Source organism: Nomascus leucogenys, chromosome 10 (genome assembly GCF_006542625.1).
Source record: "Nomascus leucogenys isolate Asia chromosome 10, Asia_NLE_v1, whole genome shotgun sequence".
Taxonomy (NCBI): Eukaryota; Metazoa; Chordata; class Mammalia; order Primates; family Hylobatidae; genus Nomascus; species Nomascus leucogenys.
In genome coordinates, this window is record NC_044390.1 from 85310447 (window position 1) to 85598804 (window position 288358).

The 288358-nt window shown below is 41.0% G+C and overlaps 3 protein-coding genes across 7 annotated transcripts; 2 read left to right on the forward strand and 1 right to left on the reverse strand.

Moving 5' to 3' along the window:
• The first annotated feature begins 3861 nt into the window (after nt 1-3861).
• Nucleotides 3862-11639, forward strand: PEBP1 (phosphatidylethanolamine binding protein 1). The gene is made up of 4 exons (XM_030821483.1): nt 3862-4343; nt 6029-6138; nt 7444-7544; nt 10648-11639. Exons 1-4 carry the CDS (start codon nt 4209-4211, stop codon nt 10863-10865), a joined length of 564 nt encoding a protein of 187 aa, XP_030677343.1. The 5' UTR covers nt 3862-4208; the 3' UTR covers nt 10866-11639.
• A 4565-nt stretch (nt 11640-16204) lies between these two features.
• TAOK3 (TAO kinase 3) lies at nt 16205-239887 on the reverse strand. Of its 4 annotated transcripts, XM_030821486.1 has the most exons (22): nt 239584-239849; nt 131191-131295; nt 119975-120184; nt 111261-111332; nt 109788-109889; nt 105608-105653; nt 104449-104545; nt 102182-103080; nt 101945-102058; nt 100092-100183; nt 80979-81072; nt 79872-79953; nt 68219-68386; nt 65980-66186; nt 56440-56574; nt 47735-47971; nt 43517-43645; nt 38833-39036; nt 28195-28434; nt 26555-26767; nt 18611-18793; nt 16211-17559 (listed from the first exon to the last, which is right to left on the reverse strand). In XM_030821486.1, exons 9-22 carry the CDS (start codon nt 101983-101985, stop codon nt 17398-17400), a joined length of 2187 nt encoding a protein of 728 aa, XP_030677346.1. In that variant the 5' UTR covers nt 101986-102058; nt 102182-103080; nt 104449-104545; nt 105608-105653; nt 109788-109889; nt 111261-111332; nt 119975-120184; nt 131191-131295; nt 239584-239849; the 3' UTR covers nt 16211-17397. The 4 variants fall into 4 exon arrangements, with proteins under 4 accessions (XP_003274500.1, XP_030677346.1, XP_030677344.1 ...); XM_003274452.2 differs by lacking the exon at nt 102182-103080 and having other exon boundaries at nt 16205-17559; nt 239584-239887; XM_030821484.1 differs by lacking the exons at nt 102182-103080; nt 131191-131295; nt 239584-239849 and adding an exon at nt 126022-126149.
• A 3578-nt stretch (nt 239888-243465) lies between these two features.
• SUDS3 (SDS3 homolog, SIN3A corepressor complex component) lies at nt 243466-286362 on the forward strand. 2 transcript variants are annotated; one of them, XM_003274454.4, is made up of 12 exons: nt 243466-243791; nt 247121-247190; nt 251271-251326; nt 253680-253751; nt 257826-257845; nt 259043-259199; nt 268991-269086; nt 270107-270168; nt 270332-270353; nt 271757-271862; nt 279406-279490; nt 282987-286362. In XM_003274454.4, exons 1-12 carry the CDS (start codon nt 243650-243652, stop codon nt 283083-283085), a joined length of 987 nt encoding a protein of 328 aa, XP_003274502.2. In that variant the 5' UTR covers nt 243466-243649; the 3' UTR covers nt 283086-286362. The 2 variants fall into 2 exon arrangements, with proteins under 2 accessions (XP_003274502.2, XP_030677347.1); XM_030821487.1 differs by lacking the exon at nt 243466-243791 and adding an exon at nt 244205-244497.
• Nucleotides 286363-288358: the final 1996 nt, after the last annotated feature.

Consider the following 288358-nt stretch of genomic DNA (forward strand, 5'->3'; position numbering starts at 1 on the left):
TTGTTTTGTTTTGTTGTTGTTTGAGACAGAGTCTTGCTGTGTTGCCCAGCCTGGAGTGCAGTGGCACGAACTTGGCTCACTGCAACCTCCGCCTCCCGGGTTCAAGCGATGCTCCTGCCTCAGCCTCCTGAGTAGCTGGGATTACAGGTGCTCACCACCACGCCCAGGTAATTTTTGTATTTTTCACAGAGACAGGGATTTCACCATGTTGGCCAGGCTGTTCTCCAACTTCTGACCTCAGGTGAACCACCCGCCTCGGCCTCCCAGAGTGCTGGGATTACAGGCATAAGCCACCGCCCCCGGCCCCAAATTCCCTTATTAAACAGTTTCTCTTACAGAAGCACAATGAGTGAAACTGGCATGAAGCCATTCCACTGAATAACCACATCAGTGAATTTCCTGGTCCTCACTCAACAAACAAAAACAACTCGTGGTTTTCCAGGCTGGTTCATTTGAGTCTACCCTCAACCAGCACCTGCCCAAGCTCCTGGCCTAGAAGAGGCACACATGGCAGAAATAGAAGCGGACAGCAGAATAAATAGCATCAATGAAAAGAGTCAAACTTTGTAACACATTTGAAGAGATTCATTCTGAGTCAAATATGAGTGACCATGGCCTACGACCCAGCCCTCAGGAGACCCAGGGAACATGTGCCCAAGGTGGTTGGACACAGCTGGGTTTTATACATTTCAGGGAGACATGAGACAGCAATTAAATACATTTAAGATATATATTGGGGCCAGCTGTGGTGGCTCACATCTGTAATCCTAGCACTTTGGGAGGCTAAGGCCAGTGGATCACTTGTGCTCAGGAGTTCGAGACTAGCCTGGGCAACGTGGCAAAACCCTGTCTCTACTAAAAATACAAAACGTAGCCAGGCGTGGTGGCACACACCTGTGGGAGGTGGGAGGCCCGCTGGAGCCCAGGAAGTTGAGGCTGCAGTGAGCGGTGATTGCACCACTGCACTCCAGCCTGGGTGACAGTGAGACCCTGTCTCAAAAACAAAACAAAACAAAAAAACAAAACCTTGGTTTAGAAAGGTAGGATAACTTGGCTGGGCGCGGTGGCTCACGCTTGTAATCCCAGCACTTTGGGAGGCCGAGGCGGGCGGATCACGAGGTCAGGAGATCGAGACCATCCTGGCTAACACGGTGAAACCTGAAAGCCCTCCCACTTCAAGTTATCCTACCTTTCTTTTTTTTTTTTTTTTTTTTGTTTTTTTTTTTTTTGAGACAGAGTCTTGCTCTGTCGCCCAGGCTGGAGTGCAGTGGCACGATCTCGGCTCACTGCAAGCTCGGCCTCCCAGGTTCACGCCATTCTTCTGCCTCAGCCTCCTGAGTGGTAGCTGGGACCACAGGCGCCCGCCATCACGCCCGGCTGATTTTTTTGTATTTTTTTAGTGGAGACGGGGTTTCACCATGTTAGCCAGGATGGTCTCGATCTCCTGACCTCGTGATCCGCCCGCCTTGGCCTCCCAAAGTGCTGGGATTACAGGCATGAGCCACCGCTCCTGGCCATGCCTGGCTAATTTTTATATTTTTAGTAGAGACAGGGTTTCACCATGTTGTGCCATTGCATCCCAGCCTGGGTGACAGAGCAAGACTGTCTCAAAACAAACAAAAAATAAAGTGTGTATTTTTTGACCTAATTAATAAAAGTTCCCATGTAATAAAATTTTCCAAAAACAGTCTTTCAAGTTTTTAAAGATATATGTATAAGGAAATTCATTTCAGTGATATTTGTAAAAGGAAAACAATGAACAGAGTACATCAAGACGCTTGTTGAATAAATGATGGTTGAATAAATGATGGTACATCTAGAGAAGAATAAGTCATTAAAATGTTGAAGACTTTTTTTATTTTGTTTTATTTTTGTAGAGATAGGGTCTCACTGTCGCCCAGGCTGGAGTGCAGTGGCACAATCACGGCTCACTGCAGCCTCAAACTCCCAGGCTCAAGTGATCCTCCTGCCTCAGCCTTGGTAGTAGCTGTGACTACCGGCACATCCCTCCATACCGGGCTAATTTTTGTATTTTGTTGTAGAGATGGGGTTTCACCATGTTGTCCCGGCTGGTCTTGAACTCCTGGACTCAAGTGATCCTCCTGCCTCAGCCTCCCAAAGTGCTAGGATTAGAGGCCTCAGCAACCCCACCTGGCCTGACGACCTATTTTTGATATGGCTATTTTATAATGGTAGGATATAATGCAATCTTTTGGTGAATAAACAACAAAATCATCCATACTCATATTATTTTTAAGTAGGAAAGATATACCCTAAATGATTACTGACGTTTGTATCAAAGTAGTGGGATAGAAGGGGATTTCTACTTCTTTGGGTTTTTTTCTTTGATTTTCTACAATGAACTCATATTATTTCCTAGTAAGAATGTAAATCAAGACACAACTTTTTATTCCATGGGAGGAATTATCAATGTCAAGAGTCAAAACAGATAAGAACTATTAAATAGTGCTTATTGGCTGGGCGCGGTGGCTTATGCCTGTAATCCCAGCAGTCTGGGAGGCTGAGGCAGGCGAATCACGAGGTCAGGAGTTCGAGACCAGCCTGGCCAACGTGGTGAAACTCTTGTCTCTACTAAAAATACAAAAATTAGCTGGGCACGGTGCCGCGTGCCTGTAATCCCAGCTACTTAGGAGGCTGAGACAGGAGAATTGCTTGAACCTGGGAGGCGGAGGTTGCCGTGAGCTGAGATCACGCCACTGCACTCCAGCCTGGGCGACAGAGCGAGACTCCGTCTCAAAAAGAAAAAAAAAAAAAACAGTGCTTATCATATTCAGCAAAAAGCAAGCAGCTGGTGGTCACAGTAAGAGCAGTTTTGGTATGAATACATATGGTTTAAAATTGTTTTTCAAAAAACAAACAAACAAAACAAAACCCAAACATTTCTCAGGAATTTTGTGAGGACGAATTTTGTGTGTGGAGAAAACAGACAAATACATTTCCCCATATATTTAAATGCTCAAAAGTTCACTCAGGTGCTCTCATCAGGCAATTACGATGACAAGTGATCACGTGCGAAAATACAGAGAATCTGGCTCGTTTTAAAGTGCAGGAGAAAAGCAAGGCCTTACTGTTTCTGAATTTGCTGTGTGTGTGTGTGTGTGTGTGTGTGTGTGTGTGTGTGTGTGTGTGTGTGATGTGGCCTCGCTCTGAAGCGCAGACAGGAGTGCAGTGGCAAGATCGTAGCTCACCCCGGCCTCGAACTCCTAGATTCAAGAAGTGATCGGCCGGGCGTGGTGACTCACGCCTCTAATCGGAGCACTTTGAGAGGCCGAGGTCAGGAGATCGAGATCATCGTGGCTAACACGGTGAAATCCCGTCTCTACTAAAAATACAAAAAATTAGCAGGGAGTGGTGGTGGGCGCCTGTAGTCCCAGCTACTCGGGAGGCTGAAGCAGGAGAATGGCGTGAACCCGGGAGGTGGAGCTTGCAGTGAGCCGAGATCATGCCACCGCACTCCAGCCTGGACAACAGAGCAAGACTCCGTCTCAAATAAAAAAAAAAAGTTATCCGCCCTCCCCAGCCTCCCGAGTAGCTAGGACTACAAGCATGCATCACTATGTCTGGCTTTTTTTTTTTTTTTTTTTTTAAGTTTTCTGTAAAGACGGGGTCTCGCTACGTTGTCCAGGATGGTCTCAAACTCCTGGGCTCAAGCGATCCTCCTGCTTTGGCCTCCCAAAGTGCTGGCAATACAGGCATGAGCCACCGCGCCAGGCCATGTTGCTGAATTTGGAAAGTGGGGCAAAGAATCATGCAAAAAATTAAGAAAACCAAAACGCAACTAAGGCGAATTCATTTGCATTTTTTTTTCCCAGAGACACTTTCTAAGACACGAACCTCTCTCTTAGGCGAACCTATTCCAGGGCGCCCTTCATTTTCATTTCTTGAAACAACAGCCTTGCAGGCCGAGCCGCGGTTCCCGAGAACTCGGCTGCCACCCGGAGCAGGTTGCATGGACCCAGGAGAGCGAGCGGCCCTGCTCTGCCAGCTTCGGCCAATCAGAGGCCAGGGAGCGGCGGGCGTGGCGTGGGGCGGTGCGCGGGGCTGGGCGGTGGCTGAGGCGCCTGTTCTCGCGTGGTCGCTGGGTCTGCGTCTTCCCGGGCCAGTGTGCTGAGCTCTCCGTGTCGCCGCTGCCGCCCGCGCCTGGCCTACCGCAGCACTCCCGGCTGCACGCTCTGCTTGGCCTCGCCATGCCGGTGGACCTCAGCAAGTGGTCCGGGCCCTTGAGCCTGCAAGAAGTGGACGAGCAGCCGCAGCACCCGCTGCATGTCACCTACGCCGGGGCGGCGGTGGACGAGCTGGGCAAAGTGCTGACGCCCACCCAGGTACACCGGACTGCGGGCGTGCAGCGAGCCGCCCGGCGCGGAGGCCTGTGCCAGCCGCCTGGGTGGGACCCAGCCGAGACAGGGCCAGGGGCGGTGGGGAGGTTCAGCCTGCGTGTGTCGAGGCCCCCCAGGCCAGAGGTCCCCGGGTCCATGTCCCATGCCTGGGGGCCACCCCGAGCACCGGGAACCCGGCCTGTGGCGTAGCCGGGCAGGTTCGGCCTGCGGCAGAAATTCATTCACTTTTCCCGGGCTTCAGGCCCAAGAGGGACCTAGGTCCGGAAACAGGCCGGATCCCCCTCTCCCCCGACAGGGCAGGGCGCTGGAGAGGGACGTCGCTGGGACGGAGTAGGCTGTGGCCGCCCGGACGTCCCCAGAGCTTCCCTTAGGGCCTCAGCATTTTAGGCCTCGTTTTGGAGGGCTGAAGCCCCACGCGAGAGCCTGTGACGCATTATGTAACTGGCGATGAGCGCGCCGGCCGATTTCTCCTTTGTTAAATCGGTCAGGAGCGTGCAGCCGGAACGCTGGAGGGCAAAGGTTTAGTTTTGCTGTTTGACCTCAAGGCCCACGGCTGGGGCTGCCGAAAGTGAAGAAACTAGATTTGCAGACGCCACTGCTAGTTGGTTATGAAACTCCGGGCAACAGTGTAAAATAAACTGCCCTGACCTTACATTGTTTTGGATGTTCACAGAATTTAATTTTTTTGGATGTTTAAATATGTAGTGCCCATCTAACACAGCCTCCCTTTCCCTGCTCCCTGCCCGCCTCTCATCACCTTGGCTTTCTGCTTTTCTCTGCACTTTGAAACAGTTAATGCAGATTTCACTTTAGCAAGCTCCAGGTAACCTCCTGATCACCAAATCCACTAACGCTGTGATTCCGGACAGACAATGTAAGGGTGTCGTTGAGAGGGGGACTCAGTGCCAGGGTTGGAATCCCAGCCTCATCTGTTTCTGTTAATAGTGTGCTGGGATACTAGCCCCATGGTGGTGTTGGGACTGAAATAATACACAGCCTGGGCAACATAGCAAGACCCCAACTCTACAAAAAAAAAATTGGCCAGGTGTGATGGTGTGAGCATGTAGTTCCCAGCTGCTCAGGAGGCTGAGGTAGGAGGATCGATCGATTGAGCACTGGAGGTTGAGGCTACAGTGAGCCTTGATAGCGTCACTACACTCCGGCCTGAGTGACAGAAGGAGACCTAGTCTCGAATAAAATAAATAACGTATATAAAACTCCAGCTCCTGGCTCTTAGAGTCAATACAGGGTCATTGATTTTATTAAAAATCTATTCTGTTTTGTCTTTGGAGAGTCTGAGATCAAAGAAAGAGTACTGGTTTCTTCAGCATTTCTTGTTTTTGAGACAGAGTCTCACTGTCACCCAGGCTGGAGTGCAGTGGGGTGATCTTAGCTCACTGCAGCCTCTGCCTCCCCAGCTCAGGTGATCCTCCTACCTCAGCCTCCCGAGTAGCTGGGATTACAGGTGCCCACCACCATGCCCAGCTGAGTTTTGTATTTTTAGTAGAGGCAGGTTTCACCGTGTTGGCCAGGCTGGTCTCGAACCCCTGACCACAAGTGATCCTCTCTCCTAGGCCTCCCAAAGTGCTGGGATTACAGGCGTGAGCCACCACACCCAGCCAGTTTCTTCATTTCTGACCTTTTTACTCCAAACTGGTTCCTTCATACAGGTTAAGAATAGACCCACCAGCATTTCGTGGGATGGTCTTGATTCAGGGAAGCTCTACACCTTGGTCCTGACAGATCCGGATGCTCCCAGCAGGAAGGATCCCAAATACAGGTGAGAGTTGGAAAAGACGAGAAGAGCAGGTCATGCAGACATGACTTATCGGGTGTAAGTCCCTTGCTGGACATGGAGAAGTAGACCTGGTTTGGGAGGCCCCCACCCATGCTTAGGCCAGAGAGTGCCTTTCCTGCCCTTCTGCCCCCTACAGCGGGTGTCTGTAACTCACAGCCAAGAGCCATATGCACCTGTGGGCTGTTTTTGTACAGCCCCATGAACTAAGAATGGTTTTTACATTTTTATTTAGTTATTTATTTTTTATTTTTTTGAGACAGAGTCTCAGTCACCCAAGATGGAGTGCAGTGGCATGATCTTGGCTCACTGCAACCTCCACCTCCCGGGTTCAAGTGATTCTCATGCCTCAGCTTCCCAAGTAGCTGGAATTACAGGCACCCACCACCATGCCTGGCCAATTTTTGTATTTTTAGTAGAGACGGGGTTTCACCTTGTCCAGGCTGCTCTCGAACTCCTGACCTCAGGTGATCTGCCCGCCTCAGTCTCCCAAAGTGCTGGGGTTACAGGTGTGAGCCACCATGCCCGGCCTGGTTTTTACATTTTTAAATGATTGGTGAAAAATTGAAAGAAGAATAGTGCTTTGTGATGTGGAAACTACACAAAATTTACATGTCAGTGTCCATCAGTTACATTTTATTGGAGCACAGCTATGTTCGTCTGTGGCTGCTTTCATGCTGCCAAGGCCAAGTTGAATAGTTGCAACAGAGACTGTGGCCCCCAAAGCTTAACACATTTATTCTCTGGCCTTTTAATGGAAAGTTTGCTGGCCTTTGCTCTAGAAAATGTCAGAGGGTGGGAGGGGCTGGGTCTGCTCTTCTGCAAACACATGAGGTTCGTGCTGGCCTCTAAGAAAGTGAGGACTGGGCCGGGTGTGGTGGCTCACGCCTGTAGTCCCAACACTTTGGGAGGCCGAGTCGGGTGGATCACGAGGTCAGGAGTTCAAGACCAGTCTGGCCAACATGGTGAAACCCCGGCTACTAAAAATACAAAAACTAGCCAGGCATGGTGGCAGGCGCCTGTTACCCCAGCTACTCGGGAGCCTGAGGCAGAGAATTGCTTGAACCCAGGAGGCGGAGGTTGCAGTGAGCTGAGATCGTGCCACTGCATTCCAACGTGGGCGACAGATCGAGACTCTGTCTCAAAAAAAAAAAAAAAAAAAAAAAACAAAGGACTGTTGTTCGTGGCTGTGTTCTGGCACTCAGCATGTTCTCGATGCCCAGTTGCTGGCTGTGCAGTGAATGTTCCCTGATCTCCTGTGATGCTGACATCCCGTGTTTCTTCATGCAGAGAATGGCATCATTTCCTGGTGGTCAACATGAAGGGCAATGACATCAGCAGTGGCACAGTCCTCTCCGATTATGTGGGCTCGGGGCCTCCCAAGGGCACAGGTTAGTAAAGATTGTTTTTGGTGGGAAGTTGGGGAGGGAGCCTGGGGGCACATTAGGATTGGCCCAATGCTTTTTTCTTTTCTTTTGAGAGCCCTTAACCCTGCTGGAAATAGCATCTCAGCTCACCTCTAGGGCAGCTGCCTTCAGGGCACACATTCAGACCTGCGGGAGTGTCAGGTGGCTAGAGCCTTGGGTTCTGGACAGATGGACCCTCTGTGTAGAATTGCCTCTGCACCTCTAGCCCTTTAGCAAGCAGGGAAGTCGGCGAGAGGGAAGCACTGTTGCAGAAAGCTTAGCATGGCCTTTTGGGGCTGCAGTGGGTGGAATACACGGTTAAACTATCTCAAGCCTTTGCCCGGGGTGATCTTTGTTTCTAATTGTATAAAAAAATTCAGAAATGATCATAGTTTCCAAATTAACTATATAAGGTTGCCCTCCGTATTTGTTTCTGAAAAAGTCTAGTTTGGTATATTGAAAAAAGATTTGGAAGACTTCAGTAGAACTATATTGAAGGCGCGCACACACACACACACATTGTATTGTGTTATAGCTATTATATATAAAATACATGTAGATATCTAGAGATAGAAAGAGAAAGACCACCGTATTGAAACTTTCCAGGTTGGGTAAGTGCTGCCTAAGCTGATGGTGAGAGATGCATTCTTATTTCCTGGTGTTCAGTTCAGGATGTTTCCATTTGGTGGAACTGTCACAATCCTAGCTTTTGTACAGCTTATCCAGCCAGGAGTTAACATGAAGAGGTACAAGAACATCTCTGACATGGACTCATGTTTTCTCTGTAGACCCGGAAGCATCAGATGCCTTTAAACCCTCTCACGCATGCATAGTAGACGGTAAAGGGACAGATTTCCCAGGGACATAGTAAGTTCTCTAGGGCAGTTATAAAATTAGGCAGCTTAATTATGGGAAGCTTACCCATGAGAATAAAGCAGTTCTCTCAAGTAAGAACTATGTTCTAATTTTTTTTTTTTTTTTGAGACGGAGTCTTGCTGTCTCCCAGGCTGGAGTGCAGTGGCACCATCTCGGCTCACTGCAAGCTCCGCCTCCTGGGTTCAAGTGATCCTCCCACCTCTGCCTCCTGGGTAGCTGGGATTACAGACACGTGCCACCTGGGATTACAGACACGTGCCACCATGCCTGCCTAATTTTTGTATTTTTAGTAGAGACGGGGTTTCACCATCTTGGCCAAGCTGGTCTCGAACTCCTGACCTCAAGTGATCCACCTGCCTTAGCCTCTCAAAGTGCTGGGATTACACGTGTGAGCCACTGCGCCCCCTCCATCTTAACCATTTTTAAGTGTACACTACAGTAGTGTTAACTACATTCACGTTGGTTTTTTTTTTTTTTTTTTTTTTTGAGATAGGGTCTTACTGTGTCCCCTAGGCTGGAGTGTAGTGGCACGTTTTCAGCTCACTGCAGGGCTCAGCTCACCTCCTGGGCTCAAGCAACCCTCCTACTTCATTCTCCCGAGAAGCTGGGACTACAGGCACAGGCTACCACATCCAGCAAATTTTTGTATTTCTAGTAGAGACGGGGTTTCGCCATATTGCCCAAGCTGGTCTCAAATTCCTCCTACTGGACTCAGGCGACCCTCCCACCTTGGCCTCCCAAAGTCCTGGGATTATAGGTGTGAGCTACCATGCCCGGCCACTACATTCACATTGTTGTGAAACAGATCTCTAGATTTTTCATCTTCCCCAACAGAAACCCTGTCCCCATTGAACAACAGCTCCCCATTTCCCTTCCCCTAGCCCCGGCAGCCACCATTCCACTTTCTGTTGCAGCGTTTGTCTACTTTAGATACCTCGTGGAATTGTACAGTATTTGTCTTGCGACTGGCTAATTTCACTAATGTGATGTTCGCAAGGTTCTGTGGTGTAGCATGTGTCTGAATTTCTTTTTAAGGCTGAATAGTCCTAGAGTAACACAGAGGAGTAAAGAAAAAATAAAAGGCTGGATAACATTCTGTTGTGTGTATAAACCACATTCTGATCATCTTTTCATCCATCAGTGGACAATTGGGTTGCTTCTGCTTCTTAGCTATTGTGAATACTGCTGCATTGAACATGGGTGTGCAAATATTTAAACAACTTTTTAAAAAATAACTTTGTTTCTAGCCGGGCGCAGTGGCTCACAGCTGTAATCCCAGCACTTTGGGAGGGCGAGATGGGTGGATCACTTGCGGTCAGGAGTTTCGCCAACATGGCGAAACCTGGTCTCTACTAAAAATACAAAAACAAAACAAAACAAAACAAAACTGGGTGTGGTGGCGTGTACCTGTAATCCCAGCTACTCAGGAGGCTGAGGCAGGAGAATCACTCGAACCCGGGAGGCTGAGGTTGCAATGAGCCGAGATCACGCCACTGCACTCCACGCCTAGGCAACAGAGTGAGACTCCATCTCAAAAAAAAAAAAAAAAACAAACCCACTTTTTAAAAAAATAAAAGCTCATGGGACCTATTTGCATCCAGTCCATCGTTGAAGCTTGTAGAAAGCTGCTTAAAGTGAGTCTGGGTCACTTAGGAGCAGGTCTCCAGTTTTCTAAGGAAGTAAGTTTTGGAGGTAGAAAGAAAATGTTCTCCTTTATCCTGGAGGCTCGATTGTGGTATGGTGGGCCCTGGTCATTGATTTGCTTTGCCCTTAATTGGTTTCTCCTACCTGACAGAAGTGAATGGGTGTTCTGACGGGAGGTGGTGGGTGGTGACTTGAGATGGGCCGGGAGCCTGAAGTGGGATGAATGAAGAGCACGGAGCCTCGTGGGAGGCGAGGATAAGGGGGTGCAGAGGCATGATCCCACAGGCCAGGAGAGGCTGGAACTAAGGGCTTGGGCTTGACACCAGTTACAGCAGGGGTCTAACACATTCTATTAGGTTGATGCAAAAGTAATTGTGGTTTTTGCCATCAATATGTTAATTGCCATTAAATGTTAATTTGCACCAAATACCTGTCTGGACCCTCGGTGTCCTCCTTATAAATGGTGTGGTCTGGGTGCCTCCATGTTGAAACATTTGATAAAAGCGGATGATGTCCCCATCTCAAGTGCTGGGCTGTGTGCACATCTTCCCTCTGCCTCTCCCCACAGGCCTCCACCGCTATGTCTGGCTGGTTTACGAGCAGGACAGGCCGCTAAAGTGTGACGAGCCCATCCTCAGCAACCGATCTGGAGACCACCGTGGCAAATTCAAGGTGGCGTCCTTCCGTAAAAAGTATGAGCTCAGGGCCCCAGTGGCCGGCACGTGTTACCAGGCCGAGTGGGACGACTATGTGCCCAAACTGTACGAGCAGCTGTCTGGGAAGTAGGGGGTTAGCTTGGGGACCTGAACCTACCTGGAGGCCCCAAGCCATGTTCCCCAGTTCAGTGTTGCATGCATAATAGATTTCTCCTCTTCCTGCCCCCCCTTAGCACGAGTGAGACCTGACCAGATGGTGGTTGAGGATGACTTTTCCTGCTGCCTGGCCTTTATAATTTTACTCACTCACTCTGATTTATGTTTTGATCAAATTTGAACTTCATTTTGGGGGGTATTTTGGTACTGTGATGGGGTCATAAAATTGTTAATCTGAAAATAGCAACCCAGAATGTAAAAAAGAAAAAATTGGGGGGAAAAAGACCAGGTCTACAGTGATAGAGCAAAGCATCAAAGACTCTTTAAGGGAGGTTTAAAAAAAAAAAAAAAAGATTGGTTGCCTCTGCCTTTGTGATCCTGAGTCCAGAACGGTACACAATGTGTTTTAATGGTGATGTCACTCACCTAGACAACCAGAGGCTGGCATTGAGGCTAACCCCCAACACAGTGCATCTCAGATGCCTCAATAGGCATCAGTATGTCGCTCTGGTCCCTTTAAAGAGCAATCCTGGAAGAAGCAGGAGGGAGGGTGGCTTTGCTGTTGTTGGGACATGGCCATCTAGACTGGCAGCAGTGCTCGCTGACAGCTTGGGAGGAAACCTTAAATCTGTGTTTGCTAAATTGATCGTTCTTCATGGGAGTAAGAAAAGCTGGTCTGGAGTTGCTGAACATTGCATTAATTGTGCTGTTTGCTTATAATTGAATAAAAATAGAAACCTGAATGAAAGAACCGAGTCCCTAGATGTTTTGTTCTATTGGGTATGGGTTTCATAAGTGTGAGAAGTCAAGTCTCAGGGTGAGTCGTCTCCGTGACCAGCAAGTAACAGCTGGGACTTGTTCCAGGGGCCATACGGAGGGTCTGTGCCTCTACATGTGCCATTAACCCACAGCAGGAGCAAACAGTTCAGACTTGAGGTTTCTAAAAAAAAATCATAAAACGTGAGACCGAGTCTTACTGCCCAAAAAGCACCTTTGCTTCAAGTGGTCCTTTTGACCCGAGAAGGATGTTCTAAAGAAGCTGGCTGAAAACCTTCCCCCTTGGTGAAGTCTGGCACGGACACCGTAACAATGCCCAAGAAGTAGCCTGCACTTTCCGTTCTGATGTGTTATTCACAGAGAATCAGTACCAAAGAGGTGCGCAGGGTAGGAGGGTGAGAAGGTCACGGTCTCATGCCATCTGATGTACCAAAAGAAAGGAAAGGAGGTGTTTGAAGGTACAAATCACTGTGATTTGGTCTCTGCGATGCAAAGGGGGGATCCTGAATCAGGCCTGACAGGTGCTAATGACTGGCCCTTCCCCATCTTTCACTGCAGTACTTTTTTCTCTGAAAAAACTTGGAAATGTTGCCTTGCTGGAAGCACATAAGGTAGATTTAAGTTTTATTTTATTTCATTTTATTTTTTTATTTTATTTTTATTTTTATTTTTTTTTATTTTTTTGAGACGGAGTCTTGCTCTGTCCCCCAGGCTGGAGTGCAGTGGCGTGATCTCGGCTCACTGCAAGCTCCGCCGCCCGGGTTCATGCCATTCTCCTGCCTCAGCCTCCCGAGTAGCTGTGACTACAGGCGCCCGCCAACACGTCCGGCTAATTTTTTGTATTTTTAGTAGAGACGGGGTTTCACCGTGTTAGCCAGGATGGTCTCGATCTCCTGACCTCGTGATCCGCCTGCCTCGGCCTCCCAAAGTGCTGGGATTACAGGCTTGAGCCACCGCGCCCAGCGTAAGTTTTATTTTTTTTATTTTTTTGAGATGGAGTCTCGCCCTGCCACCCAGACTGGAACGCAGTGGAAAAATCTCGGCTCACCGCAACCTCCACTTTCTGAGTGGGTTCAAGTGATTCTCCTGCCTCAGCCTTCTGAGTAGCTAGGATTACAGGCATCATCACCACTATGCCCAGCTAATTTTGTATTTTTAGTAGAAAAGGGGTTTTGCCATGTTGGCCAGGCGGCTCTCAAACTCCTGACCTCCTGATCTCCTGACCTGCTTTGGCCTCAAAGTGCTGGGATTACAGGCATGAGCCACCATGCCAAGCCTGGAAGTTTGTTTTTTTGTTTTTTGTTTTTTTTACTTTAGAGTTTTAAAATTCGTTTTTTTACGTAGTAAGATTTTGTTGAACACAAGTTATAAATAAAACAACTGTCAGCCGGGCGTCGTGGCTCACGCCTGTAATCCCAGCACTTTGGGAGGCTGAGGTGGGTGGATGAACTGAGGTCAGGAGTTCAAGACCAGCCTGGCCAACATGGTAAAACACCATCTCTACTAAAAATACAAAAATTAGCTGGACATGGTGGTGGGCGCTTGTAATCCCAGCTACTAGGGAGGCTAAGGCAGGAGAATCGCTTGAGCCTGGGAGGCGAGGTTGCAGTGAGCTGTGATCGCGCCATTGCACTTGAGCCTGGGTGACAAGAGCAAAACTCCTCTGTCTCAAAAAAAAAAAAACTGTCCTGTTGACCTTGAAAATAAATGTAAAGTCTGGGCATGGAGGCTCATACCTGTAATCCCAGCACTTTGTGAGGCCAAGGTGGGGCAGATCACCAGCCTGGGCAACATGGCAAAACCCCTATCTCTCTAAAAAAATGCAAAAATTAGCCCGATGTGTGGACTCATTCCTGTAGTCCCAGCTACTAGGGAGGCTGAGGTGGGAGGATCACTTGAGGTCAGGAGGTCAAGGCTGCAGTAATTCCAGCTACTTGGGAGGTAGAGGCAGAAGAACTGCTTAAACCTGGGAGGTGGAGGATGCAGTGAACCAAGATCAGGCCACTGCACTCCAACCTGGGTGACTCCATCTAAAAAAAAAAAAAAGAAAAAGAAAAACACATTAATACTAACATGGAACTGAAGAGAAAAAAAATACATATATATGAGAAGGCAGTAGTCATCTTAGAAAGAAGGGTGATGCCTTCTTCAACTGGTATGTGATGTGAACTTGCCCAAGGGCGGCTAGGAAGTGGGTGACCCCCTTTTCTGAACTCAACTCTGGCCTCAAGGTCCAGCTGATAACCACCGGGCCCACTGGGTCACAAATTCCAGCTTCCTCATTTTAAAAAACATCAGGGTTGCAGGGGGTTGTCAGCCTGTCTTATTTACCTCACAGGGTTGTTGGAGGACAAAATCATCTTTTGTTGGGACTAATAGTTAATGTATGTAAGTGACTAAACTTGGCCTGATTGTCATATAAGAACAAAGTACAAAAGTCCAGTTTCCTCAGCCCTGTTTCCTCACTGCAGCCTCCGCCTCCTGGGTTCAAGCGATTCTCCTGCCTCAGCCTTCCTAGTCCCCCTGCCTTCCTTACTGCCTCCTCAGGCAGGTACTAGGAGGAGTTGGACAACTCTGTCCATAGCAGGTGTTAGGAGCAGGGACCCACATCTCTGCTTCCTGGTAACTGCCCTGGGACACATCCCTGACAAACTTGCGCAGTGGGACTTTTTTTTGAGACTGAGTCTCATTCTGTTGCTCAGGCTGGAGTGCAGTGGTACAATCTTGGCTCACTGCAATCTCCGCCTCCTGGGTTCAAGCGATTCTCCTGTCTCAGCCTCCCTAGTAGCTGGGATTACAGGCGCCCACCACCACGCCCGGCTGATTTTTGTATTTTTAGTAGAGACGGGGTTTCACCATGTTGGCCAGGCTGGTCTCAAACTTCTGACCTCCGGTGATCCACCCACCTCGGTCTCCCAAAGTGCTGGGATTACAGCTGTGAGCCGCCGAGACCTTTTCTAAAGAGAGCACCTACAATCTCAGACATAGGGCCCTTTCCCAAACTAGCTAGACATTTCTCACCACAGTGAGAAATGGATCAAAGAGGCTACAGGAAGCTTTTCTACCCTACTGAAGATGGAATACCTCTTTGGGTATAGATAGACAGGTCTCGATTCAGACCCCACCCTGCCACTTACTCTGGAGTGAGCTTATTTCTTCATTTGTGAAATCCTAGTGTTCCATCATGTGGCAAGCATAAGCACGCCATTGATGTTATCTGTTTCTCTAACCCTTTCCAGTATTATTTTCAGATGTACCTAATATAGAAACTCCAATGAACAGAGGTACTTAGGAAACACAATTATCACTGAGTGTGATGTTTCAAAAGGTTTTGGGGTTGGGATTAACCCATGTTGATAATTATTTTTTAATTTTATGAGTATACCTTTCTGCTTTAGCCTATCAGAGTGAACATGATTGGTCACATTTGTCTCTGACACATGAACATCCTGTAGGAAACAAGAATGATCTTTAGGTCATCATATTTTTTTTTTTTTTTTTTGAAACAGAGTTTCACTGTTGTTGCCCAGGCTGGAGTGCAGTGGCGCAATCTTGGCTCACTGCAACCTCCGCCTCCCACTTTCAAGCGATTCTCCTGCCTCAGCCTCCCAAGTAGCTGGGATTACAGGCACCCGCCATTATGCCCAGCTAATTTTTGTATTTTTAGTAGAGACGGGGTTTCACCATGCTGGCCAGGCTGGTCTTGAACTCTTGACTTGAGGTGATCCACCCACCTCAGCCTTCCAAAGTGCTGGGCCCACCCCAGGTCATCATATTCTAAAGAGCAATTTCCAGGAGTGTCCAAGGGAGACAACACAGTCATGGGTTCTTAGTTTCTGTTTCTGGTTGGGCCAGTAAAGCCCCTTCCTTGTCCCCCTTTTCCATTTATCACTAGACACAGAAACCAAAAACCATAGCTTCAGGCTGCCAAAAGCCTAAAACAAAACAAAACAGAGTAACAGCAAAATAAGGTGGGTTGGGCAAGCCTGATAGAGGCTTAAGCATATGGGATCTTACTGAGATTGTCCTGACTCCCAAATCATATCCCTGAAATTTTATATTTTTTACTATCTCATTGTTTTACATGTAAAATTATTCTAATAAAAGCAGAATATAAGGGGAGAGGGATCTTACAGTGGGATCATTTCAAATATTTCATTATAGTGCCTTCTCCACAGCCTGCTTTTCTTTAAGGGTGCCCAATTTCTCTCTTCAGCAATGCATGCTTCTATGCACGACTGGCACGTGGGGGGTTTTGTGTGTGTGTGTGCGTGCGTGTGCACACGTGCATGCATGCCTTCTATTCTTTAGGACAGAAAGGTGCAGTTAACCACGTGCCCACATCAAATGGTGCAACGCTATCTTCACCCCCATAGAGGAACTTGGAAGACAGAGCTTTACCTGAAAGTCTTGAATGGCTCTTCTTGGAGCGACCGAGGCTATGGAGAACAGTTTCAGGAGGGTGGCTGTCCCTCTGAATTGTGAACTGGTGAACCTAGAAGGGAAACCTCCTGCTACAATAACACAGCAAGGCGATGTGATGAACACTTTTATTTACAAATATAATTAAAAGCTCTGACAGTTATCATGCTCTTCCTTGGAACCTGAAAAATGTTTCGTTTTGTTTTTAAAGTGCATGCAAAAGAAGTAAAGCCTTTTTTTTTTTCATCATTTTTTATTGTAAGAAAATACACAGTTTGAAAGTGTGAATAATGCAATATTTATGACCAAGAAATGGGACTTAGGAAGGGGAAGGGAAATAAAGAAAAAGATCAAGATGATCTGATTGAGAGACAGTGCTGAACTCCAAATACTGAATTGGAAAAGGAGGGAGGTGGGGAGGAACAGGAGGAGGAAGTAAAAAAATTTGATCAGAGAAACAGTTAAAATACAATATGAAAATAAGTAATACCTCTCCTTAAATTCCTTCTATACACAAAATACACGATTTGCCAAAGCCCAATTTGTGCTACTGGGATTCTGTGAGCTCCTTAAGTGTATTCACATCCTCTGCAACAGCAGAAAATGATTATGATACAATCAGAATATGCTGAAGACAAGTTAAACTCTTGCCAGCAGGTTCTTAAAAATCACAAGATCTCTTCACCCCACCCACCCCCCATCCCCAAAAAAGTAATAATATGTCACCACTGATATGTACATCACAATTAGTTTCTGTAAAATGTATCAAATTTTCAATCTTTAATAAAACTTTGTTTTTTTTTTATTCCTGATGAATAAATACCAAAAAAATAAAATAAAATAAAATAATGCAGCAGCTAGTTAAGGTGTAAGGCTGCGGATATTGTGTCTCTCTCCCCCTTGGCATTTATTATTATTTTTTTTTGCTTTACTTTCACAGATTGGTGGTAATGAGTGATTGCTTAAAGCAATATACATCCACTTTTTTTGTGTTGGTTTATTGGTTTTGTTAAAACTGTCTCCAAAGTTTTCACTGAAACATTTTGAATCACATCAATACTGTGACGTGTACTATGAATAGAAGAGACGGCCAGGTTTTGGCCAGCACTGAAAGTTGACACGGGGGGAGGAAGGGGGCCCCTGATGGAGTAAGAATAAACAGGCACTAGTCCGACACGATGTCAGTAAGAGTAAGAGAGAGAGAGAGAGTGAGAGCAACGCCCGTTAAAATGGGGAATGTGGTTTTGCAGGGTCTGAATTTTTTTCTGTTTTCTTTTTTTTTTTTGTAAATGGCAAAAAATTTAATCTCATCTATAGTCCTCCTTAGGAAAATCTAATGTAACCAAATTCCCAAATCCCATTCTGAGGCTCTCCATGTCAAAAGTTTCAATCTCTCGCTCTTGCCTTTCCAATAGGTTCTTTATTCTCTCGCTGCGTTCCTTCTGAAGGGCAGCCAGCTCCTCTTCAATCTGAAACAAGCACAACGCAGTTCTTAATGGAAGGCATCTCCTAACAGGCACCCACATGCACACGATACACCCATAGGCACACATATGACATGCACACACACATAGGCACACATATGAAGTGCGCACACACACACACACACAGGAACTAAGGGAGGACCGAGGAAGGCTGGCCGAGTCCTGTGATCAATGCATCTAAATCATTATATTTAAAACTTGCTCACAAGAATAAAAATGTTTGGGGTCCACCTGGGGCTGGCAATGCCATTCTAGCAAGCCCAGCAGCTGGGCGGATCTAGGTCAGTGTCCTGTGTTAGGGGATGGCTCACAAGAAGCTAAAAGACACTCAAGCACAATTGCATTGTGCTGCTTTCCCACAGAGAGCCAAATGCCTCCTGGGTCATTAGTAATTTAGTTCTAGAACAGGAGCTGGGAAAATAGTCTGTTACGTTGGTCTCAGGGAACTACTGGAAGAAAGTGCAAATCACTGGTTAAGCAAATAAATGCTTAACAGCTTTGAGATGCCCTATGAAATCTTTTCTACTTCATATTCCTCAGAATATCTAAAGCAATGAATATTTCAGTTGGGATAACATTTATTATGCATGGCAATATCAGCCTATCATCATTTTAATTTTTTTTTAAAGAGCCCTGCTGGTGATTTCTCTTGGTTTAAAAATCGCTGAAAAGTCAAATCTATTATACATTTGGCTTCCTCGTGCCATTTGGCAGCCCTGCTATCAGCTCACAGTACCTTTCAGGTGTCACATCAATCCCCCCAGCAACCCACATCATTCCTCTGGCTGGGAACATTGAGGGTTTCCTAGCAGAGTAGCAGAAAGACTTAGGATGTGGGGTCAGACATGCGTGCCTTGGTGTTTCAGCCTGTAGAATGGGGACAATGCCTAACTCACAAGGGTACCAGTAGCATAAAGCAGATAAGTGAAAAGTGCCCAGTTTAATCTCCAACTAAGGAAGGCTGCATATATGGCAGTTCCCTCAGCCATGCCCCCTTCCACCCAGTGGCACGGGACCCCCAGTAATGCTCTCATACCTTCTGCTCAAGATGTGCTCTGCGCAGAGACACTCTCTGCTCTAGCTTCTGGAGCTCACGTTCATGTTGTGCCTCTGTTTGCATCTTGATTTTGCTCTGGTAGGCGTTGAGCAGCTCCATTTCCTGCTGGAGCTGTAGCCTCAAGGCCTGGCATTCTGCTTCTTGAGCCTCATCTAGCCGTAACTGCGGGCACAGAAGACACACACGGTCATGCACCCTTGCCTACAGCCCTTGGTGGCCTACAGCCCTTGGTGACTACTGGAAGAGGTTTCCTCATTTGGACTGAAATTGGTTGCCCCCTCAAAAACACAGATGCTCTGGGTACATTCAGAGTTAGGAATCAAAAACAGTCAAGTCTGCCCAATGGGCTACAATACCAAACACATTCTTTTCAGTATCACCTGAAACCACAGCAGCAGTCGTCAGGAAGGCTACACCTGTGGGCTTTGGAAGGTAGGCTCCTGGGCTTGAATTATAGCTACACCAACCACTTGTGTGTGTTACACCTTGGCACATTACCTACCTCTCTAGATCTCATGTGTTTCATCCTCAAGAAAATAACAAGAATAGTTCCTATTGCCTGAGATTGGTGGGAGGATTAAATGAAAGAATTCATATAAAATCCTAGGCACAGTTCTCAATGCATTACAAGTGTTCAATAAATAGTAGTGGTTATCATTATTTTGGTTTCAACTGATCATGTCCTTATTTCAAGATCTTTAACCCTAAAATCATTTAGATATACTTAGCTCTAAAAAATTGATTCCAATTTCCATAAAACTTGAGGAATATACCACAGTACTGTTATGCTCCAAGTAGTAATGTTGGCACCTATTGTTGGCTATAAAGGTTACATTGCTAGCCAGCCAATCCAAAACTCCAAGTGGTTCAAAATCTCTTCCCTGGCTGGTGGCTCACCTGTGTTATCTCAGTGCTTTGGGAGGCCACGGTGTGAGGACTGCTTGAGGCCTGGCGTTCAATACTAGCCTGGGAAATATTGTGAGACCCCCATCTATACAAAGATTTTTTAAAAAAATTAGCAGGCATGGTGGCATGTGCCTGTAGTCCCAGCTACTTTGGGAGGCTGAGGCAGAAGAATTTCTTGGACCCAGGAGTTCGAGGCTGCAGTGGGCTATGATCACACCACTGCACTCCAGCTTGGGAGACAGAGACTTTGTCTCATAAAAAAAAAAATCTCTTCCCCACAGAGGGTAGGTAGGCTTGATAATTTTAAGAGGCATAACTGCTTTGAAGCAGTGCCCGAACTTTGTCTTATACAAGATACCCAGATCCTGTGTGGAGAATGAACCAAGTAGAAGTGCCAGCTTCTCAAAGCACAGTGGAAGGTTTCGGACCATCAGCAGGACAGTGTTTAGGAATGATGACCCCTGGTCGCAGGCTTGCTTTGGTCCAATTTTGGCAGGCCCACAGTTTGGCTGAGAACTATGAGATTAGAACCCTTGGATCAGTCCATCTACCCTGAGCTTATCTGTGTTTCCATATTGACAACTTTTCCATGATACTTATTTTCCACCTTATGTACAATTTGTGACAATATACATATCTTGATTGAAAAATTATTTTGAAATGTTATATTAAAATAGTTTTAGATATTTGCATGTGTCTTCTTTTAGTACTTCTGGAGAAACATACTATAGAGATTAAAGGAACATAAAATAAATTATGTAATCATATTTCCAAGGTACCTTCTAAAAATTAATCCTAACCAGGTTTCATTAAAACCCTTAAAGAGGATGGATAGTTCTCATTTTCCCAGTAAGGAATGAAGGGATAAGAGACACTAGACACAATACATAGTCTTTGGCAGGAACAGACTCACAGGTAAATGTCAAAGGATTTACTGGCTCCCAGTGAGGGTTGTTATTGATTCCCTCTTGATACGGGAGGTTCCTTATCAGTAAAGGCAGTGAAAGTCCTGTTCTTTTCTATTTGTCTGCATTAGTTGCTGTAAGCCCCGGCTAAGTGGGTGAGAGGTTCATTCTATGGTCAATTTAGACCATCTAAACATCTAAACATCTTTAAACATTTAGAACATCTCCATTTCCTTTTATTTCTGGCATGCTATTATTATGATCAGTAACTGGTACCATTGTTCTGCACCAGCTCTGACTCTGACGGCCCAGTGCTAGAAATCAGAGGATATTCCAGCATTTAGTTTTTATCACCCAAGGTTACACACATCAAATCCATTAAACAGTTGTTTTTTCGTGGTTTTTGAGACAGTCTCACTCAGTTGCCCAGGCTGAGTGCAGTGGTGTGATCTCAGCTCACTGCAACCTCCTTCTCCCAGGTTCAAGTGATTCTCCTGCCTCATCCTCCCGAGTAGCTGGGATTACAGGTAAGTGCCACCAGGCCCAGCTAATTTTTTGTATTTTTAATAGAGATGGCGTTTCACCGTGTTGGCCAGGCTGGTCCCAAACTCCTGAACTCAGGTGATCTGCCTGCCTTGGCCTCCCAAAATACTGGGATTATAGGTGTGAGCCACTGTGCCCAGCTCCATTAAAAAGTTTTATAAGAGTATAGGTAAATATGTCTGTTCTTTACAGTGGCTTACACTGAAGAAAAAGATACGGTAAGAGGCAATATAATGTAGTAGCAGCCAAGCATATAGGAGCACAGGATTCCCCCCAAGATGGGTTCAAATCCTAGCTCCACCACTAATTAGCTATGTGACGTTCCCCCTTACCCCCAAGCCAGGGGTTGGCACACCACAGCCCATGGGCCAAATCTAACATGGTGCCTGGTTTTGTAAATATATATATATTTTTTGAGATGGAGTCTCGCTCTGTCACCAGGCTGGAGTGCTGTGGTGCGATCTCGGCTCACTGCAACCTCCGACTCCCTGGTTGAAGCGATTCTCCTGCCTCAGCCTCCTGAGTAGCTGGGATTACAGACACGCACCACCATGCCTAACTAATTTTTGTATTTTTAGCAGAGATAAGGTTTCACCAGATTGGCCAGGCTGGTCTCGAACTCCTGACCTCAGGTGATCCACCCGCCTCGGCCTCCCAAAGTGCTGGGATTACAGGCATGAGCCGCTTTGCCCAGCCATAAATAAAGTTTTATTGGACATTGATAATACTCATTAATTTATGTTTTGTCTATGGCTGCATTTGTGCTACAATGGCAAAGCTGAGTAGCTGTGACAGAGACCCTGTGGTCCACAAAGCTAATTACTATCTGTCCCTTTACAGACAAAGTTTGCCAACTCCTGTCCTAAGCAAGTAGCTTTACTTCAGTGAACTTCAGTTTCCTCACAGGTAAATTAGGGTCAAAACAGTAACTACTTCAAAGGGGTTTCACAAAAATGAAATGAAATAACACTTACAAGATACTTAACATTGTACTTGCCACATGGTAAGTAGTCAGTAAAGGATACTGTAATGATCACACACTTATCTCCTCCCTGTCTCAGAAGAAAGGGCATTTCTCTCCTTTTATTCAAGGGTAATCATTGACCTATATTTCTGATCCTGTTCTCTCTCATCTTATTTATTTTTTTTAAGAGTCCCAGTCTTGTTCTGTTGCCCAGGCTGGAGTGCAGTGGTGTGATCATAGCTCACTGCAGCCTTGAACTCCTGGGCTTGAGTGATCCTCCTGCTTCAGCCTCCCAAGTCACTGGGACTACAGGCATATGCCACCATGCCTGGCTAATTTTTGTATTTTTTGTAGAGACAGGGTCTTGCTATGTTGCCCAGGCTGGTCAAGAATTCTTGGCCTCAAGTGACCCTTCCCACAAAGTGCTGGGATTACAGGCATGAGCCACCGTGCCTGGTCTCTCCCATTTTATATAACAAACATTCATTGAACTCTTGTTGTATGCCACACATTGTTGCAGAGGCTGAGCATATAAAGATTAACAAGACAAAAACCCTATCAACCTCTACATCTCTATCAACTTCTTCCTTTTCTTTGCCTTTCACCTCTCTCTGCACTCCTTTCCTCGCACTCATTCTGACCCTAACCCTCTACTTCTACTGCTCACATTAAGGTGACCCATGATGGTCTGGAAGTGGCCCGTTACCTGACCTTCCAGCAGCATTTGGTATTGCCGACTGCCCCTTCCTTCTTGAAATCTTTGTCTTCTGAGATACCACAACTTCTTGGTTTTTGTCTTCCCTCTCTGACTATTCCCTTTCCAGTAGTGCTTATCTACCTGGCCCTTAAATGTGGGTGTTCCTAAGGGCTTTGTCCTGGGCCCTCTTCTTCCTCTAACCACTCTTCCTAAGAATCTCATCTATTTCAAAAGCCTCAATTACCGTCTACATATGTGCAAATGACTCCCACACTAAACCTCTATTTCAGACTTTCCTTCTGAGGTCCAGACGAGCTCCTCTAGTCTACCAGAGACATGCTCCTCTGGATGTTTCCCAGGCTCTCAGGCTCCACACAGCCAACACATCACCTTTGCCTTCCCACGCCCCAATCTGTTCCACTTCCTTTTTTACCATATAGGTAAATATAGGTAGACCATCATCTACTGTTTTGTTTTTGCTTTTTTTTTTTGAGACGGAGTCTCACTCTGTCGCCCAGGCTGGAGTGCAGTGGTGTGATCTCGGCTCACTGCAACCTCTGCTGCCTCCTGGGTCCAAGCGATTCTCCTGCCTCAGTCTCCCAAGTAGCTGGGATTACACAAGTGTGTGCCACCAAGCCCGACGAATTTTTGTATTTTTAGTAGAGACAGGGTTTCGCCACATTGGCCAGGCTGGTCTCGAACTCCTGACCTCAGGTGATCTGCCCACCTTGGCCTCCCAAAGTGCGAGGATTACAGGCATGAGCCACCATGCCTGGCCCATCATCTACTGTTTTGTTCAAACCAGAGACTGGAAGTCATCCTGAACACTGGACTCTCCACATTCAACCTGTCATTAAGTACTCTCAATTCTACCTCCCACCAAATTTAGTAACTTCCCCCTTCATCCCGACTGCCCCTTTTCTAGTCTAGCTACCACTCCCTCATACCCCGGGTAAAAGTAACTTCACAAATCATCTCCTAATATCCATTCTTCCCATCTCCCAGGCCATTCTCCATGTCACCAGAGTGATGGTTCAAAAACACAAATCTGATGTCACACCCTGCTTAATACCCTCCAGTGGCTTTTCATTGTTTCGGATAAAGACAAAAATTTTTAACAAAGCCTGAAAGCCCCTACGTGACCCAGCCTGTTTACCCCTCCAGTCTTGTTCTCATGTTAGTCCTCTCCTAGTTCCCTACATCCGAAACATAATAGATTTCTGTGAATTCCTCCGAAGTGCCACTGCCTTCCCCACGTTCACACATGTGTTCCTCATGTGTAGGTTCCTCAGCCTACATAGCCATTGTGCCAAGGAGGCCTCTCCTGACTCTCCAGACCAGGCGAGCTCTCCTGTTTTGTTCTCTGTTGGCACCTTGCTCTTGCTCTGCCATTACACGGAGTAGACTTTTCCAATGTCTGTTTCCTCCATGCTTCCATAAACTCCATGAAGATGTAATCCATGACTGTCTTATCCACCACAGTATCTCCAGATGCCTGGTACATCATGTAGGCACTCAATGAATACTTGCTGGATGGATGAATAGATGAATGCACTAGCTCCCATCCTCGGCCTAAGAACATGCATGCTTAAGCATCTCTCAACTAACAGAAGTCTTCCTTCAACTATTTTCTCCTTTTGCTACAGCTCTTGTTCTCTTTTCCTTCATTCATGAGGATCTGGGAAAAGCAGTCTCACTTACCATTTGGATTTCACTTTATAATCCCTCATTCAATGCTCTATAATGTCTCCCAGTCCCACCACTCCACTGATTGTCCAAGACAAGCAATGGACAAATCCAGTGCTAGGTCCAATGAACACCTCAAAGTTTATTCTTCTAATTAATCTCTGCAACATGTGATGCTGTCAGAAACTCCTGCTCTGGCTCCTGTGACATGCTCTCTTCGGGTTCCCTTCCTGTGTTGTGTCTCTGATTATTCATTTTTGTTCTACTTCTACTCAGCCCTCAAATGTTGATGTCTACCAGACCCTGTCCTTAGTTCTTTCCTCTCTAAGAGTACCTCCCTTCCCCAGCAGATCTCATCCATTCCTACCAGCCACAAGTGCACCTATATAACAATGAAGTCTAGGTTTCTGCCTTTAATCTTGACATCCCTCCTAAACAGCAGTTTTCCATTATCTGTACCTCTCTACCTGGTCACCCACAAAACTCAGATACCATGTCTACAACTTAGTCAATTATCCTTGCAGGCATCCAAACTCACTCTTTTATTGTTCCAGCTTGGTAAGATAATGACCTATTCTACTCTGTTGTCAAACCTCTCAAACTGGTCACTAAGTTATTTCTATTCTCGCCTCCTAAATATTTCTTAAAACCTTCCCCACTTCTCTCCACCTCTATTAGCATGTTCTCTCATCATCTTTCTCCTGAACTATTATAATGGCTTCCTAACAGGTCTCTTTACCTGTATTTGCCACATTTCTGCTAATATCTTTCTGTAACACAAATCTGATCCAGTTATGCTTTCCTTCTTAAAACACGGTTCAACAGCTCTCCATTGCTTACAAAATAATATCCAAACTCCTGGCTTCTGAGGCTCTGACCCTATCTTCCCGCTTTCCCTCAACAAGCATCCTATACTCTTGCCATAGCAATCACTCATTGTTTCTCAAATGTGCCATCCTCTTTCAGGCCTCTGAGTCTTTGCATATACTGTATCCTCTGTCAGGAATAACTTTTTCTCTTATGCCTATTTGGTAAACTATTACTCTTTAAGACTCATCTCCTTGGGAAATCTTCACCGAATTACCAGGCAAGCTCCCATCCCAAGCTCCCTTTATGACCTCTCCATTCTGGGTTCCTGCAATCTTCCTCCTTGAACTTTGGGCTCAAAACCAAAGTTCTTTCTGTCTCCATATACTTTCCTCTGTTTGAACCTTTGCCTATGTAGGTCCCAGTTTCAAGGAATCGGTTTATGTCAATGAATTCCTTAAAGTTTCTTGGCTCCCTCTGGGAAGATTTCCCTAGACCAGCTTAGTTAGTCCTACTTGTTCTCCCCTAACCCCCAGTACCTCCCATTTCAAATCTCTTGCTTTTTTTTTTTTTTTTTTTCAGACAGAGTCTTGCTCTGTCACCCAGGCTGGAGTGCAGTGGTGCGATCTCGGCTCACTGCAACCTCCGCCTCCCGGGTTCAAGTGATTCTCCTGCCTCAGCCTCCTGAGTAGCTGGGACTACAGGTGCCTGCCACCACGCCCGGCTAATTTTTGTATTTTTTGTAGAGATGGGGTTTCACCATGTTGGTCAGCCTGGTTTCGAACTCCTGACCTTGTGATCCACCTGCCTTGGCCTCCCAAAATGCTGGGATTACAGGCGTGAGCCACCGCGCCCGGCCCCACTTACCATGTTTTACTATTACTGCTTAATTATCTGACCACCTGGCTTGACTGACAAATTGTCTGTCTAGCTCATCCTCCATCTCTGAGTCCAGCAGAGTGCTGAACACTGATGCTTAATAAAAGTTTATTGCATGAGTGTGTCTGCGTATCTGTCTTCCTCACTTGACTGTGGGCTCCCTAAGGGCAGGGACTGTCTTATTCATTTGTGCCTGATATTAGTTGGGGGGAGGGCAGTCAGTAAAATCTTTGATAAATGAACACATGGTATCATATGTGGTATCTATCACATTTATCACATTTGCCCTCAAAATCCCTATGTGCCACAGGTCTGATGTGGCATGTCACTCGTTGAGTTCCATCTTATAAGGCACTCCGGCAAGTATCCACATTGGCTTGGCTTTATTCAGCGTCGTCCTTTCCTCAGTCCTTTGGGCAGAAAAACATCAATATCCTAAATTTGTGCAAGAATCATCTTGGGAACAACAGGCTGGATCTTGGATTTTCTTGATTCCCAAAGCTCTCGAAGCCGTGGCACCAAACCTAACCACTTACCGCTTGAGAGGCCATCATTTCATTTATACTCTGTTCATACTGCTCTGCCAAAATGGCAAGTTTTCTTGTCTGCTCATCTTTCAGTGTCTTTAAGATTGTTTTGTGCTCATTCTTTGGAGTAACTTCCAACTGGTGATTCTTGAGTGCTTTATACTGTTTGGTCTGTACTTTGCAAGTGTCCTGAAACTGTTTTTTAATTTGCATTTCCATGGCCTGGGTAGAAAAAGTGACAAAGGAAAAATAAAGGCACATCAGTAAATACAGAAAGCCTTCTACCATAATGATATAATACAAGTTCTGAGAGCATCTGTTTTTGGGTGCAGTGACCCACACTGCTAATCAATAAAAATCATGCAGTATGTATGACACAGACAAAAGTTAACGCTACCTATACTTTCGGTTTTATATTGAATGACTATAAGTAATTTTGAATTTACAAATGGCTTCAAAGAAAATAAGGACTGTTGCAAGGGGATGACAACTCTAAGCAGATTGAGCGATATTCTGAAGCTTAGCTTGTTGGAAGAGTGGCAACTCTTTTCATGCTTTCCTAGTCAGACACTTCAGTGTCTTCCATTGTTCATTGTTTTTTCCCTTTTTTTTTTGTTTTTGTGTTTCACCCTGTTTCCAAGTGAGACAGGAGATAGCATTATAAAAGCCAGCTCTCACTGCTCTGGTTTATAGCAATTTCTTATCAACTCCATAAAGGAGAGCATACGGATAGTACCTCATATCCTAATCTATTTCTACTGGATTTCGGCGTAAACTGAAAGAGAAAAGTGATTTAGAATTTTTTTCCCCATTAAGAGGTTGTGCTTGCATGTAGCAATATCAAATATGCATTTGGGCAAAGAGAAGGTAGAGTATATTATTTTAAGCCCAGAAGGCATTCCATCAGGTTACCCCATGGTCATGTGTGCACTTCACGAACACTCTGAGGACTTATGGTGATAGAAATCACTGCTTAGCTTAGGATTTGACTGAAGAGACACACAGCCAGTGTGACTGAGGTTGGCCTCATATCTGTGGCAACACTGACAACGTCCTCCCGGATATATAGCAATGGCTTAGTACATGGAGCTTGTTAATTAGCAGTCAGCTAAAATTAGCTGGAGGCAGTGAGGGCCACAGGAGTTCCTCCACATCTCTGCATCTCTAGTGCAGAAGTGGTAAATGCCTGGCACTTGTAGATTCATTCCTGATGACCATGACAGACATCACTAATAAATGACACTCTTTCCTCCTAAGCTTGCATGTGGCTTTAGAGTCTTTCTCAATATAGCAGTGCTCAAAGTACCTAACACCAATAGAACTTCCTTATTTCCTGGGATTAGAACCATAAACTGCTATTAGTCCAGTTTTAAAGAGGGCAGGTCATGAAGTGCTCAGAGAAATCCATAATGGATATGATGACAAATTGATAGATATTGTAGTATAATAATAGTCTCCAAACCAGCTTGCCCAACATCTCCTTTTCAGGAGCTTAAATATAGACTCTCTGTTTTACAACTGGAGATTCTGATACAATAGATGTGGGGCACAGAAATTTGTGATTCTGAAAAGTTGCTCAGGTGACTCTGACACTTCAGGTAAAGAAACCACTGATCTGGTCCAACACTGTCCAGAAGCATAAATCTTACCTTTAAGTTTTTTGGCTGTTGCCGAAGTTCCATGACATGCTTTCTGTGCAGTTCCCTTTCTCGCCTCTTATTGTACTCCAGCTGGTTTTCCAGTTCAGTCTGGTGCTGTAAACGGATCAGATCCATGCGTAGCTTCTGTAACGTGTGCAGCTGCCTGTACTCTAGCTCTCGGGTGGACTCGTCGTGCCGGATTAGCATGGCATGCTCCATCTCCTTCTGGGTCCTCTTTTTATTTAGTTCCTGCGTCCAGGAACAAAAGATAAATGGAGACAGGTGAATGGAGATGAACTGGAAGGAATGCACAACTAAGTGAGGGAGGGCAAGGAATGGCACTGCTAACCATCTCTTAATTAAGCCCATTAGTGTTTGGCAGCAGGACTTAATGAGATTAAGTTAAAAATCTCTCCAGGTTTAGTTTCTGTTCCTGGGTCCACCACTTACAAAATGGGCAACTTCACAGCAATCACTACTGCACTATCTGTAAAATGGGATTAATTCTACCTGACTCCCTCTTACCTCACAGAGCTGCTGTGAACCTTAGTTAGGTGATGTGCTATGCATAGGTCTACATAAATGTTTCTTCAGTGAAGCTAGTGGTCCTACACCCTGACTGCCCATAAAAATCACGTGAGGAAACTTTTCAAACATAAGATGCATGAATCTCACAGGGTGAAATTCTTATAACTGTCTGGGGTGGGAGCCTGATGTCAGTATTGGGAAGAGTTCTCCAGGTGGTGCCAATAAGCAATCAAGATTGAGAATTAAACTGATAATATCTGCAATGTTCTTAGCTTTCTGGGAAATACTCTGTTTTTGCAGGAATCAGAAGTAGGCCAATTATCTATTTTTTAAAATCTCAGAGTTCAAGGCATGTTGGGGGAAAAAAAGAACAGATGAGATCTCTCCCCTTTCATCTTCTGCATTACAGTCTGTTTGATCATTTATAGATCTATTCACTCTGTTCTTTTCCGTTCTACTCATGTCCTTCTTCCTTTTCTTTCTTTCTTTGGTGTTGAAGGAGGAAAGGAAAGCAAACTAGAAAAAAGGGGGAAGTTGGGTGAAATCTTTTCATTCCTCAATTGAAGAATATTTCCTAAATAGCACTATATATGAAGATCTGAACAATGTGCTCTCAGTACATAAAAATATTTATTAAACCATGACTTCTGTCCTCATCTCACTGACACTCCAATAGGGAAGTGCACTAGACATTTATTGAAGTATATGCTCTGCTCAAAGCTCACTGAATCAGATTTAGATACGTGGCCCAACCTGGGTCAATTTATTTTCTCTACTCCGAATTTGGAATTGATATTCAGAACCAGTTAATCTCTATGTGTGGCTGGAATTAAGGCATATAAAAACCACATATGTGGGGTTGGGTGTGGTGGCTCACTCCTGTAATCTCAGCACTTTGGAAGGCCGAGGCGGGTGGATCACCAGGTGAGGAGACCGAGACCATCCTGGCTAACACGGTGAAACCCCGTCTCTACTAAAAACAAAAAAAAATTAGCCGGGCGTGGTGGTGGGCACCTGTAGTCCCAGCTACTCGGGAGGCTGAGGCAGAAGAATGGTTTGAACCTGGGAGGCGGAGCTTGCAGTGAGCCGGGATCGCTCCACTGCACTCCAGCCTGGACGACAGAGCGAGACTCCGTCTCAAAAAAAAAAACAAAAAAAAACACATATGTGGTAGTCATCTGCTGCTATGAGGCCTGAGGATTAGAGAAAGCTGGGCTTCAGACCAAGAAGAAAGGAAAAGAAAGAAGTACAGGGAATATACTGATGCCTAAGTTACTTACTGCTTCTGAGTCCTCCAGTAGGTCTAGCTGTATTACTGCTATTCGATTTTATAAGACATTCCCATATTTCTATAGTAATTTCCCTGGTTTTGGCTTAAGCTAACTCAAATAAATTTCAGTTAACATGCAAACAAAAAAATCTTAATTAATACAGGGACATACTTTTTTTTGGGTGGGGGGTGGGGGTAGAGATGGGGTCTCACTATGTTGCCCAGGTTGTTCTCGAACTCCTGGACTCAAGTGATCCTCCCATCTCAACCTCCCAAAATGCTGGGATTATAGGCATGAGCCACCCCACCATGCCCAGCCAGGAAATAAGTTTTATGTGCAAATTAAAAAAAAAAAAAGAGAGAGCAAGGTTGGATAAGGGATGAATGCTATAAAAGGGGTAAAGATTTGATGCTGTAAGATTTCTGAAAAGGGTGGTATTATTATTACTATTTTTTTTTTGAGACAGAGTTTTGCTCTTGTTGCCCAGGCTAGAGTACAATGGTGAGACTTCGGCTCACAGCAACCTCCGCCTCCCAGGTTCAAGCAATTCTCCTGCTTCAACCTCCAGAGTAGCTGGGACTACAGGCACATGCCACCACACCTGGCTAACTTTTGTATTTTTAGTAGAGATGGAGTTTCTCCATGTTGGTCAGGCTGGTCTCGAACTCCCGAACTCAGGTGATCCGCCCACCTTGGCCTCTCAAAGTGCTAGGATTACAGGCGTGAGCCACCATGCCCAACCTAGCAGTATTACTATTAAGAAGGTCAAGGAGCCGGGTGCGTTGGCTCATGCCTGTAATCCCAGCACTTTGGGAGGCCGAGGCGGGTGGATCATGAGGTCAGGAGATCGAGACCATCCCGGCTAACAAGGTGAAACCCCATCTCCACTTAAAAATACAAAAAAAAAAAAAAAAAAATTAGCCAGGTGTGGTGGTGGGCGCCTGTAGTCCCAGCTACTTGGGAGGCTGAGGCAGGAGAATGGCGTGAACCTGGGAGGCAGAGCTTGCAGGGAGCCGAGATCGCGCCACTGCACTCCAGCCTGGGGGACAGAGCAAGACTCTGTCTCAAAAAAATACAAAAAAAAAACCCAACAAAACAAACAAACAAAAAGAAGGTCAAGGAAAGGAGAAAGCTTTTGAGCTATACTTTATTTATATTTATTTATTAAATTTTTGAGATGGAGTTTCTACTTTGTTGCCCAGTCTGGAGTGTAATGGTGCAATCGTGGCTCATTGCAACCTCTGCCTCCAGGGTTCAAGCAATTCTCCCGCCTACCTCCCGAGTAGCTGGGACTACAGGTGCCCACCATCATGCCCGGCTAATTTTTGTATTTTTAGTATAGATGGGGTTTCACCATGTTGGCCAGGCTGTTCTCAAACTCCTGACCGCAGGTGATCCAGCCGCCTCGGCCTCTCAAAGTGCTGGGACTACAGGCGTGAGCCACCATGCCCCAGCCTCAGCTGTACTGTAAATTAGAACAATAGAGGGCCTCTCTTCTCTGATGACATCCACTATAGCAGAAAATGTAAATTATTTATTTTAATAGATACATCGATAACATTTTTATACTGGCGTGGTTGGAAATATCTTGCACACTTGGGCTCCCTATTGATTGAAGAGAAATCCTTTTAATAGCACAGCATCTAGTACTAGAGCACTGTCACTAATCATTCACTTATTCATTCAACAAGTAGTTACTGAGCACCTACAATGTGCTGGGCACTGTTGTAGGAACTAGGGATAGAGCAGTGAACATGTACACCCCCTCAGGGACCTTATAAGGACAAAAAACCCAAAGTATAAATACAATTTAAATTTGTTTTAAGGAATAAAAAATAAGCCCCTAGAGTTATCTCTCTCATCTCCTCTTGTTTTCCTTTATTTTTCCTCTTTACCTAGACCATCAAATTTCTTTTTTACAAAGCAGTAACTGGCCCCTAGGTGGCACCAAAGGACGGAGAGCCCTTCCCACAGATGAACGCTCTCCCAGGCCAAGGAAAGCCCTTTAAATGAGGGCTTTAATTGAGGTCCAGGAGTTCCAATACCGGGCATTTATTCATCCCATGCTTTCCTAAATTGAGAAATGCAAACTGAGTCTAAGTTGCTAAGAGCTCTGAAACTCATGGGCTCTTGACACAAAGCAAAAGACACAAAGCAAGCAAACACCTTCAGAAGAAATCAAGTGCTTCTCTTCATGCTTAATGAAATGCTTCACGATATTGTCCACAGAATACCTACATCCGAATTACCTGCGTTATAAGGGACTAGTCTGTATAACAAGCTATGCAGCTAATTCTGATATATATGAAAGTTTGGGCCAGGCGCGGTGGCTCATGCCTGTAATCCCAGCACTTTGGGAGGCCGAGGTGGGCGGATCATGAGGTCAGGAGATCGAGACCATCCTGGCTAACACAGTGAAACCCCGTCTCTATTAAAAATACAAAAAATTAGCTGGGCGTGGTGGTGGGCGCCTGTAGTCCCAGCTACTCGGGAGGCTGAGGCAGGAGAATGGCGTGAACCCGGGAGGCGGAGCTTGCAGTGAGCCGAGATGGTACCACTGCACTCCAGCCTGGGCGACAGAGCAAGACTCCGCCTCAAAAAAAAAAAAAAAAAAAAAAAGAAAGTTTGAGAATCAATGGAAAAGTGCTAACGGTGTGAGTCAGTTTCAGCTCCTCTATAAGTCTTATGTATGGCTTGGGGCAAGTCTCTTAATTTATATTTCAGGTGTAAAATGAGGATAGCAGTACGCATTGTGAACTGTCGTAGTTGTAAAGATAAAATGAAAGACCATAAGAAAGTGTTTCAGAATACATAAATATGTCATTATTTTTCTCTATTCAGAAGGGAATATGTGGCATATAATATCTTAAATCTAGTTTTTATAAACTATTAGAAGAGTAAGAAAAACATGATACTGAAATGGCTTTTCTGTTACAAGTTGTTCCCTTCACCTTTAATGTGTACATCTGAGTTGCTGAGGTGTAAGATGGTAAGCTACCTTTAATATTTGAGACATGGGGGAAAAATTATTCACCTTATTATGAGGCCAGTGCTGTGCCTACATAATAATGTATCATGTGCTTTCCATTTTTGAAAGTTATTCCATACATCTCATTCAATCCAAATTGCCACCCTATGAGGTGGTAAGACTGTAAGGATTTCCCCCTTTTATATGTGTTAGTAGGCATTTGGGAGTTGAAGGACTAACATAAACTTATACAACTTCTATAAAGAGAACTGAGGCTAAAACTCAGGTATTTAGCTTCTCAGCATTTTCCATTACAAATGTTCTAATAGATGAGGCCAGGTGCGGTGGCTCATGCCTATAATCCCAGCACTTTGGGAGGCCGAGGCAGGTGGATCAGCTGAGGTCAGGAGTTTGAGATCAGCCTGGCCAACATGGTTAAACCCTGTCTCTACTAAAAATACAAAATTAGCCAGGTGTGGTGGCACATGCCTGTAATCCCAGCTACTTGAGAGGCTGAGGCAGGAGAATCACTTGAACTCGGGAGGCGGAGGTTGCAGTGAGCTGAGACTGTGCCATTGCATTCCAGCCTGGGCAACAAGAGCGAAACTCCGTCTCAAAAAAAAAGTTCTAATAAATGGCATACTTTCCTGTTTTATACTTTTTCAGTCTGTGATAAAATATTTTGAAGAATTCTGCTCTAGCTAGACATGATACAATGGTTACTTTATTTGTACAAATGACACAATATACACACTAGAGCCACATCAAGTGCACCTTTAGCTTATACAAATTTAACAAAATGAGCTAAGCAAAATTAAAAAATCAATTTTAATGGTACAGGTCATTCTGCCCACCCATGTACTCAATGTATGTGTGTGTGTATGTGTATATATATGTGTATATATATGTGTATACACATACACACACATATGTATAGGCCCTGGAGGGAGTGTGAGATAAGATACATGCAGCTTCCTTTCCCTCAATGTCCAGTGTGTTTCAAGCATTCTAACTTCCAATGGAAGTAGTATTGACTTCTTTAAAAGCAGCTGATTTCACTCATGCCAAATTTTTATGCTCAGGCTCACTGAGGTTGAGTAAAAACGAGAATTCTAACTTTTAAATAGAGATGCTGTCAGCCTATGATATTTAATGCCTTCTTAGTTTCAGTTCTTAGTTTCAACACTGGTCAGAAAATGCTGAGTGTCTGTGTGTGCTGGTGACAGAGAAAGAGGCTCAACCCAGTTTCAGTGATCCTCTTAAGTGTTTTCGCTAATACTGAATCTCTTAGGCAAAGACACAGGAAACCAGGCATTCTTATGCTTTGCTGGTGGGAGTATAAACTCCTTTAGAGGGCAATTTGGCAATATTTATTTTAAAAATTTAGATGTATGCATTCTTTGACCCAGGAATTCCACTTCTGAAAATATATCCCCCAAAATACTTGTTTACATGTAAAAATATCTACATACAAAAATGTTCTTATATTATTAATAATACTATAAAACTTCAACAAAATGCCCACTGAGAAGTGTCTCATTAAATAAATGATATTGAGGCCATACAACAAAATACTATTAGATGAAAAAGAATGAAGCAGAGCTGTACATGCTGGAAGGTAAATGGAAAAAAGAGTTACAAAACAGTAGAGTGGACATCTGTTACTTTTTGTAAGCTCAGCATCTATTTTTCCTGCTTCTCTTTATAGGCTCTTTTTTTTTTCCCCTTTTTTTGCAAAATGACTCCCCCTTATCTGGAATCAGAGAGAGTGTTGAATAAGGCGTAGGCACATGACCCAATCAAGTTCTATCTCTCCTAGGAATTTTAATCTTGAACAGAAACGATACAAAGACAAAAAGTGGTTGGAGGAGGTACATCGAAATGGCAGTGCCTGGAGAACTGCACATGAGCCCTTGCTCTCTGTGTCATGGAAGTTGCTTTACCAGCGTGACTCTTCGTGTTTTCCAGCTCGGTTCTTCAGCTCTGTACCTACCTCATATCCTTCCAATAAATTCCTTTCCAGGCTTAAGTCAGCCAGAGTTTATTTCTATTGCTTGCAAATCAAATAACCCTACTGATACAAAAGTAATCTCATTTTTGTAAAGTCGTGTATAATATAGCTGTACATATGTATATAGAAAAAAACCTAGAAATATATATGCCAAATTAATGGAGACTGTTTGAGGGTAGAGATTGGGTGGAATGGGATTATCGAAAAGGTGAAAATGGGCTGATGCTGGTCAAATGGTAGAAAGTTCCAGTTATGCAAGATGAATAATTACTGGAGCTCTAATGCACTCACTGCATGGTGATGATAGTTAACAATGTTGTATTGCATGCTTATAATTTGCTAAGAGGACAATTCCTAAATTAAATCTCCCTACTCATCCCCATGCACACATGCACACAAATGTAACTATGTGGAGGTAATGGATATGTTAGTTGGCTTTCATGTGGTGATTATTTCACAATGTATACATATATCAAAACGTCAAGTTGTATACCTTAAATACATACAATTTTTATATGTTGATATCTCAATAAAGCTGTTAAAAAGAACTTTCACTACTTAGCTTTATGTTTTTCTGTTTCTGTCTATTTTCAATGCTCTTGAGTTACTTTTGTAAATAAAAAAGCTTTGAACATTTTCATGAAGGTGGGCTCTGGAATAAGACTAAACAAAAGAAAATCTAGACTTTTAAGAAAAATACTCTTACAGAGTTATTCTTTGCTCAACTGGCTAGAACCTAATACTAATGAAGTCATCAATATAGTTTCTATCATTTTTGGGGAGTAATTATCTTCTGTAACTTTTATTGACATGAATTGTCCCCTTAGCCTCAGACTTCCTCCAAGTATGTATTATTAGAATAACAATAAATGTTACATGAAAAGACTCCCAAATGACTTATTTCCAACTGGCCATTAGCCTTTTTCATTTTGATCTTTTGACGTCCGACAAACTCAAAATGTGCAGTACTGAATCAGCTTCTTTATTTTTTTATTTATTTATATTTTTTTGAGACAGAGTTTCACTCTTGTTGCCCAGGCTGGAGTGCAATGGCGCAATCTCGGCTCACTGCAACCTCTGCCTCCTAGGTTCAAGTGATTCTCCCTCCTCAGCCTCCCAAGTAGCTGGGATTACAGGCACCCACCACCACACTCAGCTAATTTTTGTATTTTTAGTAGAGACAGGGTTTCACCATGTTAGCCAGGCTGGTCTCAAACTCCTGATCTCAGGTGATCCACCTGCCTTGGCCTCCCAAAGTGCTGGGATTACAGGTGTGAGCCACCATGCCCACCCCCCACCCCCCCCTTTTTTTTTAAAAGACAGTCTCACTCTGTCGCCAAGGTTGGAACTCAATGGCATGATCTCAACTTACAGCAAGCTCTGCCTCCTGGGTTCAAGCCATCCTCCCAACTCAGCCTCCCGAGTAGCTGGGATTACAGGTGCCCACCACCACGCCTGGCTAATTTTTGTATTTTTAGTAGAGATGGGGTTTCACCATGTTGGCCAGACTGGTCTCGAACTCCTGACCTCAAGTGATCCGCCTGCCTCAGCCTCCCAAAGTGCTGGGATTATAGGTATGAGCCAGCATGCCTGACCTGAGTCAGCTTTTTACCAAAACCTCTCTCTAATCTCTTCTCTGTTTCTACCACATCTTCATTTCCCCTAGTGTTAAGCCCTAGAAATAATTTTGATTCTGTCTTCATCTTTTCTCTCATATCTTAGTATATGTCAAGTCCTGTTTACTTTAAGCTTCAAATTGTGTTTTGAATCTACTGCTCTGACAGCCACTACCACCAGCCTTGTCCATATCCTATTTCCTGCTTCTAGTCTCTTCTGTCTAATCCTGTGTTTCTCAAGCAGTTTCTTTTTTTTTCATCATTGCTGCTATAAGGAGCCTTTTTAGGCTTTTTCTCCCTTAATTATCCCCATCACTGAAATATTAATACCACAGATAGACTGTGTATCTGTTTATGCACTGTGGTCCTTTGAAGCTGTAATAATATCTAAGTCACCCCACCTCAACAAGAACCCACTTTCACCCAATGGGGGCATTATCAGCCCCATGGAGAATCTATGTTCAAATTATTCTGTGTATTACTGTGAACCTGGGCTAATCTCTTTAAAGTACAATTTTAACCATATCACTGCCCTTCTCAAAAACGTTTAGCAGGCTGGATGTGGTGGCTCATGCCTGTAATCCCCACACTTTGGGAGGCTGAGGCAGGCAGGTCACTTGAGCTCAGGAGTTTGAGACCAACCTGGACAACATGGTAAACCCCCCACCTCTACTAAAAATATAAAAATTAACCGGGTGTGGTGGTGTGTGCCTGTAATCCCAGCTACCTGGGGGGCTGAAGTGGGAGGATCGCTTGAACCTGGGAGGCGGAGGTTGCAGTGAGCTGAGATTGCGCCACTGTACTCCAGCCTGGGCAACAGAGCGAGATTCTGTCTCCAAAAAAATATGTTCAGCAGCTCGCAGCTCTCCCTCTTCCAATAAGACAGCATGCATAAACAGCCCGAGCCTGGCCTACATGTGTTCAATACATTTTAGTTTGCTTCACCCTTTTTCCTTCTCATTTCAATGCAGCTCTCTAACAAGGTTCTATCAATTCACTTTTGTATTAACTGTGCCGGAAGGTGCTTGTTTCCCTCATGTAGGCTAACACTGGGCTTTTCTCAGACTTTGATATTGTTACCACTGTGCTAGATCATTTATAAAGTTTTCTCTGCTTATGCCAGGTCACAATGATTTTCTGTTGAACACAGTATTCCGTATTCCTCATCTCAGTGAATGCCAGCATATCCATCCAACCTCCCAAATTAGAAACTTGGAAGTCACTTTTGACTTCCTCTTCTGAAATTCCCATATCTATTTGGTCAGGATTAACTATCGGTTCTGAGTAAGAAATGTCACTCAGATCTAATTGACTCTATCCCCACAGGCTCTTCCAGGCTAGAACTGGAGAAAGAGCATCCTGGCTGACCTCACTGTACTTTGCTTTTCATGACTTCCACCTCTGTCTCATACTGAAGCACTAATTCTTTTTTTTTCTTTTCTTTTTTTTTTTTTTTGAGATAAGTCTCACTCTATCACCCAGGCTGGAGTGCAGTGGCACGATCCTGGCTCACTGTAACCTCTGCCTCCTAGGCTCAAGTGATTCTCCTGCCTCAGCCTCCTGAGTAGCTGGGATTATAGGCATGTGCCACCATGCCCAGCTAATTTTTGTATTTTTAGTAGAGATGGGGTTTCACCATGTTGGCCAGGTTGGTCTCAATACCTCTAAGCCCTCACATGATTGTATGCCAATGGTACTTTATTTCTACGTCTAATATGTCACCTAACATATTGTATTGTAATTAGTCTGTTACATGTTTTTTTCTGCTCTTAGACTCATAGCCATTTGAAGGCAGGGAGTACAGCTTCTTGGTATCCCTGGTGTCTAGCAGTCACTCTGAGAGTGCTGGATGACGGAATAAATGCACTTAGTTATAAAGCATCATAATGTTACTTAAATGTTTTATGCGGAGTCACAAAAATACAAGTCCTTGACAAGTAGGCTGAAAACAAAAATTCTCGATTCTACTTCTTTTGATTCTTCATTGTGTGATATGGCTTATAACAGGAGTTCAATAAAATTCTATTACATGTATTTAGATGGAGTTGATTCCTTGTTCTGTGAGTGGGCTTCCTTTTATCAATAGTAAGTTCATTTCCTGACCTTTTTTGTATACGCACTCTGTGTTAGCCACTGTGCTAAAAGGCTATAAAGGCTAGGGATATAGGAATGGACCAGGCAGACGTAGTCACAAGTCTCACATAGCTTATTGTCTCCCACGTCAATGACAATAGTTATGAGCGTAATAAATACCTCCCGAATGTTCTGCTGCTCCACCTCGTGCCGCTTGATCATTATTTTCCGCTTGAAGAAACGACAATTTTTGTCATAGTACAGTCTCTGTTGAGTGAGAAGGTGGGCTTCCTCTTCAGCCTGCGTGTGCTGCAAGTTCTCTTTATGTTTGGAGATCCGCTCTTGCTTCTCTTTCTTGGGTGTGCTATGGTCCTCATTCATTTCCTAAAAAGAAGAGACAAAAACCAAGCTGGTCTCACTAAATGAAAGGGACTGTAACAGCTTATTGCAACTGAAGATTAAGTTATTTGGAAAGCCAATGCAAATGTAAGCACAGAAAAGCTTGGTGTTGCACATCCTTCCCCCAATTTTTTTTTATTTGCCCATTAATTGAGTATTAAGTGAGAGGGACACTTGTGAGTTTCCATATCTTTGGCTTCTCACTAACAGAAATTATTTGTTCACTCATTCACTCAACACAAACTTAATAAGCTCCTAGCATGTGACAGGCAGTGTGCAAGATACAGGACACAAAGGTGAGTAAAAGGCCATGATATCTGCCACCATGTGTCTTTATTATAGAATCAAAAATTAAAGAACCGCAGAAATGAACTAAAAATTACTGTGATCACTGCTTTGAAGAGGACGTACTTGGTCCTATAAGAATTTAACAGAAAATATTTAATCTTGGTAATAACTAAGAAAAATTAGTCGGAGTTAACCAGTGGAAAAGGAAAGGGAAGAATACTCTCAGTAGAGAAAACAGCATGTGCAAAACCCTAGGGGTTGGGGAGGAAACATGGTGCCATCAAGGGCTGAAAGGTCAGAGGGGCTGGTGTAATGTAATATGAGATAAGTCTGGCCAGGTAGGAGGGACCATTGAGGCTTTACAGGCCAATATAAGGACACTGATCTTTAGTACAGGAGAAATGGATTTCATGATTGTGAGAGTGTCATAATGAGATGCATTTCAAAATGATTACTCTGGCTGCCATAGGGAGAACAGAATGAAGGAGGCAAGAACATATGAAGATAGCGGGGAGGCTACTGGAAAGGTCCAGGCAAGAGAGATGGTAGTAGCTTGGACAAAGGAAGTAGTGACAAGACTGAGAGAAGTAGACAGATTCCAAAGAGAAGAGGTGACTAGCAAATGTCACTAGTTTGAATTTTAGGAAAAAACATTCTTCACTTGGGATGACAGAGTAAACAAACCATCTATATTTTCAAAAGGACAAAATTCACCATTTTTCCAGAACATCTGAGCAAAGGAAACAAAGCAGTGAATCAGGACAGTTAAGATGTTAAACTATGGTGCAAAGAAGAAGACTACTTGTTAAGAAAGTACAGTATACTCTTCTTTCTTCATTTGGTTAGCTACTCACTCAGCTAAAATCTCCTTTAATTGCTAACACCTATTTTACTTAATGTTTTGTGATGCAGATATCATAGACTCTTTTATCTCTTAGCCAAGAACTCTCTGTAAATCAACTTTCAACTATCCTGTTCCAGTGAAGCTGTAAGTGAAATCTTAGAATCAACAAGAGAAAGTGTTGTTTTCAGAGTAAGCTGGAGTAAGCTGGGATCACAAGAGGAAGCCTAGGTCATTCATCTCTACATGCCGGGATGTCACTACTTGGTTTGCCATTAACCACTAGACTGCAGACCCCGATTCAAATATAATCACAAAAATTTACTCCAAAATCAAGAATAAATTATTTCTGGACCATCTATCATTCTGTATTAGCCATACTCCTGTTATCTATCAAAAGTGGGGATAATGAAAAATTTTTTTGTCATTCCAAGGACAATATCTGTAAGTATATCAATATCTAAATATGTATGCCATTTTAAATAGTCTGAACTAAGCTTTACTTCAGAAAAAGTAATATTAGCTTTTGCATAGAATGGTCTAGTGGGGTTATCTCAAATTGGCTTCTAGCTTTTTTTTTTTTTTTCATGAGCATGTTCAAAGACAGAAGTTTAGGCCTGTGGCCTTTTACACTCATAAGTCTGAGTATGGTGAGCCAAAAATTGACGTATGCTTGAGGACTGAGTGGGGACTTTTAAATGCTGTTCTGTGGGAAAATCTTCTAGAAGGTAGAGTTCATGAAATCTCCAAATATCTCAATGTTACAAAAACTCAAAATGGTGGCCATAGTCATAAAGTATGGCCTCCAGTGGATGAGTGGATGCGTGGAGTTAGAAATAAGGAAAGTATCTATTTATTTTATTTTATGATTTTTTTTTGAGACAGAGTCTCACTCTGTCATCCAGGCTGGAGTGCAGTGGTGTGATCTCGGCTTACTGCAACCTCTGCCTCCCGTATTCAAGCAATTTGTCCTGCCTCAGCCTCCTGAGTAGCTGGGATTACAGGTGCCCGCCACCAAGCTCAGCTAATTTTGTATTTTTAGTAGAGACGGGATTTCACCATGTTGGCCAGGCTGGTCTTGAACTCTTGACCTCAGTTGATCCACCCACCTTGGCCTCCCAAAGTGCTGGGATTACAGGCATAAGCCACCGTGCCCAGCCAAGGAAGGTATTTAGAGTGGAGAAAAACCTCAAAATTTCTTAGGCTATCTCTGATCCAGCAACATCATATTATGATATAAAAATTAAGCTCAAGCCAGTAACTCAGAGAAAATGGAAAGAATGTGAACCTTCTGAGTTGGGCTATCCTCTCTACACCCGGGTTTTCTAGACCTTTTGGTGTCAGAGATTCTACCCATTCAGCCAGTGTAAATCAAATACAATTTTCTGTTAGGTCTAACAATTACCAGTGGCTTACCTGGGCAGGACAAAAAATCCCTAGGCCCACCCCAACCCCTTCCTAACTAAAAAAGAACTGGAGGAGAACCTTGCTAAGTCCTTTATTGCTAACCTACAAATCAGAATATGAGCTCAGGCCAGGCGTGGTGGCTCACGCCTGTAATCTCAGCACTTTGGGAGGCTGAGGTGAAGGATTACCTGAGGTCAGGAGTTCAAGACCAGCCTGGCTAACATGGTGAAACCCTGTTTCTACTAAAAATACAAAAAATTAGCTGGGCATGGTGGTGCACGCCTGTAATCCCAGCTACTCGGGAGGCTGAAGCAGGAAAGTTGCTTGAACCTGGGAGGTGGAGGTTGCAGTGAGCCGAGACTACGACATCGCACTCCAGCTTGGGCAACAAGAGCGAAACTCTGTCTCAAAAGAAAAAAAAAATAAATAATATGAGCTCAAACACATGATTTTATATATACTAAAACAATGCCCCATATTGAATTTTATTAAACCTTAATACACTTAGTAAGTCTACAAAAAAGAAATACTAAGGTTTATGAGAAGAAAAGTCCATGGAGCTGCAGACAATTCACCTGTAAGTACTGGTAAAAGGAGAACTGAAGAAATTTGAGCTTTCAGATCAAAGTGCAGTTCTTTGGGAAGAATTCCTAAGTCCATGAGTGGTCTTCAACCAAATATTCCAGAATCAATCATTCATTTACCAAATATTCACATGTACAGGGCACAGGGATACAGTTGTGAGCAAACAAAAACATGGTCTGTGCTCTTATGATGCTTAACAGTCAGTAGAGTAAGTAGCTCAAATCATTAAACAAATGTATAATTAAAGGCTCTAGTGTTAGGAAACCAGAGACATCTGTCTTAGTTGAGGCAGTTAGAAAAGGCTTCCTTAGGGAAGTGATATTTAAGTTAAGATCCTAATAACCAATCCCGCGTCATACAAGGAGAAGTAGGAATTAACCGAGCAGAATTGTGGTCAGGGAGGGCTTGGGGGTAGGGAGAACATCTTGGCGGAAGAAAAGGTATGTGGAAAGACCTTGGGGAAGGGTGGAGCTTGATAAATTTGAGGAACTGAAAGGTGACCATGGTGGCTGGTGCGGCGAAGAGTGGGTTGAGGGTAGCGGCAGCATTAGTGTGAGATGTCACTAAACAAGTAGGCTAGGAGGAGACTGTGTAGGGACTTCTAGGATTTTGACTTGTCCTAAAAGCAATGGGAGGACAATGGATTTCAAAACTATGCAGTAGAATGACCAGATTTATGGTTTGAAAAGATCACTTTGACTGATGTGTGGAAAATACATAGGAAGAAGACAAGAATGGTTTAGAGTTATATCAATGGTTCTTGAAATGTGGTCCCTGAAGCAGCAGCAGCAGTGTCATCTGGGAGCTTGTTAGAAACACACATTTTCAAACTCTACCCCAGAAAATCTAGGGATAGATTTTTAAAATCTGAAAATCTGGGGGTGGGTTAGCAATCTGTTTTAATAGCATTTTAGGTATTTTTTTTTTGAGACAGAGTTTTGCTCTTGTCACCCAGACTGGAGTGCAGTGGTGTGATCTCAGCTCACCGCAACCTCTGCCTCTTGGGTTCAGGTGATTCTCCTGCCTCAGCCTCCTGAGTAGCTGGGATTACAAGCATGTGCCACCACGCCCAGCTAATTTTTGTATTTTTAGTAGAGATGAGGTTTCACCATGTTGGCCAGGCTGGTCTTCAACTCCTGACCTCAGGTGATCTGCCTGCCTTGGCCTCCCAAAGTGCTGGGATTACAGGGGTGAGTCACTGTGCCCAGCCAGCATTTTAGGTTATTCTAATGTAAAGTTTGAGACTCACTGGACTAGAATATTGATCACAATGCAAGACGAGTGAATGTTAAGTTCCAACCATTCTAATGGCAACTTGGTGAGAACAAACATTGGTATCCTTACCTCTTTTATTTTTTCCTTACAAATCTTATACTGCTTCTTCTGACTTTCTAAGAAAGTTGTCAAATCTTTCTTCTGCTGGGCCAAGATCTGTTGCTGGAACTTCTTCTCATCTGCTGCAGCTACCTTTGCCTGATAAAATAACAAATACAATGTAGGATGAATCTGTTCTTTACACAGAATTCCGTGGTCTATATTCTCCAGTGCAGTAAGAGAGTCCATAAGTGCTAATAATGTGACATTTTTGAACAAATAATAAAAAATAATTGTTTTTCTGATTTTCTTGTATCTTAAATAAACAAAAAAACCCCAGAAATTTTCACCATTGATAAATACATTCTGGGCTGGGTGCAGTGGCTCACACCTGTAATCCCAGCACTTTGGGAGGTCGAGGCAGGCAGATCACCTGAGGTCGGGAGTTTGAGACCAGCTTGACCAACATGGTGAAACCTAGTCTCGACTAAAAGTACAAAATTAGCCGGGTGTGGTCGTGTATGCCTGTAATCCCAGCTACTCTGGAGGCTGAGGCAGGAGAATCGCTTGAACCTAAGAGGCAGAGATTGCGGTGAGCTGAGATCACACCACTGCACTCCAGCCTGGGCAACAAGAGCAGAACTCCGTCTCAAAAAAAGAAAAAAAAAAAAGAAAAAGAAAAATACATTCTGAATTATGGGAAAAATATGAAGGTGAACCATAAACATGCTTTACTGAACACAAAAACATTCATGGGGTGAAAGGAGACCTAAGAAAAAAATTTTTTTTGAGATGGGGTCTCGCTCTGTTGCTCAGGCTGGAGTGCAGTGGCTCGAGCATAGTTCACTGCAGCCTAAAAATCCCGGGATCCAGTGATCCTCCTGCCTCAGCCTCCTGAGCTGCTGGGACCATAGGTGTGCAGCACCAGTCCTGGCTAAGTATTTTTAAAAAATGATCATAGAGACTGGGTCCCACTATGTTGCCTAGGGTCATCTCAAATGCTTGGCCTCAAGCTATCCTCTCTCCTCAGCTTCCCAAAGTGCTGAGACTACAGGCATGAGCTACCGTGCCCGGTCAGAAGTAAGGATTATAATAAAGGTTGTTAAATCATATTGTTGATAGTCCAAAGGTTAAGTTGTAAAAATGTATAAATAACCATGCCTGGCCAGTTTTATTCCAAGAATCAAACTCTAACTGATTAATTATTCCAACTATCAGATTTTCCAGTGGTATCAACTCAAGTGTAATTGGAAAGCTAATGGCATTTTGTTTTCTTTTTTTTTTTCTGAGACAGTCTCCCTTTGCCACACAGACTGGAGTGCGGTGGCATGATCTCGGCTCTCACTGCAACCTCCACCTCCTGCATTCAAGTGATTCTCATGCCTCAGCCTCCCCAGTAGCTGGGATAACAGGCACAAGCCACCATATCCACCTAATTTTTGTATTTTCAGTAGAGACGGGGTTTCACCATATTGGCCAGGCTGGTCTCGAATTCTTGAACTCAAATGATCCACCTGCCTTGGCCTCCCAAAGTACTGGGATTACAGGCGTGAGCCATTTTATTTTCTTAGGCACCTGCTGCAATCCACAACAGTCACACATCATGACATTTTTGGGGGTCCTAAATGAATAAAACACATACTATATAAAAGGTCATCCAATAAATACTGGCTTCTGAAAGTGACCAAATCTGTTTCTGGTAACCACTGGGTAAAGGATATACGTAAGACGAGCGACTTGGGAGATAGAGAGGGAATTATACTTCATGGCTCATGGCTCTTTTAATGTATCTTTTTCACCTGCAACTTCCATTATGGACAATTCTTCCATTATGAACAATTCTCACAACATATTTACCAAGTCAAATCCCAAGAAAGAATCTGACTGATTTATTTAATCAACATCATACTTGTCTGGGCAGAGGTTTTCATGCCAGACTGCCTCACAGATTGATGGCTGTTGGGGGAAATCTTTCTTCTACAACCTGATTGTTCCTTCCATGTGGAGACAGAGAGAGACAGAGAGACCAAGAGAGACAGCGAGCTCAATTATGGAAACACCCTGGAACTGTGTCCCCAGTCACTGTATGCCCAGGGAGTACATGTCCACCACATTTTTCAACACTATGGAAGTCTCATGGGGGTGGCAGGAAAGGTGACTCGGTTTTAGCACTGCCTGAGCAGGCAAGTCTGCTTAATTTTGTTTTCCTGTAGAGATAAATCACCTCTTGAACCTAACATGTATCAGTAATAAAGATGATATTATGGGGAGGGGGAAGGGATAGCATTAGGAGATATACCTAATGTAAATGACGAGTTAATGGGTGCAGCACACCAACATGGCACATGTCTACATATATAACAAACCTGCACGTTGTGGACACGTACCCTAGAACTTAAAGCATAATAATAATAATAATAAAGGATGATATTATGACTATCTGCCTTACCCTTCTGTTTTTTGTTTTTTGTTTTTTTTTTCAGACGGAGTCTCATTCTTGTTGCGCAGGCTGGAATGTAATGGCGTGACCTGGGCTCACTGCAATCTCTGCCTCCCGGGTTCAAGTGATTCTCTTGTCTCAGCCTCCTGAGTAGCTGGGATTACAGGCACCTGCCACCACGCCCAGCTAATTTTTTGTATTTTTAGTAGAGATAGGATTTCACCATGTTGGCCAGGCTGATCTCAAACTCTTGACCTCAAGTGATCCACCCACCTCAGCCTCCCAAAGTGCTGGGATTACAGGCATGAGCTACCATGCCCGGCTGTTTTTTTTTTTTTTTTTTTTGAGATGAAGTCTCACTCTTGTCACCCAGACTGGAGTGCAATGGCACAATCTCAGCTCACTGCAACCTCAGCCTCCCAGGTTCAAGCGATTCTCTTGCCTCAGCCTTCTGAGTAGCTGGGATTACAGGCACTTGCCACCACGCCCAGCTAATTTTTGTATTTTTAGTAGAGACGGGGTTTCTCCATGTTGGCCAGCTGGTCTCGAATTCCTGACCTCAGGCGATCCACCTGCCTCGGCCTCCCAAAGTGCTGGGAGTACAGGCGTGAGCCACTGTGTCTGGCCTTTTTTTTTTTTTTTTTGAGACAGGGTCTTGCTCTGTCAGCCAGGCTAGAGTGCAGTGGCACAATCTCGGCTCACTGCAACCTCTGCCTTCTGGGCTCAAACAATCCTCCTGCCTCAGCCTCCCAATTAGCTGGGACTACAGGCACGTGCCACCACACCCAGCTAATTTTCAGCCTCCCAATTAGCTGGGACTATAGGCACGTGCCACCACACCCAGCTAATTTTTGTATATTTTGTAGAGATGGGGTTTTGCCACATTGTCCAGGCTGGTCTTGAACTCCTGGGCTCAAGAGATCCACCCACCTTGGCCTTCCAAAGTGCTGGGATTATAGGTGTAAGCCACCACACCTGGCCTTGTCTGCTTTTAGAATTAGTTCAGAATGTGGATGGGGACGAGAGATGTTCCCTAGAAAACCCAAATAATTGCCGGACTCATTATTTGCTCCCTTTGCTCAGGGGCCCATCAGCTGTAGGCAGGGATTATCACTACTATAAGAGACTATTTGTAGAGCAGTTTTCTTTTGAAGAGGACTGTGGGTATGGCAGATACAGTAACAGACTTTTGTTGTGCACATTCTCAGAAGATGGCAGCATCTCGTTTCTCTTTACTTGTACCCAGGCCACCATCAAGGGACTGATACTCAGAATATATATATATATATAATTTTTTTTTTGAGAAGAGACTTGCTCTGTTGCCCAGGCTGGAGTGCAATGGCATGATCTTGGCTCAGTGCAACCTCTGCCTTCCAGGTTCAAGTGATTCTCCTGCCTCGGCCTCCCAAGTAGCTGGGATTACAGGCATGAGCCACTATGCCCGGCTAATTTTTGTATTTTCAGTAGAGATGGAGTTTCACCATTTTGGCCAGGCTGGTCTCAAACTCCTCACCTCAGGTGATCTGCCTGCCTCGGCCTCCCAAAGTGCTGGGATTACAGGCGTGAGCCACCACATCTGGCTTCAGAATATATTTGAATGGACAAGAATGTAACATATATTTTCAGTTGCTATTTTAGCTCTGAACGACAATTTTACATAGCCCCATAAAATCTAGAAACCCAATTTTGCCACCCCCGAAACAACAGTTTTCCTCCATCCCCCACTCCTGCCTCTTGCTAACATCCTGCCACTGACCCCAACAGGCTGGGCTTGGTTGTGGCATAAAGGCGTGTGTGCACGTACTGACCTCCTTTTCTATGATAGCCACTTGCTTCTTGGCCAGCTTCTCCAGCTCGATGGACGAGTTGTTGGCATGCGTCTCCACCTCCTTCTGTAGCTTGAGGCGGTGCTCGTCCATCTCAGCCTTCAGCTTGTTCTCCAGGGCGATCAGCTGCTTCTGGTGCTGGCGCCGCATCCGCTTATAACCTGACATCTGTTCCCGCAACTCGTTCTCCTGCTCATGCTCATGGATCTGTCGTGTAACCTGAATTGGATTAGGAAACAGAACTCAGGTAACCAGGTTCATGGGAGACAAGCTTTCAGGCAAAGTAGAAGGGCCCTGTGGCATAATTTTATCCATCACCTTCACCATCAATTTACCTACTGTTTAGTGAACGCTCACCCGTAGGGGGCACTGTGCTAGACAGACACTCTATGTATTTTATCCCTAGTCCTCAAAACCATCTCATTCATTCATTCATTTCATTCATGAGGTAGGTGATAACATCTCAGTTTTATAGTTGAAGAAATTGAGTCTTGAAAAAAACTCTTTATTCAGGCCACGCACGGTGGCTTACGCCTGTAATTCCAGTACTTTGGGAGGCTGAGGTGGGCAGATCACTTGAGGTCAGGAGTCGGAGACCAGCCTGGCCAACATGGTAAAACCCCGTCTCTACTAAAAATACAAAAATTAGCCAGGCATGGTGGTAGGCGCCTATAATCCCAGTTACTCGGGAGGTTGAGGCAGGAGAATTGCTGGAACCCAAGAGGCGGAGGCTGCAGTGAGCTAAGATCACTCCACTGCACTCCAGCCTGGGTGACAGAGACTCTGTCTCAAAAAAAAAAAAAAAAAAAAAAAAGAAATTATTTATTCAGTCAAAATATGTTTACATATTTTTGATATACCATCACACATATTACATGTTCACAGTAACACAGCTAATAAGGACTGGATTGGGAATCAGGCCCTTCTCTGTATAATTCCAGAGCCATGTTATTTCTACTATACCAAGATTTCTCACCAACACTACTAAAAATGAGCCAGATAATTATCTGTGGTGGGGGCCATCCTGAGCATTGCAGGATGTTTAGCAGCATCCCTGGCCTCTACCCACTAGATGCCAGTAGCACCTCCCACGACATGACAATGAAAAGTGTCTCCAGATATTGCCAAATGTTCCCTTGGGAACAAAATTCCTCTAGTTGAGAACTACTACACTGGTTTGTTTTGTATATGTGTGTGTGTGTGTATATCTCTATCTATCTATCTATCGATCTATCTATAATTTATTTTTTAAGGATCATGTCTCTAACAGTCATAGACCTTTTACACTAGTCCGAACATGATTTATTTCCTATTCCTAATATGAAGAGGTGAGTATAAGATCAAGAGATCTCTTAAATCATGTCTCCCCCATCCCCTTCTCTACAAAAGAAATGTTACCAAATTATAATACACTCACTCACTCTCCTAAAGAGGATAAAGCATTGCTATGATTTTTGGAAGGCTACTTTTCTGAATAACTTTTCCTTAACTCATTTTCAAGTGAACATCCAACAAATTAAAGCTTGTAAATGTACATTTCAGCACCTCTTGCTCCTCTCTATTAAATTTTTTGTGATTTTCTAGTCCTTCCTTCAATTTATCTTCTCTATTTTCCTGATCACTTCCTCCCTATTTTTCCTATTTTAGAAAAAAATCTTAATTCCAGGATTGTAACTTTAGTCTTGTTCTTCACTAAGTGATTTGGTCACTCCTATCTACTGTAAGGCCCATCTCCCCAGCCTAACACCCAACCAAGTTTTACAGGAAATTTTCATGCTGCTATTAATTTTCTGTACTATTTTCAGTTTATGGGTTAAAATACATTTTATACAAAGAAGAGTTTGTTTCTCTGCTCTTTTTAGAAGGTGGCCCTGCATACTAAATTGAGTCCTTACTAACAAGAGAGTGCTGTTCTGTAACTAGATAGTATTATCAAAGTACACCATTAAACATTAGCCAAACTTTGAAACCTTTCCAGCTGGAAACTAACACTGGGTTTCATATTCATTTCTCTTTTCTGAAGGATAATACTCTTTGAAGTATTGAGAATAAGAGCAGAGGATATTTTAAGACCAAAAAAGGATAGCATCACCCAAAAGGCACCTAACCCTCTAAAGAAAATAAATGATCTATTTTATTATCAGAAATTTTTTTTTTTTTTTTTTTGAGACAGAGTCTCGCTCTGTTGCCCAGGCTGGAGTGCAGTGGCACAATCTCGGCTCACTGCAAGCTCCGCCTCCCAGGTTCACGCCATTCTCCTGCCTCAGCCTCTCCAAGAAGCTGGGACTACAGGCGCCCACCACCACGCCCGGCTAATTTTTTTGTATTTTTAGTAGAGACGGGGTTTCACCGTGGTCTCGATCTCCTGACCTCGTGATCCGCCCGCCTCGGCCTCCCAAAGTGCTAGGATTACAAGTGTGAGCCACCGCGCCCGGCCAGAAAATGTGTTTTTTAATGGACATATTTCAAGATAAAAGGAGGAAAAGAAGTAGTCCGAAATATATGTATCAATTTTACTTCTTCACGCTTATGTTTCTGAAGTACAACTTTAAGGAAGAAACAATTCTAATCAATAGAAAGGATACCATTTAGTCCTTTCTGAATTCAACTATTTTTCAGAAAAACATGGCAGTAAAGTATCAGGGTTAGGGTAATGAATTTTAGATATGTTTTAGCTAGAACCTTTTTCTTATTTTAGCATTCCTTCTTTAATCAGATTCCCAAAGCTGAGGCATGGCACACTCTAAGCTATCATGACACATTTAAAACTTGCCATAAGCATTGGCTTACAGCCAATAAAATATTCTCAGGATGGTCATTTCCCTAAACCAGGAGGCCTAAAGATAAAAGGGAAATGAGTTGTGTCAAGAAAATTTCTATTTCAATTGGTGGGTGGGTCTCTGTAAAGAGGGTGGCTTTCTACTTCTACCAGATCACACCTGGTACAAGGATGTGGCAAAGAAAATTTACACAGCTCAATCTGCTATCATTGTACATCACTGAATTCCAGGAGAGACATTTTGCTTTTGAATGCTTCCCATAATGTGGATAATTACCTTCTTAAACTCCTAATATCACCTTTCATTTGTCAGAACTAAACTTTCTAAGTTTCAAATTGTCTTTTAGGGTACATATAGAGATACTAAGCTTTATAATTCCATGCTCAAGCTGGATAGATGAATTTAAATAAAAGTATAACCAGATATTTCAGTTGTAAAGTCTAACATGAAATATACAAAAATTATGATATTTACAGTTATGTGTGCCTGTGTGTCTTAAGTGTACACTATGAGTTTTAAGAATACACCTTTTGGTCAATAAAATAAAAAATAATAGCCCATAACTTTTTCATGCATATAGTTTAAAAAGTGCTTTCACATATAATTTACCTCTAATTTTTAGAAGGCCTTGGATTCCTATGGTTCTTGAATTGCCTGAGGAAATTCATATCACCAAGGCAGAAAAAGAGTGACTATTTTCTGTTATAAAGTAATAGAGGGAATCAACACCCAAAAAAGTCAAAGCTAGAGAGAGTGGTAAGTCTAAACTACAAATTGAGTAAGTCTGAAATGGGAGAAAGTTATAAAGATGTAGTGACTGTAGTTTTTACAATGGCAGTCTCAAAAATGTGATCAACTAAAAGTGGGCAGTACCACCTTGCTCTACCCAGTGGATTGCGTGGAGAAAAACCTTATCTATCTCTTACTATATAACTGACCTTGGGCAAATTACTTAACCTCTTAAAGTCTCTCAGTTTCTTAATGTGTAAAGAGAGAGGAACTGCTACTATCTTCCTCAGGGTCGGAGGACTTTCTCATGTGAAGGTGCCTAGCAGGGTGTCTGACTCCTAGGAAATGCTCAATGTATGCTGGTTTCCTTCCTTCTGATGCCAGGCTCTGCGAAGCATGTACCTTTGCCCTCCACTTAGTATTTCTGGTGATGGAGACACAGATCAGAAGAAGTGGATCCAGAAGAAAGGGCACATTTAAGGAAAAAGAAAAAAAAAAAAAAACAACTGTATCTGTATCCAGGTTGTGGATTATAAAATTATGTATAATTTCTGAATCTGAATTATTACTCATTTCATGTATCTAGAATATGAAAAATAAACAAATAATAAATAATGTACCATGAAAAGGAAGACTAAAACTTTTTTTCTAAAGGTTTCTACAGCTGTTCAATGCTACTTTATTTAATTCCAGCAAAATTCGGCCCTAAAACAAACCACTTCATCTGAAGTGCAGAGTGTCTCTACCGTGTACAAAACACTGCACTAGAAGGGTAATAAGCAACTTCCTGAACATAAAACAAGAGCATGGTGGGTGATAATGTTACCCTCTTAAGAGATCAAAGCCAACTTAATAATATGTAGGCATGAAAATTATGCATATGATAAAAGTGGCCACCTCAGCACTTAGAACAAATGAAATTTATAGCAAGTTCTTAAAAAGAATACAGTGAGTCACATTTTGGCATTAGAAACTTAACATTCTATTCTTTAGAATACCTAAGGAAAAACTGTTTTTAAGTTTTTGCTAGAAGTAATGACTGATAACAGGCAATTCTGCATTTATAAAAGAATATGTTATGAAGAATTCTGAAATGCAAACTTATAAATCCAAATTCGCATGTGATAGCAGGGCTGGAGGTGACCTCATTCATTCGTTCATTCATTTATTCAACACACATTTATTGACAGACTTTGACCATATGGGTTGGGCATGTAGATTGGACAGCATAAGTGAGAAATGGTATCAGCAATGACCTCAGTGAGTTAAGAAGCCAAGAATAAGTAAAGAGATATGCAATATTTTGATAAGCATCCTCTGGTATACTGTACAGGAAGAGAAAACATTTTTAAGCATTTAGAAACAGGACTGGGCTCATGAGAGCTGAAACAGTAGCATTTACTGCTGAGGCTCTCATATTTTTATTCTTATGTATCAAATTCATTCAGGTATCCAATTGCACAATTAGCTAAATTATTAGGGTGCATTTTAAAAACTCCAAATGAAGACTCTCTTTTTATGAGTCTTTCTATCGAATCTGGCAAAGGGAAGTAAAAGAATCTATATTTGCATGAATAGAACAATAATACTTTTCTCCTACATGCCTCCTTGGGAATTCCCCTCTCATGCCCTTCTCCCTGACATGTGTTCTAACATAAATTTGCCTGTATAATGCAGTCACAGGTGAATTTGTGTTAGAACACAAATTAGGAAGAGGGGCAGTGAGAATTCCTTCACAAAGCCAAAAGCTGAACTCTGATAGATACGGTGCTCTTTATATTAATATCTCTATCATGTAAACAGCCAACAGCCTCGGACACTACAAAGTTTTCAGAAGAAATGACATCAGATGTAGCAACAGCTGAAAACACCCTCATGAATCACTAATATAATTAAAATATGAGGCTCTCCCTAAAAACTCAAGGAAGGCACATCTCAAAGGCCCAAGAAGTCAGATTAGTGATTCTGCAGAACTATATAAACAACTCCTTTTTCCAGATAACACGAGCCCAATATGAACTTCCTTACAGAAGAAGGAAAAGAAAGGTTAAAATAAAGATGCCATGAAATACCCTTCCTTTTCCTAATTCTTCAAAATAAGGGCAATAATCTCTGCCCTTAGAAAATTATAATAAAAATTATACAATTGTAATAAAAAGTTACAATACTAAAGTTTTCTCAGGATTTCATCTGGTGTCAAAGTTTATAGTCCTTCCTTATCCTTTGTTACAAATGCAACTGTGCAGCAGTGCATAATACAAAAATCTCGGTTATAAGGTGCCAAAATAATAAAGGCATGTAGCAATACAGGCCCAAAGCCCATGGGCTTCTTCATACACTTGTCAGTAACCTCATTCAAAAGCACAATGTTGAAAGTAATACTAAGGGGGAAAAGCACAAAGCCAGGCCTCTTTTAGGCTATGTTGAAGAAGTAGGCTCATAAACAAATTTTAGGAAGACTAATATCTTTGTCAGTTTGCAAGTAAATTTACAATATGCATTTCATCATTTATTTATCTAGTTATTGAAAAACTAATTTCTAAATTCCTTTTTCCTGTTCACCTTTGGACCTCTTTGTGACTTGTTAGCACCTCTACTAGAAGATGTTAAAGAAAGAGTAAAACCAAAATAAATGATAAATAAATATAGTATTGCCACCAACTATGAGAAGGCAAGGTTTCAACAATGACTTGATTTTTTATTATACTGGACTTTCACTTTCCCATGATCTTGCTCTTACTTTTATGTCATTTTAGTCATTTTCATTTGAGCTGGGGTCCATAAAACACAACAGAATTCATAATATATTTTTAAAATTAAATATTTTATGATATTCCAGTGTCCTGATTTATACACTACTATTGGCATTAGGCTTTAAAATAACATAGTGGGTAGAATTGTAGTACTTGGTAATATACATTAAAAAATTCATACCCATAGTTAGATTGTTCAAAATGGGACATGGAACCATATAACACCATAACTTTTCCCTTCCATTTTTTTTCCCTCCCTAAAAGCCACTAGATACAAATACCACTGAACTCTGGTAAACTTCCACCAATCCCAACCATGACTCCCAAAGCACTACATTTAGAGAGGGCGCCCCATAAAAAACAACTTGTTTTGTGGCTAAAGCAACAGCATATCAGCTACTCTGTTTGTAACTTAATATAGGAGCAGGGGCCTTTTAGCAAATCAAAACTTCATTAGAGAGACTGGTTGCAGCTGTTCTCTGGATGGGCACTAGGAAGCCCGTAGGATTCAGAGGGTTCCTGAGGACACTGCCCATAGCCCTGAGGTGGCATAGTAGGGAAGCAGCTTTTATCATCCACAGAGAAGACTGTGATGGCTGATATACACACAGAGTAGCCCTGGGTGAGTTCACAGATGCGAGCGTGAGATTATTCTGGCATGGCTGTAGTAATCTCTTGCTGGGAGGTAGGAGAGGTCATGAATATATGATGTGGGAATGAGGGTGTGGCAAGAGAGAAAAAAGAACCTGTCCCAGAGGGGGAAAGCCACTTGGTATAATGTCTGCTTCACATGTAAAACCACTGATGGTGCTCGGATGCTCAGAGCTTGTTATCATTTCTCCACTCATTTCAACATGAACGGGTCTGGATAAAGGTACAAGTCTCACAAGAGTCGATGGTAAGTAGTCATAGTTGTCTAAAGCACCATATTTCTTCTTTTGTCAGATATCATGGCATGAAGATAATGATTATTTGGTAATCTCATGATCCTTTATCTAGACTCAAAAGCATATTTTTAGGTGCTTAACAATCATTAGCAAATACATAGTGGACATTTTAAGATCTCCATTACATAGTGTAGCATTCCTTTAAAATGAAAAATTGCTCATCAAAGAGATCATAAGAAACTTCTACATAAAGGAACTTAAAAGTGGGCTTATTTATAAGCAGTTTAAATTAAATTGCTTGCTTTTAGACAGCAGCAGGCATAGCAATATGTAGGTGCTTTAACTTCCATTTTTCCTTGTATTTGGGTTTTTAAAGGTTACAATCCATTATACATTTCAAAGATAATCGAAGCCTTTAAAAGACTTGAGAAATAAAAGTAGAAATCAGGTTTAAAAAATAGGACAAGAAAAATGATCATTTCTGGGTCGGCCTCGGATGATGTCATCATAGGTTCTAAATGTAATAGCCAAGCAGTGTACACTAAGTCTTCCTGCCCATGTGACCTCTAACATCGATTTGGGCAAAACATCTAATGTTTCAATAATTTTTTGGCTGAGAAGTGAGATTCAGAAGCAAAAGATTAAAGAGAGTTTAGAGTGCCAAGGATGAAACGATGTGAGTGTGTGTGTGTGTGAGTGTGAGCGCGCACGCGCACGCGTGGGGGGCCGAGGGGAGGAGGCATGAAAACTAACTCTTCCAGCACACACCCCTTTTGCTACTACAAGGGCATCCAGCAATCACATTTGCAATAGTAAAAATGCTGAAGAATCCTACAGTCTCTTTTCTTCCACAATCAGCCCTATCCTCTCCTACAAAGCCCTTCTTGCTTTATTGGTGCCAGGAAATTCTTCAGGGGTTAAATGGGGAAGTGCAGCCACTACCATTGTTGCAATAAATAAATGAATGAACCAGAACGAACCAGCAATCCGTCCCTGGGAAGCAAGTATCTTATTTTCTACGATTATATACATTATCCAGCAACCATATATTTTTTAAAATTATATTTTATCTTTTGATGTGTGTGTATACATTATAGACACATATGCATCTATACAAAAAGAAGCACAGTGCCCTGCATACATATATAGATCAATACCTTAAAAAAATTTAGCATTATTTATTTCAATGAAAAGACAAATAGCTTTTAAAAAATTGGACAGGCTAGCAACTTCATCTCAAAGGCCTTATATTTTGCACATACAGCATATACAAACACACACACACATACACAGACACACACACACACACACAAAGGTTTTTTTTTTTCCATGCCATACACAATGCTAAAATATCTGAAATCAGGTTGCTATGCCAACAGATTTTTTTCATAAAATGAATAAAATTATTAGGAGAGAGAAAACATTCTTGACTTCTTTCCTCCCATCCATGAAGCCGAGAGAGGCTCAGGGAGGGCGAGAGGCTGCCAGATGGGGAGGAGGGGAAGGAAGGGAAGGTGGGTAGAGGGGTGTTTGCTTACCAAAGATGCTGATTTGATCGTGGCAAAGCGCTCTCTGTTCCGGTAGTGGAGGGCCTGGCTCTGAACTGACTGGGTAGGCCGCGGCTCAGGCCTGGGATCGCCGTGGCCCGCCTCATCCCTTATGAATACATGATCCTGCAGAAATGGATAAAAACAAGGAGAAAGTCCAGCTGTGCTCTTTCCTCGCCGGCTGCCTCTCTCTCACCCCTCTTTCTGCACAAGCACTGCTGTTTGAAATGCATAGTTTAGCTCTCTGCTAGTCCCCGCAGCTCCCACGGTACAAAATGAATAAGCAACACATTGCAGCCTTCAGTTAGGAATGTCAGCTGATCGCTAGTGGGATGCCTTCTGAATCCCTGGCAGGCTTTTTCTTTACCTCCAGAATTACATATATGCAAAAGAAAAAAAGAATAGAAAAAATAATGCAATGTACAGACTCCTTAGAACAGTTTGCTTAAAACGCTGTAACCAGATAATTCCTTTAAAAATGTCATGTCCATGTCTAGCAAGGAAGATGCTGGTGGCTTTTAACATAAAAGCGAGCCTCCGCCTCATTCCCTTGAAAGATCTGCTTTCTCAATTTAATTTTATTTGAGATCTGTTCGGTAGGATCATCGTTCTGCCTAGAACCAATGTAGGCTTGTGCTGAACTGCCTCTCTATCTTGTGCTGGGAAGATTCGGCAGTCACTGAGGGATCCTGCTTTCCAGTCATGATCGTACACAGTTCTAGCACCTTCTCTCTACAGCTTCTGAAAGGATTTTTTTTTAGATTTAAAGCGACAGGCGTACAATTTTAACCAAATGATACTTTCACAAATTCTTCTTCAACTCAGCATCGGTATGGTCACCAGAGTGAGTAAAGCTGGAATTTAATGTCCTTGACTGATTTAATCAAGCCCATGCTTCTTGATAGGCAAAGATAATTAATCTTGTTCTAACGCCCAGTGAAAAAATAGCATTCCCTGGAAGGATAATAATGGATGTTTCTTAAATGCAACTGAAATGACTTTTAAAGGGGAAAATGCTTTCAAAGGATGATGTTCCTCTCTAGAAAGATGAAGTAGTGGCCAGTCATTAAGTGGCTATAACCCTTCAGAAAAAAGGACGCTATAGTAATTTGTACCTCAAAAACATGTACAACCATGGGGGATTTTAAAATAGTACATGTTCAGGGTGGAAAAGGAGAAATGAATTCCTTATTTCCCTAGGGTTTTAGGAGAAACCATTTGTGAGAAGTCAGTATTGCATTTTATCCATGACCACTTGAAATTTTTTATAATGGCTTTTTTCTTCATCAGGAAACAAAAATTAAAAAGGTTTAGAAAATACAAAATTTTATTATAGTCTAAAATTTTGGGAGAAATTAAATTTTACATCCAGATTTTTATGTAAAAGCCAAGACCCAAGATTAAATTGGGCTGATTTTCTTTTTCCTTTTATACATTTAAAATGCTTTGATGTATTGGGAAGGTATCTACCATTACACCTACATGGAGAATTTTTTTAAATTTATGTATTATAGCTCAAATAATGAAGGGATTGTTAATAAACTTGCCATTGAGGGCATATATATCAAATTCAAGTATATTCTGCAGCCACGCTGTCCAACAAGATAGTGACCAGCCACATATGACTATTTTAATTAAAAATTAAATTCAATTAAAATTAATTAAAACAAAATTAAGTGCAAAATTGAGTTCCTAAGTCATAATGGCTATGTTTCAATCACTTAGCAGCCATAGTTAGTGGTGCCATATTGGTGGCTTATAAAACTTGTAAGTTTTTAAAACTTACAAGAAAATATTTGAAGGGTCAGTTAAAATTATTCTACATGATTTCTCGTGAAATTTGAACTCCTATTTTACAGGGAAGAGCAAGAACGTGTGTAATTGGGATTCATGCACTAGGCTTAAGGTTCTAAAGAGGAAGGCACTGGGACCTGCTACCATAAATACATTACTGCATATTTGCCAATAAATTTATGTACAAAATTCAACTGAATATTACAGTGCCAGAAAAGCGAGCAGCTCTTAAATGCCAGTAATCGGAAGAGATATGCTAGGTAGAGGCCTGTGATTTTATAGGAGGCCTTAACAATTCATAGTTTTGGTAAACATTAATTGGCTAACTTACCAAGTACATTGACTGAGGGGGAGACCTCAAATACGTGGGCAACAGCTCAGTTTCGCACTGTAATAACTTGATTTATAAGGATAACCAATGACACTAGAATCCACATTCTCCACAGGACAGACCAAAACAAAATTTATTCATGTACAAATATGTGCAATTGTATTAGTTTGTTTTACCTCTGATAAAAATTAACTCCTTAGAAACATTGTTTAGGGCTCTGCTTCTCCAATTAAAAGCCACAATGTATTTTCTAAGTTTACTAAATTGAGGAAGTTGAAGTACACCAGAAAAATTAAAACTTGAAATGACACTGATTTTAGCTGACACATATGTAATTAAATAACTCAAGTATATTTTTAAAATAATGCTATTTTTATAGTCCAAATAATAGGTTCAAAATTTTAACCCACTTTAAATATAATAATACTAATAGTATAATTCTTTGCTTCCCCCTACATTTTTTTCCTTTTATAAAATCATTGTTAGTTTTCCAGATCATTTTCACAACAGAGATCACCATCACTAAAAGTCTTCAAATATTATACAAGAGACCACAAAATGGAACAAAATTTTCGTCTAACAGTGGATATTCATTTCAAGTGCATTAGGAAAAGAATTTTAAAATATTCATAAAATATTCACTGCATAAAACAGGTTCAAAACTCCAAAGACAGCTTATGAAGCTATTTAAAAATGGGAGAATGTAACTTGAGAAGTAAGCTCAAAGAAATTAAAGTATCAACTTTACTGGAAATATTTTCTGTTGGTTATACTGCCCCTTTAAGTAACAGTGCCTCTGTAAAACACCACTATACCTGGCTCCCAGAGTTTCTGAACTGCACACATCTTAAGATTAACAATGGAAAGGGTTAATTTCTATTTTTATGCAGTTATACACTAGATACAGATTATTTACAAATGATAAGGCTGAAATCTTCAAAGAATGATTTTAGAAGATTAAGAATAATAAATCTACTTTGCCAAGGCAAAATATATGGCATGGTTATAATTTATTTTTAAAACATTATCATCCAGGAACAAACAAAAATAACTCCTTGAAATACCAGTTTTAAGTAAACCTACGTTAACCTGGTAAACTTACCACGTTGTTTTTTTTTTTTTTTTTTTTTTTTTTTTTTTGAGACAGTCTCGCTCTGTTGCCCAGGCTGGAGTGTAGTGGCACTATCTCAGCTCACTGCTACCTCTCCACCTCCTGGGTTCAAGTAATTCTCGTGCCTCAGCCTCCTGAGTAGCTGGGACTACAGGTGCGTACCACCATTCCCGGCTAATTTTTTTGTATTTTAGTAGGGATGGGGTTTCACCATGTTGCCCAGGCTGGTCTCAAACTCCTGAGCTCAGGCAATTTGCCTGCCTTGGCCTCTCAAAGTGCTAGGATTACAGGCATGAGCCACTGCGCCCAGCTCACGACACTGTTTCATCATAAAAAATAAATGTCTTCAGATTAAAAAGGAAGCTGCCATAATATTTGTTCAAAATCTTCGGTAAAAAGAATTGAATTTCTATAAAAGAGTGAAATACGTGAAGCATGAGGCACACAAACTTTACTATTATACCTTAGACAAGGGGCTTTCCTTTTATTTGGAAGTCTTTCCTTTAAGTGTCTGACCATTACACTTCTGAAATGAAGGTTCGTAGTGTAGGCACTTGCCTAGTTTCTTTTTCTAAATATATTTTCTTCCCTTATAGAGCTGGAGTCTCACTATGTTGCCCAGGCTGGTCTTGAACTCCTGGGCTCAAGCAATCCACCCGCCCTGGCCTCCCAAAGTGCTGGAATTACAGGCGTGAGCCACCGCACCCGGCTACTTGCCTATAGTTTCTAAATGAACTTGACTTTAACCTAGAAGTCACTCCTCTGGACTCAGTTGTGCTTTGGGTTTACTTTTATCACAGTACTCATCACACTTACTTGTCTGCCTCTGCATAAGGCTGTGGGCTTTTTGAAGGCAGAGTAAATGTCGTTTGAAAAATCTCAGTCTCCCTAGCACCTGGCATAGTGCTTGATACTTAGTAGGCATTCAGTAAATGTTTGCTGAATAAACAAACACAAGAATATAGGTCTGAGGAGATTTTGAGAAAATGACATTTTCTTTTGGATTATTTAACAGAATTCAAATTTGTATTTCATAAAAACCTGCCACTCTGTACTCTAAGGAAGTCGTAAAATAGTGACACACACACAAGCACACCTTTACACAGTGGGGTGCAGGGGGATGTAACTAAAAATGGCTTTTATCCGGTGATGAGAAACCTTTCTATAGACTCCCACACTTCCTACGCTGTGGAGAAGGGATCAGCAGACCCACCACTTTTCTTTGTTTTGTTCATTTCAAAATTATTAAATTATTGTCGAAGCAGGTGTAGCTATCAAAAGCTGGGGCTGGAGGAAGGGGAGGAGAAGATGAAAAAGCATATCTTAACTTGGAAGGATAGTTGGAGAGAAAAGATGACTAGCAAAAGGCTGAGGAGAAGTGTTGTATGACTGCTCTGTTTAAGAAACATTACCTTCATATGTTAATTTACTTTTACTTTGCCAAATGTGAGTTGAAGAGACAAAGAACCCACGCCTCTATTCAGCAAAAATAATAGGAAAGGCCACTGAAGCAAGTGAAAATTAAACTAGAATATCCTATTCCCTCAAGGACATTTCTTTTTTTTTTTTTTATCCCGCAAAGGTGGTGAAAGCTGTTCTTTTTTTAAAGAGGGGAGGGGAAAAGAACTAACAATGACTAATAGGAAGGGTCAAATAAAGCTTTAGGAGTCAGGGTAGGATGGCTTTTTTCCCCCCTCCACCAGACGGAGTCTTGCCCTGTCGCCCAGGCTGAAGTGCACTGGCACCATCTTGGCTCACTGCAACCTCTGTCCTCCCCGGGGTTAGCCTCCGGAATAGCTGAGATTACAGGAGTGTACCACCACGCCCAGCTAATTTTTATATTTTTAGTAGAGACAGGTTTTCGCCATATTGGCCAGGCTCGTCTCGAACTCCTGAACTCTTGATCCACCCGCCTTGGCCTCCCAAAGTGCTGAGATTAAAGGTGTGAGCCACCGTGCCTGGCCAGTAGAATGACTTTTTTAAACAACAGTTTCTGGAGCACTTATTCTATTTTATAGAATGAAGTGTTGCCCCATTTAAAAAAAAAAAAAAAAAAAAAAGAAAAAAATGTTCTCTAAATAATCCCTAGAAAGGGACCCTCATGACTGGCGTTCAATAAGCGTACCTAAAATAACACTGATTCAAGAACAATGCTTTTAATATATTAAAGTCTTATGATCTATACTACTAGAAGGCAGCAACAGGCAAAGGGAGTTAATTTTATACTTTAGTAAAATAAAAATACACCTTTTGATTAACAAATTTAAAAGATTTTGCTGCTTAGGATAATATTTAAATCTATTTGCTATGGCTCTATACACAATGATTTTAAGCAGTAGGATGGAGGCTCAGAAGCAGGCTAGATGACAAGGAAACAATCTGGATTAAAAATTTGTACCGGAGTCACTTGTGAATAATCAAGAATTGAGGTGTGAAGTCGTGTCCTTGGCCATCTTCAATTTAGTTCACAGGACATTTATTGAGCACTTACTATGTAACAGACACTGTGCTATGTGGTAGGTGAAAAAAAAGGTTCCTGAAGAACTACCAGGCTAGAGATGTGGTGATGTTCTTGCTATTGAAAAAAGTAGTGTGGCCAACACTAGCCAGGGGGAAAAATAAGTACCTAAAGTTTGTTTTGTCAGAATATGCTTTTAGCCTTATCAAATCATTCTTGCTCAAAAAGAAGATTGGATTGGGCTGGGCGCAGTGCCTCACGCCTGTAATCCCAGCACTTTGGGAGGCCGAGGAGGGTGGATCGCGAGGTCAGGAGATTGAGACCATCCTGGCTAACATGGTGAAACCCCGTCTCCCCTAAAAATACAAAAAATTAGCCGGGCGTGGTGGCGGGTGCCTGTAGTCCCAGTTACTTGGGAGGCTCAGGCAGGAGAATGGCGTGAATGCAGGAGGTGGAGCTTGCAGTGAGCTGAGATCGCGCCACTGCACTCCAGCCTGGGTGACAGAGCGAGACTCCAACTCAAAAATAAATAAATAAATAAAAGAAGTTTGGATTAGGATTCCCTCAGGGCCTGGGAAAGACCAGAGTAGAGGCAAGGACTGGAGAGTAAGTAACCTGGAATTCTGATGTCAAAGGAAAATTTTCAGTGTCCCACTTTACATTTTGGGGGCTTGATCTGTGGTAGAACTGTCCTGCTAAAATCAAGGCATCTTTATTCTGGATGCAGAGCAGTTAAGTGCAAGTCATGCTCTCACTAGCTACTCATGGATTTCATTTTATTTATTTTTTTAAGGTTCTTCTTTGAAAAAGCAAATTTATTTCCTATCCAAAATGGTAATCTGTTTCAGATCTGTTTTGACTATTAGTCAAATTAATTTGACTAATTTAAGATATCTCTGCTTGTGAGCCAAGATTGTACCACTGCACTCCAGCCTGGGCAACAGAGCAAGACTCTGTCTCAAAAAATTAAAAAAAGAAAAGAAATGTCTGCTTGATTATAACAATCAAGGGACAAAAGATTCCTTCTCCCATATTCATATATTTTGGTATTTATTAAGCATGTTCTTATTGTGTTGGGTACTCATTTAATTTTCATTTAACTATCATTTAACTTTTTCAAACTGTAAAGATAGCTAAGATTATTTAACCCTTTTGATCCATTATGTTCAATGAACCAGTAGAGTATGATATTTAATATTTGGTAATTAATTTATTCCTTGCCCTCTTTTTGGTTTTGTTGGTCTATTCATTCATTCCACAGTTATTTACTGAATGTCTATGCTGTGCCAGGCACTATTCTAGGTATTGAATTTGTTACTTGTCCAGAGTAAAATAAAACTAACAGAGGCAGATAGAGAGAACTATAAATTAGTTTCCTCATTCCTAAGTTTAATATACAAAATTTTCTGTTGAGAGTTAAAAATCCTATTTATGTTCCCAAGTGAAAAAGTGTTAGGAATTTGAGTAAACCACCCATAAACTTTATGAATAATTTTTATTTCTATTGTTTTTAAAGAAAACACATTTTAAAGCTCAGGTATAAGAACTAAATGGATTTCATGAAAAGATACCATATTTAACATTAAGTTTTCATATATATTCTATTTTTTGAGCTCACTTACATTTTAAAGGTAACTCATCCAAAGTCTTATTTGTGAATGTGTTTTGATTTTCTTCCATCATATTTCCTCTATATATTTCATAATAAAATAGAAATAGGCCGGGCGCGGTGGCTCATGCTTGTAATCCCAGCACTTTGGGAGGCCGAGGCGGGCGGATCACGAGGTCAGGAGATTGAGACCACGATGAAACCCCGTCTCTACTAAAAATACAAAAAATTAGCCGGGCGTGGTGGCAGGCGCCTGTAGTCCCAGCTACTCGGAGAGGCTGAGGCAGGAGAATGGCGTCAACCCGGGAGGCGGAGGTTGCAGTGAGCCGAGATCGCGCCACTGCACTCCAGCCTGGGTGACAGAGCGAGACTCTGTCTCAAAAAAAAAAAAATAATAAAATAAAATAGAAATATATAATTTAATTCTTCCTGATCTATATATTTTTTGTGGATCAAATACAATTATCTTCTACTTCAGAATATAAATTTTATCTGTTCTACTTAAGTTATCACATCAAGGAGAGAAAAGTATTGAAACACTCATATTATCAGAAGGTAGGTCTATGACAGCATGCAAAAATAAAATTAAAAATCCCATGAGTTCTAGACCAGGGTTTTCTTTCTTGTTGATTATGCCAGTAGTGTCTTTCTTCTAATTCTGGCTGCCTATCTCAGAAGTCGTGGAGCAAAAAGATCCAACTGAATTCCTCTTTTTTGCTCCCTATACTCATAGAGCCCCAGGGGTAATAGAAAGGAAAGTGCCAGACCTGTCAGCACTCATGATCACTCCCTCCGAAAAGACAGCCCAGCAAAACCTTCTTTTTCTTTTTTTTTTTTTTTGAGATGGAGTCTCACTGTGTTGCCCAAGCTGGAGTGCAGTGGCGCAATCTTGGCTCACTGCAAGCTCCACCTCCCAGGTTCATGCCATTCTCCTGCCTCAGCCTCCCGAGTAGCTGGGACTACAGGTACCCACCACCACGCCTGGCTAATTTTTTGTATTTTTAGTAGAGATGGGTTTCACCATGTTAGCCAGGATGGTCTCGATCTCCTGACCTCGTGATCCGTCCACCTTGGCCTCCCAAAGTGCTGGGATTACAGACGTGAGCCATTGCGTCCAGCCTCAAAACCTTCTTTTTTCCTCTTCAAATACATGATCACTTGCCCATGTTGAAAGGACACCAGCTGGCAATGCTGATCTCTTGGTAGATTTCTGCATCTGTCTGACATCTTTCATTTCCTCAAATTGCTTCCATGCCTTCATGATAATCCGGGTCCTTTGCTGTCTCTCTGGTCCTGATGCACTGTCCACATAGCACACCAGCCATAGCTTCTATGGCCTTCCCCTTTTCCTTGAACATACTAAGCTCTCTCTGTCTCAGTGCTCTTGTACTTGTTGCTTTCTGACTCATTCCCATCTCTTACCCCAGCTGGCTAGCTTCTATTTGTTTCTGAAATTTCTGCTTAAATGTCACCTCATCAGGTAGGCTTTCCTTACTCCCTGCTAGAGTAAATACTCCTTTTACCTGAAGCAAGTTTCTTTCTTTCTTCTTCTCCTTCTTCTTTTTTTTTTTTTTTTTTTTTGAGACGGAGTCTCGCTCTGTTGCCCAGGCTGGAGTGCAATGGTGCAATCTCGGCTCACTGCAACCTCCGCCTCCTGGGTTCAAGCAATTCTCCTGCCTCAGCCTCTCGAATAGCTGGGATTACAGGCACACGTCACCAGGCCCGGCTATTTTTTGTATTTTTATTAAAGACGGGGTTTCGCCATGTTGGCCAGGCTGGTCTCAAACTCCTGAACTCAAGTGATCCACCTGCCTAGGCCTCCCAAAGGGCTGGGATGACAGGTGTGAGCCACCACACCCAGCCAAGAAACATACTTTTGAAAAAGCATACTTCTAAAAGTGCACAACCAACAGGTTACACTCAGGAAGACTTGAAGGTCTACAGTATTAAGATTATTGGTTTAGAGAAGGACTTATCAAATTCTTCAACTTATTTATCGATGATGACGGACATCAGAGTAATGAGACAGGGAGATGAAGAAATAGGCACAGATGTAGCCCATGTAGTCCTTTGTTACTTTTTGACTGTAAGAAAACTGTCACATGCCAGGTTTAGTCCCACACTGCAGTTGCAAAAAGATAACTGAAACATCTGGATGCTAAGTGACTTGAACTGGATTCACTATGATTGACAAAGCCCACCTCTGTGGAGGGTACCAAGAAACCTACCTTCTTATGCAGGACGGAGGAGCTGGAATTGATTGTGTTTTCATCATCGTGCATCATGACAAGTTCAGAACTGCTCTCGTCCATGACTTCCTGCATGCTATTCACACTGCTGCTCTGGCTGCCTGTGCTCACAGACATGCTTGGAATGGAATGGTTGCTGCCCAGGCTGTCCATTTCCCTGTTCAGGCTGGTTCCATGTTCACTGTCCTATAAAAATGGGCCATTGAAGTTAGAAAAACAGACTGAAGATAAAGAGTCCATCCATTGACTAAAGTATCAAGCACACTCAATTTTGCAGTGTTAAGTTGCTTTTCTGTCAATCTGCAAAGATGAACTTTTTATGTACTGGCTCCACTACTCCTCCACCATTTTCAGACATTTCAAATTCACTTCCTATGCCTTCCCCAGGGGCCATTCTGGAAATGGGTCATAAGGCTCCAAATGCTGCCATCTCAGGGCTTTCCCCTGTCACACACACTATAATATTATTGTGTTGCTATTCAGTAAACAAAATCAAGCCAGGTTTGTAAGGGACCTTCTGGAACATCAAGGAGCTAGAGGAAGACTGCTGGCCACTAAACAGGTGAGCTCTAGGATATCTGCAAATACAGCAGTGGTCACTTGAAAAAGTAGAGTGGAAAGAGTTTTCAGATATTTGACAAGCAATATGCTCCCTCTGCAAGTCATTATTGAGTAACTTCATATCTAAGCAGAGATATTAATTCTACTTTCCTGGACAGGTAATTAAAGTCTGCCTCCCTCAAGCAATTCTATCATGCTTATCTCTGTAATCTTATTAAATATATCTGTTAAATAATACTGGTATTCATCACTACTGGCCCAAAGACTACTATTTGAAAAGTGGTAAAATAATCAGAACATATAATTTATCCATCACAGTGGGATATCTTTTGATATAAGATTGAATAATACAATTAAATCCATTTAGCTACAAATAAATCTTTTTCTCAAAAAACCATACGGTACACATATAACTTTAATAAACTTACTTAGCCATGGCAATATAAAAAATTACCGCGTAATATAAAATGGAAGATCATACATTGTATTTTTAATAGACTTATTTTCCCAATTAAAGGGGATAATTTCTATATATGCAATCAGGAAATTTTATAGTTCAATGCAACTTTCTGAGCTTCATTTTTAGAATTATTGATAAAATACTGTTATGTTTATTTTCTGTTAAAAAGCTAAAATACTCTTGCTCTTGTTCTGTCTACGTTCTGAAATCCTACCTCTTTAACTACATCCCTTTCTTCTACCTTCAGTGCCTCTGACTCTGCCCTGGCTCCATCTCTACTGCATTTAAAGACGAAGAAGCCTGCCTTATATTTATGGATCTCTCTACATGCTGCCCATTCTTACTTTTCCTTCTTAACCCAATTTCTGAATCTTAACATAATTACTTTTTTTTGCTGTCTCCCCCTTATCAACTCCCATGAATTATACAACCCCAGTAATCTACTATTCATTCTACCTAGTCCTGTAAACTGCTTTTACTAAGGTCATCAAGGATTCTCTAACTGAAAACTTCTATCTGTATACTGGCAAGAATACATAATGCCAGGACCTTAAACTCAAACGGCCCGAAACTGAAGTCATCCTAAACCTACTCTTTCTCCCTGGTCCTTTTTCTCTGTTCTTGGTATTGCCATACTCCTAGCCACCCAGGCTCAAATGCTCAGAGTCCCCTTAAACTCCTCATCTGTCATTGTCAATGAGAAGCCATGGATTATCAAATCTACCTCTACGATGTTTCTCAAAAGTGTTCCCTTTTCCCCATTTGCATCGACACTGACCTTACTACCTCTTGCATGGACTATTAGCCAGGATGTTGCCCATTCAAATCCATGTTACACTCTGTTGCTAGGATAATCTTCCTAAAGCACAACACCTTTCTGAGTCTAGAATACCCTATGCCCATTTGTCAGAAATCACCCACATCATGTCCTGCACGAAACCTTCACTAATCCCACCAGCAGACTTATTTTCTCCCCATGATGGACCCCTGCAATGGGGCTACACCTCTGTAGCACTTTTCATATTTCGCCTTATATAAGTGTTATTTTATGAATGTCTCTTGTACAACCCTTCATGTCTCTTAAGGCAGACAGCATCAATTAATTTTTATCCTCAAAAGTTTTTCATAGTGCTCAGTCTAGAACTTTTTCACATAGTGGGCATTCTGTAAGTGCCTGCTAAAATGAATTGAACCTACTTCCTCATCTTCCTGTGACTCATTCAAGGGTCCATTCCGTGTCTCTTGGAAAAGTATTTTTTTCATTTTTCGGTACTGTAGGTTATCTAGCTCACGAACTGCATCTTTTGTCCTCTGTATGAGGTCAATGAGGACACGTAGTGGCCGGTCTCGTCGAACAAAGTCATGCTGATTGAGGGAGGAGAAAAAAATAAACTGATAATGAAGAAACATCCTTAGGTGCAAGGTACAGATATAAAAGGATATAGAGAATCATAAAATAGTTCTATGGATATTACACAAATAATAAAATATGATTTTCATATCATGTGTCCTTCCATATTTTGTAAATCTTATAAAGAGATAGCTATGCTTTTTTCTTCTTCCTTAAGCCCCATTGTGCGGATGTGAGAATTCTTTTTAAAAATTGTACATATTTAAAGTATATGGCAACATGTTTTGATACACATATATATAGTGAAATTATTTCTACAGTTAAGCAAATTAACATATCTATTATCTCATATAGTTACTTTTTGGTGGCAAAGTACCGAAAATCTTTAGTCTTAGCAAATTTCCCAGATATAATACAATATTATCAACTATAGTCCTCATGCTGTAAACTGGATCTCTACACTTATTTATCCCACATAACTAAAACTTTGTACCATTTGACTTTCATCTTTCCATTCCCCATCCCTTTCAGTCACCTTTCATTTTGTGTTTTATTCTTTTGTTTAGTTTCCACATGTAAGTGAGATCGTACAGTATTTTTTTGTGTGTCTGGTTTATCTCACTTAACATAATGTCTTCTGGGTTCACGTGTATTGCTGCAAATGGCAGGACCACTTTCTTAAGACTATATACATAATAAATATTATAAATAAATATACATATAATAAAATATTATTCAGTCTTATATATATTATTGAGTCTTAAATACCTATATCACATATACCATAATTTCTTTTATCCTTTCATCCACTGATGAACACATAGGATGTTTCCTTATTTTGGCTATAGAGAAAAATGCTGTGATGAACATGGGGGCACAGGTATTTTTATGAGGTGCTGACTTCATTTTCTTCAGGTACATAACCAGCAGGGGGATTACTGGAACGAATAACATTTTGTTTTTTGGGTTTCGGAGGAACCTCCATACTGTTTTCCATAATGGCAACCCCAATCTACATTCCCACCAACAGTATATAAAGATTCCCTTTTCTCTATACCCTTGCCACTTATTATGGCTTATCTTTTTTGATAATAGCCATTCTAACAGGTGTGAGGTGATACCTCATTGTGGTTTTCATTTCCATTTCCAATGATTAGTGAATGTTGAGTATCTTTTCATGTGAGAATTCTTGAGGTTTACTTTATCTTGTAAGTAATAAAAAAATCACTAGAACTTTAAAAAGTAGCAGGTAGGCTTGTACCTTTTAAATCTGAAACTATATAAGCAGCAGAAGCAATGCATAGTATAGTCTATTCTTTTTTTTTTTTTTTTTTTTGAGATGGAGTCTTGCTCTGTCGCCCAAGCTGGAGTGCAGTGGTGCGATCTTGGCTCACTGCAACCTCCACCTCCTGGGTTCAGGTAATTCTCCTGACTCAGCCTCCTGAGTAGCTGGAATTACAGGCATGCGCCATCACGCCTGGCTAATTTTTGTATTTTTAGTAGAGACGAGGTTTCACCATGTTGCCCCAGCTGGTCTTAAACTCCTGAGCTCAAGTGATCCACCCGCCTCAGCCTCCCAAAGTGTTAGGATTACAGGCGTGAGCCACCACACTGCACCTTGTTCTATTCTTATTATAACTTGCCTCAATCCTCACCCCCATACACACTATCCCTTGAAAAACAGACTTGTGAATATTTTGTTCTCTATTTCTGTGGTCATATAGTGTATGCTTGAAAATATGCCAGTTGTTCAATTTATCCAGAGGTCAAAATTCTGGCAACTTCATTTCCCCAATAAAAAAAAAGGGTCTCTAAGGAGTGAAAACAACTGCCCTAAAGTCCATAAATTATTCTTGATATAAACATCCCTCACTTTCAATATTATTAATGATTGTTACATAATCTGGTTTCCTAGTTTCTCAGCCCATAGCAGGTTAGACAGAGAATAAGAGTGGAGAAGTAGGCCTGGCGCGGTGGCTCACGCCTCTAATCCAACACTTTGGGAGGCTGAGGCGGGTGGATTACTGGAGATCAGGAGTTCAAGACCAGCCTGGCCAACATGGTGAAACCCTGTCTCTACTAAAAATACAAAATTAACTGGGCTTGGTGGCGTGCATCTGTAATCCCAGCTACTCGGGAGGCTAAGGCAGCAGAATTGCTTGAACCTGGGAAGCAGAAATTACAGTGAGCTGAGATCACACCATTGCACTCCAGCCTGGGCAAAAAGAGCGAAACTCCATCTCAAAAAAAAAAAAAAAAAAAAAAGAGTGAGGAGTAAAGGATTGAGGACTGGGAAAGGTAGGGTTACCACCTGTTGCAAAAAGAAGCAGCTTTTGTAAGTTCTCTGACAGCTTAAGAGTAGAGAAAGAGAAAGAAATTTCATGAGTAACAAACAGTCCTATCAACCAAACAAACAAATAATAATAAAACAGAGGTTTGTGGGCCATTTTGCAAAAGGGCAAACGCCCCTTATATAGCCCCTTTTATGCCTCAAGAGTTCATGAAACACTGTCTCTGAGCCCTCAAGCCCTCACACCCCACATTAGGCTGGGTGTGGTGGCTCACATCTGTAATCCCAGCACTTTGGGAGGCCGAGACAGGCTGATCACTTGAGGTCAGGAGTTTGAGACTAGCCTGGCCAACATGGTGAAATCCCATCTCTACTAAATATATAAAAAATTAGCTGGGCATTGTGATGCATGCCTGTAATCCCAGCAACCCAGGAGGCTGAGGCAGGAGAATCGCTTGAATCTGGGAGGCAGAGGTTGCAGTGAGCCGAGATTGCGCCACAGCACTCTAGCCTGGGTGACAGAGTGGGAAAAAAAAAAAAAAAAGACTATTTTTTGAAGGCAAAAGTTCAGTTATGTGGAAAATTTACTTATGTAAAATTGTAATTTGAAGACATTGGGAAAATGAGATATAATGTAGTGGGCCTTAGCTGATGAAATGAATTTAATTTCTGTATAATTTAAACAGATAAAAAATAATAGGGCCCTGTGAGAAAACAATCTATATGTCTTGTAGTTCTGCATTCTGACTCTCTTAGAGGAATTGCGGTTTTTGCTGTTGCTTTTATAAAATACCTCTTCCTAGGCAGAGTCCTTTTTGAATAAAAAACATCATTTCCAAAAGCAAGTGTAGCCTGCACATTTCAAGGATGAGAAAGAAAGGAAGAAAGTATTATCATTTTCCTCCTCTAGTGCTTACAATTATAAAGAGCTAATCGGTTTTTAGTAAACTTAAAGCTATGACTTAACATCATAGAATTTTAGAATGGGAATGCCTCTTAGAAAATTTTCTGTTTCAAGGCTGGGCACGGTGGCTCATGCCTGTAATCCCAGAACTTTGGGAGGCCAAGGTGGGCAGATCACCTGAAGCTAAGAGTTCAAGAGTTGCCTGGCCAACATGGCGAAACCCCATCTCTACTAAAAACACCAAAATTAGGGACCGGGCATGGTGGTTCACAACTGTAATCCCAGCACTTGGGGAGGCCGAGCACTTGGGGAGGGGGATCTGTAATCCCAGCACTTGAGGAGGGGCATTACAACTGTAAACCCAGCACTTGGGGAGGGGGATCACATGAGGTCAGGAGTTCAAGACCAGCCTGGCCAACATGGTGAAACTCTCTACTAAAAATACAAAAATTAGCGGGGCATGTTGGCACGTGCCTGTAGTCCCAGCTACTCCAGAGGCTGAGGCAGGAGAATTGCTTGAACTTGGGAGAAGGAGGCTGAAGTGAGCCGAGATCACACCTCTGCACTCCAGCCTAGGTGATAGAGTGAGACTCTGTTTCAAAAAAATAAAAATAATAAATAATAAGTAAAAATAAAAAATACCAAAATTAGCCAGGCGTGGTAGTGCCCACCTATAGTCCCAGGTAATCGGGAGGCTGAGACACGAGAATCAATTGAGTCTGGGAGGCAGATCTTGCAGTGAGCCGAGATCAGGCCACTGCACTCCAGCCTGGGTGACATAGAAAGACTCTGTCTCAAAAAAAAAAAAAAAAGAAAATTTTTCTTTTTCAAAGTGAGAAAATTTGGGCCCTGAGAAGTTAGGTGATTTCCACAGCTAATTAGTAGAAGAGCTACGGCTGCAACTCAGGCTTTAAAAATTTTTTCCGCCGCGGGTGTGGGTGGTGGTGGTTATTTTCTGGTGTCCTACTACCATAATTACCTTTCTAAAATACAGGTATGATCATTCATTGCAACAGATACTACAGGCCACTAACCCCCCATTCCAACCTCTTTTTTTTTTCTGAGACAAAGTCTCACTCTATCACCCAGGCTAGAGTGCAGTGGTGCAATCTCGGCTTGCTGCAACCTCCGCCTCCCGGGTTCAAGCGATTCTTGTGCCTCAGCCTCCCCAGTAGCTGGGATTACAGGCATGCACCACTACGCCCAGCTACTTTTTGTATTTTTAGTAGAGATGGGGTTTCACTATGTTGGCTAGGCTGGTCTCAAACTCCTGACCTTAGGTGATCCACCCACCTTGGCCTCCCAAAGTGCTGGGATTACAGGCATGAGCCACAGCTTTCAGCCCCAATCTCTCCCTCTGTCTCTCTCTGGTTTTTTTTTTTTTTTGGCCTTACTTTAAGCACTAGGAAGTAAAGGAACTGAACCCAAGCCTGCTTTGTGGTTACAGATCACAAAGTGACTAAATTCTGGCCAGTGAGATGTAGGCAGAAGTTCTTGAGGAAGGTTTTATTTTCTAGAATAAAAAGGCAAGACATGTGAGGAGAAGGTGTTTTACCCTTTGTTCTCTCTCCTTCTTCCTGCCTGGAATTAAAACTTGCGTCCTGGCAATGTAGCAGCCATTTTATGACAAAGACAATAAAAGCTATATGCTAAGGATGGTGAAGTAGAAAGAGAGAAAGAGCTTGGGTCGATGAGGACATTGTTGAGCTGCTTAGAGCGTTGGACTGCTTACTCCACTTCCTTTCCCAATGTCCTGGACTTCCTATTACATGAGATAAACTCTTACCTGTTTAAGCCTTTTACAAACAGATACACTCTACATCTTAATATCTCACCGTCTCTTAGATAAAGTATAGCCTTTTACAGCCAGGTTCCTGCTTGTATTTCTAGGTTTAAAACTACTCATTGCCACTCCTCCTTCCTACACAATAGTACATTCTAAGTAATTCTAAACCCGTGCATACCTTTCACACCTCTAGGCCTTTGCCTTCACATCTCTATGTTCTCTCTGCCTGCAATCCCATCTACTCATTGCTTTTTTTATTTTTATTTTTTGGGACGGAGTCTTGCTGTGTCGCCAGGCTGGAGTGCAGTGGCACGATCTCAGCTCACTGCAACCTCCACCTCCCAGGTTCAAGCAATTCCCCTGTTTCAGTCTCCCAAGTAGCTGGGACTACAGGCATGTGCCACCATGCCCAGCTAATTTTTTGTATTTTAGTAGAGACAGGGTTTCACCATGTTGACCAAGATGGTCTCAATCTCCTGACCTCGTGATCTGCCCGCCTCGGCCTCCAAAAGTGCTGGGATTACAGGCGTGAGCCACTGCACCCAGCCTCCTCATTGTTTTTAAAAGCCCACTGTTCTCCAAACCCCTACAACTGGAATGCCCTCAGACTCTTTCAAAAGGACAATTTTATTGTTCTCAAAAATACGTTTACTTTCAACATTCAAATAACACAGAAAAATGCATAAAAAAAGAAAATCGGCCGGGCACGGTGGCTCATGCCTGTAATCCCAGCACTTTGGGAGGCCAAGGAGGGTGGATCACCTGAGGTCAGGAGTTTGAGACCAGCCTGACCAACATGGAGAAACCCCATCTCTACTAAAAATACAAAATTAGCTGGGCGTGGTGGCACATGCCTGTAATCCCAGCTACTAGGGAGGGTGAGGCAGGAGAATCGCTTGAACCAGGGTGGCAGAGGTTGCCGTGAGCCGAGATCATGCCATTGCACTCCAGCCTGGGCAATAAGAATGAAACTCCGTCTCAAAAAAAAAAAAAAAAAAAAAAAGAAAATCACCCGAAATTCTACCATCTTGAAATAAATACATAAATATTAAGTTACAGAATATCATTTTAGACATGTCCCTCTCTTTCTTTCAGAACAATGAATAACTAGAAATCATTTTACATGGGAATCTTATTATACAAGCTAATCGATTTAATTAAGGTATACTTGAATTTAACAGGATTAGAAGAGACTGAATTAAAACAATTGCATAGGCTGGGCACGGTGGCTCATGCCTATAATTCCAGCACTTTGGAAGGCCGAGGCGGGTAGATTACTTGAGGTCAGGAGTTTGAGACCAGCCCGGCCAACAGGGTGAAACCCTGTGTGCACTAAAAATAGAAAAACTAGCCAGACATGGTGGCGTGTGCCTGTAATCCCAGCTGCTCAGGAGGCTGAGGCAAGAGAATTGCTCGGGAGAATCTCGGGAGGCGAAGGTTGCAGTGAGCCGAGATCGCGCCACTGCACTCCAGCCTGGGCAACGGCGCGAGACTCTGTCTGACACACACACACACATACACACACACAAACACACACACACACAAAATTAAAACAATTGCTTAACTTTAGCTGTAATTTCTTCACCAAAAGAGTTTTCTGTTCCTAAAAGATCCTCTAAAATTTAAAAAAAAATTATTTAAAGGCTTTACAAAATTGAAGTTACTTTAGTTCTTTGGTCCCATATATTTTAAGAAATATTATTGTTCATCTACTCTGAAAGATAAGGAAATTAGTATGCATATGTTTTTCCTGCCCTTAGATTTTTCTAATTACATTATTTTTACATTGCAAATGTTTGTAACATTTACATCTGTCCTTTAACCATTTCAATAATTTTACCTCAGTTGTTTATTTAAATGGATTAAGTGTGAAAGTGATGTTTTAATGTCAGGGCAAAAATGTATGGAAAAGATGGGTTATTGAAAAATATTTGGGAGTAAGGAGATAGCTTAACTGGGGGAAAAAGGTAGATTTTTACCTCACTCCTTGCAACAAATTTTTGCATAACTCTCCCCACCTCCTTTCCACAAAACATCAGCATAAAGAATGTCAAAAGAGAAATAGGAAAAAAAAAATCCAAGATCTACTATAAATTAAAAAGGAAATACAAATGGCTTGTCAACATATGAGAGAGATGTTCAACATCTCCCATCATGCGAAATACCAATTAAAACTACAGTGAGAAAACTTTTCACTGATCTGACAAAGTTCAAAAAGTATCAGTTTTCATACCTTCACAGTGGGACTATAAATTGGTGCAACTGCTTTGAAGGACAAATGGGCAATATCTATCTAAATTTAAAATCCACACTGATGAGCAATTCCCCTTCTAGGAATTTCTTTATTTTTATTTTTTAATTTGTATTTACTTTTTATTTTTTTGAGACGGAGTTTTGCTCTGTTGCCCAGGCTGGAGTGCAGTGGCACGATCTCGGCTCACTGCAACCTCTGCCTTCCGGGTTCAAATGATTCTCTTGCCTCAGCTTCCCGAGTAGCTGGGATTATCGACGCATGCCACCATGCCCAGCTAATTTTTGTATTTTTAGTAGAGATGGGGTTTCACTATGTTGGCCAGGCTGGTCTTGAACTATTGACCTCGTGATCCGCCCACCTTGGCCCCACAAAGTGCTGGGATTACAGGCATGAGCCACTGTGCCCGGCCGGAATTTATTCTTTAGATATTCTTATACAGGGGCAAAATGCCATATACACAAGGATATTCACTGCAGCACAGTTTATAATAGCAAAAGATTGGAAACATCCTAAATGGGTTGGTGAAACAAATTATGGTCCATCTGAGAATATTATGGAGCCATTAAAAAGAATGAGGTAGCTTTGCATGTAGTAATACAAAACAATATCCTAAGCACACTGTAAAGTAAAAAGAAAAATCAGGGTGGAACTTTTTTTATAGTTTGCTGTCATTTGTGCAAAAATGAAAACAGTATTTACTTTTATATGCATAAAGCATCTCTAGAAGGAGAGGTACAAAATAGGTACAGTGGTTGCTAGTGAGGGGGCCTGAAATGGGAGGGAGATTTCTTTTTCATGTTCTACCTTCTCTTATTATTTTTTGAGACAGAGTCTCGTTGTTGCCCAGGCTGGAGTGCAGGGGCACAATCTTGGCTCACTGCAACCTCCTAGGTTCAAGCGATTCTCCTGCCTCAGCCACTCTATTAGCTGGGACTACAGGTGTGAATCACCATGCCTGGCTAATACTTATATTTTCAGTAGAAATGGGGTTTCTCCATGTTGGCCAGGCTGGTCTTGAACTTCTGGCCTCAGGTGATCTGCCCGCTTCGGCCTCCTAAAGTGCTGGGATTATAGGTGTGAGCCATTGCACCTGGCTCTTCTTCTTTTTTTTTTTGAGACAGGGTTTCACTCCCATCACCCAGGCTGAAGTGCAATGGCAGGATCTCGGCTCACTGCAACCTCTGCCTCCCAGGCTCAAGTGATTCTCCTGCTTTAGCCTCCCAAGCAGCTGGAACTACAGGCGCATGCCACTGCACCTGGCTAATTTTTGTAGAGACGGGGTTTCATCATGTCCAGGCTGGTCTTGAACACCTAGGTTCAAGTGATCTGCCTGCCTCAGCATTCCAAAGTGCTGGGATTACAGGTGTAAGGCACTGTGCCCAGCCCCAAGTTCTACCTTCTACTGTATTTTTCCTTTTGGAAATTTGTGAGACCTATTTAAAATGAAGAACATACAGCTTCTTTAGCCATGCAAAATAAATAAATATTTGGGGAGGGGCCTCTTTAAATTCAATATTTACCATCAGCCCTTTTACCAGTTTCTCCAGTCCCTCATTCATTCTTCCTGCCTGCCTTCCTCCCTCTTTTTCTTCTTTTTGCTTCATCTCTATATTGGCTAGATTCTGTTATTGAGCAATTTTTTAAAGGAAAGCGCCGAAAGGTTGCATTGCCTAAATGTGTGGGGCTTGAAGATGTCAGCTGCCTTTATAATTTAAGAACATCTTGGCTGGCTCACAATTCCTGGCTTATATTTTATTTCCCTTAGAACTCCGCAAACATTGTTCTATTGTTTTCTGGCTTTGACTGTTCCTGAAGAGGTAGGTCTGGAGCCAGTTGGTTTTTCCACCCCAACATAAACTTTTTCAGTCTGCTTGTATGAATCTTTCTTTATTCCTAGAGTTCAGGGACTTCACCAGGACATGATTTATTGATCAATGAAGATCAGTTTCATGGTCCCCACTCTTCATGCATGGATCCGCTTAAATGTCACCTCCTTGAATGGCCTTCTCCTCACCTAAAACAGCAGCACCTGTCAATCTTGATGCTAGTCTAATTTATTTTTCTGCACAATACTTACCATCAACTGGCACTATAACATACATTTATTTCTTTTCTTTCTTTTTTTTTTTTTTTTTTTGAGACCTAGTGTCGTTCTGTTGCCCAGGCTGGAGTGCAGTGGCACGATCTTGGCTCACTGTAACCTCCGCCTTCCGGTTTCAAGTGATTCTCCTGCCTCAGCCTCCTGAATAGCTGGGATTATAGGTGCCTGCCACCACGCCTGGCTAATTTTTGTATTTTTAGTAGAGATGGGGTTTCACCATGTTGGCCAGGCTGGTCTCGAACTGGTGACCTCCTGATCCTCCCATCTCAGCCCCCCAAAGTGCTGGGATTACAGGCGTGAGCCACCACACCCGGCCTACTTATTTATTTCTTACTCCTTGTAAGTTTCACAAGGGCAGGCACTATGTTTTTATTGTGTACTACTGTATTCTCTGTGCTTAGAATAGTACTTGACACCCAGCAGACAATCAGTAAATATTTGTTGAATAAATAGTTGGCCCATTTGATTTGGTCCATCAAATCAAGATGGAATCAAATCAAAGGAAGATCCAAACATTTCCAGAAAAGTTTTCTTCAAGGATATCTTTAAATATCTTCTCCTCCATGTGTTTTGTTTTCTTTTTCAGGAATAATAGGTTGGCATATATTAGATCTCCTGTGTCTTCCAAATATATTGTTTTCTTTATACTCATCTTTAGAACTTTTATTTTTTGCACTTTATTTTATTTCCTTAAGCATATTCACCATTGGAAACATCCTAAATGGGTTGGTTTACTACATGTTCGTTGCTTATGAGTTTTTAAACTGTTATGTTTTTTCTCTTCCATTTTTTTCTTTACCTCTGCCCATTTGCTTTTTATATCCTTTTGTTGTCTGTAAACTTTAACTTTAACATAGCTCAAATTTATTCATTTTTTCCTTTTTTTTAAAGAGATGGTATTTTCACTCTATTGCCTAGGTTGGAGTGCAGTGGCACAATCATACCTCACTATAACCTCAAAATTCTGGGCTCACGTGATCCTCCTGCCTCAGCCTCCTGAGATGCTGGGATTATAGGCATGAGCCACCATACCCAGCTCCACATTTTTTCCCCTTTTATGGTAGTAATTTTTATGTCTTGGTTTTTTGTTTGTTTTTAAGATCTTTGTGTACTTCAAGGTAATAAAGATATTATTGTGTGTTTCTGGTGTTTTGTTCTGGTTGCTATTTTCCCCTAAAGAAACATGGAATTGTTCCTAAGCAGTTCATGTTTAAAACATGTAAGGGTTCCACAACAAAGGAGAACAAGATCAAGCCCTTTGTCCTGTTGCTTCTCTTACCACACTCCTGTGGCCTACTGCTCACAAGAAGTAAAAACTTACTTGTCACCTAGCCAAGGTGTTCTTCAATTATAAAGGCAAACATTTTTAAGCTTTACAAATTGAGGCAATACAACTCTTCTGAGTTTTTCTTAAAAATGAACAAACAAAACTGCTATACAATAAAAGCCAGCCATTCTAGAGATGGAAGAAACAGAAAGGGCTGAAAAACATACATGCAAAAAAAGGATGAAGAAATTTGGACTATTGTGTGCCAAATAAAACACTTCTACTGTAAAAGATTTCCACATACTACACTGATATTGATACAATACACTGCCTATGTATAAAGTCTACAGTAAAATATTACATCAAAAGAGATCCTTGGTGATAGTTAAATCAAATAAATGTGGTTAACACGATACTCTTATCACTAACATGTCACAATACTATGTAAATGTCTACTCTATATAGTTATCATATACCTTCACTGCCTGAGGATTTGGCAACGACCTAACTGAAAATCCCAGAGTTGGTGTCTGAACCACCGGCCAGCTCTGTCCTGAGACCACTGGATTAATGTGTATGCAGATGTTAGGCCCAGGAACATCACAATGACGACTAGAGCAAGGAGGAGAAATATTATTTGTTATAAGGCAAAAAAGGAACAGGGAGGGAGGGGAAAAAACGGAAAAGACAGGGAAAAAACTATCCACAGGGAATACATAGCACATACGTTGCAATAATCTTGCTATTTCTATGCCTAGCTACTTATCTCAGGATAAATGACAAGGCAGCACGTTCTAAACCACTTTGTCATGATGAGCTGCCACAGGAATGATTTATTATATTCCACTATAACATGACTTTAAATCCCCCTCCTCAAATATAAATTTGAAAAATTACCCTTAATAGTTCTGCTGATGTTGGCCTTTCCTGAGGTATTTTCTGCAAGCAGTAATCAACAAATCTCCTAAAGGAGTCTGTCCTGTGTGTGTAAAAACACAAAAGAAAATAAACTCAGGGTCTGTAGAGCACACTGATTACTTAAAACAATTTTCATTCAAGGGAAAATTTTGCATTTAAGGAGATTTAAAAAAATAAAATCTTTGGAATATCAGGAGAACTGGAGCATTTTCAAATTATGATATCTAAAATTCTTTTGGATAATGAGTGAGGACAAGTTTCAAGTTAGTCAACATACAAATACATCTTAACATATAAGGAAGGTCAAATCATAATATACATCAGAAAACAAAAATACTATGTTTATATAAAATAGTTTTATATACATTTTTCTCTCCAAAGACAATAATTCTCATAGTCTCAACTCTATATTCTTAATTACCAATTGTTAATTCCTCTGCCACCCACAATCTATAACAAAGTAGTAAAATTTGAAGCATGAGGGATGGAGAACCCAGGAGTAGGCTTCCTGAATAAAAATTCTTCCTATCTTAAAAGTTCCATTTTACCCATTCTTCTTTAATATTGCTCCTTTTAAAATAACTCTTGTGGCCCAAATAGTTCTAAAAATGTCATACTTTTCAGCAAGGAACACTGTATCTGAATAGATAATGTATGCTCTGTCTCAACACATTTAAGTGTACATATAGTTTAAAAAAAAAAAAGACAACTGGAGAAATAATGACATCATAGAGGTCTCCTTATCTCTGCTGAGAAGTGATATCAGCTGAGATGATCAATACAAGACTATCACGACCTGGGACAATAGACTTGTTAGGAGGGTAGCAGGGCATGTTCCCTGCAGGATTTCGGTTGCTAGACACATTAAGAACACAGTGCAAGCCATGGTGAAGGCAAAAATAAGTAAATCTATTATGTGTGCACGTGTAGACAGTTGATGCTTGTGAGGCATCAGTGTCACTTATAACAACATACAGTGAAGGAAAGAAATGCTTTCTAGGTCAGATATTTAAAATGTAATGTAATAAAAATGCCAAATACATACGGTGATTTTCTTAGAGATTTAAAATGATAGCAGAGTCTTACCATTCATTAGACTGTAACGTTGGGGAGTCATTCTGGGCAATGTGATATAAGGCACTCATTGCATTCATGTTGAAAAGGGGGGGCTTCCGTTCCGCTGGAAGAGGAAAGAAACACAATAAAGTAGTTCTTGAAGGAAACCAGGCAGACAGAGAAATAAGAAACTATAAGCAAAGCTTTGCTGCTAAATCAATAGCTCATTACTGTCATCATACCACATAATCCACTTATTTTAATCTCTAAGGTTGGCCCAAGATAGCCATTCAGAAGAAGCTGCCGGACATTAAATGTACATTGGCAAAGCTCCTAACAGAACTCATTTCAAAAGAGTGAAAGAAAAGTTTTCTCTTTTTTTCACATAGCTTCAAAAAATTGGCTTTTGCATATTTTCCCACAATAGGTGTGAAGATCTTTGCATGTGTGTTTTAGCTCAAAAATATATATTCTCTCCTTGAAGTCTGAGTATTTGGTGAAAAAGAAAAAGAAAAAAATTCATATTCACTTAAAAAATTCAGAAAGCAAAGAAACATAGAATAAGGAAAAAAGATTACTATAAAATGCAACTTTTTTTTTTTTTTTTTTGTGGCAGAGTCTTGCTCTGTCACCCAGGCTGGAGTGCAGTGGCATGATCTGCAACCTCTGCCTCCTGGGTTCAAGCGATTCTCCTGCCTCAGCCTCCCGAGTAGCTGGGACTACAGACGCCTGACATCGTGCCTGGCTAATTTTTTTTTTTTTTTTTTTGAGATGGAGTTTCGCTCTTGTTGCCCAGGCTGGAGTGCAACGGAGCGATCCCGGTTCACTACAACCTCTGCCTCCCAGGTTCAAGCAATTCTCCTTTCTCAGCCTCCTGAGTAGCTGGGATTACAGGCATGAGCCACCATGCCTGGCTAATTTTGTATTTTTAGTAGAGATGGGGTTTCTCCACATTGGTCAGGCTGGTCTTGAACTCCCAGCCTCAGGTGATCCACCCACCTCGGCCTCCCAAAGTGCTGGGATTACAGGCATGAGCCATTGTGCCTGGCCTAATTTTTGTATTTTTAGTAGAGAGGGGGTTTTCTCATATTGGCCAGGCTGGTCTCGAACTCCTGACCTCATGATCCACCCACCTTGGCCTCCCAAAGTGCTGGGATTACAGGCGTGAGCCACTGCACTTAGTCCCAAAATGAAACATCTTAAACATCACTAACAGAATGGCTGGGCACGGTGGCTCACGCCTGTAATCCCAGCACTTTGGGAGGCCGAGGTGGGCGGATCATGAGGTCAGGAGATCGAGACCATCCTGGCTAACACGGTGAAACCCTGTCTCTACAAAAAAAAAAGAAATACAAAAAAATTAGCTGGGCATGGTGGCAGGCACCTGTAGTCCCAGCTACTCAGGAGGCTGAGGCAGGAGAATGGCATGAACCCAAGAGGCGGAGCTTGCAGTAAGCCGAGATCGCGCCACTGTGCCAAAGCCTGGGCGACAGAGTGAGACTCTGTCTCGAACAACAACAACAACAAAAACAAAAAGCACTAACAGAGCATGGGAGATAAGCCAATTATATTCAGTAAATACTGTCTGATGCCTGATTCAGGCCAAATAACTGCTAGGGGTGAGGGTAGAGAGAGAAATGGAAAGGAGGAAGAGGACTATAAATTATAAATAAAGTCTGGTCCATCCCACTCTAAAGAGAAACTCAGTGAGTCAGGCATTTATTTTTTAATTATTTATTTTTTGAGATGAGGACCTGCTCTGTTGCCCAGGCTGGAGTGCAGTGGCACAATCATGGCTCACAATAGCCTTGACCTTTCCGGCTCATGAGATCCTCAACCTCTTGAGTAGCTGAGACAATGGGTGTGTGCCACCACGCTGGACTAATTTAAACAATTTTTTTTTTTTTATAGAGGCTGGGCGCATTGGTTCACACCTATAATCCCAACACTTTGGGAGGCCGAGGCCGGCAGATCACCTGAGGCCAGGAGATCGAGACCAGCCTGGGCAACATGGTGAAACTTGTCTCTACTAAAAATACAAAATTAACCAGGCATGTTGGCACAAGCCTGTAATCCCAGCTACTTGGGAGGTTGAGGCAGGAGAATCACTTGAACCCAGGAGGTGGAAGTTGCAGTGGGCTGAGATCGTGCCCCTGCACTCCAGCCTGGGCAACAGAGTGAGACCCCGTCTTAAACCAGGCTGGTCTTGAACTTGTGGGCTCAAGCTATCCTCCTGCCTCAGCCTCCCAAAGTGCTGGGATTACAGGCATGATGCACTGCATCTGGCCAGGTATTTCCTGGTAGAGGATTTACTCCTCCCCAGCCCACCATGATCTCTTTATTGGAACTCCTCCAACTCTCCCTTGGCATACTGGTCATTTGGCATGTGCTCACCTATTACACCTACATCATCATACAAATCTTTTCTCTCAAAAGAAATCATAAGCTCTAAGAGCACAAGATCTTATAACCTGAATATTCTTTTTCCTTTACTTATTCCCCCAGAATTTGTAATAAAATGCGATTCACATATTAGGGGTTCCATTTGTGGATCGAAGGAAAGAAACAAGGCTCTAGTTCTGAGTACAGTTAATTTTATGCTATTTATTAGTTGTTATGGAATAGAAGATAAATCACTATTGGGCCGGGCGCAGTGACTCACGCCTGTAATCCCAGCACTTTGGGAGGCCAAGGTGGGTGGATCACGAGGTCAGGAGATCGAAACCATCCTGGCTAACATGGTGAAACCCTGTCTCTACTAAAAATACAAAAAAATTAGCCAGGCATGGTGGCAGGCACCTGTAGTTCCAGCTACTTGGAAGGCTGAGGCAGGAGAATGGCGTGAACCCAGGAGGTGGAGCTTGCAGCGAGCCGAGATTGCGCCACTGCACTCCAGCCTGGGCAACAGAGTGAGACTCTGTCTCAAAAAAAAGGAAGAGAAGAAGAAGATAAATCACTATCTCTTTCAACTGTGCTTACCCTAATAGATTTTTTTATATAGTCTCACTTTCTAATTCATAATCTGATCTCTAGTTTCATCAGAGCACCTTAGTTTTTAAGTAAAGGCTCTTCTTCTATTAACCACTTCTAAAATGACAAATTGGGCTTATTCTATGCAGTTCAAAAAACAGAACAAGGCTAAGAGGTGAAGTTATAGAAAAGACATTTTCACTCACAGAAGGAAAAATCTGTACACAGCCAGAGTAGGTAAAAAACAAAACAAGAAACCAGAATGGACAAGGTTGAAAAGTAGTAAACTTTAAGTCATTTAGCAGCACTTAAGCAGATGACAACTATACCTATTCATTTGTTATATTTTGGAGGGGCATCTTATAGTCTTGATTAAGTGATTTCTGTACCTCTGAAATATAGTAGTCTAGGCCAGGCACAGTGGCTCATGCCTATAATCCCAGAACTTTGGGAGACTAAGCAGGCAGATCACCTGAGGTCAGGAGTTCAAGACCAGCCTGGCCAACATGGTAAAACCCTGTCTCTACTAAAAATACAAAAGTTAGCTAGGTCTGGTGGCATGCGCCTGTAATCCCAGCTACTTGGGAGGCTGAGAGGAGAATCACTTGAACCCGGGAGGCGGAGGTTGCAATGAGCTGAGATCATGCCACTGCACTCCAACCTGAGTGATGGAGTGAGACTCTGTCTCAAAAATAAAAAATAAATTAAAAAAATGAAATACAGTAGTCTCTATATATAGACAGTTAATTTTATGTATATATATGTATTTTATGTATATATGTATATTAATGTATGTATGTATGTATGTATACACACACACATATGCACTTTTTTTTTTTTGAGACAGAGTCTCGCTCTGTCACCAGGCTGGAGTGCAGTGGCACGATCTAGGCTCACTGCAATCTCTGCCTCCAGGTTAAGCGATTCTCCTGCCTCAGCCTCCTGAATAGCTGGGACTACAGGCGCATGCCACCACGCCCGACTAATTTTTTTGTATTTTTAGTAGAGACGGGGTTTCGCCATATTAGCCAGGGTGGTCTCGATCTCCTGACCTCGTGATCCGCCTGCCTTGGCCTCCCAAGTATTTTTTATTGACCTCTCAATAGGATACTTTATACTTACCAAACAGATACTGGTATTACAGTGATATGAACTGTTAACAAGTGGAAATTTGGAAGTTGCTGTGTGGACAAATGTATTTGTATCTGTTTCAAATGCAAAAGATTAAAAAAATCTGGTTTGGGTTTATTTTTCAAGGGGCAGATTTTAGAAAGTTTGTAAAGCTTGGCTTTCTGGCAACTTCAAGTACAGTCATCCCTAGGTATCTGTGGGGGACTGGTTCCCATTCTCCCCTGCATATACCAAAATCCATGGATCTCAAGTTTCTTATATAAAATGGCATAGTATTTGCATGTAACCTGCACACATCCTTCTGTCTGTATACTTTAAATCATCTCTAGATTACTTATGGTATCTAGTATAATGTAAATGCTACGTAAATAGTTATACCGCATTGTTTAGGAAATAATGAGAAGAAAAAAAGTCTATACATGTTCAGATGTGTATAGACTTTTTCTTGTCATTATTTCCTAAACAATTTCCTATAAAGACTCAACCCTCCTTTATTTTTCCTGAATATTTCTAATCTGTGGCTGATTGAATTCATGGATGTGGAACCCACAGATTTGGAGGACCAACCGTATTTAAAACCACGTGGAAGCCTGGCCAACATGGTGAAACCCCGTCTCTACTAAAAATACAAAATTAGTCAGGCGTAGTGGCTTTTGCCTGTAATCCCAGCTACTCGGGAGGCTGAGGCAGGAGAATCCCTTGAACCTGGGAGGTGGAGGTTGCAGTGAGCTGAGATCACACCACTGCACTCCAGCCTGGGTGACAGAGTGAGACCTTGTCTCATAAATAAATAAATAAATAAAACCACGTGGAACTAGGAACTCATCACGTAACCATCAATGGCTTCCCATCATTCTTAGGACAAAGTCCAAATCCTTAAACATAGTCTCTTGGACTTCATTATCATGGGTCTGGCTACCTCCAGAGCCCGATTCTGAGAAGTACCCTATTTTTCCCTCTCTTAGGCTTTACGTGTGCTTCACTCAAAGAACCAAGCTTGGTGTTTTTCACAAATGCTGTTTTCTTGGTCTGGACACCCCTCTCCCTTTTGCTCCCTAAACTTTATCTGGGTACATCTTTTTGTGTATGTGTGTGTGTGTCAGGGTCTTGCTCTGTTGCCTGGGCTGGAGTGCAGTGGCGTGATCAGCTCATTGTAACCTCAAACTCCTGGGCTCAAGTGATCCTCCTCCCTTAGCCTCCCAAAGTGCTGGTATTACAGGCTAATTCTCGACAATCCTTTCAGGTTTCATCTCAAATATAATTTCATTTCTACATGAATTTAATAAGTATGTATTCAGATTTATTATGTGTTTATAATCACTTCCTCAGGGAAACCTTCCCTGACCTCCCAGACTAGGTCTCCTATTAGATTTTGTCATTGCAAATTGTATTTTTTGCTTTCTTGCGTACATCACAGCCCTAATTATTTGTGTAATTTTTTTGAGACAGGGTCTTACTCTGTCACCCAGGCTGGAGGGAGTGCATCTTGGCTCACTGCAGCCTTGACCTCCTGGGCTCAGGTGATGCTCCCACTTCTGCCTCCTGAGTAGCTGGGATTATAGGCCATGTGCCATCAAGTCCAGCTACTTTTTTTGCCTTTTTTTTTTTTTTTTTTTTTGTAGAGATGGGGTTTTGCCATGTTGCCATGGTGCCTAGGCTGGTCTCAAACTCCTGGGCTCAAGCGATCTGGCCCGCCCCAGCCTCCTAAAGTGCTGGGATTATAGGCATGAGCGACCATGCCTAGCCTATTTGCATAATTATTTTCTTCCTTCCTTCCTTCCACCCTCCCTCCATCACTCCCCCCTTCCTTCCTTTCCTCCCTCTCTCTTTCTCATTCAAGCCATCCTTCTACCTCACCCTCCCTAGTAGCCCCAGCTACAGGCACACGTCACCATGCTTGGCTAATTTTTTTAAGGTTTTCGTAGAGATGAGGTCTCATTATATTGCCCAAGCTTGTCTCAAACTCCCAGGCTCAGGCGATCCTCCCACCTTAGCCTCCCAAAGTGCTGAGATTACAGGCATGAGCCACTGTGCCTAGCCTAATTCTTTATTTAATGTGTGTCTTCTTTGCTAAACTTCATGAGGGCAGGAACAACATCTATTATGTTCATCTCTGCATTCTCAGTGCTAAGAACAGTACCTGGTACACAGCAGGTGGCCCCTAATACTTTTAAATAAATAAATGAAGGTGAGGCAAATTAAAGCACAGAATAAACTCTGTCAACAAACAAAGAATCTTTGTTCAGTAAGTAATTACAAAATTACAAAAACGACTGAGAAGACACTAAGTCTCAGGGCTCATGACAGATACTATTTGACGGCTTCATTCACTATTAGAAGGACCGGAACCCTCCCACTTACTGGCAAAAGGTTAAAAAAAAAAAATCCCAGCTTCTCAGAACACTGAGTTGCATAGGAGAAACAGTGAAACAGAAGGGAAAGGAGACTGAAGCAAGAGAAAAACAAATTTGAAAAGAAAAGGATGAAAGAACAAAAACACAAACAAAACTCAGTTCAATAAAAGGCAGTGGCTTGGATTTGAAGCAGCAAAGAGAAGGCCTGTAAGTCGCAAGCATTCTGCCCAGGAACAAGCAGAAAAGATGGCTGACCACATGATGATAGAAGAAATAATTCTAATAGAGAAGCATATGACTAAAGGTACTCTAACCACAGAACAGCTCTATAGTCTGGGAAGCATTCTCTGAGTATTAGCTTCAAGTGATCTCATCTATGTTCAAGTCTTTGCTAGGTGTAATAAATAAATCCTCTAAGCAATGGTGACAAGGCTCACTCTGAGCCAGAATACTGCAGAGCAAGGGCTGGCAAATGATGGCCCATGGGCCAAATTCAGCTATCAGCCTGCTTTTGTAAGTTTATTGGAACACAGCCATGCCTGTTCATTAATGTATTGTCTATGACTGCTTTCATCCTCCAGCGGCAAAGTTGAGTAGTTATGATAGACATTGAATAGCCTTCAAAGCCTAAAATGCTTATTATCTGGTCCCTCAGAGAAAGTTTGTCAATACTTATTGTAGAATATAGTAGTTTGCTTTTTTCTTTTTCTTTTCTTTTTTTTTTTTGAGACAGAATCTCGCTCTGTCACCAAGGCTGGAGTGAAGAGGCATGATCTGGGCTCACTGCGACCTCCGCCTCCCAGGCTCAAGAGATTCTCCTGACTCAGCCTCTTGAGTAGCTGGGATTACAGGCATGTGCCACCATGCCCAGCTAATTTTTGTATTTTTAGTAGAGATAGGGTTTCTCCATGTTGGCCAGGCGGCTGGTCTCAAACTCCTGACCTCAGGTGAACCACCTGCCTCGGCTTCCCAAAGTGCAAAGTGCTGGGATTACAGGCATGAGCCACCTAGAGCTTCTTCTACATATGCAGCAGAATAGGAATTGGGAACGCTTCTAAAGTCACCTTGTGATACGGAATACATATAATCTTTTTTTTTTTTTTTTTTTTTTTGAGACAGAGTCTTGCTCTGTCATCCAGGCTGGAGTGCAGTGGCCTGATCTCAGCTCACTGCAAGTTCTGCCTCCCAGGTTCACGCCATTCTCCTGCCTCAGCCTCCTGAGTAGCTGGGACTACAGATCCCCGCCACCATGCCCAGCTAATTTTTTGTATTTTTAGTAGGGACGGGTTTCACTGTGTTAGCCAGGATGGTCTTGATCTCCTGACCTCATGATTTGCCCACCTCGGCCTCCTAAAGTGCTGGGATTACAGGCGTGAGCCACTGCACTCGGCGGAATACATATATTCTTAAATGAAAGGAAAAAGGTAGAAGCATACAAACGCTGAGCTAGCTACATTAAAAGAAAAAACAGTAGTTTCCCTTTAACTTAGAGACAACGATCAAGCTTTTGTGTATGATCAATCTCTGTTACGTAAGATCAAGGTTCAGGAAGGTCAGTTTAATCAAGTTTCTGGATACTGCTCTGCTTGGTAAAGATTAAACTAAATTAGAGTGCCTACATGTATGTTTATTGCAGCCCAACTTACACACAGAAAGATATGGAATGAACCTAAGTGTCCACTGACCAAGGAGTAAATAAAGAAAATGTGGTGGCCAGGCGTGGTGGCTCACGCCTGTAATTCCAGCACTTTGGGAGGCCAAGGCAGGAGGATCACAAGGTCAAGAGATCGAGATCATCCTTGCCAACAGGGTGAAACCCCATCTTTACTAAAAATAAAAAAATTAGCTGGGTGTGGTGGCACGTGCCTGTAGTCCCAGCTACTCGGGAGGCTGAGGCAGGAGAATTGCTTGAACCTGGGAGGCAGCAGTTGCAGTGAGCTAAGATCATGCCACTGCACTCCAGCCTGGCGACCGAGCGAGACTCCCTCTCAAAAAAAAAAAAAAAAAGGACGGGCGCAGTGGCTCATGCTTGTAATCCCAGCACTTTGGGAGGCCGAGGCGGGAGGATCACGAGGTCAGGAGATCGAGACCATGGTGAAACCCCGTCTCTACTAAAAATACAAAAAATTAGCCGGGTGTGGTGGCGGGCGCCTGTAGTCCCAGCTACTCGGAGAGGCTGAGGCAGGAGAATGGCGTGAACTCAGGAGGTGGAGCTTGCAGTGAGCCGAGATCGCGCCACTGCACTCCAGCCTGGGTGACAGAGCGAGACTCCGTCTCAAAAAAAAAAAAAAAAGAAAGACAATGTGGTACATATACACCATGGAGTACTAAGACAGAAAAAGTAATGAAATAATGTGTTTCACAGTAACTTGAATGGAGCTAGAGGCAATTATTCTAAGAGAAGTAACTCAGGATTGGAAAACCAAACACCATTATATTCTCACTTATAAGTGGGTGCTAAGCGATTAATACGCAAAGGCATACAGAGTAATATAATGGACTTTGGAGACTCAGAAGAGGAAGGGTAGGAGGCGGTGTGGGATAAAAGACTACATATTGGCCGGGCGCGGTGGCTCACGCTTGTAATCCCAGCACTTTGGGAGGCCGAGGCGGGTGGATCACGAGGTCAGGAGATCGAGACCACGGTGAAACCCCGTCTCTATTAAAAATACAAAAAATTAGCCGGGCGTGGTGGCGGGCGCCTACCACTACTAAGTGGGTACCAACTGTACCACCACTACTCGGGGTGGACAAGTGCACTAAAATCTCAGAATTCACCACTATATAATTCATCCATGTAACCGAAAAACACCTGTACTACAAAAGCTATTGAAATAAAAAAATTTAAAAAACAAAATAAAATAAATCAGAGTGTCTACTGGGCTTAATTCTACTAAGGAAAATCAAAGAGTATGCCTATCTTCAGATAAACACTACCCGAAAAGGCATAAGGATTCTTTTCTTTTTCTTTTTTTTGAGACAGAGTCTCGCTCTGTTGCCCAGGCTGGAGTGCAGTGGCGTGATCTCGGCTCACTGCAAGCTCTGCCTCCTGGGTTCACACCATTCTCCTGCCTCAGCCTCCCGAGTAGCTGGGACTACAGGCACCCACCATTAAGCCTGGCTAATTTTTTGTATTTTTAGTAGAGACGGGGTTTCACCGTGTTAGCCAGGATGGTCTCGATCTCCTGACCTCATGATTCGCCCACATCGGCTTCCCAAAGTGTTGGGATTACAGGTGTGAGCCACTGCGCCCAGCATTTTTTTTTTTTTTTTTTTTTTTTTGAGACAGAGTCTTGCTTTGTCTCCCAGGTTGGAGTGCAGTCGTACAATCTTGGCTCACTGCAACCTCCGCCTCCTGGGTTCAAGCAATTCCCACGTATCAGCCTCTCAAGTAGCTGGGACTACAGGTGTGTGCCACCACACTTGACTAATTTTTGCATTTTTAATAGAGACAGGGTTTTGCCATGTAGGCCAGGCTGCTCCAGAACTCCTGACCTCAAGCGATCTGCCCACTTTGGCCTCCCATAGTGCTGGAATTACAGGCATGAGCTGCTGTGCCCATCCCATAAGGTTTCTTATGAACAAATATGGTTGACAACCATAATAACTAATGATAACAAAATAATCGCTACTGTTTACTGAATTCCTACTATATGCCAGGCACTCACTGCCTTAGGCGTGTTACATATGTTATTCATAATTTTCAAAATAGCTTGGCAAGATAGGTATTATTTTTCCAATTTCCCAACTGAAGAAACTGAGGTTCAGCTAGGCTAAGTAATGAAACCAAATCACATAGTGCTTACATTGAAATTTCAACCCAATCCTATGAGACTCCAAGGCCTGTGTTCTTTTTACTAGGCCATGGTACTTCTTCAATAACTCTGTACATTTTAAGGTAGATAGCACTAGTATTTCAAAATGAAAAGAAAAACTTCAGAAGACTAAATATAACCCCTTCTCCCCAACAACGATCACGGTATTCATTTATTAACAGATAAACTATAAGGGGCTAATGTATAAGAAGAAAATTCCAGGCAGAGAATCTATAACATTTATGTTTGTGTTTTGTTCTTTCCTGGAGAACTTATTTCTGGACACAATCCATTCCCTGACAGTGCCGACAGACTATTTGCCAGTTTCTACCATGATCTTTGTTGGTGAACTAAATGCCTATAATTTAAACAGAAGAGAACCAAGATTAACTTCTCCTGAATATAATCCTGAAAAATAAAATATCTGGTGACTGGACAATTTCAACCTCCAAGAGTTTTAACTAGTTCTTTCAATAGGAGATCAATTTACCCAAAGATAATTTCTAAAACAGGATTAAACACTTAGGAGCTGTAAAGTTTGATCTTTAGGAAAGAGGGACAGTGCCAATAACATTATCATCATCCTGCTTTTTGATGCCATCCCAGCAATTCAATTTCTGGATTAGGATGTTTTTTAAAAAATATATACTATTATAGAAGAGATAGACACCATAACGAAAGGGGATAACAAGCTATTATGTAAGAGATGGATATCAGAACAAAAGGGGACAGGACTATCCACAACTTTCCATGTAATTTCGATGTTAAAAGTACAACTTGGGCTGGGCAAGGTGGCTCATGCCTGTAATCCCAGCACTTTGGGAGGCTGAGGCAGGTGGATCACCTGAGGTCAGAAGGTTGAGACCAGTCTGGGCAACATGGGGAAATTCTGTCTCTACTAAAAATACAAAAATTAGCCGGGCGTGGTGGTGGGTGCCTGTAATCCCAGCTACTTGGGAGGCTGAGGCAGGAGAATCGCTTGAGTCCGGGGGGTGGAGGCTGCAGTGAGCCGAGATCGCGCCATTGCACTCTAGCCTGGGAGACAAGTGTGAGACTCTGTCTCAAAAAAAAAAAAAAAGATACAACTTAAAAATATACTATTTGTATTAACACTTAGAATTTCATTATGCCCCAAACATACAGAAAATAGCAAAATCATTGCTTAGGGAATATCTGAAACAGTTTAACCTTTGTCTTGCATGTAAAAAAAAAAAAATACCCTTCTTTTACATGTCCATTAGCAAAATTAATGCTAGGGAGATGAAAATGTATGGTAAAGCTGTCAAAGAGATACTTGTATGACTTATTACATTACTGATATAATAATTTTCAAGTAATTGCTGAGAAATTAAATGTTCTTGGTAATAATTTTATTTTGTGAATATTTACTGAGCATCTACTATCACATTTCTTTGAGTCTGAGATGTCACTGACTGTAAGGTGTACTACTATTAAATATTCACCACTATTTTGTAATATGTATAACAGAAAAAATACTGCCAACTATAAGAGGCTGTTGCCTATAAAATACCTCCTACTTTAAAAAAGTTATTTCCTTGTTTTTGACAAAATTATATATATTTAAGGTGTACAATGTGATGTTTTGATGTTCGTATACATTGATTAATCACAATCTGTCCATCACCTCATATAGTTACTATTTTTTTTGTTGTAAGAACATTTAACATCATTTACTCTCTCAGCAATTTCAACTTTCAATGCATTTTACCATGTTGCTTCCTAGTGTTAAAGAGATGTTAATATGGGCCGGGCATGATGGCTTGCACCTATAATCCCAACACTTTGGGAGGCTGAGGTGGGTGGATCATTTGAGATCAGGAGTTTGAGACTAGCCTGGCCAACAAGGTAAAACTCCGTATCTACTAAAAATACAAAAATTAGGCTGGGCGCGGTGGCTTATGCCTGTAATCCCAGCACTTTGGGAGGCCGGGGCGGACAGATCACAAGGTCAGGAGATCAAGACCATCCTGGCTACTGAAAATACAAAAAAATTAGCCAGGCATGGTGGCAGGCGCCTGTAGTCCCAGCTACTCAGGAGGCTGAGGCAGGAGAATGGTGTGAACCTGGGAGGCGAAGCTTGCAGTGAGCCGAGATCGCGCCACTGCACTCCAGCCTGGGTGACAGAGCGAGACTCTGTCTCAAAAAAAAAAAAAAAAAATAGCTGGGCGTGGTGGCAGGCGCCTGTAGTACCAGCTATTCGGGAGGCTGAGGCAGGAGAATCGCTTGAACCCGGGAACCAGAGGTTGCAGTGAGCCAAGATCATGCCACTGCACTCCAGCCTGGTGACAGAGCGAGACTCTGTCTCAAAAAAAAAAAAAAAAAAAAAATTTACAGACTTGTGATAATTTAACCAAAGTCAGACAACTACAAAATGGCAGAATAAGAACTAAGTTTATCTGACTGCAGAGTCTATGCTCTTTAGCACAATTCGATACTATCACTTATCAATTTGCAGAAATAGCGGTCATAGAGGATTAGACAATTTGGGAAAAGGCTACTTTGTCCTTTAATTCAGTAAATCATTTTATAAAATGTAATCAAAGTTAGGCTGATATAGAGAGCATGTAGTTATACATATTTCAATTCATTTTTATAAGAAGGTAAAATCAGAAAGCACATATAAGGGGCTGTCTTAAGAGAGGAAGTACTAAGGTATCTCTTGGGGTCTGTACCTGTGTCCAGTGTCAATTGCTGTTGACATTTCAGTCATTTACATGTACACGGTACAAAATCTGATGTGATGATGATCTTGAATCATCATAAAAGGGTATATGTAGTTTGTACAATTGAAGAAGATTGGAAAGGGAAGAATCCATATCAAATTTCGGAAAGATTTTGGTAAGAAAAAAACTTGTTAAAACCATGGGTAGGCACTAACTAACTGTAAAATTCAACACAAGTGGCACATTCTTTTAAAAGATCATAACTGAGGTGTGGCTACGATGGTCTCAGTGTTATAAGTAAAATTTTGGTTTATTTTTATAAAATATTACTTATTTTATATTTTACTTATAACACTGAGGCCATCATAGCAACTCCTCAGTTATGATCCTAAAGGTACTATGTACCTCTAAAAGTAGCATAATTTTATATGGCCTAAAATATAAATCACAAAAAACAAAAAATAATCTTATATATGAATACGATTAGCTGTTACCAAGCACTTGCTATATGCCAGGCACTATGTTAAATACTTTACCTAAGTTATCGTATTGAAGCCTGTAAATATCTATGATATATCCATTGTTATTTTTACTTAGATGAGAAACTGAGGATTAGGGAAGTTAACAAAATGATCCACGATCACACAGCCAGAATCAACATGTTACACAGCCCCAGGAGGGATCATCTGCATCCTAGACTATGTGAATGCCTGATGGCATTATGTTACAGCCACACATGGTGGTCCTGCCAGCTAAGTGCTGGTAAAGCCAAGATTCACATCCAGGGTGTCTAATTCTAAAACTTACTCCATACTGCTAAGTCTATGCTATGCACAGAGTAGTTTTGTTCCCCCAAAGGAATATATATTTATTTCTAATTTTTGAAAAGTTCAATTATTCAATATTTAAAATACGTAAAATTTTGTAGAATATTATAACAGACACCTATCACTTAGATTTATTATAATCTTGTCATATTTGTTTCAGGTCCTTTTTCTTCTAAAAAAATAAGAAAGTAGATACAGCTCTATTTGCCTTCCTTTCTCCAGTGTTTACTGTTCTAGAATTATATCTTTACAACTGTATTCTTATGTTTTATTAGTATATATACCTTTTTTTTTTCTTGAGATGGAGTTTTGCTCTTGTCGCCCAGCTGGAGTGCAATGGTACAGTCTTGGCTCACTGCAACCTCCGCCTTCTGGGTTCAAGCAATTCTCCTGTCTCAGCTTCCCAAGTAGCTGGGATTACAGGCATGCACCACCATGCCCAGCTAATTTTTGTATTTTTAGTAGAGATGGGGTTTCACCATGTTGGTCAGGCTGGTCTCGAACTCCTGACCTCAGGTGATCCATCTGCCTTGGCCTTCCAAAGTGCTGGGATTACAAGCGTGAGCCACTGCGCCTGGCCAGTATATATAGTTTTAACAATATATAAAAGAACTTATAAAATTTTCATAACTGGCATCAAACCATACCTGTACTTTTGCAATTTTATTTGTTCACCAAATATTCAATGTTATGATTTTGAGATTTATCCATGATGATACATGTAGATCCAGTTCATTCTTAACTATGATACAGTATTCCATAATTTATTTATACATTCTCTTTTGGATAAGTATTTAGGCTAGTTCTACCTTTTCTAGCTACTATAAAAACAGTTGCACCGTTGTACACATTTTCCAGTGTGTATGCATATGGAGTTCTTGCTTCCTTAGCAGCTTATCCAAATTTATTATTCAAGGACTTGAAACTCTTGCCAATCTCATAAATGTGAAATTGTTTCAAATTGCATTTCTCTAATGCATTACTAATGAGGCTTAGTGTCTTCTGATGTTTGTTGTCCATTTAGGTTTCCTCTTCAATGAATTGCTTAATCATATTCCTTTTTATTTTCATTTGAGATAGGGTCTTACTCCCATCACCCAGGCTACAGTGCAGTGGCATGATCATGGCTCACTGCAGCCTTGACTTCCTGGGTTCAGATGATTCTCCTACCTCAGCTTCACTTAATCATATTCCTTACCCATTTATCTACTGGTTGTTTGGCTTTTTCTTTTTTTTTCCTTGTTTTTTTTTTTTTTTTTTTTGAGACAGAGTTTCGCTCTTGTTGCCCAGGCTGGAGTGCAGTGGTGCAATCTCGGCTCACTGCAACCTCTGCCTCCTGGGTTCAAATGATTCTCCTGCCTCAGCCTCCCTAGTAGCTGAGATTATAGGCGTGCACCACCACACACAGCTAATTTTGTAATTTTAGTAGAGATGCGGTTTCACCATGTTGGCCAGGTTGGTCTCAAACTCTTGACCTCAGGTGATCTGCCCACCTCGGCCGCCCAAAGTGCTGGGATTACAGGCATGAGCCACCGCATCTGGCCAGCTTTTTCTTCTTCAGAAAGAAATTGTAGGAGTTCTTTATAAATTTTGGACCAATACTTTGTTGGTTAAATGTATTTCAACTACCTTCTCCTAGTCCATGGCTTGTCTTTTAATGTTTGTGCTTTACATGGTTTTATATTTTAAAGTAGTAAAAGTTATCACATTTATCATTATGTTTTAAAAAACATTGATTAGAAAAGTTCTTCATTATACTTGTAAAGGTATTTTAGAGTAATAATAATAACACTAGGCCGGGCCCAGTGGCTCACGCCTGTAATCCCAGCACTTTGGGAGGCTGAGGTGGGTGGATCATAAGGTCAGGAGATTGAGATCATCCTGGCTAAGACGATGAAACCCCGTCTCTACCAAAAATACAAAAAATTAGCCAGGCGTGGCGACACGCACCTATAGTCCCAGCTACTGGGGAGGCTGAGGCAGGAGAATCACTTGAACCTGGGAGGCACAGGTTGCAGTGAGCTAAGAGCACGCCACTGTACTCTAGCCTGGGAGACAGAGCGAGACTTCGTCTTAAAAAAAAAAAATTACACTTACATAGTGCTTATTACATGCCAAGCCATGTTCTAAGCATATAATAGATATTAATTAATCTTAATAACAACCCCACAAAGTGGGTAGTATCATTATTTCTATTTTACAGATGAGGAAACTGAGGCACTGGGGGGCTTCTTCTAAATGTTTTAAAGTTTATTTTTGGGCATTTAACCAATCTAAAATTTATTTTTGTGTATGACATAGCTAGGAATCCAGTTTTAGTTTTATCATACAATTAACACATTTCTCAGTATTATTTACCAAATGAGCCATCATTTCCCCATTGATCTGTAACGGCTTTTCTGTCTTATACCAAAATCTGACTCATACTAGAGTTTCCTAGTCTGTTCTACTGGATACTAGTCTTTCCCTGCACCAATACCATATGGATTTAATTATTATGGTATGGATTTTGGGGCAGTGGTTCTTCTGTTCAAATTCTATTTCTCCGAAGTTGTTTTAGCTAATTTTGGTCCTGTGACTTCTGGGATTAACCCTGTGAAGTGTGTTTTTTTTTTTTTTTTTGAGACAGAGTCTTGCTCTGTTGCCCAGGCTGGAGTGCAGTGGCGCGATCTCTCACTGCAAGCTCCGCCTCCCGGGTTCACACCATTCTCCTGCCTCAGCCTCCCGAGTAGCTGGGACTACAGGCACCCGCCACCACACCTGGCTAATTTTTTTGTATTTTTAGTAGAGACAGGGTTTCACTATGTTAGCCAGGATGGTCTCGATCTCCTGACCTCGTGATCCGCCTGCCTTGGTCTCCAAAAGTGCTGGGATTATAGGTGTGAGCCACTGCGCCCAGCCTACCTTGTGAACTTTTACATAATATTGTTGGAAGTTTGTTATAAGCCCTTTTTAAAACATGCAAATATTTCTGCTGAGTGGCCCCCAAAATCACTATGAATAACTTTGATCAATTTCCTTTGGAATGAAATAAAGCGTAGTACCATATTATAACCTAAAAAAGAAATTCATCAACTCAAATATCCATCAATACAAGACCAGTTAAATAAACTATGGTATATCATGTAATGGAATAATATGATGCCATTAAAATGATGAAAAACATGTCTAAGTTAGTCATATAAAACAGATCTCCAAGATATTATTAAGTGAAAAACCAAAGCACAGAACCACATATATACGTTACCTTGGGTGTGAAAACGAATATAGGAAGTGCATATTCATGTTTGTTTGTATATTTACCAAGAAGATCTGGAAGGACACACAAATTAATAAAGTGGTTCCCTGCGTGTGTTGGCAGGGGTGGGGTAGGAACTGTGTAGATAGGGCAGGGGTGGAAGAAGATCTTTTTTTTTCCTTTTTTTTAAAATTTTATTATTATTATATCTTTCACTGTATGTCTTTTTATGTTTTCTGATTTACAAAGCTTGCGATTCTGCTACCTAATTGAAAAAAATAAGTAAATATTCAAATTTTCCTCCAGGAATTCTGTTTTTTTTTTTTTTAATTACTACTTCTTTAATGTAAAAAAAAAATCCAGACAAATTGTGCATCTTTATCATATGTTGTTTTGTTGGAAGGGGTCAATGAAACATTGGCAATGTAATATAAAGTATCCCAAGTTGGCCTAACATTTTAGGAAAAGAGAAAACCATAGTCTGTGACTCCAACTAGAACTCAGAAATTCTTATAGGATCAGTTTGGAAACCTGAATAGAATTACATGAAATTAATATCTTAAAAAATTAGACAAAGAATTTTTTTAGGCCAGGCACAGTGGCTCATGCCTGTAATCCCAGCACTTTGGGAGGCTGAGGTGGGTGGATCATCTGAAATCAAGAGTTTGAGACCAGCCTGGCCAACATGGCAAAACCCCATCTCTACTAAAAATACAAAATTAGCCAGGCATGGTGGTGCATGCCTGTAATCCCAGCTACTTGGGTGGCTGAGGCAGGAGAATTGCTTGAACCCAGGAGACAGAGGCTGTAGTGAGCCAAGACTGCACCATTGCAATCCAGCCTGGGTGACAGAGCAAGACTGTGTCTCAACAAAAAAAAAAAAAAAAAAAAAAAGAAAAAAGAAAAAAAAAAGAATTTTTTAAAAACTGATTTTTTAAAAAGTTTAACATTTTTGATTTAAAATTTATGAAAATATGTAGATAAAGGCAGTATTATGCTGTAGCTAGCACATACTGGCTTTGGAAGGCCCATTGTGCACATCTTTCCCCAGTTTCACATTTAGTGAATACCATTGGCTATAGTGAGTATTTACACCATGGAAACTGGCAAAGCTACAAATCAAGGCCTTTTCCCCTCTCCACAAGAGATTCATTTGTTAAATTTACCAGTATACCACTGGATAGAAGTAAGTTTAAGACATATTAAAGTTCAAAATATACAACCAAAGGAGAGATTCTGTGGCACTTTTGACAATTTTAGATAACTGTAACAATATTTGGGGAATAACTTCATGGCTGAAGTTTATCTTCTAACACAAAGTTTTCTTCATAGTTGTGCTCTACATGGGTCAAATACGGTTTTAGAGTCAGATCCCTGATAAGCTTTCTATTACTTTTTCAGATTTCCCTAATACAAGATGGAGTATAAATTAAGGTAATGGAAACTCCCATAAAGGTAGAACAGATATTATCATTCATAGTATGGAGAATGGATATTTTTCATATATTACTATGTACTATTTTGTATTTCATTTGTTAACTGCCATATCTGCTTCAACTCCTTCAATTAAATTAATAACATGAGGCTGGGCGTGGTGTCTCACATGTATAATCCCAGTGCTTTGGGAGGTCGAGGCAGGCAGATCACTTGAGGTTAGGACTTTGAGACCAGCCTGGCCAACACAGAAAACCCCTGTCTCTACTAAAATATAAAAATTAGCCAGACTTGGTGGCAGGTGCCTATAATCCCAGGCACTCAGGAGGCTAAAGCAGAAGAATTGCTTGAACTTGGGAGGTGGAGGTTGCAATGAGCCGAGACTGCACCACTGCACTCCAGCCTGGATAACAGAGTAAGACTCTGTCTCAAAAAATAAAAAATAAAAATAAATAAATAAAATAAAAATAATAACACGAAAATGTAGCAGAGAGAAAGCAATCTTCTGTATTATAAGAGTATAAAAAATCTAATAAATTCACATTGCCTAGCACACACATACCAGTAACTCATTAAGTAATAGCCAGGTGAATAACTCCTAATCATAATGATTCTTAAAAATACAATGAAAATTCATCTGCAAAATAGAATTTTAAAAAATACAATGAAAACAAATAACTCTTTACTCACCCAATTCAATACAAGTGATGCCAAGTGACCAAATATCAACTTTCCCATCATACTGTCCTTCATCCATAGCTAAGATCACCTCTGGAGCCATCCTACAAAACATAAGGTACAAAACTCAAGTTGTAGATTAAAAACAAAATTTCTCCAGGAAAGTGATTCAATGAAATAGCTGTTCTTACGGGTATTCTGAAATTTTATCTGATATAGATATTATTTCCTTACACAAATAATTTTGAAAAACACTATTCAAAATATAATCTACTTGGTGATTTACATGACACAATACATTATTTTCAATAAAGACTGGCTCCAACCCTTACTATCAGTTTGATCTTAGGCAAGTTACTTAACCTATCTGTACATCAGTTTCTTCATCTGTAAAATGGAGATAATTCTCATAGCAACTTTACAGAGATTTGTAAAGGATGAAGATACATAAAATACTTAAATAATTACTTTGGAACATCTGATTATATTGCTTTATATAGTTCCATAAAGTATTTTTCATATTGTTTAAAGTAATTAAATAAAGCAGGAAATATTTGTTTTTTTTCCTTTTTTTTGAGACGGAGTCTGGCTCTGTCGCCCAGGCCAGAGTGCAGTGGTGCGATCTCAGCTCACTGCAAGCTCCGCCTCCCGGGTTCATGCCATTCTCCTGTCTCAGACTCCCAAGTAGCTGGGACTACAGGCGCCTGCCACCATGCCTGGCTAATTTTTTATATTTTTAGTAGAGACGTGGTTTCACCATGTTAGCCAGGATGGTTTCAATCTCCTGACCTCGTTATCCACCTGCCTCGGACTCCCAAAATGCTGGGATTACAGGTGTGAGCCACCATGCCTGGCCTCTTTTTTTTATTGTTGTTGAGAGTCTCACTTTGTAGCCCAGGTTGGGGTACAGTGGCGCCATCTTGGCTTACTGCAGCCTCTGCCTCCTGGGTTCAAGCGATTCTCATGCCTCAGCCTCCCGAGTAGCTGGGATTACAGGCATAGGCCACCACGCCTGGCCATATTCTTTTAAAATAATTAAACAACATGAAAAATACTTTATGGAACCATATAAAGCAATATAATCAGCTGTTCCAAAGATACTAAAACCTACAAAAACCCCAGGTTGTAGTAATGGATGTTACTTTACTTGTTTGTCCATAATGTATCTTCATTAGGAGGGCAGGGGCCCTATCTGTTTAGTATGCTTTGAACAGAACTGTACTCTATTATGATGTGTAAGCAGTTGCTTGGTAAATGTTATTTGGTGATAGAAAAAAAATTCAAAGACTAGCTGATTTTTTTTACTAGACAAGTAATTTTGCAGAGATCTAAGTCATTCTGTAAGGCATAATGAAATTCCAACGTGTCTAGGAAAGGAAGGAAAATAATCTGGAAAAGAATAGGGTGAAAAACTCTGAGCCAGACTGACAAGCAAGGTAACCTATCAGAGAACTCAACAAAGACAAGAACTTGGATTTCTTTCACTGAAAGGTACCATCTCTGCTTGTTGGCTAGTCAGGGAAGGTGAAAGAAGCTGCCCTGTCCTTACCTGGAGGCTTTGCCTCAAGAGAAAAGTTCAAAAGAAACTGCAAATGAAATAAAAAACTTGAACTTGGTCAGCGAATTGATAATCCTGCTCAGTTTACACAGTGACACCAGCCTTAACTACACAATTTAAAGTCATTGTAAATTTTATACTAAGCGAGAATGCTTCTTTTTATGCCAGTGGGCTTTCTATCCTTCTCAAATGAAACCTCATTTTGAGGGACATTGGTAAGACACCATAACAAAACCAAGCCAAACCAGTACCATGAGTTCACGTATGCTGATTTTAAAACTATGTCATATAGCCTAATTCTACATACCAGTAAGGTGTGCCCACGAAGGAGTTGGCAGGAGAAGCCATTGAGGCAGATCCAAAATCAGCTAGTTTTACCTGACCTGGCTCTGTTAGAAGAATATTTCCTGCTTTAATATCCCTATAGGAAAAAATAAAAGGGTTAGAAAATTACTTTTCAATTTTGATTATGGAATAGGTCAGAGCATGCAATTAATAAGACAAAAAGTTTATTTTTAAAAAATAAAACAAAACAAAAAAAAACCTTGCTCAGATAGCCAGAAGGAGATTTAGTAATTACTGCATGTTGTAAGGGGGCCCAGATTCCTGGGTGTACTTGCAGATAGGTCATAGTAATTACTTAAAGGTAGAGCTTTCTTCAGAGGGAGGGAATATAATGAGAAAAAAGGCAGACATGGTGAACAAGAAAATCTATTCAGCTGCTACACTTACAAAGGCATATTCTTAAAGGCTAAATCCAGTTATCAATAGTATTCCCTGTGCTGAGAAAATTGGTACCAATTTTAACTGCTTTTTCTGCTTTTCCAAATTATGTGACATTTTTGGAGCCTAAACAAACCTGCAATGATTCCGTATTGACCACCTACCAATAAACCTCAACTACACACATACCTTTTCTTTCTTGCCTGTGACCCTTTCTCTCTGTCTTTAATTGTAACTGCAACTCTAAGGCATTTGAGGTACATGTTATATAGAAGGTGATATTTTAAAAATAACTCTGTACAGTAAAAAGAAGACCCTGAAAGATCAAAATAAACAAGGATTAGGGGTTAGGAAATTACATTTCTATTGTATTACTACAAAGAATTGCATGTGGTTACTACTAAAGCTAATAAAGGTATTATATAGCAAAAAGTTTTAAAAATATAATTTAAAAAATTCATTTTTCAGTATGGTAATTTAGAATGAGAAGGTGTGGATGTACTTCTTATTCTTTTTAAAAAAGGCATGAGGTGTAATGAGCACTAGAAACCATGAATTGGAAGTTGATGGTCAGTGAAAAGATAAAACAGAGAAGATGAGGAAAATTTATGTAAAGCTGAAAATGATAAGATTCAAATGCTTCAAAATAACTTTTATAAAAACTTCCCTTGAAAATTCAGTTTCCTTCCTCATGGTGACATTAGGCATTGGCAGACAGAACTAAAAAAAAATGCATTATTTATTTTTCTTCACAACAGAAAAATATATTTTCTCTACTTATCTTTAATTAGGAGATTGAATTGCCTTTAAAATCAAAACAATAAAAATCTGAGACATAGTATTTACTTTTAAATTTAAAAAACATTCTTTGTAAGTATTTTGACTCTTCAACAAATTATTTTACATACTAAAGAAGATAAAGTATAATACAGACTAAAACATTAAGTTAATGTGCAGATTAAGGTAATAATGGCACAGAAAACTGAACTACAGCTTTAAATGAGAGCAGGCAAAATAATCACGAGCAAGTTGGCAGTAGTATTAACACCTTGGTACCAAAGACATATAATTACAAAAAGTTGTCAGATCCATAGACATTATGATAATTTTATTTAATCAGTATTTATTAACATGATTAGGTTCACTCTTTGTCCTTAATTCCCAGCAGGATTTTGGTCTGCCTATCTTTAGGAAGTTCTGCTTTTGTGGTACCAGTAAGTGGTCATGGCTACACTGGGATGATTAAAACAGAAGCAAAAGAGGAACCATAACCCAATAGTTTCAATTCTTCCTAGTAAATGCCAGTTGTTTTCTTTCATTTGTGAGCCATCTCAGATTCTTTATACCTAATATTTCACTCCTCCTCCCCTCATTCATTAATGTAACTGTATTAAAAGTTCATTACTGAGAGAAGGAAAGATTGGTAACATCTTTCTCTAGAAGTTAATAGAGGGAGGGAGGTTGCAGGGAGGAGAGTGTGGTTGTGGTAGAGAAAATACAAGGCAGTGAAAAGCCCTACAATAGGAGTCAAGAAACTTGAGTTTCAATTCTTAATATATTACTTAAATTCTGCGAAACTCTGGGCAAGTTAAGTCTTTCTGAGCCCTAGTCTCTTCATCTGCCAAAATACAGTAAAGATAATATCTTCCTAAGTATCCACATGAACTATAGAAATGGGAAATATTTTAAAGTTACAAAATAGCATATATTTATATAAGACTAGCTTGTTATTTGTAATAGGAAAGGGACAATAACTTTGCTAAGAGATAAATATATGCAAGGAAGGTTAATTTTCTTTTCTTTTCTTCATGACACAGTATCTAAAGATTGGTGGGCCCTTTTTCAAATTTCCCTGCAACACTTAGCCTGGAGAACAGTTACCTACTGAACAAAGATTATATAATTGTGGACACATAGGAGAGAATAAGAGATAGAAGCTAAATTCTGGCAACTTTATCCTTCATATCCAGAAGAAGCAATCTATTTGCTTCCCATGAATGCTTAGGCAACCTAAAAATTGGAGCATGCACTAATTTTCAAGGTTCCTGGAATAGACAGTCCTGTAACTGAAAAGAACTCTAATCTTACCTATGAATCAATGCATGAGAATGTAGGTAGGCTAGTCCATGCAAGGCTCCATGAGTAATGGCAGCGATCTCTACTTCCTGAAGTGGTTTTTTATGAACTGAGGAAGGAAAAAAAAAAGTCAGTAGATGATCAGTTTCATTCCTCATTTTGTTATTTTATACAGCTATACCAGACTGAGTTACATACTTTCTCACATGACAATTTGGGAACATTCACCTAGATCTTCTATAGAAGAGAATAAGTGATCAGACAACAGGAAACCCAAGTGCATAAACACAAATGACCCTTCAAAACAAAAATAAAACAAAGAAAGCCTGATATTCCTTAAATGATGCATTGTTAATTTACTTATCAGTTACAAGCCAAGCCACGCTGATTCCAATTAACCAGGCCCAAATTAACCAGTCCTTTCCAACATTTTAATGTCTGGAGTGTTCTAGGTTACATTATTCTCCCCTGCCACAAAGCCATCTTTAATTACCCCTTCAAACTACAGGTTTTCATTATTTGTGAAAGCAGCTAATAAGCAATTTCTATTCAGAGATCAAGAGTGATTTAATTTTTTTTTTTTTTTTTTTTTTTTTGAGGCAGGGGTCTCACTCTGTTACCCAGGCTGGAGTGCAGTGTTTCAATCAAAGCCACTGCAGCCTTGAACTCCTGGGCTCAAGTGATCCTCCTGTCTCAGACTCCTAAGTAGCTGGTATTACAGGTGTTAGCCTCTGTGTCTGGCTCAAGATATTTTTTTTTAAAGTAAATTTTTAACACAGCCTCTGGTTATAGCAGCATCTGCAGAGAGGAACTGGGTCAGTCAAGATTTCTGAAAGGGTTTAATATCAATATAATGTGAGACTATCTACCTCTCTTTCACATATACCCATGAATATGATGTTTTTGGCTACACATACTATATCACATTAGCCAAACATTTTGGTAGTACCTGCCCTGGATGGGCCATGAACTAAAACAGCAGGAAGACTGCTAACATCACTCAGACACTTCCAGTGGCATTGAAGAGATGAAGTGTGCATGGCTTATCCACACAACCCTAAAGCTCAAGCCACCATTCAATTAGACTGCCCAAACTACACTTTAGTATGGCGGTAGATAACATTCTGATCAAAGTAAAACAGAAAGGAGAGTTTAATTCCTTCTTTCTTACCTTCTAATAAATCAGAGGCTGAGCCTAAGCAATATTCCATCACCAACTATAAGAGATTAAAATAATATTCAGAATAATGAAAGTTAATTTAAAAACTTCTGAAAACAACTAAACAACCAATCAAGGAACTAAGAATACTAGGTGAATAAATATTCTGATCTACTCGAACTTGGACTGAATTTTTGTCATCTGGCACTAATTGATTTTTATAATTTTCATCATCTCAGTTTTTATTATTTCTTGCTTAAAATTGGCCTAAAGATTATTGGGGGACTAGATATGGAAACATTTACTATAAATGGTGAAGCCAAGATTGTCAATTTATTTATTAACTCCTTCACTACTTTATTTCAAAAAGGATTCAGGTGACTATGTTGTACTATAAATTTGTAACTCAGAAAGTGGCAAACAAATACATGAGCCAGTAAAATCTATATTGGGGTTATACCAGTTAAATAAAATAAACCAGTAAGTAGTAAATTCCTTTTTTTTCACACTTTAGAAAGTTTTAAACAAGAAACAGATATTGTTTTGAACTGAATCTGAAGATGTAGCCTGCTATGTATCATTACATTACCTTGAATCCCTGAGATATGTGTGTTATTTACATTTAGATCTTAAAATATTTCCAGAATAATATTATTATAATACTATTGACAGGCTGGGTGCAGCGGCTCACGCCTGTAATCCCAGCACATTGGGAGGCTGAGGCAGGCGGATCACCTGAGGCCAGGAGTTCAAGACCAGCCTAGTCAACATGGTGAAACCCCATCTCTACTAAAAATACAAAAAATTAGCTTCGCATGGCGGCTTGCACCTATAGTCCCAGCTACTTGGGAGGCTAAGGCCGGAGAATCGCTGGAACTCGAGAGGTGGAGGCTATCGATAGTTATTGGGTTTGCAATCTGTGGAGGCTTTCTAAAAGCAAAAGTGAGAAACCTCTTTCTTTACTCTTTTTTTTTTTTTTTTTTTTTGAGACAGAGTTCACTCTTGTTGCCCAGGCTGGAGTGCAATGGCACGATCTCGGCTCACTGCAACCTCTACCTCCTGGGTTCAAGCGCTTCTCCTGCCTCAGCCTCCTGAGTAGCTGGGATTAGAGGCATGTGCCACCACGCCCGGCTAATTTTGTATTTTTAGTAGAGATGGGGTTTCTCCATGTTGGTCAGGCTGGTCTCAAACTCCTGACCTCAGGTGATCTGCCCGCCTCAGCCTCCCAAAGTGTTGGGATTACAGGTGTGAGCCACCGCGCCTCGCCTCTTTCTGTACTCTTATACTAGATTTTTTTTTTTTTTTGTATTTTTAGTAGAGACAGGGTTTCACCAGGTTGGCCAGGCTGGTCTTGATCTCCTGACCTCGTGATCCCCCAACTTAGGCCTCCCAAAGTGCTGGGATTACAGGCGTAAGCCACCGCGCCTGGCCCTTCTTATCCTAGATTTTTAGGTGTCCAAGACTACTGATTTGTAGTCAAGGTCAAAACTATCAGGGCTCAGCAACCAATCTCCACACACATATGCAAGCATTCACACTCCTACAAATTATTACTTTGTTATTTAAAAGAATAGTAGATGCTCATTATGAAATATAAATTTCCTATAATAAACTAGACATAACCAATATCAACATATTAGTTCCTTTCATTAAAAAAATTAATGTGAAAATATATTTATATTATGTACCTTGCATTACTAAGATAATTTAGAACATGCGACGTCTAGAAGTTTAAAATTTAGAAACTATACTTTTATAGTTATATATTATAAATATCAATATATCAATATCTATATGAACATATTATAAATATAAGTATACTGTGTCTATATTATATAGAATGCAATTAAATTAGATATAACATACTTATAATACTATTTATATATTACATATGATTATGTCTTATATGTTATGGTTTTACAGTTATATATTTATGTAGTATGTACCTTGCATTTCTGGAATAATTTAGAACAATGAGAGGTTTAGAAGTTTAAAATTTAGAAACCATACTATAGTTTTCTGCTTGACATTAAAAACAAACAGATTCAGAAACATTAATCTTATTTCTTATCATAAAATGGAAGATTCCACAAGTAAATGTTATAATGAACACTAGCCTTTATGTGCCCTACTTTTTCTTTAATCAATTTTGATGGAAGCATTTCTAAATTTTATTACATAATTTTCTAATTTTAAAAAGTAACTGAATATGCATACATAACCTCCTTAATCCGAGCATATGAAATGTGAACATAGAACTTTAAAACTGAATAGAATGAAAATGTTTCTAGCTGCATTAAATGTTTTAAATTACATGTTTAAAAACTCAGCATTTTTGTCACAAATATTTTTTCCCCTATTATTCTATAACACAAAGGCAACTGAGATGGTTGTTTGCTCCTGACACTAAACAGCTCTGGCTGCTCTGCCTTTAAGTTACTAGGTCTGCTTTCTAGCTCCCCTGACTTTTTCCGTATGGTCAAATTATTCTTGTGCCTGTTTGTATGCATGTATCTAATAGCTCAGTTCCTTAGAGCTCTTTCTGATTGGTCTATCAAATTAGTTGTAGACAGAAACCAGGTAGCCAAGCTTATTAGCAGCCTATATAATCTAAGAATAAACGGGTGGCCGGGTGCAGTGGCTCACGCCTGTAATTCCAGCACTTTGGGAGGCCGAGGTGGGCGGATCACCTGAGGTCGGGAGTTCGAGACCAGCCTGACCAACAAGGAGAAACCCCGTCTCTACTAAAAATACAAAATTAGCTGGGTGTGGTACTCGGTTGGCTGAGACAGGAGAATCACTTGAACCCGGGAGGTGGAGGTTGCGGTCAGCCGAGATTGCGCCATTGCACTCCAGCCTGGGTAACAAGAGCAAAACTCTGTCTTAAAAAAAAAAAAAAAAAAAAAAGAGAGAAAACGAGCTTCAAGTAACAGTGTGGAGGATTTTCTGAAGACTTGAAATACATGAGATTTTGGCACTTGAATTTTGTAACATTTATTCTGCCTGCTTGAAATCCCTTTCTTGACTCCTTCAAGACAGCTGAGATTGCCAGAGAACTGATTTCTAGATAATGAGATACATCTTTGATTAATTTCTTATTTTCAGATGGGATGCAATAGCTCTATATAAGAGTTGCTTGACCAGAAATGAGTACGTTTAGTATACTGTTTGATAGTCTATTTAGGAACAAAATTCCATTCCCTAATTAGAGATCACATACAGGAAAGGAGTCGGTACATGGTAAACAATAAATGCTAGTTAAATTGGAGTTTAAGTAGGAGTGCGCAATTTGAAAAAGTAGAAAGCATAACATTTTCACGTCCTAAATGTGCCTAATGCGCCACCCTAAAACCATAAATACAATCATATAAAAATATACTAAGGGCCGAGCACAATGGCTCATGCCTGTAATCCCAGCACTTTGGAAGGCTGAGGCAGGTGGATCACCTGAGGTTAGGAGTTCGAGACCAGCCTGGCCAACATGGTGAACCCTATCTCTACTAAAAATACAAAAAATTAGCTGGGTGTGGTGGCGTGTGCCTGTAGTCCCAGCTACTTGGGAGGCTGAGGTTCAAGAATCACTTGAACCCAGGAGGCAGAGGTTGTAGTTAGCTGAGATCGCACCACTGCACTCCAGCCTGAGCAACAAGAGTGAATCTATCTCAAAAAAATATATATATATGTGTGTGTGTGTGTGCATGTGTATACATATTTATATATATATATATGTCACAATAAGATGACGAGTGGAACAAAAGTCTCTTATTTTAATCATATGGTGGCCCCTGTTTGGTAAAAATCACATAGCAATTAAAACATCAAGGACAATTCCAAATATGGGGGGAACTGGAGTGGAGGATGAGAAATTACAAAGACAAAAATTCTAGGATGATAATATAAGGCTGTGCCTTTTACTTTTACAAACAAATAATTATAAAATGATGTCAACTTTTCACCATCTCTTTTTGAGTGTTTATAGAATGGAATTTCTAATAGGCTAGATATCATTTAATCTTACAGAATATATACCATATGACACACCAAAGTATTAACAAATGTTAAATACTGATAACAAAAGTTAAATGGAACAGAAATGAAATTAATAATTTTACAGATCAAATAGATAATAGAAAAAAAGAAAAAGAAAAAAATGTAATAGTAAAAGAAAGATAATAGAGGTCCTTCGACTTACCCAGGCAGTGTGCTCTTTCAAGTAACAGCCTTTGTACTCAATAGTATTAGGATGCTTCAATTGTCGTAAAAATTTAACTTCCTTAAGAATATCTTGCCATTTCTATTGAAGTCAGAAAGGAAACATTTTAATTTAATTTTTGATAGGAAAATAGTATTTCCTATCAAGTATATGTATATATTATTTATATTATTGTTAATGGACATAAAGTAAATGTTTAACAAATGAAGAAGCTATTTCAACATGCTATTTCTTTCTCTCTCTTTTTTTTTTTAGTTGAGACAGAGTCTTGCTCTATTGCCCAGGCTGGAGTGCAGTGGCGTGATCTCGGCTCACTGCAACCTCTGCTGCCCGGTTCAAGGTTCAAGTGATTCTCGTGCCTCCCAAGTAGCTGGGACTACAGGCGTGCACCACCAGACCAAACTAGTTTTTTTGTATTTTTAGTAGAGACGAGGTTTCTCCGTGTTGGCCAGGCTGGTCTCAAACTCCTGACCTCAGGTGATCCGCCCACCTCGGCCTCCCAAAGTGCTGGGATCACAGGCGTGAGACACTGTGCCCGGCCTAAACATGCTATTTCTTTAGTTTGAATACATGTAAACACAAATCTATCACCAAATACATTACAAAAAAGCCATTACACATACCCATGTTCTGGTCTGCAAAATAGTTTTTTTCCTTTTCAGGCATCCAGGCTAGAGTACAGTGTTGCAATCACGGCTCACTGAAGCCTCCACATCCCAGGCTCAAGCAATCCTCCCACTTCAGCCTCCCGAGTGGCTGGACTACAGGCACACACCACCACACCCAGCTAGTTTTTTTGATGTTTTGTAGAGGTGGGGTCTCACCATATTGCCCAGGCTTGTCTTGAGCTCCTGGGCTCAAGCGATCCTCCAGCCTTGGCTTCCCAAAGTGCTGGGATTGCAGGCCTAAGCCACCTCAGCCAGCCTGCAAAATAGTTAATTGAGCTAGAACATTAGCCTTTTTAAAAATAATTATGAATGTTCACACATTTGTATGAAAAACTCCAGGAACTTTTATTATATGCTCCACAAGAAGGAAAAAAATTGTTCTAAAAAAAAGTTTAAAGAATTTTGTTAATTTTTTTTTTTTCTTTTTTTTTTTTTTTTTGAGACAGAGTCTGGCTCTGTCACCCAGGCTGGAGTGCAGTGGCGTGATCTCGGCTCACTGCAAGCTCCACCTCCCGGGTTCACACCATTCTCCTGCCTCAGCCTCCTGAGTAGCTGGGACTACAGGCGCCCGCCACCACGCCCGCTAATTTTTTGTATTTTTAGTAGAGATGGGGTTTCACCGTGTTAGCCAGGATGGTCTCAATCTCCTGACCTCGTGATCCCCCCCCTCAGCCTTGCAAAGTGCTGGGATTATAGGCGTGAGCCACCGCACCCAGCCAGAATTTTGTTAATTTCATACTAACTTGTTTATTTCAGTTTAGGTATACAACTGTCTCTATCTCACCTCATGGGTCTGCTTCCCACTATAGGACATCTTCTTAATTGCCACCACCTCATTGGTGTGAGCATTTGTAGCCTGTGTTAAGAGGGTAGAAGAAAAAGAAAAAGAATTAGTGATGTTTCAGCCAATTTAACTTAAACATTTGACTAGAGACTATTTATTTATATATTTATTTATTGACAGTCTCATTCTGTCGCTCAGGCTGGAGTGCAGCTCACTGCAACCTCTATCTCTTGGGTTCAAGCGATTCTCCTGTTTCAGCCTCCCAAGCAGCTGGGATTACAGGCATGCACCACCATGCCACGCTAATGTTTTTTGTATTTTTAGTAGAAACGGGGTTTCACCATGTTGACCAGGCTGGTCTTGAACTCCTGACCTCAAATGATCTGCTGGCCTCGGCCTCCCAAAGTGCTGGGATTATAGGTGTTTTATTTTATTTTTGGAGAAGGAATCTAGCTGTGTTGCTCATGCTGGAGTGCACTGGCACGGTCTCGGCTCACTGTAGCCTCCACCTCCTGGGTTCAAGCTATTCTCCTGCTTCAGCCTCTCAAGTAGCTGGGGATTACAGGCACCCACCACCACACCTGGCTAATTTTGTATTTTTAGTAGAGATGGGGTTTCACCATTTTGGCCAGGCTGGTCTCAAATTCCCGACCTCACGTGATCTGCCCGCCTCAGCCTCCCAAAGTGCTGGGATTACAGACGTTAGCCACTGTGCCTGGCCTTATATATATTTAAAATAGTATCTCCATACTGCAGTATCACAGTTCAAAGATGCTTCAATTTTTGATAGGCTAAATAGACATTTCCACTCCCATTTTAATGTATAGTTTCTCTGTATCCTTTTCTAGATAAATGTAAAGATTATAACATAAAAAATGATTAGGGTTTAATATATCAAACCAAACAAAAAATGTCATATTCCCAAATGATGCATACTGGCTTCACCTTGTAGACGGTCCATCAATAGAGAGCCAGTTAAATAAATAAATATGATATGACCATATAATAAAATAACCACTTAAGGAATGAGGTAATCTATGTCCAATGCAATATGAAAAGACGTTAAAAATGTTTTAGTCAAAAACAAGCTATAAAGTAGAATCCAATTTTTGCAAAATAGTAATAATGTGAGTATATGTGTAGAAAAAATTATAAAAGAATTTATACCAGAATATATATCAATGATAATCCCTGGAGCAGTGCTATCTGATAGAACTTTCTATGATGATGGGACGGTTCTTTCTAGATTGTCCAACAGAGTAACATGTGAAATGTGGCTAGTGTGACTGAGAAAATAAATTTTAAATTTTATTTAATTTTAATTAACTTAAATTTGAATAGTTAACGTGCCTACTTGCTACTGTATTGAACAGTACAGCAGAAAGTAAGATTAATCCTAAGGGGGACTTTCGTTTTCAGGATTACTTATATTTTATAATAAGACTGTATTACATATATACATACCTACATTTATGTATGTATATATGTGTATTTTTAATCTATAGAGGTTGCCTTTCTCATAATTATGTCTACTTGTCTTCTCCATACTCCAAATAGAACAGTTCAAAGTACATATGAAAACCATTAATAATTCAAGTAATAGTCTTTTCCTCTCAATTTACTCAAGATATACATATATATATATATATATACACACACACACACACACATACATACATACATACTTTTTTTTTTTTTTAAGACAGAATCTTGCTCTGTCATCCAGGCTGGAGTGCAGTGGTACAATCTCAGCTCACTGCAACCTCTGCCTCCCAGGCTCAAGCGATCTTCCCACCACAGCCTCTTGAGTAGCTGGGATTACAGGCACCCACCACCACGCCTGGCTAATTTTTATATATATAGTAGAGACAGGGTTTCACCATATTGGCCAGGCTGGTTTCGAACTCCTGGCCTCAAGTAATCCGCCCGCATCAGCCTCCCAAAGTACTGGAATTATAGGCGTGAGCTACTGCTCCCAGCCTCAACTTATTTAAAATATTTAAAACTATTAGTTTTCTTAAAATTTTCATAAAAATAAATACAAGACATTAAAAGATTACCTCTGCATCAGTGCCATACCCCTAATGTAAGTAAGCTATTTTGCTTCTGTGATATTATTATCATTGTGGACCAATAAAGCTATCACAGTGGTTCTGAAGTAAAAGATTGGAATACATTCACTGATAAAGTCAGGTTAACAATTTTAGAGAAAAATTCATAATCATTTTCTTAAATACAAGTAATTTAAAATGAACCTCCTCAGATATAACAATAGTTTCTTTATGATTTTTAAAAACGGTTAATTCAAACAATAAACAATAATGTACTATGTAAAAATAATTTGACCACAGATTCTTACGGAATGTCAAAATGGAAAAAAAAACCAAACCCACAATAACGTACTACAGGAGTTTTTTTTAAAAAAGCATTAAGGTAAAAGTACCTATTATATATTAATGAGTTATCCACTAGTCATAATTTTCCGATCTGCAGAACTTCACAAAAGCATATTTTAGATATTTTATTGATTTAGAAAGTACAGACTGACTTTTGTTAAAAACAAAAATCTCTCACACTGTTCTGGCTTTTAAACTTTAACACTAAACTGTGCTTATATGGCAATCATAAATAAAAGCTGATGTAAATTCAGTATTACAATAAAAGTTAGAGGGACCATATCTGAAAAGTAGATATTTGAGGCATCAATATATATAGTGGAGCTTAAGGAGCCTGAAAAAGATTTAGGAAATATTCAGGCATTGAGAAATTTTAACTTGTTGTGAGGTTTTAAAAAATAATTAACCATTACTAAAAAAAAAGCCCACGGAAATAAAATCAGTATTATTATTTAATTGCTTATTAAGGTTATTTATAATTAATACTACATTTGGACCTAAAAACATGAAAAAATAACCACCCTAAAATAAAAATATATTTCTTACATTTATAGGATACTCACTGATTAGAACTTAATGCTTCCACTCACTTACACATCCTAATGTATAGGCAGAGACTTGAAATTTGAAAAACATTTCCATGTTGATTATTCTATAGATGTGAACTTTTTAGTGCAAATGTTGATTATGCTATAGATGTGAACTTTTTATACTGGCTAAAAGTCAAAACATGCTAGATTGAAACTTAAAAAAAAACCAATGTTTTAGTACAGAAAAAGGAAAGTATTAATGGGGTCTCAGCTTTCTAGTGCATACAGTACTATGAATGACTACAGCCTCTATCATTTCAAGTTTTATTCTTGAAACTTACATTCATGCTTAATACTTCCAATAGTCTCAATGGTCTCAGTAACTATCACCAAGATCATTGATTCAAGAAATACTTATTAAGAACTTAACTATTATGTGTTTATATTTTTAAACATTTTACAGCTATACCTTTTGCTATTTTATAGACAAATATAAAAATTTATGTTAATTTAGGAGGCAGGCCAGGCACGGTGGCTCACTCCTGTAATCCCAGTATTTTGGGAGGCCAACGTGGGTGGATCACCTGCGGTCAGGAGTTTGAGACCAGTCTGGCCAACATGGTGAAAGCCTGTCTCTACTAAAAATACAAAAATTAGCAGGGCGTGGTGGCACATGTCTGTAATCCCAGCTACTTGGGAGGCTGAGGCAGGAGAACTGCTTGTACACAGGAGGCAGAGGTTGCAGTGAGCCAAGATTGCACCACTGCACTACAGCCTTGGTGACAGAGTGAGACTTTGTCTAAAAAAAAAAAAAAAAATAAGAGGCTGAGGCAAGAGGATCACTTGAGCCCAGGAGTTTGGAACCAGCCTGGGCAACATAGCAAAACCCTGTATCTACAAAAAAATTAAAACCAAAATTAGCTGGGTGTGGTGGCACATGCTTGTAGTCCTAGCTACCTACTCAGGAGGCACAGGCAGTAGGATTGCTTGAGTCCGAGGGTTCAAGGTTACAGTGAGCTATGATCACACCACTGTACTCCAGCCTGGGTGACACAGTGAGAGACCCTGTCTCTAAATAAATGAATAAATAAAAATTTTAAAAGTGAAAAAGCTTTTCTTTTTGCCCTATTTTTTGAACCCCAACTAAAAGGTAATTATATCCAGAAAGATAGAATTAAACTATTTGCTTTAGGTGGGTTATGGATAATATACTGAGTTCAACAAAGGTGATATAGAAACCTACAAACTTTAGAGTTGTGTTTAGGTGAATACAAAAATGAACATGCTCAGTCCTTTTTTTGTTTGTTTTCCTTTAGTACAGTTTCTTACTACCTCATTTGTTAATGCTGATAATTTATTTTTTATTAAAAAAAATTTTTTTTAAGACACAGGTTCCCACTATGTTGCCCAGGCTGGTCTCGAACTTCTGGGCTAAAGTGATTCTCCCACCTCGGCCTCCCAAAGTGCTGGGATTACATGTGTGAGCCACCACGCCCAGCCAATGATGTAAATTTCAAAATTACTTATGTAAATCCAAACACACAGAAATATTTCACCAAGTTAATAATTTCTATTTTCTCTGAACATAACATACACTCTCAGCTGATTGATTTTACAAGAGCTGTTCCAGCTTACAATTCACACTAAGTTTATTCCCTGGCAGCATTCAGTGTAAAAGCTGTGACCTACAGAGGCGAACAGAATTATAGTGTTGAGGTATGAAAATACCAGCTGCCAGACTCTGGTCTTTATGGCTTGCCAGCATGACTACGACTTATGAAAAGTACTAATTAGCAGTACCAAGTTCTCAGAGTTCTTCATCATTCATTCATTCAACAAATACTTATTAGCTGCCCACAATTTATCAGGAATTGGGCTAAGTGCTAGGGATAAGATAGTGAGTTAATATGCCCAGTACCTAGCTCTCCTCTAGGACGATAGACAATAACAAAAATAAAATGATAAAAGACAAAATGTAAAACTGCAATTCTGGTATGTGCCACAAAGAACGGTATGTGTTACTTTGAGAACCAACAATGCTGGGTGTGACTTAGGGAGGTCAGGAAAGCCTTCCCTGAAGAAATGAGGTTTAGGCTGAGAGCTAAATGATGAACAGGAGTTAAGAAGGTGAAAATAGAAGGGAGAAATATTCGAGAGAGAACAGTTTATGCAAGATTCCAGGAAGGATGATCAGAAGAAAGGAATCAGAGCTTTAGCAATGAGAATGAGAGAGAAGATAGCTCAAGTAGAGATAGGGACCATGAAGGACCTTATGGGCTGGCTACAGTAGGGATTTTGATCTCGGCCTAAGAACGAGGGAGAGCCCCTAAAGGCTTTATAGGGAAAGGGGATGTGATGAGATTTACATTTTTTTTTTCAAGCTCATTGAGGTATGCACAACAGACTGAAGAGAGACCAAAGCAGGCAATCATAGTTGTCCAAGTAAGAGATAGCAGAGTCTTCCTGGTTATAATGATACAAGTAACAAAAGGAAAAATCTATTAGCAGGGAGTAAGAAGCAACATATATAAATATTACTTTGGCCAACAGGAAAATCCATTTTTAAGGTACTGCTGATGTGACCACTACAGATAAAAGGTTAAAGCTTTCCATAAGTTCTGTAGTACAGTGTCAGTTAATTCTCTTTTAATCTGTTTTTTAGTGCTTTATGGGTGTACATAGGCCTGTACTTTTCACATTTATATACAGGCCCTATAGAGTTAATGATTACATTTATCAATGCCACTCTGGTACCTGTATCATTTCTCTAGTCTATCATCAGCAACAAATAATATATACTTAGTGCCTACTGTAAATGAGATCGTGCCAGCCTTTAGAGTTGTAAAGAAATATTAGAAATAGTCATCTTCAAAAACGCACACACTCTAGCTAAAAAGACAGGGCTTAGCCCCAAAAGCAAATAAACCACTAGGTCTTCTGCAGCCTAGTATAAGGTAGGTCTCATTTTGCCACCATTATAAATGGCTTTCAGTAAGTTTCAAAGCATCCTTGGTTTACTGTAGTCATTCTGAAACATTAGCACTTTAAGAAGGGTTTGGCTGCCATTTTTTTTTTTTTTTTTTTTGAGACAGAGTCTCACTCTGTCCCCCAGGCTGGAGTGCAGTGGCACAATCTCAGCTCACTGCAAGCTCCACTTCCCGGGTTCACACCATTCTCCTGCCTCAGCCTCCCACGTAGCTGGGACTACAGGTGTCTACCACCATGCCCGGCTAATTTTTTGTATTTTTAGTAGAGACGGGGTTTCACTGTGTTAGCCAGGATGGTCTCGATCTCCTGACCTCGTGATCCGCCCGCCTCAGCCTCCCAAAGTGCTGGGATTACAGGCGTGAGCCACCGCGCCCAGCCGAAATTAGCACCATTTTCAGCCAGAAAAATCTTTTATCATATTTAATGACAAAATATACTTCAGTGGGAGCCAAGTTATTGATGGTAGTGAGGGAAGCAGAAGTAATGGTAGGGCTGAGCATAGACACAACGGTTGAGAAACAGTTTAGAGAAAATCCAGGCTGAAGATTTGGCTGGAAGCAAAAGGACAAAGTAAAGATGCAATTCATAAAATCTCATTTGGAAGGACAACTAAAGATAAGCCCTATCCAGATGGCAGAACATAAAGGACCACTTAAAAGGAAGAGTCAGTAATGTTTGATTACAAAGAAATTATTTGATTACAAGTTTGGAGAAGTAGGTAATAATTAGTACTTAATTTATTATTTGCTTTAATGGACTATTATGCTTAAGGAAGTATTTGTTAAATTAAATAACTATATTTTGGCCGGGCATGGTGCCTCATGCCTGTAATCCCAGCACTTTGGGGAGGCCGAGACGGGTGGATCACCTCAGGTCAGGAGTTTAAGACGAGCCTGGCCAACATAGTAAAACCCCATCTCTACAAAAATACAAAAATTAGCCTGGCATGATGGCGGGTGTCTGTAATCCAAGCTACTCAGGAGGCTGAGGCAGGAGTATCCCTTGAACCCGGGAGGTGGAGGTTGTAGTGAGCTGAGATTGCGCCACTGCACCCCAGCCTGAGCAACAGAGCAAGTCTCCATCTTAAAAAACAACAACAACAACAAAAAAAACAAAAAACAGGGCCCGGCACAGTGGCTCACACCTGTAATCCCACCACTTTGGGAGGCCGAGGTGGGCAGATCACGAGGTCAGTTCAAGACCAGCCTGGCCAACATGGTGAAACCCGGTCTCTACTAAAAACACAAAAATTAGCTGGGCATGGTGGCACATGCCTGTAATCCCAGCTACGTGGAAGGCTGACGCAGGAGAATTGCTTGAACCAGGATCCAGGAGGCGGAGGTTTCAGTGAGCCAAGATCGTGCCACTGCACTCTACACTCCAGCCTGGGCTACAGAGCGAGGCTCTGTCTCAAAAAACAAACAACAACAACAAAAAAAAACAAACTGTATTTTATGTAATGAATTCAGGTGAATAAGCTGTGTTAAAATTTTGGCTATTTGTCTTTCTCATCAGGAGACAGTCACATTCTTGGAACTAAAACTGATTCCAGGGGTACAGCCTTGTACCCCTTAACCGAAAATACTGACTTGACATGATTGCCACTAAAAATCACTGTCAGTCCCTTTCTCTGAATAGTTGTCTGTTCATCTGTTTATCTGTCTATCCACCATCCATCCATCCATCCATCCATCCATCCAGTATTTATCAAATTCCTACTACTGTCAGACATATACTAGTTCTTGAGAATATAACGATGAACAAGATAGACATAACCCCTGTCCTCATGACACTTCTTATTTAGGGAAAAAGACATATATAAAGCAAAAAATCGTATACGTAATTGTTTTATTATAACCGTGATAAATGCAACAAAATATAAGCACAAGATGTTATGAAATCATAAAGTATTGATTAAGGGGTAGAGTCTTGAATAGTAAAGGGTATCTTGCAAAAGTAATACTTCAGGTAAAACTTGTAGAATGAACAGACAGGGATGGGGAGGTAATGTGCAGAGTTTTCTAGGTGGGGGGAATAGCATATATAAGGCTCTGAGGCAGGAAAGAGCTTAGCATACAGTGGAAATGCACAAAGCTCAACTTCAAGCTCTTAACTTTTTTTTTTTTTTGAGACGGAGTCTCACTCTGTTGCCCAGGCTGGAGTGCAGTGGCACAATCTTGGCTCACTGCAAGCTCCACCTCCCGAGTTCATGCCATTCTCCTGCCTCAGCCTCCCAAGCAGCTGGGACTACAGGTGCCCGCCACCACGCCCGGCTAATTTTTTTTTTTTGTATTTTTAGTAGAGACGGGGTTTCACCCTGTTAGCCAGGATGGTCTTGATCTCCTGACCTTGTAATCTGCCCGCCTCGGCCTCCCAAAGTGCTGGGATTACAGGCATGAGCCACCGCACCTGGCCGAAGCTCTTAACTTTCTTATACTACTTTAATAGGTGAGTCAGTTGATATAAATACCACTGAATTGAATAAAGCCTAGGATTCTGGAACTGGCTTTTCGGCAATGACTATTTGCCTCTATGGTAGATATCACTTAATTTATAGAAAAATCACTGTAATCAAGCTTATTTTACAAGCAATAGCTATGTGTAGAGAACATGTAGAGTTCAAACTTTATTTTATTTTAGTTTTTTGTAGAGACAGGGTCTTGCTATGTTGCCTAGGCTGGTCTTTCCTCCCACCTTGGCCTTGCAAAGTGCTAGGATTACAGGCATGAGTCACTGTGCCAGGCTTAGAGTCCAACCTTTCTTAATCTGATCTATCTAAACGACTCTTTTAAGTACTTACAAAATAAACTGCTCCAAAACTTCCATGTCCAATTTCATGCAAACCAATAAAAAGTTCCTCAGGATCATCTTTGTAGAATAGATCGGCAATCTCTGGGTCCTTCAGCACCCCTTTACGCATGATGGCCAGTAGAGCAGGCTCTGCTTTTTGATATCACAGTTAGCTTTATTTCTCATTGACAATTTTTTTTGGGGAGTAAATCTTCAGTACCTGTAGAAAAATAAGGTTTGCCATTAAATTATTTCTAACACATTTTACTTGGTGGCAATACAAATACATACAAATATTAAAAAGTCTCTTGGTCTCATGACTCAGTAACAAAAGGACAAAAAAACCCAAATAAAGAATGGACATATGGCTGGGCGTGGTGGCTCATGCCTGTAATCCCAGCACTTTGGGAGGCTGAGGCGGGCAGATCACCTGAGGTCGGGAGTTCGAGACCAGCCTGACCAACATGGAGAAACCCTGTCTCTACTAAAAATACAAAAAATTAGCCAGGCGTGGTGGCACATGCCTGTAATCCCAGCTACTAGGGAGGTTGAGGCAGGAGAATCGCTTGAACCCAGGAGGCTGAGGTTGCAGTGAGCCGAGATCGCGCCATTGCACTCCAGCCTGGGTAACGAGAGGGAAACTCTGCCTCAAAAAAAAGAACAGACAGAGGATTTGAATACACATTTCTCCAAAAAGATATACAAATGACCATTAACATATGAGAAGATCCTCAAATATCATTAGTTATTAGAGAAACAAAAATTAAAAGTGGGATACCATTGCATACTCACTAGGATAGTGATAGTCAAAAAGTAAGATAAGTGTTCATGAAAATGCTGAGAAATTAGAACCCTCCAACACTGCTGGTGGCTGTGTCATTTTAGAAAACAGCCCTGCAGTTCCTAACAAACTTAAATACCGAGTTACCATTTGACCCAGAGTTTCCACTTCCAAGTACATACATACACCCAAGAGAAATGAAAACATATGTTCACATAAAAACTTGTGCACAAATGTTCATAGCACCATTATTCATAATAACCAGAAGATGGAAAAACCCAAATATCCTTTAACTGGTGAAAGAATAAACAAAACGTGGTATATCCATATAATGGAATATTATTCAGCAGTAAAAAGGAATGAAGTATTGGTACAGGCTGCAACATGAATGAACCTTGTAAAAATTATGCCAAATGAAAGATACCAGTCACAAAAGACCACATATTGTATGATTCCATATACACATACACACATATACATGTAATTTCTAGAATAGGCAAATCTATAAAGACAGAAAGTAGATTATTGGTTACTTAGAGATGGGGGGTTTGGAGGGTAATAGCTAAAAGATACAGGCTTTCTTTTCAGGGTGATGAAAATGTCCTAAAATTGATTGTGGTGATGACTGCATAACTGTGACTACACCAAAAATCATTCAATTATACATTTTAAGTGAGTAAAGGGTATAGAATGTAAATTATATTGTAGAGATATTACAAAAATTCATTTTGGTGTAATTAATGTTGAAATAATAACGGTTGGTATTTATTAATCAATACTATGTGTCAAGCAGCACTAAAACCTTATACATATTATCTCCTTTAATCCCTACAATAGCTTCATAATATAATGACTTTACTATCTTAATTTTATAGAACCAACTAAGGCTTTGATGGGCTAAACTACTTCCACATGGTCAGAAAGCCAGTATTTGTCAGGACTGCAATTAAAACTCAGATCTAACAGCAAAGCCCATGCTCTTGATTGACATGTGGTATATTCATATAGAAATAGAGGCAACTAAACAATTCTTTACTGACTACTAGAAGAAATTACTATCACTTGGAGGCTAGGCTAAATGCCCATGTAAAGAGGCAAGTTATTCTGCTGCTACATAAAACATTCTGAAATCAAATTTTCTATTAATAAAAGGATATCATTTTGACATGCTCATGTATTGATCTGCCATTAGTTACATACATTTATTTGATGTAGATTCTTTTTATTTTTTGAAAAATATAGAAATGTTATCAATCATCTATATTTTTCATTTTAAATAACCTCTGCCCTCATACCCAGATAATCATTTATTTATGCCAACATTTACACTTATCACAGGATAGTTGGTGTTTCTTCCTTGACCAACTAGATAACCAGGACAGAAATTTCGTTATTGGCCAATAAAACTATTTTTCAAAACATGGGCCAATGGGTCTCTCGCTAGGAGAAGAAAAAAAGAAAGTAATTAATTAAGTAAAACTGATAGTGCTAAGAGGTATTTTTTTCTTGAGACATAGCAGCCATGGTGACAACATACATTACTTCATAGTCTAGTTAGTTCACTAGTACACATAGGTCATCAACCTAAGGATCCATCCACTTACCCAACTCATTCTTTCATTCAACAAATATTGTTGAATGCTCACTATTTGCCATACCCTGTACTGAGTTTTGGAGGTAGAATGGGATGTGATCCTTATACTTAAAGGGCTTAGGAGTCAAATGGACTTTTAGACATTAAATTATAAAGACACAAATGATAAAATGGTTTTAACTGATTGGATTATGAGGGGAAAGTAAATATTTTTTAATATAAGGATATTATAGGATGACTCAGCCTGTTTTTGACTTAGACGTGAAAAAGCATGCCTTTTTAGGGAAAATAAAATTAGTTCATTCAATACAAATTGTATGGGAGAGTTGGAAGGAGAAAACATGAAGCTGGTGTTGAGCCAAGGAAAATTGCAAAAGACCCTTTAAACCATATTAAGAAGTTTACACTCTATCCTGAGGGAAAGGGGAACCACTGAAGGTTTATATGGGAAAAAGGATCCCTCCGCCAACAATGCACCTATAATCCTAGGCAGTCATCCTGCCAGTCCATGGATGCCAATAATCAACTATAAAGTTACTACATCAATACTACTGGGAAAGTAACTTAAATCCAGCTATTTGTCAATCAGGTAAATGAAAGCACAAAATAAGAGCTCAAAAAGTGGCCGGGCGCGGTGGCTCACGCCTGTAATCCCAGCACTTTGGGAGGCCAAGACAGGCAGATCATGAGGTCAAGAGATCAAGACCATCCTGGCCAACATGGTAAAACCCCATCTCTACTAAAAAAATACAAAAATTAGCTGGGTGTGGTGGCGCTCCTGTAGTCCCAGCTACTAGGGAGGCTGAAGCAGGAGAATTGCTTGAACCCAGGAGGCAGAGGTTGCAGTGAGCCGAGATCGTGCCACTGCACTCAAGCCTGGCGACGACAGAGCGAGACTCCATCTCAAAAAAAAAGAAAAGTTCAAAAAGTGTTTTGAGTTTATTGCTTATGTCTGAGAACAACAAAAAAAGAATCAATGGATTAAATCAAAGATATACCTTTTTGGAGACTATATGTAGAAGGCAAATTATGAGACTGTCTTTAAGAAAATCAAAAAGACCTATGAACTAAACTTATGATAATTAAAATATTTTCAATCACCAAAACACATTATAAATTTTAGAATATTTTGGCTTCCATGTGAATAAAGCTAAGTGCTATGGATTTGGGGGGAAAACATGGATTATAGACTAAAATCATTTTATGAAGAAATAAATATTTAAATGTAAAAATGAGACCATAAAAACTTCTAGAATAAATTACAAGTGAATATTTAATTACTTAGCAAGATACCAGAGGCAAAGCCATAAACTAAAAATCAGTAAGTTTGACTATATAATTAATAACTTTTATCTTAAACATGTAATGAAGGGACTTCTGCTTCTAGCCAATATGGAGTAAAAGGGGCTGGATCTATTATCTGCCACCAGGAACAATTAAAACACTGGACAAGGCCAGGCACAGTGGCTCATGTCTGTAATCCTAGCACTTTGGAAGGCCGAGGTGGGCAAGTGGTCTGAGCCCAGGAGTTCGAGACCAGCCTGGGCAACAGGCTGTATCTTTACAAAAAATACAGAAACTTAGCTGGGTATGGTGGTGTATGCCTGTAGTCCCAGCTACTCAGGATGCTGAGGTGGAAGGACCACCGGAGCCCAGAGGTCAAGGTTGCAGTGAGTCAAAATCATGCCACTGCACTCTGGCCCAGGCAACAGAGTAAGACCCTATCTCAAAAAACAAACAAAAAAACACTGGATAGAACATATAAATGATGGTGTTTGAAGACAATGGATATCAGGCAAAGAAAGACAATGATCCCTGACCGAAGACAAGCAAATGATGTAAGCCATTAAATGTTTGAGCTTAATGCCCTGGGAGAATTTCTAGGCCATGGTGCAGAGAGGGGAAATCCAGTTAGAGCCTGGTGAACTCCCTAAGTTGAGTAGACAAAGATGACAGTCCAGGTTGACCAAGGTGGGTAGAGTTGGCAGGGCAGAGTGCCAAATAGAAGAGAGCAGCACAGAAACAGGATATGGAGATTTGCAAAGGGTTCCCCTCAAGTCTTCAGCTGAGCACTGATTCGTGTATGCATATGGAGAAAACTACCTTAGACCAGGGCAAAAAGCGATCTGAAAGGAATAGAGACTACAGTACCTATAGCTCAAAAAGGGCTGTGAATAGTACTCGTTCCCCCTAGCCAGGATAAGAAATCTCATAATTCACAGGGCATTCTGGAGGCTATTCAGAAGAGTCTTGCCTTCATAGCAGGGACCCTAGACTAAATGCTGGTCTGCGATGCCTAACAATTTTTATTTTACCTATTTTTTATTTGTGAGACAGGGTCTTGCTCTGTTGCCCAGGCTGGAGTGCAAGGGTACAATCATGGCTCATTGTAGCCTCAACCTCCAGGACTCAAGTGATCCTCCCGGCTCTGCCTCCCAAAGTGCTGGGATTACAGGCATGACCAACTGTGCCTGGCTCTAACAAATTTTAAAAGCAAGACCTAAAAGGATGAAATTATTTCCAAGTAACTTAACTGTGTTCCAGAACAAAGTCCAAGAATACTTAAAGGAATATAAAAACATCCAGTATCTAAAAAGGTAAAATCCACAATATCTAACACTCCATAAAAAATTACCAGGCATGCAGAAAAGCAGGCAAATATAATTCATAATGAGGAGAAAAATAATTGAAACCAAACCATAATTGATATAGATGATATACGTTAAAATTAGTGGTCAAGGACATTAAAACATTTAATATAGTTGTATTCTATATATTGAAAAGGGTGGAGAAAATTTCAAACATGTAAAGCAGAGACAGGCAAAAATATAAACAGATTCAAAGTAAACCTTTATTTTATGCTTATATGTATGTATTTATTTTGAGATGGAGTCTCGTTCTGTCACCCAGGCTAGAGTGCAGTGGTGCAATCTCAGCTCACTGCAACCTCTGCCTCCCAGGTTCAAGCACTTCTCCTGCCTCAGCCTCCCAAGCAGCTGCAATTACAGGCATGCGCCACCACATCCAGCTAATTTTTGTATTTTTAGTAGAGACAGGGTTTCACTATGTTGGCCAGGCTGGTCTCAAACTCTTGACCACAAGTGATCCACCCACCTTGGCCTCCCAAACTCCTGGGATTACAAGTGTGAGCCACCACATCTGGCCCTCAAATCAGATCTTTAGAGGTGAAAGCTACAATGTCTGAGATTTAAAAATCCTCTGCATGGGATGCATAGCAGAGGAGACTTTGCCAAAAAAGGGGCTACTGAACTTGAAGACCCAACAACAGAAACTATCCAAAATAAAACAGAAAAAAGACTAACAAAACAAAAACCAAATCCGCGACCCAGAGCATCAGTGAGCTGTGGAACATCTTCACGTGGCCTACTGTATGTCTAACTGGAGTCCCTGAAGGGGTGGAAAGATATTAGGACAGAAAAAATTATTTGAGGAAGTAATAGTGGAGAAGATTATGAATTTGATGAAAAGTATAAACCCACAGATCCAAGAAGGTCTATGAACCTCAAGCACAAGAAATACGAAGAAAATTACACCAAGGCACATCATAATAAATTGCTCAAAACTTGTGATAAAGAGAAAATCATAAAAGTTATCAAGAGAAAAAAAGCATGTTAAATACAGAATCAGGAAGGAGGCAAGGATGTTTACTTGCAACACTTACATTTAACATTGTGCTGGGGCGGGGTGTGATGTCTCATGTCTGTAATCCTAACGCTTTGGGAGGCCAAGCGGGGAGGATGACTTGAGACCAGGAGTTTGAGACCAGCCTGGCAAATATAGCAAGATCCTCTCTCTTTACAACACCAAACCAAACCAAACAAAAACATTGTGCCAGATGCTGTACAGGTGCAGTAAATAAGAAAAAAAGAAACAAAAAAGCATCAAGACTGAAAAGGAAGAAGTAAGACTCTCTATTGTCAAACAACATAATCATTGTCAAATAATTCAATGGGATCTACAAAAGCTACTAGAACTTATTAGTTTATTAAAAAGTACAGAAGATCAATGCATAAAATGATTACATTTCTTTTTTTTTTTTGAGAGTCTTACTCTGCCCTCTGTCACCTGGGCTGGAGTGCAGTGGCACGATCTTGGCTCACTGGAACCTCTGCCTCCGGGGTTCTGGCAATTCTCATGCCTCAGTCACCCAAGTAGCTAGGATTACAGGCATGCACCACCATGTCTGGCTAATTTTTGTATTTTCAGTAGAGACGGGGTTTTGCCACATTGGCCAGGCTGGTCTCAAATTCCTGGCTTCAAGTGATCCACATACCTCGGCCTCCCAAAGTGCTGGGATGACAGGTGTGAGCCACTGTGCCTGGCCTGAAATGATTATGTCTCTATGTATGAATAAATGAAAATCAAGGCTGGGCACAGTGGCTCATGTCTGTAATCCTAGAGCTTTGGGAAGCCGAGGCAGGTGGATCACGAGGTCAGGAGTTCAAGACCAGCCTGGCCAAGATGATGAAACCCCTTTTCTATTAAAAGTACAAATAATTAGCCAGGCGTGGTGGCAGGTGCCTGTAGTCCCAGCTACTCCGGAGGCTGAGGCAGAGAACTGTTTGAACCTGGGAGGTGGAGGTTGTAGTGAGCTGAGATCATGCTACTGCACTCCAGCCGGGGCGACAGGGCAAGACTCCATCTCAAAAAGAAAGAAAAAGAAAATCAAATTTAAAAATATCATAGTAGCATAAAAAATGTGAAATACAGCCAGGCGCGGTGGCTCATGCCTATAATCCCAGCACTTTGGGAGGCTGAGGTGGGTGGATCACTTGAGGTCAGAAGTTCAAGACCAGCCTGGCCAGCATGGTGAAACCCTGTCTCTACTAAAAATACAAAAATTAGCCACATATGGTGTCACACGCCTGTAATCCCAGCTACTTGGGAGGCTGAGGCAGGAGAATAGCTTGAAACCGGGAGGCAGAGGTTGTAGTGAGCTGAGATCGTGTCACTGCACTCCAGCCTGGGTGACAGAGCAAGACTCCGTCACAGAAAAAAAAAAAAAAAAAAAGTGAAATACTTAGGGATAAATCCGACAAAGGATATATAAGACCTATACACTGAAAATGACAAAATAATAATGACATAAAGACATAATGAAGGGATATACAGTGTTTATAAATCAGAAGACTCAACACTTTTTAAACTCTGAGAAGTTTAATCTGAAATTCATATGAGAATTCAAAGGACCCAGAATAACCAAAGCAACTTTGAAAAAGGAGGACAAAGTTGAAGAGCTAGCATAAAATAATTTCAAACTTTATTATAAAGCTACAGTTATCGAGACCATGCAATACTGGCACAGAGATAGACAAATTAATCAGTGCAATGGAATAGGAAGCCCAGAAGTAGACCCACATATTTATGGACAACTGAGATTTGGTAGAAGTACAAAGGCAATCCAATGAAGAAATAATTGTCTTCAATGAATGGTACCGGAACAACTGCATTCAAATATGTGAGAAAACAGATATTTGGTCCATACTAACAACCTGTATAAAAACTGACTCCAAATAGGTTATAGAACTAAATGTAAATCTACAATAATAAAACTTCTAGAAGAAGGTACAGGAGAAAATATTTGTGACCCCGGGTTAGTTAAAAATTTCTATTAATAACCCAAAGCACAATCCATCAAAGGAAAAATTCATAAGTTAGACTTCATCCAGATTAAAAATGTCTACTTTTTGAAAGATACTTGAGAAAATCAAAAGACAAGCAACATATTGGGAGAAAATCTTTGCAAATTATGTCTCATAATGGGACCCCTGGATCCAGAAAATATAAATTGTCAAAACTTAATAATAAGAAAACCCAATTTTTTTAATGGACAAAAGATTTGAACACAAGCACGTTACCAAGTGAGATGGATGAATGGCAAGAGAAAGATGCATACTATCACTATTCATTAGGGAGATGCAAATTAAAACCCATGAGAGGCTGGGCACAGTGGCTCACACCTGTAATCCCAGCACTTTGGGAGGCCGAGGTGGGTGGATCACCTGAGGTCAGGAGTTCAAGATCAGCCTGGCCAACATGGTGAAACCTCATCCCTACTAATAATACATAAATTAGCCGTGTGTTGTGGTGAGCGCCTGTAATCCCAGCTACTCGGGAGGCTGAGGTAAGAGAATTGCATGAACCCAGGAGGTGGAGGTTGCAGTGAGCCGAGACTGCACCATTACACTCCAGCCTGGGCAACAAGAGCGAAACTCTGTCTCGAAACTCTGTCTCAAAACTCAGTCTTTTTAATGTTAGCCATTAACATATGAAGTGACTGTATCTTTCATACACTGCTGGTGGGAATGTAAAATGGTAAAACACTTTGGAAAACATTGGGCAGTTTCTTAAAAAGTTAAACATACACCTATCATATGATGTAGCCATTATACTCAAGTATTTACCCAAGAAAAATGAAAGCATGTGTCAATACAAAGCCCTGTATACAAATGTTCACAGTAGTTTTAATAGCCAAAATTGGAAACGACCCAAATGTATATCAACAAATGAATGGATAATCTGTGATAAATACAATGGACTGTAACTCAGCAATAAAATAAACTACAGATATACTCTACAATATGAATGAATCTCAAAATACGCTGTGTAAAAGAAGTCAGACAAAAAATAGTACATACTTTATGATTTCATTTATATGGAATTCTAGAAAATGCAAACTAATTTAAAGAGATAGAAATCATATCAGTGGTTACCTGGGGGATGGGGGTGGCGATGGCAGGTAAAAAGGAATAGGTAGGAGGGGCTAAAAAGGGGAAGCTTTTTGGGAGTGATAGTGGATATGTTTATTTCCACTTTGATGGTGGTTTCACAGATATATACCTGTTAAAACAAATTATGCTCTTTAAATATGTTCACATTATTGTTGCTGAAAGATGTAATGTACCAAATTGAAATAAGTCTGGGTGTGGTAGCTCATGCTTATAATCCCAGCACTTTGGGAGGCAGAAGCAGGTGGATCATTTGAGGTCAGGAGTTCGAGACCAGCCTTGCCAACATGGTGAAACCCTGTCTCTACTAAAAACACAAAAATCAGTTGGGTGTGGTGGCACACGCCTGTAATCCCAGCTACTTGGGAGGCTAAAGTGAGAGAATTCCTTTAGCCTGGGAGGCAGAGGTTGCAGTGAGCCGACATTGTGCCACTTCACTCTGGTCTGGGCAACAGAACGAGACTCTGTCTCAAAGAAAAAAAAAAAAAGAAATTAAATGAAGTAGAGAAAATTTTTGCAAAATATTTGCCAGTTAAAAGCTATTCTGGGCCGGGCGTGGTGGCTCACATCTGTAATCCCAGCACTTTGGGAGGCCGAGGAGGGCGGATCATGAGGTCAGGAGTTCGAGACCAGCCTGGCCAACATGGTGAAACCCAATCTCTACTAAAAATACAAAAACTAGCCGGGCGTGGTGGTGCTTGCCTGTAATCCTAGCTACTCAGGAGGCTGAGGCAGGAGAACTGCTTGAACCCAGGAGGCAGAGGTTGCAGTGAGCTGAGATCGTGCCACTCCACTCCAGCCTGGGTGACAGACTGAAACACTGTCTCAGGAAGAAGAAAAAAAAAAAAAAAAAAAAGCTATTCTGAAAATCAGAGAGGTGAACACACACACACACACATACACTTACCTACAAACTCAAAAGAGACAGGTAGGAAAATTTAAAAAAAAAAGAGTAGTGTCCATTTAAAATATGAAACATGTAACTTCACTAATGATCAAAGAAGTAAAAATGGAAATAATATAACACCTCATTTCACCCACAAAATTGGCAAAATAAGAGGAAAAAAGGTACTTTTTTTTTTGGATAAGGATATAAGGAAATAGTTTCATACATTGCTTGAAGAATAGGATGGTATGCTTTTTGACCTAGTAATACACTTTTGGGAATTCATACAAGGCAGTTTCTTGTTTGTTTGTTTTGTTTTAGCAAAAGAGGCGAGGCATAATTAGGGAAAGCACAGAAGGAATATGACGGTGCATATGGGAAATGTGACTTCTTTGACCTATAAGTTTGGGTTTCTTTGTAGCTTGTGTTTTATCTGAAGTTAGGTATTGAAATTTTGGGTAATTTTTTATTTCCTTCTTTTTGTTTCTATGTATTTTCTAAAATTATATTTTGCAAGGTCTATTACTTCTGTAATTAGAAGAAAAGTGATACAAAACCTTTTAGGTAATTTCAAATCTAACTATAAAGTACTGCAACAAAAAAATGGCAATATATATATTTCCAGAAAATAATTTGACAATAGGAATCAAGAAAGTTTAAGTAAGCTCATTTCTTTTAACCAAATAATTCTCCACATTGTAAACTATAACTGAGAAGAAAAAAAATTTTAGGAAATAAATAGAAACTCAAAGATTTTTATTTTTATTTTATTTTTTGAGACAGAGTTTCACTCTTGTTGCCCAGGCTGGAGTGCAATGCACGATCTCGGCTCACCACAACCTTCGCCTCCTGGGTTCAACTGATTCTCCTGCCTCAGCCTCCCCAGTAGCTGGGACTACAGACATGCATTACCACACCTGGCTAAATTTTTTTTTGCATTTTTAGTAGAGACATGGTTTCTCCATTTTGATCAGGCTGGTCTCAAACTCCTGACCTCAGGTGATCCACCCGTTTCGGCCTCCCAAAGTGCTGGGATTACAGGCGTGAGCCACCACGCTTGGCCAAAGATTTTTATAAAAGAATACTTTATCTCAATTTCATTAATATTTCTACTTTCCCTTTTATTTTTCTTTCAAAGATAAAAATTTACCCAAAAACCCAGAAAATATTATTTTTTTCCATTTCTTAGGAGAAAGCTAAGTTGTACGGACAATACCTCTTTGTGTGTGGCACAAAATATTCCATATTGCTCAGATTCATTTTAGCAGCAATCTTCTTTTTTCTCTTTTATAACTTCAGTCCTTTGTATTTATGATACAACCTACGGAAAAAGAAGAACAAAATACATAATTATCAGCAAAATTAAAGAATCATTAATTGCTCATGTGGTAGTTTTACATATTTACAAATGTAATATTACAAAGTTAAAATTTTATCTTCATCTCTTTGTGGATGGCAAATTTAAAAGGTAAGATGCTCAAAACAAAGATGCAAGCTACTCTTTCCCAGGCAATATCTGGGAAACAAATGTGTCATTAGATTTAAGAATCTATACTGAAGCTTCCACTGGTTTGTCTGTGTGCAGGTAACTTAATGGAGGCTACCAGTAGACAGCACTAATCTGACAGCACGCGGTAATGCTACTGATTCTCTGTCAGTAAGGCTTCTGTTTTGAATTGCTTTTCCAATAGACATGATGATTTGCATTGATTACTCTACCTTTCCTTTCCTGGGCTCTCCTATAACCAATCTTCCACATTTTTAGGATGATGATTATTACTTATTTTTTTTGAGATGGAGTCTTGCTCTGTTGCCCAGGCTGGAGTGCAGTGGCATGATCTCGGCTCACTGCAACCTCTACCTCCCAGATTCAAGCAATTCTCCTGCCTCAGCCTCCCGAGTACTGGGATTAGAGGCGTCTGCCACTACGCCCGGCTAATTTTTGTATTTTCAGTAGAGATGGGGTTTCACCATGTTGGCCAGGCTGGTCTTGAACTCCTGACCTCAAGTGATCTGCCCATCTTGGCCTCCCAAAGTGCTAGGATTACAGGCGTGAGCCACCGCGTCCGGCTGGGGTGATGATTATTTTTAAATTATCTATTAAAGAAGTACATGCCCAATGTAGAAAACCTGGGAAATACACACTATTAAGAAAAAAATCCGGCCGGATGCAGTGGCTCACGCCTGTAATCCCAGCACTTTGGGAGGCCAAGGCGGGCGGATCACGAGGTCAGGAGTTCAAGACCAGCCTGACCAACATGGTGAAACCCTGTCTCTACCGAAAATAAAAAAATTAGCCGGGCCTGGTGGCGTGCACCTGTAATCCCAGCTACTCAAGAGGCTGAGGCAGGAGAATCGCTTGAACCCAGGAGGCAGATGTTGCAGTGAGCCGAGATCGCACCACTGCTCTCCAGCCTGGGTGACAGAGTGAGACTCCATCTCAAAAAAAAAAAAAAAAAAAAAGGAAAGAAAAAATCCATAATCCTATCCAGGCAAAACTCCATTAACAATCTGGCATACTTTTCTCCATGCGCGTATTTATTTCTGCCTGCATTTTTAAAATGCAGCTGAGATCACATTATATGTGTAATTCCATAGTTCACCTCTTTTATCTAACTCTATGACTATTTTGCCATGTCACCAAATACTGTTCACAAAGGTCATTTTAATGACTGCTTAATGTCTGTCTTATGGAAGAGCTGCAATTCATTCACAACCATTTCTCCACAATCAGAAACCAAGGCTGTATTCAACCTTTTGTTGAACTACTGAAAATTATTGTGTTGGGAAGATCTTGGTGCCTACTACTTATCTACATTTTGGAGGCTTTCTTGACAATGGCTTTCTAGAAGTAGAATTATTGGGACAAAGAATATGACAATTTAAAACCTACATATATTGGAATAATTTTTAGATGCTTGACTAGCATTGTAGATGAAGGCCTTACAGGAAAAAACTAGAAAAAAACTATGGACTTCCATTTTCACATTTTTCTTGCTGAGAATATCCCACTCTTGTCTCGTGCCTATACTTATAAACTGAACGTTTTCATTATTTTTGTTACTCCTTCCGATTCCGTCTGTGGCTGTGGAATGCTTTAGATTAACTGGTAGCTAAAACTTGCCTGAATTCAGCATCACATTTTACCTAACCACTAACCAATCAATAACTGCAACGTTTGCATGTCTACTCTGCTAATGTAGTCTGACTATAGCTCCAATAAACTAAAATATTCCTTATGACATCATATGAACACTAGTTGCTAAATTTCTAATAGTTTCAGCCGGGTGCAGTGGCTCATGCCTGTAATCCCAGCACTTTGGGAGGCCAAGGTGGGTGGATCACCTGAGGTCAGGAGTTCGAGACCAGCCTAACCAACATGGAGAAACCCCATCTCTACTAAAAATACAAAATTAGCTGGGTGTGGTGGCGCATGCCTATAATCCCAGCTACTTGGGCAGATGAGGCAGGAGAATCTCTTGAACCTGGGAGGCAGAAGTTGCAGTGAGCCAAGATCACGACATTGCACTCTAGCCTGGCAACAAGAGCAAAACTCCATCTCAGAAGAAAGGAAAGAAAGAAAAGCAAAGAAAAAAAAAAGAAAAACAAAAGAAAAGAGAGTTTCAAATAAGGCATCTTACAAATCAGGAAACATTCATTCCTAGAAAATAGTTTTCTCTCTCTTTCTTTCTTTCTTCTCTCTTTCTTTCTTGCTTTCTTTTTCTATTTTTTGAGACAGAGTCTGGCTCTGTTGCCCAGGCTGGAGTGCAGTGGCAAGATTTCAGTTCACCGCAACCTCCACCTCCCAGGTTCAAACGATTCTCATGCCTCAGCCTCCTGAGTAGCTGGGATGACAGGCTCGTGCCACCATGCCGGGCTAATTATCCTCTCTCTTAAATAGTTACTAACTTTTACATAATTAATTTTCTTTATCTCTCTCTTCTTTTTTTTTTTTTTTTTTTTTTTTTTTTTTTTTTGAGACTCAGGCTGGAGTGCAGTGATGTATCGGCTCACTGCAACCTCTGCCTTCTGGGTTCAAGCGATTCTCCTGCCTCAGCCTTCCAAGTAGCTGGGATTACAGGCGTGTGCCACCACGCCTGGCTAATTTTGTATTTTTAGTAGAGATGGGGTTTCGTTATATTGGCCAGGCTGGTCTTGAACTCCTGACTTGCGATGATCCACCTGCCCCAGCCTCCCAAAGTGCTGGGATTACAGGCGTGAGCCACTGCGCCCGGCCCACTTTTACATAATTTTCTTAAAATGCATGCATACTCTCTTCATCTTTGGTTGCCAAGCTCTATATATGTTCTAAAATTATCTCTCTAAGACTTCCAGGAATTAAGCCTTCTCAGTTTTATCTTTTCTTTGTTTGCTTTTCTGCTACAATATTTCATTGCTATTGAGGCTGAAGACAGTATTCCTGAAGTTCATCCATTAAACCTAAAGGATATTTTCAATTTTCTTCCATTTTACTACCCCCACTTCCTTCTTCATAAATGTCTCTTGGATCCCATGAAACTGTTTTCTGTTTTTCCAAATTATTCTGATTATACTTCTTCTCTCTGATGCCTAAATGATGTGTTCCTCTAAGGATTTCCCCAAGTCCTCTGTGTGACTGCAAGCTGCTATCTTAATTTCTGCCCACTTAATGGTTTTAAGTAATACTGTGTCACTAGACAGTACTGACCATTATTCCAAGCCCCAGTCCCGTATTTTCAAATATCTATTTGGCTTCTCCCCTAAATGGCTCACATACACCTCCCATTAATTTTACTCTCTTTCCCTGTCCCTTACATTCAATTAATTCCCAATTTCTGCTTCAAATATTTCTTTTGACCTTTTTTTCCATTTCTCTGGCTGGCATTCATATGCGCTCTCCTTTTCTTCTCCTCTTACAGCCTCTATCTTTTCTGGAATTCGAAAAACACTATTACCTTAACCATCTTTCTAAAGCATGGTTCAGATAATATCACAGCTCTGCTCAAAACCCTTCAAAATCTCACTACTTCCTATGGGATAAAGAATAATAATAATAATAATAATAACTTTACCTAATGAACATTCAAAGCTGGCTTCAAACCACTAGTCTAACCTAAATTCTTAAACTCTATAATCAGGAAAAAAATATACATTTGTATATACACTTTGTATTTCATTTCTCACTTGGTCTTTGTCTAAGTTGTCTCCTCTGCTTATAAGGCCCAAATCCCAACTATTCTCACAGTCCAGCTAAATGTCACTTCTTTTTTTTTTTTTTTTTTTTTTTTTTTGAGACAAAGTCTGGCTCTGTCTCCCGGGCTGGAGTGCAGTGGCGCGATCTCCACTCACTGCAAGCTCCGCCTCCCGGGTTCACGCCATTCTCCTGCCTCAGCCTCCCAAGTAGCTGGGACTACAGCGCCCGCCACCACGCCCGGCTAATGTTTTTTGTATTTTTAGTAGAGACGGGGTTTCACCGTGTTAGCAAGGATGGTCTCGATCTTCTGACCCCGTGATCCCCCCGCCTCGGCCTCCCAAAGTGCTGGGATTACAGGCATGAGCTACCGCGCCCGGCTAAATGTCACTTCTATAAAACCTACTATTTTCTCCCTTTGCTTCAGTTTTCAACACACATAGTTAGTACTCTAAAACTGGATGGCAAGTGCTTCTTCGGAGACGGATAATTGTCTAAATCCACATTTGGATTAATCATTGTAACCCCTGATATTTTTAAAAATAAAAACAGTTTTATTGAGATATAATTCATCTATCGTACACTCTGCCCATTTAAAGTGTACAATTCAATGGTTTCTAGTATATTCACAGATATGTACAACCATTACCAACCAGTTATTTTTAGAACATTTTCACCACCATACATACACACACACACAAAACCATACCCTTTAGCTATTACCCCAGCCTCACCCCACCCCATTCCCTCCATTCCTAAGCAATTTACTAACATACTTTCTATCTTTATAGATTTCCTTGTTCTGGGAATTTCATATAAACAGAATCATATAATATGTGGTCTTTCATGACTGGCTTTTTTCACTCAGCATGTTTTCAAATCCAATGCATAGCATGAATCAGTATTTCTTTTTATTGCCAAATAATATTCCATTGTATTGATATGTCACATTTTATCCATTTATCAGGTGATGGACATTTGGACTGCTTTACCTTTTGGCCATTATGGATAGTGCTACTAGAATTATTCATGTATAAGTTTTTATGCGGATATATGTTTTCATTTTTCTTCAGCATATACCTATGAGTGGAAATGCTGGGCCCTACGGCTTCTTTAAGTAGCAGATATTCCATAAAAATCTGATGAAATCACCTTCCCTGTTCCATTTCAATCTTTCCTTTCCCCAAAAGATAAACAAGAATATTTTTTCTTCTAAGAGGATAAGATGAAATAACAGGTATAAAATAAGTTTTTCCCTCTTCCTTGACCTCCTGCAACCTCAGGTATTACATTTATAGTGAGAATGTAGAACTGCGCCAAGAATGTAGTATTTCAGGTTTTAGGCCTTTGGGCCAAATAAACAATCCAACTAGCATGGAGTAGAAGATTTCATCAGAGATGTGCAATTGAAATAATTTTCTTCACAAACACTTTTTATTCTAAGAAATGGAAACCTTCTAACAATGGTAATCAAGTAAATTATTTCTCACAGACATTCTAACTTAGTATAAGAAAGAACACTGGTGGCGCATGCCTGTAATCCCAGCTACTTGGGAGGCTGAGACATGAGAATCACTTAAGCCCAGGAGGCAGAGGTTGCAGTGAGCCGAGTCACGCCACTGCACTCCAGCCTGGGCGACAGAGCAAGACTCCATCTAAAAAAAAAAGAAAGAAAGAACATTTGATAGAGAGTAGAAATATATATATTTTAAATAATTTTCCCTTTCCCAGAAACTTCAAGAAAGATGATTCATTTAAGATCTTAGTTGTGTTTCAATGTTTTTTTCAACAATAATGTTCTTCTCAACAATGTTTTTCTCTAGCAGCACTATCCTGGAGCTAGTGAATTTGAAAACTACACAATATTTCAGTATTAATAAAGTAAATAAGAATTAGAATGTTTCATACTGGAAAGAATTTTAAAGATACACCATTTCAACTCCTTTTTTTCTTTTTATACTCAGTGTCAGAAAAGTTAAGCATCACATCACACCTCTGTGGCAGCATTATCCCCAAATTAAAATCCTGGACTTCTGGCCAGGTGCAGTGGCTCATGCCTATAATCCTAGCACTTTGGGAGGCCGAGGTGGGAGGGTTGCTTGAGTCCAGGAGTTTGAGAACAGCCTGGATAACACAGTGAGACCCCCGTCTTTATGAAATAAAATACAAAAAAATTAGCTGGGCATGGTAGCACGTGCCTGTAGTCCCAGCTACTTGGGGGTTGAGGTAGGATGATTGCTTGAGCCCAGGAAGTTGAGGCTACAGTGAGCCGAGATTGTGCCACTGCACTCCAACCTGGGTGACAAAGTAAGAACCTGTCTGGAAAAAAAAAATCCAGGACTTCTGATTTTCCATTACAGAAAACATTCTCCTGAACCATGCTGCCCTAAGTCACATTTTATTATTTTGGAGGGTAATCAAGAAAATTTTAAATTTAATATAAGATTGAACTTCTGTTATTATTTCTCTCAAGGATCTCAGAACACTTAAATATATGGTGCTAGATTCAGTTCTTATGAGGACTGCAGAGTAAACAAATTTGAGGGCCTCTTTAAGAAAAAAATAGGGCCGGCACGGTGGCTCATGCCTGTAATCCCAGCACTTTGGGAGGCTGAGGCAAGCAGATCACGAGGTCAGGAGATTCAGACCATCCTCACTAACACGGTGAAACCCAATCTCTACTAAAAATACAAAAAATTAGCCAGGTGTGGTGGCACACGCCTGTAGTCCCAGCTATTCGGGAGGCTGAGGCAGGAGAATCACTTGAACCCAGGAGGCAGAGGTTACAGTGAGCTGAGATTGGCACCACTGCACTCCAGTCTGGGCGACAGAGCGAGACCCCGTCTCAAAAAAAGAAAAAGAAAAAAATAGGTCGGGCGTGGTGGCTCATGCCTATAATCTCAGCCCTTTGGGAGGCTGAGGCAGGTAGATCACTTGACGTCAGCAGTACAAGACCAGCCTGGCCAACATGGTAAAACCCGTCTCTACTGAAAATACAAAAAATTAGCTGGGCGTGGTGGTGCATGCTACTCAGGAGGCTGAGACAGGAGAATAGCTTGAACCCAGGAGGTGGAGGTTGCAGTGAGCCAAGATCGTGCTATTGCACTCCGCCTGGGCGACAGAGCAAGATTGTGTCTCTAAATAAATAAATAAATAAATTATCACTTAAAATTAAGTATAGAGCCTTAGATGAAGCTGGTACAAAGAAGCTCTGAAACATGCTTCACAGTAAACCAGCCTTTGAAAATTCCTAATATTTCATTCATTATCTTGCTCTCAGAGGGTAGACTGAGGCAGGTAAAATCTTAACTTTACAGCAGTGAAAAATGAAGTATAAATACGTAATATCTTTTTCGAAGTCACATAGTTAGGACTAGTCAAGTATTTGGTTTCTTCCCCCACTTCCTTCCACACGACTTCCCATAAGACTTGAAAAGAATTGTCTAAAAAAACAAAACAAACAAACAAACAAAAAAAAAACTAGCAAATTTTGTTTTAGTTGCTGTTCCTGTTTGTCACCAATATTTAACTATTATCCTGAGGTAAGAAAACTGCTTTTGGCCGGGCGCGGTGGCTCACGCTTGTAATCCCAGCACTTTGGGAGGCCGAGGCGGGCGGATCACGAGGTCAGGAGATCGAGACCACGGTGAAACCCCGTCTCTACTAAAAATACAAAAAAAATTAGCCGGGCGTGGTGGTGGGCGCCTGTAGTCCCAGCTACTCGGAGAGGCTGAGGCAGGAGAATGGCGTGAACCCGGGAGGCGGAGCTTGCAGTGAGCCAAGATTGCGCCACTGCACTCCAGCCTGGGCGACAGAGTGAGACTCCGCCTCAAAAAAAAAAAAAAAAAAGAAAACTGCTTTTAAGGTACTTTCACTTTGAAAATGAAACGAGATGATAGCTGCTTTTTATGCCACTATGATTCTATAGCCCAACTGTGAACATATATCCTCACATTTAAGAGCTGAAAAAGGACCTTAGAGATCATCTAATTTCTACTTGGCAAATAATGCAGAAGTAGCTGGGGTTTTGAGGATCACAATAATGATAACCTTTAGACTACTCCTGGGTCAACTGACATTAAATTATATGAAGATTCTTCTAGTCACTCTTTAAGACTTTATCTATGTAGGCTCAAAAGCAAAAATATCAATTATTTTGATTTCTTATGGAGTATTATTTTCTTCCTCCCTTAATGAAAAGAGGTTTAGGATAAGAGACAGATGGGAAAGTAGAGGCCCTGTTGAATCTCTTAAATTCAACACTGAATATATATATATATTTTTAAAGACAGTCTCGCTCTGTTGCCCAGGATGGAGTACAGTTACACCATCTCAGCTCACTGCAACCTCTGCCTCTCAGGTTCCAGAGATTCTTGTGCCTCAATGTCCCAAGTAGCTGGGACTACAGGCACGTGCGACCACACCCTGTTAATTTTTTTTTTTTTTTTTTTTTCAGTAGAGACAGGGTTTCACCATGTTGGCCAGGCTGGTCTCGAACTCCTGGCCTCCCAAAGTGCTGGGATTATAGGCGTGAGCCACCACGCCCAGCAACACTAAATATCTTTGTTCTGTCTGATACTTTGATATGAGGCCAGCAACTTGAAATCAATTATGCATCTACTTCAGAAAAAAATGGCACCTCACATGAATCTGAAAATTAAGACCAGTATAAAAATGGCGGTGATGTGTCTACATAAATTCCAAATTATTCTAAAATATTTGACCGGGTTGTTGAAGTCTTCATTTTGCACTATAACTTTTTTTTTTCATTTAAAAAAATGTTTTATTTTTTAGAGAGACAGGGTATTATATTACTCTGTCATCCAAGCTGGAGTGCAGTGGTGTGATCACAGTTCACTGTAACCTCAATCTCTGGGGTTCAAGCAGCCCTCTTGTCTCAGCCTCCCAATTAGCTGGGACTACAGGCGTGTGCCACCATGCCCAGCTAACTTATTTTTTGTAGAGATAGGGTCTTGCTATGTTGCCCAGACTGGTCTCCAACTCCTGGGTCAAGCAATCCTCCTGCCTCAGCCTTCCAAAATGCTGGGATTACAGGCATGAGCCATTGTGCCTGGTTGCCCCATTATTCAATCTTATGCCCCAATATTCTGTTATGTAAAGAATATATAATATGAAAACTTTATGTAACTGTAATACACAATAATTTGCTCTTAGGATTTCTCAAACATGATTAATAATCATTCATATCTCTTATTTTAAAAATCCTCACAGATCCCTAACATTTTCTTAAATTACTTTTAGTCATTTACTTTACTCATTTATTCATGTATCATTCATTTGGCAAATATTTATTAAGTACCTAATATTTGTCCAGCACTGAACAAGGCTTTAGGTTCTTTCCTGTTCTCATACAGCTTATATTCTAGTAGAGAGATATATAAATATTTATACATGAAGTATTAATAAATATAAAGAGAAATATAAAATGAAACAGGGCCAGTGGGCAGGATAGATCTCTCTGATAAGGTAACAGTTGAGCAGAGACCTGAAGAATGAAGGAAGTGAAGGAGTAAGCCCTGAAGGTCCTGGCAAGGAAGAGTGGTACAGGCGAGGGAATAGCAAGATTGTTTTGTGTACTACAGAAAACGCCAGAAGGCCAGCGTGGGTAAGGGAAAGTGAACAATGGGGATGTAGTAGGAGAAGAGATAGGGCCTTTCATAATGTGATGAAGATTTTGGATTTTATTATAAGTGAGATGGGAAGCCACCGAAGCATTTCATGAGAGATGCCGCTTCTGTGTTTAAAAGGATCACTCTGACTATTCTGTGGGAAATAGATTGTGTAGAAGCAAGGTTAAAAACACTGAGACCTGAAAGAAGCCATTGCAAAAGTCTAAGAAAGAAATGATGACAGCCAGCACCAAGGTGCTGGTGGTAGAGGTAATAAGAATTGGTTGAATTCCAGAATAACTGAGAAGAAACAACCAAATGGACTTTGCTGCTTTGATTGGAATATGAAAGAAAGAGAGGAGTCAAAGATGACTCCAAGCCTTAGGACCTGAGCTACCGAAAGATGAACTTGCCCATTTATAAAACTGTAATATGGCTGGGCACGGTGGCTCACACCTGTAATCCCAACACTTTGGGAGGCTGAGGCGGGCGGATCACGAGGTCAGGAGATCAAGACCAACCTGGCGAACACTGTGAAACCCTACCTTTACTAAAATTACAAAAAAATTAGCTAGGTGTGGTGGCGGGCGCCTGTAGTCCCAGCTACTCTGGAGGCTGAGGCAGGAGAATGGCATGAACCCGGGGGGGCGGAGCTTGCAGTGAGCAGAGATTGCACCACTGCACTCCACCCTGGGCAACAGAGCGAGACTCCATCTCAAAAAACAAAAAACAATAAACAAAAAAAACTGTAATAGGCTGGGCGCACTGGCTCATGCCTGTAATCCCAGCACTTTGGGAGGCCAAGGCGGGTGGATCACCTGAGGTTAGGAGTTCGAGACCAACCTGGCCAACATGGTAAAACCCCGTGTCTACTAAAAATACAAAAATTAGCTGGGCATGGTGGCTCACGCCTATAGTCCCAGCTACTCAGGAGACTGAGGCAGGATAATCACTTAAACCCAGGAGACTGAGGTTGTAGTGAGCTGAGATCACGCCACTGCACTCCAGCCTGGGCAACAGAGTGAGAGACTCAGTCTCAAACAAACAAAACTGTAACAAACCTCTTATGGCTTTTACACAACTTATATGAAACAAATTCACAACGTCTCTCCAAATCAAACTCAACAATTGCTTTGACAGTACAGATGTCATTATTTTGTTGATACAATAACCTCCAAAACAAATATGGCCCATTCTACTGTGTTTCTTATTTTTCAGTATGGCATGCTCATTCACCATTAGACCACTTTTCTCTACTTGTACTCCTAGGAATACTTCATTTGTATAACCTGGCTTGATATCATCTGGCCTTCACAAGGTGCGAGTTTAACAGTTACACATTAATTCCACCTCCATTTCTATTCTTTTCTCATTTGTCTAAGACAATTCAAGTGGTACCACTTGGCATTATGGTATACACAAACACAGGCCCTGAAATCCCAGCAACCCATAGGACTCTTTAGTGATAATGTGGTCATCCGGATGATCCACCATGTATTTCTTTTTTTTTTAAGATGGAGTCTTGCTCCGTCGCCCAGGTTGGAGTGCAGTGGCATGATCTCGGCTCACTGCAACCTCTGCCTCCTGGGTTCAAGCAATTCTTCTGCCTCAGCCTCCCGAGCAGCTGGGAATACAGGCGCACACCACCATGCCTGGCTAATTTTTGAATTTTTAGTAGAGACAAGGTATCACCATACTGGCCAGGCTAATCTCAAACTCCTGACTTCATGATCCACCCACTCCGATCTCCCAAAGTGCTGGGATTACAGGCGTGAGCCGCCGTGCCTGGGCCCACCATGTATTTTTTAAAAGATCACCATCAAAATGAAAACATAACATTAAAAAAGTTGTGGAAAACTTTTAGACCTATTTTCATATCTTTAAGTTCCCAGGGGTCTATAGATTTACTTGAAAACACTAGGAAATATAACCTTATCTTATCCAAGGTGGTTGGGTACAAAGGTCAATATCTAAGGCCAAAACTGCATACAGCTCTAATTACCCTTGAAAATTCCAGTGTTTGTGGTTTTGTTTACAAAACTCTTTAATTTTCACACACAGTCAAGTTTGGGAACCACTGAGCAAGTCAAACCCGCCCCCACCCCAAAAGCCTATTTATAAAAGGGATTTTTTTTTTTGCACCCAGCAATAAAAAAGTAGAATTTGAATTTATTTTTTAACATTTACTTTAGGTTCAGGGGTACATGTGTAGGTTTGTTATATAGGTACATTGCACGGAGGTCTGGTATACAGATTATTTCACCACCCAGGTAATAAGCATAGTACCCAATATGGTAGTTTTTTGATCCTCACCCTCCTCCTTCTTTCCACCCTCAAGTAGGCCCTGGTGTCTGTGATTCCCTTCTTTGTATCCATATGTACTCAGTATTTAGCTCTCACTTATAAGTGAGAACATGCAGTATTTGGTTTTCTGTTCCTGTGTTAGTTCATTTACTAAATGGCTTCCAGCTCCATCCACGTTGCTGTAAAGGACATGATCTCATTCTTTTTTCATGGCTGCATAGTATTCCATGGTGTATATGTACCACATTTTCTTTATCCAGTCCACCGCTGATGGGCATTTGGGTTGATTCCATGTCTTTATTATTGTGAAAAGTGCTGCAATGAGCATATGGGTACATGAGTCTTTATAGTAGACTGATTTATATGCCTTTAGGTAAATAACCAACAATGGGATTGCTGAGTCAAATGGTAACTCTGCTTTGAGTTGAGAAATCGCCAAACTGCTTTCCACAATGACTGAACTAATTTACATTCCCAGCAGCAGTGTATAAACGTTCCATTTTTCTGCAACCTTGACAGCATTTGTTATTTTTTATTTTTTGAGACACAGTCTTGCCCTATCACCCAGGCTGGAGTGCAGTGGCGCGGTCTTGGCTCACCACAACCTCCGCCTCCCGGGTTCAAGAGATTCTCCTGCCTCAGCCTCTTGAATAGCTGGGATTACAGCATGTGCCACCACACCTAGCTAACTTTTATATTTTTTGTAGAGACGGTTTCACCATGTTGGCCAGGTTGGTTTCGAACTCCTGACCTCTTGATCATCACAGGTGATCTGCCTGCCTTGGCCTCTCAGAGTGCTAGGATTACAGGTGTGAGCCACCAACAGCCATTCTGATTGGTGTGATATGGAATCTCATTGTGGTTTTGATTTGTATTTCTCTAATGATTGGTGATGGTGAGCATTTTTTCATATGCTTCTTGGTTGTGTGCATATCTTCTTTTGAAAAGTGTCTGTTCATGTCCTTTGCCCACTTTTTAATGGTATTGTTTTTTGCTTGTTGATTTGAGTTCCTTATAGATTCTGGATATTATTAATAGATCTTTGTTGGATGCAAAGTTTGCAAGCATTTTCTCCCGTTCTGTAGGATGTTTATTCTGTTGATAGTTTCTTTTGCTGTACAGAAGCTCTTTAATTCTCATTTGTCAATTTTTATTTTTGTTGCAATTGCTTTCGGTGTCTTCATCATGTAATCTTTGCCAGGTCCTATGTCCAGAATGGTATTTCCTAGGTTACCTTCCAGTGTTTTTACAGTTTTAGGTTTTACATGTAAGTCTTTAATCCATCTTGAGTTGATTTTTTTTTGAGAGAGAGAGTCTCACTCTGTCACCCAGGCTGTAGTGCAGTGGTACAATCTTGGCTCACTGCAACCTCTGCCTCCGGGATTCAAGCGATTCTCCTGCCTCAGCCTCCTAAGTAGCTGGGGTTACAGGCATGCAACACCATGCCTGGCTAATTTTTGTTTTTATTTTTTTTTTGAGACGGAGTCTCGCACTGTCACCCAGGCTGGAGTGCAGTGGCTTTGATCTCCGCTCACTGCAATCTCCGTCTCCTGGGTTCAAGCAATTTTCCTGCCTCAGCCTCCTGAGTAGCTGGGATTACAGGCGCCTGCTACCACGTCTGGCTAACTTTTTGTATTTTTAGTAGAAATGGGGTTTCACTATGTTGGCCAAGCTGGTCTTGAACTTCTGACCTTGTGATCCGCTCGCCTTAGCCTCCCAAAGTGCTGGGATTACAGGCGTGAGCCACCGCACCTGACCATTTTTTTTTTTGGAGATGCAATCTTGCTCTGTGGATAGGCTGGGGTGCAGTGGCGCCATCTCAGCTCACTGCAACCTCCACCTCCCGGGTTCAAGTGATTCTCCTGCCTCAGCCTCCAAGTAGCTGGGACTACAGGCACGTGCCACTACGCCCAGCTAATTTTTGTATTTTTAGTAGAGACAGGGTTTTGCCACAGTGGCCATGCTGGTCTAAAACGCCTGACCTCAAGTGACCCACCTGCCTCGGCCTCCCAAAATGCTGGGATTACAGGCAGGAACCACTGCACCCAGTGTGATTTTTGCATATGATGTAAAGAAGGGGTCTAGTTTCAATCTTCTGCATATGGCTTGCCAGTTATCCCAGTACTATTTATTAAATAGGAAGTCCATCCCCCATTGCTTGTTTCTGTTGACTTGGTCAAAGATCAGATGGTTGTAGGTGTGCGGCATTATTTCTGGGCTCTCTACTCTGTTCCACTGCTCTATGTGTCTGTTTTTGTACCGGTACCATGCTCTATTGGTTACTATATCATTGTAGTATAGTTTGAAGTCTGGTAACAGTTAACGTGATGCTTCTAGTTTTGTTCTTTTTGCTTAGAATTACTTTGGCTTTTCAAGGTCTCGTTTGGGGTTGCATATTAATTTTAAAATAGCAGTTTCTAATTCTGTGAAGAATGTCATTGGTAGTTTGATAGGAATAGCACTGAATCTGTAAATTGCTTTGGGCAGTATGGCCATTTTAACAATATTAAGTCTTCCTATCCATGAGTATGAAATGTTTTTCCATTTGTTTTTGTCATCTCTGATTTCTTTTTTTTTTTTTTTTTGAGACGGAGTCTCACTCTGTCGCCCAGGTTGGAGTGCAGTGGCGCAATCTCGGCTCACTGCAAGCTCCGCCTCCTGGGTTCACGCCATTCTCCTGCCTCAGCCTCTCCGAGTAGCTGGGACTACAGGTGCCCGCCACCAAGCCCGGCTAATTTTTTGTATTTTTAGTAGAGACGGGGTTTCACCGTGGTCTCGATCTCCTGACCTCGTGATCCGCCCGCCTCGGCCTCCCAAAGTGCTGGGATTACAAGCGTGAGCCACCGCGCCCAGCCTCTGATTTCTTTAAGCAGTGTTTAGTAGTTCTCATTGTAGAGATCTTTCACCTCCCTGGTTAGCTGTATTCCTAGGTATTTTATTCTTTTTGTGTCTATTTTGAATGGGATTGCATTCTTGATTTGGCTCTTGGCTTGGATGCTCTTCATATATAGGAATGCTACTGATTTTTCTACATTGATTTTGTATCCCGAAACTGCTGAAGTTGTTTATTAGATCAAAGAGCATTTGGGCAGAGACTATGCGGTTTTCTAGGTATAGAATCATGTTGCCTGCAAACAGGGATAGTTTGACTTTCTTTCTTCCTATTTGGATACCTTTTATTTCTTTCTTTGCCTGACTTCCCTGGTCAGGACTTCCAGTGCTATGTTGAATAGGAGTGGTGATAGGGTCTTGTTCTGGTTTTCAAGGGGAGTGCTTTGGCTTTTGCCTATTCAGTATGATGTTGGTTGTGGGTTTGTCATAGATGGCCCTATAAAAGGGATTTGTCATCTTTTATGTGACATTGACCTCTTTGGCAGTTCAAGGATGCCTATGGATACCTTCTCAGAATAATGTTTTACATGAAAAAAATTAACCACTTAGAATTATGAAGGAAACTAGTTATACTGAAATTAAGTTATAAAAATATTAAAAACCGTCCAGGCATGGTGGATCATGCCTCTAATCCCAGCACTTTGGGAGGCTGAGGCAGGCAAATCACCTGAGGTCAGGAGTTCGAGACCAGCCTGGCCAACATGGCGAAACCCTGTCTCTACTAAAAGTACAAAAATAGCGAGGCGTGGTAGTGGGTACGTATAATCCCAGATACTCAGGAGGCTGAGGCTGCAGTGAGCCAAGATTGCACCATACTCCAGCCTGGGCAACAAGAGTGAGATTCTGCCTCAGAAAAAAAAATAAAAGGAAAAAAATTTAAAATTAAAAATTAAAAAGCAAATTTGTCACGTAGTAATATATGTGCTTCTTTATTAATGCATTTAGTAATAAGAGACAGGAGTCTAATAACTACAATAATTTCAACGAGTGATGAGCATAAAAAATATTTTGATGTACATGTAACAACTAATGTGATATAAAATATTTGTTATTTTTATTGGTGAAAAAGTCACAGGTATTGCTAATACTCTTGTGGTTTGTGGCCAACATTTATAATTATAGAAAATGCTAAATTTCAGTTAGAGTTTAGTAAAAACAAAAGTGGAATGTTTTCTAACAGATTCCTTGATCTACAGAAACCTGGGCATACAAACCACTCACTCTTTCAGATAACCAGTATAAATGGGTATTGGTGAGGAATTCTAGAAGTTCTTCTTATGTGTAGAGTTTATTCCGTTCTGTTTTCTACCAAACCTCTATAACGTCTTTTGGTAGAAATTCATAAAACGTTGTGAGGATTAAATGAGATAATATACTCCAAGTATGTAGTAGGTACAGAACAAAAGGTCTGCTAGATGTGAATCTAATCTTACTTGATCACATTGTTATTTAAAAAGTTATAGAGAATTACCTTGGCATTTCCCACTGTGATTCCACTGAACAGCTATCACTCCTATGCCTTTTGGCATTGGTAGTTCCCTTACTATAGCATTTCATCTTATGTTGTGGAAGTTCATTGAAATGTATTGAGGCTGTTCCACTGTAAGTACTAATGAAAATCATCACTGTTAGAGTTTTTGGTTGCAAATAATAGAAACCAACCCTGGCTAACTTAGGCAGAAAATAAATGTATTCGTAAGATGTCTCATAGAATGAATTGGGAAGCTCAAAAAATGGGTAGGCCCCTAGGGAGGAAAGACACAATCAAGATCATGTCATTTGCTTAGGTTGCCGTTGATGCCGTCATCACTCAATTCTGCTCTACTGGACTCATCATCTTCACAACTGCCACAGTCATAGCTGCTGTGCCCTGAGCTTGCAAGATTCAAAGTTCTGGGTGGGAGTATCTGATTAACCAAAGTCACATGCCCGCCTGCAAGCTGCCAGGCAATGGAAGATGGAATATCGACCTGTACTCCTTTCGCTGTATCCACAGCAGAAGGAAGAACACTGGCTTCCACCTATCCAAAATAGGATAGTGTTCAAGCAATAGGCAACCACATTATAAATAACTTATTAATGATCAAGAGCCACAGCACAGCTCAAAGGATAAGTGACAACCTGGATTTAGAGTGTTCCAGTTTCTAATTCTGTCTCCTTAATTCCCTGTAGCCTGAGTAAGTTTTACAACCTGTTTAAGCTTCTTCCATATCTACAAAATACTATTCTTCTCATGAGTTTTATAAGAGGTATAGTAGCTGAAGCAGTGCTCAAGTATTCATTCATTCTTTCAACATTTATTGGATACCAGCTATGCTTAAGATATTGTATTAGGTGCTGAAAGACATATAACACATAAAATACGTATACAGATATGTGTTCACCAGAAACTCATTACCTAGAACCAGTGAATGTTGCAAGTACTACGAAAGTTCAAAATAGGGAGCATTTCTCACTCTCTAAGAAGCAAGGGATGGAGATGGGTAGGTGATTAATGCTTTAATGGAAGAGACAGTATTTTGATTGTTCTGTAAAGAACAGGCATAATTGGCCGAGCACAGTGACTCATGCCTGTAATCCCAACACGTTGGGAGGCTGAGGCGGGTGGATCACAAGGTTAAGAGATTGAGACCATCCTGGCCAACACGGTGAAACTCTGTCACTCCTAAAAATACAAAAATTAGCTGGGCATGGTGGTGCGCACCTGTAGTCCCAGCTATTCGGGAGGCTGAGGCAGGAGAATCCTTGAACCTGGGAGGCGGAGGTTGCAGTCAGCCAAGATCATGCCACTGCACTCCAGCCTAGTGACAGAGCAAGACTCTGTCAAAAAACAACAACAACAAAAACAGAAAAAACCAGACAGAATTTTTTATAGGAAACGGTGTGCACAAAGGATTGGAGGTTGCAGCGTATTAGGAAATGGCATGTTACTTAAATGTCTGTTCTGCAGATTTGGGAAATCATTCATTGGAAACAAAGCTGGAACAGTCTATTGGGTCTAGATTGTCAAGGAGCTTGAATACCATGTAAAGGTTTTTAAGCTTTTTTTCTACTGATGAAAACGTTTTCAATTAGATTCAGGCTTTAAGAATAATACTGTAGTTGCCTGGAGTAATATACAGGCCGGACAAAGAACATTTTGTTTAAAAATATTGTGCACACATCACAGAAAAAGAATTGAAAGAATATAAGCCAAAATGTTAATAATGATTATCTTTGGGTATAAAGATATTTTCTGTTTATCTTTGTTTTTGATATTTTCTACATTGAACATATATCACTTTTGTAATGAAAAAATAAACTAAAAATATTTTTTAAAGACTGAATTGGAATAGAAGGAGACTAGAGCAGGGAGGTCAGGTTAGGGCTACCAAATAAGAAAAAATGACAATTTTATTCTAGAATGTTGGCAATAAAATAGGAAGCATACCATACCATGGTTCCATGAGTGTGGAGGTCAAGAGAAACACGGTAGTAACACAGTGAAGAGTCAGCAGTTGATTAGCTACAGAGCCTAGAAAAGACATGGGAGTATTAGCTCTGAGGCCCTAAGAACAAGAGACAGGAAGATGTTTGTTCTCTGAATAAAAATGGGGAATTTAGTAGAAGAAACAAGTTTAATGGGAGAAAGATAATGACTATTTTCTAGTAAAACTGAATTGAAGGTGATAGATGGATATCCAGGTAGAGATATACAGAAAATAGAAAGAAATGGAGATTGGTGTGCAGGTGAAATGTTGGCGCAAGGTCAGATCTGGGAGTCATTTGTATAAGGTAGACAGGAAGTTCAAGAAGAAGCTATGGTAACTGAGGCAAAGACTGCAGACAAAAGAGAAGGCTAAGAACAAAACTAAGAATTCAACTTTGAGGGTAAGTTGAATTCTTAGCGAATGTCAGATGAATGCTAAGTATAATATTATAATTCTATAATTAGGCATTCACCTATTAAATATATAGTCAAAAGGTTAAAATGACTTCCTTAATAGCAACAAATTGAGATGAGTAGTCAAAAGATTATTACCAGAAATAAAATTTAGATTATTATATTTTTTAAAGATTACTCTGGCTTTTGCTTCATTGCAAAAAAAAAAAAAAAAGATCAAGCCCGTTGTCTTTCTGTCTATGGGAATATATATTTTTAAAAGGGAATTCTGTGCAGTACAGTAATAAAATGAACAAACTAACCTTTTAATTGCTGAATTTATATATCTATATATATCTATATATATAGATTCTCATGCCTCAGCCTCCTGAGTAGCTGGGATTACAGGTGAACGCCACCACACCCGGCTAATTTTTATATTTTTTGTAGAGACAGGGTTTCTCCATATTGTCCAGGCTGGTCACGAACTCCTGACCTCAAGTGGTCTGCCCGCCTCAGCCTCCCAAAACGCTGGGATTACAGGCGTGAGCCACTGTGCCAGGCCCAATCTATTTATTTTATTATTTTATTATTTTTTGAGACCAAGTCTTGCTCTTGTCCCCCAGGCTGGAGTGCAATGGCGTGATCTTGGCTCACTGCAACCTCCACCTCCCGGGTTCAAGTGATCTCCTGCCTCAGCCTCCCAAGTAGCTGGGATTACAGGCGCCTGCCACCACACCTGGCTAATTTTTGTATTTGTAGTAGAGACGGGTTTTCACCATGTTGGCCAGGCTGGTCTCGAACTCCTGACCTCAGGTGATCCACCCGCCTCGGCCTCCCAAAGTGCTGGGATTACAGGCGTGAGCCACCATGCCCGGCCATAATCTATACATGTTATATAATTTTTAAATATTCTCTTGTGAACCCCGAAAATCTGAGACAGGTTTCGGTTAATTTAGAAAGTTTATTTTTCCAAGGTTGAGGACGTGCACCCATGACACAGCCTCAGGAGGTCATGACAACATGTGCCCAAGGTGGTCAGAGCACAGTTTGGTTTTGTACATTCTAGGGAGACATGAGACATCAATCAACATATGCAAGATGAACATTGGTTTGGCCTGGAAAGGTGGGACAACTCGAGGCAAAAAGCGGAAGGACTCCAAGCGGGAAGGTGGCTTCCAGGTCATAGCTAGGTAAGAGACTAATGGTTGCATTCTTTTGAGTTTCTGATTAGTCTGTCCAAAGAAGGCAATCAGATATGCATTTACCTCAGTGAGCAGAGGGGTGACCCTGAAGAGAATGGGAGGCAGATTGGCCCTAAGGAGTTCCCAGCTTGACTTTTCCCTTTAGCTTAGTGATTTGGGGGCTCCAAGATTTATTTTCCTTTCACACTCTTCATAATCCGAATTTTAAATTTCGAATGAATCTAAGAGAGGCTCAAGGAGGTTAGGTTGCTTCAAAGTAGTTTAAGAGTAATGACTTAGTACTTGTGCCATTAGAACCTAGGTTGAATTCCTACCCACAGAGTGGGAGAAAATCTTCACAATCTATACATCTGACAAAGGACTAATATCCAGAATTTACAACAAACTCAAACAAATTAGCAAGAAAAAAAACAAACCATTCCCTCAAAAAGTGGGCTAAGGACATGAATAGACAATTCTCAAAAGATATACAAATAGCCAACAAACATAGGAAAAAGTGCTCAACCTCACTAATGATCAGGGAAACGCAAATCAAAACCACAACACAATTATCACCCTACTCCTGCAAGAATGGCCATAATACAAAAAAAATAGATGTTGGCATGGATCCAGTGAACAGGGAACACTTCTACACTGCTGGTGGGAATGTAAACTAGTACAACCACTGTGGAAAACAGTGTGGAGATTCCTTAAAGAACTAAAAGTAGAACTACCATTTGATCCAGCAATCCTGGTACTGGTTATCTACCCAGAGGAAAAGAAGTCATTATACAAAAAGATATTTGCATACGCATGTTTATAGCAGCACAATTTGCAATTGCAAAAACGTGGAACCAATCCAAATGCCCATCAATCAATGAGTGGATAAAGAAACTGTGGTATATATATTTAATGGGATACTCTCAGCCACAAAAAGGAATTAATTAATGGCATTTGCAGTGACCTGGATGAGACTGGAGACTGTTATTCTAAGTGAAGTAACTCAGGAATGGAAAACCGAATATAGTATGTTCTCACTCATAAGTGGGAGCTAAGCTAAGAGGATGCAAAAGCGTAAGAATGACACAATGGACTTTGGGGACTCGGGGAAAGGATGGGAAGGGGGTGAGGGATAAAAGACTACAAATTGTATGCAGTGTATACTGCTTGGGTGATGGGTGCACCAAAATCTCACAAATCACCACTAAAGAACTTACGCATGTCACCAAACATCACCTGTTCCCAATAACCTATGGAAATTAAAAAAAAAAAAAACAAAAAAACCTAAGTTGAATTACTTTTTTTTTTGAAATGGAGTCTCGGGCCGGGCGCAGTGGCTCAAGCCTGTAATCCTAGCACTTTGGGAGGCCGAGGCAGGCGGATCACGAGGTCAGGAGATCGAGACCATCCTGGCTAACACGGTGAAACCCCGTCTCTACTAAAAATACAAAAAATTAGCCGGGCGTGTTGGCGGGCGCCTGTAGTCCCAGCTACTCGGGAGGCTGAGGCAGGAGAATGGCGTGAACCTGGGAGGCGGAGCTTGCAGTGAGTGGAGATCGCGCCACTGCACTCCAGCCTGGGGGACAGAGCAAGACTGCGTCTCAAAAAAAAAAAAAAAAAAAAGAAATGGAGTCTCACTCTGTTGCTCAGGCTGGAGTGCAGTGGTACGATCTCTGCTCACTGCAGCCTCCACCTCCCAGGTTCAGGCAATTCTCCTGCCTCAGCCTCCAAGTAGCTGGGATTACAGATGCACACCACCATGCCTGGCTAATTTTTGTATTTTTAGTAGAGATAGGGTTTCACTATGTTGGCTAGGCTGGTCACGAACTGAATTTCTGATCAAAAAACACTTGCCAGTTGGGTAGCATCATGACATAGTGGAAATAACCCTAAACTGGAAAACAGAAGTCTTAGGTCCTAGTCTCACAGCAGCTCTGAGTGGCTCTGTGGTATTGATCAAGTTGTTTAACTTCTCTAAGCCTCAGTTTTCCTGGTCTTGGAGTTGGTCAAGACAATTTCTAAGTTTCATTTCAACTCTAAAAGTCTACGATTTTGCCATGTTGTTCAGTTTAAAAATCTTTTATTCAGATACACACATACACACAGACACACAACATACCGAGTTCAATATATAAGTAAAATTTCCAGCATTCTTCAGTTTAATTGTTCCAAAACCAAATAAAAGAAAAATCCAAGATGTAAACACCTTTAGCCTCTGCAAATTTTACCTGCCACTGATCACCAAATACACAACGGCACTGTGAGAGCTCTATATTTATAACTTTTGACTCCCTCCTACAGGATTACAATGCCAGGCACTGGAGATAATAGAACATGTAGAAAGAAAAGCTTAGAAAATAAACCTTCTTACAGCTAACGAAGGATTATCTAGTGTGCAATTTTTCTAAATGTCACAGCTATTAGCAACTTATGTTTTTGTTTGGGACTGTTTCTCCCCTGTTTCTACTTTGTTGCCCTGAAAAGTTTCCCTTAAGTATTATCAGATTTAGAGACTCAAAAACTTCAAAATTATAATGTATATACTTAAATTTATAAACTTATATTTACTTCTTCGAGAAAAGGTCTGCTCGGCTTCTGCTATGGACTCAATTGTATCTCCCTCCCTCCCCCAGTTCGTATGTAGAAACTGGAACCCTCCAATGTGACTGTATTTGCAGACAGGGCCTTTAGGACACAATTAAGGTTAAATGAGGTCATATGGGTGGGTGGCCTTGTAAGTAGAAGACTAGATAGTGATAAGAAACGCCCATATGGGGTCACAGTGGGAAGGTGAAGATCTGTAAGCCAGGAAGAGAGCCCACACCAGAAGCTGAGGTGGCTGGTGCCTTGATCTTAGACTCCCCAACCTCCAAAACTGTGAGAAAGTAAATTTTATTTCACCACAGAACTGTACGCCATTCAACCTGTGGTATTTTGCTAGAGTAGCCCAAGCAGACTAAGATAACATGCTTAAGCCGGGCGCGGAGGCTCACGCCTGTAATCCCAGCACTTTGGAAGGCCGAGGTGGGTGGATTTCCTGAGCTCAGGCATTCAAGACCAGCCTGGGCAACACAGTGAAACCCAGTCTCTACTAAAATACAAAAAAATTATCTGGGTGTGGCAGCATGCACCTGTAATCCCAGCTACTTGGGAGGCTCATACAGGAGAACGGGTTGAACCCAGGAAGTGGAGGTTGCAGTGAGCCGGTTGCAATCTAGCCTGGGCAACAGAGTAAGACTCCATCTCAAAAAAAAAAAAAAAAAAAAAGGAAAGAAAGAAAGAAAAAGAAAGATAGCATGCTTAGGAACTATTTGGACAATTTTCATATGGCTACTAATTTAGAAGTCAAAATTCGGCTAGGCATGGTGGCTCACACCTGTAATCCTAGCACTTTGGAAGGCCAAGGCAGGTGGATCACTTGAGGTCAGGAGTTCAAGAAACAGCTTGGCCAACATGGTGAAACTCTGTCTCTACTAAAATACAAAAATTAGCTGGGTGTGGTGGCATGCGCCTATAATCCCAGATACTCAGGAGGCTGAGGCAGGAATTCTTGAACCCAGGAGGTTGAGGCTGCAGTGATCTGAGATTGCACCACTGCACTCAAGCCTGGGTGACACACCAAGACTGTCTCAAAAAAAAAAAAAAGTGTTATTCTTCTTCAGGTATTTAGCATAACTGATCTTTTGATGATCCTTTTCCTTCCAAAAATACATCCTGATAATTCCAAGAATTGGGTAAAAATTATTCTTTGAAATAGAGGGAAAAGTTTACAATTATATTTGTCTATACCCAAGAACTTAAAAAAAATATAGAGTATACATCCTTCTTAAGTATAAAATCTGGACCTAAAATATGTTTCCAAAGACTCTTTAAATTTATTTGATCTTTCAACAATACCGTCTCTAAATACGAACACAGATGTATACATTCCTCAAGATATAAGTAATTACAAGTACTTTCCTGTTTAGATATTTAAAGCAGTTTCTTTATCCTTCAAAGATTTATTTAAAATTTAGAAACAGAATGAACCTGGCCGGGAGCGGTGGCTCACACCTGTAATCCCAGCAGTTTGGGAGGCCGAGGCAGGCAGATCACCTGAGGTCTGGAGTTTGAGACCAGCCTGGCAAACATGGCGAAACCCTGTCTCTACTAAAAGTACAAAATTAGCTGGGCGTGGTGGTGGGCGCCTGTAATCCCAGCTCCTTGGGAGGCTGAGGCAGGAGAATCTCTTGAACCTGGGAATGCAGGTTGCAGTGAGCTGAGATCACGCCACTGCACTCCAGCCTGGGCAAAAACAGTAAAACTCCATTGCAAAAAAAAAAAAAAGAAAGAAATAGAATGAATCCTATCAGTCCTTATATACCATCTGATTTTAAATACTCTTTAAAGCTGTTAACGGAACCCATCCTCTATACTACTGCCAGTGTTATCAACCTGAAAGTAAAATCTGACCATGCCACTCTCTAACTTAAAACCCTTTAATCCTCATTGTGTACAGGATGTAAGATCTAAACTCCTTGTAGAGGGCGTATGAAATCCTCTGCGATCTGCTCCTTGTCTACTCTTGGATCTTGTCCTTAGTAACTCCAAGGCCTCACACTGGATGCCTCACCTATCTCAGACTACTTCCCTGAGATATCAAGTAACATCGGTTGGCAAGGAAGCAAGAAAAGTTATCTGCCTTCCTAGCTAACCAGAATCTGTTTAAGAATCTGCTTTCCTTCAGGGAAATCTTCCTGACTGTCCCCTAAGCTAGGGTAGGTTTTTTTCCTTTATGCTCCTGTAGAAGTGTACTGTTAACATTTATTTCAGACACAGGACTTCATCACACAAGATTTAGGTTACTTTAGGTTAAGTATCTCTCCATTAGGACCATAAGCTGCTTAAGGTTAGGAATCTTTCTTATTTATTTATTTATTTATTTATTTATTTATTTATTTATTTATTTCTGCCACCCAGGCTAGAGTACAGTGGCCAGATCTCAGCTCACTACAACCTCCGCCTCCTGGGTTCAAGCGATTTTCCTGCCTCAGCCTCCCAAGTAGCTGGAACTACAGGGGTGTTCCACCATGCCTGGCTAATTTTTGTATTTTTAGTAGAAATGGGTTTTTGCCATGTTGGCCAGGCTGGAGGAATCCTATTTATATCGCCACTACTTAACGCAGTGGCTGATACACTGCCTGTGGCTAAAAAATGCTTGTTGAACTATACTGTCATATGTCAAAAGTATTAGGGCGTTTACTTTTTTTTTTTTTTTTCTGAGACGGAGTCTGTTGCCCAGGCTGGAGTGCAGTGGCGTCATCTTGGCTCACTGCAACCTCCACCTCTCGAGTAGCTGGGATTACAGGCGCCTGCCACCATGCCCAGCTAATTTTTGTATTTTTAGTAGAGATGGGGTTTTGCCATGTTGGCCAGGCTGGTCTTGAACTCCTGACCTCAGGTGATCTGTCTGCCTCGGCATCCCAAAGTGCTGGGATTACAGGAGTGAGCCACTGCGCCCGGCCGGGTTTTTACTTTTTTTTGAGATGGAGTTTTGCTCTTGTCTCCCAGGCTGGAGTGCAATGGTGAGATCTCAGCTTACTGTACCCTCTGCCTCCTGGGTTCAAGCAATTCCCCTGCCTCAGCCTCCCGAGTAGCTGGGATAACAGGTGTTTGCCACCATGCCCAGCTCATTTTTGTTTGTAGTTTTAGCAGAGACAGGGTTTTACCATGTTGGCCGGGCTGGTCTTGAACTCCTGACCTTAGGTGATTCCCCCCCACCTCGGCCTCCCAAAGTGCTGGGATTACAGGTGTGAGCCACCGTGCCCAGCGGGATTTTTACTTTTCTAAAGGAATTATAGTAAATGTTTTTGTAAAGCAAGTAACCATTACTACTTCATGTGCTTTTTTGAATTACTATTTCCACACACTGTTTTACTTAAAAGTAACTTGACCTTTATTCTGGAAGTTCATTACTTTATTAAACTACATGGTATCCAAATGCCAATAATTTCAGAATTATCAGCACTCTCGACTAATTTGTTCAATAATCTATTTTAATGGATGTCTTAAGGAACTGGCATCTGAGATCATTCGATTTAAACATTTATAAAACCCCTTGCAGTAGGAGTCTAGTCTATGTTATTTTTAAAAATTGAAATAAAATGTATACTACATATGAAATGAAAACAAATTTTTTTTTTTTTTTGAGATGGAGTCTCGTTCTGTTGCCCAGGCTGGAGTGCAGTGACATGATCTCGGCTCACTGCAAGCTCCACCTCCGGGTTCAAGCGATTCTCCTGCCTCAGCCTCCCGAATAGCTGGGACTACAGGCACGTGCCAACACACCTGGCTGATTTTTTGTATTTTTAGTGAAGACAGGGTTTCACCGTGAGGATGATCTCGATCTCCTGACCTCGTGATCTGCTGGCCTCGGCCTCCCAAAGTGCTGGGATTACAGGTGTGAGTCAGTGCGCCCAGCCCCATGAAATGAAAATTTAATCCTGCTATACAATATTTTTTCCCCGTGGATAGTCATAATACATGGTGGCCTTGCACTAAGTAGTTTAGAACCCATTGCTTGGGCCTGCCTTCAATCAGCAAGTCTAAAATATCACTTATATTGATTTATATGCCTTCATTCAGTCTTTTATTAGAATTTTTTTGAACATTCACTCATTTTTGCCTCTGGTGAATGAACTAATCTTGTAATAGAAGAGGAAAAATCCATAAGCCTTTATCTTAGACTATTACAGGTACTGAAGACAGAAAGAAGTAAGAGTTACTTTTCTCGGTTGGGCCTAGTTTAATGTAATCAACATCATCATCATCACCACACTAACATTTACTGAATGTTCACTCTGAGCCAGGCACTGTACATTATCTCATTTTACCCTTAACACTATGAAAGAGTTACTATTCCTGATCTCTTATTACAGATAAAAATCTGAGGCCCAACTTCACAGAACGTGTACAGTAGAGCTGGATGCAAATCTAAGCTGTCTAATCTCAAGCCCAGTCTTTTTAACAACTATGGTATAGCTTTCAGTCAAATCATGACATGATTTCAGAATTAGTGGCTTGATAAATTATAAAGAACTAGAAGACTGCTAAATACTAAGCCCCTCCATCTAAAACTTTCTTTTCATTTTGTGCTTTAATAAAAGGCAATGTCGTCATTGGGAATTTCTGTTCAATGAAGAGGGGTGTACCAATTCAAGACAAGGGAAGCCTAAGTATTTATTCCAAAATCTTTTCAAGTAATCCTGTAATGGGACTTTCGGGGATGCCTTTATACCCTAGAAAGCATTTAAAACTTGCAACTCTTGCCTAATTTCTAATGTCGAAAGGACAACTCAGCATTCTTACTCACTTTTAATTTTGCTTTGCCACTAGCAGATATGGCAAGCACCCACACATACTGACACAATGCATGTTAGAGCAGTTTACTCCTGTTCAAAGTTGCTTCACACTGCTTCAGCAATTCTCTCACAGGAACTGGAGAAACTGCCTTTTTCAAAAGTATATGAGACTGTATCTATTCCAGCTAATATACAAGTCAACATGGAAAATAAACATTTAATTGCTTTTAAAAAGTAAACAGTTCTATAACAACTGACTTGGGATGCCTCTGTGTTCTCAAATTGACTTTGAGCGGTTAAAGTGTAAAAGGTACCGAGCTTAATTAATATGCAGACGAATGTTAGGGATACACAGTCAAGTTTTATGCTTAAGGTGTTTATTACATAGAAGGAGAGACGAGCCACTTGGCTGGGTGTAGTGGCTCACGCCTGTAATCCCAACACTTTGGGAGGCTGAGGCGGGTGGATCACAAGGTCAGGAGTTCGAGACCAGCCTGACCAACATTAGAAACCCCGTTTCTAATAAAAATACAAAAATTAGCTGGGTGTGGCGGCACGCACCTGTAATCCCAGCTACTCAGGAGGCTGAGGCAGGAGAATCGCTTGAACCCGAGAGGCAGAGGTTGCAGTGAGCCAAGATCACACCATTGCACTCCAGCCTGGGTGACAGAGCGAGACTGTCTCAAAAACAAAGGAGAGACAAGCCACATAAGCAAATAATGATACAAAAGTGATTGTTCTGACGGGCGCAGTGGCTCATGCCTGTAATCCCAGCACTTTGGGAGGCTGAGGCAGGCAAATCACCTGAGGTTGGGAGTTCGAGACCAGCCTGACCCACATGGAGAAACCCTGTCTCTACTAAAAATACAAAAAATTAGCTGGGCATGGTGGCGCACGCCTGTAATCCCAGCTACTCAGGAGGCTGAGGTAGGAGAATCGCTTGAACCCACAAGGCAGAGGTTGCGGTGAGCTGAGATCATGCCATTGCACTCCAGCCTAGGCAACAAGAGTGAAACTCCGTCTCAAAAAAAAAAAAAAAAAAGAAGGCTGTTATAATAACTGAGGTGGTGTCATGAACCAATTAGACAGCAGTGGAGGTGGAGAGAATCTATTTTATGTATGTATATTTATATGTGTGTATGTGTACCAATTTTATTGAGGTATAATTTACATAATAAACTATATCCATATGAAATGTACAACCTGATGAGTTTTGTCAGATGTATGTACTCATGAAACCATCAACACAATCAAAGGAAGATTTTCATCCCCCGCAAACTTCCCTTTTGCTCCTCTGCAGTCAGTAAACGTCTCTCTCCAAATCTATTTCCTAGGCAAACACTGATCCACTCTCTTTCACTATAGATTAGCTTACATTTTCCAGAATTTCTTTTCTTTTTTTGATACACAGTCTCGCTCTGTGGCCCAGACTTGAGTGCAGTGGTGCAATCTCGGCTCACTCCAACCTCTGCCTCCTGGGTTCAGGCGACCCTCCAGCCTCAGTCTGCCTAGTAGCTCGGACTACAGGCGTGCACCACCATGCCCAGCTAATTTTTGTATTTTTAGTAGAGATGGGGTTTCACCATGTTGACCAGGCTGGTCTTGAACTCCTGACCTCAGGTGATCTGCCTGCCTCGGCCTCCCAAAGTGTTGGGATTACAGGTGTGAGCCACTGCACCCAGACTAGAATCTCATATGAATACAATTACACAGCACACACTATATCTACTTTTTTGTATCTGGCTTTTTGTCATTCAGTATTAAGATTCTGAGATTCATGCACATTGTTGTACGATAGATACTGGATTTGTGGATGGACTAGATATAGAGTTTGAAAAAAACGTAACTGAGGATGATTCCGCAAGGCTTTTGGTCAGAGCGACTGGAAAAATGGAGCTAACATCAAGTGAGATGATAGAGATGAAGAGGCTGGGGAAAGAAGATTAGGAATTAAGCTTTTGATAGATATTGATGATCCAAGTGGACACACTGAGTTGTATGCTAGATGTAAATATGGAGTTCAGAAGTGAGGTGTAGACTGGAAATATGAATTTGGGAATGGTCAGCATTTTTTTTTTTTTTTTTTGAGATGGAGTTTCGCTCTTGTTGCCCAGGCTGGAGTGCAGTGGCACAACCTCCACCTACCAGGTTCAAGCGATTCTCCTGCCTCAGCCTCCTGAGTAGCTGGGATTACAGGCATGTGCCACCATGCCCAGCTAATTTTGTATTTTTAGTAGAGATGGAGTTTCTCCATGTTAGTCAGGCTGGTCTCGAACTCCCAACCTCAGGTGATCTGCCCCCTTGGCCTCCCAAAGTACTGGGATTACAGGCGTGAGCCACCACTCTAGGCCAAGCATATTGTTAATGCTATTAAAGGCACAGTACTGAATGAGATCACCAAGGACACGTGGTCAAAAGAGAAGACCAAGGTCCAATCTCTGAAACACTCCAACTTTAAGAGATTGGGGATAAGAGGAAGAACCAAAGGAAGCCAATAAGAAACCTCCAGTAAGATAAAAGGAAAATGAAGACACTGCGGTATCCTGAAAGTCAAGTGTAAAGTCTCAAGGAAGAGGAGTGGTAACTGCGTCAAATGCTGCTGATAGGTCAAATTAGAGATAAAAATTGACCATTTGATTTAGCAACATGGGGGTCACTGGTGACCTTGATAAAAATAAATTTGGTGAAATGGCAGGGACACATGCTTTCTTGGCTACGTTAATGAGTCACTGGCAGAAAAGAAATTGGAGGCAGCAAGTATTGTTTGGTGAGTTTACCTGTAAAGGGGAGCAAAGAAAGGGAGATGTAGCTGGGAGGAAAAGAAGAGTTAAGAGAAGATTTTAGCTTGTTTTTAAGATGGGAAAAATAAGAACATGTTTGTAGGCTGATAGGAGTGATCCAGGAGGAAGAAAAATTGGTGGAGGAGAGAAGGCAGAATTGCTGACACAATGTCCTTGAGCGGACCTGAGAGGGTGGGAGCCAGTGTACCAATAAAGGATTAGCTTTCGAAGGAGGCATAGAAAGTTATCTACTTGCATTTTTTTTTTTTTGAGAGGGAGTCTCGCTCTGTTGCCAGGCTGGAATGTAGTGGTGCAATCTTTGCTCACTGCAACCTCCGCCTCCTGGGTTCAAGCGATTCTCCTGCCTCAGCCTCCCAAGTAGCTGGGGTTACAGGTGTGCACCACCCCGCCCAGGTAATTTTTGTATTTTTAGTAGAAATGGGGTCTTACCGTGTTGGCCAGGTCTCAATCTCTTGACCTCGTGATCCATCTGCCTCAGCCTCCCAAAGTTCTGGGATTACAGGCATGAGCCACTGTCCCTGGCCTCTACTAGCTTTTTATTACTTCATCCCTTTAAGCCTTGGTTTCCTTGTTCGACAATGAAGATTGAAAATGTGTTTCAGAGAGGATGAAACAAGAAAACATGTTTCTGACCTTGGTCGGTATACTCATTATATGTTAGCTGCCCTCTCTTTCCTCTCTTTATTTATAACTCTTAAAACAACATGGCACATGGATACATATGTAACAAACCTGCGCATTGTGCACATGTACCCTAAAACCTAAAGTATAATAATAAAAAATAAATAAATAAAAAAATGAAAGTAACCACATTTCATTTCATGTAATAGTTAAAAATGTACATGTTTTCTTTCTCAATTATAAACTTCTTGAAGGCAGAAATGGTCTTTTGGCCTTATGCTTCTTAGCACAAGGTTCTTGACTGAAACAGTTTCTCAATAAATACTCTATGAATTTGTTTCAATAATACCGGAAGAAACCTCTACAAATTGTCAAAAATGTCAATAATTCTGTCCAGTCTCTAGGTTCTAGTCCTGTTTGTCCATCTTTTAAAAAATCTGTGCCCATTTCTGATAAATATAAAAATCTTCTCTTTATAAATGATTTAAAATTTCAAAATATCTCACCCACATCCATTCTGAGTAAAACATTGCATTTACTAGGCATTAGAAATCATTGTTCTAATATAAAAAATAGGAAGAATGGGCAAGATGTGGTTAGAGCAGGCAGTAGCTAATACAAAATATTCATGTGCCAATTGATTCAAATCCCCTAGAAAGTCCTAGGATGATATATTGACAAATGACTAGATCACCTGTGTGTACATGTATGCATATGTGTGTATCTGAGTGAGTTAGATCCAGGGAGTGGGTAAGAAATAAAATATTAAATGTGGCAAACACTTAAAATTTGGTCAATAAAGGTAAAACATATGTGGGACTTTTCTGATTTTTTTCTTTTCTTTGTGCAATGGTGTGATCTTGGCTCACTGCAACCTCCATCTCCGGGATTCAAGCGATTCTCTTGACTTAGTCTCCTGAATAGCTGGGATTACAGGTATGCACCACCATGCCCAACTAATTTTTTTTGTATTTTTCGTAGAGACGGGGTTTCACCATATTGGCCAAGCTGGTCTCAAACTCCTGACCTCAGGTGATCCACCCGCCTGGGCCTCCCAAAATGCTGACATTATAGGCATGAGCCACCATGCCTGGCCTGATTTTTTTCTAATGGACAGAACAATATGAACACAACTTTTCTGAATTATTCTTATAACTTCTATAAGTTTTGGGAAAAAAGAATGGGACAGGGGAGACTGGCAGTCACCTCTCTTTAATTAAATAGTTTAATTTTGCCTGACAATGTAACACCTAGGCTGTCCATGTAACCTCTGTACCTCATTTTATTTTCCTGTAGCATGGGTGATATTTTCAGTGTCTTAACAGTTAAGATACATGACATTTAATTGATATATGTGCATTCTCAAACTTTTACAAAAGCCAAAGTATTTTCACCTAAAATTTTAAAAAAGAATCAATATTTCAAATCACATTTAGCTTGCTACATCTAGCTATTGAGCAGCTGCAATAAACTTCACATAACATAGGTAGGAGGAACTGGGTCATTGTATAGGTATATGGATTTTAAACAACCATAATATAAGAGGCAAAACTTACCAACAAATAGAGCCACTGGCTACTGTAGTGTTTTAGAAAACAGACAAACAACTACCTGATTTGACTGCCTTCAGGCGGGACATAAACTCTTTCCTTTGCCTCAGTTTCTACTATGTGTATAGCTTCATACCTTGAAGCTTTATATCTTTATCTTATCTCTCTGGTCCTGAATTTGCTGCTTCTGGAAAGGTGTCTTCTTTCTCATGATTAATAAGAATTTTTTAAAGGATGGATATAGGCCTCAGTCATATCAGAAGAGATCAAGGCAAAAGTTGCCCTGAGAATTAGAATGCAATAAATAAATAAATAAATAAGTAAATAAATAAAAGAGAATAGAATGTGAGATGAAGGGCTTCAGGGCTTAAACAAAGAGGTTTTGAAACCCCCGATACCAGTCAATAGCCAAATACAGAGATCTACTATGACAACTATTAGTCAAATGTTACAGCGTTAAACTTTATGTAATCTGGCCCTTCCTTACTTAATTTCACAACTGCTTTCTATGTCATTCTCTGCTACTTTTTATCGTACTTCAGCCACACTGGCTTTCTTTTCATTCCTCAGAGTTTCACAGGGCTGGCTCCTTTACTTGCAGATTTCTGTTTGAATGTCACCACCTCAGAGAGGCCTTCCGGGACTACCCTTGTCTAGAGTGCCTTTTCTCCCTTGTAGTGACCAGCACCAGACTGTTTTCATCATAGCACCTGAAATTATCTGAAATTATTTTATTCTTATGTTCCTTATATGTTTGTTTCTCTCCTGTCTGTCCTATACACTGCTATATCCCCTCATATATCATATATCATAGGAAATCACAAATATTTGTTAAAAGAATAAAAGGAGATATCCAAATTATGTTTCTGTACTAAAATCAATTACATGGTAAGAAGTAATCTGCAAAGTCTTACTAAGAATCCAAAAGAACTAGTATCTATTCAGATAATAATATTTATACTGAATATTAGTAGTACTCCCAGTTGCTCAGGAGGCTGAAGCGATCCTTCCAATATGTTATGGGGGAAAAACAGTAACAATAATGAAGACTATAGGCATGCACCACCACAACCAGCTAATTTTTAAATTTTTTGTAGAGATGGGCTCTCACTATGTTGCCCAGGCTGGTCTCAAACTCTTGACTTCAAGTGATCCTTCTGTCTTGGCCTCCCAAACCACTATGATTATAGGCATGAGCCATCATGCCTAGCCACAATTTCTTTTGAACAATAAGTTACCAATTGGAGAAGACATATTAGTCTGAAATGACCTAGTTGATTTTACTTTTGGATGCTTATAGAGGTCACTAAAAACAAAGAGGAGATTTTAATTAATCTGGAGAGTATCAACTCCAAATTGTAAGTAACAAATCAGAAGTTCTCAGACTTTAAGGTATATGCATCACCTGAGTATCTTGTTAAAATGCAGATTCTTAGTTTCAATAGGTCTGAGACCAGAGATCCTGCATTCCTAACAAGCTCCCAGGTAATGCCATTGCTGCTGGTCCACGGACTATACTGAACTGCAAGGCTCAAAATGAAGCTGTAAATAACCTTAAGAAAATCACTGAGAGCAAAACAGTAAGTGTTATATTGTCAAGATCACAAATAAACACTCGTATAGACAAAAAACTAACAAATAAAACCCCACACCTGTCCTAATGTTATGAGAATGGATTCTTGTGTTTTGAGATAAAAATTTCTGTGACAGCATTATATACAGGTTCAAAAAGAGTTGGATAGAAGTGAAGATGATATGTTATGGGGGAAAAAAGTAACAATAATGAAGACAAAGATACCAATATTGAAGATACCTATGAAGAAAATAAAATGAGAATGAAACATGCAATGTTTCTAAATTGTTACTATAAACTTGGATATAACCAACATATTAAATACTCCATATAGATATTTGACTTTTTCATTTACATTTCCAGAAGTTGGTATATTCAAGGTGGCTAATAAACTTTAAAAAATAATCTTGTTATGAAAAGTTGAGGTTATCTTTGTACTTGTGATCACCTTATATTCAGGCAGATGTGCTTTGTTGTTCTAACCTAAATCTGTGCCAGAGCCCATATCTATATCCCAGAAGGTACTACTTCCCTAGCTTTCATATTTGTTAGAAAGAAAGCCATTTGTATTTCATATTTCTCTTTGTTACCTAAGCTGGCAAGTTCCGTTCCATGGTTCCTGTGTTCCTCTTGTACTTGCATGATACTATGCAATGACAAATTCATAAGTTACACTGGTCCTAAACTCTTTAAGAGCAGTTAGTTAAAAATACAAGATTAAATTGAAAAGATAATTATACAAAAAAAAGTTAAACAAAATTTAGGATTCCTCAAATACACAAAATATTAAAATCTTCCAAACTTTTGAATAATATTCACTTGTTTCAAGTTTTTCTTCCCTATATAAACTTCTCTCAGTTTCGCAAAACACATTCAACAAACTCGTATAACCTTTTGCCATTTGTAGCTATCTTGAGTTCAAATATAGTACTTTAAAAAAATCAATAACTTATACCCTTTGAAGGGATAAAATGTGTTTTGAGATGTTTTTTATGGGTCTACGGTACTTAAGGTTTCTGATAATTTTGTGAATTATTAACAGAGTTCTATTTGTGGTCTGTTTAAATTACTAAAGGTTATTTATTTATTTTTTGAGACAGAGTCTCGCTCTGTCACCCAGGATGGAGTGCAGTGGCTCGATCTCGGCTCACTGCAACCTCTGCCTCCCAGGTTTAAGCGATCCTCCTGTCTCGGCCTCCCCACTAGCTGGGACTAGAGGTGCACACCACCACGCCCGACTAATTTTTGTATTTCTGGTAGAGACGGGGTTTCACCATGTTGGTCAGGCTGGTCTCGAACTCCTGATCTCAGGTGATCCACCTGCCTTGGTTTCCCATAGTGCTGGAATTACAGGAATAAGCCACCATGCCCAGCCACTAAAGGTTTTGTTTTTTTTTTTAAAAAAACTTTGAGGGTTTATCTTTCTGGCTGACATCTAGGAAAACAACCTCAGTTACAATATAATTGTACTCCTGCAAGTTGAGGGAGTCAAGCTTCTTCTTGTTCTTCCACTTGGGGGCAGTGGGTATTTTTGGCTTTCCTCTCCATCCACCCCCTTACCCCTGTAATTAAAGCTGAATATGTACAAATAAAGCAGAATTACTGGGCAAGAGCCATTTTCACGAGGGTACGAATTGCTTCTGTGCTAGGTCTAGAATATCAGCAGGGAAACATCATCAAAGGAAATCAAGGTGATTCCTTTGCTGATACAGAAATTGTAAAGAATCCCTTTAGAACTAGAGACAGCAAGCTCAGTAATGCAAATGTACTCGCGTGTTCATCTGAAAAACAACAATATTCCCATTTACTATTTAGCAAAAATTGAAAGACGAGGACCAAAAGCTCAAAAGATGGAAGGTGTAAAAGAAAGTCTCTTTTCTGCTCAGCACTTTGGCAGGCATCGCACTGAATCTGCATCTGTCTGAGTGGTAACTTCCAAAAGTCTGAGAAAGTAAATGTGAGCTGAATATCAAGTGATAAAAGAGATAATTCTGACAGACTCTGTTTGTGTGGGAGGATTGGGTGTTGAGTACCAAAGAGGCGAGGATTAGCATAGTCAAGAAAGCTCACAAATCTAAAACCAGCCCTAAGTGAAAATGAACTCAGGGCAAGTTTTCTAAATAATCTGACTATAGCACACACACACACACTCTTCAGTATACTGAAGGATATTTTGCAAAGTGCTCTTTTCTTCCTGATTCTATTGTTCTTTCTGTTCCTCAACAGTTGTATGTGTCTATCACCTAATTATTTCCTTATTCTTTGCTCACCTCTCTCTTTTCTTAGGACCTTCTATTTTTTTTAAATTTTAATTTTATTTATTATTTTGAGATGGAGTCTTGCTCTATTGTCCAGGCTGGAGTGCAATGGCACAATCTTGGCTCACTACCACCTCTGCCTTCTGGGTTCAAGTGATTCTCCTGCCTCAGCCTCTCAAGTAACTGGGACTATAGGCATGTGCCACCATGCCTGGCTAATTTTTGTATTTTCAGTAGAGACGGGGTTTCACCATGTTGGCCAGGCTGATCTCAAACTCCTGACCTCAAATGATCTGCCTGCCTCAGCCTCCCAAAGTGCTGGGATTACAGGCATAAGCCACTGCATCCTGCCTATTTTTAAAATTTTTACCTCCATCATACAGCCAGAAGTATCAAATTTGGTTCGCTTTCAAATAGTGATGGTTTAGTTCTACAATTTTTGCCTTCTCCACACACACCTGCCAGGGTTTCCTTGGTGCTTAATAAATGTTAGATAGTGTAATGTCATAAGCAGCTGCAAATGTCACTGTCAAGCAAAGCTCCATTAAAGCTGCAAAGAGGTGGAAACATCAAGCAAAATAGTTAAGGGAGGCTAAAAACAAAACCAAAAACTCTAGCACTTAGCACAGTTCCTGGTACACAGGGAACTTGATAATAAAAGTTTGCTTAAGTGTTTGTTGAAATTTTAAGGACCTTTCTCAAGGAACCCTATATTTTGTAGCTACTTTCCTCCCCAAAACTAGAATTCATGAATGACGATCCAGCAAAGATACTTTCTTTTTTTCCATTTACATTTGCAGTCATTAAAGCCTGAAGTAATGGTCAAAATATTCAAACCTCAGCCGGGCACGGTGGCTCACTCCTATAATCCCAGCCCTTTGGAGGCCGAGGTGGGCGGATCATGAGGTCAGGAGTTCAAGACCAGCCTGACCAACATGGAGAAACGCCGTCTCTACTAAATACAAAAATTAGCCAGGCATGGTAGCGCTTGCAGGTAGTCCCAGCTACTCAGGAGGCTGAGGCAGGAGGATCACTTGAACCTGGGAGGCGGAGGTTGCAGTGAGCTGAGATTGTGCCACTGCACTCCAGCCTAGGCAACCGAGTGAGACTCCATCTCAAAAAAAAAAAAAAAAAAAAAAAAAAAAAAAAATTCAAACCTCAAAGCACAATAAGGGTTAAGTGCATCAAAAGTAAGAAAGGCTAGGGGTTGTATTATGATCATATTTTTTCTCCTCAGGCTATTCCTCTTTAACTTTTGCAGAACTGCATTAATTGTGAAGAAAATTTAAATTCAAAATGCCTCTTTTAGAATATTTGTATGCTTTCAGATACTTGTCCAGTATGGTGGGGTTTTTGGTCTGTTTTGTTTTTTTTGTCATTCTCTGTCCCTATCCACTCATCTTTAAGTGGAGAAAGTACAGCATGCATTTCTGCACAGATCAAGGAAGGAAATCAGGGTGACCTGTACTATCCACACCTTACTGACCACATCCATACTCTGTTGGCAGTGACAGGAGGCAGAGCAAAAATGCTGGCAAGAGGGAAAATTAGGTCAAGAGCCCCAGGTTCTCAGAATGAACGACAGTATAGCCTGGAGGGTTTTGGCACCGCCTCATCTCTCTTGCCCACTGCTGAAGGCAGTCTAGAGTGCTAGGTAAGAACATTACTCAGATGCAAGATTATCTGTGTTTGAATTTTGCTTCTGCCTCTGACTTGTGGTATTGGTCAAGTAACTTAAACTCTCTAAGCCTCAGTTTTCTTATGGGTATAATAGGGAGAATAAAGTGAGAATAGCAGGGTCAGGTACAAGTTTTTATAAAGAAGAGATCTTTGCTGGAGAGAGGTAAGAGGTCAAAGGTAAGAAAGAGACAGGACAGCTAATAGTCACTGTTTTTAATTGTGGCAAAGCAAAAAATATTTAGATATGTTTAAAAAAAATCTTCTGCACATATTAGTGCAGAATATTAGTCACTCAAGGCATGTTGGATAAATGAATAAAAAATGGAAGAACAACTATTCAATGCTAATAACTGATAAACTTGGTATTAAAAAGAGATATGGGAACAGACAGATTTTCCTTAACTATGATGACCTCTCAAAATATTTGGAAAACAGAGCATTTTTTTCTACAAGTGAAAATTCCAATATCACAACTACCATTTTGTAAACTTCATAAATGCACAGAGATCTCAGGGGAAGATGAGTGGAACCGTGCACTATTCTATCTTCAGTACCACCACTCCATTTTGACTCTACCAAAAAACCAAATATACTACTAAACACCCACCCAATCAAAATATCCAGACCAGGAAATGGATAAACAAGGTACCTAACACCACTCTCATTCCTTTACTGAATTCCTTTCACTTATTCTGTCACTAGGGAAATAAGTGGCCCTATTTCAGCTTGGCCCTATTTCAACTTCAGCTTTTATAGATTAATATGATTTTAATAAAAGATGTATTATAAACCCTACTTACCCTTCTTAAAATTGAAACCAGCCCCCATTCCTTATCCTCCTTCTCTGTTTTTATGCTTCACAGCATTTGCCACCTTTTAATAAAATAGCTATTCCACTTAATTTGCATATTTTATCTCTCTCCTTTCTAGCACGTAAACTCTATGAGGACAGGATTTTCAGTCTGTTTTGTTCACTGTTGCATCTTCAGTGTTCACTGAAACAATGTTTGGCAGACTGTATGTGTGCAAAGAACACTTGCCAAAAGTCTGAATAAATTAATCAACTCCATTACAATAGAACAATGCTATGAGACATTTCTTTTGCATTGACTTTTATCTGTACGCTGTTTCCGCCATGTTAATGTCCATTTACAAACTTCATATTATGTCCTAAGAATTGGTTTCTCTCTAGGCCATAACTTTCTTGAAGGGGAGCACTCCATATTACTTTTTAATTTTTCCCTTACTGCTCTCATATTTTATTTTTTAGAGATGGAGTTTTGCTCTTGTCACCCAGGCTGGAGTGCAATGGCATGATCTCAGCTCACTGCAACCTCCACCTCCCGGGTTCAAGCGATTCTCCTGCCTCAGCCTCCTGAGTAGCTGGGATTACAGACACCTGCTACCATACCCAGCTAATTTTTGTATTTTTAGTAGAGATGGGGTTTCACCATGTTGGCCTGGCTGGTCTTTAACTCCTGACCTCAGGTGATCCACCTGCCTTGGCCTCCCAAAGTGTTGGGGTTACAGGCGTGAGCCACCATGCCTGGTCCCATATTTTAAATACTAATAAATAAAGTTCAGGTAACTTCTCTCTTTACACTCCTGGTCTTGCCCTTTCTTTTGCCTCCCTCATGCCAACAACACTTTGCTGAAGAGAGTCTGGCACTGTTTCAGTGAAGTCATTATCTATACTACTCGGTTATGAAGTGAATGAATAGACTATGGTTTTAAGTTGTTGAAAAGGCAAGAAGAAATTCTTTTATGAGTTCCAATGCAATAAAATAGCTCAGTGATTCAACGGGCTGAATTACATTTCATTCACTTAGAGGTAAATTCCACTAAAGAAAACTAAAGAGCACATACTTCCCCCTTTAATTTTGACTTTCTAGAAATTTCTGATTTAGTGATATTTCTCATACCGAGAACTAGAACCCTCAAAGGTCTCAGGGAAGAGACACAGGCTGTTTGAACTAGGCCAACTACAAAATATATAATATTAACCAAAAAGAAGCCTTCACCAATTGGTGCTGAATTATTAATTACCTCTTCCTAGACTTCTTCGTATGATATTTGATTATTTCTTCTTACCCCAGTTTAGAAAAATTACCATAATTTATGCTTACACTAAGGAAATCCCTAAATATTCTTCAACAAGTTTGCATGGTTACAATGTTCTCTAAAAAAAAAAAATGTAATCTGAAATAAGAAGCCGCTGATAGATATTATCTACACTGCTTTAAGGCTTTTTGCTTTTTGAATGTTATATGTGTACAACTTGTATTTCAGTTTGTCCTAATTTGTGATGTTTTTAGCAATTTGTTCAGATAATGTTCCTAAATATTGATATGAACTAAACTTATGAAAATTGATTGTGCTTATAGGGATATCAATAATTTCATTAGATATTATAAAATTACAGTTATTCCCTCATTTTCCGTTGCTATGAAAGGCAAATGGCAAAGAGAAACAACACGACACCTGGAGTGAAAAAGATTTATGTTTAAATCCTCTGCTTAAGAGTGTAGTCTTCGGCCTGCTACCTGGAAAAGCAACCATGGTTAAGAACATGGGTTATGATTAAAGTAGAACTGAGTTCAAATCCCAGATCTAACCCTAACTAACCATATGGCAGGTTTCAAATCTAAGGTTCAGTTTCCTCATCTGTACAAAGGACATAATATAATAAATATATCAAACACAGGATTGTTTATTGTCAGGATTTAATAAGATAGTGTATATAATGTGTTAAACAAGGTGGCATGCATGGAATAAACATTCAATAAACTTAATCCGCCGGGGTTGGTGGTTTATGCCTGTAATCCCAACACTTTCAGAGGCTGAGGTGGGAGGATCGTTTGAGGTCAGGAGTTCAAGACCAGCCTGATCAACGTGGTGAAACACTGTCTCTACTAAAAATACAAAAATTAACTGGGCACAGTGGCATGCATCTGTAATTCTAGCTACTAGGGAGGCTGAAGCAAGAGAATCCCTTTAACCCGGGAGGCGGAGGTTGCAGTGAGCCGAGACTGTGCCCCTGCACTCTAGCCTGGGTAACAAAGCAGACTCTGTCTCAAAAAACAAAAAAATAATAAAAATAAACTTAATCCACTACTACTAACAAATGACATAATTAAATGTGATATTCTATAGAGAACATATATATCAATTGTTTAGTATTTAACTGTTAATTTTTTACTATTTTATGCATGTCAAAAAGTTGGCGGCCAGGCATGGTGGCTCATGCCTGTAATCTCAGCACTTTAGCAGGCAGAGGTGGGCAGATCACTTGAGGTCAGGAAGTCAGACTAGCCTGACCAATATGGCGAAACCCCATCTCTACTAAAAATACAAAAATTAGCAGGGCGGGTTGGCGGGTACCTGTAATCCCAGCTACTTGGGAGGCTGAGGAAGGAGCATTGCTTGAACCCGGGAGGCAGAGGTTGCATGAGCTGAGATCACGCCACTGCACTCCAGCCAGGGCAACAGAACGAGACTCTGTCTCAAAAAAAAAAAAAAAAAGTTGGCTCAATTGCCATTCGATTTTCTCCTCTGCTGCTTTGGAGAGGTTAGTCTTCTTCCGTCATAGAATAGAAGTCACTTTTCAGATATTTACAAGAGGACACCATGTTTCATAAAATAATAAAGAACGTAGAAAGGGTTCTGTGTCATTTTTTCTGGACACTCAGAGTAATTTATTTTCTCTTAAAGCTCGACCACTGCTGGTTTTTGTTTTTCAACTTTTATTTTAGGTTTGGGGATTCACATACAAGTTTATTATATAGGTAAACTGGTGCCATGGGGTTTTGGTGTACAGATTATTTTGTCACCCAGGAACTAAGTATAGTACCTGATAGTTATTTTTGCTGATCCTCTCCCTCCATTTGGAGTTTTCTTATTCTATTCCTATTTACTGATAACTTTATTTTTTATGTTTTATTTAATTTTTTAAGAATTTAGATAGGGTCTCACTATGTTGCCCAGGCTAGTGTCAAACTCCTGGGCTCAAGTGATCCTCCTGTCTTGGCCTCTCAAAGTACTGGGATTACAGGGGTGAGCCTCCTCACCCAGCTAATAACTTTAATTATTTCAACACTTGGTCTAAATTTTTCTTTCTGACTTATATTCTTCATGATTGTAAATGGATGTGAAATGTTTCATAATTTTCATAAAAATCCATACATGTTTCCCTCAAGTTCTCGAGTCTAAAATTAACATAGATCTGTCCTTACTTTTATTTAGTGGACCTTAATGTTCACTGAAGAAATATTATTGATACTTAGAGTAACTAAGCCACAATGGTAGGTTCCATAGTTAAAAGATAATTTTATATATTGTACTTTGGACTTAAACTAATCATTCAATTGTAAAGTAATAACATCAAACTTTTGCTCTCAGAGTTTGTTCTACTTCATCAGTGCATTCAAATAGAATGTTCCATAATGAAGAAAATAGTCTATCACTTCATTTGCACTATCCAATAATGGTAGCCATTAACAACATGTGGCTATGAAGCACTTGAAATGTGGCTAGTGCAACAAAAGAACTGAATTTTTAAGTGTTTAATTTTAATTAATTTTCATTTAAATAGCTCTTTGGCTAGCAACTATCATGTTGGACAACACGGTTCTAGATAGTTTAAAAAACATCAGTAATTATGTGGAAATAGAATAATAATGATTCTCATAGCTAAACTATACAGGTTATATCATTGCCTCAGGAATTGCTGACACATCTCTTGACTAATTGTGCAAGAAGCAATGAGGTTTTGAGCACGGTTTTTTACCACTTTATGAATCAACCTTCCCGCCTCCTCTTCCCCCACACCGCCCCCCACCCGGATCTCTGGAGTCCTCATAGTTTTCTCTTTAAAATCATTTGTAAAACAGAAAGCAAAGCTCTCAGATCTAACCAGTAGTCTAACTCTGACCTTAGGCTCCCACAGGAATTCAATTATTTTTGTTGGCCTAACCTCTAAGGGATGATGGATTTGCTATCTCTGTGTCCTCCTTCTTCCCTGACTCCCCCCCCCCCACCCTCACAACTTCTCCTCTAACTAGTCACATTTAGTTAGTTTCTTGATCTCCTGCCTTTGTTTTAAACAGGAATGAAAGAGAACCATAACTGGAAACAGAAACTGTTGCATTCAGTTATTAGGTCGCAATGGGAAAAATGAGACTGTGTATGTATAAGTGTTTTTGCAGGGTTTAGGATAGCAGCTGCAGCTACCCCTTCTTTCCTTCTGCTACTAGACAAATTTCCAAGCACTTGATAGTAGAGTTCTACCACTAGCTAGCCAGCTAGAGGTCTCGGAATCCTCTATGAACTGTAAATGAAGTTCCGGAAGTTCTTTCCTTAAAAAACAAAAGTTCTGAATGCTGACTCTCTAACCACGGAAATGGTATCTTATTACTAAAACACTAAAAATGTTAAGATGCATACTGCTCCAATGAGTAGTTTGTAGACTTGTTACCATCTGTACTGGCCATAGTGAAAAAGGGTTTGACACTACATGATAGTTACTGGTACTTGTTCCCAATAGCTGCTTAAAAATAAGCTGTTGGCAAGTTTGACTGCTTTTTTTTTTTTTTTTTTTACATTTAAAAAATAACAACATTAAACACTTATATTTGTAAATGTAAGAAGGTTAAGGCATTCTAAGTCACAGGATGAGATAGGAGGTAGGCACAAGATACAGGTCATAAAGACCTTGCTGATAAAACAGGTTGCAGTAAAGAAACTGGCCAAAACCCACCAAAACCAAGATGGCAATGAGAGTGACCTCTGGTTGTCCTCACTGCTACACTCCCACCAATGCCATGACAGTTTACAGATGCCATGGCAACATCAGGAAGTTACCCTACACGGTCTAAAAAGGGGAAGCATGAATAATAGACCCTTTGTTTAGCATATCATCAAGAAATAACCATAAAACTGGGCAACCGGCAACCCTCCGGGGCTGCTCTGTCTGTGGAGTAGCCATTCTTTTATTCCTTTACTTTCTTAATAAACTTGCTTTCAGTTAAAAAAAAAATTATTTACATTTGTATAAAGTACTTTCACATACCTAACCAAATTCAATTATTTTAACAACCCAGTAAGGCAGGAAAATCAGTTATTATTATTCTGATTTTTTATGAGTGCCATCTGACTCCTAGGATAGCAGCATGTTTCCCAGTATACCAGTACTTCTACCTGGCAAGGGTGCCACCCAAAAATGGTCTTGGGAGAATGTAGACAGTGTGGAAAAGTCTGTAATTTGGCTGGGCGTGGTGGCTCACACCTGTAATGGCAGCATTTTGGGAGGCCGAGGCAGGTGGATTACCTGAGGTCAGGAGTTTGAGACCAGCCTGACTAACATGGTAAAACCCCATCTCTACTAAAAATACAAAAATTAGCCAGGCATGGTGGTGCATGCCTGTAATCCCAGCTACTTGGGAGGCTGAGGCAGGAGACTCGTTTGAACCCAAGAGGCGGAGTTTGCAGTGACCCAAGATCGCGCCACTGCACTCCAGCCTGGGGAAAAAACAGCAAAACTCCATCTCCAAAAAAATAAAAATAAAAAAAATAAAAATAAAAAAAAATAAAAAGGCTTGTATGGTTGTAGTTAATTGAGCACTCAAATTTAGTTCCTAAAACATTTTCTTTCCCCTCTTTGAATTATATTATTTTAAATGTCACTGGGTGCGGTGGCTCATGCCTGTAATCCCAGCACTTTGGGAGGCCAAGGTGGGCGGGTCACCTGAGGTCAGGAGTTCGAGACCAGCCTGGCCAACGTGGCGAAACCCCATCTCTACTACAAATACAAAAATAAGCTGGGCGTGGTGGTGCATGTCTGTAATCCCAGCTACTCGGGAGGCTGAGGCAGGGAGAATTGCTTGAACCCAGAGGCAGAGGTTGCAATGAGCCGAGATCGGGCCACTGCAGTCCAGCCTGGGCAACAGAGTGAGACTGTCTCAAAAAAAAAAAAACAAAAAAAAAAAGAAGCCAACCTTCTAGGGTAGATTTTGTAAAAACCAAATTATGGACATTCTAAGTTCTCAGATGTACAAATCAGTTATAGCTCTAAGTTGCATCTCTTCAATTTTATTTCTTGAAACAACTGCCCTCCTCCCTACCAATCTACCCTCCCTTCTTGGTTCAAATGGTGGTTTTCTTTCCTTTTTTTTTTTTTTTTTGAGATGAAGTCTTGCTCTTGTCCCCCAGGCTGGAGTGCAATGGCGCGATCTTGGCTCACTGCAACCTCCGCCTTCTGGGTTCAAGAGATTCTCCTGCCTCACCCTCCCGAGTAGCTGGGATTACAGGTGCCTGCCACCACGCCTGGCTAATTTTTGTATTTTTAGTAGAGATGGGGTTTCACCATGCTGGCCAGGCTGGTCTCAAACTCCTGACCTCAGGTGATCTGCCTGCCTCGGCCTCCCAAAGTGCTGAGATTACAGGCCTGAGTCACCGCGCCCGGCCATGTGGTGGTTTTCTTTATCTTCCTCCTGGCTGTGTGCTGGGTAGCAGATTATCCACAATTATTACTGTAGCTCAAAAACCTGAGTTTTCCTGTTTCTCTTCTTTTACCATTTTCTTATTCTTTCCCCCCATGGGCAATCCCCTCCCTTCTCATGATTAGCTTAAGACCTTAATGTTGGCTGGGCGAGGTGGCTCACACCTGTAATCACAGAATTTTGGGAGGCTGAGGCAGGCAGATCGCTTGAGCCCAGGAGTTTGAGGCCATGAGATCAGCCTGAGTAATGTGGCAAAACCCAATTTCTACAATAAAATATACAAATTAGCTGGGCATAGTGGCATGCACCTGTAGCCCCTGCTACTTGGAAGGCTGAGGTGGGAGGATTCCTTGAGTCAGGGAGGTGGAGGTTGCAGTGAGCCGTGATCGTGCCACTGCACTCAACCTCTGCAACAGAGTGAGATTACAGAATGAGACTGTGTCTCATAAATAAATAAATAAATAAATAAGACAGACCTTAACGTTTTCTAACAAGGTGGTTTTGGTATTTGGTGAGCTATGTATAGACTCTTCTGAAATGTGAAATATGTACGTCTTCAAACATATAAATAAGGTAAGTTCTTCACACACTATGAAGCTTCACAAAAGGTTCCATTTAAATTTGTATCTTGGCAAAATTATTGAACTTGGGGAGTATCCCTAAACTGTTAAATCAGCAATATTACATCTGTTCCAAACTGGTATCTCATTTTTCTTGGAGTTCACAGAAAACAAAAAATAAGGCAACATAAAAATTATCCAGAGTTTTGCTTGGACAGATTTCTATTATCTGCCCATTTAATATATAATATCTATTTGATATAATTTATTAAATGTTTATAATCATCCATCTATTATATAAATAGGTTTACCACATCTGCTTGGTGATGTTGGTAGCTTTTTTCTTCTGTTATAAGGGAGAATATGGAGGAAGGATTTAAAGTACAGGAGGTCAAATGGCGTCAAGAATGTGTAAACCGTGTAGTATAGATAGCCTTAATATATTCTAGACTTAGAGTTTTAGGGCAGTGGGAAAACTAATCACATTCATAAGACATTTTGCAACTACATTATTCCCCCACAAATAATAGTTATTTTAATCTATATCCACAAATAATAGTTACTGGCTATATCTACAAAGTTTGTGTAGATATGTACAGATTCTATGGCCCTACTTTTTCTTACCAGTGTTTCATAGGTATTCATGTAGTACTTTTAAAGTACAATTAATGAACTGTGTCCAGCAAAGGTTTATACTGGCCTTTCCTTCAAAATTAATGCAATAGAACTGTACATTGTTGTCTCAGTAAAAATAAAGGCATAAAGAACTCACAAATAGGAGCCGGGCACGGTGGCTCATGCCTGTTATCCCATCATCTTGGGAGACTGAGGCAGGTGGATCACCTGAGGTCAGGAGTTCGAGACCAGCCTAACAAACATGGTGAAACCCTGTCTTTACTAAAAATACAAAAATCAGCTGGGTGTGGTAGTGGGCACCTGTAATCTCAGCTACTCGGGAGGCTGAGGCAGGAGAATCGCTTGAACTTGGGAGGCAGAGGTTGCAGTAAGCCGAGGTTGTGCCATTGCATTCCAGCCTGGGTGACAGAGAGAGACTCTGTCTCAGAAAAAAAAGAAAGAACTCACAAATAAGTTTGTTATAAGGATTTTCACCATGAGATAGGGAAAACTCTTATTAGCCTGAAACATGGCCTTCGGCCCTTCCTCATAGGAATTCCAAGAGACAAAGAATAAATCTCATTTAGAGTTGAATAATAATAATTTAAAAAAAAATAACAGCATTAGATCTATGTAAAGATAGTATTTAAAAACCAAACAAAACTAAGAAATGGGAAAAAGAAATGGCAGGTGAAGAACTGTTTTCAGAGAATAAAAGTTGTCATATAGCAATGGATGCTGTGTCAGAACATACCGCAAATAAACTTTAAGAAAAAAGGAACTCAATGAAGTTACTGTTACGTAAAACAAGAGCTCACAGCAGGGATGTAAGAGTTAATGGAAGATATCCTGAGCCAAAACAGGGAATAAAACATGATTTGGCAGAAGTCAAGAGAGATGCAGGGAGAAAAATAAAACCACTAACGAAATGAAGCTGGCAAGAAGCAGCACAAAGAACTGGCAATGGTGAAGATGTGGTAGAGGACATGGGTGGAGAATTGAGGAAAGTAGCAAAACAATAGCACCTTGAATAAAGTTTTTAAAAACTAGAGTAAATTACAGATTTGAAAGATGAATATACTCAAAATCAGTATCCTTGAAAAATAGAAATATAATTTTAAATCTATAATTTTAAAAAACTTTCTACAAATGAAAATAAACTTGAAGCTACAGACTGAAAAGGCACACAGAACCCAGGGGAAACAGGCACAGAATAATTAAACTTGAGACACAGCTTTATTAAGTTACTAAATTCCGAAGATTAAAATAAGGGCTTAACATTAAAAAAAAAAAAAATCTAGTCCCTTAATTTAAGACTTTAAAGCCTATAGAAAAAATATGGCTAAATTATATAAGCAAGTGTAATTCTGAAAATAAACAATGCTAAGATTTTAGATAATAGCTACCCATAATGTTCCTATAACCTACAACTAACCATACCTTGGACAATTAAAATAAATTAAGATTTTTCTTGGTCTGGGGAAGTAGATGGTAGCAAGGGATGTTTCTTGAAATTATTTATTAAAGGCTTATTACTGATATCTAATTCAATAAGCATCACAACCTACAAATGTTTTATAATAGAATTATTCACAAAATCCACAAAACAGCTTATGTTAGCCTGATTTTACACATGAAGAAATGAAAGCAAGGCTAAAGGAAATTAATTGTCCACAGTTGCATGTTGAATCATCAGAAACAGGAGAGTATCACTTCTAGTACAATTTTTTGTTTGTCTTTAACAGCTTTTGTCACAACCTTGCACTCTGACATTATTTTTGGCTACTGAGTAACACCGATCTTAACCAGAGGCCTGTAGTATCATGATCTAACACAACAAAACTATAATGAGTGTTGAAAGACTATGGAGAAAAAAATAAATTTGGGGAAACACAACAGATGTGAATTCCAACAATCAAAAATGCTTATCTGCTGCTGAGGCTCTATTCTGCTGAGCCCTGTATTAAAATCTGGAGTGAAAATAAAACTGAACCCAAAATCCCTAACACTAAAGACGGAAAAATGCAGAAAAGAGGCTAAATAGCTATTTTAAAAGAGTTAAAAGCAAACAAAATGAAATCTTCAAAAACTGAAAATTTAAAAATCATATCTAAAGAGACAGCCATACAACTAGAGATAATGCTAGATCCTAGTGGGACAGTCAGGCAAGACATTACAGAAGACAGACATTTTCAGCTCTATTACAAGGAAAGAGAATGGCTGTTTCTTTTCTTTTCTCTTCTTTTTTATTTTTCATTTTATTTATTTATTTTTTTGAGACGGAGTTTTTGCTCTGTTGCCCAGGCTGGAGTGCAATGGCATGATCTTGGCTCACTGCAACCTCCGCCTCCTGGGTTCAAGTGATTCTCCTGCCTCAGCCTCCCAAGTAGCTAGGATTACAGGCATCTGCCACCATGCTTGGCTAATTTTTGTATTTTTAGTAGAAACAAGGTTTCACCACGTTGGCCAGGCTGGTCTCAAACTCCTGACCTCAGGTGATCCACCTGCTTCAGCCACCCAAAGTGCTAAGATTACAGGCGTAGCCACCGCACAGGCTGAGAAAGGCTGTTTCTTATAACTTCACCTAAGACTGGGACCCTCTAATATTTAAAAGGGTTTTTTTTGTCAAAAGTAACCTCATGGTAAGGTTGTATCAGACACTTGAATAGTAAACTTTTACATTACAGAAATGACTAAACTGTCCAGTAATCTAAGGCTAAAATTTAGGGAAAAGAAAATCAAATCTATATTAAAGAATAACCAGAAGAACTTCTTATGTAAAAATCAAACTGGAATAAGTAATTATGGATTTATCTTATTTGGTGACTGAGTCAAAGAAGTTAACTTATCCCCATTGTCATTGAAGTCGTCTTTGCTCTTTTGCACAGTATAGTATTTCTCAAATTGTTCTCCTTGCCATGCCTCTAATCCTGCCTGCCTTTCTCTGGAAGTAATATAATGCAATAGCCCACTAGTGAAGAGAAAGCCTAAGAAGGAAGTTCTAGGCCCTTCCAAGCCCACAAAATGCAAACCTTTTAACAGTGACATTTTAATTTCCATCACAGTACACACTATCTATGTATCTTCTAGAGCAGTAACTGCATATTTGCCTAGGATTTCCTGAAATTAACGTTACAGGAAGCCTCCAACTTGCAAAAGAGTTGGGTCCCAAAAGTTCACTTCTAAGCTAAGTCTCTGTAACTCTGAATATGTTTTTATCCAAAATCAATGTTTCATATGGAATTTAGGTTTTCAGGTTTGTCCACAAAGGGTTTGTCCCTAAAGCAAATTCAATATCTTATTTTGCATTTTAAAATATCTTTTAAAAATACTATTGAGATACAACTAATTATGCAAATCAAAAAATATTGAGTAATAACTCTAAAACAATATCGTGAATTAAGATGGAGTGCATAAAAATGACATGGTAAATGGAGACTTGAGGACATCCTGAACTTAACTTTTGGATTACTTGAGGATTTTGGGAACTAGTGACATTAGTTCTTTTTTAGATCTAATTTGATTTTAAAACGTATGACTCTTATTTCTCTTGAAATACAATAAATCATTAGCACTAAAACCACAGAACATCCAAGGTTGGAAAAGACTTCAGAGATCATATTCAATCTGACCTTAATTTGGAGATGGAGAAATTGAGACTCATATGGATGGACTAACCTAAGTTATCCAACTAATTCGTTCTAGAGCTGAAATCCCATCCTGTGTCTTTTCCACCATAACAATGCTTATCAAGTATTATCAAGACCAGGTTTTTGCTCAGAATAAGGTGAAACAAATTACTACAACCATTTTATCAGCATAATTTAGCAATATCTAGTGAAGCTGAAGATGTGCATGACTATTGCATGGGCACATGAAGGAGATTTTTCTTCTTTTTTTTTTTTTAAGATGTAGTCTCACTCTGTGGCCCCGGCTGAGTGCAGTGGCACAATCTAAGCTGGCTGCAACTTCTGCCTCCCAGATACAAGCAATTCTCCTGCCTCACCCTTCCGAGTAACTGGGATTACAGGCATGTGCCACCACCCCCAGATAAGTTTTATACTTTTAGTAGAGATGGGGTTTCACCATGTTGGTCAGGCTGGTATCGAACTCCTGACCTCAAGTGATCCACCCGCCTTGGCCTCCCAAAGTGCTGGGATTACAGGCGTGAGCCACCACGCCCAGCAGAAGTTTTTTCATAATGGTAAAAATGAGTAATGTATTAAACATCCATCAATGGGGGAAAGGATAACTGATATAATCATATGATGTAATGCCATGTTGTAGTTTAAATCAATGAGCTAAATCTAAATTTATCAATATAGACACATTTCAAAAACACAATAAAGGAAAAAACAAGTTGAAGAATCATATGTAGGATATATTCAAATATATGCAAATTTTAACACATCCACAAAAATGTATTGTTTGTAGCACACATAAATAAGACTACAAATGGTAAAAAGAATAATATGCACCACCTTCAGGAGAGTAGATGGATTTGGGGTGGATGGAAAAGAATGGGATTGGAAAGAAGTACAAAGGAGACTCCAAATATATGTTTTTATTTCTTTAAAAAATTAATTCTGAGAGATAGGATCATGGATATTGGTTATATTCTGCAAGTTTGAAATATTTTGTTAATATTTTTAAAAAGAAAATAATCCTCCTCCCCCCAAAAAGGAAAATCTAAAAATGAAAGCAATAGGACTGAACAATTATTTGAAGTAATTATGACAATGTTGGGGAAAGAGGGAATACATATATGCACATGAGAGAAAAAAACTGGTTGGGGTAAAAGGAGCCAAATGCAAGTATAAATTGCAAAGGAAAATTGAAACAGATAGTAAATAAAGGAGATTGTGAATTTTGGATCAGATAGTTTTCCAGGCTCACTATGAGGTAATGGTATTGACTCAAGACAGCTTGGTTGCTGCTGGGATATTTTTACAATGGGAAAAGGAGTAGGGAGGTTATTAAGAGGTACTGATGCCAAGATCCCAAGGGGAATGTAATGGGACATAATGCACACGTGACTTAGAGACTGCCTCTAATTATTTGATTTCTTACATCTCCCTTCAATTTATTCCTAATAATGGGTGATTCTGCCTTCTTAAATAAATTTATGCACAGTGTCTGGTTTAAAAATGTTCAAGAAAAGGAATCTAAAAAATGGCCTAATGATCATGGATTTGTTAATGTAAATCTTACCTTTTAACTTCCCTTTAACCACAGCATACCTGCTACTTATAAGAGTCTGGTTAAATATACTAGTTTATATACTGTCCTACTGAAAGAGCTCCTACTCATTTGGCATAAATTATTTTCTTTGGTCTTATTCATAAAAGATAGGATGGTAAAAAAATATTTTGCCTCAATGACATCATTTTTTTTACTCTCTCTTAGAGATGGGGTCTCGCTCTGTCATCCAGGCTGGAGTGCAGTTGTGTAATCTTGGATCACTGCAGCCTCCTACCCTCAGCCTCCTGAGTGGCTGGGACCACAGTCGTGTGCCACGCCGCCTGGCTAGTTTTTTTTTTTTTTGATTGTTAGTAAAGACAAGCTCTTACAATGTTGTCCAGGCTGGTCTGGAACTACTGGCTCAAGCAATCCTCCTGGTTCAGCTTCCCAAAGTGCTGGGATTACAGGCATGAGCCATTGTGGCTGGCCAATGACATGATCTTATATCCAGAAAACCCTAAATAACTCACACATACAAACTGCTAGAGCCATTAAATAAATTTAGCAAAGTTCCAGGGTATAAAAATAACAAAATCAGTTGTATTTCTATATACTGGCAATGAACAATCTGAAAAGGAAATTAAGAAAACAATTTATAATAAGAGCAAAAGGAATACTTTAATTATTCCTCCTTGGAATAAATTTAACCAAGGAAGCATAAAAACATGAACAATGAAAACTACAAAACATTGCTGGTGCCGGGTGCGGTGGCTCACACCTGTAATCTCAGCATTTGGGAGGCCGAGGTGGGTGGATCGCTTGAGCTCAGGAGTTGGAGACCAGCCTGGCCAACACGGCGAAGCCCCATCTCTATTAAAAACACAAAAATTAGCTGGGTGTGGTGGTGCACGCCTGTAATTCCAGCTACTTGGGAGGCTGAGGCAGGAGAATTGCTTGAAACTGTGAGGCAGAAGTTGCAGTGAGCCGAGATTATTGTGCCACTGCACTCTGGCCTGGGCAACCAAGTGAAAGTTTGCCTCAAAAAAAAAAAAATTGCTGGGAGAATTTTTTTTTTTTTTTTTTTAGACAGAGTCTCGCTCTGCTGCCCAGGCTGGAGTGCAGTGGTGCGATCTCGGCTCATTACAAGCTCCGCCTCCCGGGTTCACGCCATTCTCCTGCCTCAGCCTCCAGAGCTGCTGGGACTACAGGCGCCTGCCACCACGCAAAGCTAATTTTTTGTATTTTTAGTAGAGACGGGTTTCACCGTGTTAGCCAGGATGGTCTCGATCTCCTGACCTCGTGATCCACCCGCCTTGGCCTCCTAAAGTTCTAGGATTACAGGTGTGGGAGTACCGCACCCAGCCAGAAATTTTTTAAAGACCTAAATAAATAGAAAGACATTATGTGTTCAAGAACTAGAAAACTTAATATTGTCAAGGTGACAATACGACTCCAAACAATATACAGATCCAATATAATTTGTATCAAAATCCCAATGGTGTTTTGTACAGGAATGGAAAAACCTGTCCTAAAATCCATATGATTTCAAAGGACCCAGAATAGCAAAAATAATCTATAAAAAAAAAAACAAAAAAAAAACACAAAAACCAGTTGGAGGACTCACATTTCCTGCAGCTTACTACACAGCTTAGTAATCAAAACACTGCAGTACTGGCCTAAGGACAGACATATATAGACCAATGGAATAGAATTGACAGCCCAGAAATAAACATTCATATCTATAGCAAATTGATTTTCAACAAGGGTGCCAAGACAACAGGGAAAGGTCAGTCTTTTCACCAAATGGTACTGGGATAACTGGATATCCATAGGCAAAAAAAATGAAGTTGGGCCCTTACTTTATACTATATACAAAAAATAACTCAAAATAGATCAGAGACCTAAATAAGAGATAAAGCTATAAAACTTTTTTTTTTTCCTTTAGATGGAGTCTTGCTCTGTCACCAGGCTGGAGTGCAATGACGCGATCTCGGCTCACTGCAACCTCCGCCTTCTGGGTTCAAGCGATTCTCCTGCCTCAGCCTCCCAAGTAGCTGGGACTACAGGCACGTGCCACCACGCCCAGCTAATTTTTGTATTTTTAGTAGAGACAGGGTTTCACCATGTTGGCCAGGATGGTCTCGATCTCTAGACCTCGTGATCTGCCTGCCTCAGCCTCCCAAAGTGCTGGGATTACAGGCGTGAGCCACTGCGCCTGGCCAAAACTCTTAAATACAGGGACAAATCTGCATGACCACGGGTTTGGCAATGATTTCTTAATTAAAAGCACAAGGAGATACCACCTCACACCTGTAAGAACAGTTTTTATCAAAAAGACAAAAGATAAGCGTTGGTGAGCATGTAGAGAAAGGGGAACCCTTGTACACTGTTAGTGGGAATGTAAATTAGCACCGCCATTATGGAAAGCAGCATGGAGGTTTCTCAAAAAATTAAAATTAGAACTACCATATGACCTGGCAATCCCACTAATGATACACATCCAAAGGAAATGAAATGAATACGTGAAAGAGATATCTACTTTTCCATGTTCACTGCAACATTATTCACAACAGCTAAGATAAGGAATCAATCCAAGTGTCCGTCAGTGTGTGAATGGAAAATGTGGCATGTGTACACAATGGAATACTATTCAGCCTTCGAAAAGAAGGAAATCCTGTCATTTGGAACAACATGGATGAACATAGAGAACATTACGCTCAATGAAATAAGGCAGGCACAGAAAGACAGAAATTGTATGATCTCATTTATGTGTGATATCTAAAAAAAACAGAACTCAGAAGCAGAGAATACAATGGTGCTTTCCAGGGGCTGGAGAGGTGAGGAATTGGAGAAATATTGGTCAGAAGATACAAATTATCAGCTGAAATCTGGTGATGGATATGTTAACTAGCTTGATGTATTCATTCTACAATGTATGCATATATCAAAACATCACGTTGTATACCATAAATATAATTTTTCATTTGTCTATTATAAAATAAATATTTTAAAAGCAAAAAACCCCTCAACAATAAAATGACACCAAAAGCTTTTACAAGAAACAAAAGAAAAATAAATTGGACTTTACTAAAATTAAGAACTTATGTGTATCAAAGGACGCTATCAAGAGTGACAGAGAAAATATTTGCAAATCATAAACCTGATAAGAATTTAGATAATAATCTAAAATTTTTATTAGAAACCTGATAATAATCTAGAACATATAAAGAACTTCCATAACTTAACAACAAAAAGACAAATGACCCAATTTTGAAATGAGAACTAGAAAACTTAATATTGTCAAGGACTTGAATAGACATTTACTCAACGAAGATGTACAAATGGCCAATAAACACATGAAAAAATGCTTATCATTAATTATTAGGGAAAGGCAAAACCACGATATTATTTTATACTCATTAAGATGATTATAATTAAAAAAAAAACAGAAAACAACAAGTGTTGGTGAGGATGTGAAGACACTGGAACCCTTTCGCACACTGCTGGTGGGAATATAAAATGATGCAGCCTCTATGGAAAACAGTTGAACAGCTCCTCAAAAAGTTATACATAGAATTACCATGACTCAGCAACTCTACTCCCAGGTATATATCCCAAAGAATTGAAAACAGGGACTCAAACAGATACTTGTATGCCAATGTTCATACCAGCATTATTCACAATAGCCAAACGGTGGAAACAATGTGAAGTGTCCATCAGCAGACAGATACACAGATGAACAAAATGTGGGATACAGATACAGCAAAATATTACTTAGCCATAAAAAGGAATGAAGTACTGGCCGGGCGTGGTGGCTCAAGCCTGTAATCTCAGCACTTTGGGAGGCCGAGGCGGGCGGATCACGAGGTCAGGAGATCGAGGCCATCCTGGCTAACACGGTGAAACCCCGTCTCTACTAAAAATACAAAAAATTAGCCAGGCATGTTGGCGGGCGCCTGTAGTCCCAGCTACTCGGGAGTCTGAGGCAGGAGAATGGCGTGAACCCGGGAGGCGGAGCTTGCAGTGAGCCGAGATCGCGCCACTGCACTCCAGCCTGGGTGACAGAGCAAGATTCCGTCTCAAAAAAAAAAAAAAAAAAAAAAAAAGGAATGAAGTACTGATAGATGTTACAACATGGACGAACCATTGTGCTAAGTGAAAAAAGCCAGACAAAAAAGGACAAATATTATATGATTCCACTTGTATGAAATATTTAGAATAGGCAAAATTCATACAGACAGAAAATAGATAAGGGGCTAGGCAGAGAGGAGGAAATGGGAAGTAAGTGCTTAATAGGTACAGAATTTCTGCTTGGGATGATGAAAAAGTTCTGGAAATAGACAGTGATGTTTGCATAATTATTTCCTTATGACAAGTTTCTACGAGTAGCTGGGTATGGTGGCTCTTGCCTGTAACTCTAGCACTTTGGGAGGCTGAGTTGGGAGGATCGCTTGAGCCCCAGGTATTTGAGACAAGCCTGGACAACGTAGCAAGACCTCATTTCTTAAAAAAAAAAAAAAAGTATATAATAAGATACTGAACAATACTCTAATATACTTGATTATCAACTCATCTCTGGGTAATTTGCTGAAAGCCCAAGGCAAATAAGTGTATCAGTTTATAGTCACTACTAACATTTTACAAACAAAATAATTAGTAATAGTTATGATTGATTGGATACATACTGACCAGTCACACTAGACTATAAGCTATTGAGACCAGGGCTATTTTATTATTAAAGAAACAAAAAACAAAAAAGACTTCCGGTTAGCACATTGCTTTATACAACTGCTTAAACAATGCTGTTTAAACTAAAAAAGACTTTACACTGCTAGAAGTTTGTGAAAAAAGAGGGTCTCCAAGCTGAGTATTTTAGAGTCAGAGTAGAATAACTGAAAATGAATCACACTGCTATTTATAATGATATTTACAGCATGGTTCCTAATAGAAAACATTTAGAAACAACCTAAATGTCCATCAAAAAGGAATTGGTACAATTACACACTTTACTAATGTGTAGCTAATATAACGAGAAGCAGATCTATAGGAAGGAAGTCCTACTAAAGTACTGTTAAGTAATATGTAATGTGCATACGTATATGCATAATGTGATTACATTTTAAAATAATGTTCATAATATAAACAACATTAAAAAAGATCATGGAAAAATCTAGAAGAATATGCCCAAACTGCTTATAGTGGCTATATGTTAGGGAAAAGGTTGGTATGGTTTGTAACTTTTATATTTGTTTGGGGACATCTACTTTCTATGTTGTATATTACTATATTGTTTAACACTGTTATTGTTTAACATGTATACATGCAAATACACACACACACAAACATACACACACACATTTTTTTTGAGACAGGGTCTCACTCTGTCGCCCAGGCTGGAGTGCAGTGGCACAATCATGGCTCACTGCAACCTCAACCTGCCAGGCTCAAGCTATCCTCCCACCTCAGCCCTCTGAGTAGCTGGGGCTACTGGTGCCCGCCACCACATCTGGCTAGTTTTCATAGTTTTTGTAGAATGGAGTTTTGCCATGTTGCCCAGGCTGGTCTTGAACTACTGGGCTCAAGCAATCCTCCTACCTCAGTTTCCCAAAGTGCTGGGATTACAGCCACCGCGTCTGGCTGCAAGTATGTTTTTCATAAAAAAGTTCAAACAAGAAAACTAGTCATTTTGCCTTTGGCTCATAATTAAAATGTATGCTTCAGCAATCAAGTTAGATTACAAGACATTTCAAAAAAAGAGAACCTAAAATTTCAGAAAAATAATTTTTCTACCATCACCTATATTTTTACCAAGTACATAATTTCCATTTCCTTTGTTGTTTCACTTATCTGAGATGGCAATGTTGCTACAAAAGGACCTTATGTCATCGCTATTTTTGTGAGTATATTTTATTTTTGTTGGTTTTTTTTTTTTGAGACCGAGTCTTGCTGTCTCCCAGGCTAGAGTGCAGTGGTGCCATCTGGGCTCACTGCAAGCTCCGCCTCCCAGGTTCACGCCATTCTCCTGCCTCAGCCTCCCAAGTAGCTGGGACTACAGGCACCTGCCACCACGCCAGGCTAATTTTTTGTACTTTTAGTAGAGACGAGGTTTCACCGTGTTAGCCAGGATGGTCTCGAGCTCCTGACCTTACGATCTGCCTGCCTCGGCCTGCCAAAGTGCTGGGATTACAGGCGTGAGCCACCGTGCCTGGCAGGCCGTAAGTTTTAAAAAAGAAAAAAATACACACACAGAGACACACACACATATATGGTGGTGGAAAAGATCCCATTAACAATTGTATTAACAACAACCAACCCAAAAAATCCAGTAATAAATTTAAAAGCAATGTGTAAGAACTGGGATGGAAGAAAATTATAAAATGTCACAAAAGATATAATAGAAAATTTGGGCCAGTGCAGTGGCTCATGCCTGTAATCCCAGCACTTTGGGAGGCCGAGGCAGGCGGATCACTTGAGGCCAGGAGTTAAAGACCAGCCCAGCCAACATGGCGAAACCACGTCTCCACTAAAAATACAAGAATTAGCTGGGTGTGGTGGCCCATGTCTATAATCCCAGCTACTCCGGAGGCTGAGGCAGGACAATTACTTGAACCCGGGAGGCAGAGGTTGCAATGAGCTGAGATCGTGCCACTACACTCCAGCCTGGGCAGCAGAGTGAGACTCTGTCTCAAAAAAAAAAAAAAAAAAAAAAAAATTGAAGAAAGACATTGCTTTTGTTCTTTGATGATTACTCAATATTGAATATTTCTCCTCAAATTAATCTATATATTATATGAAATTCCAATAGATTTCCTTTTAAACTGCTTAAAATTTGATACAGAACAGAGGTCAGCAAACTTTTCTATAAAGCTCTTGTAATCTTTTAGGCTTTGTGGGCCATATGGTCTCTGATATAACTATTCAACTGTGTTGTAGTGTGAGAGCAGCCATAGGTAATAATAAACGAGGGTGTGTTCCAATAAAACGTTACTTATGAACATTGAAATTTGAATTTTGTGTAATTTTCCCATGTCAAGAACTACCATTCTTGTGATTTTTTTCCCCAAACATTAAAAAATTTAAAAATCTTTTTTCTTTTTTTGAGATGGAGTCTCACTCTGTTGCTCAGGCTGGAGTGCAGTGGCACAATCTCAGCTAACTGCAACCTCTGCCTCCCAGGTTCAAGCAACTCTCCTGCCTCAGACTCCCGAGTAGCTGGGATTACGGGTGTGCACCATTTTTGTATTTTTAGTAGAGACGGGGTTTCATCATGTTGGCCAGGTTGCTCTCGAACTCCTGACCTCAGATGATCCACCCGCCTCAGCCTCCCAAAGTGCTGGGATTACAGGCATGAGTCACCCCGCCCGGACTTCAAACCCATTTTAAGCATCCAGGTTATACTAAAACAGGCAGCACAACAGATTTGGTCTGCAGATTATAGTTTGCCAACTCCTGATCTGGAAGAATAAACCTCCCATAAACAGCTAGGTAAATTCAGGTAAAAAGAAAAAAAGTGTCATGAAGAAGGGCTTGTCCTATTGTGTAGTAAAACAAATTGCAAACCAACAATATATCTAATACGGAGATCTGGCAATGAAATAGATCAATGAAATAGAACAGGGTCTCAAAAACAGAACCAAATGCACATAGATATTTAATATATATGTTGCCTCTAAAATCAGGGCAAGGATAAATTACTTATTCAATAAAATGACACAAGGACAGGTGAGTAGTCAAAGTAAAAAAAGGTACACTCATTCTCCACACCAAAATAATTTCAATTTTTACACAGGAAAAAATAAAACCATTAAGCCACTAAAAATATGGTGGAATATTTTTAGAATTTCATATTTTAAGTATAACACAAAATGCAGAAACTCAAAGAAACACTTATTAATTTTGCTATACAAAAATGTAAACCTCTAGGATGATGTTGGGGGGAAATATAATAGCTTCAGCAGAGGTGCAGAGAACAACAGTTTAGTACTCAAATAGAATAGGATAGGTATGTATGTACTGACCTTATATAAATATATTAAGTGGAAAAAGCATGTTGCAGAACAGTATATGTCATAAAATCTCATTTTTATTTAAGAAATGATATGCATATAATTGTATATGGGTTTATGTAGGTGATGTAGCATTTCACTGTGGTCTGCAGCAGGAGAACACAGGGATCTTGTAGGGAGGTCTTCATGAAAAAGATGAAATTAATACACTACCTGATATATCTGAACAAATTAAGAGGAATAACATATGGGAATGAACTAATAGAAATTAATAAAAGAAATGAAGCAATTGTTTACCCTGGGGAAAACAAAATGCTATACAAAGGAAGTACATTTAATCATAGTCCACTAAAAGTCACAGCTGTGAATAATACAGTCATAATAATGTAAGCACTGTCTGCTGAACTAACAAAAATTATGATATAACTCTATCTGGAAGATGGAGGGGAAATGTATACGTGTAAGAAAGCCAATTTCTCATCTTTCATCAAAAATGGAAATATTCAGATAGCAGTATACATATGGTGTTTAGAAATATGGAGAAAAAAATCAGAAAAACATCTGTATAACTTTAAAGTGATTGCCTCTGAGAAGCAGGAATTGGGTGCGGGAGTATAGATATGAGGCAGGAGCAGTCTTTTTCATTATAAGACTTGAAAATTTTGACTTTTTAAACTGTAGAAATATACAATATAGATGCATATCAAGCATCTATCATTTGTGTTAGGAACATTCCAATTCCACTCTCTTTTAATTATTTTAAAATATCCAATGGTTATTGTTGACTGGAATCACTCTCTTGTGCTATCAAATACTAGATCTTATTCATTCTGTGTAACTATACTTTTGTACCTATTAACCAACCATGCCTTCTTCCTCCTTCATCTGTCTTCCCTGCTATCCTTCCCAGTCTCTGGTAACCATCATTCTAGTTTCTATCTGCATGAGTTCAATTGTTTTAATTTTTAGTTCCCACATGAGCAAGAACATGCAAAATTTGTCTTTCTGTGCCTGGCTTATTTCATTTAACATTAATGTCCTCCAGTCTCATCCATGTTGTTGCAAAGGACAGAATTTCATTCTTTTTTATGGCTCAATAATAATCCACTGTGTTTATGTGCCACATTTTCTTTATCCATTCATCTTCTGATAGACACTTAACATTGCTTCCAAATCTTGGCTATTGTGAATAGTGCTGCAATAGGCATGGGAGTGCAAATATCTCTCTGATTACTGATTTCCTTTCTTTTGGACTATAACTAGGAGTGGGAATTCTGGATCGTATGGTAGTTCTGTTTTTAGTTGTTTGAGGAACCTCCATACTGTTCTCCATAGTGGCTGTACTAATTTACATTTCCATCAACAGCGTACAAGGGTTCTCCTTTCTTTACATTCTTGCCAGCATTCACTATTGCCTGTCTTTTGGGTGAAAGTCATTTTAACTGGGATGAGATAATATCTCATTGTAGTTTTGATCTGCATTTCTCTGATGATTGATTAATGATGCTGGGCATTTTTTCATATACCTGTTGGCCATTTTTATGTCTTCTTTTGAGAAATGTCTATTCAGATCTTTTGCCCATTTTAAAATCAGATTTTTTCTCTTGAGTTTTTTGAGCTCCTTACATATTCTGGGTGTTAATCCTTGTCAGATAGGGTTGTCTCTTTATTTATTTATTTATTTATTTTGAGATGGAGTCTCGCTCTAGGGTTGTCTCTTTATTTATTTATTTATTTATTTATTTATTTATTTATTTATTTTGAGATGGAGTCTCGCTCTCTCGTCCAAGCTGGAGTGCAGTGGCATGATCTCCACTCACTGCAACCTCTGCCTCCCAGGTTCAAGCAATTCTCCTGCCTCAGCCTCCCGAGTAGCTGGGACTACGGGTGCCCACCACCATGTCAGCTAATTTTTGTATTTTTAGTAGAGGCAGGGGTTTCACTAAGTTGGCCAGGCTGGTCTTGAATTCCTGACTTCAAGTGATCTGCAGGCCTTGGTCTCCCAAAGTGCTGGGACTACAAGCGTGAGCTACCGCACCCAGCCCGTCTCTTCACTTTGTTGATTGTTTCTTTTGCTCTGCAGAAGCTGTTTAGCTTGATGTAATCCCATTTGTCCATTTTTGCTTTGGTTGCCTGTGCTTCTGCCAGACCAATGTCCTAGACTCAGAGTTTCCCCAATGTTTTCTTTCAGTAGTTTCATAGTTTCAGGTCTTAGATTTAAATCTTTAATCCATCTTGATTTTATTTTTTGTATATGGTTGAGAGATAAGGGTCTAGTTTCATTCTTCTGCATATGGATATCCAGTTTTCCCATTTATTGAAGAGATTATCCTTTCCCCAATGTATTTTCTTGCCACCTTTGTTGAAAATAAGTTGACTGTGGATATGTGAATTTATTTCTGGGTTCTACTGGTCTATGTGTCTATTTTTATGGCAATACCATGCTGTTTTGGTTACTATAGTTCTGTAGTATAATTTGAAGTCAGCTAATGTGATTCCTCCAGTTTTCTTCTTTTTGCTCAGGATGGCTTTCGCTATTCTGGATCTTTAGTGGCTCCATATAAATTGTTTGCATTTTTTATAGAAAAGAAATGACTCTGAACTAAAAATTATCAAAGATACATTTTTAATGTATCTAGCATTGTCAGGCACTTAGGATTAATTATAATTTTAATAGCAACCCCTCTACATTACTTAGTTTTTGTAATCATGGATATAATTCTACTCATTGGTAATAAAAAAAATAACTTCCTCTTGAATTTTACCAGCACATTAGCCAGTTCATTAGTCCTACTTACAGTTGTCACCATATCCGTTGCTGGTAAAACATCCAGTTGTCTGGTTTTTTTATTATAAAGGTAATACATGTTCAACAACATTCCAGTGATACAAAGGGGTAGAGATAGAAAATTTTCTTCTGCACTTAGCCTCCCCATTCTGACTCTTCAAAGGTAATTACTCCTAAGAAACTATTGTGTATTCTTCAGAAATTTTTCTATAACTATGTATAATGATCATTCCCTTTTTATAACCCAAATGAAGTCACACTTTAATACCAATTTGCAACTTGCTGACATACATCTGCACATATCAGTCTAAATAACTACATGATTATTGCAAAATATCTCTTAATGTTCTTATTTAAAAGACACATTTGGGCTAATTTGGGATCACGGTGATAAAAAATAAGCAAGGAAGCAAAATAACAAAGTTAATCCCTGCATCTGGTTTTAATAATAAAAGCCACTACTAACTCCACCCTATCACCACCATCTACAATATGCTTACTTTGTGCTGGAGGCTTTATGTATATTATATCAAGTAATTCCCACAAGAATCCCAAGATGTAGGCACTATTATCCTACTTTTACAGATGAAGAAGCTGAAGTTCTGAAAATGTTAAGAATTAGAACTAGTGAAAGTTCAATTTCTTAACTTTCTAATCATAGCATGAAAGCTAAAGTTGAAACAAATTTGAAACACTTATTTATACAATGTAAGTACATTCATTTTGAAAGAAAAACATATTAAGAAATAATAATAGTGAAGGAAAATATTTAAACATTCTTATAAATGCTATGTGTAAGCTATTTTGATCTTTTGCCAGAAATACTAAAATCAATCTGTGTTAGACAGAGTTAAGTTCATTCAATATCAAGTCCTTGGAGACTGGTTCTCAAACTCAAGTTTCCTTTCTGGCAGAAGAGGAACTTCTATAAAAATCCTAAAATATGATGTTCATAAATAAGCCTTAGGATTATTGGCATGTAGAATTTCCATTTTATGTCTTCCTGAAAAAGATCTACTTACAGACCACAAACACAATCCTTCTTAATTCCTATTGCTAAATAAAATTTGAAAGGTCCACTTGCTCTGCATCAATTAATTTTAGACCAATTTTGCCTGAAAGAGTGACACTATTATATAAAACTGACTACAAAGTTATAACCTTCTGAATCCCAACAGGACCCTTTTTCTTATTTTCAGAAAGCATATTATGTTTAGATAGTAACTTCCACTTATTGAATCAGTCATAAATGTATTGTTCCACATAGCGTTCATATGCAGAACTAAGATCTCCACCGTGTTTCCCCTTTCACGAATTTATTCAACAGATACTTTTTTTTTTTTTTTTTTTTGAGACAGAATCTCACTCTGTTGCCCAGGCTGGAGTGCAGTGGTGCGATCTTGGCTTGCTGCAACCTGCAACCTCTGCCTCCTGGGTTCAAGCAGTTCTCCTACCTCAGCCTCCCGAGTAGCTGGGATTACAGCCACCCGCCACCACACCTGGCTAATTTTTGTATTTTTAGTAGAGATGGGATTTCACCATGTTGGAGAGGCTGGTCTCGAACTCCTGACCGCTAGTGATCCTTGGCTTCCCAAAGTGTTGGGATTATAGGCATGAGCCACTGCGCCTGGCCTAACAAATACTTACTGAGTTCTTAAAATGACCAGAGTTTGTGCTAGGTAGTAGGCAGAAATATGACTAATACAAACGCTACTTTCAGGGAGCTTGCAGTCTATAGAACAAATGTATTAAAGAAACATACATTTAATTAATTTAATCCTCTACCCCAACTTACATGGCGATGGAGAACATAATCTTACTGCCCTCTCAAGCTCAAAAACTCTACAACTAGAGTATAGCAAACTGTATTTTACTATTAAAAAAACAAAAACCACAGTTATTTCAGAAATTCACAGTAATGGTAACATTTGATGCTAATTATTTCCTCTGGGATATGAGTTACAATTTTTCTTCAAGTGGAAGTGGGATCTCTTCCTAAAGAATTCATTTTGCCAGTTCCAAATTTAAAATCTAACCAAATAATTGAAACTTTCCACTTGTATAAAGAAGTGCAGTGTTAATCAAGATAACAAGTGGATATTTTGGCATGAGGGATTTGTAATGGTTTTTAAATCTGAAAGAAATATGAAAGTAAGTAACTATTTTGCCTGTAATTCTATTCATTCATTCGGCAAATCTATTATCTTGAACATGTTAAGGTCTCTGTCCTCAAAGAGATTACATCTAGTGAGAAAGCAAGCCTGAAATACAGGCAATAACAGAATAATGTAGCACACTTAAGGGGTATTTAACCCAGTCTCTTAGGGAAAGGAAGTAAAGAAGTACTAGAGAAGCCAAAAGATATTTGAGGAAAGGGGGCAGTTAATGCAAAAGGCTAAAGACACAGTTCATGACTAATAAACACAACTGACAGACCGGATAAGAGAATATAGATGTTTGGACCTTTAAACTTGCTTTAAACTCTACATGATGTTTCCTGAAAGAAAAGGCATGATAGCCCATTTTACTAGGAATGGTGACTTGGTTGCTAGAGTCTGGATTATTTTCTCCAGAATTAACATGAGAACACGCCAGGATTTGCGTCCTGAAGGATATGAATCGCAAAGCAATTCAAACTGATTATCAAACTTTTAAAATCCAACAAAATGTCAAAAATATTATATCCATTTCAGAGTCTAATTAGGAAAGATAAAATGGAGAAAAGGAATAATTTATTAAAATTAATATTAAATATCTGTCAAAACCATCATGAGAAAAAGGACTATATTCTATATCAAGAGTTATCTTCCATATGTCTCATACTTACGGGGGGGTTCGAAGAGCAAGATTTTTATATCAAAATATAAAGCTTGTTATATTCTATGACTTTGGTTTTTTTCTAGGAAGGTCATTCTCTCTGCCCTCTTCTTAAAATGGAAAGTAACATTCAATTAACTACTGCAAAGCTAAATAAAAACAAGGGACATGGAACACAAATACTCCCTTAATTCTGATTATTTCATATATAGATCCATGATAACTTCTGATATAACAGTGGTAAAAACTTAAGATTTGCATAAAGATTTGTATATAGCCACTTCCACCAGGACTCAGAAATGAAACTCTGGTATAACCAAAAACATAAAGTAGAGCATTGGTTATTTGCCTTTTAAGTTTCAAAAATAATGACAAGAGAATGACAATATACCACCAATATTTCCATTCAGTCAGAACTCTGTATCAACAACAACCCCAAAAAATATGTGGATATCTTCAATATTTTGGAGGAAAAATACATCAGGGGTTCAATGATGCATGCTTTCTAGAAAATAATGACATAAGTCCTAAAATCTGAACTCTCATTTCCTGTCTCCTTTTTTCACCATTTATTTATATCTAGAGATGTGAGGATGAGAAACAAAATAGAACCCTCACTATAAAAAGTCAAAGTGGCAGATGAGAAAATAAAAGTTAAGATTACGTTCAAGTCTATATAAATAAAATTGTTTCAAAGTTGTTTGCTTAAGTTATATTAGAATAGTGAGGTCTGATAGGTCTTTACGTCGTTTGTCTGTAAGAATAGTTGTGTTTTTATATATGCCAATATAAATATATCTATTGGTGGTAGAAACAAAAGTCCCATTTCTAAGCGAGTTTTAAAATATGCCAGAGCAGCTTTGTATATTTTTAGATAGTGTTCAGATTCCTGACCCAAACTACATTATCATAACTCAGGCCTCAGGCACTCTTCAGATGGTTAAGATATGGTGTAAGTGTATGTGTGTGTCTGGCTGCAGTTGATAGCTGGGCAAAGAGGAAATTATCACAAAGAGGAAGTATACTGAATGGCAGCTCCTTTAGGTTACAAAAGAAGATAGCTGCTAATAAAACTTTAAATGTGTTGATTGATAAAAAAAGAGAAGAAAAAGAAACTAAGAAAAAAAATTCAAAAAAAGAGGTAAAGAGGAAAGGGAAAAGAAAAAGAAAGAAGGAAAGAAGAAAGAGGACCAAAAAAAAAAACAGGAAGAAAGAGCCAGAAAGGGGCAGAAAGTTACAAAGGCAATCTCAGTGAATGATGATCCTTTGGTTTGACAGTACCCATTTATCTTTATGAGGTTCATAAGTCTGAAACTGCCATAAACTGTGTGAAAATGTGAGACATCTGTTTCCTTTGGTATGAAGAACAAGAATATGGAATTTATCTCATCTATGCCCAACTGCCACCTACCAAGAACAATCAAAAGAAAAACAAGTAACACAAAACTCTAGATTATGGCACACACAGGTCTGCAGTCTCGTTTTATATTAGAAGGCAGAAATTCTAGAACAACATATACTACATATAATTAGTATTTTTAAACAGTGACTAATTACCAGAGAAAATAAATGTAATTTGGAATTCAATTCCATTTCCTCTAGAACAAGGTCTATAATGCTTAACCTTTGATTACTGAATTGACTTACAGAGGGAATGAATGTAAGAGGCATACAGCATGGAGTCCCAGAAAATGCTAACACCAGGCTGAATTAGGAAGTAAGGAGCTAGGTTCTGCCCCTAGCTGCACCATTTGCCAACCCTGTGACTTTGGGCCCACTGCTTACTCTAAAATGAGAATAATGGCCAGGCATGGTGGCTCACACCTGTAATCCCAGCACTTTGGGAGGCCGAGGTGGGTGGATTGCTTGAGGCCAGAAGTTCAAGACCAGCCTGGCCAACATGGTGAAACCCCGTTTCTACTAAAAATACAAAAATTAGCCAGGCATGGTGGCACATGCCTGTAATCCCAGCTACCTGGGGGGCTGAGGCAGAAGAATCATTTGAACTGGGGAGGTGGAGGTTGCAGTGATCCAAGAACATACCACTACACTCCAGCCTGGGCAACAGAAGAAGACTCTTGTCTCAAAAACAAAAAAAAAAAAGAATAATATCTGACTTTACCGTAGTCTTAAGGATGAAATTTAAAAATGCATGTAAAAGTGCTTCATAAATTGCTATAAATATACTATTAGTATTAATAAATAAAAGCATTTTGAAACCTATGAAGGCAAAGTATGATTATCACATTACAAATAGATGAAATTTTTTTTTTTTTTTTTTTTTTTTTTTGAGATGGAGTCTTGCTCTGTCACCCAGGCTCGAGTGCAATGGCACAATCTCAGCTCACTGCAACCTCCGCCTCCTGGGTTCAAGCAATTCTCCTGCCTCAGTCCCCTGAGTAGCTGGAATTACAGGCGTGCATCACCATGCCCTACTAATTTTTGTTTTTTTAGTAAAGGAGGGGTTTCGCCATATTGGCAAGGTTGATCTCAACGGCCTGACCTCAGGTGATCCTTCTACCTTGGCCTCCTACAGTGCTGGGATTACAGGTGTGAGCCACCACACCCAGATATGAATTTGTTTTTAACACCTATGATACCTATGAATAGGACAGAAAATTAGTATTTCTAGAGTTTATACTAATTGTTTCTTTCTTAAGAAAGACAGATAGTCTTTATGTATTTTCTTCTCCATATCCACCTCCACCCTTCCCCCAACCCCCACCCACATCCACTTTCCAGCCTTCAGATTCCATTACATTATTTTTTTGTACTTAAATATAAAGCTATCTTTTGTCAGACACTCTTCTCTTGTTTCACTTTTGTTTTTCATTAATAAGCCTATCCTGAAGCTTCTCTTTTCTCAGTCTTTTTTTTTTTTTTAAAGAATTCATCGTTTTCTAAAAGTACAACTACAGAAATCTTTTTCTTATTTTTGCAGGCCAATGGACATCTCCATAGCACCTATATCTTGTACTTCTTTTTTATTATGAGGCTATAGTTAGATAAGAATAAATAAAGAAGATTAAATATTTTGCTGCATTCTTTCCTTAGGATACACAGAAAGAAGCCATGTTACTGTCCTGCTGTTCATTAAGTCAATTAGCCATTCCCGACTGCGGGATGACATAATTTTCCATAAACAGTCTCTTACACAATGGTGTGGGTTGGTGGTGTAGAAGTAGATCACATAATCAACTTAAAGCAGTTCCTTTATTTAAATTAACCATTTGAAATCATGTGAGACCTTATCTCTTAAAAATATAGATATTCAAGTAGCTATATTAATATCAGATAAAGTGGACTTCAGAGAAAAGAAAATTAACCAGCAAGAAAGAGACATCACATAGTGATAAAAGAACCAATTGACCAAGATGACACAGTAATCTTAAATGTACATGCACCAAACAACAGTTTCAACACACACACACACACACACACACACACACACACACACACACACATAGAGCTAAAAGAGAAAATAGACAAATCTATAGTCAGGCTTGGGGGCTTGAACACTCCACTCTCAGCAACTGATAGAATTACTAGACAGAAAATTAACAAAGACAAAAGAATTGAACAGTGCTATCAACCAACAGGATCTAACTGATATTTAATAAACACTCCTTCCAACAACAGTAGAATATACATTCTTCTCAAGTGCCATGGAATATTCACCAAAATAAAGCAGATCCTGGGTCAGAAAAGTAACTCCAACAAATCTAAAACTAAAAATCATACTGAATATGTCTTCTGATCATAACGAAATCAAACTAGAAATCAATAACAGAAAGACAACAGGAAAATCTTCAAACATTTGGAAATTAACACATTTCTAAACAATGCATGAGTTAAAAAAGAAGTTTCAAAGGAAATAAGAACGATGCATAGATCTGAATGGAAGTGAAAATACAGCATATCAAAATTTGTGCAATGCAACTAAAGCAATGCCAAGAGGGAAACGCATACTATTAAACGCTTACATTACGGAGAGAGAAATGGCCTCAAATTAATAACCTAAGTTTCTACCATAAGAATCCTAGAACAGGAAGAGCAACATAACCCAAAGTAAGCAGAAAGAAAGAAAAAATAAAGAACAGAAATCTATTAAATTGAAAACAGGAGAAAACATGAGAAAAATCAATGAAATCAAAACTAGTTATTTGAAAAAAAAAAATTTGTAAACCTTCAGCAAGACTGACAAAAATAAAGACAAAAGTAATTTTTTTTCCTCAAAAAGTTAAAAATAGAACTACCATACGATTCAGCAGTCCAGTTCTGAGTATTTTACCCAAAAAAAAAAAAAAAAATTGAGGCTAGGCACGGTGGCTCACGCCTGTAATCCCAGCACTTTGGGAGGCCGAGGCGGGCAGACCACCTGAGGTCGGGAGTTCGAGACCAGCCTGACCAACATGGAGAAACCCCGTCTCCATTAAAAATACAAAATTAGCCAGGCATGATGGTGCATGCCTGTAATCCCAGCTACTCAGGAGGCTGAGGCAGAAGAATCGCTTGAACCCAGAAGGCAGAGGTTGCGGTGAGCCGAGATTGCACCGTTGCACTCCAGCCTGGGCAAAAAGAGCAAAACTTCCATCTCCAAAAAAAAAAAAAAGAAAAGAAATAATGATATTGAAGGGATACTAGCATTGCCAAGATGTGAAATTAATCTAATGTCCATCAATGGATGAACAAATACTTTTTAAAAATTGTGGTATATATATGTAGTATACAATGAAATATTATCCAACTTTAAAAAAGGAAATCTTGCAATATGTGACATGATGAACGTTGAGAACATTATAGTAAGTGAAATAAGCTGGTCACACAAGGACAAATATCATATGACTCAACTTATATGAGCTATCTAAAATAATCTAACTCATAGAAGCAAAGGTTACCGGGGCTGAGGGGTAGGGAGAAATGGGGAGTTGCTAATCAACCAGTATAAAATTTCAGCTTTGTAATATGAGTAAGTTCTAGAGATTCGCTGTACAACACTGTACCTATAGGTAACAATACTGTATTGGATACTGAAAAATCTGTTTCAGAGGCTGGGTGTGGTGGCTCACACCTGCAATCCCAGCACTTTGGGAAGTCGAGGTGGGCAGATCATGAGGTCAGAAGTTTGAGACCAGCCTGGCCAAAATGGTGAAACTCTTCTTTCTACTAAACATACAAAAAAATTAGCTGGGCATGGTGGCATGAGCCTGTAATCCCAGCTATTAGGGAGGCTGAGGTGGGAGAATCACTTGAACCCAGGAGGCAGAGGTTGCGGTGAGCAGAGATTGCACCCTTGCACCCAGCTTGGGTGACAGAGCAAGACTCTGCCACCAAAAGAAAAAAAAAATCTGTTTAAAACGCTGGGTTCGGTGGCTCATGCCTGTAATCCCAGCACTTTGGGAAGCTGAGACGGGTGGATCACCTGAGGTCAGGAGTTTGAGATCAGCCTGGCCAACATGGTGAAACCCCATCTCTACTAAAAATACAAAAAACTAGCCAGGCGTGGTGTGGTGGTATATGCCTGTAATCCCAGCTACTTGGCAGGCTGAGACAGGAGAATCACTTGAACCTGGGAGGTGGAGGTTTCAGTGAGCCAAGATTGTGCCATCCCACTTCAGCCTGGGCAACAAGAGCAAAACTATGTCTCAAAAAAAAAAAAAAAAAATCTGTTTCAAGAGTAAATCACATGTTAAATGTTCTTACCACAATAACATAAAAAAAGAAGAGATAAGGCTGGCGCGGTGGCTCACGCTTGTAATCCCAGCACTTTGGGAGGCCGAGGCGGGCGGATCACGAGGTCAGGAGATAGAGACCATGGTGAAACCCTGTCTCTACTAAAAATACAAAAAAATTAGCCGGGCGTGGTGGCGGGCACCTGTAGTCCCAGCTACTCAGAGAGGCTGAGGCAGGAGACTGGCGTGAACCCGGCAGGCGGAGCTTGCAGTGAGCCGAGATTGCGCCACTGCACTCCAGCCTGGGCGACAGAGCGAGACTCCGTCTCGAAAAAAAAAAAAAAAAAAAAAGGAGAGATAAATCACTAATATCAGAAGTGAGACAGGAGGTAATACAGATCTTGTAGCTATTAAAAGGATAGTAAGGGAATACTATGAACAACTTTATGCTCACAAATTTGACAACTTAAAAGAAATTGACCAATTTCTCTAAAACCACAAACTGGTATCTTGAGTAGTTCTTTAACCATGAAAGACATTGACTTTGTAATGAAAAGCCTCCTGGAAAAGAATTTCCCAAGCCCAGCTGGCTTCCTTGAAAATTTTTACCAAATATTAAAGAAGAATTAACACAGCCAGGCATGGTGTCTCATACCTGTAATCCCAGCACTTTGGGAGGCCGAGCTGGGCGAATCAACTTGAGGTCAGGAGTTCAAGACTAGCCTGGTCAACATGGTGAAACCCTGTGTCTACTAAAAATACAAAAAATTACCCGGGCATGGTGGCAGGCACCTGTAATCCTAGCTACATGGGAGGCTGAGGCAGAATTGGATCAAAAATACAACAAAAACTATCACTTATAATTACTTTAAGCAAAATAAAATGCTTAGATATAAACTTTAAAAACATATCTATAAATATTCATGCTGATAATTCCAAAATGTTGATTAAAGAAACCTAAGTAAATGAAGAGACATACCATATTCACAGATTGAAAGACTCAACATAGAAAAGACGTCAATTCTCCCCAAATTGTATATAGTTTTAATACAATTCCTATCAAAATCCCAGCACGGATTTTTGTAGACATAGGCAAGCTTAATCTGACGTTTACATGGAAAGGCAAAAGAGCTAGAATGACTAAACAATCTTGAAAAGGAAGAATATGAGGAATCACTTTACTCAATATTAAGTCTTCCTATGTAGCTACAGTAATCAAGGCAGTTTGTGCTGGTGGAGAGATAAAAATACAGGTCTACTGAACAGAATAAAGAAAGAACCCAGAAATAGACATAGAGAGATATGTCCGTCTGATTTATTTACAAAGATGATCATTTACAAAGTCATTCAATGGAGAAAAAATTCCTTTTCAACAAATGGTGCTGGAGGAATGGGATGAACATAGGCAAAAAAATAAACCATGACCTAAACCTCTTATCTTATACAAAAATTAACTCAAAATGAATTACAGATTTAAATGTAAACATAAAACTATAAAATATTTGGGAAAAAAGTATAGGAGAAAACTTGGGGGATCTAGGAATAGGCAAAGAATTCTGAGACACCAAAATCATGACTCAGGGAAAGAAAAAAAAAAATCAATAAATTGTACCTAATCAAAATTTAAAACCACTGCTCTGCAAAAGACCCATTAAAAAGATGAAAATGCAAGCTACAGACAGAAAGTATTTGCAAACCACATATCTGACAAAGGACTAGTATGTAAAAAATATCAAAAACTCAAAACCCAACAGTAAATTACAGCAAAAAACTCCAATTACAAAAAGGGCAAAGAGGCCGGGGGCAATGGCTCACACCTATAATACCAGCACTTTGGGAAGCCGAGGCAGGAGGATCACTTGAGGCCAGGAGTTCGTGACCAGCCTGGCCAACATGGCGAAACCCTGTCTCTACTAAAGATATAAAAATTAGCTGCCCGCCTGTAATCACAACTACTGGGGAGGTGGAGGCATGAGAATCGCTTCAATCTGGGAGGCAGAGGTTGCAGTGAGCCAAGATCGCACCACTGCATTCCAGCCTGGGCAATAGAAGGAAATTCTGTTTCAAAAATTAAAGAAAAAAGAAAATGGGCAAAAGACATAAAACAGGAATTTCACTAAAGAGGATTTACAAATGGAAATGGCAAATAAACATATGAAAAGATGTTCAATTTTGTTAACTATTAGGGAAATGTAAATTAAAGCCACAAGAAAATATTACTACTTACCTATCAGAATGATTAAAATAAAAAAATAATGACAACACCAAATGCTGGTGAGGATATGGAGAAACTGGATTTTTCAGTGCCCAACTTCTCTCTTACATGTAAAATGGTACAGCCACTCTGGAAAATAGTGTGACAGTTTCTTATAAAACCAAACACATAATTACCATACAACGCAGCAGTTGCATTCCTGGGCATTTGTCCCAGGGAAATGGAGAATTATGTTTACATAAAAACTTGTATGAGAATGTTCATAGCAGCTTTATTCCTAATCGCCAAACGCTGGAAACAACCCAGATATTCTTTAATGGATAAAGGATTAAACAAACTATAATACATCCATACCACGGAAAATTACTCAACAACAAAAAGGTATTAACTATTGACACACACAACTCAGTTAAATCGTCAGAGAATTACACTGGGTGGAAAAAAAAATCCACAAAGGTTACATACTGAATGATTTCATTTGTATAACATTCTCAAAATGACAAAATTATAGACATGAAGAACAGATTAGTGGTTGCCAGGGATTTCGGATAGAGGGTGGTGGAAGGGGGATGGGAGGGAAGTAGGTGTGATAATGTAGCCTCATGATAACACTTCTCTAATCTTGACCATTGTGGTGGATATATAAACCGACATGGGAAAATTTCATAGGCCTAAATACACACACATGTAAAACTGAGGAAATCTGAACAAGGATGGGGAACTGTATCAATATCAATATTCTGGCTGTGATACCATCTTATATATTTGTATGATCTTATTGTTAAGGGAAATTAGGTAAAGGGTACACCTGACCTCTCAGTATTATTTCTTACAAGTGCCTGTGAATCTACAATTATTTCAAAATAAAAAGTTTAAAAGAAATCCATGTAGGTCATGTACAGTTATATATTAATCATTCACTTCTTTAAGCATTTATTGAGTTGCTCTTTTGTGTGAAGCATTAGCTTATGTGCTGGTGGGATGGGGGTGGGAAGATGGAAGGTGGGCAATATACAAAGAGATACTGAACAGAGAGACCCCACTTTCACAGATGTCACAATGTGATTATATGGATGTTTTTGTGATTCTTTAACATATGTGTCCTCCACTAACAGAGGGAAGAGACAGTGACTGTTTTAATAACTCTATTTCCAGTACCAAACAGTGTCTGGAACATAGTACCTTTTAGATTAATACCTCCAAATGAATGAATGATTGCATCAATCAATCAATAGAAGGGATGACTACCACCAAATGGTTACAATACAGTACAAAAAGTGTTTATGAAAACAGAGGAAGTGGGCCGGGCGCGGTGGCTCAGGCCTGTAATCCCAGCACTTTGGGAGGCTGAGGTGGGCAGATCACAAGGTCAGGAGTTCGAGACCAGCCTGGCCAATGTGGTGAAACCCCATCTTTACTAAAAATACAAAAATTAGCCGGGCGTGGTGGCCATACGCCTGTAGTCCCAGCTACTCAGGAGGCTGAGGCAGGAGAATCACTTGAACCTGGGAGGCAGAGGTTGCAGTGAGCCGAGATTGTGCCACTGCACTCCAGCGTGGTCGACAGAGTGAGACTTCATCTCAAAAAGAGAGAAAACAGAGCAAGTGAATAGCCCTGTCTGAGGGAACTGGGGAGGCTTCGATGTGATCTTTTAGTTGGGGCTTACAAGATAGGAGATGGGAAGTGGAGGAAAACCACTCCAAGCAAAGAGAATAGAACATTCAAATGCACAATGTGATAAGAAAAGCATTGCGTACCCTGGGCCCAGCAAACAGTTTGGTGTGCTGCTTGACTTTATAGTTCTTTACTGAGAGAGGCAAAGGATGAAGCTAGAAGTCTGACTGTGGATGCTACAGGAAAGAGATTTGGACTTTCACATGAACAACGTGGTAACACTAGAGTTTTGAAGCCAGTGAATGATAATCAGATTTGTCACTTAGTAAGTTAACTCTAAAGGCAGTGATAGGATTCACAGCAGGGAGAAGAGACAAGCTGAGAAACCAACACAAGAGTTGGAAGTAAATGAAAATTCTCAGTTCTTCATCATACTTTTTTTTTTTTTTTTTTTTTTTTTTTTTTTTTTTTTTTTGAGATGGAGTTTCGCTCTCGTTGCCTAGGCTGGAGTGCAATGGCGCGATCTCGGCTCACCGCAACCTCCGCCTCCCGGGTTCAGGCGATTCTCCTGCCTCAGCCTCAATTTTCCGGAAAACTCAATTCCCAAATATACAGCGTTAATGGAAGTTAAGTCTTCAAAACTACTCTCCTGAACGGTTTATAACATTGTTACCTTTAAATCTGTGTAGTGACTCACATCAGAGGGCTGTGAAAGAGAGGTATTTATTGAGCATTTTAGTTGCTTTTTTTTTTTTGAGACGGGGTCTTGCTCTGTCGCCCAGGCTGGAATGCAGCGGTGCGATCTCGGCTCACTGCAACCTCCACCTCCCGGGTTCAAGCGATTCTGCCTCAGCCTCCCGAGTAGCTGGGACTACAGGCGCGCCACCATGCTCAGCTAATTTTTGTATTTTTAGTAGAGACGGGGTTTCACCATGTTGGCCAGGATAGTCCCGCCTCGGCTTCCCAAAGCGCTGGGATTACAGAAGTGAGCCACCGCGCCCGGCTTTAGTTGCTCTTTTCTATAGATTCTTCCAATACTTTATAGATTTTAATTTGAAATTCCTCTTTTCCCAACTTTTAAAAGTTTGAAATAATAAACTACTATTCATATTTCACAAAATCTTGCATGTTCTTGTCAAATTATATCTTAACCACCAAAAAACGATCACTTCCACATACCATTCCTGCTATTGAGGAATTACACTTATTTCTCTTAAAACACAAAATAACTATTTTAGCAAAAAGTTAGATACAGCTTCAGTAACTAAAATATTGATCTCTGGAGAGAATAAACCATATGCCTGAAATATAGAGAGTAACTAAGTACTTTCCATATATTTCTGTGTATATATACATGTATTTGTTTGTGATAAGATGCAGATACAGTTGAATGTTAACTATCATGTAACAATAACTTGCCTGTGGACACCCCACCTTCCCTCCCAAGAGCAAAAAAATTTTTAATCAGGTTGGAAAGGGAAGAAAAGTAAAGGTGTTACATAAAATACATTGTAGGCACAGTAAAGTGACTCGTTCTCCCCCTTGTTTTCTTTTGACATCATGTGACGATTTTAATAGCTCTTTTCTCACAGCAGAGAATAAGGAATATCGATTATGAAAAGAAAAATTTTTTATGAAAAGAAAATGGGGTGGAATTTATTGTAGGTAATGCTTTTATGTCATTTTATAAGGAATAAAGACATCTAAATGGTTTTTATAAACCTCATAGATGGTTATTAAATATTATTTTTTTGGACTTTCTAATTATGGAAAATGTTAAATAAAAAAGTAACAGAAGAATATAATAAACTGCCTCATACCCAGCTTTAACAGTTATCAATTCATGGCCCACTTACTTCCCCCAGCACTCCGTTATTTTGAAACAAATCCTAAATAAATCATTTCATCTATAAATATTTAGAATGTATGTCTAAAAGATAAGAACCATAAAAAAAATAAACATTGGCAGCACATGGTGGCTCATGCCTGTAATCCCAGTGCTTTGGGAGGCCAAGGAAGGAGGACTGCTTGAGCACAGGTAGTCAAGGCTGCAGTGAGCCACGATCACACCACTGTATGACAGCCTGGGCAACAAGTGAGACCCTGTCTCAAAAGAACAAAAAGAAACAAAAAAACATTAACTCTACCATTAGTATACCTAATTTTTTTTTTTTTTGAGACAGAGTCTCACTCTGTTGCCCAGGCTGGAGTGCAGTGGCGCCATCTCAGCTGACTGCAACCTCTGCTGCCCTGCCCCAGGTTCAAGTTATTCTTGTGTCGTGCCTCAGCCTCCCGAGTAGCTGGGAGTACAGGCACCTGCCACCACGCCTGGCTAATTTTTGTATTTTTAGTAGAGACAGGGTTTTGCCATGTTGGCTAGACTGGTTTCAAACATCTGACCTCAAGTGATCCGCCTGCCTCGGCTTCCCAAAGTGCTGGGATTACAGGAGTGAGCCACAGCATCAGCCTAAATTTTTTTTTTTAACCTAAAAATTTAACAATAATTTTTTAGCGCTGTAAAATACAAGGTCAAATTTTCAAATTTCCTAAATGGTCCCATAAATTTCTTTTATTCCATTTTTTTCTATATGAGTCCAAATTAGGTCCATCTGTCCAAATTTTGTTTTAATGGCAATAATGCAATGTATTTTAAAAATTAAACTTAGAAGTTTTAATAAATTTAAATAATTAAATCTAATATAAAAACCAGATTAAGTTGCCCTAGCAGGGCAACGTTGATTATGTGTACTACAAATGTATGGACACATGATCAAGTTAAGCACTTAGGAGAAAAGGAGGGGAGGGTTGACTTCATTTATGCCTTTTATCAAAACACTTCCTTCATTCACAAGTTTTAATATGATTTTTATCAAGGAATTCCACTAAACCATGCTAACAAAACCCTTCTGTGTTGGCTAAGTGTGGTGGCTAATGCCTGTAATAATCCCAGCACTTTGGGAGGCCCAGGCAGGTGGACTGCCTGAGCCCTGGAGTTGGAGAGCAGCCTGGGCAATATAGCGAGATCTAATGTCTACAAAAAATTAAAAAATTAACCAGGTGTGATGGCACACCTTGTAGCCCAGCTACTTGGGAGGCTGAGGCAGGAGGATTGCTTGAGCCCAGGAGGTCAAGGTTGCAGTGAGCTATGATTGTACCACTGCACTACTGCCTGGACAACAGAGTGAGACTGTCTCGAAAAACAAAAAACAAACCAAAAAAATCAAAACCTTCTGTGATCTCTCATTTTTTTTTTTTTTTAACATTTTCACTATTTTACTTTGACCAAATACTTTCTGCTTCATTTGAAATTGGCTTGAAATCATAGGATTTCAGAGCTGGGAGCGATTATGTGGCTTCCTCATCTCAGAGTAGGCAGCTTTGGTATTACTACAATATTGGTGTTTCCAGTGAGAAAGCTACCACGAGGAAGCAATCTGTTCACAGCTACAGGCTGTGTTCTAATTTGTTAACAGATACTACTATGTAAGTATGATCAGGAAAAGTTTTATTAGCACAACATGAAATAGCCTTTACTTTGATCCTTTCATAAAGGTTGGTAAAGCTAATATTTCCTTTGACATGTTGAAAATACCTTGTTATACAAGTAATAAAGTAGTACATTTCATTTAAAATTTGAAACAATAAAGGTTAGAAATGTGTCATCCACAGAAGCATGCAGAAATCAACATAGTTAAAGCCAGACTTTTTACTATGCCATGACAAGGTAATATAAAATGGTGTACTATGAATAAATAAAACATGCAGTATAATATATCTCATGGTACTCTGTTTTGGGACATTTGAAACCCCAGTTAGAAATTAAAAAGTCATCTGGGCTCTATGGCTCATGCCTGAAATGCCAGCAATTTTCCCAGCTGAGGCAAGCAGATTGCTTGAGCTCAGGAGTTCGAGACCAGCCAGGGCAACATGGAGAAACCCTGTCTTTACAAAAAATACAAAAATTAGCCAGGCAAGGTAGCATGTGCCTGTAGTCCCAGGTACTGGGGAGGCTGAGGCAGGAGGATCACTTGCATGTGGGAGGTCAAGGCTATAGTGAGTGGCGATCCTGCCATTGCACTCCAGCCTGGGCCACAGAGTAAGCCTCTGTCTCCCAAAAAAGAGAGAGAAATTAAGAAGTCTTGCAATATTTGCATATCAACTTCAGATAGTGTTTCTTAGGTTTAAAAAAAAACTATCAGTGGTTCCTGCTACATCTATTGGCAAATTCTAGATAGCATTTCATTGCGGAGTAAATTTATTAATCAAAACATAAATTTTTAATAGAAATTCATGGCCAGGTGCGGTGACTCATGCCTGTAATCCCAGCACTTTGGGAGGCTGAGACGGGCGGATCACCTGAGGTCAGGAGTTCAAGACCAGCCTGGCCAACGTGGTGAAACCCTGTCTCTACAAAAATACAAAAATTAGCCAGGCATGATGGCGGGTGCCTGTAATCCCAGCTACTCAGGAGGGTGGGGTGGGAGAATTGCTTGAACCCAGGAGGCGGAGGTTGCAGTGAGCTCAGATTGCGCCACTGCACTCCAGCCTAGGCGACAGAGTGAGACCCTGTCTCAAAAAAAAAAAAAAAAAAAGAAATTCATGAGTCTCAGTGCACTCTATGTAAGTGACCCTTTACATTAAACCTAGGAATCAGAATGCCCAGTAAAACAATTTAAGATACTAGTTGATCATTTGATATGTGCAGGGAACTGTGTGGGGTGCATCTGCAAACTGCAGAATAAAGTATCAGAATGATACCAAATTAAATCATTAATACATTTAGTTTAAAGGAAGTACTTAAAGTCAGTAATTTAAATGTGAGAATTTTTGAGATTTAATTTTTGTTAACTCTATGAGTCTTATAAAAAATCCACTAGAGGCTGGGCGCGGTGGCTCATACCTGTAATCCCAGCACTTTGGGAGGCCGAGGCAGGTGGATCACGAGATCAGGGGATCGAGACCATCCTGGCTAACACGGTGAAACCCTGTCTCTACTAAAAATACAAAAAATTAGCCGGGCGTGGTGGCAAGCGCCTGTAGTCCCAGCTACTCAGGAGGCTGAGGCAGGAGAATGGCGTGAACCTGGGAGGTGAAGCTTGCAGTGAGCTGAGATGGTGCCACTGTACTCCAGCCTGGGCGACAGAGCGAGACTGTCTCAAAAAAAAAAAAAAAAAAATCCACTAGAATTTATTGGTTCCAAGCTCTACAAGATTAAGAAAAGAAACAAAACACTGTGTGAATTTTACAAATTTAGAACATTGACAATGGTCTGACTTCAATCCTGTTTCTTTTATTGTTTAGATTGACTTCATTCATTTTCTCCCAGAGCCCGTAATGTACTGAGTCCTTTATCTTGTATGCAGTCTGAATTTTTTTCCTGATTTACCAAAATACAAAGATTCAAGCTCTTGATTATTTTAAAACAAGACAAAAGCATGTGTCATAGTAAATATATTCCACCTGATTCAGGTAAGGCAATTACAGAGTTGATTTGTTCAGTTACTACATAAAAGTGTAGGTGTAAATCTCTGTTAATATACAAAACAGAAGGCCACATTGTAACACATCCATTCATCTTGCCTGGCTCACAGGGGAGAAGCAGTGTTCACATCAACAATACCTATTCATATTTTGAGAATGATGGAAATCCCACCTAAGAAATGTGGTATCAACAATACCACTTTACAGCATGTTCAATAACGCAAAAAATACATGGCAATTGGAACTTTTTGATTTCACAGTCCTGTTTTTTTAATCACTTGCATTTACCTCTCTCTCCACTGTCTCAATTCATATTTGAAACGAACGGGAAAAACTTTGCAAAAGTAAAAAAAATAATAATAAGGCTTCCTCTTAACTGCAAAATAAATCATGACCAATTAATAATATCACTGTTAAAAATACTATTAACAGTGTTATGGCTTTAAAAATAATAGTACTTTATTTTCTGATAATTAATAATATTTATTTTTATTTTTCTCATGCTTTTTCAAAGTCTGGTGCCCCCTGTTGTATTTACACTTTATTTCTTTAGTCCTTTATTGAATCACCCAGCATGTCTTTGGTTAACTTCCTCTTGTTAATACACATGCCCTTCTTCACCTTGTCAATGCTAATTAGAACCTTAATCTGTTTTTCCAAGGTGTTAGCCAGTTAAAGGATCACTAGCAAATTTCATGAGGTTAGTCTACTGAATCACTTACTTATTAAGCAAAGTGTTAAAAAACCAACCTTATTGGACCATATCCATTTTCTGGAAGCAGCTCCCACTAAAATTGTATTTATATTTAGTGTAGTGACATAAATTTGAAGTAAGACTTTTACTAAGATGGGAATGAAATGTCTATTTTTTAAGGCCAATCAGGATAGAAACTTAAAAAATAATACAAAGTAGAATAGATTAAATTAAGGAGGGTGAAATATAGTCTTTAGAATGGATAAGCAATATTCATTAATTAAATGCCTGTAATAACTGGTTACTTTGGACAAATTCAACATTTCTCCTATCTTAAGGATGATCTTAAAAGGGTTCATAACCAAGAAGTTTGAATGCAAAATGAACAAAATAAAAAAATCCTGAATAGGCAGGAATAGAAGAGGAAGGAAGGCTGGTGATAGTCTAAGAGAAGACTTGTAGCAGGAGCTCCTGTAGAGCAGATGAAGACCAAGGAAAAAGCCATGTGTTTGGGGAGACAAGTGCATGCCTTCAAGCCCTGGCTGCTCAAAAGAAATGTCAGACACTGGCTTATGATTCTGGTGGGTGGAGAAAAAAAAAGACATGTTCTCAAGCTATGAGTGCCTCTGTCAGGACATACAATATAATAATGCTGCTCACCCATCCTGCTTGAAAAAAAAAAATGAACTCATGCTCCTGGAAACCAAGTTCTTATGGTCTACCTGCTGTAAAATCTCCTTATAACCGGAAAGAAACCAAGAGTTGTATTGGAGACAGATATTGATTAAGGAGCAACTTAGAACACCTTGTAAGAATAAAGACTAAGAAAAAAAATCCACTTTGAAAAATCCATGCAACAATGCATGCAGGCTTGAAAATGAAATGGAAGAAGTATATTTAGAGACAGATGAGTATTGATATGGTAATGACATACTGTTAAAGTAAAAGAAATAAAGCAGCATAGAAAACAATATGTGTACTATAACTGTCCTAATTACTATTTCTAAAAATACTTTACCTAAAAAAAGTCTGAAAGGCTGTCAAAAAATATCTAGGTATAGAATATAAATTTTATTTTGTTCTAACTACTCACATGTATTTTTTATTTATTAAAGCAAAAAGCATGTATTACTTGTATAGCTATTAAAAATATATGAAAAGAACTATCTTGGGTCAGGGACTTCTCACCACTTTGTTGGGAAGAGGAGAAAGGGTTAAGGGTATGAAGGAGGTCTTAGCTTCCATATCTACTCATTTACTAACAAGTCTTTTAGTTGGAAACTCCCAACATCAGGACTGATAAAGAACTGATTTGGCAACATCTTAAAACAGGGAAATTATAATTTCAAAGTGACATATATTTGTCATTACTTTCAATGAGATGAATAATTGTACAGTGTGCCTGCTAAGCTATAGAACATATTACTAATAAATTTCTATTCTATAGAAAATACAAAATATTGTTTTTGGGCATCTTTTAGAAAGAATAAAACATTTATACAAAAATTTCAAACTGAGGGTTATAAACTAATTTTTAAACAAAATACTGTACTTGAGTTCCCACTATTATTAACACTTAAAATACATAGCTTGAATAATTAGCAGAAATGTGGACTCAACAGGCTTAACTGGTAGTCTATACAATTACATCACATAGCTATGTTTTGGAAGGCAAATGCATTTAAAAGCATAGGCAAAGATATGTTCAATGCATAGCTAAAAGAATGAAACATTTATACAGAACAGAAAGTTTAATCTTTCTACATATGCCTGAGATAACTCAAGGTATTTTCTAAATCTAACTTGTCTATCTGTAGTTACTATTCTATCTGTAGGTACTACTAAGCAATAATAGTATAAATTTTACAGTGAAGCCATTATGTAAGCTTTCTCAATTTAAAAATTTCTCTGTATATGCATTTGTCTTCCTCCTTCAGTTTTCCTTTATCAGGCCAAGCACTTCTCTCCAACAACAGGCCTTTTTTCTTCTTTTAGACCAGGTCTCGCTCTGTCACCCAGGCTAGAGTGCAGTGGCATGATCATGATCCTGGCTCACTGAAGCCTTGACTGCCCGTGCTCAAGTGATCCTCCACCTCAGCCTCCTGAGTAGCTGGGACCACAGGCACGTGTCACCACGCCCAGCTAATTTTTTTTTTTTTAATCATTTGTAGAGATGAGGGCTCACTTTATTGCCCAGGCTAGGCTTGAACTCCTGGGCTCTGGCAATCCTCCTGCTTAGGCCTCCCCAAGTGCTGGGATTACAGGTGTGAGCCACAAGGCCCAGCCCAAATGACACCTTAATTCTTTATCCTACTACCTTCTCACTTCATTAATGCACTCCTCTCATTTGTCTTCAATCTGCAGTTGCTTCCTCTCTCTCAGCTCCTCCTTTTGGCCTACAGCATGCTCAAGGTATCCTTTATTGAGGGGAGGAGGGGGAGCTTTTCCTGACAGGAAGATACTCTGGCAACTCACTGGCTCCAGAGTGGGGTCCTCTTAGGTCATCTATGCCACATCTCCTTGCAAGGTTGTTTCTTGGTTTGTGTGGCACTGTCCTCTAGGAGTTTCTTTCCAACCCACCTCTCCTGGCTTATCCTACTTCTCCCAACCTCTTAACACAAAATTCTGTGCTGAGCTTCCTCTCTCTATCCTGCACTTTCTCTCATTTATCTGATTCACTCCTATTCTTTCAGCTCTCTATGCCAAGCCGTTAATGCCCTCAATAAATCTCTCACAAGCTGCTTTTCTCCTTTTCCATTGAGGCTGTCCTAGTTCCAGAACCTCACTACTAGTCCAAGTTCTCATTCTCAATTTCTTTCTTCCTTTAAGTCATTCTACAAACTATTGATAGAGTAATCTTTCAAAGGCTCTGATTGCATCAGTCTTTTCTATTCAAATATCTTAAATGGTTCCTCACTATCTAGTATTCAAAGTTCAAACCTCTTGTTATGTGGCTCTAAGGCTTTTTTGATTTGCCACTATCCCTGAATATCCTACATTTTGTTCACTATGTCTGTAGGCCAAAAAATACATTGATTATGTCCACCACACCTGCTGAAAAGGTATCCACAATTCAAGACTCAGTTCAAACTCCATCTCCGTATTACCCCATCTCCCTAGTACGGAAGTAATCTCTTCCTTCTTCATGTATAGAAAGTACCTGACAGCTTCTTGTTGACCTTGATGTCATTCTATCTTGCTTTTAAAGGACATGGACTTTTCTTAATTCCATTAACTGAATATGACTTACATCAGGATTCTTATTTGCTTTCCATAGTGCCTTCAATGGAGGAGGCAGTGTTAAACACAGACTATTCATCTGGAATTAAAGACTGCTTGTCCAGCATCTGAGCTAAAGTCTGCTTCTGCCTTCTTTCTTTCTTTTTTGTTTTTTTTTTTTTTTTTTTTGAGATGGAGTCTTGCTCTGTCACCCAGGCTGGAGTGCAGTGGCACAATCTCGGCTCACTGCAAACTCCGCCTCCTGGGTTCACACCATTCTCCTGCCTCAGCCTCCCGAGTAGCTCGGACTACAGGCGCCCGCCACCACGCCCGGCTAATTTTTTGTATTTTTAGTAGAGACAGGGTTTCACTGTGTTAGCCAGGATGGTCTCGATCTCCTGACCTCGTGATCCACCCGTCTCGGCCTCCCAAAGTGCTGGGATTACAGGTGTAAGCCACTGCGCCTGGCCTCTGCCTTATTTCTGAAGAAAAGATATGGGATAAAATTAGCTAAATACACAATATTATGTATGTTTTTGTGAGGGGTGGGGGAGGGATAAATGCTGAATAAATGACTCAAATAATTTCTTTTTTTTTTTTTTTTTTTTTTTTTTTTTGAGAACGGGTCTCACTCTTGTTGCCCAGGCTGGAGGGCAGTGGCGCGTTCTTGGCCCACTGCAACCTCTGCCTCCCAGATTCAAGCAATTCTCCTGCCTCAGGCTCTTGAGTAGCTGGGATTGCAGGTGCTCGCCACCACACCCAGCTAATTTTTATATTTTTAGTAGAGTTGGGGTTTCACCATGTTACCCAGGCTGGTCTCAAACTCCTGACCTCAGGTGACCGCCCGCCCTGGCCTCCCAAAGTGCTGGGATTACAGGCATGAGCCACCGTGCTGGCTGATTCAAATCATTTCAAAGCATTTTCATTTTCATTATTTTACAAAAAGTTATTATAAGCAATTGTACTCTAAGTATATACCCAAGACAATGGAAAAATATGTTCATTTAAAAACTTGTATATTTACAGTCACAGAAGCATTATTAATAGCCAAAAAGTAGAAGCAACCAAAATATCCATCAACTCTTGAATAATCAGAATGTGGCACATAGATATAATGAAATATTATTTGGCCATAAAAAGGAATCGTCACTGATGTACGCTACAATGTGGATGAATCTTGAAACATTATGCCAAGTGAAGATGTCAGACACAAAAAGACACATATTGTCTTGTTCCATTTATACAAAATGTCCAGAGTAGGCAAATCCATAAAGACAGAAAGTAAATTAGTGCTTACCAGGGGTTGGGGATAATTGAGAGTGGCTGCTAACAGGTACAAAACTCTTTTTGGTGTAATGAAAATGTTCTAGAGTTAGTGGTGAGGGTTGTAACAACATCACAAATATACTAAAAACCTGAATTTTATACTTTAAAAAGGTAAGTTTTATATCATAAAATTTTATCTAAATTTAAAAAAACAAAAAACAGTTATTAGTTTCATCCCCCAAGTGACAGCTTCAATTTGTGGTATAAAGGAAAAGAGCTCTGACCTTTCAATCAGCAAATCTAGGTTTAAGCCAAGTCACTTAACTCTCTTACTTAACTGTGGCATCTTTAGGATGCGGCTAAACTTCTCTAAGCCTTCATAACCTCATCTACAAAGTGAGGATATAATGCCTTACAAAGTCACTGTGAGACTCACAATGTAACATAAAATTATTATTTCAAATGAATAAAATCTTAGTTATTTTGTATGCCTAAAATGATTTTTTAAAAATCCTAAACTGTGTTGAATAGTCCATAACTTCACTGAATAGTCCACAACTTTTTACTGTTGCCATGTTATCTAACCAGCTTTTGTATTGTCATATATGAATGACATCTTGGGGCTACGTAGCACTTATCCTGTAGGCACTAATAGAACAGTACAGAGTTATTTAATTCTAATCTTCACAATGAGGGGTACATGGCACAACAGTTATAAACATAGGCATAGAATTGAGTTTAAGTCCAGGTTCTGCCACAGATCTTGAACAAACCACCTAACCTCTCTGAACATCAGTATACACCCCTGTAAAGTCTATTTAAGAATATGTGTGTGAATCTACACAAATATCCATTATAGAGGTTCATTGAGATACTCATTATATAAAAAGCATATATTGTAATACCTAGCACCTAACAAGCACTCATTCAACAATTGTTATTGTTGTTGTCCATCCTGTGGAGTGACAAGTTTAAATGACTGGTCTTCAGCTACAAGACAAATTTGAGGCCAGGCATGGTGACTCACGCCTGTAATCCCAGCACTTTGGGAGGCTGAAGGGGGTGGATCACCTGAGGTCAGGAGTTCGAGACCAGCTTGGCCAACATGGTGAAACTCTGTCTCTACTAAAAATACAAAAAATTAGCTGGGTATGGTGGTGTGGTGGGCACCTGTAATCTCAGCTACTCGGGAGGCTGAGGCAGGAGAATCTCTTGAACCTGGGAGGTGGAGGTTGCAGTGAGCCGAGGTCATGCCATTGTATTCCAGCCTGGGCAACAAAACCAAAACTCCGTCTCAAAAAAAAAAAAGAAAAAGAAAAAAAAGCCAGGCGCGGTGGTTCACACCTGTAATCCCAGCACTCTGGGAGGCTGAGGCAGGTGGATCACTTGAGATCAGGAGTTTGAGACCACCCTGGCCAACATGGTGAAACCCCGTCTCTACTAAAAATACAAAAATTGGCCAGGCGTGGTGGCACATGCCTGTAATCCCAGCTACTTGGGAGGCTGAGGCACGAGAATCACTTGAAGCCGGGAAGTGGAGGCTGCAGTGAACTGAGACTGCACCACTGCACTCCAGCCTAGGCGACAGAGTGAAACTCTGTCTCAAGAAAAGAAATAAAAAAAAAAAAAAAAGAAATCTGAGGCATAACTAGGAATAGAGGAGTAGTTTGTATACTTGTTTAGGTAACTAGAACAGGGGATGAATCAGTGCCCTTCCTATGTGTTTTTCTAGCATCATATGGGTCTCTGCAGCATTGCTGTACCTAAATAGTTTAACTGTTTCCTTATTAGTTAAGGAAGAAACACAGTCCCATTCAGCAGTAGTCCAAGGCTTGACCTGAGTAGATGCTCAGTAAATGTTTATTGAGTAAATAAATGGACAAAGAGTATGGTGTTACTGGCTGCATCTATAGCCAAGCATCAAAACAAACTCAAAGCATTAACTAGACATTTTCAAATATCCATACTCTTACATATATAAAACATTTTGCATTTTAAAAGTTGTCATTTAGGTGTCCTATAAGGTCCTTGGCATCAATACAAAGGAAAGTATATATTATTTAAAAAGATAGGAGACTGATTATAACACCCAATTGAAGTAATAAGTATTCCTATCTTTAAGCATCTGAATATATACTTTGTCTTGCCTAACAGAATTCCCTAATAGTTTTTGCAGGGCACAACTTCACAGAGCCTAACCTTATAACACAGTAGGCACTTAATTGTACTTAGGTTACTTAAATAATTGGGTAAAAATGCTTCTTGGTTTTGTAAAATTAAATGATTATATTTAATCTATAGTTCTATAGGATGGAAAGCTGTTATTATCAAAACTGTATCTCTCCAATGGCAGCTGGCTATATCACTTTAATACCAGCACTTTGGGAGGCCAAGGCAGGTGGATCACGAGGTCAGGTGATCGACACCAGCCTGACCAACACGGTGAAACCCCGTCCCTACTAAAAATACAAAAATTAGCCGGGCATGGTGGCATGCGCCTGTAATCCCAGCTACTCAGGAGGCTGAGGCAGGGAGAATCGCTCGAACCTGGGAGGCGGAGGTTGCAGTGAGCCAAGATTGCACCACTGCACTCTAGCCTGGGCAACACAGCGAGACTCTGTCTCAAAAAAATAAAACAACCATATATATAAATATATGTGTGTATGTGTATCTGTACACATACACACATATATAGTTTCTCATAAAAAAAGCAAACATATCAATCTGTAACAAATCTGTAACAATCTGTAACAAAACTGTCTTCATTTGTCTCACATTTTTCTGTAAATGAGGTGACAGACTGGACGCAAATAGGAAAAATATTCAGGTCCCTTCAACATTACTATATTACTAGGGTTACTGATTTTATTTTATTTACTTTTTGAGAGAGAGTCTCACTCTGTTGCCCAGGCTGAAGTGCTGTGGCACGATCTTGGCTCACTGCAACTTCCACCACTGGGGTTCAAGCAATTCTCCTGCCTCAGCCTCCCAAGTAGCTGGGATTACAGGTGTGCGCCACCATGCCCGGCTAGTTTTGTATTTTTAGTAGAGACAAGGTTTCACTGTGTTGGTCAGGCTGGTCTCGAACTCCTGACCTCAGGTGATCCATTTACCTCGACCTCCCAAAGTGTTGGGATTACAGGAGTGAGCTACTGTGCCCGGCCTGAGTTGACTTTAGATAAGCATGATGAAATACATTTACTATTTTTTCTTTCTCTTCAAAATCAGTTTCCTCTACATTATGCTAGAACTGTGAAAGATTTAGCTAAAAGATACAGTGTTTGTATTCAAAATGTTTACATTAGTGAAGATACAAGAGTGTGTGATAGAAGACACTACATACATTTTTGTTCATTGGTTTGCTAAATTAAAAATCACCTGAGAATTTGCAGGAAAATAGTAGGAGTAGGAAAAGCATCCAACACCAAGTACACTTTACACAGGATCTTGAAGGAATGGTAAAATCTGAGTAGGCAGCGAGAAGCTCCAAGCAAGGGCTTTTTGGGTGAAGTAAAAGGCAGAGACCTGAATGAGTTTGGTGTGTTTGAGAGACTGACTTCAATAGAACAGAAATAATAGGCCCAAGATCATAGGAAATGAAGCTGGATAAATAGTGTACAGGCAAATCAGAAAGGGTGTTGAAAGTCAAGCAGAAGAAGTTAGATTTAACATAGTGGAAAACAGGGAACCACTGAAGCTCTCTGAAAAGGGAGTGACATGCTAGAAGTAGCATTTAAAGAAGATTCATCATGATGATTTGGAAAAAAGAGACTGAAATGAAGGCAGGCCACTGTGGTAGTCCAGAAACGAGGCAATAAGGGTCTGAATAGGAAAGGTGCACGAGGTACAGTGCATTTTACCAGCGATGTAATGAGCCTTGAAACTATTATGTTAGGAATTCTCAGAAACAAGGAAAAACATGGAATAAGCCAGGAGCTGGCTAGGAAACAAAGGGGTTACATTACAGATTAACACTCTGAAATTTTAAACACTAGAAGTATATTCACAATGGCTAAACATTTTTTTTTTTCAAGTATCCTATAAGGAGTTTCCTTGTTTGGTTTAGTGAATTGACTGTGGGTGTCCCCTAAATTTCTCATCTGTTTTGCTAACACATCCCTATGAAAATCTGCTTATGTAAGAATTAGTTTTAATATTTTCAATATGTCAACAAAGTTAACTGACCCAATACAAGATATGAACCCTAGAGTCTCAGATGGTGAGAAAAGAAAACATTCTTTATGCAGTAGTTGCCCTTATGTGTGGGGAATATGTTCTAGAAAATCCAGTGGATTTATGAAACCATAGATAGTACGGAACTCTATATATACTATTTCCTTTCCTATACATACGTAACTACAATGAAGCTTAATTTATAAATTAGCCACAATACTCTTGCATTTTGGGGCCATTATTAAGTAAAATCAGGGTTACTTGAACACAAGCACTGAAGTACCACAGCAGTCAATGTGATAACCAAGACAACCAGCTACTAAGTGACGAATAGGCAGTTAGCATCTGCAGTGTAAATAGGCTGGACAAAGGGATAATTCATTTCCCTGGCTAGAAGGAGTAGGTCAGCAGGAGATTTCATCGCACTACTCAAAAGGGCAAGCAATTTAAAACTCATGAATAGGGCCAGGCACAGTGGCTCATGCCTGTAATCCCAGCACTTTGGGAGGCCAAGGCCAGAGGATCACTTGAGGCCAGACCAGATTTGGCTATGTCCCCACCCAAATCTCATCTTGAATTGTAGCTCCCACAATTCCCAAGTGTTGTGGGAGGAACTCAGTGGGAGGTGAGTGAATCATGGGGGCGGGTCTTTCCCATGCTGTTCTTGTGATAGTGAATAAGTCTCATGAGATCTGATGGTTTTATCAGGGGGAGTTTCTCCGCACAAGCTCTCTTTTTTCGCTTGCTGCCATCCATGTAAGACGTGACTTGCTCCTCCCTGCCTTCCACCATGATTGTGAGGCCTCCCAAGCCATGTGGAACTGTGAGTCCATTAAACCTCTTTCCTGTATAAATTACCCAGCCTCAGATATGTCTTTATTAGCAGTGTGAAAACAAACTAATATATCCTGTCGCTACAATTTTTTTTTTTAAATTAGCTATCTGGGAGGCCAAGGCAGGAGGGTCCCTTGAGTCTAGGAGTTTGAGGCTGAGGCTGTGGTGAGCTATGATCGCACCACTGCACTCCAGCCTAGGTGGCAAAGTGAGACTCTGTCCCAAAATAAATAAATAAAATAAGACTCATGAATGCTTTATTTCTGCAATTTTCCACTTTAGTATTTTTAGACCACAGTTCACCATGAGTAATTAAAACCACAGAAAGCAAGACTGAGGATAAGAGGAGACTATTGTATTCAAATATACATGTAAATATCTATGTTCTATTGTCACCAAAACAATTTTTTTTAGCTGATCTAAAATCTTAAGACATAGTCCTAACTTTATCTGAGTGGTGCACTCAGAAAACAAACACACTCTACTGAGAAAATAACATTTTAAGAAATCAACACTTCACCATGTTGTTTCCTGAGCTGTTTCATCAAATTGGGAGGAAATGATCTCAATTGAAACAAAATGAAAAATGTTACTAAAGTGAAATTTGTCAGATTATATAATCATTTTGAGGAATAATTATTAAATCTACAGTCAATCCCCGTCTCCTTCTTCCCATCCCCTTGGAATGGGTAGTACACGATGTGGTAAGAGGAAGGGCATAAATAAGATCAGTGGATTTCATCCCTGTGTTCCCTGGTACTTTCTAAATACTTCTATTATTATAACGCTGATTTTATTATCTATATATAATGCCATGTGTTGTTATATCTCTTTCCATGATCATTTTCTGGTGAAGCTATGAATGAGAACTGAAATATCCAAAAATGGCAAAAATAAGCATAACTATTCTTGCACACTGAGCTCTTCCTTTACAGTGTGTGGCCAAAATTATGCCTTTCATACATGATTTCATTTAATCCTCACAACAATCCTGTGAGGTAGGTATTATAATTATATCAATTTCATAGAAGAAGAAACAGGTTTTGGGGAGGTTAAGGGATTTGTGCAAAGTCACAAAGCTAGTAGGTGGCAGACATGTTTATCTGCCACATTCTTATTAAACATTAAACTATCCTGCCAATCCCAAACCTATGTGACAGAAAATGAAAGTAAGAAATACCAGAAACCTGGATATGCTGCTGATCGTGTGAAAGAATTAGGGAAGGGCATCAATTCTAAGAATTGTGTGATACAAATGATAGATTCCTTGACTCACTTCCAACCTTTCCTTGAACTGAAAACATGGCATTCCATTCCTGAAGGAGAATGGGACACTACTATGCACTAGGAATGTAACTGCCCCCTCCCCTCTTTTAAGAGGGTAACTTGCATTACTATTTGATGGTATTGACAGGATCTCAATATCTTCTCAATTTGGTCACTTTTTTTTTTGTTTGTTTGTTTGTTTTTGTTTTTTTTTTTTGAGATGGAGTCCCGCTCTGTCGCCAAGGTTGGAGTGCAGTGGTGCAATCTTGGCTAACTGCAACCTTCGCCTCCCAGGTTCAAGTGATTCTCATGCCTAAGCCTTCCGAGTAACTGGGATTACAGATTTACACCACCACGCCCAGCTAATTTTTGTATTTTCAGTAGAGACGGGGCTTCATCATGTTGGCCAGGGTGGTTTCAAATTCCTGGCCTCAAGTGATACTCCAACCTCAGCCTCCCAAAGTGCTGGGATTACAGGCATCAGCAACCATGCCCGGCCTCAATTTGGTCACATTAAAAAAAATGATATGGCCATGTGCAGTGGCTCACACCTGTAATCCCAGAGCTTTGGGAGGCAGAGGCAGGAGGATCTCAGGATTTTGAGACCAGCCTAGGCAACACAGCAAGACTCCCTCTTTACAAAAAAAAAGAAACTTTAAAAAATTAGCCAGGCATGGTGGCACATGCCTGTAGTCTCGGCTACTGGGGAGGCTAAGGCAGGAGGATCACTTGAGCTCAGGAGTTCCAGGCTGCAGTGAGCTATGACTGTGCCACTGCACTGCAACCTGGGTGACGGCGTGAGACTCTGTCTCTAAATCAATAAATAAGCAAGCTACTACTTAGATCAGCCAGTTTAAGACTAACTAGGTTGGTTGGTGACATAATGATTTCTTAATAGAATATCCAGTGACCCGAGCAACTTGCATAACTCCTACCAGTGAAACTAACCTTTAAAAAATGTTCTTAGTACATGAAATGTATTCATAAGATACTTCTAAAAATAACTCCCCACTGTAATTCCCTCCTTATGCATCTGGGCAGAGATGTCATATTTCCTTCACAAAGCTTCCTTTTATGTTGCAACAGTAAGAATCTCAATTTCAAGCTAAACCAGAACAATCTAGAACTATAAACTTTTTCATAAGACATGATTATTTGTATTAGTATGCTATATTTTATATAAATTGTCCACATGTGATGGGACATCCTTACATTTTAACTCAGAACTATTTTTAACTAGCAAATAAAGCAGTTGTAGTTTTAAATTCTGTCATCCTTCCCTCGTCTTTTTTCTGCTAACACGTGGCTTTCCACAAAAGGGTCAGTGTGATCTTTGCAGATCAGAGATAAGGAATATGGCCACAATAAACTATAGAAGGTTAAGCACATTTTAAGTAATTCAGGAGTTTAAAACTTGTCATCTATGTATAAAACAAGCAAACAGTTATAAGTGGTTAAATAAACACATACAAATTAATAGGACGCAGTTTGTAACTTCTACTTTTCCCTTCAACGAGTGTCATTTTGGCAGGCAGCCATATAATCTGCAATAATCTGTCATCATGAAGCACCACCCACTTCCTCTGCTTCACCCCCATCCAAGCTATGACTGGGATATTTCTGGACTGCTAATATAACATTCAGACAATCATAAAAGGCTTCTCTATGCAAGCTGAAATTTACATAATTTGTACTTTTAAGTTTTAAACATGCATAAATCTTAGGGAAAAAGCACATGCTATATAACATCACATTTTAAAGATTATTTGACACTTAAAATTTCCTTTTTCATACATTAGAAAGAATAGCGCCCCCCATTAGTAATATCCACTGCAATGCTTCTTAAATGAAAACATCCTATGCATAATTATAAGACTTAATTTACATATTTAACCTGCACAGTATTAGGAGTCTGGATATCACAGTCACATGTTAGCATATGCATTTCATTTAAACCTCATTCCAAGAGACTAGTGAAGTTGGTAAAGAAATTAAGGTAGCTTTCCTGATTTATAACATATTTTGCATTAACTTTTTAACATACAAATGATGACATGTCAAAAAAAGTATCTGTTTTCCTACTTTAAATTCATTTTATGGACTACAGTAGTCACATAAATTGTTAATAACCTAATGGCCAACATGTTTTATTTTTATACTTTAATAAGTAGCTAACTCTATGTATTAAATTGATTTAAAAAGTTACACAACAAAATAAATGTGACCAAACCCTCTGACTTTTCTGTCTCTAAATTTGGTATTACATTCAAGAAACTGCTCTGCTTTCTATACTATTTTCCCTTTCTGTGAATGAAGAAAAAGAGGAGGCAGGCTTGTTACATTTAAAGATCTCTAGGATGAATAGTGTGCCACTTTGAGTAGCTTGATTGTGAAATATTGTTTTAAAGTAATATCATTCATTAGCATAAACTGCATCCATTTAAGATGACCTTCAGTATATTTCAGGTTTTTTGTTTAAAAGACTCTTCTGACAAAATTTTAGTATTGTATTTGATGCTCAGCATTTACCTTAGTTATTCAGGACAAAGAAAAAAATTAAATTTTTTTGAAAAATTGCCACTTTTATTTGTAGATTAACAAAGTACAAATTAAATTAAATAGAGCACATGAATCCAATGACTTTTGAGGTTGATTACTCTCAGCTGGACTTTGAGCTAAGGCCATAAATATTTCACATGAAATTCAACAGAGTTTACTCATTTTTTAACAGTGTTTAGACACAAACCATATTTATAATAAAACATTAAATGTAAAATAAAATACCAATGACACTTACTCACAGTAGATCTCAAATGCATGTCCTATATTTCCAGTTCAACATACTAAAGACTTTAAAAATTCCGTATTTAGCTACAACAAGCAATACGATTTCCCCAGAGACGGCTTCATTTAAAAAACTGCCTCTTCCTCACAGTAAAGAAAAAACTGAACTTAAGTTATAAGAACGCCCCAGGCTATCAGCACCTTCATCCCGAGAAAGGAAGTTATTACAGACACTTAGTTTTATAAGTGAGGCTTAAAGAGAGTACTTCCTGGTCAGACAGCTAACGTCAACAGCAATTTATACAGTTTTGCATTTCGACATTTTAGAAAGAACTCTCTAAAAATTTTTCCAGAATTTTCCCCCCAGTACCTACAAAAGAGGAAAACTTGCTCAAGCTAATCTTATGTAAAAATCTATGAAAGTCTATCAATGCTCACCGTTATGGTATCAAGTAGATATCAGAACTGGTTACTATTATTGATAATTATATCAGCTTAAGTTTTAATTATTTTACACTTAGGCACCCTCCACTCTCCCTGCATACTAGAGTAAGGTTTCATGGAACACAATATTAGAAAGAAAAGAACCAATTTACTTACAGGAGGACAACTCACCATCTCTTAATAATGAAGAAAAGGCAACCATTTCCATTTTAATTTGCAAATTGAAAGTTAATTATCTTTTAAACTTATGTATTTAAAAATCTTCAAGAAACTTTGTACAATACTAAAAAGGAACTGCAGATAAAAACAGCGTGACCTGGGTGCCACACATTACTATCAGTATTGCAAGCTGAAGTATTTCCTGTTACAACGCCCATTGGTTCCCACAGGTGCAAGTGCCTATGGGTGGTGGCAATTCACCCTTCCTTTTGTAAGAGATCCACTAAAGGAGATTTAAGATTGGCACAAGCAATACTAGCAACTATTCGAACAGAACTACCTTGGGCTAATACCGAGAGACACCCAAACTAGGATGATTGTGAATTGATGATTACCTAATTCAAAAAAGCTGGAGAAAATTTATTTCAATACTTTCATTATTTTTCTAAGATGCACGATTATTAAGAATGTATGTGGCCAGGCGTAGTGGCTCACACCTGCAATCCCAGCACTTTGGGAGGCCGAGGCAGGCGGATCACTTGAGGTCAGGAGTTCAACACCAGCCTGGCCAACATTTTGTATTTTTAGTCTCTACTAAAAATACAAAAATGGCTGGGCGTGGTGGCAGGAGGCCGTAATCCCAGGTACTCGGGAGGCTGAGGCAGAAGAATCACTTGAACCCGGGAGGCGGAGGCTGCAGTGAGCCAAGATTGCACCACTGCACTCCAGCCTGGGCGACAGAGTGAGACTCTGTCTCAAAAAAAAAAAAAGTATGTGATTTCATTCAACAAATACTTAGTAATTGGCTTCTATGTGCAGGGCACTATTCTAGGCACTAGGAATACAATAATGAACAAAATAAAGTCCCTGTGGTCATTCATATACTATTTAGTGGACTTCTGAGCATTTCATATATAATGAGGAAACTTCCATAAAGGCAGAGACTAAGAAATTTGTATGGAAATTTGGAAACTCAATTGTAGTTAGTGTAGTTACTAAGAAGCATTGTAATAAGTGGTCACCACTTTAAACCTAAACAGAACTTTTCCAGAAACTGTCACACAAAAGTAGTGTTCTTTATGCTTTAATTGTTTTCAAAAGGCCATGTTGGAGGTAAAGGCATATGTTCCAGCAGGGAAAAGGAAAAACTTCTCACTATGAGTCATCAGTGACTAAGTTATTTTAATTCAGGCTTAAAACACATTTCAAACCCAATTACTTGTACATGCAGAAAACTGATAACAACCCTAAATTAACATCAGAAGCTTGATTTGACCATTTTTCAGGGTCAATATCAGCATCGAAGCAAAACAAGTGAAATTTTTTATCAAGGGATAATGCCCTGCACTGAATTTTATTATTATTTTGGTCTTATTAGACTTTAATGCCTAAAAGCCATGTCATCAAGCTTCCATTAGACTTCATTACAGTGAAGAGTTTTCTTCGGTTTTAGCCAGAATGAGATACAGCCATCTTGGATGTATGGTATGGTGGTAGGAATGGCTTTCATTTGCATTCAAAGAAATAAAAATATAGTAAATTCAAGGCTGCTCCAAGAAAAATGTAAAACCCCGAGAGTAGAATTTGCAGATGAATACTACTCTTCCAAACTATCATTTACTTCTTTAGGATTTTTTTTTTTTTTTTTTTTTTTTTTTTTTGAGACGGAGTCTCACTCTGTCACCCAGGCTGGAGTGCAGTGGCACGATCTTGGATCACTGCAACCTCCGCCTCCTGGGTTCAAGTGATTCTCATGCCTCAGTCTCCAAGTAGCTGGGATTACAGGCATGCACCACCACATCCAGCTAATTTTTGTATTTTTAGTAGAGACGGGGTTTTCACCATGTTGGCCAGGCTGGTCTTGAACTCCTGACCTCAAGTGATCCACCTGCCTCAGCCTCCCAAAGTGGTGAGATTACAGGTGTGAGCCACTACGCCTGGCTAGGATTTTATTTCCTTATTATTTTTTAAATTTCAACTTTTATTTTAGATATAGGGGGTACATGTACAGGTTTGTTACATGGGAATATTGCACGATGTTGAGGTTTGGGGTATGGATCCCATCACCCAGGTAGTGAGCATAGTCAAACTATTAATAAAAAAAATAGTAATAATAAAAAAACATGCTGGTGACGCTTCAGAGAAAAGGGACTGCTTATACACTGATGGTGCAAATGTAAATTAGTCCGGCCATTGTGGAAAGCAGTCTGGAGACTTCCTTATTTTTAAAATAACGAAACCTTTTTAGCCAACAAATCGGAGGAACTCTCAAAGCCAAATTTCTCTATTTAGTCAGTCAAGAAATATTTATTGTGCAACTACTAACTGCTAGGCACTGTTCTACGAGTTGGAGATAAAGCAATTAATAAAACAAAAATCTTTGCTTTCACAGAACCTAAAATTTAGGGGTGTCCAATCTTTTGGCTTCCCTGGGCCACAATGAAAGACGAAGAATCGTCTTGGGCCACACATAAAATACACCAACACTAACAATAGCCGATTGGCTAAAAAAAAAAGAAAAGAAAAAAAGAAAAAGGTCCGTGCACAAATCTCATATAAATCTCATAATGTTTTAAGAAAGTTTACAAATTTGTGTTGTGCCCCATTCAAAGCCATCCCGGGGTGCACGTAGCCTGCGGGCTACAGGTTGGACAAGTTTGCACGTAGGAATGTAAGACAAACAAGCAAAATATTCGGCACGTGAGGTGGTAAGTGCTATGGAGAAGGATACGGTAGGAAAGATGGAACAATAAGTTTATTTGTTCACAGTCGCAAATTGCCTAGATCACACAGTAAGAAAAATTGCTTTGGAAGACCAGAGTGCTAAGCCTCCCTCTCCCAGGCTCTACCTCTGACTCAAGTGAACATCTACCTTCTGTTGAAAATGACAGTCTTATTTCAATTGTTGCTAATAGCTAGAGAAAGGAAAACAGGCCAGGTGTGCAGTGGCTCACGTCTGTAATCCCAGAACTTTGGAAGGCCAAGGTGGATGGATCGCCTGAGGTCAGGAGTTCGAGACCAGCCTGCCCAACATGGCAAAACCCCGTCTCTACTAAAAATATAAAACACTAGCTGGGTGTAGTGGCATGTGCCTGTAATCCCAGCTACTTGGGAGGCTGAGGCAGGAGAATTGCCTGAACTTGGGAGGCGGAGGTGGCAGTGAGCCGGAATTGTGCAACTGCACTCCAGCCTAGGCAACAGAGAAAGACTCTGTATCAAAAAAAAAAAAAAAAAAAAAAAAGAAAGAAAGAGACAGCAAAACAAACTTCCAAATACCAATCTGATAAAAATACCACTTAAGGAAATAAAATAACAAATACGAAACACTGAGTCAAAGGCCACTTTAGAGAATATCATCAATGTTAAAAACGAACATACAAGTATCCATATACTTGCTACCACTGGCATCAGATTTACCAACTGTCAGGGTCACAAGTGAATTCTTCTCTTAGGAATGCACATTATCTTTACCAGCAGCAATAATTATATCTTACAATTGCACACAGAATTGTATGTATAATTATATTTAAATATTATTTTGAACCTAAAGTATTTAAATTTCCATACAATTTGACAATTAAGCTACTAGTTGCAAGACACTAGGTTAGATGTATAAGACACCGTCCTTTTAAAATTAAGAATATGGACATCTAAGAAGGATAAGTACAAATCCTACAATTTAATATTAGAGAGTATTATATAATAAGAAAAAGTACAAATCAAGTACTTAGGGAATTCAAAGCAGAGAGTAGCAAGGAGGATAATCAGAGAAGGACTCATGAAAGATGGCATTAGAGGTAGTTCTGGAAAATGAGGAACAGAAGGCATACTAGGTAAAAGAAATGGAACAAAATCCTGAATGGGGCATATCACTAAGCGCTTGGCTAGTAAGAAGACCAGTCTGGTCAACGCACTGTGTGTGTGTGTGTGTGTGTGTGTGTGTGTGTGTGTGTGTGTGTGTGTGTGAGAGAGAGAGACAGACAGACAGACACACAGAAACAGGCTGATAGGAGCCTAAAAACAGGTTTATAGGCTGGGCACGGTGGCTCATGCCTGTAATCCCAACACTTTGGGAGGCTGAGATGGGCAGATCACCTGAGTTTGGGAGTTTGAGACCAGCCTGACCAACATGGAGAAACCCTGTCTCTACCAAAAATACAAAATTAGCCGGGCGTGGTGACGCATGCCTGTAATCCCAGTTACTCGGGAGGCTGAGGCAGGAGAATTGCTTGAACCCGGGAGGCAGAGGTTGCAGTGACTGGAGATCGCGCCACTGCACTCCAGCCTGGAAAACAAGAGCAAAACTCCGTCTCAAAAAACAAACAAACAAATAAAACAGGTTTATAAATCTGTACTGAATTTGGTATGTCATGGGGAATTACTAAAGGTTTTGAACATGTGAGTGTCAAAATCAGAGCCATACTTTAGGGAGAATAAGAGAATAACAGTGTATCTAGGAAGAATGAAAACGAAAAGGAGACTGGAAAATTGTCATGGCTGTCCTTCCCTTGCGCCTTATTAAGGCCCTCATAAGATCCTTCCACCACTGGCCAGGCGCAGTGGCTCACGCTTGTAAACTCAGCACTTTGGAAGGCCTAGGCGGGCGGATCACGAGGTCAGGAGATCGAGACCACGGTAAAACCCCGTCTCTACTAAAAAAAAATACAAAAAATTAGCCGGGCATGGTGGTGGGCGCCTGTAGTCCCAGCTACTCGGGAGGCTGAGGCAGGAGAATGGCGTGAACCCGGGAGGCGGAGCTTGCAGTGAGCCGAGATCGCCCCACTGCACTCCAGTCCGAGAGACAGAGCAAGACTCCGTCTCAAAAAAAAAAAAAAAAAAAGATCCTTCCACCACTGAGAGGTATAAAGTGGAAGATGTTCTGAGTTGAAAAACCAGATCTAGGTCATAGTGGTCTGGTTTACCATGGTCTCTGTGACCTTTGGAAGTCATTTATCCTCTCTGAGTTTCAATTTCCCTATGTATGAATCTATTAATTATTCTTTTTGGAAAAAGTCAGGAGCCAGCTATGAGATTCAGCAAATGATTAGATACTAGGAGTAGAACACACACACAATATGAAATTGTTTCAAGTGATTAAAATAATAAAGAGGCCAGGCACAGTGGCTCATGCCTGTAATCCCAACACTTTGAGAGGCCAAGGCAGGAGGATTGCTTTAGCCCAGGAGTTTCAGACCAGCCTGGCCAACATGGTGAAATCCCCCTACTAAAAATACAAAAATTAGCCGGGTGTGGTGGCGGGTGCCTGTAATCGCAGGTACTCCAGACGCTGAGGCAGGAGAATTGCTTGAATCTGGGAGGCGGATGTTGCAGTGAGCCAAGATCGCACCACTGCACTCCAGCCTGGGTGACAGAGCAAGACTCTATTTCAAAAACATAATAAACAACTACCATTAAGCATTTCCTATGTGTCACTGTGCTTGGCACTTTAAAAAAATCACTTCACTTATTCCTTTCACACATCCCAAGAGGTACAGATTCTTATTTTACGTTGAGAGAATTGAGAGCTTTAATCAAGACTTTAGTAACTGCCCAGGGTCAGGCAGCAGACATAGTAATGGAGCCAAAATAGGTGCCTAGATCTCTCCCAGTCTAAGGCCCTCTCTCCTTCCACTGTATCTTGCTGTTTTTTATGTAGCAGATGAATAATGCTAACATTTATTCTTACATTCTGAAGAAATCACTATCTCTCTCTTTTTATTTTTTATTTTTAGACAGGGTCTTGCTCTATCAGCCGGGCTGGAATGCAGTGGTGTGATCATTACTCATGCAACCTCCATCTCCCAGGTTCAAGTGATCCTCCCACCTTAGCCTCCTGAGGAGCTGGGATTAGAGGCGTGCAAAACCACGCCCAGCTAATTTTTGTATTTTTTGTAAAAACGGGCTGGGGCAGGGGCGGTGGCAGTGTTTCACTGTGTTGCCCAACCTGGTCTTGAACTCCTGGGCTCAAGCAATCCTCCCTCCTCCCGCATTGGCCTCCCAAAGTGCTGGGATTACAGGTGTGCCCATTGTCTCTTTAATACCTTTTAGATATATGTATTTTAAAAAGCACTCAATGAGGATAAGAAACAAAGTGTGGACATAAATATAATCTACTAGTTTGCTGATCATTCATTAATTCACTCAATTCCCATTTACTGAGCATCTTCATACTCTGTGCTTCGTACTATACTTACCATGGGGGATGCAAAGATGAATAAAACCCATCTCTGTCCTTACAAGCTAGTAAATAACACGTGTAAACAGGAAACTGCTATAAAACAACAGAAGAGAATTTTGCCAAGAGATGATGGAGGCATATTACTATAATTTTAAATCTCTGCTATTAAATCTTGACCTAGGTCATTTAAAAACTGTATGTATACGGTTTTGAAAGTATTTGTGTATTTACACATACACACCCTGAAACTAAAACTAATGTTCAGAACAGAATAGAAAATTGGCCATGGGCTCGGCACAGTGGCTCACAGCTGTAATCCCAGCACTTTGGGAGGCTGAAGCAGGTGATCACCTGAGGTCAGGGGTTCGAGACCAGCCTAGACAACATGGCAAAACCCCATCTCTACTAAAAATACAAAAATTAGCTGGGCGTGGTGGTTGGCGCCTGTAATCCCAGCTACTCTGGAGGCTGAGGCAGGAGAATCGCTTGAACCCAGGAGGTGGAGGTTACCGTTAGCCAAGATGGCACCACTGCACTCCAGCCTGGGCAAAAGAGTGAGACTCAATCTCAAAAAATAAATAAATAAATAAATAATAAAAAATAAAGAAAATTGGCTATGAACTATGATTCTGTTTAGTGTGTCTACTGCCAAGACTAATTAAGTTATTAATGTATTTAAGAAAGCATTCTGTCTTGATTAGTGCCATCTATTGTAATGGGTAAATAAAACATATTCGAATTGCCATAGCCTTGATTGCCATGGACATAACCCAATATCATTAGAAAGTGAAACACATAAAATTAAATACATATTGCATAGAGTCCCTGTTTGAGTGGAAATAAAAGGTTCTCTTATTGACACTCAAAAATAGTGGAAGAGGCTGGGCGCGGTGGCTCACGCTTGTAATCCCAGCACTTTGGGAGGCCGAGGCGGGCAGATCACGAGGTCAGGAGATCGAGACCACGGTGAAACCCCGTCTCTACTAAAAATACAAAAAATCAGCCGGGCGTGGTGGCGGGCACCTGTAGTCCCAGCTACTTGGAGAGGCTGAGGCAGGAGAATGGCGTGAACCCGGGAGGCGGAGCTTGCAGTGAGCCGAGATTGCGCCACTGCACTCCAGCCTGGGTGACAGAGTGAGACTCCATCTCGAAAAAAAAAAAAAAAAACAAATAGTGGAAGAAAGTAAAATTGATCCCTTCAATGAGTACTTTCATAACTAACTACAATATTAATATAAAGTATACAATGTGAGGTTGATTTCACTGAGGCCAGAGGTGAAGTGAAAGGGCCCAGAACACTAGATTCCAGCGTGTAAATTCCTATCGTTAGGAGTTAAAGTCATGTGGACCACACCTCTTTGTTTAATGGAACTAGGTTTTTCTAGGTATAAAATGTTTACTCCAGGCCAGGCACGGTGGCTCACACTTGCAGTCCCAGCACTCTGGGAGGCTGAGGTGGGCAGATCACTTGAGACCAGCAGTTCGAGACTAGCCTCACCAACATGGTGAAATCCCGTCTCTACTAAAATTACCAAAATTAGCTGGGCGAGGTGGTGGGTGCCTGTAATCCCAGCTATCAGAGAGGTGGAGGTTGCAGTAAGCCGAGATGGTGCCACTGAAGTCTAGCCTGGGCGACAGAGTGAGGCTGTCTCAGAAACAACCAAAAAAAAAAAAAAAGTTTATTCCAGGCCATCTTCCTTTCCTCACACACTCTAGGGATTAAAAATGTTTATTTGTGAGACAGCTGACAAATGGTTAGGAGACTAATCTCTGATAACAAATAAAGAAATTGGCCCCTAAGTCATTCTGTTGCCAGGGAATTAGCCCTTTAACTTGCAAAGTAGAAATAACTTAGAAAGATTTTAAATATAATTCAATATCCCTAACAAATCTCAAGTCAGACAGGAAAAAAATATATTAAGTTGATTTATAAAGCAGGTAACTTTAATAACGTATGTCTGGAACAAAATTTATCAATTTAATTGTATCAGTTATTATATAAATTTGAAATAGTTTTTTTTTTTTTTAATTTGGTGCTTGTAGCTTGGAAATGAGGGAGATCACATAAATTCAACATAACTAATCTATAATTATAGGTGTATAGATAAATATCACTTATGCTTCTTTTACTTAGCTAAGCCTAAGAAACAGTAAAAAAAACTTTTAATATAGCTTACAAATAATAAAGCAACCAATTAAATGCGTGATAAAGCTAAATTGTCACAAATTAAATTCCCTATGCTGATATGCAATCTTATAATATCCCACAACTTAAAAATATGAATTGAAAAACTATCCATTACTGAAAAGTCATCTTTTTTCGGAGAGTCACAAAATCCTCCCTCCCTCTCTCCCTTTTGTTTTTTTTTTTTTTGGCGGGGGGTGGGGGGAGCGAGGGAAGAAATGAAAACTAGGGAAAAAATTATTTTAAAAAAAGGGGCACTTAATTAAGACTATTTTTAAAAAAAGTACCAACAGTTTTCATCTATTCCCCTATGCTACTAATATCAACAAATATGAATACTGGCAGGCAATGAAAATGTTTATTCAGGTTGGCTTAAACATTACACCAAATTAGATATCAAGGTAGTCTCTAAGATTACAATAGTTTGCCTGTATATGACTCCAGTAGTATAGAAAGTGTAGAATGTGTTATTGTATATACTGGGAAGTATTTGCATCCTGCTAAACAAAGACTGAAAACAGTTTGAGAACCAAAAAGACCTTGCAATGTGTGGTTGCTGTAAGCCTTCACATGGAACTGTAAGGCTCCATCTTAACGTCTTTTGGTTATTATTATTATTTTTTGAGATGGAGTCTCGCTCTGTCGCCCAGGCTGGAGTGCGACGGCGCTATTTCTGCTCACCGCAAGCTCCGCCTCCCGGATTCAAGCGATTCTCCTGTCTCAGCCTCCTGGGTAGCTGGAATTACAGGCGCCTGCCACCAAGCCCAGCTAATGTTTGTATTTTTAGTAGAGACGGGTTTTCACCACGTTGGTTAGGCTGGTCTTGAATTCCTGACTTCAGGTGATTCACCTGCCTTGGCCTTCCAAAGTGCTGGGATTACAGGCGTGAGCCACTGCGCCCGGCCTGGTTATTTTTTTAATAGAAAATAGGCTGGGCGCAGTGGCTCATTCCTGTAATCCCAGCACTTTGAGAAGCTGAGGTGGGTGGGTCATTTGAAGTCAGGAGTTCTAGATCAGCCTGGCCACCATGGTGAAAACCCGCTTCTAATAAAAATACAAAAATTAGCCGGGTGTGGTGGCGCGCCTGTAATCCCAGCTACCCGGGAGGCTGAGGCAGGAGAATCGCTTGAACCAGGGAGGCGGAGGTTGCAGTGAGCCGAAATCGTGCCCCTGCACTCCAGCCTGGGCGACAGAGCGAGACTCTGTCTCAAACAAAAAAAATTAAAATAAAAGTAAAATAAAAAATAAAAAGAAAATAAAAAGTTTAAATGAACAAAGGGGCTGAGCATAGTGGGTTTATGCCTGTAATCCCAGCACTTTGGCAGGTGGAGGCGGATGGATCACTTGAGCTCAGGAGATTGAGACCAGCCTGGGCAATGTTGTGAAACCCCATCTCTACTAAAAAAACAAAAAAAAGAAGAAGCAGAAGAAAGAAGGAGAAGAAGGAGAAGAAGGAGAAGAAGGAGAAGAAGAAGAAGAAGAAAAAGCCAGGCGTGATGGTATTTGCCTGTGGTCCCAGCTACTCAGGAGGCTGAGGCAAGAGGATCGCTTGATCTTGGAAGGCAGAGGCTGTAGTGAGAGAATATCCCACCACTGCACTCCAACCTGGGTGACAGAGCTACACCCTGTCTCAAATAAATTAAATAAATAAATAAGCAAGTCAAGGTATAATGATTTCATATATTTATAGCTTCTCGTAGTATAGTTTTAGTTTTTTGAAATAAATGAAAAAAATTTTCACAGAATCCCTACTCTCCTAACCCCCCAGGGAATGAAGTTATTATAGGCCTTTACTATCACTAAAAATTCTACTGCAAAGAATCTCTCTTTAACGTCTCTGGATCAATACCATAACATAATGTGGTTGAAATGGCTGCTTTAGTAATCACTTAGGGGAGTATCAGAGCACTTTCTATTCTTACGAGGAAATAAATTTAAGGTTTTGTCTTAAGAAACGACCATTTGTACCAGTCAGAAATGAGCTAACAAATATGGTGAAAGCGTATCTGCTGAAATATTTCTATTACTTTGTAGAATTATTGGTATTGAGATTCTCAATCCTTCCACAGACCATTTCATGCATTATATGCATTGCAAAATGAATATATGCCTGTTCTAAATACCCTTTTGAGTTAACTGACCTTATTTTTACTTGAATTCGACCTAGCATTCTGGAAAAATAAATTTAATGTAAAAAAATTACACTCAATACATCTTAAATATAGTGTCTCATATTTTAAATCTGTATTTGCTGTTGTTGTTCCTCTCATCTGTATAATTTCTATGTCTCAGGAGAGGACTTCTAGTTAGTGGAATTTTCTTTTTTTCTTTTTGAGACAGTCTTGCTCTGTCGCCAGGCTGGAGTGCAGTGGCGCGATCTTGGCTCACTGCAACCTCTGACTCCTGGGTTCAAGCGATTCCTCTGCCTCAGCCTCCTGAGTAGCTGGGACTACAGGCACACACCACCACGGCCATCTAATTTTTTGTATTTTAGTAGAGACGGGGTTTCATCATGTTGGCCAGGATGGTCTCCATCTCCTGACCTTGTGATCTGCCTGCCTCAGCATCCCAAAGTGCTGGGATTACAGGTGTGAGCCACTGCGCCCGGCCATGTTAGTGGAATTTTCATAACCACATCAAGCTCCACACTCTCTGAAGCCATATAAGAACTGCTCTGTATCAGGTAATGTCAAATAAAATCCCTAAACAGTGCTTCTCCTCTACTTATTATTACCCTGATAAAAATAACTTCAGTAATTTTTGTCTTGGATTTACATAGCAGTTATACGTAAGGCATCTACATTATATCTTTAGGAAATAATACAACATTCCTTTATTCCTCTTAGTTGAAACTGCCTATATTAAACACTGGCAAAAGATTTCTAATAAAACACATTCTAAACCTGAAACAAAGGCGATATCTAAATAACCGACATTACATAGTAATTACATTCCTCACTATTTTCCTAAAACCATCATTTTCGACGTCTGCTTCTATAAAAAAAGAAACCAGTCCAAGAGAAGAGGTGAGGAGACAAAACCTATAAACATTGAGAAGGAGGTTTTAAAAATTCAAATACAAAACTGCTGGGTACAACCATAACAAAGCATGTGCATTCGAGTTTGAAAAGTAGGTAGGGCAGTATTAACATATCCTAAGTACTGTGAACGACTAGCCTGATGATTAGTTTAATTTTCACATCCGTCAGAGTAGGAGGCTGTCCCCCAGCTCTCACCCCCTATTGCTTCCCACTATTTGTTTCAACCTTTTAATAGACACACTTGCCTCCCACCAGGACACACAGTGTCTGGTTTAAATAGGTTTATCTCTCTCCTTAGCTTGTCCTGGAATTACGCCTAAAGCTCAATCCTGGCAGCTTTTAGGATAAGAAATCTAATTGGAAAGAGCTCTTAGTTACGCGACTCCAAAACCTCTGTTGAAAATTTAGTGTGACCTTCCAACTATCTCCAACAGATCAAAGTTAAAACAGTCCAGATTCCAAACCTAGTATAGTTCCTTTAAGTCTGCATTGTAAACATTGATACTGATATGCTGCCAAATCTGAAAAAGTTTCTTAGCTCCTTGAGCTAAAATGAAAAACCAGTAGTCCAGGAAAACACAAGGGTCTATCAAAGAAATATTCTTATTAATCTAAAACACGGGTCTCCAAAAGGATCCCTGTCCCTTTCAACTTCTTGCGGAGGGGGAAGTGGGGGAGGTTTGAAGAAGCCCCTTCCAACTTTTCACCTGACCTTTTCATTAAGATCAGGAAGCCCCTCGCTTTCAAGACATCCACGTCAAACTCTAAGGAACGAATGCGAAGCCAGCGGGCCAGTGAGAAGAGGTCAGGCCGCGCAGGTCTCTTGATCATTCTAAGATCTTTGTCCTGCGGCCAGCCCCATCAGCCCCACCAGCACCTCCAGCTCCTTCAGCCCGTGCGTTCCACTTCGGAGATGTTTCATTACATAATCGGCTCCAGAGTCCCCCCGGAGTCCTGGGGACTCACTCCACTCTCAGGGTGGTCGCTGATGCCAGACCCTGGGAGCACCTCCCCGCTCCACTCGTCTGCGCTGCCGCCGGTTCCTATTTGCCCGACGCCGCGACCGCGACCCAGGCTCCCGGCCGCAGTCGTTCTTGGGGGTCTCCCGCAACTCAGCGGACGCGACCCCTCGCCCGCTCCCTCGCTGCTCACGCCGGGCCCTCGCTATGTGACTGGGGGCCCGACCCGCACCCCTGGAACACCGCTCCTCCCTCGGGGTCCGCGCCTGCAACCGACGCTCAAAGCCCCTCTCGGAGTCCCACGCTCGCATGCGCTGTCCCGAGCCCTCTGGGGGTCCCCTCCTCTCACCCCGCTGTCCTGGCCCCTCTCGGGGTCACCCTGCTCCCACCCGCTGTCCCGGCCTCTCTCTAGGTGTCCTGCTCTCAGCTCCGCTGTCTCAGCCCAGCCCCTTTCCGGGACCCCTCCTCTTCTCCCGCTGTCCTGGCCCTTCCTGGTGTCTTCCCACACTCTGTTCTAAGCCCTCTGGGGGTCCCCTGTCTTCACATCCCCTGACTGGTCCCCTCTCTTTACTCTGTCCCAGCTCCTCTCTGGGTCCCCTCCCCTCACCTTGGGGTCTCCTCTCCCCAGGTGCTGTCCCAGCCCCTCTCGGGGTCCCCATCTCTCAGACTCTCAGTGCCGGCCCCTCTCGGGGACCCTTCCCCTCTCCCCGCTGTCCCGGACCTTTTCCGGGACCTGGTCCCTCAGGGAACCCCTCCCCTCATTCCCCCTATCCTAGTGCCTCATGAGGCACCCACCCCTCACCCCACTACCCCAGCCCCTCTCCGGGTCCCTTCCTCTCACGCGCACTGTCCCGGCCCCTCTTGGAGACCCCTCCCCTCAGAGTTTCAGTCTTGGACCCTCTCGGAGTCCTCTCCACTCAGAGCCACTGCCTCGGTCCCTCTCGGAGTCCCTTCTCCTCACCCGCGGTCCCGGTCCCTCCCGGGGTCTCCTCTCCACAGTCTGCACTGTCGAGCCCGCTCCCGCAACTCCCCTCACTCCGCCTGGGGTCCCGCCGCCTCGGCTCCCACTGTCACGCCCCGCGCCCCGGTGCTCTCACCTCAGACCTGCTGTCACCACCCCCGGGCCCGGCGCCGCCGCCGCCGCTTCCTCTCCCACACTTGTTCCTGAGTCGCTCTCCTGTGGCTTGTTCCCCGGCGGATCCTTGGGTCCGGTCGCTGAGTGCCAGGTCCGGCTTTGCGCAGCCTCTGCTCGCGGTCTCCGCGTTGCGTCCCACTCTCCACGCAGGACCCCGCCGCCCGGCGCCACACGGACCCTCCCGCGGCCGCCGCCGCCGCCGCTGCTGCTGTCCGAGGTGCGGCTCCTGCCAGGGGTGGCCAATCGCACCCGACTGCGCCGAGCACGCCCCGCCCCACCGTCTCAGTCTGCCCGCCCCCTGCCCCGGACCACGCCCCTAGCTCGGCTCCAATAGGCTCTCTACTGACCTTCCCTGATCGCGGGTCACAAGGCCGGGGCCGTACATAGGTATTTGATTGATGGAGCCTGGGAAGCCGAGCGGTCGATGGAGCCCGAGGATTGGCGGAGTTGACGGTGGGCGGGACAGGGCAGGGCGGGGTCTCCTCAGACGCGGAAGACCTTGCAACTTTAGTAACCTACGGGTCCGCCTGGGGTGCGGTCAGTCTTGTTTGTGCCGCTCTCCGGTCAAAGTTCATGGCACTTCTCCCCACGCCTTTACTTTTCTTCGGAGATTACCAGGGACCACCATGTTAGAGCCTTTGGGGAGGACCCCAGTCTCTCGCTAGACTTGCACAGCTTTCTTAGTAATTCTGCCATGAACTAATATGGCATTTATTTGCCCAGGATTTGTAAAAATTTCTTGGATTTAAACCATTTCTTTTTAAAATCTCTTGCAAGGGAGTTGCTTCTCCTTGAATTGAGTTCAGCAGCCGTCAGTTTGATACCGTTGGGGGAAAAAAAATCTATATACAGTACTGGGTGCATACTTTGCCCAACTAAGCGTTCAATGCGGGGTACATTTTGATAGGTGCAAGGACAAAGCTTTAGAAATTTTTAGTTTGTAGGTTTTTATGACAGTAGGAAGACTGTGGTAGGGGAACCCTATTATTAGCTTAACAAGGTTTCAGCAAACCTATTCAATATAACCTTTTTCCAGGGCCACAGGTTTTAATGATTCTATGTGAATGTGTGGCCAAAGGATAACGAGCTTTGACCCAAGTTTAACATGTGATAATCAGACTCCTCTTGATTCACGCTAAAGGATACTGTCTGCCAGGGGTGAAAGTGCATCATGCTACTAAGACCCATTTGTGTTATTTTTGTGAAACTGGATATGCTGATCAAATGAACACCGGAAACAGAAAACTGCTTTCCTTACTCTTAACCCCAAAAGTAAGTTTATGGACTTTAGAATTCAGCATTTTATGAAGAAATTGTTTCGTTTCAGGAACACATTTTGATCCTAAGTTTTGTCAGATGTATACAGGCCTTAGTTCTCAGAGAACCCTCGATTGTTAACTTTTTAACTCCAGCTGACAAAATGTGTTTGTGTTCTAAACAGTATACATGTTTCTTCTAGTGTTTTAAGAATCATACTCCATTCATCACCTGAGGTCAAGAGTTCCAGACCTGCCTGGCCAACATGGTGAAATCCCGTCTGTACGAAAAATACAAAAATTAGCCGGGCGTGGTGGCACGCACCTGTAATCCCAGCTACTCGAAAGGCTGAGGCAGGAGAATCGCTTGAACCCGGAGACGGAGGTTGCAGTGAGTCGAGACCGCACCACTTCACTCCAGCCTGGGTGAAAGAGCAAAACTCCGTCTCAAAGAAAGAAAAAAAGAAAAAGAAAAAAAAAGAATCTTACTCCATTCCAATTGTGATGTCCCCCTTTAAAGTTTCAGTTTGGGTGTCAGGGTAGGCAGAGAAGGCCTGGAAGTAAAGAAGTTGTGGAAATGGGGCAGGCAGGACTTCATTTCAAGTCAAGTTGAGTTCCTGAGCGGTGTGGCTGAGTACCATTTTGAGAAGGGATACAGAAAAAGATTTCAAGGTGGTAAAACTTGGTTTTGAGGGAACTTGATTTTTACAGGAGTATAGCGACTGTCCATAATCGTATTAAATAAATCTAAAGATTGGGTAAGACTAAAGCCATAGGAGAATTTTTTTGAGTAGGTCCACCTTCACTAAAGAGCATTTTTTAGTTCTGCAGCTGGCAATCTGGACAGAAAAAAATGGGGTACGTTTTCATAACCCAAGTGCTCAGTTGTGTCTATTCATTACATATAAAATAGAAATGCATGACCATTAACAGATGCTGTTTGCAGTCAAGAAGATAGCAGTAAAACATAAGCAGGATAAAAATCTCAGCGTCTTGAAAGGAAACCATTTAGCAACGAAATAAACCTAAAAATTCATTGTATCAATGAACTCTTGAATTCTAAAATCTTTGCTTTTTCTGCACTATGATTATTGCTACTGACAGGAATGCAAGTTACTCAATATAGTTGATTGCAAGTAATTTAAATGTTCTCCAACAGCACAAAGAAAGAAAATGACTTCATCTTTTGGACAAGAGACAGTTCTGAAATCCTAGTTTAAATATAGATGGCAGACCTACGGTGCGATCTGAGAATGATTCTTATTTAGAAGGCACTTCAGAAGATCTTGGAACTCCTGGAAAGACATCTTAGCATTCCATTCTGGAAATTCTTTAGTTTTGTTGGGAGAAAAAATCCCTTACAAATAGAGCCAAGATTTTAATTAAAACAAGGTAGTAAATAAATGTCAAAATAAATGAGATGAGAATAATGTTTCATTTTTAGAAGAGTCCATAGGGGCCAATTCAGAGATAAATTTGATCACAAAAGGTCTGAGAATGGGAATATTCGGTTCCACCCTGGTTTTCATATCTGTGTTCATTTTCACTACTGGTTGCGTTTCCTACAGAGACTCGGGTGGAACATAAAAGTGGGGCTACTTTGGACAAACCATTAAAAACCTTATCCTTTTTTCTCGCTACACACAACTAGACCACACTGCTCTTAGCTAAAGGGACACCTTAAATCTATTCGTTCAGCAAAACTTAAAACACCGTGTCCCTCTTCTACTCAAAGGGAATCGCACAAATTAATTCTTGCAGATACTCAGCTCTCCTGTTTTTTAAGCTTCCACGTGGGCCTTAGCCAAATAACTTCTGGTAGGCAAATTCTCTCCTTCTTCAATTGAGAGCTCAGAGCAAGCTGTTGGATTAAGCAAAAGCACCTTGTAAAAAATTAATATTCAGGGCAGCTGTACCGCGGAGGGCCTGGGTCTCGGAGTCAAAAAAATCAGACTAGACGTTACTATTTTTTTTTTAAGCAAACGACAGCTCGTTTCTCATTTGTAAAACCGGGGGAACATCTTACCGAATAAACCTTACACAAAGAGAAAGGATTCCTAAGGGCTGGGGAAATACTGTTTTGCTGTCCCCAGGATGGAATATCAGCATCCTTGTCTTTTAGCTCTTAATAAAGCTCTAACTAGTCACAGGAGGAGCCAGGCTGCATGATCACGCACACTCTGGATGTCTAGGTTTTCCGACCTAATAAGGGGGCAGGTGGCGTCGTTCTCTTTCTTCAATTAGAGACCACCTCCACCTGTCAAGGGCCCTTCAAACCCTCCGCCTCTAAGTCGCTAACGATCCCCGCTTTAGTTCTAGCTCCAGGCGCCGCCTGGCGGCTGTCTCCGGAAGTCGCCTGCGAGCCTCGGGGTCCTGACCGCTGCTGGGCCTGCCCGTAGATTTGCCTGACTCTAGCGAACCTGGCTCTGCCCCTCCCCCACTACACGTTGAGGATTTTAAGACGGCGATGAAAGGGCTGAGGTTGTGGCGACGGGGGCGTCCAGCGGCATCTCCACTCGCCCAAGGATGGCGGAGTCAGGCCGTCGTCGGGCAGCTCTCGACCCGGAAGTCGCTTGCGGCGCGAGGCCCCCGTTGCCGAGCGCGGGCGCGGGGGGCGGAGCTCGGCGGAGACGGGGAAGGGGTCGCCGTGGCTGCCGCTCCTCCAGTTGGGGGCTGCCTCGTACACTGCTAGGCAGACGGCGAGTACCGAGCGCGGGTGGCCGCGGTGTCCGTGGTGTCCGTGGGCCACGCTCAGCTGCGGTCAGAGGCGACATGAGTGCCGCGGGGCTGCTGGCCCCGGCCCCGGCCCAGGCTGGAGCGCCGCCGGCCCCCGAGTACTACCCCGAGGAGGACGAAGAGCTGGAGAGCGCCGAGGACGACGAACACAGCTGTCGGGGCCGCGAGTCGGACGAAGGTGAGTCCTGCCGCTCGCCCGGCCGCGGGAGCGGAGGTGGGACCGCTGGGGGAGGGGGTGGGGCTGTTCGGGAGAGGGGCGGGGCGGCCTCCGGGGCCTGGGGCTGCGTGGAGGGGCCGCCGGGAGTTGAGGGGCTCGGGGAAGCTACCCCCATCCGTGCTGGAGTAGCGGGGAAGCCCTGGGTGCGTTACACTCGACTGTGATGGGGAGAGAGGACTTAGATGTTGTCACGCTGGGGGTCCCTTTAAGACCCCGTCGTGCCTCCCAGCAGCTTCTGATTGAACCTCACATCTTCACTAGTAGGAATTAGAAACTCATTTACTGAATACACCGAGTGTAGTTCATCCCTTTTTTGTGTCTGAGAGCATCAGAGTCCAAAGTTGCCCCTCCCTACCCCCGAAATGCATAAGTCAGCTATATTTTAGGTAGTACACTATTGAGAACTCAGGATGGTTAAAGGAAAGGGACCTAGAACCAGCCAGGTACAGGTTTACATTTGGCTTTGTCGCTTAACTCAGCTTTGTAAACTTAAGTTTTCCAGCCTCGATTTACCCAACTGTAATGGAGCTGTTTAATTCCCACACCTGCCCTAGAAAGCACTTCCTAGGGTCGGTACAGGGATTAAATGACATGCGCACAAAGTACTTGGCCTGGTACTGTAAATGCTCCGTATATGTTCTCCCCACCCGCCCCCTCCCGGAAACAGGTAAGAGAGGGAGGGATTTGCTTAATGGTCCCCAGGTGTTGTGTTTTCGGTCCCATGCTCTTCACACTGTCATCATAGCGTCTCAGAGCTTTGCTTTTCAAACTGGGCTTTATAATTTGGCAAGTGTGAGGAACCCTGTTTTGGAGGGATGGAGGAGGAGGAAGGTGATGAAATGTGAGAGATCAAGGGAGGAGAAATAGGAGATAAAGAGAGACCGATATATGAGTGGAATATTCTGGGACAAAATCGGGCCGTGAAGCAAAAGCTAGATCAGCTGTTTGGAATGGGGCCTACGTTTTATTCATCTGAGTTTCCCGAGTGCCAAGTAATGTGGCTGACCATGACAGGAACTCAGGGAAGGCCTCATGACTGAAGGAGGGGAGAAGGGTTTGTGGGGAACTGGATCTGCAACAGCCTTACAAAAGACAGCTGCATATGCATGACATACAAAGTTGAAGGACTGTATTCGGTTTAACTCCATCAGAAGACGCGGCTTAACCACAGATTTTGAATGTGAAGCACTTGCACTGCATCTCCTACCCACGAGGGGGCGGGGTGGAGCCAAAATTGAGTTTTTTTTCCTTCCAGTATAGGGGCTATTAAAATTTTGTAGACACCCCAGCCATTAGCTTGTTCTAAGAACAGTATTTAAGATGTTCTGAAACAGTTTTCGTTTGATCATCTGGCCTCCTTCTTGTTCCCTTTAGTTGTAACTTGGAAAATATTTAATTATTTGTGTCAGATTTCGCTTTTTTATTGTATACAGTTGGCTCTGCATATCTGTGGGTTCTGCATCTGTGAATTCAACCAAGCGCAGCTCAAAAATATTCAGGAAAAAAATTGGATCTGTACTGAACATGTGCAGACTTTTTTTTTGTTATTCCTAAACAGTATAGCAATAACAACTACTTACATAGTATTTACATTTTATTGGGTATTGTAAGCTTTTTTTTTTTTTTTTAAAGGTGGAGTCTCACTTTCTCACCCAGGCTGGTTTGTAGTGTCGTGATCTCAGCTCACTGCAACTTCCATCTCCTGGGTTCAAGCAGTTCTCCTGCCTCAGCCTCTGGAGTAGTTGGGATTACAGGCACCTGCCACCATGCCCGGCTAATTTTTGTGGTTTTATTTGTTGTTTTGTTTATTTTATTTTATTTTGAGACGGTGAGTTTCTGTCTTGTTGCCCAGGGTGGAGTGTAATGGCGAGATCTCGGCTCACTGCAACCTCTGCCTCCCGAATTCAAGCAATTCTCCTGCCTCAGCCTCCCGAGTAGTTGGGATTACAGGAATGCACCGCCACCCCCAGCCAATTTTGTATTTTTAGTAGAGATGGGGTTTCTCCATGCTGGTCAGGCTGGTCTTAAACTCCCGACCTCAGGTGATCCACCTGCCATGGCCTCCCAAAGTGCTGGGATTACAGGCGTGAGCCACTGCACCTGGTCCTAATTTTTGTGTTTTTAGTAGAGATGGGGTTTCACCACGTTGGCCAGGCTGGTCTGGAACTCCTGTCGTCAGGTGATTCTCCTGCTTTGGCCTTCCAAAATGCTGGGATTACAGACATGAGCTGCCATGCCTGGCCTGGATATTCTAAGTAATCTAGAAATGATTTAAAGTGTACTGTTGGCCTGGCGCAGTGGCTCATGCCTGTAATCCCAGCACTTTGGGAGGCCAAAGCAGGTGGTTCACTTGAGGCCAGGAGTTCGAGACCAGCCTGGCCAACGTGGTGAAACCCCATCTCTACTAAAAATACAAAAAGTAGCCGGGTGTGGTGGTGCACCCCTGTAATCCCAGCTATTTGGGAAGCTGAGGCAGGAGAATCGCTTGAACCCAGGAGGTGGAGGTTGCAGTGAGCCGAGATTGTGCCACTGCGCTCCAGCCTGGGTGACACAGTGAGACTGTGTCTCATTAAAAAAAAAAAAAAGTATACTGGAAGATGTGCGTAGGCTATATGCAAATACTATGCCATTTTGTCAGAGACTTGAGCAACTGAGGATTTTGGTACCCAAGGGAGGTGCAGGAACCATTCCCCCACAGATACTGAGGGACAACCGTGTATCCTGATGTAAAATGTGTGAAGGGTTCCAGCTGGGTATGTATCAGGAGAGAACGTACATACGAGTTTTTTTCTGGAGCAGTGAGTAAGGCTTGATGCCTGCAGTGTCTAATCTTATGTCTGCATCTCCTTTCTTGAGTTGCCAGCATTGTTGTTTCTGCAGAAGTAGCAGCCTTCACCATAACTGCCTGTGCCTGAGACACCCTATTCTGTGGCTGCATTTCAGATAAAGGCAAGCTTTTTGCATAAATCTGACCGGAAGTTGGAAATGGCCTTTTCTGAAGTACGGCTGTCCCTCGGTATCTATGGGGCACTGGTTCCAGGACTTCATGGATACTACAACCTGAGGATACTCAAATTCTTTGCATTGGCCTGTGTGTCCACAGGTTTCGTGTTTGCAGATAGGGACGGCCTACTAACTGTATGTAATGTTTTTCATTGATGGCTTTGTGCAAGCCTGCATTGAATAGAAATTGATTTTATAGGACATTATTGAGTGCCTACTCTGTGTCAGGTGACGCCAACTTTGTGAATTATGATTTTAACTAGCCCCTCTTTCCTAACTTTATTCAGACACTGAGGATGCCAGTGAAACTGACCTGGCAAAGCATGATGAAGAAGACTATGTAGAGATGAAGGAACAGTGAGTATGATTTGCCTATGTCTTTTTGGAACATAGAATTGACAACAACATCTTTATATAGATTGAGCATCCCAAATCTGAAATCTCAACTGCTCCAAAATCTAAAACTTCCTGAATGCCAGCATGATGCTCAAAGGAAATGCCCATTGCACTATTTCAGATTACAGATTTTTGGATTTGGGATGCTTAGCTGGTAAGTATATTGCAAATAATCTAAAATTTGAAAAAATCCAAAACACTTCTGATCCCAAGCATTTCAGATAAGGGATAATTAATGTGTAGTGACCTTGTGTGTATGATTTTGACCATAGCGTTTCCAAAGATGATGTATGTTTGCAATTTCTCCACTTTAAATTAATTACATTTTATCAGTCTTCCTGTTATAAAACTCTGTTGAGTATTCTCTAGAAAGAATCTTGAGGGCAATGGACACAGGGGAGGGAATGAGGCCGTATAATAGGAGAGGACCTTTTACCACTTTTTTTTTCCTTGAGACAGAGCCTTGCTCTGTCACCCAGACTAGAGTGCAGTGGCAGGATCTCGGCTCACTGCAACCTCCGCCTCCCGGGTTCAAATGATTCTCCCGCCTCAGCCTCCTGAGTAGCTAGGATTACAGGCACACGCCACCATGCTCAGCTAATTTTTGTATTTTTAGTAGAGACGGGGTTTCACCATGTTGGCCAGGCTGGTCTCGAACTCCTGAGCTTGTGATCTGCCCACCTCGGCCTCCCAAAATGCTGGGATTACAGGCGTGAGCCACTGCGCCCGGCCTTTTTTTTTTTTTTTTCTTTTTTAATGGGCAAACCAATGCACAGAGAGGGTAATTGGTGTCTTGAAGCAACTGGGTTCTCAGGTGAGTGTGAACTCACTGCACTAGTGTGCTAGACAAGGTGCTGGAGGCCTGGAGAGCTCAGAGAAGCCACGATTGAAAAATAGGCTGCTGACTCTTACTTATTTACTTACTCATTTTTATTTATTTATTTTTTTTCTGAGATGGAGTCTTGCTCAGTCGACTAGGCTGGAGTGCAGTGGTGTAATCTTGGCTCACTGCAACCTCCACCTCCCAGGTTCAAGTGATTCTCCTGCCTCAGCCTCCCAAGTAGCTGGGATTACAGGCATGCACCACCATGCCCGGCTAATTTTTGTATTTATTTATTTATTTTTTGTGGAGACGGAGTCTCGCTCTGTTGCCCAGGCTGGAGTTCAGTGGCGTGATCTCGGCTCACTGCAACCTCTGCCTCCTGGGCTCAAGCAGTTCTCCTGCCTCAGCCTCCCGAGTAGCAAGGACTACAGGCACATGCCACCACACCTGGCTAATAATTTTCGTATTTTTAATACAGACGGGGTTTCTCCATGTTGGCCAGGCTGGTGTCAAAACTCTTGACCTCAGGTGATCCACCTGCTTTGGTCTCCCAAAGTGTTGGGATTACAGGCGTGAGCGACCCTGCCTGGCCTCATGCTGACTCTCAGGCCAGTGCTCTGTCCACGTTTGCACGTGCTCTCACCCAAGCCTTCTCACTGTCTTCAGACAGAGCCACAGCTGAACAGATTTCAGAGAAACGAAAACCTCTCACTTTTAGCATACACCCAGATGGAAAACGGTATAAAGTATATTTTATATTTGTTGAATGTGTTAGGTTTTTAAAGTTCCTTTACCTTTTAACAAGATGATCCATATTCCTTTCCCTTTAGGTCCTTTTTGCCAATGTTTTGTGGGCATCCTCTGGATTCTCGCGTTGTTTTTGTGCTTTGGAACTCAAAGGGATAATTCAGTTAGGTCTAACCAGTGCTGAATAAAGACAGATTACTTTTTTTTTTTTGAAACAGAATCTCACTCTGTCACCCAGGCTGGAGTGCAATGGCACAATCTCGGCTCACTGCAACCTCCACCTCCTTAGTTCAAGTGATTGTCATGGCTAAGCCTCCCGAGTAGCTGGGACTACAGGCATGCGCCACCATGCCTGGCTGATTTTTTTTTTTTTTTTGTATTTTTAGTAGAGACGGGGTTTCACCATGTTGGCCAGGCTGGTCTTGAACTCCTGACCTCAGGTGATCTGCCTGCCTCAGCCTCCCATCGTGTTGAGATTACAGGCCTGAGCCATCGTGCCGGGCCACTTTTTTTGAGACAGTATCTTGTTTTGTTGCCTGGGCTGGAGTGCAGTGGCATGATAGCAGCTCACTGCAGTCTCAACCTCTGGGGCTCGATCCATTGATCCTCCCACCTCAGCCTTCCAAGTAGCTGGGACAACAGGCACGTGCCACCATGCCCAGCTGATTTTTAAAATTTTTACTAGAAACAAGGTCTAACTGTGTTGCCCAGGCTGGTCTCGAATGCCTGAGCTCAAGCATTCCTCCTGTTTCGGCCTCCTGGAGTGCTAGGATTACAAGAATGAGCCAATGTGCCCAGCTTTTTTTTTTTTTTTCTTAAGAGACAGAGTCTTACTCTGTTGCCCAGGCTGGAGTGCAGTGGCATGATCTCGGCTCTCTGCAACCTCCAGCCCCTGGGTTCAAGCTACTCTTCTGCCTCAGCCTCCTGAGTAACTGGGGTTACAGGCGCCCACCACCACGTCTGGCAAAAAATTTTTTTTTTTTTTTTTTTTTTTTTTTGAGACAGAGTCTCGCTCTGTGGCCCAGGCTGGAGTGCAGTGGTGCAATCTCGGCTCACTGCAAGCTCCGCCTCCCAGGTTCATGCCATTCTCCTGCCTCAGCCTCTCCGAGTAGCTGGGACTACAGGCGCCCGCCACCACGCTCGGCTAATTTTTTGTATTTTTAGTAGAGACGGGATTTCACCGTGGTCTCGATCTCCTGACCTCGTGATCTGCCCGCCTCGGCCTCCCAAAGTGCTGGGATTACAAGCGTGAGCCACCGTGCCCGGCACGTCTGGCTAATTTTTGTATTTTTTTTTTTTTTTTTTAAGTAGAGACAGGATTTCACTGTTGGCCAGGTTGGTCTTGAACTCCTGACCTCAAGTGATCCACCCGCCTTGGCCTCCTAAAGTGCTGGGATTACAGGTGTGAGCCACCTCACCTGGCCTCCCTTAGTATTTGATGATATAGAAAACAATTTCGGTTAAAATGGAATGCCTCATGAATTCAAGGGGAAATCGAAAGTGCATCAGAATTTGCCCTAAAAGAGTCAGACGTGTGTGAGTCTGAAATTCTGCCTACTCTCCTCCCCTTACAGAGGGTTGGGTTGTATTTGCAGCCCTTATTTGAGCACTAAAAAGGTTATAACGCCCATGCGCTCACTTCAGCAGCACATACACCAAAAGGTTATTGTGCTTGTTATATGTTGGACAGTGTTCTTTCAGATCACAAATCTTGTTTTTATCACTGTTAAGTTGGGGGTGTTTTTCAGGTAGAAGCAAAAATATTTGCTGAAATGTGATTTATATGTGGAACCCACCTTCAAACCGACTTGCTGAAATTATGACTGCCTATAATCCATTAGGTGTGAGAGGAAAAAACTAACATGCCAAATGCTTTTGCTTCGTGTGTGCTGTGTATTCCCATCCAGCCGGGGCTGCAAGTAAATGCTGCCTTTTAACTTTTCTTTCTGAATTACTGTTATTTCTCTGATCCTAAAAGAGGAGTGCTTTAAAAAATGACGTGAAGGTTTATTGACTTACTTCTCACACTGCTAAGCCTATCTGCATAGAAAAACATGCTGAAGGCATAATCTTACTCTCTTGTAATTTACAAGCTAATTGTAGAGTCGATGTAAGAGTTGTGTTTAATGCCATTTCTACATTGTGTGTGTGCTTGCCTGTTTATCATTGTCACTTATTTATTAAAATCTGCTATCGTTGCAAGTTTTAGACGGATTCTGTAAAGATGGGATAACATGGGAGAATCTACAAAATTAGAATAAAATTGAGGAACACAGGGTTCTTTGTTGTTCCTTTCTGATCCCTGTGGCTGCTGGTGCATTTTAAGCCAGCAAGCAGACTTTACTTTCCTCTCTTCCCTGAAGGACATTAATGACCTTCCCATAACAGCCCAGCTAATTTCTGTGAGTAGGTTATTTTGGAAATGAGTATTGAATGTTTTTATCTGTTAGTGTGACTTTTTTTTTTTATAGGATGTATCAGGACAAACTGGCTTCTCTCAAGAGGCAGTTGCAACAACTGCAAGAAGGTTGGTGTGTGATTGAATCCTGCATTTCTAAATATGCTTAATATTACAAACCCTTGAAATCTGTGTATTTCACTTCTCTGTGGGAGTTATTTAAAACGTGGTCTGGCTGATCTTAGCTATCCAGTACATTTTGCTATCTTTTGCTGTCAGTAAAGTGGTGATTTTCAAACTCCTTGATTTTGAAAAATTTATTTCCAACATGTATGAGATTCTTTCTTCAAATGAAATCTCACTTGGGACTTTCAATGGAGCATGAATTGAACGCCTCTGTGCCTAAAGCTAGATATTTTTAGGAGAGACATTGTTATCAAAGAATAAAGTTTTACTGTTTTTTTCTAAACCAAATGTTAATGACCTTGTGGATTATTCACACTGTGTTTTCTCTTTTTTGCTTATTAAATTGAAAGATTGTATTTTGTCAAATGCTGGTGGCTGCTAAAGGCAGTGCAGCATCGGAGTTAAGAGTGCAGGCTCTGTCTGAGGCCAGGCGTGGTGGCTCACGCCTGTAATCCCAGCACTTTGGGAGGCCGAGGTGGGTGGATCACGAGGTCAGGAGATCGAGACAATCCTGGCTAACACGGTGAAACCCCGTCTCTACTAAAAAATACAAAAAATTAGCCGGGCGTGGTGGCGGGTGCCTGTAGTCCCAGCTACTCGGGAGGCTGAGGCAGGAGAATGGCGTGAACCCGGGAGGTGGAGCTTGCAGTGAGCCGAGATCGCGCCACTGCACTCCAGCCTGGGCGAGAAAGCTAGACTCCATCTCAAAAAAAAAAAAGTGCAGGCTCTGGAGTTTTGTGAGGGGTTGGAATCCCAGTTTCCCTGCTTCTAGTAATGTGACCTTGGGCACGCTAGTTTCTCTTGTTCAATCTGTTTTCTGATCTGCAAAATGAAGAAAGTAAGAGTAGATGTGATAGTGCACGAGGAGCATCTAGCACAGCGGTGTGCACACTGTGAGGTCCTGGGGACAGTTAGCTGAGCTCTTCGGTTTCATGTTGTGGAGTCCCCTTGTCAGTGAAACTGCTTTTTCTTTTTCTTTTTATTTTTTTTTGAGGCTGAGTTCCGCTTTTGTCACCTAGGCTGCAGTGCAGTGGCGCAATCTCGGCTCACTGCAAACTCCACCTCCTGGGTTCGAGCGATTCTCCTGCGTCAGCCTCCCAAGTAGCTGGGATTACAGACGCCCGCCGCCAGGCCCGGCTAATTTTTGTATTTTTAGTAGAAACAGGATTTCACCACGTTGGCCAGGCTGGTCTTGAACTCCTGACCTCAGGTGATCTGCCCACCTCAGCCTCCCAAAGTGCTAGGATCACAGGCATGAGCCACCACAACCGGCCTGAAACTGCTGTTTCTACTATGTGCTTTTATTGCTTGTGAGTGATCCACGCCCTTGGACTAGCCCATGGTCGGGCATTATAATCAGGAAACACTTCCCCCCCACAAGATGGGCCTCTCATAATTAACTGTTTTGTGGGAAGAGCAATGAAATGAATAGTGATTTGGTTAGAATCTGTACCTGATCTGTTTAATATTGTCACTAGCCACATGTGGCTGTTTAAATTTAATTAATAATTTAGTTCTTCAGTTCCACTAGCTACATTTCAAGTGCTAAAATAGCCACAAATGGTTAGTGGATGCCATATTGGACATTGCAGATATAAAACACACCATTGCAGAAGGTTTGACTAGAGAGCATTGACCTAGACCTTACTGAAGGAGAATGAACCTATTTTTTTTTTTTTTGAGACGGAGTTTTCGCTCTTGTCACCCAGGCTGGAGTGCAATGGCGCGATCTCGGCCCACCGCAACCTCTGCCTCCTGGGTTCAAGCAATTCTTCTGCCTCAGCCTCCCGAGTAACTGGGATTACAGGCATGTGCCTCCATGCCCGTCTAATTTTTTTTGTATTTTTAGTAGAGATGGGGTTTCTCCATGTTGGTCAGACTGGTCTCGAACTCCTGACCTCAGGTGATCCACCCGCCTTGGCCTCCCAAAGTGCTAGAATTACAGGCGTGAGCCACCGTGCCCGGCCAAGAGAATGAACCTTTTCCAGTAAAGGAAGGCCCGTTGATTCACACTGTTGCAGCAACTGATCAGAATAGTGTGGAGATGTTGGCACTTTTCCACTCCCCCTCACTCACTACAGACCCTTGATCCACTGGGTTGGGTGGACTTTAAATAGGCCCCTAGTGGTTTCTGCTGTGTGCCTTGGTGAAGAACCAGAGTTAACTTTGCTGAGGTGTGTCTTCCATTGGTGTTACTGAAACAGTCAGTGTTGATGCTAGAGGATAATTTTAGGAAGCAAAATGTAGAGCAGATTTATATTCACAATAATTTTATTTTTTAAATGTTCAAAATCAGGTACATTACAGGAATATCAGAAGAGAATGAAAAAACTAGATCAGCAGTACAAAGAGAGGATACGGAATGCAGGTAAGGCTCCTTTAAATGGAAATGAATCATCTTTAAATGTTTGACCATTTGCCAATTGTCGGTGTAATGCAGCCCTAAGAGCTATACTCCAAAACGTATCCCGGATACTCTGTCAGGAAGAGTTTTCGGAAAAGAGACTTCCAAGCTGTGGTTATGGAAAGTGGTTTCATCTCTTGCTTCTGTTGCTAAGGAATGGCCCAGTAGTGGAGGGTGTCTGAGGAGGCTCCTTGCAGTTAGGTTGTTCTCCCTGGTACCCCAAGAGTAGTCTTGCACCCTCTTGCTCATGTCTGCATGGCTGGCCTGATGTACAGTCAGAAGTGCGGATGAGGAAAAGGATTGTAGGTCGTTTTCGTCCCATTTTAAGTTTGTTTCTTTTGGTATTCTGTGCTAGGATTGGGGAGGGTCGTCTTGTTATTTTCCCCAAGTATTGTTTTTGTAAGAATTTAGAGAAGAGGCACACTTGATTAGTTGTATAGAGTAAATGTATTCTTTCAACAAAAATGAATCGAGCACCTGCTACATCTAAGCATTGCGAGCAATATAAAGTCATGTAACACATTGCTTTGACTTTAGGACACTTGGTGTTTCATTGACAAAAGATGCCACATGTGTAAAGTTAAGGAACACCGAGTTAAAGAGCCATGCAGAAAGTAAGATGTGACAACTGTTTGAAGTGTGTAAACATGGATTCCTGAGATTACAGGAAATCGCGTGTATGTGTTGAATTTTTAATGCTCATCAGCCAGCAGTTTGGGTGCCAGCAGAGTCCTTGTTCCTGCGATGGTAGAAGTAATGATGGGTTTTAAAATGAGGGTTGGGTGCCACTCCTCATGCTGCTGTCATCTTTCGTTCTGGGCCAGTGACTCTCCAACCCTTCACTCTCCTCAGTGAGAAGCTGCCCAGTGCATACCAACAGAGAGAAAAGGGGCTGAAGTGTGGGTGGGCGCTGAGAAAGTGGAGCCCCAGCTATTAGCTGTCTGCCTTTCCACCTTCTACCTCTCCCTGCTGTTACCCCCATTCTGTCTGAGTTCCTGAAGCACCTCCTTGAGATGTCTTGAAAATCCTCAACCCGTTACTCTTCTGAGACTTCCCCTTTAGCAGATAAAGGAGGTGGCATTTGTGGAAGGAGGTGGTCTTAGGTTCAGATCCTGCCTCCTCACTTTAGATCTGATCCTTTAAGCAGAATATTTGCTCTTGAAACCTCAATTTCTCCATCTGTAGAGGGGAATATTAATACCTCATGGAATTGGCATAAGATGGAGCTAAGGAAAGAAAATGGATGTGAGTCACATTTCTGAAGTTAGAACAGCAGAGTGAATATTGAGTTGTTTTTCTTCATTCTGCTTAGACTCTCAATCATGTCCTCGCATGTTCTTTTTTTTTTTTTTTTTTTTGAGACAGAGTCTCACTCTGTTTCCCAGGCTGGAGTGTGGTGGCGCTATCTCAGCTCACTGCAACCTCCGCCTCCTGGGTTCAAGCGATTCTCATGCCTCAGCCTCCCGAGTAGCTGGAATTACAGGCGCCTGCCACCACACCTGGCTAATTTTGTATTTTTAGTAGAGATAGGTTTTCACCATGTTGGCCAGGCTGCTCTCAAACTCCTGACTCAGGTGATCTGCCTGGCGCGCCTTGGCTTCCCAAAGTGCTGGGGTTACAGGGGTGAGCCAACGTGCCCGGCCCTCATGTGTTCTTTCACATTTCTCTCTCCTAGGTAAAAATGCAGAAGAGCTCCTAAATCAGTCACGACTTGAGCTTTAAAAAGCACATTCTTTGCAGAGATGATCCACCTGCTTTAGTGGTGTCTGGCTGCTTTAACTGAAACAACTGCCACCTCTAAGTGCTAATTGTCATTTTGACTTGTTGGTGCAAGGCGTGATTTCTTGGAATGGCACAGGACTCCAGCTGTCTGGCCCACTTGTGCATGGTACAGATCTGAAGCTGTTATAGGAATGATCACATTGGGTTGGGTGTGCCTGGGTTCCTATGCCCAGCAATTCCCAGTGCCAAAGTGGGTAGGATTTCTGGGGGCTAAAAAAAATAATGAGTGGCTTGTCCCTTTCTTCAGTTAATTTTCTGTGTTAACAACTGTTAATCAACATCTGGGCTTTTAATCTGGGGTTCCTGGAACTGTCAGAATTCTGTGGAGTTTGTATATGTACTTTGTTCTGGGGAAGAGGTCCATAGCATTTGCCAGGTTTGCAAAGGAGCCCCTGGTAGACTGAGAATAGCACCCCCTGGAGAATCTTTGTGGACTGTATGCACAGCCCCCTGTCACCCAGGAAAGAGTAGAAGCCATGGAGCAATTTTGCTTCAAGTTGCGGGTTTGTAGACAGGTTTGTACTCTATTATAAATCTAGTGGTGAGGGGAGCTGCTAGGTAACAGTTACTAATCATTCGGCACATGGTAGGTGCTAAGTTGTTGCGTGCTGTTAGATGGGTGCTTTAAGGCATCTGAAGGGCATGATGTGTGAAGAGTCAGCAGGAAAGGCCTCAGGAGGGGGCTGCATTCAGTCAGGAACTTGGGAATGTGAATAGGAGATCAGAGGGCATTGCGGGGACAGACAGCATGAGCAGAGCTTGGCGGCCTGACAGTGAAGCCCTAGGTGTGCCTGGAGCCTCTGTCCTGTGGATTATCTGTGAAGGTCCTTCCTTACCACACATAGCCCTTCATATAGTGCTTTAAAAAGGGGGTCCTGGCCGTAGGCAGTGGCTCACGCCTGTAATCCCAGCACTCTGGGAGGCTGAGGCCAGTGGATCACCTGAGGTCAAGATTTCAAGACCAGCCTGGCCAACAAGGTGAAACCCTGTCTCTACCAAAAATACAAAAATTAGCCAGATGCGGTGGTTTGCGCCTTTAATCCTAGCTACTTGGGAGGCTGAGGCAGTAGAATTGCTTGAACCCAGCAGGTGGAGGTTGCTGTGAGTCGAGATTGTGCCACTGCACTCCAGTCTGGGTGACAGTCTGGTGTCTCAAAAAAACCAGAACCCCCCAGAAAACCAGGGGTCTGCATCCTCCAGGCTGCGGACCACTGGGCTGCTTTCCCCCACCCACCGCCTGCCCCCCTACCCTGCCCCAGCCCGTGGGAAAACTGTCTTCCACTAATCTGGTCCCTTGTGCCAAAAAGGTTGGAGATCACTGCTTTAAAACATCACATCCAGGCCGGGCGCGGTGGCTCACGCTTGTAATCCCAGCACTTTGGGAGGCCGAGGCAGGCGGATCACAAGGTCAGCAGATCGAGACCACGGTGAAACCCCGTCTCTACTAAAAATACAAACAAAAATTAGCCGGGCATGGTGGCGGGCGCCTGTAGTCCCAGCTACTCGGAGAGGCTGAGGCAGGAGAATGGCGTGAACCCGGGAGGCGGAGCTTGCAGTGAGCCGAGATTGCGCCACTGCACTCCAGCCTGGGAGACAGAGCAAGAATCCATCTCAAAAAAAACAAAACAAAACAAAACAAAACAAAAAACATCACATCCACTCTGTTTCTGGAGTAATTGCATATTTCTTCTTGCCCCATCCTGCCACTGTGGGGACTGTTGGCAGGTGGACTGAGTGAAAGACGGGATAAGTTTATTTTGCCGGGGGAGTTTGGTTCCAGCTGCACGTTTTTTGCCCTCAGGCTTCTAGAACTGCCACAGCTGATATGTTCAGGGCCACTTTTTTTTTTTTTTTTTTTTAAGACCAGGTTTCACTTTGTCACCCAGGCTGTAGTACAGTGGCACAATCTCGGCTTACTGCAACCTCTGCCTCTCGGGTTCAAGTGAGTCTCCTACCTGCCTCAGCCTCTCAAGTAGTTGGGATTATAGGCGCCTGCCACCATGCCTGGCTAATTTTTGTATTTTTAGTAGAGACGGGGTTTCACCATGTTGGCAGGCTGGCAGGGCCACATTTTAACTAGACTTGAGTACTTCTCGCGTCCTTTCCCTTTGTGTATATCAACATTTCACTGATGAAAACATTTGCTGTGTAACATGCTTTCAGAAAGCAATTACTGCTTCTAAATGAATGCTAACATCAGTGTCTAGAAAGGTGGCACAGCCTAGCAAATCTAATTGCACTTTTTATCTCTTGCAGAACTCTTCCTCCAGCTGGAAGTAAGTACCACAGATCTTCTGGGTTTGCAGGCCCTGTCTGAGACTGGAATCTTGCAGTCCTGATCTGGTGGCTTTTCCTTCTATCACCAAATAGATAGTTTGGAAGCCTTCACCACTGTTCTGTTTGACTAAAGGACATTTGGTCTCAGCTTAGACATCCTGTCTGGTCATTTGTTGTTGCACAGCCTCTGCTTATCACAGGGAAATAAGGAATACTCACCCCTCACTGCTTATTGACTTTTATCTCGTGTTAGAGCTGTTTGGAAGTCTCTGAGGTGTAACGGCCTAATAGTTTGATATTGGTCCTTGAAGCAGTTCAATCTCTGAATTGGCTCAGCAGTTCTGTTTTACAGCTGCAACTCTCTGGGCCAGTAAAAAAAAAGACAGACTTCTAATTTTTCCGTTCATTCCATGGACACCTGAGTGCTGGTTCTGTGTCAGACTCTGTGCTGTGATGAGATGAGGGCCTGAATCCTGAATGATGTACTGCTCCCAGGGTGGCTAGCATGTGTGTAGGGGTTACTTTTTGAGAAAGTCATGGTTTTTCAGAGCCACATTATTGGAACCCACTTTCCTTAAATCAGTTTGGTGCCCACAGTCACTCAGCCGGAAGGATCACGTCATCAGCCTGAAGGTACACTCAAGTGAGGTACTCACATCCCTAGCCCACCATAGGCCCCGATGTCACTCACCACAATGGCGAGATTTGAAAAGCGGAGGCATGTACAATTTTTGTCTTAGTATAATATCAATATATGTGTACTTTGGGATTCAGGCTCTTAATGATGTTCCATTCTTTTGTCTTGCTGTATCAAAAATAATAGTAACTTTTTGAATATACACAATTTATCTAGAATCTATTTCCCTTTGAAGTTGTAACTTTATGAGCGATTATTTACTACCTTTGAGAAATGTGTTTTAGTATAAAATATGGGATGTGGAAGCAAAAAAATATCTGAGTAGCAAGTGAGGTATACTCAAAAATAAGCAAAAGTCACGTGGGTCTGATTTTATACCCTCACTGGAAAGCTTGCTCTCAGACACGCTGTTACTGCAAGTGTGTGTGAGGGGGAAACTGTATTTGTCATGTTTCTAGCAAAGGTGTTTTCTTTGCTGTTGAGGACAGGGTTAGACTTTGAGTTGGAGCCCTGGCTCCCAGGGCCGTGTACTCCCAGCCTGTGTTTCTCTTTTGCTCAGACTGAACAAGTGGAACGAAATTACATTAAAGAAAAGAAGGCAGCAGTGAAAGAATTTGAAGACAAGAAGGTTGAGCTGAAAGAGAACCTGATTGCTGAGCTAGAAGAAAAGAAGAAAATGATTGAAAACGAAAAGCTGACAATGGAACTGACTGGAGGTAGAAAAGCCCTGTGGGGTGGGATCCTGGGGTCCCAGAGGTGGGGTGTGAAGGGCTGTTCCAGTTACTTTTGTCCTACATTTCAAGAGCAGAGCAAGGTGGAGAGTGGGTTTTGACCTCATAGATCAGAGTTCCTCCTCCACCTTCTATTGGCTGTGTGACCTTAGTCAAGCTGCTAAACTTCTGTTTTCTCCTCTATGAAATGGTGCTGATCATATCCTCTCATAGGATAGTGGTTAGACATATGAGTGCCTAGTACAGTGTCCTGTGCACAATAGATGTTCAATAGTTGCTAGACCTTTAATAGTAATTGCAAGCTCTGGCTTAGACTCTACTTAATTCCTGGGTCCGCTGCCATTTGTATCTTGGTTATGTTCCCAAATTGCTTACGCAAGTCCCTCTGTGGTGATGGGAATCCCTCTGCTCTGTTTTTTTCCAGTCTGCCTTAATTACAAAAAAGGTATTGTCTTCCTTTGACCTAGATGTAAGAACAAAGGCTTTTGGCTATATCCTTTGTGCTATTAGATCTCTCCTGCCAGGTGTTACTGAACATTTCAGAAAGACTTGATATGATTCCAACAGGATAGCCAAACTGAACTATTTTCCCATAAAGGTAGGAAAGTTACATGAGAATCAAAGCCAATCCCTTTCTAACCTTCTAGAATTTAGTAATCCACATATGGGAACTCAGCAGGTTGTAGGCAGGTTTCAGGGAGAAACAATATGGGCCAACTCTTCTGTTGCCATATGTAGACTGATGATTCCTAGAAGGATACAGGGAATTGGCTTGAACTAGCTATTTTGGAACTTGGCAAATACTGCAAGGCAAGTCAGTGGTGAGTTTGTCACTTGGATATGGAGGTGGCATGCCTTTCTGTACATCCCCAAATTTAACTCTTACAATTCGGAAAGTGCTGGGGCTCTGGCGTGTCTGGTTTTAGCAGGGTTCCATAGGAAATGCATGCAGTGTTTTTGTGGACGTTCTCAGGGCTTTGAAATTTAAAGTAGCCAGTTAAGATCTTTGTTCCCCTCTGTGTATTCCTGGTGCTGTGAACCAGCTTGGCCTTCTGACTGACACAGACTTCTGGCTCCAATCCTCATGATACACTTAAGAGAATGTGGTTGTGCCTGAGGTGGGGTCTGACTTTTGAAAAATCTCTTCTCTGTTAGCTTCCTCATAGAAAGACTTGGCAAAAGAAGTGAGCTCCTTGAAGGCCTCTGAAAGCAGCTCAGAAATGTTTGTGTTTTTTTTTTGTGAGAATGGATGTCAAAACAGCAGCTTCAGGCAGTATAGTCTTATTCTTGTGGAAGTGCTTATTTAATGAAACCAGTAGCACCGTGGTACCTTGTCTGGTACCAGTCTGCCTGCTGGCTTTTGGACCTGCACACCATTTTCTTTGATAGTGGCTGTGACTGACATTGATGCCTCATTGCTCTCTGCTAGAGCCACCAGATGTTTGGGAGCCTTCATTAGGCTAGTGGGAAATATTATCCATTTATAGCTGCTCCCTTTCCATCTGTGGGGAAAGGGTATCATCACCTTACCTGTGATTTGGCGTCCTAATTATTGACAAGCGATAGACATTGTTTGGCCAGGCAGTTTTACAGCCAGAATCTTAACTGGGACAGGAGGCATCCTCAGTGACTTGAGGCTGAGCCTGCCAGGGTAGAAAAGACAAATGCAGGGAAATCATTTGTAATGCAATAAAATAGATGACAGAAGTGTTTAAAGCTAGCCATGGGCATTAAAGGTATGGATGTCCTTCCTCAAGCCATTTGGTACCCTTGGTATGGAAAGCACTGCCAAGGTAATGATGGAGTGTTGGAAGACAAGGCGCTGGAGCTAGAAGGGTAATTAGCATTTCCACAGATGGCGCTGCTATGGTGTTGGATTAAAGGCTTGATTTCATTCCTCTAATTGAGTGACTTAGTTCACCTTTGTGGATTGATGCCCAATATCATTGTTGCCCAGCTCTGTCCTGAAAAGATACTTTTTAAAGTCTCCTTTTTTGGTTCAACATGAACATCTCTTGAAAAGCAAAGTAGGATAAGAGGCTGATGAGAAGCTTAGACTAAATATCCCACTGGAAACGGGTGTATTTGGCGACCTGCTCTTTCCCACTATGACTTAAAGCATTTACAAACCCCCATAGGGATTGGCACGATATACTGTTCACTGCCCAAACCTCTTGTGGAAAACTGAGGAAAACTGGGTTGTTCAGGTAGAAGTGAGTAACTGTACATAGAGAAGCTAGGATGAATTATAGGTCAGTGCATCCCAACTTCAATGTGTTAGGTCAGTGGGGTCTTGATAAAATGCAGATTCTGTTTCAGGGGCTTTGGAGTGGAGGCTGAGATCCTGCATTTCTTTTTCTTTTTTTTTTTTATTTAATTTTTTTTTTTTTTTTTTTGAGACCAAGTCTGGCTCTGTCACCCAGGCTGGAGTGCAGTGGTGTAGTCTCGGCTCACTGCAACCTCTGCCTTCCATGTTCAAGCGATTCTCCTGCCTCAGCCTCCCAAGTAGCTGGGATTATAGGCATGCACCACCACGCCCGGCTAACTTTTGTATTTTTAGTAGAGACAGGAGGGTTTCACCATGTTTGCCAGGCTGGTCTCAAACTCTTGACCTCAGGTGATCCGCCTGCCTCAGCCTCCCAAAGTGCTGGGATTGTAGGTGGGAGCCACCGTGCCCGGCTGAGATCCTGCATTTCTAACCACCTTCCCCAGGGGTTGCTGATCCTGCTGGTTGATTGCTGATACCACGAGTTATTACAATGTCAAAATAGAAGTCTGTTTCCCAAGTACTTACACTGAGCCAAGCATTACATAAATATATTAGAGCTAACTTTGCAGGCTGATGGTCCAGGGCTGAATCCTGGCACTGTCACAGATTTAATTCTGAGGTAGGGTTTTCTCATTTGGCAAGGGGATGGTACAACCTACTGCAGAGGGTAGATGTGACGTGAGATGAGATAATGCCTATAAGTTGCTTCACAAAGTAGCTGGTTTACAGAGTGAACACTCAGGGATTGGGAAGTTTTAACCTCACTGAGTTCCTGCAGCTCCCTTTGACCTTGGGGGTATCACTTCTGATTTTTTTTTTTTTCCTCTCGAGACGGAGTCTCGCTCTGTCACCCAGGCTGGAGTGCAATGACGCGATCTCGGCTCACTGCAAGCTCTGCCTCCCAGGTTCACGCCATTCTCCTGCCTCAGCCTCCCGAGTAGCTGGGACTACAGGCACCCGCCACCATGCCTGGCTAATTTTTTGTATTTTAGTAGAGACGGGGTTTCACCGTGTTAGCCAGGATGGTCTCGATCTCCTGACCTCGTGATCCGCCCGCCTCAGCCTCCCAAAGTGCTGGGATTACAGGCGTGAGCCACCGCACCCGCCCTCGCTTCTGATTTTATAAATGGCAGAGGTGGCTCAGAGAAGTGGAGTCATTTGCTCACAGTCCCTCAGTGAGATAGATAGTGGTTCAGCCAGTGTCTGTCTCACTCCAAGCATATTCTCTTCACCACCACTACTACTGACCCTACAGATAACATAGATACATGTGGTGGCACTAAGTGACTCACAAAATGAGGCTAATGGATAAAGTCTGTGTCTTCTAGAAGGCTATTTTCTGGTAGTTAGAAAGCTGACACAGCTTCCTTGACTTTCTCAAGGTAATGTGTTGAGACGGAGGGCCCCTAAATAAAGGTAACAATTTGACAGGCTCATTTTTGACTCATTGATTTATTTAAAGACAGGGTCTCACTCCAGTTGCCAAGGGTGGAGTGAAGTGGTGCCATCACGGCTCACTGCAGCTCAAATTCCCAGGCTCTGGTGATTCTCCCACCTCAGCCTCCTGAGTAGTTGGGACTACAGGCATGTGCCACCTTACCTGGCTCATTTTTGTATTTTTTGTAGAGATAGGGTTTTGCCATGTTGCCTAGCTGGTCTTGAATTCCTGGGCTCAAGCAATCTGTCCGCCTTGGTCTCCCAACGTGCTTGGATTACAGGAGTGAGCTACCACATCTGGCTTTTTTTACTCATTTTAAAACCCTAAGATACATGTGGTTGTACTATATAGGAGCAGTAAGTTTCACGTGTATGCAATAGATGCTAATGAGTAGCTACTTGGGTGTCAAGACAAGAGGAAGAGGCCTCACACAAATATCCAGAGAGGGAGAATGGAAGAGGTGACCTGGATTTTGGGCAGTGTGGGCCTTTCTTCAAGATGTTCTTTCCTGGTGCTGACATTGTACGATCAGGGTTTTTTTCGTTTTTTTTGTTTGTTTGTTTGTTTTTTTAGACGGAGTCTCACTTTGTCCCCCAGGCTGGAGTGCAGTGGCGCGATCTCGGCTCACTGCAAGCTCCGCCTCCCGGGTTCATGCCATTCTCCTGCCTCAGCCTCCTGAGTAGCTGGGACTGCAGGTGCCCACCACCACGCCCGGTGATTTTTTTGTATTTTTAGTAGAGACGGGGTTTCACTGTTAGCCAGGATGGTCTCTGCAGGTGCCCACCACCATGCCCGGTGATTTTTTTGTATTTTTAGTAGAGACGGGGTTTCACTGTGTTGGCCAGGATGGTCTCGATCTGCTGACCTCGTGATCCACCCGCCTCGGCCTCCCAAAGTGCTGGGATGACAGGTGTGAGCCACCACGCCCGGCCAGAATCAGGTCTTTTAATGTGCTTGAGGATGCAGAGAGGAAGGCTCGACTGGCTCGCTGTTTATTGCCTTCCCTTCACAATGGCCAACTTTAGCTTTAAAGAGATTAGTGCCTTTATTCCTACTCTGATTTGGCCTCCAAAGACCTAACATTGATTCTTGTGGATTTATTTATTTATTTATTTATTTTTTGAGACGGAGTCTAGCTTTGTCACCCAGGCTGAAGTGCAGTGGCGCGGTCTTGGCTTGCTGTAGCCTCTGCCTCCCGGGTTCAAGCGATTCTCCTGCCTCAGCCTCCTGGGTAGCTGGGACTACAGGTGTGTGCCACCACGCCTGACTAATTTTTGTACTTTTTAGTAGAGACGGGGTTTCACCATGTTGGCCAGGCTGGTCTCGAACTCCTGACCTCAGGTGATCTGCCCGCCTCAGCCTCCCAAAGTGCTGGGATTAAAGACATGAACCACCGTGCCCAGCCCTAACATTCATTCTTATTCCCCTCCCCCACAAACCTTAGGTGCTCTTCTGTTACCACTGCAGCATTAATTTGCATCAACATTGATGGCGCCCTCCATCCTGCTAGAGAAGGGCATGATGTGTGCTAGGATTGCTCTGGGCTGCTAGTCTAGCCTATGGGACCCTGCCCTGGTTTGGAGGTAATTGCCAATCTGCTATAATGTTTACTCTGCAGTGGATTTTCTTTCTGCCACTTATATCCCATTTCTTTTTAAAGAAAATTTCCTTTTTAAATTTAATGTACATTTAATTTTTTGAGACAGGGTCTTGCTCTGTCACCCAGGTTGGAGTGCAGTGGCACGATCTCAGCTCACTGCAACCTCTGCCTTCTGTGCTCAAATGATCCACCTCAGCCTCCCAAGTAGCTGGGACTACAGGCACCTGCTACCTAGCCCAGCTAGTTTTTTGTATTTTTCTGTAGAAATGGGGTTTTGCTCTCTTGCTCAGCCTGGTCTTGAACTCCTGGGCTCAAGTGATCTACCCTCCTTGGCCCCCCAAGGTGCTAGGATTACAGGCGTCAGCCATTGCACCCAGCCCTATATCCCGTTTTTTAAGGATGCCCCTTTGAATCACTGCAATCAATATTTTTCCCAATAGATAAATATGAGTTTGTTTTAATAGTTAAAGTGTGTTGCATTGAAGCTTTTACTGCTGTTGTACACTATAGGCAGGTATGCTGTTGGAAATGAATGAATAGGCCTGGAGAAGTGCAGAACAAAAGGCCAGCCAGTAAACTGGTAATTGTATGTAAATTGCAGGTAATTAATTTATCAAGAATATCTCTCCAGAGGGGCTGTGCTGTAATGACTCTACCACCTAGCATTGCTTCAACCTGAACTCCCATTTTTTAGATGTTGGAATCTGCTCCCTGTGGTGAGGGGTCGGGGGGGGGGCCTGTATCCATCAGGTTTCATAGTGAGTAGAACAGGAGGATATGCACTATTAAAGGTCATATTGCAGGGTGGTTTGGAGAGGAGTTATATGCCTAGTCTTGTTGCTTGTTTGATGTTTTTTCTCACATACGCTCTCCCAAGTCTGCTTTAAATGCTTGATGTTTAATGATAAAATAGTATCTCCACTGAAGCAAACCTATGAGGAAACGTCTGGATCAGAGAGAGTTTCTAATTTCAGCCAGTTGGAGTTTTTTTATGGTTGGTGCATGATGTCGGAGAGGAAGACTGACTGAATCCCTGCTCAGGTGTCTTCTCTGGGGTTGTCACACTCCAGGGTCTGAGCTTCAGCTCTGGAAGTTTGATTTTTGTCAGTGTAGCCAGATTGAGCATCTTGGGACTCTTAGAGTCCGAATCATAGGAGATTGATGGTAAAACTTAGGATACCAGCTCATTGCTTACAGTGAGAAATAGAACTTCCAGGCACACTCACACTCAGGTTGTCAGACTCCATCCTTCTATGAAAAATCCACCGTAAAAGCCAACTAGGCCAACCTGGCATTGGAGCAAGGTGACTTAAGTGGATAATCTTACTATGTCTGTTGGGGCTGTGATACATGTTGATCGTGTCCTCAAATCATATCTTCCACCTGGGCCATTGGCCAGGACTGCTCCCTCTGTTCCCTCTTTCCTAGATGGAGATGGAGATATGCTGATAAGTTTTAGGGGCTTCTCCAGAGTCTCTTCCTTCTGCAAAGTAGTCTTTTGGATAAAATTAATCGGATTGTTGCTGTGACCAGGCTAATAAAATAGATTTTTTTTTTTTTTTTTACCATTTCATAAGAATTAGATTATATTTTTTGGTTTGTAAGTGATACAGTTATGATTTTCAGTGGCCGCGATTGGCCTTTACTTGGCTTACATCCGTCATGCATTGTCCACCCCCCACACTCCCCAGTCTTGGCAGCCTGTGGAGCAGAGCACACTCAGTCACTCTCTTTGGTGGACAAAGCATTCCATAATGTTCACGGGCTATGTGCTTTTTCTTTGGTCCTCTCTCAGGTTGGGTGAGCTTCCTTTATGCTTTATTTTCCAAATTAGGTGTCAAAGTTGCACAGCTTCACAGTTGACATGAGCTGCTTTCGACTGTGTAACTTCTTTTTTACAGCTCTTTGTGCCTTGAGTTTTAAAAAGGATCTTTGTATAGTTTTTTCCTGCCTGAAAATATAATAATAAAAACTAGCATTGATAGAACTCCCGTTATGCCAGGCACTGTGCTAAGACTTCACACGTATCATCACATGTAACCCTCACAGCGCACTGTGGAGGAGGCATTATTGATACTTCTATTCCCTAGACGAGGACACGTGAGATATACAGCACTTACAAACCTGTGTTAGGTCACACAGCCGTTGCAGGGATTCAGACGCACGTTTGTGTGACACTCCAGCTCTTAACCGTGGTGCTGTGTCACTGGCCAGTAACTAACTGGAGAAGGGTGGCACCTCAGCATAGTATAGGAGATTTCTTTTAGGGAGAAGCCTTCACCGCTTGTTTCTGGTGTGTGTGTGTGTGTTTATACTTCCAAGTACACTTTTATAAATATTCATTAATTAGGTATTTGGTTCTTACTTTACCTCTATTCCATTCATAGGAAAAGAAAATTTAATACTGCCCATTTAAGAGCAACATGCAGAAGCCTTTTTTAATTTTCTCTGGCACATGTATGACATGCTCTAAGATCCTGCACACTGCTTGGTAGAATTCCCTGAAGCTGCCCTGCCTGCTCTGCTGATTCTGTGCACAATCACAAATTAACTTCATCCCATGATCAGACTTGACCTCATCTACCTGTTCTGCACAAAACATTATGCACCCCTACTGTGCCAGACTATTGCTAGGTGTTGGGGTGGAATTCGGACATCCAAAGGGGTAGGTAATGACCTGTACACTGTGGCACTTGGTCTACTTGAGGTTTGTATAGATGCTTTGGTTACTTGGAGGATGGAATGAGTCTCTGCCTTTGAAAGCTGTCACAGAAGGGAGAGAGTATTGAACTAACTTTCAAGGGGTATTATATAGGAGTTTGCTGGGCAGAAAAGAGGAAGCTAGACAGAGGACAGCCATGCAAAGGCGTGAAGGCGTAAAGTCTGGTGCCCTTGGGTAACAGGATAGCTAAGGGCTTGCACACAGTGTAAGCATGAATGAAGAAGGGAGGAAGACCAGAAATGAGGCCTGGCTTTTATCCTGTGGAGAGTGGTGAGCCATTGAAATATTTAGTAAGAAGATGGCCGGGTGTGGTGACTCACGCCTGTAATCCCAGCACTTTGAGAGGCTGAGGAGGGCAGATCACTTGAGGTCAGGAGTTTGAGACCAGCCTGGTCAATATGGTGAAACCCCGATTCTACTAAAAATACAAAAAATTAGCCAGGTGTGGTGGCGCATGCCTGTAGTCCCAGCTACTTGGGAGGCTGAGGAATGAGACTCTTTTGAACCTGGGAGGCGGAGGTTGCAGTGAATGAAGATCGTGCCACTGCACTCCAGCCTGGGTGAGAGAGTGAGGCCCTGTCTCGAAAAAATAAGAAAAGAAATATTTAGTAACAAGAGTGATATGCAAAACGATCTGATTTGTGTCTCAGGAAGATCACTTTGAGGGAGGGGAGGATGGACGGGACATGGGAAAGACCACTGAAGGCCATGGAGGTAGCCAGTGAAAGGATGAAGGGATGGAGTGGAGGCGGAACCAACATTAGTTGGTGAACCTCATGCCTAGATGAAGGAAGACAAGTCACAGATGACAGATTTGTTCTCGCATGGAAGGAGGGATAGATTGGATGCCCCTGAGACACAGGAAAAGAAGCAACCTTGGGAGAGGAAACGAGGAGAACTGAGTTTTTGTGGGGCATGGAGAATGTGTGGTGTCAGGTATCTGTTGCCATTCAGAGGGATGTGTGGAGCTGGAATTGGTGATTGCAGATTGGTTGGGATACAGTACGAAAGGAACTGACTGGACCCCAAAGATCATCAGTATTCAGGGAGCAGACAAGTGAAAAAGGACCCGGAGGAGGCAGGTTCACCTCCTTGTGCACCACTGCTTGGGAGGGGCTATTTGAAGGCGTGGGGAGTCAGCAGCAGTGTGAGACCACAGAGAGGAGTGAAGAAGAAGGGAAAGAGGCTTTTATTGTGAGCCCTCATTGTGTCATCTTGATAGTCAAGTAGCTACAAAAGGTTATAAAGAAAAAAAGTCCGAGTCTGTAAATGAAAACTTCATACAAAAATGTTGGCACTGAGGCCAGTGGCCTCCAAAAGAGCCTTTCATACCAGTGGGCTTCGGCACACCCACCCTCCGTGGGAACTGCAGAAATTAGTCAGCTGAGATGACCTTCAGGTTCCTTCCTATCCCGAGAGCCTGTGACTCCGGGCTTCTTAATTTGAAGGAGAGGAGGAATATCCCCTAGGTTTTGAGGGTGCTGGGGAGATGCCCACAGTGGCTGTAATGCTGGATGGTAGGGCTGCATTTCTGAGAGGGGTGCGCACTTAGGGCAGCTGGTCTGAATCTTACAAGTATAAACGCTTCTAAAATCTAATGGGGTGTCTGGCTACGACCATGTGTAGAACAAACACCCCCAATAAAACAGTTCTGATTGGGTGGCTGGGGGGCAGATATTCTTATACTATAGAAATCCTTACTTCAAGTGGGAGTTGGATAGATTTACCCATTCCATTTTTGCCACAGATTCTATGGAGGTGAAACCTATCATGACCAGGAAGTTGCGGAGGCGACCAAATGATCCCGTCCCCATCCCAGACAAGAGGAGGAAACCTGCTCCAGATATCCATTCACATCAAGCCTTAACTGCCTTTCTTTCTTAAGACTGTGGAATCCTATGTTTATCTATTTGCTAGGGTATACATGGCCGTTGTCCTACAGAAAATAGTAATGTTTAACTGGAAAGCATGTGTTAAATGTTTGTCCACGGGTTAGGGGTTGCTCATTTTATCATGGGAGTCCTCATTTGCTACTGCTTTTGGTGGGAGAGATGTATAGAGTTGTGATTTGGAAAGGTGCTTTGCATGCAAAGTTCAGCCTGGTTTTAACGCTAACGTCAAGATTCAGGGGCATCTGAAAACTTGATGTGCCTTAATTTTTTCACCTGTAATTTTCCACCTTCCAACTGTAAAATGAAGGCAGTAATATCTACCTTTATGTACCTCTGTTATCTATGTCCGTAATATAGTGGATTGCAAACTTTTTAAAATTAAAGCAAATGAGATTTCAGTCAGACATAAAGCAGCCCTTTAATCATAAAAGTGGTAACGGAAACAGGAAAGATGGAGAAGCATTGTTTCTGTTCCTTTCGGGGAGATGGTCCTTTCGAGGAGATGGTGAATACCTGTCTGCCCAAAATGGCTTAGTCATTTGTGTGCCATCAGGAAAGGGCATAACTTGAGGTTGCTTCTCCTTCACAACAGGAGTTAAGTTGCTGAGGGAAGATTAGCCTTACCTTGGATGGGTGTGTGTGGAAGTCTTTAGATCTTTGGAACAAAAGCGCTTTATACATTCATGATGAAATTCTTATCTTACTGTTTCCTTTGCTGTGTTATTGTAGATGCCTAATGAAGCTCATTCCACCTTCTCATCCTAGCAGTGAGGGATGTGAATTCTTTTATGTATTGAAGTACCATGACATTTAGTAGGAGAATCATAAATTTCTAAGAAGCAAACTGTTACTGTAGAAACATCATTTAACAAAATCACACTTTGTAAATTCTAAAATACTGGTACCATTTTGTTGATTACTCTTTGCTTGGAAACTGTACTTTTCACATACAGTCCTTTAACTCTCAACACCCCAGCTCAACTATTTGTTAACAGATGAACAGATCATGGAGGATCTGAGAACATTAAATAAGGTACGGTTTGACTTTTTTGATTTATTTGAAAACTCAGGCTTACGTGGTTTTCTGCTTTCCTTTGTTAACATGTTACTTGTTAAATCATTATGATACCTTTGACACCTGAAGTTGCACCTGAAATTATTTTCTCTAAGATTTTTTGTTGTTGTTCTTCCTACAGCTTAAGTCACCCAAGAGACCAGGTGAGTGCATGATGTGCTGGCATTTGTGCAACCTTTTTATCATGTTGTTGGAAAAGCATGTGAATACCTGTCAGGAAATTGTTGCAATTTTCAAAAATGAAATGTTCATCATTTGCCTAAGAGTAGTCATCACGAAAACTGAAGGGGACCTTAACTACACCCCTCCCTGATTTCTTTTTTTTTTTTTTTTCCCATAACCCCTGCTTTGTTGTTTTTATTTTTTTCTTAGGATTTATCATAAAAGAGACATGTGATTGATTGATTGATTTTCTTCTGTGTAGGCATCAGGCATAAGATTTAAGTATACATCCATTTTTGAAAATGAAACCAGAAGGATTTTTAAGTATTACTGGCTTTCTAAAACCAAGTCCTAGGCAGTTCTGCTCCAGTGGCTTTTCATGGCCTGACTCTGGTAAGGCATTCGAAGGCTGCTCTGACTCGCAGTTCATAGAAGAGATGAACCAGCTTAGTATTCATAGTTGTTCCTTCCAGAACAGCACTTGAGATCATCAGTGCTAGTTGCCAACTAGAATTCTGAATTGGTGACATCTTTTTTTGTTTAAAGCACCGTGATTACTCACACATCCCTCTAATTACTGAGTCTTGTGGAAGAAAAACAAGAGTCTTTTTCTAGGTAATATTTTCCTGGGGGCCACTGCGGTCCACAGAGACATCCTGACCTTCTGAGGCATGATGGGGAGGGGGTGAGGGAGTTGTGTGAGTGTAAATTTAGTAGTTCTTGAAATGATTCCTTTTTTTTTTTTTTTTGGATTACGGAGTCTCGCTCTGTTGCCAGGCTGGAGTGCAGTGGCGTGAACTCGGCTCACTGCAACCTCCGACTCCCAGGTTCAAGTGATTCTCCTGCCTCAGCCTCCCAAGTAGCTAGGACTACAGGCGTGTGCCACCATGCCCAGCTAACTTTTGTATTTTTACTAGAGATGGGGTTTCACCATGTTGGCCAGGATGGTCTCATCTGTTGACCTCATGATCCACCTGCCTCAGCCTCCCAAAATGCTGGAATTACAGGTGTGCACCACCGCACCCTGCCGAAAACGATTGCATTTTTAAGAGATTTTCATAATACTTGCCCTTTGATCACCAGGGCTTTAGTCCTACTCTAAGTGACCTTAAGTATTTTCACATTTGACCTTAATCTTCCTGAAACTCAGGTGTCTCTTCCATTTGATGAGGCTAATCTGCCTTGCCTACTTCCCAGGGTTGCTTTGATGATCCAGTTTAGATGGAATATACAAGAATTTTGCTGAAATCCCATGCATTATCACTGTAAGGGCTCAATGGTGATTATTACCACATTCTGATAGTGTTTCAATTAAAGCATGTTAACTGGTAGACTTGCATGTGTTTGTTACATTCTTAGTCACGTAAGTATTGGTTTCCTCCAGCATCTCCATCCTCTCCTGAGCACTTGCCTGCGACACCCGCGGAATCTCCAGCCCAGAGGTTTGAAGCTCGGATAGAAGATGGCAAACTGTACTATGACAAAAGATGGTATGTTATGGGAAAACCTGGACTACTTGTAAGAGTCTCATACGAACCACTTGGAAAGAGGGCTGGGGCAATTGTAGTTATTTCAGAGCATGGCTGCTGCTAAACTTACGTAGTACTAAAAGTAGAAATCCATTAAAAAATGTATTAGCAGTCATTTAATCAATACTTCCGGTAGATCTTTGAAAGCAGCGTTTCCCAAAACCATGTTCTGCTCCCCTTCTCCGTTCTGCTGTCTCTGTACTAGAATTTACAGGCTGGTATCTTGTGTGGTGCCCCTGCCAACTCGGGCTGGGGTGTATGTCCCCCTCTGACCCCTCTTAACTCTGCTCCTGTGTGCTAAAGTTAATAGGTGCTCTTCAGATTAAAGGATTTTGTGGTCAAATCAGTTTGGGGGATGATCATGTTAATTAAGATAAGTGGGTTTCTCCCTTGTAGTACCCTTTGGGTCCTGTGATATGCTAATGCACACTGTGAATTTCTAAGATGCTATTAGATGTTTTTTTGGTGCCACATACCCTTTTTTCTTACATGATCCTGCTGCAAAAGTGGTCAAGGACATTTGCTTGGGGGAACTGTATCCTAAAACATTCCTAGTTTGTTTTTTGTTTTTTGAGATGGAGTCTTGCTCTGTCACCAGGCTGGAGTGCAGTGGCATGATCTCGGCTCACTGCAAGCTCCGCCTTCCAGGTTCAAACGATTCTCCTGCCTCAGCCTCCCGAGTAGCTGGGATTGCAGGCACCCGCCCCACTCCCAGCTAATTTTTGTATTTTTAGTAGAGACGAGGTTTCGCCATGTTGGCCAGGTTGGTCTCGAACTCCTGACCTCACATGATCTGACTGCCTCGGCCTCCCAAAGTGCTGGGATTACAGGCGTGAGCCACTGTGTCCTACTGCATTCCTAGTTTACATTGAAGACTCTTTGAAACCTTCAGACCACCTAGCATTTTTCATTGGAAGGGTAGTGGCAAAACAGTATGAAAGAACCTTAAAAGCTCATACTTTTTTTCATTCAACAAACATTTCTTCTGTATTACGCGTTCTGCTAGGCATGAAATGGATACTGCCATCATTTCTCAGGCCTTTTCATTCTGATATATTTCTTTTTATTTTTTGTCCATATGCAGGCATACTCTATTCATTTAAGGCATAGTGGACATACTTTTGCTTTGCTTTTCTGTTTGGTTATATTGAGAATGTTTTTCTGGGTTACTGTAAGGTGTCTGTAATTATCATTTATAATGGCTATATAATGACCCTTTGAGTTTCAGTATCTAACCAAAAGTTCCAAAATTGGGTAATGATTATTTATTTTGAATTCTTAAAAAAACCCAGCGTTGTGTTAGGTTGGTTACTTGATAATATTGTACTTGTCAAAAATGCTTAGGGTTCTAGTCACGCCCAAAGTAAATGATTTCCACCTATTAAGTTGCAGTGAGTTAATTACCCAGTAGATGCTGGAGGCTCGCTTTATCTCTAAGGCTGATCTTGATGACTTCTTCCCCTTTGAGTTGGTTTTCTTTGGCATTCTTCTGAAAGGTCCGTTTGTGTTCTATCTTAACATTATGTCTCAGAACACATCGCCACTAGGTGGCAGGCTCTAACAGCTTAACACTGAGAAGGGCAAAATGAGATGAAAAATGTTTCTAATAATGAAAACCAAATAACCTTTAAAGATCAAGCCCACATATAAGAACCATCTTTGAAAATGATGAGATTTATCACTAACATTTTTACGGATCTATGAGTCTTAAAGCCATGTGATATTTCCAGTGATGTTCATTTTGTAATTGTGTTGCTTTGAATCTTCCTCTTTCTAAGCTTAATCCTCAGACTTTATGAGACATGTCTTGAGGGTGAAAATGCAGTAGAATAAAATTCTTGTTTTTTTAAAGAAAAGATCCACAATGTCTGGTGTTTCCTAATGTAAACAAAATGATCAGGTTTGATGTGTTAGAACTCCTAAGCATTTTGAAGGCATTTTCACCATCTTTCTTACATTAGCAGCAGAGATTAGAAAATAATGTCACTGGATGCATTTTACTTTTTCAGTGAAATTGAAATTGCTTATTCTCTTGTTAAATATACTTTGAGAATATTGTTTTTTCTCTATTCTGTATACTTCTCATTTTTGGCCTTGGCAGTCAGAGATCATAATGCAGTTGTTGAAGGTGGGTCTCCCTCTTCCCCAATGACAATTGAAAAGTGTTCCTGGGAATACTGGCTGAGGTGTTCACTGGTGCAGAGCCAGCCTCTCCCATCTCACCAGGCTCATGTTTGGCTTTTGTATCAGTTTGGAGGTTTCGTTTTTCTTTCTTTGGCAGACGTGGCCTGTGGCTGAGAGGTCAGCTACATTGCTTTATGCTCTTCCCAGGGGGTATGGAGTATTTTGGTGCAGCCGTATTTTTGGCAGAAGATGTCTTGCTGAGTTTTAAATGACTTCAGCAAAACAAATGAGATTCAGGCATCGCATCTTGGTGTGAATACTTGCCAAGCTCCCTTTCATTTTGAAATATAAAGATCTTCCCTTTGCCTTGGTCTTATACTGCTTTTAAGGCATTCTATATCATGCTATATAAATTTGCCTCACATTTTGATTTGGACTAATGATCTCAAAAAATACTGTGAAAAAGTAGCTGATATTTGAAAATAACTAATTGATGGTACAGGTGGACTTTTGTTTTTCTCTCCTGGTTTTAAATCTGGGGCTGCCTGTGAGTCAGAAACGAAGCCACCCACTTGCTCAAGTGCATTTTCCCCTCCAGCCTTCACTTGACACAAAAGACTTAAAACAGTGAATATTTACCAGTAGCATTGGGACTTCTTGAGGTTCTGTAACTGTAACGTGGACTCACTTATTGGGGAAATAAAGTGTTAATACCAGGATTCTCAGTAGGATACAAAATTAAATTAATTTTCCTACCTCCTTGCCCCACTTTTGTGTCCACCTTCTTAAGAAATTGCTTTTAGAAAATAGCACAGTAGTGGTAATTTCTAGTTTTGTTGGGTTTAATAGTAGAGGTTCAAAGCTTTAAGAACTTAATTGTAGAGATTCCCAGGTCAGAATTTCCATTAGTTACAAAGTAATAAAGTCAGTTTGACATTTGGGGCTTAGTCTTTGAGGCTATTTAAATATCTGTTTTCAGCAGCTGAGTTGCAGCTTGTAAAACAGGTTAATTGGCCAACAAAAAAAATAATACACGTTTACTACCCTATTGATGTTGCTTCATAGCACATTTTATATCTAAACATATTTTTAAATTTCTTCCCCCCCTTTGATTTTTCTTTAGAAGTTAAAAAGTAAATTTGTATGTTAAGGTTGTCACATACTTCTTGGTTTCATCTTTAACCACCCCCCCCATATGAACACTTTATTTTTTATTTTTTTGAGACAGGGTCTCACTGTCCCCCAGGCTGGTGTGCAGTGGTGTGATCATAGCTCACTGGAGCCTTGATCCCCCTGGCTCAAGCGATCTTCCCACTTTGGCCTCCCGAGTAGCTGGGACTACAGTCCTCCATTACCATGCCTGGCTAATATTTTTTTGATTTTTAGTAGAGATGAGGTCTTGCTATGTTGCCCAGGCTGTCCTCAAACTCCTGAGCTGAAGTGATCCTCCTGCCTCAGCCTCCCAAAGTGCTGGGATTACAGTTATGAGCCCTGAACACTTTAATAGACTTATCTTTTCAGAGAATTCAAATAATTTAATAGGTTTGATATCTAGGGATAATGGTTCCCCAAGACATCGTGTAGTGCATGAGATTCCCTTGAAGTTCGCAGAGACTGTGGTTCAGGAGGGACCTGGGGATCAGTTGGTTTGGAAGTTGTCTGCTTTGGGAAGCATGTTGGCCATCTCTACTTTGGAGCAAATGGGGACCAATGGTGGATATTCAGGCCACACCATTCAGTGATTCCAGAGGAGGCGGATCTGGGAGGTGGCCACATTCCCAAGTTCCAGACCACTTCCCAGAGGTAATAGACCAGCCTGCATTGTTTACTCCGGGTGTTCACTTTTAAGTCAGTTGAATGTGTTGTGTTTGGGTTCTAAGTACAACTGAAGGAAAATCCGGTGCATCTCATGAGAATTGTTGGAATAGCCTTCCAGAGTCCGCTGTTTTCTTTAAAAGACCTTTGTGAGGATATGATACACAGATACACGTGTAACATGTATATGTGTTGTTTTTGGGGTTTTTTTTTTTTTTTTTGAGAGAGAGTCTCGCTCTGTTGCCCAGGCTGGAGTGCAGTGGCACAATCTTGGCTCACTGCAGACTCCGCCTCCTGGGTTCAAGCGATTCTCCTACCTCAGCCTCCTGAGTAGCTGGGACTACAGGCACATGCCTATATGCCTGGCTAATTTATTTTATTTTATTTATTTATTTATATTTTTTTGAGACAGAGTCTCGCTCTGTCGCCCAGGCTGGAGTGCAGTGGCGCCATCTCAGTTCATTGCAACCTCTGCCTCCCGGGTTCAAGCTATTCTCTCCCTCAGCCTCCCAAGTAGCTGGGACTACAGGCGCCCGCCACCATGCCCAGCTAATTTTTGTATTTTTAGTACAGATGGGGTTTCACCATGTTCGCCAGGATGGCCTCTATTTCTTGACCTCGCAATATACCCGCCTCGGCCTCCCAAAGTGCTGGGATTACAGGCGTTAAGCCACTGTGCCTGGCCAATTTTTTGTATTTTAGTAGAGACGGGGTGTCACCTTGTTGCCCAGGCTGGTCTTGAACCCCTGAGCTCAGGCAATCCGCCCACCTTGGCCTCCCAAAGTGCTAGGATTACAAGCATGAGCCACTATACCTGGCCAGGTTTTTTTCTTCCTTTTTTTTTTTTTTTTTGAGACAGTCTCGTTCTTTCAGCCAGGCTGGAGTGTAGTGGCATGATCTCAGCTCACTGCAGTCCCTGCCTCCTGGGTTCAAGCAATTCTTGTGCTTCAGCCTCCCGAGTACCTGGGATTACAGGTGCATACCACCATGCTGGCTAAGTTTTGTAATTTTAGTAGAGATGGGGGGGTTTCACCATGTTGGTCAGGCTGGTCTTGAGCTGCTGACCTCAAGTGATCCACCCACCTCAGCATCCCAAAGTGCTGGGATTACAGGCATGAGCCACTGCACCCAGCTGTAACGTGTATGTATGTTTTATCATAAACATAGGAACATAGTGGACATAGTTTTGTTTTTATTTTTGTTTTTTTACTTAGCAGTATATGGAGCATGTTTCCACACTCGTAATATTCTACACCACATCTGTGACCTTTCTTTATTAAAGTGTTTAGAAAGTTGTATCAGAATGACTTGAGGGTAGTTGCATTTTGTTTTGTGTCTTTATCTCTTTAATAACTTACAGTCCCTTTAGAACAACTGTGAGTATTCTCCCTCTGTATTTTTATTTTAACCATTACTCAAGACATGACTATTTACATAGAGCCGGCTCAGATGTGAGAGAGAAACAAGGGGAAGTGTTAGAGTGTTAGTATGAACTTAGCCTTTTCTTATGCATTGTACCGTTCGGCCCTTGTGATAGTACATGTTTAGCATAATGAAGGTCCCTTGCCAGTTTACCAACTAATATAGGGCCAAAAGCAACTTTAAAACTTGCATTTAAACCATTCTCGCTGTTCTAATTGAATTTAAAATTCTTTTTTTTTTTTTTTTTGTTTTGTTTTTTAAGATGTCTCACTCTGTTGCTCAGGCTGGAGTGCAGTGGCATGATCTCGGCTCACTGCAACCTCCGCCTCCGGGGTCAAGCAATTCTCCTGCCTCAGCCTCCCGTGTGGCTGGGATTACAGGCGCCTGCCACCACTCCTGGCTAATTTTTGTGTTTTAGGTAGAGATGGGGTTTCACCATGTTGGCCAGGCTGGTCTCGATCTCCTGACCTTGTGATCTGCCCACCTCGGCCTCCCAAAGTGCTGGGATTACAGGCATGAGCCACCGCGCTCAGCCTAAAATTCTGTTTCTTCTAACAGTATTTTCAGAAAGTACATTGACTTGGAAACCTGAGTTTTCAGTTCATAAGTAGCAGGTTAAAGAGAATTGAGACCCTAGACTGGAAAAAGCTCATTATGGGAGTGAAGTGCATCCTTTACTGTGATGTCTTGGCAGTAGGTTATTTCGTTATACCAGCAAACAGAATAAGCCATCATGCTTTGCTGGGAGATGCATTTTGCTGAATTTACACGAGTTTATGGGTCTGGTTAGCCAGATCTTTGCAGCCAAAATGAACCAAAGTTTATGTTATTAACCGACGTGGGGCTGGCCCAGGCTGGGGTTGCTAGCTGCAGCTCTGCTGATACTTCCAACTCTTGTAATCCAGCAGGGGCTCCTTCATCCTGTGGCAGCTGCTGTTGTCCCATTTGGGCTTTGGCCCCCAGCAACTTCACTTTCATCCTTGGCCTTGTCTCTGAACTTGTAGAAATAAGAAGTGGCCCTACACTACAGGTTGAGAGTAGATGCAGGAGTTGAAAGGGGAGTGTCTGTCTTATCTACTCTATTCAGAGTAGCTTTCCCAACTGTCCAGGCCAAATTAGATACCCTTTGGTATACATCACGACACTTGGAACTTTGCCTGATTAGCTCTTACCAGGTGTGGTTATTTAATGTTCTTTATCCCCAGTGTATTTGAATTTCTGTGATAGTGGAGACCTTGTGGCCTTTCTCACTGTCTGTCCCCAACCTCCAGCATAGTCCGTGGTACACAGTAAGTGCTTAATGAGTATTTTTGAATGACTGACTAAAGGGTTAAAGTCAGCCTTCCTTCTTGTTGGTGATTGACTTGGACAAATAGAAAATAAATAACGGTTGCTTAAGCCTATTTATTTTGTCTATCCAACCTTCTTCAGTGTTCTGGAGTAGGGTCAGAAAGGGGGAACAGAGTTTTTATTTAACAATTTTTAATTTACTTTTTGAACTGGGTCATGTAGTCCAAAAAAAGGGAAAAATATATAGTTTTCCAGCCCTTTCCTCAGCCTCTCTTTTCCCTCTGTAGAGGGACCAAGGAATATAAGCTTTAGATCCCAAAGAAGATTAGGTGGTCTTCTAATCTAAGGATGGAAGCCTTTATTTATTTATTTATTTATTTATTTATTTATTTTTTGAGACGGAGTCTTGCTCTGTCGCCCAGGCTGGAGTGCAGTGGTGCAGTCTCGGCTCACTGCAAGCTCTGCCTCCGGGGTTCATGCCATTCTCCTGCCTCAGCCTCCCAAGTAGCTGGGACTATAGGCGCCTGCCACCATGCCCGGCTACTTTTTTTGTATTTTTAGTAGAGACGGGGTTTTACCATGTTAGCCAGGATGGTCTTGATCTCCTGACCTTGTGATCCGCCCTCCTCGGCCTCCCAAAGTGCTGGGATTACAGGCTTGAGCCACCGCACCTGGCCTCAGGATGGAAGCCTTTAAATTAAGCTAAATTGGAAATCCAGGCTGTTCCTCAAATGTAAATTAGTAAGACTTCTTTAATTATAATTTTTGTTGTGATGGTGTTTTCGTTTTGTTTGGTTTTTACTTCCTGTCTCTGTCCCTCCCTTTTTAAAAATGTGTGCCTTGTTTTTGTCAGGTACCACAAGAGCCAGGCCATCTATCTGGAGTCAAAGGACAACCAGAAACTGAGCTGCGTGATCAGTTCTGTAGGAGCCAATGAGGTGGGAACCACACTCCCTCACCTTTAGGAAAGCAAAGTGTGTACTGCAAAGCGTTGGTAGGACAAACCTGAAATGAAAGTGCTACCAAGGAAGTACGGTGGAGTCATGTCTTTTTTTTTTTTTTTTTTTTTTTTTTTTGAGACGGAGTCTCGCTCTATCGCCCAGGCTGGAGTGCAGTGGCGCAATCTCGGCTCACTGCAAGCTCCACCTGCCGGGTTCACGCCATTCTCCTGCCTCAGCCTCTCCGAGTAGCTGGGACTACAGGCGCCTGCTACCACGCCCGGCTATTTTATTTTTGTATTTTTAGTAGAGATGGGGTTTCACCGTGGTCTCGATCTCCTGACCTTGTGATCCGCCCGCCTCGGCCTCCCAAAGTGCTGGGATTACAAGCGTGAGCCACCACACCCGGCCAAGGAGTCATGTCTTCTATGTGGGTTAGATTCTAAAGTCAGGCAGAAATTGCACATTGGCAAAATCATCCTTGAAAAGCCCTTACATTTGCTTGACTACAACATATGCAGATTTGTCTGTTCCATGGGGTATTTGTGAACTCCCTGTACAGCCACTGATTTGGGAACCATGGAGCTAGATTCCAGGAAAGAACAAAAAGCAAGTCTTTGTGGTGTCTGTACATTCAACTCCTGCTTCTTTATTTTTATTTTTATTTTTTTTGAGACAGAGTCTCGCTCTATTGCCCTGGCTGGAGTACAGTGGCGCTATCTTGGTTCACTGCAATTTTTACCTCCCAGGTTCAAGTGATTCTCTTGCCTCAGCCTCCTGAGTAGCTGGGATTACAGGCGCCCACCACCACGCCTGGCTAATTTTTGTATTTTTTTTTTTTAAGTAGAGATGGGGTTTCATCGTGTTGGTCAGGCTGGTCTTGAACTCCTGACCCTGTGGTCTACCCAGCTCAGCCTCCCAAAGTGCTGGGATTACAGGCATGAGCCACCACACCTGGCTAACTCCTGCTTCTTTTTAAGGTAACCATTTACTGAGAATGGAGCTTGCCTGTGGAGCATACTCCATCTTGGTTTTGTTTCTCTAGAACTTTCCCACATACCAGTAGATTTGTTTCTTGCTGTGAGGATTGAATGAGGCACCTGGCCCAGGGTCTAGCACCCAGTAAGTGCTCACTAAGTGAGTGCTGGCCTGCAGTGACCCACACACCACTTGCTTGCCGTCTTTCCTAGCTGAGATGTCCTACTGTGCTTCAAAACAAGTTGCCAGGCTTATGCCCTTGGTTTTTGGTCTCCTTGAGACACTCCTCTAGGATGGATGGGGTCTGGTTTTAAAGTCCGCTCAGAGGGTTACACCTGAGGATGATATGACTGGCCTCTGAGTTATCCAAGTGGCCCTTCATGAGGAGTATGTAAGCAATGTGTAACTTACATTGTTAGTTAAAGTTAAAAACTTTAATAGCTGGATTGGCTTGATCTTTTATCAGCCCACAAATGTCTGCAAAGAAATTGATTTCTATGTGTCTGCCCTTTGTAACTTATTCGTGCCATTGCACAGTAAATCTAATGAAACTGGATTATGAAATAACTTAAGCCTCTTCTATTCTTCCAGCTTCCTGAATTGAAAATGCCCTGAAATGTGACTAGTTTGCAAAATGATTGTTTACTTAGAAGTTAGGGAGAGCCTTCTAGATAAATGAATGCCATTATTCTCTGGGCTGAGGATCTGTGTGAGTCCCCTCAAGCCAAGTCAGAACCAGAACAGGGAAGCTAACAGAGAGACCTGTTCCTCAGCCAAGAGGTGTCACGGTTTCATGGCAATCATTTGCACCTGGCTGTCTGGGTTGTTCCACAAGCACATGTGGCCTTCTAGTACCTGACCTTAACTTTAGAACCAGTGCATTATTCTCTTCTATGATACCTCAAGATTTTTCAGAAAAATATAAATGCAAGTTAGATTGTTTTTCATCTCTCTCTGCCAAATATTGTCACGTCTTGACATAATAGAGTGTCAGTGAGATCTGACAAAGAAATGGTGACGCTGAAACATGTCTCCTGGAGGGGAGAAGCTTCAGTGCACTGAAGACATGCAACTCTGGCAATGGGGAAACTGTTCTCATTTCTTGGAAGTGTTCCAGCTCATTTTTCATATCAAATTCTAGGTGACACTGGAGCGACTTGGCTTTAGCATAGCTTGACTCCAAGCAGGTTTGTTGGGTAGCTCTGAGTGTGTTGATGACTCCCGGACTTAGCTTTTCTTGGGATCAGTTTTTCGTTTAAAATGATTCTGCAAGGTCCCTTGGAGGCTTAGCTTCATGTGAGGTCTTTAACTTTTTAAATTTTTAAGCCAGTGTATTTGACTTTAAAGTCTCTCTACTGCTGAATAATCACATTAAAGAAATTGAGATGAAACTGAGAATAAGCTTTTTTAAAACCTGAAAACTGAGTTCAGGAAGGAGGAGATAAATCTGTAAACTTGTATATTTGGGTGAGATGCAGACCTTTCAAAAAACTGTGCTTTTGGCTCCATTTAATTGCATGTTGCAGAAAAACAGGCAAGAAGAAGCCAGAGACTGCTTTAGTAGAGAAGAGCCGGGGGCTTTGATGTCAGACACCAGAATTCACATCGTGATAAGTGACTCAGCCTTGCTGAGCTTTGGTTTCCTCTTCTTTAAAATGGGGCCAATGATAGTAGTTATTTCATAGGGTTGTCTTGCGGGTGAAAAAGCTCAGCCTGATCAGCATGGTGTCTGGCACACAGAGCTCAGTAACCCTGGCTCAGGGGGTCAGGTGACTGGCAGCAGCTCCCCTTCTCACCCATGGCTTTAGGATGCCCCTTACTGAGTGCACTTGTCAGCCCTGGCAGTCCCCTGTTGCAAGAGTTCATTCTCAATTCAATGGAAGAATGCATCTGCCCTGTAAAATGCAGTGTAATCTGATACTGTCTGTGGGAGAGGGATATGGTGAGGAGGGAAGGACTCTTGGAAGTGCTTCAACCTTCTCATGATCCTAATTGGGCCTTAGCTCATTAGTGGGCATTTTTCTATTGTTGATATTTTTTCCCCATTTTTCTACACAACCATTAGCTTTCATTGCCAGGAAACCAAAGTATTGAAAGGTTATATAATATGGAAGTCCCTTGGGGCAAGGAAAATACTTCCAAATTTGAAAGTTTGTGTTTATGAATAGATGTCTCTTAAGTGTTGATAATGCAATAATCAAACCAAATTTAAAAGCATCTTTAAGATCGAGGCAGAAATGGAACCCAAGATTGCTGTGCTTTCCATTTTCGTAATCACAGGTGTGAGAGAGATGGCTGAGAAATGAGTTCAAGGCTGATGCCTGTTCCCAGTGGCATGCCTTTAGATGACCCGAGGTCAGAGGTGCTTATGAAGCCCTCACAAGTTGAGACAGTTTATTCCAGCAAGAGGCTACCAGCTTTCTGCTTGCATCTCACTCGTGCAGATATTTTGATGGTGTGGCAGATTTGCGCTTCTGTATTTAACTTTTCATCTTGTTCCCTTTCCTCTCCCCTGCAGATCTGGGTGAGGAAGACAAGTGACAGCACCAAGATGAGGATATACCTGGGCCAGCTTCAGCGCGGGCTCTTCGTGATCCGCCGGCGCTCAGCTGCTTGACTTTCTACAGTGCTCTTCTCTTGACCCTTTTTCTGGAGTGGGTTTTATTTTTGTTTTTATTTTCTCCTTAATAGAAAAATGTTAACTTACTGGGAATAGCTACTCAGCCTTGGAAATGGAGAGCACTGTCGTGAATTCTTTAAGGCACTTTTGTGGCCGGACACTTCCAGCTTTGTCAGTCTTTTCTGCCTCAACTTCTTCCAGACATCAGTCACCATGAGACTGTTTTACTTTCAAGCGTATTGGGGGTTTTGATTTACTTTCCTTTTATTTCTTTATTTTTTGCTTATACTTGTTTTTGAAAACCTCCTCTGAGTTTGAAGGGACAGCTATTTTTATTAATTATCTTTAAGTCTCTGTACCATGGAGAAGAGCAGGAAGGGATACCCTCTCCAGTGCATTTTCGTGTTTTGAATCTGATTAGTGGATCACGTAGCTACTTTCCCTGTTGAGTCCAATTCACTATTTCCCCAGAAGCTTGGGGCAGAGGTCCTAGCAGAAGGAGATGAATTCTCGTGGCTCTCGGCCTTCTCGGAGAAATAAATGCTTTGTGTAACATCTGGTGCACACCATTCCACTGGCTGAGCGATGGAAAAGCTTGCCTGGAAGACTCTGTGCACTGAAGTAAATGGGGTTGGGGGAGGGGACATTTCGTATTTATAATGTGCTGAAGGTACCATATTTTAAATGTTATTTAATGCAGGTGATTTATTCAAACATTTGTTCTAGCTTAAGCTGGAATAGGAAGTGGTCATTTCAGAAGTTTTCATTTGTAATTCCTTCCTCTCCCTTGTTCCCAAGTAGGTAGTAGTAAGTATGTGCCACAGCCTGATTATCTGGGTAATCTCTTATGGGTGGGAGGTGAGATTGATAGTGCAATAATCAGTGATCTATAGACCCTCATGCACAATTCAAGTTGTGGCTGATGCCATTATTGCACATTGGCCATTCCAAACCTGTGGAGAACTTTGTTGTCAGGCCCTGAGCACTCACAGCTTCATTTGGCCCAGGTTGAAGACAAGGAAAGCTCTGCCGTGGCTGCCTCTGGACTGACACCGTCCCTAATGAGTCCTGATGAAACAGCCTTTCCTGTATCCTTCCCTCACTCCCATGATTGGAGAAATGATTCATTGGGTGATGAGTGTTGGGGTTTTCTATACTCATGTTGCCATCTTGAGATGTTTAAAAAATTTGGGGGTTAGAGCAACTGTTAGCATCTCTATGAGCAATCAGTAGAACTTACACATTCTAGGAAATCTTTCTTTGTAAGTAATTCTTTTGGTCTCAAGTGATTCTCTTCATGTTGTCTCTTGATGTACATACCCCCAAGCAAGTTGGGGGCTGTGATGACAAGTCACTTTCTCTGAAGTTCTGGCTCTACAGAGACCAAACCTTACTGACTTGTACAAACTTGTACAAGTAAAGACGTATACAGATAGATTTTTGTTTTAACTTACAATCCGTTTTTTCTTCTTTTTTTTTTTTCTGGTGTTGGAGTCTTATTTAGAAAACAGGATAAATGACGCTGTTATCAAAAGTTGCCTGGGGTTCTGTGTTTCTTCTCTGCCCTCCGACCCCCGACTGCTATGATGTTTACTACAGTGAACCCAGCCCATGGTAAACACAGGCTTCACCTGTTCTTGTTTGTTAGCCTTGGCTGTGAGGCAGGACTTCCCTCGCTTGAACTGTTACACATACAATGTGTGTGTCACATCACATATTGTGCAGCTGTTGGTTTTCATGTAGTGCCCTGCGATGGAAATTAGATATATTTCATGTAGTTTTCCATTGAAGTTGGAGTTTTTCCAATGATAATGTTTTTTGTGCTCCTAAACAGTATACCAAAGTTTGTTTTTATTGTTGAGGATTGTATTGATAACCACTAGGGTTCCGCATTGAAGCAGCAACAAGTTGCCTCTTTTTCTGGCCTTCTCTGGTGGGACCTCTGTGCTTTTGTGAAGCAACTATTTATTTGAAGACCAGGGGGTATGGGCACTTTTGCCTTCTCTCCTCTCTGACTTTTGAGGATATTGAGGGCGCCCTTAGTCGTAGTCTCGACTCCACTGCCTTCTCCTCGGCGTCCTCACAACTCTTAATTGGGCCTAGTGAAAATGGGGGCAGATGAGAAGTCCATTTTGAGAATCAGCATAGTAAATTACATTTCTAATCCCAGAGGACTTAATATTTTCTTTTGTCACCCCAGAGGTGAAAAATCAGCAGTTGAAGCCTTCTGACAGGCCTCAGTGGTGACCAGGAACAGAAGCAGCCTTCCTGTTAGTAGATGGGGGTACTTCTGTGGTGGGCAGAAGCCTAACTAAAGGGGAAGACAGACTTTGAGGTTTCTAGACAAGAAGGAGGCTAGCTTCTAGCCTGGGTGGCCATTATTCCAAAAGGTCTTTGTCTCTCACTAGACCCCAGGGCACCAGATGAATTTCCAAGTTTAAACTCTTTCCTGCAAGTGATTACTTTGAAAAAGGTTGGTCCAGACCATTCTGATCAAGAACCTGTGTATGTGTTGTGTTAGAGGCATCTGCCTCAAGTCCGTGTACAGTGTTTGCTGCGGGTGTGTTCCAGTATTCATTTTACCTCTGTCTGGGGGTTTTGTGTGTTCCCCTCCCCCCATGCCTTGCCTACCCCCTTTTCCCTGAACCATGTCATCTTGAATAATTTCCAGATGGATTTCTGTAGCCATACCAAAGCCAGGGTGTTTTAATTCATGTGGATACTAGTATTTATAGATGTCTGACTACCTAACTTAATTTTTGTTTTTGAACTTCTGATTGGGGCCAGTGTAAGATCGATCCCAGAGGCTGATCTGCAAATCAAGCTACATGTATTTGTGTATGAGACCCTGTGTTCAGGACTGGGTGGCTTTTCTAAGAAATATGGGGTTTAGAATGGGGTTGACTGTATTTTTTAACCTAATTCTGGAGAGAAGATTGTATTTTTTACAGTTTTTTGGGTTTGGCTTCTTCTAACATTTCTTTAGCCTTGAATTTTTACTAAATAAATTTCCTCCTGATTAAATTTTTTTTTTCTCATCTGGGAATTTGAAATCTCGGTGCTTACTGTTACACCAGTTTGTCCAAAGAGTTGAAATCACTTTAATGCCAGAACATGGTAAATTTGCAGCCATTTCAAGCAGGTGGTGGTCTTTTTTATAACATCATTAACGGGTACCATTAAATATTCTGCGAGGTGAATGTAAAATATAAAAGGTATAGGGTTTTTTTTTTTTTTTTTTAAAGAAAACAATAAACTTTCAAAGAGAAAACCAGCGTGAAGTCTGTATTGTATCCATTGACTTGATAAGTAATAGAAATTTATTTTAGGTTTTTGATCCATTGCTTATGGGGAAAGGAAGTTAGGGCAGAGGAAGGGATATTCTAGACATTTAATTCTCAGTGAAGAGTAAGATACAGAATGATGTCAGGCTAGTACTCAGTTTTGTAAAGAGTGATCTAGGGGTGTTGACCATTAAATGTTTGTGTACTCTCTTCTTGTTGCAGATAAAAGTAATTAAAAATCAAGTGAATAAAATGGATCTTGGGTGGAAGAACAACCTTGAAATAAACTTGTGATTGAGGATATTGTTCATTTGGTGCATGATTAAGGAGGATATTGTTCCTGGCTTTTGAGATAGTACCTGCCAATCAACCAAACAGTGATGGTATTTGTACTGCGCCCGGGGTCAGCCAACAAGCCTGCGTGCTGCCACAGGTGACTGACCTGTGACCCAGTTATGGCACCCCTTTGGGAAAGACTGCTTTATGCTTTAGATGATGGAGAGGGGTGGTTCCTGTTTTTAAAATGTTTGAATTATAACAGACAGAAATGTGCACGTTTTAATCATAGAAGTTGTTGAAATCTCTCAAAGTGAATTCATCCATGTAACTATTATAGCATCCAGATCAAGAAATAACATTCCCAGACCCCACAAGCCCCTTAGACTTTCAGCTACTCCTCCCGACTAGTTTTCTCTATTTTAAGTACCTTAACCTTCAAGCTCTTGAGCTGCTTCCTTCCATGGTTGTTCTAGAAGAGACAGGTACCTGGTATAGGCTAGGGATTGACCAGGAATGCAAAGAACTGGCAACAAAGGATATGACTAAATGGGGAGGGGAAAAACAGATTCAGGTCAACCTGCTCACCCTCCCCATTGTTCCCAAGGCAAGTGGGGCTTGCCCTTGATGTCATAGTCTGCCTTTTCCTGAGTACTTTGTATATGCCAGGCACTGTACTAAACCCCTCATGGGAGGCCCTTTCTCACTAATCTTCACAATCTGTGAAAGAGTACTAACTCCCAAATTTAAGGCTGGCTCAGTCTAAGCCTTGACTTAATTCTAGAAACCCAGAGCTCAGCACTGTGCCTCGTACGTAAATACTCTGTAAATGTTAGCAAATGATATTAGGGTATGATGTGCCAAGGCAAACTGGTGAGTAATAGTGCATGTTCTGGGTGCTGGCCCCTTCCCTTGTGTTCCCTCATTTAAGCCTCATAATAAATTAAGGAGAGTACACTGTTGCTCTCACCAGTATTTAATTATTATTTTGGTCACCCATGAAGCATCTCACCAGTTTTTAAAGAAGGAAGCAGACTCCTTGAATTAGAGGAGGTGATTCTCCAAGGTCACACAGTACATAACAGTCTGGATTTAAAGTTTCCAAGCCAGGTTTCCTGTAACCACTACACTTTGCAGTCGTTCCCCATCTTAATCTGTTAAAATTACATTCAACATTTCTGCCTTTCTTCAGGGTTTCCCTGGAGGTTTTTTGTTGTTTTTTTTTTTAATATATAAGCTGCCTTCACCTCCTATACCCACATGCTCCCAGAGCAAAATGCTAGAAGTACAAACACTATTATTTGCCAGGACCCTTTCCCCTGCCTGATAACTGTGGGTTTCTCTCTCGGCAATATAGTTGAGAGTCACGGTGACCAGCCAAGAGCTTGTTTTCTTTTGATCCTGCATGAGTATAACCATCCTAAAAAGGAATGGAAACAGCTCATTGGTCGTGATGAGAACTGCTTTATCCAATAAGCTACAAGAGAGCCTTTGGGCAAAAACATGTATCGGTATTTTTTCAGATCACTTCCTCCTTCCCTGCCTTATCATCTATGGAGTTGGAGCCATTGAATTGGTTTCTAAAAATGTCGGTGTGGAGTTGGGCCTTCTGCATCTTGATGCTCTGATGTCACTGGACCTTTCCATGGCATGCCCTCCTGTAGAGGCACTTTAATGGAAGAATACCTCAGCTCCATGTCACCTTGCCCC

Excerpts from the sequence above, each read along its gene's own strand:
- PEBP1 (XM_030821483.1), top strand. The coding sequence starts at position 4,209 with ATGCCGGTGGACCTCAGCAAGTGGTCCGGGCCCTTGAGCCTGCAAGAA. Across the intron at positions 6,139-7,443 it reads AGGAAGGATCCCAAATACAG|AGAATGGCATCATTTCCTGG; the intron begins GTGAGAGTTGGA and ends TTCTTCATGCAG. Across the intron at positions 7,545-10,647 it reads GGGGCCTCCCAAGGGCACAG|GCCTCCACCGCTATGTCTGG; the intron begins GTTAGTAAAGAT and ends CTCTCCCCACAG.
- TAOK3 (XM_003274452.2), bottom strand. The coding sequence starts at position 120,094 with ATGCGTAAAGGGGTGCTGAAGGACCCAGAGATTGCCGATCTATTCTAC. Across the intron at positions 111,333-119,974 it reads GTTTTGGAGCAGTTTATTTT|GCTACAAATGCTCACACCAA; the intron begins GTAAGTACTTAA and ends CTCTTAACACAG. Across the intron at positions 102,059-104,448 it reads TCTCATGCATTGATTCATAG|GGATATTAAAGCAGGAAATA; the intron begins GTAAGATTAGAG and ends TTTTTCCTATAG.
- SUDS3 (XM_030821487.1), top strand. The coding sequence starts at position 244,353 with ATGGAGCTGTTTAATTCCCACACCTGCCCTAGAAAGCACTTCCTAGGG. Across the intron at positions 244,498-247,120 it reads CCGCCCCCTCCCGGAAACAG|ACACTGAGGATGCCAGTGAA; the intron begins GTAAGAGAGGGA and ends AACTTTATTCAG. Across the intron at positions 271,863-279,405 it reads CTGTACTATGACAAAAGATG|GTACCACAAGAGCCAGGCCA; the intron begins GTATGTTATGGG and ends TGTTTTTGTCAG.